Source organism: Ornithorhynchus anatinus, chromosome 6 (assembly GCF_004115215.2).
Source record: "Ornithorhynchus anatinus isolate Pmale09 chromosome 6, mOrnAna1.pri.v4, whole genome shotgun sequence".
Classification (NCBI taxonomy): Eukaryota; Metazoa; Chordata; class Mammalia; order Monotremata; family Ornithorhynchidae; genus Ornithorhynchus; species Ornithorhynchus anatinus.
The window spans coordinates 41,178,838-41,382,132 of NC_041733.1; the positions used below are offsets into that span (position 1 = coordinate 41,178,838).

The 203,295-nt window shown below is 45.7% G+C and overlaps 2 protein-coding genes, 1 long non-coding RNA gene and 1 other non-coding gene across 9 annotated transcripts; 2 read left to right on the top strand and 2 right to left on the bottom strand.

Annotated features, from left to right (window-relative positions):
* Positions 1-40,948: 40,948 nt before the first annotated feature.
* NXT2 (nuclear transport factor 2 like export factor 2) lies at positions 40,949-51,028 on the top strand. Of its 2 annotated transcripts, none has more exons than XM_039912397.1 (4): positions 40,949-41,129; positions 46,100-46,186; positions 47,086-47,230; positions 48,142-48,597. In XM_039912397.1, exons 1-4 carry the CDS (start codon positions 41,115-41,117, stop codon positions 48,330-48,332), a joined length of 438 nt encoding a protein of 145 aa, XP_039768331.1. In that variant the 5' UTR covers positions 40,949-41,114; the 3' UTR covers positions 48,333-48,597. The 2 variants fall into 2 exon arrangements, with proteins under 2 accessions (XP_039768331.1, XP_001507973.3); XM_001507923.6 differs by lacking the exon at positions 48,142-48,597 and adding an exon at positions 48,618-51,028 and having other exon boundaries at positions 40,956-41,129.
* Positions 51,029-55,372: 4,344 nt separating this feature from the next.
* Positions 55,373-125,861, bottom strand: ACSL4 (acyl-CoA synthetase long chain family member 4). Of its 5 annotated transcripts, XM_029067318.2 has the most exons (17): positions 125,769-125,851; positions 121,936-122,022; positions 86,987-87,037; positions 77,114-77,636; positions 76,697-76,874; positions 74,231-74,340; positions 72,939-73,077; positions 71,655-71,805; positions 71,397-71,520; positions 69,643-69,714; positions 68,619-68,758; positions 66,412-66,584; positions 64,555-64,629; positions 63,181-63,372; positions 62,382-62,496; positions 61,821-61,978; positions 55,373-58,363 (listed from the first exon to the last, which is right to left on the bottom strand). In XM_029067318.2, the coding sequence occupies exons 4-17, from the start codon at positions 77,462-77,464 to the stop codon at positions 58,206-58,208; spliced, it is 2,136 nt and encodes a 711-aa protein (XP_028923151.1). In that variant the 5' UTR covers positions 77,465-77,636; positions 86,987-87,037; positions 121,936-122,022; positions 125,769-125,851; the 3' UTR covers positions 55,373-58,205. The 5 variants fall into 5 exon arrangements, with proteins under 5 accessions (XP_028923151.1, XP_028923152.1, XP_028923150.1 ...); XM_029067319.2 differs by lacking the exon at positions 121,936-122,022 and having other exon boundaries at positions 77,114-77,350; positions 125,769-125,861; XM_029067317.2 differs by lacking the exon at positions 121,936-122,022 and having other exon boundaries at positions 125,769-125,861.
* Positions 125,862-127,151: 1,290 nt separating this feature from the next.
* Positions 127,152-171,249, top strand: LOC120638448. The gene is made up of 8 exons (XR_005660119.1): positions 127,152-127,602; positions 127,684-127,779; positions 155,043-155,185; positions 156,196-156,298; positions 157,819-157,875; positions 158,162-158,340; positions 166,487-166,617; positions 171,216-171,249. It is a non-coding gene; the product is annotated as an uncharacterized LOC120638448 (long non-coding RNA).
* A 212-nt stretch (positions 171,250-171,461) lies between these two features.
* TRNAG-UCC lies at positions 171,462-171,533 on the bottom strand. Its single transcript has one exon. It is a non-coding gene; the product is annotated as a tRNA-Gly (tRNA).
* Positions 171,534-203,295: the final 31,762 nt, after the last annotated feature.

The window sequence follows — 203,295 nt, forward strand, 5'->3', positions numbered from 1 at the left end:
TTGTACTTTCCTAAAAAGACTGCAAACCTGTCACAGGTTATTTTTGTAAGAAGTTTGGGTCTCATCTCAAATATTTCTGGCAATCTTGCTATTAAAGAAGGGTACATTTGGGCTCCTAGTATGTATCGGAAGGAGATCAGAGAATAATAAGCAGAAATAATTTTATCATTTTCAATTGAATCACTCCTCACATGTAGCTTTTGTATTTAGATACCACAAAATTGATAATGGTTATGGTAACCCAGAATAGGAAATGAATTGAGATTGGTGTGTGTGATAGCTCATTTCATAAACTGGGGCTGTTTGTTTTCAATTCAAATTGCTCTAACCCCAGATATCCCATTTTTACAAGAAAATCTCTTTTTTTTCTGATTTTCATTTGAATTTTGAATCAGTACAATGAACTCTCTAGAATCTGAAATGCCTGGGACCAAGTCTACTTCAGGAATTTAAACTGTCAGAGGAGGCAGAGATGGGTGAGATGTGGTTTTGTTTTGGGTTTTTTGTATTAAGTGCTTACGATGTGCCAGGCACCGTACTAAGTGCTGGGGTAGGTACATGCCAATCTGGTCCCAGTCCATGTCCCATGTGGGGCTCACAATATTAATCCCCATTGTACAGATGAGGTACCTGAAGCACAGAGAAGTGAAGTGACTTGCCCAAGGTCACACAGCAGACCAATGGCAGACCTGAAATTAGAACTCAGGTTCTTCTGCATCCCAGGATCTTGCTCTACCCACAAGGTCACACTCCTACTATGAGTTTTCCAGAAAAGGGTCTCAAGAGTTACCTCTACCTCAGCACCTCAGATGTGGGGCAGGGATATAATATTTTTAATCAGAGAATGAGCACACACAAATGTTCCACACGATTTTACATATCTTTCTTTGTTGTCTTTATAATCAGTTTCAGTGAATTCTCAGGAAATATTCTTCTTATAAGAAGACATATTCTTCTTATTTTGTTTGCTTTGTAATTGGCATAAGATACTATTGTTTGAACAAGGATTTTAAATGTTATTATTATTCTGATTTTAAGAGCATTTTGGGCCAGAGCTTAAAGTGCTTCAGAGAATTGGAGAACTGTGGGAGGTAAGTTTCCGAGGCTGGTCCAAATTCTATGAACTAGAGCCCATCAGAGATCTATGCCAGTGTGTAGTACACGCCATTTGACCTGGTGACTCTGAAACAAACAACTAACAAACTTGCTAGTTCCTCCATGGAATACAGGATTAGTAAAATGGAATGAATTTAGCTTTCTTTCCCTGCACACTTAACTGCTGACTATACACCACTGGGATAGATAGAAGCTAATCAGGATTTTTTTTATGGTCTGTTAGGCACTCACTTTGCCAAGCATCATACTAAGTGCTGGGATAGATAGCTTGTCAGACATGGTTCCTGACTAACTCTGACGGAGGAAGATTTAATTACCATTTTACAATGAGGTAACTGAGGTGCAATTCTGTCTCCTGAGTGGGATTTAGGGTAAACTAAATATTCAAAACCCAATGTGTCACCCTTATATGATCCTTCCTGTCCCCAAATCTCTCTTGGTCTTGGGGGTAAAAGATGTCTCAAATAGTCCACATGTTGTGGATGTTCCACTCTCCACCACCTGCTGATCACTTAGTGCAATATCGCCAGGTTTTTTGCAAGTTCTATTTTTTGGTATTTGTTAAGTACTTAGTATGTGTCAAGTACTGTTTTAAATGCTGAAGTAGCTACCAGTTAATTAGGCCTGATACAGTCTAGGCCTCACTGACTGGATCTTCCCAAGGAGAAGTGATGGTAAGTTGGGGGGGGGGGGGGCTTTGTATGGGAAGTAGCGTGGCTCAGTGGAAAGAACCCGGGCTTGGGAGTCAGAGGTGATGGGTTCAAATCCCGGCTCTGTCACTTGTCAGCTGTGTGACTGTGGGCAAGTCACTTAACTTCTCTGTGCCTCAGTGACCTCATCTGGAAAATGGGGATGAAGACAGTGAGCCTCACGTGGGACAACCTGATTACCCTGTATCTACTCCAGTGCTTAGAACAGTGCTCGGCATATAATAAGCACTTAACAAACACCAAATACCAACATTACTAATTAGTGGTTTTTTAAAAAATGGTTAAGCGCTTACTAGGTGTCAAGCACTGCACTAAGTGCTGGGGTGGAGACAAGCTAATCAGGTGGGACACTGGGAGACAGTGTGTGACCCACAGGGGGCTCTCTATGACCGGGGTGGGGGGGGTGCCGAGAAGGAAGGGCAGGTCTCTTCCTCCCCAGCCTACAATCCTGGGCTCTGACCAGAAACCTCAGGGACAATGACTCTCCCCCATTTTAAAGCCTAATTGAAGGCCCATCTCCTCTCTAAGATGCCTTCCCTGACTAAGCCCTCCTTTCCTCTTCTCCCATTCCCTTCTGCGTCAACCTGACTTGCACTTTATTCATCCCCTTTTTCCAGCCCCAAGACACATCTGTACATATCTGTAATTAATTTATTTACCTTACTGTCTGTCTCCCCTGCTCCAGAGTCTAAACTCATTGTGGGCAGGGAATGTGTCCGTTGCACTGTTCTATTGTCCTCTCCCAAGGGCATAGTACAGTGAATTGTACACAGTAAGCGCTCAATAAATACAATAGGCTGAATAAATGGAAATCCCTGGTGCACCCCCAAACCGGTGATCTCTGATCCTTTCTGGGCATGGAATTCTCCTAATCCGACAGTAAAGGCTGCCGGGGAAGGGAAGGGAAGGAAAGGGAGGGGAGGGGCTGCCGCATACCAGAGGGCTGTTTCTCTCTTTCGCCAGGTTTCTCAGAATCACACGATCCCACCCATTTTCCGCAGGGCATGATAATAGCAGAGACAATAGCAGAGATAATAGCGGAGTCCCATCAAGTAGATTACCCTCCAGGGAGAGAAATTGCAAGAACAGAAAGAGTCAGAGAAAGCCGCCAAGGAATTGCCGAATTGTATGTTCCAAGCAGTTAGTACAGTGCTCTGCACATAGTAAGCGCTCAATAAATACGACTGAATGAATGAATTCCCGGGGTCGTTAGCCTTACGTTGGAAACCGAGAGTCCTTTGGTGCTTCGACACGTATTTTGATTCATTCTGAAAATGGTTACGCTCAGTCAGAAAAAACCCCATCAAAAACGGTTTTCTTTTCCACAGAGATCTCATTTGAAAGCTCTACCCTTAGGGGATAGTTCAGCCTCGATTGACATTCGCCCACCAGCTTTGCCAATCAAATGACTAACCCAGAAATGGTCAGCTCAAACTACTACTACTTCTAATAACTCTGGTATTTGTTAATCACGTACTATTTGCCAAGTACTGTACTAAGCGCTGGGGTAGATACAAGGTCATCAGGTCCCACATGAGGCTCCCAGTCTAAGTAGGAAGAACAGCGATTGAATCCCCGTTTTACAAATGAGGGAACCGAGGCTCAGAGAAGTTGAGCGACTCACCCAGGGTCACCCAGTGGACAAGTAGTAGGGGTGGGATTAGAACCCAAGCCCTCGGCCTCCCAGGCTCTTGCTCTTTTCGCTAGACCACACAGTTTCTCTGGCAGGCTCTTTTCAACAACTGTGTCCAACTTGATAAAGTTGTATTTACCCCAGTGCTCAGAACAGTGCTTGACGCATAGTAACTGCTTAACAAATATTTAAAAAATCCAATAAAATAACCACCAGTTTAATCGTTTAAAAATGGTGGAGAAGTCAAATCATCACAGTGCTTGGGTAGAAGCGTTACAAACCTTTGTAAGTGTATTTCCATTTTGTGGCCACTGCCTTTTGTAGCAGAGATACAGCGTGTCCTAGTGGAAAGAGCACAGGCCTGGGAATCAGAATGACCAGGGTTGTTCTCATCCCTGCTGCTTGTCTTGTCTGCTGCATGACCTTGGTCAAGTCACTTCACTTCTCTGCACCTCAGTTACCTCATCTGTAAAATGGGGAAGAAGACCGCAAGCTGGTATTCACTCGAGTGCTTAGTTCAGTGCCTGGCACATAATGAATTTATGACAAATACCATTAAAAAGTGTTTTTACTTCCTTCAATTTCAGGTTATGGGAGAGGATATCATTCCAGAAAAAGTCAAAGATGAAGGTCATGCTGAAGTGAAATGTGTAGGCTGTACAGCTCTGAGTGCTTTAGTAATTGCATCTGTAAAAGAATTTGAAGACAGGTGGCTCAGAAAGATCAAAGAGCATATCAGGGCTTTTGAAAATAGGGGCTGCTAATAGATAGCCATTTCAATCTAGCAGCCGATTTTAAAAGTTCTTGCTTCTGTTTGGCTTTTTTTGATATTTATTTCAGGCAGGAGTTTAGACTAATAAAAGATGTAGTGAATTCTATTGGTTCTTCATGATGTCTGTGCAGTGTTCCCCCCCCCCCCCAACTTTCCACTGTAATTATTATTTTAATTAATTTTAGCCCTTCGATCTGCTATGGGCACTACTGGAATTTTATTTCTTTCAGAGATATTAATGCTTTTGGAAGAATATTTTGTGGGTGGTATATGGTATATGTTCATCAATATCATCAATGGTGTTTATGGAGCTCTAACTGTTTGCAGAGCACTGAACCAAGGTCATGGTAGAGTATAGTACAATGGGGTTGGTAGGCATGTTTTCTGCCCACATTGAGTTTACAGTGCTCTGCACATAGCAAGCGCTCAATAAATACTATTGAATGAATTGAGTTTACAGTCTAGAGGGGGAGACAGACATTGATTAAAAAAAATTCCCGAAAGAGCATGGGCTTTGGAGTCAGAGGTCATGAGTTCGAATCCCAGCTCTGCCACTTGTCAGCTGTGTGACTGTGGGCAAGTCACTTAACTTCTCTGTGCCTTAGTTCCCTCATCTGTAAAATGGGGATTAAGACTGTGAGCCCCACACGGGACAATCTGATTCCCCTGTGTCTACCCCAGCGCTTAGAACAGTGCTCGGCACATAGTAAGCGCTTAACAAATACCAACATTATTATTATTATTATTATTATTGAGCACTCATGTGCAGAGCACTCAACTAAGCGCTTGGGAGAGTTGGATATATTGTGGGCAGGGAATATGTCTGTTTATTGTTATATTGTACTCTCCCAAGCGTTTAGTACAGTCCTTCACACACAGTAGGTACTCAATGAATAAATAAACAGAGTAGCTAGACACATGCCCTCCCACAGCCAGCTGAATTAGAACTCCGGTCTTCTATTGTCACTCTACTGAGCCATACTGCCACCTACTGGCCACCCTTGAGGGTGGCCTCCATCTCCAGGCCAGTGTCAGGCCAAGGTTTATTCAAATGAAGGTAGGAAAAAAAATCCCATCTTATTACTTTTCCAAATAGAAAGGCCTGTTATCTCATATAAAATTTATTCCAGTCCTGCATATGGGATGCTGAAATCAGTCTTTAGGCAATATTACTTTTTTATGGTATTTGTCAAGTGCTTATTATGTGCCAGCCACTGTACTAAACGCTGAGATAAGTACACACTTGTCAGGTTGGACACAGTCCATGTCTTACGTGGGGCTCACAGACAAATCCCCATTTTATAGACGAGGTAACTGAAGCACAGTGAAGTGACTTACCCAAGATCACACGGCAGACAGGTGGCCCAGAGAAGTGGCTGAGGGGAGATTAGAATCCAGGATCTTCTGACTCCCAGGCCCGTGTTCTGCCCACTAGACCACACTGCTTTTCATTTATTCAAATTAACTTGGGAAAAAAACCCCATCTGAATTCACTTTCCAAATTAACAGACTTTTGTCTCATATAAACTGTTCTCTCATCATTAATATATGATCCTGAAAGGCCTTTATCCTAAAGTTAGCTGCCCAATAAATGGGTAAGTTAAAGCTTTCCCCACAGTGGTAGGTATCCAACCCATGTCTTTTGAGGTTGCTGGGTTTACCGAAAGAAAAATGATTTAATGCGTCCAATCTGGTGATTCCTGAAAAAGAAGAAAATGTTGCCCTTGAGGGATCAGTCATAAGAGAGACTTATCACTGATTTGTTCACTCTCTATGTACTTTCTAAGCCAAGAAATGGAATTTTTCTTGTAGTTTCTCTTAAATGGATCAAGTGCATATGAACACAATAGGTAGCTTGACCTAATGGATAGAACCTGAGCCTGAGAATCAGAAGGACCTGGGTTCTAATCCCTTTCCTGCCACTTTTTGTCTGCTGGATGCCCTGGAGCAAGTCACTTCACTTCTCTGTTCCTCAGTTACCTCATCCATAAAATGGGGATGAAGACTGCGAGCTCCAGGTGGGACAGGGACTGTGTCCAGCCTAATTAGTTTATATTTACCCTAGCATTTAGTACAGGGCCTGGCACATAGCCTCAGTTCCCTCATCTGTAAAATGGGGATTAAGACTGTGAGCCCCACGTGGGACAATCTGATTCCCCTGTGCCTACCCCAGCACTTAGAACAGTGCTCTGCACATAGTAAGCGCTTAACAAAATACCAACGTTATTATAGTACGTGCTTAACAGATGCCATTAAAATAAACAAGATAAAAAGGTATAATCTATGGTCTTGCTCCAACACTGTCCCATGTCCAGCCCTGCTCCTCATACTTCTTAGTTAATCAGTGAATGGGGTATCTACCCCAATACTTAGTTCAGTGCTTGGTACATAATAAGTGATTTGTTTTCTTTAATATATTTTTTTTCCTCAAGTGAAGCAGGGAAGCAGTGCGGCCTTATGTACAGAGCACGGGCCTGGGAGTCAGAAGGACCTCAGTTCTAATTCTGCCTCTTCCAGTTGTCTGCTGTGTGACCTTGGGCAAGTCACTTTTCTTCCCTGAGTCAACTCATCTAAAATGAGGATGCAGACTGAAAGTCCCAAAAGGAGCAGGGAACCTGTGAGCTTGGATCATGCCTAGCAGTTTGTACAGTGCCTGATGCCTAGTTAAGTGCTTCCCAAATGCTGTATTAAAAAAAAAAGTGAGTATGAGCCCTCCTGTAAAGAAGCAAATACTAGCCCCCAACCCTGGGACCCTCACAGCAAAATTGGACCACCATCCACCCCATTGGTAGGAATCTTTCCTTTTCTATTTCAGGGAACGTGTCTGCTAATTTTGTTGTATTGTGCCTGCCCAAACTCTTAGTCCAGTGCTCTGCACATAGTGAGCGTTCAACAAATGCCATCAATCGACTGAGTGATGTGCCTCTGCTGGTGGGGGGAAGCCCTTTTTGAGGTTAACTGGGTTTTTCTACAAGCACTCGAATATCGATGTATGTCCTCGGTTCATTTATTCATGATCATTATTATTATCAAGCACCGAGTCATTTCCGATTCATGGCTACTCTTACGGATATATTTCCTCGAGAATATCCTGTCTTCTGCTATAATCAGTGACCTTGCTAACAGTTCTTCCGTTATTCATGATCTCCAGAGTATATTTGTGAATGACCAGTTTTTGTCTATGTTGTTCTTTTCCCTTGCCCTCTCTGGGATGTTTGTGCTTTTTGTTCACTTGCCTGACTCCCCTCTTAGACTGTGAGCTCCTGAGGAGAAAACTGTCTGTTCCTTTCATCGTGTGCCTCCTAAGTGCCCACAGAGTGCTCACTCCAAGACTGTCAGCTTGTTGTGGTCAGGGAATGTGTCTGCTTATTGTTTTATTGTACTCTCCCAAGAGCCTAGTACAGAGTTCTGCCCCCAATAAGTGTTCAATACATACAGTTGAATGAACACACAGCCACTTCCGGCTTCCCCCCCGGCCGAGGCACAAGGCGTTGGACGGGTCACCCATAGGATCCAGACGAGACCTAACTCCAGTCCGAGATGATGAACTTCTCCTGGATTTGCCTGGAGAATTTCCTGCTCGATTTTTCCCAGTACACCTCTCCTGCCACGCTCTGGTTAGAAATGTTCGGTCTCCAGGGAAGAGCGGGCAATGATGGAGAATCTTGTTTTCTTGCAGTTCAATCAATCAATAGTATTTATTGAGCACTTGCTGTGTGCAGAGCACTGTACTAAGCACTTGGGAGAGTCCACCAGAACAAAATCGATAGACATGTACACTGCCCACAATGAAATTACAGTCTAGTGGGGGAGACAGACAATATAAATTAATAAATTATGGATATGTACATAAGTGCTGTGGGGCTAATGGGGGATGAATAATGGCAGCAAATCAGGGTGACACAGAAGGGAGTGGGAGAAGAGAAAATGAAAGCTTAGTTAAGGAAGGCCTCTTGGAGGAAGCTTCCTGAGTTTTCTCCTCAGAAGATACTCAGCCTCTGCAGAACAACATGTAGTATTTGTTAAGCTCTTACTATGTGCCAGGCACTGAACTAAGCAATGGAGTAGATACAAGCTAATCAGGTCCGACATAGTCCATGTCCCATGTGGGGCTCACAGTCTTCATCCCCATTTTACACAGTAAGCGCTTAATAAATATGATGGATCGATTTTATACAGATGAGGGAACTGAGGCATAGAGAAGTAAAATGATTTGCCCAAAGGCACAGACAAGCGGCAGAGCTAGGACTAGAACTCAGGTCAGTGCTCTATCCACTAGGCCACAATGCTTCTCTTGAAGCCACCTACTTGAGAAGAATGAAACAGGCAAACTGGAATGTAGGGAGAGAAGAATAAGGATAAGCTGGAAGGGAGAAAGCTGTTAGAGCCCGGGCCCGGGAGTCAGAAGGACCTGGGTTCTCATCCCCACTCCGCTGCTTGTCTGCTATGTGAAGTTGGGCAAGTCAGTTCACTTGTCTTGGCTTCAGTTACCTAATCTGTAGAACAGAAATGAAAACTGTTAGCTCCATATGGGACAGGGACTGTGTTCAACCTGATGAGCTGTATCTTCCCCAGTGTGTAGAACAGTGTCTGGCACATAGTAAGCACTTAAATACTTTAAAAATAAAAAGTGGAAGTACCAGACTCAGAACTGGGGACAGGTCCCAGCAGCCTCAGGCTGCCTTGCCCACCTTGAGGTGGATGTCCAGGATCTGAGCCCTGTTACACTAAACTACTTCACTTCACTTTGGTCAAGAAGGATGTAGACAAATATTTCCTGTTTATTGGCTGCCTCCAGCACATTACAGAAGATCTCGACATCCATGAACTCATCCATCAAGATGGCCAGCACCTGGAGCAGGACAAGGCTGGCTGTTTATCTTTTTTCCTTTTTCGATGGTATTTGTTAAACACCTACTGTGCGTCAAGCACTGTACCAAGTGCTGGGAACAGGTTAATTTGGTCAGATAGTCCTTGTCCCACATGGGGCTCACAGTTTTGGTTTGAGGGAAAACAGAGTTTCCATTTTCCAGTTGAGGAAATGGAAGCCCAGAGAAGCGAAGTGACCTGTTCAAGGTCACATGGCAAGCAGTTGGCAGAGCTGGGATAAGAACCCAAACCTTCTGATTCCCACACCTGGACTCTGTCCAGTAGGCTACGTTGCTTCTCTTTAACAGAGACAAGGTAATATTTCAGCCCCTGGCACTGGCTCCCAGGAGCCGGGATTACAACCTGGGTCCTTCTGATTCCCGGGCCGGCTCACCCGTCCACGCTGCTTCTAGTTATCAGAGACAAGGTTACATTCCCCCTTCCCCACCAACTGCCACTCCCCAAAGAGAGGGGAATGATGGGGGAAACAGGTGCTGAGTACAGTGCTCTGCACATAGTAAGTGCTCAATAAATATGATTGAATGATGGGAAGAGGGCTGTTTCACCCAGATTTCACAGAATCTCAATCTTGTTTCAATGTCCTTAGTGGAGGGTGAACCCGCAAATAATTGCACTAACTGAGGGCCAAAAAATTCAAATACCTGGACTTTAAAGGCAAGGAGGTTTTTTTGTGCCCTTCGGTGTGTAGAATTTGCTAGTGTAGGCTTCATCTAAAATCCTCATATTATTAGAGCCCACTCTACATTCCCCTTTGGTCTTGTACCTCATTATGGGCCTTAGGATCTGCAATTTGTGGTTAAGTTGCTATTTCTATAAGAGACTTAACTCATTCCACAGAAAGTAGGTTTTGTTCACCTGGGAAGGTTTGAAAACATCAAGGAGCCAGCTGAAAGACCTACGTGCTCTTGGCACTAAACTGAAACTAATCCAGGAATTTCCAAACTGATAATTGATCACTGGGATGTCAGTCCCAGCTCAAGCCCATGAATATGCCTGGCCTGTCATTAATCAGTCTATCAATGTTTTTTACATAGCACTTATTATGTGAAGAGCGCTGTACTAAGAGCATGAGAGAGCATGAGAGCTCTAATTTATATTAACATTGGTCTCCCTCTCTAGACTGTAAGCTCACTGTGGGAAGGGAATGTCTCAACAAGTTGTGTTGTAGTGTACTCTTACAAGTGGTTGGTACAGTGCTCTGCACACAGTAGGCACTAAATAAATACCACTGATTGAATGACTAGCTTTAGATTGAAAACCCGGGGCCTGGACAAAGCTCCTTGATGCTTTCTCATGCAGCCAACTAAAAGCCCAGTGGAGGGGAGCAGATTCTGGAGCCCCAAGTAGGACAGAAACTTTGGCTGAGGTGATTGTCTTCAAAAGATCGATCTATGGTATTGACTGAGCGCTTACTGTATTCAGAACCCTGTACTGAGCACTTGGGAGAGAACAGTAATACAGAGTCGGGAGACACATTTCAATCAGTAGTATTTATTAAGTGCTTACAGTGAACGGAGCACTTTTCTAAACACTTGGGAGAGAACAATATAACGGAATTGCTAGACATGTTCCCTGGCCACAAGGAGTTTACAGTTTAGAGGAGGAGACAGACATTAATATAAAACAATTAATTACAGATTTATGCATAAGTGCTTTGGGACTGAGGGAGGGGTGAATAAAAAGTGCAAATCCAAGTGAGAGGCAGAAGAAAATCTTCTATCTTCTCCAGTGCTTGGTGCAGTTTTTAGGCATAAAGAAAGTGCTGAATAATTAACATCATTATTGTACACACCTTGCTTCTGCTGCAAGCACATGGGACAATTGTGGGGAGTGAGGACACACACACACACACACCTCACCCGCCCCGCCCCCCCTCCCGACCCCAACCCCTTTCATGAAGCACTTATTTGCTCATCTTTAAATTCCACTTCTTCCTTCTGCTTATAAGGTATCTTAGTGTCTATTTTCCCAAGTACATTGTGGGCTCCATGTGAGCAGGAATTGTATCTGCTAATTTTATTGTGCTTTCTCAATCAATTAGTGGAATTTATCGAGCACTTGCTTCGGGCAGAGCACAGTACTAAGCATTTAGGAGAGGACAATACTACAGAATTAACAGACACATTCCCATCCATAAGGAGTTCCTAAGCATTCTGTACTGTGTTGGGTAAATTCTACTCTAGAACTTTGTTCTGTTATACTGTCTCATGCTCTTAGTACAGCGCTCTTCACATAGTAAGTACTATGTAAAAACCATTGACTGATAGACTGATTAATGACAGGCCAGGTATATTCATGGGCTTGAGTAGGGCATACCAGGACCGCGGGAGGATGTGGCCCAGGGGTCGACGGCAGGATAGGCGAGAACGGGAAACTGTGAGGAGATGGGCGGCAGAGGAGCGGAGCGTGCGGGGTGGGGAGTAGAAAGAGAGAAGGGAGGAGAGGTAGGAAGGAGCAAGGTGATGGAGAGCCTTGAAGCCTAGAGTGAGAAGTTTTTGTTTCGTGCGGAGGTTGATGGGCAACCCCTGGAGGTTTTTAAGAAGGGGAGTGACATGCCCAGAACGTTTCTGTAGGAAGATGAGCCGGGCAGCCGAATAAAGAATAGACTGGAGGAGGGAGAGACAGGAGGAAGGGAGATCAGAGAGAAGACTGACACAATAATCCAGCTGGGATATTATGAGAGTCTATAACAGTAAGATAGCCGTTTGGGTGGAGAGGAAAGGGTGGATTTTGGCGATATTAAAAAGGTGAGACCGGCAGCTTTTGGTGACAGATCGGATGTCTGGGGTGAACAAGAGAGCCGAGTCAAAGATGATACCGAGGTTGCGGGCCTGAGAGACGGGAAGGATGGTCGTACCATCCACGGTGATAGGGAAGTCAGAAAGAGGACAGGCCTTGGGAGGGAAGATGAGGAGCTCAGTTTTGGTCATGTTGAGTTTCAGGTGTCAGGCAGACATCCAGGTAGAGATGTCTTAGAGGCAGGAGGAGATACGAGCCTGAAGGGAGGGGGAGAGGACAGGGGCAGAGATGTAGATCTGTGTGTCATCTGCATAGAGATGATAGTTGAAGCCGTGAGAGCGGATGAGTTCACCGAGAGAGTGAGTGTATATGGAGAACAGAAGAGGGCCGAGAACTGACCCTTGGGGAACCCAAACAGTTAGAGGATGGGAGGGGGAGGAGGAGCCTGCGAAGGAGACCGAGAATGAACGGCCAGAGAGATAAGAGGAGAACCAGGAGAGGACGGAGTCTGTGAAGCCAAGGTGACATAAGGTGTGGAGGAGAAGGGGATGGTCAACAGTGTCAAAGGCAGGTAAAAACTGGGAAGTATGTAGGTGCATGCATACTTGCCCAGAAACAAATGACTTCACTTCTCTGCAGGAAAATAAATACATAGAGGTCCTAAGACTTACCCCTGTGCAGACATACACATACTTACACAGAAGTCCTGGCTCTGCCAACTGTCTGATGTGAGACTCACTCCCTTCATTCGTCTCCCCGCCCAGCCCCTCAGCACTTATGTCCATATCTGTCATTTATTTATAGTAATGTCTGTTTCCCCATTTCTACACTGTAATGGCATTGTGGACAGGGAGTGTGTCTGTTTTTGGTTGTATTATACTCTCCCAAGTGCTTAGTACAGTGCTCTGCACACAGTAAGCGCTCGATAGATTCAGTTGAAGGAATGAATGAAGTCACTTAATTTCTCCATGCCTCAATGATTTCTTGTTTCTAAAGTGGGGTAAAGTCTGTGAGCCCATGTCTGACATCTATCCCAGTGCTTAGCAAATATCCTGTTAAAAAAAGGGAGACATTAACTTTTTCTTTGTATGCACAAAGTATGTTCACACCCGTAAACATACAGAGCATTTTTTTTAGTGCTATGCCAACAAAGATATACACTGAGGAAACACATGTACATTTACACACTTATTTCACTTTATTCAGATGCTTATATACACCATCTTATTTACACAGCACGGTACTTATTTCTAGACATGTGCACGCATACATTTTCTTTACAGACTAACCCGCAGGTTCCAACCGACAGCCTGGGGATTCAGAGACGGAAGCCTTACCTCTGCTCCACATCTACTGCCTTCGCCTCTTACCCCTAAGAGAAAACCTGTGGGGTTAAGGGTTTTTTTTTCCCTGCTTTGAATTTATCCTCTGCTTGAAATTGTGCGAATGAGACCCTTCCCTTGTGAGGCCTGCTGCAGCCTAGAGAGAAGGTAATGGTTTGGAGGCTTGGGTTCTTATCTCTGCTTCAGTCTTAGAATTGTAAAAAAGATTCTGATCTCCCAAGTAGGATTAGAACTCACGACACCGAGATGCTGAGGCAAAAGGTTTTAGCCTTACCCCATTGGTAACCTCCAAAATTTGGTTTTATTTTTACTTTACTTTTAAAGAAGCTAATTAAGAACAGCTGAAATCAATTAAGACTGAGACCGTAAGGTTTATTAAGATTGATAGGCAGGCAGGCTCTTCTCTGCTCTTTGAAAGTTGCCAGTTAAGGCTGAAAGGACCCTAAATGGCAACCAGCTAGCCCCTTTAGGCCCTGGAGGGCAGGGATGGTAGCCACTTATAGTGCTTGATACAGAGTAAGTGTTCAGTAAGTATGGTTGATTCATTGACTTTTGATGGACTGAAGCCTGTCCCTTAATAATAATAATAATAATAATAATGATATATGTTAAGCACTAACTATATGCCAGGCACTGCTGCTGCTGATTGCCAAAGGATAAACACTACTTCCAGCTTAAAGGCCACCTCCACTGTTGCTACTGCTTTGCTTTCCCTGGTAAAAGTCTATAGCCCTTTTTTATGGTATTTGTTAAGCACTTACTGGCAGGCACTGTACTAAGTGCTGGGGTAGATACCTTAATAATATTACTATTATCATTATTATTATTATTCTTAGTGTAAAGTCTAGAGGCTATCCCTTGATTCTACATTTTCTTCCTCACAATTTCCAGCTGTCAGCAGAGCATCTTTTAATGACATCTCCAAGTTATGAGCAGTTTTGTGGCCTTGATTTACAATACAGGCTTAGCTCTTTATTTTCCAAGGTTAGGTTCACACCGTGTTTTAATTTTCTATTTTCACCTTCGCCTTCTTTGGATTCCATGGTCTCTGTACCCTCCTAGAAGACACATTCATCCTAAATTGACCTGGTTTATTCAGAGGTAAATCTTCAACCACTTGGACAATAGGCAGTGAGCTGTCACTGCTCAGAACTGAGGTACATCTGGGGTGCTTTTCATCTGAAGGGACGCAGAAGATTCTGTGATGAACTTGAGGTGGGTTTTGGCACGTTCAGTGAATAAAGGCTGAATACTGCTGTTTAGTCTGCTAATAATAATAATAATTGTAGTATTTGTTAAGCATTTACCAAGCACCATTCTAAGCACAGGGGTAGATACAAGGTAATGAGGCTGGACATAGAGTCAGTCCCACATGGAGCTCACGGTCTTAATCTTTGTTTTACAGATGAGGAAACTGAGGCACAGAGACGTGCAGTGAGCAGACAAGTGGCATCTTGGTCCATCCTCTGCACGCTAAAACTGGAAACCTGTTCTATGGTGAGTCCTGAGAGGCCTTGGGTGACATGTCTCAATCCCAAGGCATTCTAGGAGGGGAGAACAGAGAACCCCACAGCAGACCTTCTATGTGGTCTCGGGTGCGTCACAGGCCCCTAGACAAGGCGGCCAGTAGAATGACCATTTGTCCAATCTGACCCCTGACCTAATCGGATTCCCAGCTGAGCTGGCCAATATGGTACGGGTCAATACTGAATGCCTTCCTGTCCACCATTTTTATTTTCCTTGCCCAGCATCCCTCCACTCATTTACTCTGATTACTGAGTTCCATGGCACAGAAGTGGTGCCCGTGCTTCCGTTGACCGGAGAGGGGAACACCACTGGAGAAATGCGCAAGATTCAGGTGGACTTCCAAGCAGCAGTGTGGCCTTGTGGAAACAGCCCAGGCCTGGGAGTCAAAAGACCTGAGTTCTAAACCAGAGTCCGCCAAATGCCCGCTGGGTGACCTTGGGCAAGCCGCTCCACTTTTCTGGGCCTTGGTACTCCTGTTCTCCCTCCTATTTAGACTGTGAGTTCCTAAGGAGGTAGACAGGGACAGTGTCCAAACCAATTCACTTGTATCAACCTCAGCACTTAGAACCATGTTGACCACATAGTAAGTGCTTAACAAAAGCATAAAAAAAAAGTGTTCCATGAGACATGTGACACCTCAGGCATCAGTGCTTAGTACAGTGTTTGGCACATAGTAAGGGTTTAACCAATATCCATGAGTGGCCACCCTAGAGGCCAACTTTAAAGCTGACCTGCCCTTCCTTCTTGTCTCCTCTGCACCCCCACCCCTTCCCTGCCATTTTCCCCTGGCTCCTGGGTTAAGAGCCCCCCAAGGTTGGCCTCCTCTACATACTTCTTACATCAACAGTCCTCTCCCAGAAGCTGAATTGGACAGAATCAGTGAGGAGAGAAGCACATGACTTAGTGGAAAGGGTGCAGGCCTGAAAGTCAGAGGACCTGGGTTACAAGTCTGGCTCCACCGCCCACTGCTGTGTGACCCTGGGCAAGTTGCTTCACTTCTCTGGACCTGAGTCACAAGTTGCTTCACTTCTTTGGACCTGAGTCAGCTCATTTGTAAAATGGGGGATCAAGAGTGTGAGCCCTCTGTGGGACAGAGACCGTGCCCAACCCGACTGTCCTGTGTCCACCCTGGCGCCCAGCAAAGAGCCTGGTACATAGAAAGCATTTAACAAATTGCATTAAAAAGGGAACAAAAACCAAAAAGGAGAGGCAGAGTGGAGGGGACAGTGGGGCTTGGGGACTGGGGAGGCCTCAGGGAAGAGCTTGAGTTCATTCCTTGAGTCATTGAATCATTCATTCATTCTTATTTATTGAATAGCCCCCTGAGTACAAAAGAATGTACTAAGATTTGGAAAAGCCATAGATGAGAATTAGATCTCATCTTCAAGGAGTATTTGAATGAGATGCAGGTGTTTATGTTTTTCCAGATCCTTTTAACACTGAGCAGCTGCAAATCCCCTTCTCCTTAATAGCCTCTGCCTCTTCTTTCCCTGGTCTTTTAGCCCTACTTCTAAAAACCCAGTCTTTCCACTAGGTGCTCTTCAGTGGGGCAAGTGGCACTGCCCTTTAAAGAATCAGAGGCTTCTCAGCCTTTCCATACCCTACCCAGACCCCATGATTCAGGTCAAATTGTGAGAAGCAGCATGGCCTTGGTGGAAAGAGCTTGGGTCTGGAAGTCAAAGGACCTGAATTCCAATCCCAGCTCTGCCAAACACCTGTTGTGTGGCAAGCCACTCTATTTCTCTAAGCTTCAGTTTTTCTGTTCTCCCTCCTACTTAGACTGTGAGCCCTTATGGGATAGAGCTTGGGTCTGACCTAATTCACTTGTCTCTACCCCAGCACTTAGCAAGATGTTGAGCACATAGTAAGCACTTCACAAATAGCATTAAAAAAAGTGTTCTGTGAGACATGTGACACCCAGGCATCAGCTCTTAGTACAGAGCTTGGCACATAGTAAGCTTTTAACAGATGTCATTATTGTAATCGGTCCAAGATCTGCAAGAGCCATCAGTGGCCTCCCTACTGACCAGCCTTAAAGCTGACCCATCCTTCCTACCTGTCTTTCCTCTGGCTCTCTGCCTTTTCCCTCCTCTCTCCCCAGGCTCCTGGATAAAGAGTCCCCCAGTGTTGGCCTCCTCTACCTACTCCTTACACCAACAGTCCTTTACCGGAAGCTGAACGGGACAGAAGCAGGGAGGAGAGAAGCAGCGTGGCCTAGTGGGAAAGGCCCAGGCCCGGGAGTCAGAGGACCTGGGTTCCAACTCTGACTCCACCACCCGTCTGCTGCGAGACTCTGGGCAAGTTGCTTCACTTTTCTGGACCTCAATCACCTCAGTTGTAAAATGGGGGAGTTTAGATTGTGAGCCCACTGTTGGGCAGGGACTGTCTCTATCTTGCCGAATTGTACGTTCCAAGCACTTAGTACAGTGCTCTGCACACAATAAGCACTCAATAAATACAATTGAATGAATGAATGCGGGACAGGGATCGTGTCCAACCCGACTATCTCGTATTCACTGTGGCGCCCACACAGTGGCTGGCACATAGAAAGCACTTAACATCATTAAAAAGGAAACAAAAAACAAAAGAAGAGAGTGGAAGGGCCAGTGGGGACTGGGGAGGCCTCAGTGAAGAGCTTGTGTTCATTGATTGATTGATTAATTAATTCATTCTTATTTATTGACTATCCTCCTGAGTGCAAAGCTCTGTACTAAGCTCTGGGAAAAACCTGATTGAGAATTAGACCCCATCCTTGTGGAGTAAGTGAATTAATGAATTCATTCTTATTTATTGACTATCCTTCTGGGTGCAAAGCACAGTATTAAACTCTGGGAAAGCCTTGGATGAGAATGAGACCCCATCCTCAAGGAGTAAATGAATGGTTTACAGGTGTGTATAATTAAGGCTGTTTTTCCAGATCCTTTTAATGATAGGCAGGTGTAAATCCTCTTCTCCTTAATAGCCTTCTGCCTCCTCCTTCTCTGATCTTACAGCCCCACCCCCCAGAAACCCAGTCTCTCTATTAGGTGCCTTACAATGGAACAAGTGGCAGTGCTCCTTTAAAACCCCAGAGGCTTGTGTGCCTTTTTTTTTTTTAAGTAGGGTTAGTTGGTCTGTACTTGCCATAGGTTGTGGAGAGGAAATGTAGTGTGTTTGGGGTTTTGGGGAGTAGTGGCTGAGATGCTCCCTTTGGTTAACTTATCTTTTATTCAGCTGTGGTAGTTGATGTATTGGATTAAGTCCCCCCAAAGTTGGCTTTCTTTGCCTACTTATACCAATGGCCCTGGTGGGGCTGAGGGGGTCAGGGCAAACGGTTTGGCTTTCATGGGTCAGGAATGCCTTGTCTTGATGCTTTTGGGGGCTTAGTATATGCCAAGCATTGTTCTAAGTGCTGGTGGTGATACAAAGTAATCAGGTTGGGCACAATCCTTGTCCCATTTGACTCATTCTTAATCCCCATCTTTTGTAAATGAGGTAATGGGGGCACAGGGAGGTAAAGTGACTTGCCCAAGATCACCCAGCAGGCAAGTGGCAGAGTTGGGATTAGAAGCCATGACCTTCTGACTCTGAGAATGAGTCCTATACTAATGAGGTGTATGGTAGTGGAGCGGGCTGATGGTGGTAAGGAGAATGTATTTGATATTATTGACTTGTCCATACTGTTGATGTGATGATGGTATTTGTTAAGCACTTACTGTGTGTTCCGAGTGCTTGAGTAGGTACAAGATAATCAGATTGGACTCTGATGTGTGTGGTTAATGGTGCCTGCAGCCCAGTCTCTGATGTGGTTACAGTCCTCGTGCCCTGGAGGGGCAGGGGATGTTAGACAAGAAAGGATTTGGTTTTGCTGACTGGGAGATGAGTTTGGGATCTAGGAAGGGAAGTGTCTGATTTGGGACAAAAAAAATGTCTAGAAAGAAGGATTTTGAGGGGTTGTGATGCAATGAAGTCTGTTTTTAGGGGGAATGATGGGTGCTCAGGGTTTTGGTGGGGGGAGAAAGGGATGGGGCAGAAACGATGGGGTGCATGGGGGTGCATGCTCACTATGTGTCTTTGTGTGTCTTTATGTGTCTCTCTGTGTGTCTGTCATTGAGCCCTCTATCTGTGCTCTTGCCAGCCCCCAGTTAGCTAGTATTTCCCACTCAACCATACAGTTGTCAAAGCCAGCAATCTTATCCAACCTCAACAAGTGCTCATGCCTCTGGAATGTTCTAGAAGGTGAGGGACTGTTTCTGCAAGACTTGTGCCGCCTCCCACCTCCCCAATTATTTAAAAGGGGGTGCACTTTCAGCCCCCATCGACTGGAAACCTCCACCCTACCATCCTCGCCGCATTGAGAGTTGTGGATCAGTTCTGGAAGCGCGTCAGTATCAGAGTCAGATTGTAAGTCCTCTGGGGCAGGAATCAAGACCCGCCGATGGGAGAGGGGTGGAGTGGTGGTACTGTCACATATCCCTCGAGGGCAGGATTGCGCCAACCTCAGATGACTCTTTTGGGGCTTCCCAATTCCTGTACCCCAAGATATGTTGCCTCTTTCCCCCACCCCCCGTGGGACTCGAGCCCCTCAAAAGCCCAACAGTGAGTTGGGGTTCGGTAGCTGCCCAGTGGAGTAGACTGTAAACCCGTTGTGGGCAGGGAATGTCTGTTGTGCTCTCCCAAGTGCTTATATAGTGCTCTGCGCTCAAATACGCTGCACTGAGCCAGAACACCACAAACACAAGTGCCGCCGTAGTAGCAGAAGCTGAGTCGCCGTTAGTATTCGCTGAGTACTTAGATGCAAAGCATCCTACTGAGTGCCTGGGAGACTGAGTTACCAAGTGCAAATTTCTCCTTGAGTTGGAATCTAGTCTACAGAATATTTCCAAATGACTCCTGTGCCCACTCGTCGTGGTTCCTACTTAAATGGGCATAACACTCGTATTACCGTCTGTGTTCCCCACTAGAATATAAGTTCATAATAGACAGGGAATCTGTGTCTGGTTATATCTTGTTCTGCGGTGTCTGGTAAATATGACTGACTAAAGCGGGTGTCCTTAGCAACTGAGCCCTCTCACCCCCGTCCTGGTCTTAGTACAGTGCTCTGCAAATAGTGTTTGATAAAGACTCTTGCTATATTAATGGAACACTGCTACTCTTCATTCTGTGTATCGATTTACTTTCTTTTTGACCTACTAGTACCGCCGATTCAAGCTTATCATAGGTTCAACATGTTCAGTTTGGTGTACTGATCTTGTCTATGCCGCCCTTCTAACTGGGAGTAAATCAATTTTAATGTCTGTCATGTAGACTGGAAGCTTCTTGAGAGCAGAGGCCACGTATGCTATGTAATGCCAAATTCTGAAGCATTTGCATCATGTCGTTCCAAAGTCGATGCTTCCCCTTCTAGACTGTGAGCCTGTTGTGGGTAGATCGTATATGTTAAAGCACTCTATTGTACTATGCTAGGGTCTTAGTTGAGTGTTCTGCACACAGTAAGAGCTTAAATACAATGGGCTGTCTGACTGACTGACCTAGATTGTAAGCTCCCAGTGGGCAGGGCTGTGTCTCCTAAACCTGACTTGCCAAAGAGGGTGCTTAAGGGAGTGTGGTCTCACTCAACTTGGGCCAAACTGGGGGGCAGGTGCCCCAATCTCCTTCTACTGATGGTGGAGTGGAAGAGGAGCAGGGGAGAAGGACCAGATTGGTACTGGGTAAGTGTTCAGAGTCTTGGCTGCCTGAGAGACAAGGCAGAAGCCTAGTTTGTTTCTGCCCCCTGGAGAAGTCTCCCAGACAGGACTGCTCACAGGTAAGATGCTGGGGAATTGGGGGGGGGGGGGGGTGGCTGTGTTGGGGAGTCTCCACAGGCTGAGACTTTGTTGGGGGAAAGCCAGAGTGCGTGTGGTGTGGTCCTTTGGAGTGACAAAGCCAGCCAGAGCCTCCCCTGCAGGGCGTGTGAATGGCAGCTGCTCTGTTCTATATGAGGAATCTTTCCTCCTTTCTCTCTGTCTCCTTTTTTTCTCACTCTCTGACCTTGGGTGTGAATGATCCTGCAGGGCCCAGTCCAGCTGCAAATGGGGCTGGGCCTGGGCCGCACCATTCTCTGCCACAAGCGGGGGGCAGAGTGAAATTACCCTGAAACCTTACAAGGTTTATCCTTAGGGCCAAGGAAGGAGCCTGAGCCCCAGGTGCAGCATGGGAGACCCGGCCCCCTGGCCCATCCCCGCCTCTCAAGGACATCTTGGTGTGGACTGGACAGGACTGGACAGAATGGTGAGTTTTATGCCTTAAACTTGGGGCTATCTGAGTTCTGTTTCGGGCAAGTGGGAGGAATTGAGGAAACAATGGTCTTTATTGAGCACTTAAGTCTAGACCACTTTGCCGAGTGCTTTAGAGAGTATAGTGAAAGGAACCTTATCACCCACTGGACATACACACACAATTCATTGCATCCATATAGTCCATAAACCAGAGCAGTGACCCATTCGCTCTGGGCTCAGTAGTGACCCCTGACCGGGCTCCTACCCAACATCCAACTTCCTGATCCCTGGCTGGAAGACTGGGCTTCCCCACTGCTGACCCAACCGAGCCTTCCCCACCCCCAACTGTGACTGGCTGGCACTCACCATGTGCGGGCAGGGGTACACCTCTTCAGCCAACCAACAGTCACATCCATCCCCAGGAAGCCACAACGCAGCCCCGAACCGGACCACCAGGGCCCACGGACAGTGGAGGAAGGACCGGCTACTCACCGGATGCCATGGACACTGATAAATTGCGCCGGCCCCACTGAGAGGAAATTTGTTGACACGAGGATGCTGCCCGCTGGCCACCCCCTTCCCGCCCCCTAGCCTGCAACTGTATCCCCTCCTTCCAGACAGTGCCACTTCCTTTGGGGGGTTAAGGGTCAAACACTGCATCATGGGTGCCAAATCAATCCCTTGCAACTCCAGGAGGGTATGGAGGTGTGTGCATGTGTGTGTGCCTCATGCGTGAGAACGAGGGCCGGGACCAGAGCAGGGCCAGAGGGGCCGCCCCTCTTGGGCCGGGTAAAGGGTTATGGAAACAGGGGTCTAGAGTTTGGGGCCGGTACTCTGTGGGCAGATCTGAGCGGGTGTGAAGTCGCACTGGGGCCCTTAATTCTATAGTCAGTGTGACATCCTCCTTGCCTGTTCTGCCCTGTGGGAGTTTCCTGCCTAACTCAGGCTTCAAGAGTACAGACTCCCTTTCCCGTCCAGGGGGGTGCCCCTGGGGGAGCGGGCGTAGGGACAGGTTGAGTCAAGGTGTGCGTGTGTCTGTATGTTTGTGTGACTACCCTGTGTCTTCCATCCCTCCTGGATGAGCAGAAAGAGGGGTGGAGAGGACTAACAGCAAATGTTAGAGTGGGAAGATGCAAAGTGGTTTCCCCCATCCTACCAACAGAAATGGCACGGCCTGGCCCCCTTCTCTCCCCTTCCTCTCCTCCTCCCATCTCTGTCCCCTTGGCAGCCTGGGATCTGTAAGCCCAAATGTCTCTGTTTGGAATAAAATTAATACGTTCTTCCAATTCGCAATTGCCCCCCCCCCCCTCCACAGAAGGTTTAGAATTAGGGGGAACCAGCTGTGTACTCAAAGCAGGCAGATGTCACCAGCTTCTAACTTGTAGAGTGACAACCTAGAACCCTCCCAACCTCCAGATCTCATTCCTTCTGACTCTCACGCAGGCAGAGTAAGGGGTCTTGTGGGTTCAAGAAAGGGGTGTGATGACACACTCCTTTTCTTCTTGCCTCTCTCCCTATCCAGCCTCAGGGTCTCTAGAGGAATGTGGCTCCCATGGGCTGGAGGGTTTCAGATTTCTCCCTGCCCCTATCGACTCTGTTGGGCAGGGCTAATGTGGACGGCAGGACCCTCTAGGCCCAAGAGAGAGGGAGGGGGCAGCATGAGTTGGAGGTGGGCAGGGGATCAGGTTGGAGGTTGTCCCAGGTTCCACTACCCAGCCAGTTTAGTGAATTAATCTGTCATAGTGGAGCGACTTAAGTGACTTGCTGTGTGACTTAGGGGTGTGCCTCAATCTCTCTGGGTCTCTGCTTCCCCTCCCCTTTTCTAATAATAACAAGCACAATAATTGTGGTATTAAGTGCTTAAGTGCCAGGACGTCCATCATTTAGTTATATTCGTGTCTGTATCCCCCTCTAGTCTGTAAACTCCTGGTGGGCAAGGAATGTGTCTATTAACTCGGTTTTTAAACGCAGTAATAATAATAATAATAGTGGTATTAAGCACTTAGCATGTCAGGCACTGCAGCAAGAGCTTGGTTAAAGACACAGCAATTGGGATTGGACACAGTTCCTGTCCCATACAGGGTCCCTGGTCTCCACCCCCATTTTACAGATGAGGCAACTGAGGGCCAAAGAAGCTGTCATCTGCCTAAGATCACACAGTAGACAAGTGGCAGAGTTTGGATTAACTGGGGTATTTATGTGCCCACAATCTACCAGGCATTATACAAACCGGTGGGTGAGGTGTAAGGAGGGAAACACGAGCAATTCACGTTACAGTCCCTGTTGCAGATGGGGTTCTCTGTTTTAACTGCCATTTCCCAATGAGATAAGACACAAGGAAGTGATTTGCCCAAGGTCACACAGCAGCCAAGGCTTAGAGTTGGGATTAGAACCCCTGACCTGATTTCCCAGGCCAATGACAGGGAATTTTCATCAAGCACACACAGGGAATGGAGACAGGGAACAGGGAATGGAATCACCCCGAAATGGACAGCTCAAAATACACAAGTACACACCCATGCACAGATAGCGCTCAAGGGCACACATGTGAGGGCATGTATTGTCACAAATTCAATAGTATTTATTGAGCGCTTACTATGTGCAGAGCACTGTACTAAGCGCTTGGAATGAACAAGTCGGCAACAGATAGAGACAGTCCCTGCCATTTGACGGGCTTACAGTCTAATCGGGGGAGATGGACAGACAAGAACAATGGCAATAAATAGTCAAGGGGAAGAACATCTCGTAAAAACAATGGCAATTAAATAGAATCAAGGCGATGTACATTTCATTAACAAAATAAATAGGGTAATGAAAATTTATACAGTTGAGCAGACGAGTACAGTGCTGAGGGGAGGGGAAGGGAGGGCGGAGGAGCAGAGGGAAATGGGGGGGGGGGGGAAGAGGATTAAGCTGCGGAGAGGTGAAGGGGGGGTGGAAGGAGTAGAGGGAGAAGAGGAGCTCAGTCTGGGAAGGCCTCTTGGAGGAGGTGAGTTTTAAGTAGGGTTTTGAAGAAGGGAAGAGAATCAGTTTGGCGGAGGTGAGGAGGGAGGGCGTTCCGGGACCGCGGGAGGACGTGGCCCAGGGGTCGACGGCGGGATAGGCGAGACCGAGGGACGGCGAGGAGGTGGGTGGCAGAGGAGTGGAGCGTGCGGGGTGGGTGGTAGAGAGAAGGTAGGAAGGGGTAGGAAGGTAGAGAGAGGTAGGAAGGGGTGAGGTGATGGAGAGCCTTGAAGCCTAGAGTGAGGAGTTTTTGTTTGGAGCGGAGGTCGATAGGCAACCACTGGAGTTGTTTAAGAAGGGGAGTGACATGCCCAGATCGTTTCTGCAGGAAGATGAGCCGGGCAGCAGAGTGAAGAACAGACTGGAGCGGGGCGAGAGAGGAGGAAGGGAGATCAGAGAGAAGGCTGACACAGTAATCTAGCCGGGATATAACGAGAGCCTGTAGCAGTAAAGTAGCCGTTTGGGTGGAGAGGAAAGGGCGGATCTCGGCGATATTGTAAAGGTGAAACCGGCAGGTCTCGGTAATGGATAGGATGTATGGGGTGAACGAGAGAGACGAGTCAAGGATGACACCGAGATAGCAGGCCTGAGAGACGTGAAGGATGGTCGTGCCATCCACGGTGATAGGGAAGTCTGGGAGAGGACCGGGTTTGGGAGGGAAGATGAGGAGCTCAGTCTTGCTCATATTGAGTTTGAGGTGGCAGGCCGACATTCAGGTGGAGACATCCCGGAGGCAGGAGGAGATGCAAGCCTGAAGGGAGGGGGAGAGGACAGGGCGGAGATGTAGATCTGCGTGTCATCTGCGTAGAGATGGTAGTCAAAGCCGTGAGAGTGAATGAGTTCACCGAGGGAGTGAGTGTAAATGGAGAATAGAAGAGGGCCAAGAACTGACCCTTGAGGAACTCCAACAGTTAAAGGATGGGAGGGGGAGGAGGCTCCAGCGAAGGAGACCGAGAATGACCGGCCAGAGAGGTAAGAGGAGAACCGGGAGAGGACGGAGTCCGTGAGGCCAAGGTAAAATAAGGTATGGAGGAGGAGGGGATGGTCAACAGTGTCAAAGGCAGCAGAGAGGTCAAGGAGGATTAGAATGGAGTAGGAGCCATTGTATTTGGCAAGAAGGAGGTCACGGGTGACCTTAGAGAGAGCAGTCTCGGTAGAGTGGAGGGGACGGAAGCCAGATGGGAGGAGGTCTAAGAGAGAATGGGAGTTAAGGAATTCTAAGCATCAATTGTACACGACTCGTTCTAGGATTTTGGAAAGGAAGGGTAGTAGGGAGATAGGGCGATAACTGGAGGGGGAAGTGGGGTCAAGAGCGGGTTTTTTTAGGATGGGGGAGACGTGGGCATGTTTGAAGGCAGAGGGGAAGGAGCCCTTGGAGATTGAGTGGTTAAAAATAGAAGTTAAGGAAGGGAGGAGGGCAGGGGCGATGGTTTTAATAAGGTGAGAGGGAATGGGGTCCGAGGCACAGGTGGAGCGGGTGGCACTTGCGAGGAGGGAGGAGATCTCCTCTGAGGATACTGCAGGGAAAGTAGGGGAGAGGCGGAGGGGTGACTTTGGGGAGCTCAGACCTGATTGTGTTGATTTTCGTGAGGAAATAGGTGGCCAGATCATTGGGGGTGAGAGATGGGGGAGGGGGAGGAACAGGGGGCCTAAGGAGAGAGTTAAAGGTCCGGAACAAGCGGCGGGGGTGACGGGCATGGGTGTCGATGAGGGAGGAGAAGAAGTTTTGCCTGGTGGAGGAGAGGGCAGAGTTAAGGCTGGAAAGGATAAATCTGAAGTGTGTGAGGTCGGCTTGGTGCTTGGACTTTCGCCAGCAGCGCTCAGCAGCTCGAGCATAGGAGCGTAGGAGGCAGACAGAGGTGATCCAGGGCTGTGGGTTAGTGGAGCGAAAGCGGCGGAGGGAAAGGGGGGCGAGAGAGTCGAGTAGAGAGGGTGGAGTTGAGAGCGGAGACCTGATCATCGAGAGTGGAAAGTGAGGACAGGGCGGCAAGGTGAAGAGAGATGCTTTTGGAAAGACGGATGGGATCAAGAGATCGGAGGTCTCTGTGGGGCAGTAGCGATGATTTGCAGGGGGAGGGAGTGTGAGAGATGAGGCAGGTGAGAAGGTTATGGTCAGAGAGAGGGATTTCAGAGTTGGTGAGGGAGGAGATAGTGCAGCAGTAGGAGATGACGAGATCGAGGGTGTGACCGAGTCGGTGAGGAGGAGGTCGGCAGAGTCGAGGAGGGATAGCAGGCGGAGGGCAGAGTCATCGGGTACATCCATATGGATGTTGAAGTCTCTGAGGATCAGAGTGGGCAGAGAGGAGAGAAGGAAGGTGAGAAAGGGGTTAAGGTGGTTGAAGAAGTCGGAGGTGGGACCAGGAGGGCGGTAGATGACAGTGACAAGTATCTGGAGGGGGTGGTAGAGGCGAATGATATGGGCTTCGAAGGAGGGGAAGGAGAGGGAGGGGGGAGGAGGGATAGTGCGGAAGCGGCAACAGGGTGAGAGGAGGAAGCCACTTGTGCCTCAGATATCCTTACCTGTAATTTTCTTTTACTATCTGCCTCCCCCACTAGCCTGTAAGATGCTCGAAGGCAGGGATCTTGTCTACCAGATCCGTTGAACTCTCCCAAGCGCTTGGTAAATTGGTCTGCATAAAATTCATTCATTAATTTTTATTGAGTCCTTACTGTGAGCAGAGCACTTTACTAAGTGCTTGGGGGTACAGTATAGTAGTAAAGAGAGACAATTCCTGCCCACCATGGGTTCACTGTGTGTGGGGGGGGCGGGGCCTACATCAATACATGCAAAAATACATCTATATCAAAAAAATTATATACATAAGTGCTGTGGGGAGAGGGGGGAAACAGCAAAGTTGAGCGAGTCACGGTGATAATCAAAGGAGCAGGAGCTGAGGAAAAGTGGGGCTTAGTCTGGGAAGGCCTCTTGGAGGAGGTGCATCTTCAGTAGGGCTTTGAAGGGAGGAAGAGCGATTGGCAGATTTGAGGAGGGAGGCCCAAATCAAGCAAGTGAATCCATCAGTCATTTTGAAGCATTCTGGACCAGAGGTAGGATGTGGGCCAGGGGATGGGCGACGAATCAGGGAAGATGGAGGCACGGGGGCAAGGTGTCGGAGAGCTTTAAAGCCAACAGTGAGGAGTTTTTGTTTGATACGAAGAAGGGTAGGCAACCACTTAAGATTTTTGAGGAGGGGGGTGACATGTCCAGAATGTTTCTGTAGAAAAATAAACCCTACTGTTTAGTCTCCCATGTGGCTTCTTTGGCAAGGTCCAGTCTGTGGAGCCCTACCATCCTCCTCTAATTAACCAGACAGGGGAAGGGGAGGACAAAAATCTGTTGAGAAACCAGCTGGCTCCCATCCCCACCTGCATAATGATAATTGTGGTGGCATTTATTAAATGCCCAGTATGTGCCCAACAATCTACCAAGTCCTAGGTAGATTCAAGATTATCAGGTAAGGTTAAGTCCCTGTCCCACATGGAACTCAGTATAAAAAAAAGGGGGAAGAGGTATTGAATTATGATTTAATTATTATTTTCATTATTAATAATAAGGGCATTAGTTAAGCACTGATTATGTACTAGGCACTGTACCAGGATGTGGGGTGGAAGCAAATCAAACTGGACACAGTCCCTGTCCCACGTGGGGCTGATACCATGACTTTGGATTACTTTTTTTTTTTTCCAATTTTGAATGGCAAACTATCCCTATTATAGTCACTTTTTTGAATGCTGGTATTTCTGGATGCTGCAGAGAGTCTATCCAAATCTTTGTGGAAGTGTTATAATTGTTACAAAATCACGATAAGCCCAGTCGATCAATCAGTGGTATCAAGCGCTTACTGTGCGCAGACTGCTGCATGAACCACTTGAGACAGTCCAGTACATCTTAATTGGAAGACAGGTTCCCACTCACAACGAGCTTACAGTCTAGATGGGGAGATGGACATTAATATAAATTATAGAGAGGGGAAATAATAGAATGGAAGCATAATTGATGACTTGATGATACTGTTCACAATGAAAAAGCTTTTCCCACTCTCGCATGGCAGATGGAGAGATGGGTTTGGGAGTCATACTGATGTGGTAGCTGAAGCCGTGTCGTTATTGTTATTCTAATGGCATTTAAATACTAATCAGTGTGGCCTAATGGAGAGAGTCTGGGCCCAGGGGTCAGAAGGATCTGGCTTCAGATCCGGGCTCTGCCGCTTGTCCGCTGTGTGACCTTGACCAAGTCACTTCACTTCCCTCTACCTCAGTCACCTCATTTTTAAAATGGGGATAAGGACTGTCAGCCCCTCGTGGGACATGGATTTTATACAACCTGATTAGCTTGTATCTACTTCCATGCTTGAAACAGTGCATGGTACATGGTAAGCACTAAACAAATACCATTACAACTACAAAACTAAATGCAGGGGTAGGTACTGGGTAATCCAGTTCTGTATTCCTTGCCCTCAACGAGCTTAAAATAGGGATTATGACTGTGAGCCCCATGTGGAACACGGACTTTATCTAACCTGATCACCTCATATCTGCCCCAGCACTTAAAACAGTGCCTGGCACAGAATAAGGAGCTTGACAAATTCCATTGGGAAAAAAAGGAGTATTCAGAACTGCTACAAACATCTGGGTAAGATCACTGTGGGCAGGAAACATGTCTACCAACTCTGTTGTATTGTTCTCTCCCATGCGCTTAGTCCAGCGCTCAACACACAGTAAGCACTCAATAAGTACCACTGATTGACTTTAGACCATTCTTTTAAGCCATAAGCTCGTTGTGGGCGGGAAACATGTCTACCTGTTCTATTGTCTGTTCTCTGTTCTATTGTCCTCTCCCAAGCTCTTAGTCCACTGCTCTGCACACAGTAAGCACCCCCAAAATTCCATCGGTCTGATTGATCAAGTGGTTAAAGTCTAGGGGAATTGTGAGTCTGTTGGACTCCCCCGAGTGGAGCTCATAACTGATTAATTCACCAGAAGAGTTTACGCATCTTCACCTGGTCGTCTGCTCCGTGAACCCGATGCCAAAGGAGTTTCCCTGATGTTCATGGGTTGTTCGCTGCAGAGTCAGGGTCTGTTTGACTTGAGAAAACTGATGTTTTCCCAACCCAGCTTCTGTCAGCAGAAGCATCCAAAGTGGCAGAATCAAATTACCCAGTGACCTAAGTGCAGTGCAGGGGGAAATTAACTGGCATAATTCATTAGCTGGATGGATGGTTCCAGAATTGCACCTCTCCCACGAGCCCGAGAATCTTCTTCCCCATCTTCAGAGGAGGCATTTATGGTGAGTTCCAAGACCCCTGCTTCTGGGCCCAGTTGGCTCTAACCCCTGGGAGGAGGGAAAGCCCCACAGATCTTCTCCTCCAGAACTCTGCAGGTTGGGGCTGGGTGACCAAGGGGAGAATCCTACTGGCTACTGCTCTCTCTGCAGTTGCAGCTCATCTCAACTCTTCACCCTTGAAGTTTATCCCCCTGCACTTGGGCAGTCACATCAATTCCCAAATGCACACCACCATTGAAAGATGGAGTTCCGTAATTCACTCCCACTCAAAGGGGAGAGAGAGAGAGAGAGAGTGTGTGTGTGTGTGTCCTTGCATGCATGAAATATGGGGTTAGCTTTGGGAAGAGTAATGAGGAGGGGACTGCCATAGTCAGCAAGAAAGCTGGTTCTGGACTCATGAACTGGGGCTCAGTGCAGGGAGCTGGCTTGGGCTTGGCCAACTGAACAGACATGCAGCCCTGCATACCCCTGTCGACAACTGGGGACCCCCTCCACCTGTGATAGTGGCAGCTCCTATCAAATTGGGGACCCCTCCGTGTCCACCACAATGCATTTCCCAACTCTAATCCTCGTGGAGAGATGGAGCCAGGAACTGTGCTGCCACCTCTAAGGGAAGGTGTTGGTTGTGGTTGGTGAATGTGTTTGTTTGAATTACTGTACTTCCAAATTCATCTCTGGAGGAGGAGAGTGGAGGGGGCAGGTACTGGAAATGGGAACTGGGACTCTGCACAGGGAACTGGTTCTTTCTGACCCGACTGCGGAACAGAGAAGACCCGGGGCCCTTAATTCTCTAGATGGATCAAACCTCCCATTGCCCTCAGTCCTGTCTGCAGACTCATCTTGCATATCTTCAGACTCGGAGAAGGGGCATTTGTGGCCTTGACCAGTGGTGGCTTCTCGGGGTTGGGGGAGGGAGAAGTCTAGTGTCAGGAGTAGGACAGGGTGATATTAGCATGTCACCCGTTCCTCTTTGAGGATCAGAGCTGTGTGCACTTCAGTTCTACAGCAGGAGTGCAGGGACTGAGTTCTGTCCAGCCTTTCATTATTCTGGGCATCCAGTGCCTGGAGAATGACTAACAGACTTGAGAATATGAAGATGGGGTTAGTTAAGGGTTTTGAGCTAGCTGCAGGATATAGTAGTCTGCTTAATAATAATAATAATAATTATGATATTTGTTAAGTGCTTACTATGTGCCAAGCACTGAGATAGATACAAGGTAATCAGGTTGTCCCATGTGGGGCTCAGTCTTAATCCCCATTTTACAAATGAGGTAACTGAGGCACAGAGAAGTTAAATATTTGCCCAAGGTCACACAGTACACAAGTGGTAAAGAGGGGATTAGGACCCACATCCTCTCACTCCCAAGCTCTTGCAGTTTCCACTAAGCCACACTGCATGGGAGATAATAATAATGATATATATTAAGCACTTACCATGTGCTAAGCACTGTTCTAAGTTCTGGGATAGATACAAGGTAATTGGGTTGTCCCACATGGGGCTCACAGTCTTAATCCTCATTTTACAGAGGAGATAACTGAGGTACAGAGAAGTGAAGTGACTTGCCCACAGTCACATAGCTGAGAAGTGACAGCGCCGGGGTGCCTTGCACGGTTCCCCAACATCCTTTCCTTCCAATTTGGGACCCCCAGCCTCAGCCTTGCAGGTTTGGCCCCAAACCCTTACGTTCCATGATGGGACCACCCCCCTTCCCCACCCCTGCTTTGGCCTTGCGGGCCTGGCCTCGAACCATCTTTGTTCCAGTTTCAGAAAAAAATGGTTGCTCAGTGCTTCTCCTCGGCTTTGATGATCCTCTCATACTGTGGGCAGACTCCACTGCCAGATTTTCCCTCTGACTGGACTGCATTGCTACTCCAAAGAGAAGTGTGTGTGTGTGTGTGTGTGTGTGTGAGAGAGAGAGAATTATGGGGGGAAGAAGAGTGATGAGGCTGAGGCTGCTCAGGGGAGAACAGGGGCCCAGGCTCTGTGCAGGAAGTGAGTTCTCTCTGATTGGCCTGGGACTGAGAAGACCCCCTCACATTCTTGTTTTTGTTTGGTTCTGTTTGGCTTGGCTGCCTGTCTCCCCTGTTGAGATGGTGAGCCCGTCACTGGGCAGGGCGAGTCTCGGTGGGTAGCTGAAAGTGACATTCCAAGCGATGAGTACAGTGCTCTGCCCATAATAAGTGCTCACTCCATACTCTGGAATGAATGATTTGAGTGAAGGAAGGAAGATCCAGGGCCCTTACTTCTAGAGATGGGTCAAGTGTCTCTGGGACGACAGTCCCGACGGCAGGTTCACGGCACAGCCTCACTCTCTGGAGAAGGGACCCTTTGGGACTCAGGGCGGCAGTTTGTGGTGTCTAAGGTCGGGAGGAACTCAGGGTGTCTCCCCTCTTTCTCTCTGAGAAGCAGCATGGTGGCGCTTCGTCCCAGAAATCGAGGTCCTAGCAGTGTGGCCTGGTAGGACATAAGGCCGGTCTCGTGCCAGAAACTGAATTGTATCCAGGGTGATGCCCTTCTGCACCTTCAGTCAATCCCTTGGAGGTAGGGAAGTTGGGGTCACTTTGAATCTGCTTTCTGGCTTGTCGTCTAGGGGCTCTTCTAGGCCAGGTCATTGCCCTCAAGGCATCCTGGGCAGGCTGTTTTGTGGAGGTTGAACCTTTCCCCTTTCCCGACTTACTTTGTGCCTGTGAGGGAAGTGGGTCGTGGGGTGAAGGGCCTAACCCTCCACTGCAGAAGGTTTCCTGGCCCCTCCACCTGCCTCTTTGCTCTCCAGCCTTTCTCCGTGGCTGTAATTCCCCGCGACACTTGGTTCCAGCACTGAATCTGTGGTGTTGACGGAGGGCTTCCTCTGTGTCAAGCACTGTACTCCAGGGTTAGGAGAGTCCAGGAGCACAGAATGAAGTGATCTGTTCAGTGCAGCCTGGGCTCCTGCCCTTCACAGACTCGTCCCTACTGTTCTGCTCTCCTGCCCCGACCCCTTCCAGATAGGGTTGTCTTCCCCCCCACCCCTACTAGCAGAGTTCCCTTTCCCTCTTCTGGGTCCAGCCTCAGTGGACTGGGGAGGACCCAATGAAGACAGTACAGGTAAGGGAAGGATCGAAGCAGACGGTGTTAGACCTGATGGTTCTGGGTGGAGAGTTCAGGGCTTGGTGGGGGTGCCCAAGTGCATGGGTGAGTGGCAAGAGGAAGTCAAGTGTGTGTGTGTGTGTAGGTAGTTGGGTTGGGTGTGGGGAGGACTTGGCCTTTCCCAGGCTTTCTGTTGGACTGTAATTCTTTGAGGGAGGGTGCTGAGGAGCTGAGTTTCCACCTCGAAGGGAAGGGGATGGGGGCCTGGGTGGATGATGAAAGGGTATGGCCGGAGAGGAAGGAGGTGGTGAGCAGAGGGGCCTATCATCCTCCTCCTCCTCCTCCTCATCATCATCATCATGTTGGTATTTGTGAAGCGCTTCCTCTGGGCAGAGTACTGTTCTAAGCCCTGGGGGAGCTCCAGGGTCCTGAGGGGGTTCCCCGGGAGGCTCACGGTTTTCATCTCCCTTGGACAGATGAGGGAACGGAGGTCCCGAGAAGTGACGTGACTTGCCCCCAGTCCCCTAGCTGCCGAGGGGCAGAGCCGGGATGCGAACCCGTGACCTCGGACTCCCCAGCCCGCGCTGTTTTCACGGCGCCACGCTGCTTCTCTCTCCCTCTCCTCCCTGAGGCTGGTTCTCCCACCTGGGGCCAAGGCTCGGTGGAGGGAACTGGTTCTGTCGGGCTGGACGGTGGGGCTGAAGACGAGCCAGGATGCTGATGTCTCGAGCTTCAGGGTGAATCCTCCTTGACCTCACGGTCCTGCCGTCCCCAGGGTCACCCTGCACCTCCTTCATCCCTCCAGTGCTGGAACAGCTCAGGGGTTGTCTCTGAGGGAGTTGGGCAGGGGTCGGGGGGGCAGTCTAGGGGGAAGAGTGAAGCTGGCTAGAGGCTTTGTCCCTTGCTAGCTGGGAGGGCTTCGAGGTCTGGTCTCCCCTTCTAGGCTGTAGGCACACTGCGGGCAGGGAATGTGTCTACCAACTTTTTTTATACTGTACTCTCCCAAGCACTTAGTACGGTGCTCTGTACACAGAAAGTGCTCAATAAATATGACTCACTGATCATCAATCTGTACCAACAGACTCAGATAAAAGAGAAACCACCAAACCACCAGAACATGGGCCTGGGAGTCTTCTTATCCACATTATTTTTGCCCCTCCACTTTGCCTCCAGGCCGTCTCCGGGTAGGGGCAGAATCTTTGACTTCTGCTGTATCACTCAGTTGTATTTACTGAGTGCTTACTGTGTGCAGAGCACTGTACTAAGTGCTGGGGAAAGTACAGTAAAACAGAGGTGGTAGGCACATTCCCTGCCCACCACAACGAGCTTACAGTCTAGCAGCAGACACCATACCGGCAGGTGTGGTATTTAAGTGCTATGTGCTAGGTACTGTCCTAAGCACTGGGGTGGATACAAGCAAATTAGATTGTTCCAGAGTGGGCTCATAGCCTTAATCCCTATTCTACAGATGAGGAAACTGAGGCACAGAATTGAGGTGAATTGCCCAAGAAAATTTAGGCCCTTCTGCCTGACAGGTCTCCGCACTATCCACTAGGTTGCATGGCTTCAAACTGTACATTTCCAGGTGTCTAGCACCTGAAAAGCAGCGTGCCTCAGTGGAAAAAGCCCAGGCTTGGGAGTCAGAGGTCATGGGTTTGAATCCCAGATCTGCCACTTGTCAGCTGAGTGACTGTGGGTAAGTCTCTTCACTTCTCTGTGCCTGTTACCGCATCTGTAAAATGGGGATTAAGACTGTAAGCCTCTCGTGGGACAACCTGATTACCCTGTATCTACCCCAGCGCTTAGAACAGTGCTCTGCACATAGTAAGCACTTAACAAATACCAACATTATTATTGTTATTAGCACCAGGCTCAAACAGTAGGAACTCAATCGCTGCCGTTGACATGGAGGGGGAGGACTGACCAACCAGTGACTTAATTTTTGCTAGAATTTACCTAGATACAGATGAGTCCCATTCTGTTGAGGCTTGTGCTGACTCTCCTAGCAAAATGCGGTCTATCTGACACTTGCCCTCTTCAAGGCAGAATATACTAAAGGCGATTTTAAAATTTAAAACATCTTATTTGCAGAGAGAGGCTGGATTTCTTCTCGCGAGCAGGCCCTTCGCCTCGGAACCCGGTTAGTTCAACGGGGCGTTCTATCTACTGGTGCCTTCTGAAAGCGGGCCGAGAAAGCAACATTTGCTGAGAGCCACCGGATGTCACTGACGTCGTAATTTAACTGGTTCCGAAGCCTTTTATAAAAAAACAAATTTGTACAGTGGCCTCCCAGACCTTCTGCACCTGTTTTTACCGGTATTTCATTCAATCAAATTGTGCAGAGCACTACACTAGGCACTTGGAAAGTACAATTCGGCAGCAGATAGAGACCATCTCTACCCAATTATGGGCTCACAGTCGAGAAGGAGGGAGACAGACAACAAAACAAGCAGACAGGCAGCAATAGCATCGATATAAATAGAATTATAGATCAATGCACATCATTAGTAAAATAAATAGAGCAATAAATATGTACAAATATATATAAGTGCTGTGGGGAGGGGGAGGGGGAAGAGGGAGGGGAGAAGGAGCAGAGGAAAAGGGAGGGCTCAGTCTGGGAAGGCCTCCTGGAGGAGGTGAGCTCTCAGTAGGGCTTTGAAGAGGGGAAGAGAGTTAGTTTGGTGGAGGTGAGGAGGGAGGGCATTCCAGGACAGTGGGAGGACGTGGGCCAGGGGTCGATGGCGGGATAGGCAAGAACGGAGGACGGTGAGGAGGTGGGCGGCAGAGGAAAGGAGCGTGCGGGGTGGGCAGTAGAAAGAGAGAAGGGAGGAGAGGTAGCAGGGGGTGAGGTGATGGAGAGCCTTGAAGCTTAGAGTGAGAAGTTTTTGTTTCGTGCAAAGGTCGACAGGCAACCACTGGAGGTTTTTGAGGAGGCGAGTGACCTGCCCAGGGCGTTTCTGCCGAATGATAATCCGGCAGCGGAATGAAGTATAGACTGAAGCGGGGAGAGACAGATGGTTGGGAGATCAGAAAGGAAACGCTTAGTACAGCGCTCTGCACATAATAAGCACTCAATAAATACAACTGAATGGATTGAATCGATGAACTCTTTCCTTTCCCGCTTGGATGCTCTGCAAGCTCCCCTACCCAAACTCCTTCATTCCTAAGATTCTGCACATTAGAAATTAGTCTCACTCTCGTGGCGGGCAGGGGTCCTCTCCCAGGTGCTTAGCACAGTGCTCCACCCACAGTAAGCGCTCAATGAATACAACTGACTGGATACCGAACGGGTTTCACAAAGTTAGTGCAAGAGCCTCCCCTGCCCCTGGACTCTTACTAACCTACGGGAGGGTCCTGCTCAACAACGGCTGCCTAAAAGAGGTACGAGGTTTTTAGGGGGAGGGGCGACTACTACAGGGGCCGTGTCAGAGACGCCCCCCAGTCCCCCGAGGATGGTCCCCATCCTTCCCGGAGGTTAGCACAGTACTCTGTGCACAGTGAGGCGCTCAATAAATAAGCAACGTGGCTTAGTGGAAAGAGCAAGGGCTTAGGACTCCGAGGATGTGGGTTCTAAACCCGGCTCCACCACTTGACTGCTGTGGGACCTTGGGCAGGTCACTTCACTTCTCCGGGCCTCGGTTCCCTCATCTGTAAAACGGGGATTAAGACTGTGAGCCCCACGTGCGACAACCTGATTACCTTGTATTATCTTGAAGCAGCATGGCCTGGAGGCCAGAGTCTGGGCTTGGAAGTCAGAGGTTATGGGTTCTAATCCCGGCTCTGCCACTTGTCTGCTGTGTGACCTCGGTCCATGTCACTTCGTTTCTCCGTGCCTCAGTTCCCTCATCTGTAAAATAGGGATGAAGACTGTGAGCCCCATGTGGGACCACCTGATTTCTTTGTATCTCCCCCAGTGCTTACAACAGTGCTTGGCAAATAGTAAGTGCTTAACAAATACCATCATTATTTATTATTCTGTCTACTTCAGCGCTTCGAACAGAGCTTGGCACATTGTAAGCACTTAAAAAATACCATCATTATTTATTATTCTGTCTATTCCAGCACCTAGAACAGCTTGCCACATAGTAAATGCTTACCAAATACCATCATTATTTATGTTCTATCAACTCCAGTGCTTATTATTTATTTATTATTCTGTCTACTCCAGCGCTTAGAACAGTGCTTGTTTCATGGTAAGCGCTTACCAAATAACACCATTCTTTACTTATTACTGTTATCTACTTCAGTGCCTAGAACAGTGCTTGGCCCATGGTATGCACTTACCAAATACCACCATTATTTATTTATTACTGTTCTGTTTAGACTGTGAGCCCATCACTTGGCAGGGATTGTCTCTATCTGTTGCCCAATAGTCCATTCCAAGCGCTTAGTACAGTGCTCTGCACATAGTAAGCGCTCAATAAATACGACTGAATGAATGAATCTACTCCAGGGCTTAAAACAGTTGCTTGGCCCACGGTAAGTGCTTACCCAACACCACCATTATTTATTTATTGCTCTTATCTACCCCAGCGCTTAGAGCAGTGCCTGGCCCATAGTAAGCGCTTACCAAATACCACCATTAGTTATTATTCTAGTCCAGCGCTTAGAACAGTGCTTGGCCCTTAGTAAGCGCTTACTAAATGCCACTATTATTTATTACTGTTATCTACTCCAGTGCCTAAAACAGTGCTTGGCCCATAGTAAGCGCTTACCAAATACCACTGTTTCTTATTTATTACTGTTATCTACTCCAGCGCTCAGAACAATGCTTGGCCCACAGTAAGGGCTTAACAGATACCATTGTTATTTATTTATTATTCCATCTACCCCAGCGCCTAGAACAGTGCTTGGCCCATAGTAAACACATAACAAATACCACTATTATTTATTACTATTATCTACCCCAGCGCTTGGAACAGAGCTTGACCCATGGTAAGCACGCACCCAATACCATCATTATTTATTTTTCTGTCTATTCCAGCACTTAGAACAGTGCTTGGCACATAGTAAATGCTTACCAAATACCAGTATTTATTATTCTGTCTACTCCAGCATTGGCACATAGTAAGCGCTTACCAAATACCCCCATTATTTATTTTTCTATTCCAGCGCTTAGAGCAGTGCTTGGCCCATGGAAAGTGCTTACCAAATACCAATATTATTTATTTATTACTGTTATCTACGCCAGTGCTTAGAGCAGTGCTTGGCCCATAGTAAGCCCATAACAACTACCATCATTATTTATTATTCTATTCCAAGCGATTAGAACAGTGCTTGACCCATAGTAAACACATAACAAATACCATCATTATTTATTTATTATTCTACTCCAGTGCTTAGAACAGTGCTGGGCCCATGGAAAGTGCTTACCAAACACCACTATTATTTATTTATTACTGTTTTCTACTCCAGCGACTAGAGCAGTGCTTGGCCCACAGTAAACACATAACAAATAGCATCATTATTTACTTATTATTCTATTCCAGCACTTAGAGCAATGCTTGGCCCATAGTAAGCCCATAACAAATACTATCATTATTATTATTCTATTCCAAGTGCCTAGAGCAGTGCTTGGCCCATAGTAAACACATAAATACTATCATTATTTATTATTCTATTCCAAGAGCTTAGAGCAGTGCTTGGCCCATAGTAAACCCATAATAAATACCATCATTATTCATTATTCTATTCCAAGCGCTTTGAACAGCGCTTGGCCCATAGTAAACACATAACAAATACCATCATTATTTCCTTATTATTCTATTCCAGGGCTTAGAGCAGTGCTTGGCCCATAACAAATACCATCATTATTTATTATTCTATTCCAAGCGCTTAGAGCAGTGCTTGGCCCATAGTAAACACATAACAAATACTATCATTATTTATTATTCTATTCCAGCGCTTAGAACAGTGCTGGGCCCATAATAAGCACTTACCAAATGCCACTATTATTTATTTATTACTGTTATCTACTCCAGCACCTAGAACAGTGCTTGGCCCATAGTAAACACATAAATACCATCATTATTTCCTTATTATTCTATTCCAGGGCTTAGAGCAGTGCTTGACCCATAGTAAGCCCATAACAAATACCATCATTATTTATTTATTATTCTAGTCCAAGCGCCTAGAGCAGTGCTTGACCCATAGTAAACACATAACAAATACCATCATTATTTCCTTATTATTCTATTCCAGCACTTAGAGCAATGCTTGGCCCATAGTAAGCCCAGAACAAATACCATCATTATTTATCATTCTATTCCAGCGCTTAGAGCAGTGCTTGACCCATAGTAAGCCCATAACAAATACCATCATTATTTATTTATTATTCTACTCCAAGCACCTAGAGCAGTGCTTGGCCCATAGTAAACACATAACAAATGCTATCATTATTTATTATTCTATTCCAGCGCTTAGAGCAGTGCTTGGCCCATAGTAAACACATAATACCATTATTATTAAACACATAATACCATTATTATTCTATTCCAGGGCTTAGAACAGTGCTTGACCCATAGTAAGCCCATAACAAATACCATCATTATTTATTTATTATTCTATTCCAAGCACCTAGAGCAGTGCTTGGCCCATAGTAAACACAGAACAAATGCTATCATTATTTATTATTCTATTCCAGCGCTTAGAGCAGTGCTTAGCCCATAGTAAACACATAAATACTATCATTACTTATTATTCTATTCCAAGCGCTTAGAGCAGTGCTTGGCCCATAGTAAACACAGAATACTATCATTATTTATTCTATTCCAGCGCTTAGAGCTGTGCTTGGCCCATGGTAAGCACATAAATACTATCATTATTTATTATTCTATTCCAAGTGCTTAGAACAGTGCTTGGCCCATAGTAAGCCCACAACAAATACCATCATTATTTATTTATCATTCTATTCCAAGCGCCTAGAGCAGTGCTTGGCCCATAGTAAACACATAACAAATGCTACCATTATTTATTATTCTATTCCAGCGCTTAGAGCAGTGCTTGGCCCATAGTAAACACATAATACCATTATTATTTCCTTATTATTCTATTCCAGGGCTTAGAACAGTGCTTGGCCCATAGTAAGCCCAGAACAAATACCTTCATTATTTATTATTCTATTCCAGCGCTTAGAACAGTGCTTGACCCATAGTAAGCCCATAACAAATACCATCATTATTTATTTATTATTCTATTCCAAGCGCCTAGAGCAGTGCTTGGCCCATAGTAAACACAGAACAAATGCTATCATTATTTATTATTCTATTCCAGCGCTTAGAGCAGTGCTTAGCCCATAGTAAACACATAAATACTATCATTACTTATTATTCTATTCCAAGCGCTTAGAGCAGTGCTTGGCCCATAGTAAACACAGAATACTATCATTATTTATTCTATTCCAGCGCTTAGAGCTGTGCTGGGCCCATGGTAAGCACATAAATACTATCATTATTTATTATTCTATTCCAAGTGCTTAGAACAGTGCTTGGCCCATAGTAAGCCCACAACAAATACCATCATTATTTATTTATCATTCTATTCCAAGCGCCTAGAGCAGTGCTTGGCCCATAGTAAACACATAACAAATGCTACCATTATTTTTCTATTCCAGCGCTTAGAGCAGTGCTTGGCCCATAGTAAACACATAATACCATTATTATTTCATTATTCTATTCCAGGGCTTAGAACAGTGCTTGGCCCATAGTAAGCCCAGAACAAATACCTTCATTATTTATTATTCTATTCCAGCGCTTAGAACAGTGCTTGACCCATAGTAAGCCCATAACAAATACCATCATTATTTATTTATTATTCTATTCCAAGCGCCTAGAGCAGTGCTTGGCCCATAGTAAACACAGAACAAATGCTATCATTATTTATTATTCTATTCCAGCGCTTAGAGCAGTGCTTGGCCCATAGTAAACACATAAATACTATCATTACTTATTATTCTATTCCAAGCGCTTAGAGCAGTGCTTGGCCCATAGTAAACACATAAATACTATCATTACTTATTATTCTATTCCAAGCGCTTAGAGCAGTGCTTGGCCCACAGTAAACACAGAATACTATCATTATTTATTCTATTCCAGCGCTTAGAGCTGTGCTGGGCCCATGGTAAACACATAAATACTATCATTATTTATTATTCTATTCCAAGCGCTTAGAACAGTGCTTGGCCCATAGTAAGCCCAGAACAAATACCATCATTATTTATCATTCTATTCCAGCGCTTAGAACAGTGCTTGGCGCACAGTAAGCGCTTCCCAAACACCACCATTATTTATTTATTACCCTGTATCTTCCCCAGCGCTTAGAGCAGTGCCTGGCCCATGGAAAGCACTTACGCAGCCCCACTAGTGGCAACGGAAGGCCTGAGGCCTTCCCGGCCGCCATCTTGTCTTGTTCCCCTCCCCTCCTCCCCGTTGCCCCCCCCCGGCTCACGCGCTGGGCTCCTCTCTCGCTCCTCATTGGCCGCCCGCCGCCGCGAGGCGGCCGCTGATTGGCCCATCCCGGGAGGGCGGAACTAGAGATCCGGCCGGAACCGGAGTCGAGCGGCCGAAGGCGGCGCGGCGGAGGGGTTTGGAGGGGCGACCGGAAGCCGCCCTTCCGCCTGGAAGCCGCCCTTCCGCCCGGAAGTCGCCCTTTCGCCCGCCGGGGCCGCGCGCGGAGCTTGTCGGGAGGCCTGGCAGCCTTGGCAGCAGCGTGGGCCGCAGCGTTGTTGGCAGTGTTGGGTCCTGCGGCACCTCCTTCGGCGTCTTTGCATGACGGGGGGGGGAGTCGAGGCCCGGGCATGGCGGCCTCGGTGGTAAGCGGCCCGTCCTGGGGGGGGTGGGGTGGGGGGGGGGACGCCTGCAGGCCTGGGGGAGGAGGACAAGCATAATAATGTGGGTATTTGTTAAGCGCTTCCTAGGTGCAGAGCGCTGTTCTAAGCGCTGAGGGACATGCAGGGTACAGGTAGATACAGATACAGGTTGTGGGGCTCCCAGTCTTCATCCCCATTTCACAGATGAGGGAACTGAGGCCCAGAGAAGTGAAGAAGAAGAATGTGGGCATTTGTTAAGCGCTTCCTAGGTGCAGAGCGCTGTTCTAAGCGCTCAGGGAGATGCAGGGTACAGGTAGATACGGATACAGGTTGTGGGGCTCCCAGTCTTCATCCCCATTTCACAGATGAGGGAACTGAGGCCCAGAGAAGTGAAGAAGAAGAATGTGGGTATTTGTTAAGCGCTTCCTAGGTGCAGAGCACTGTTCTAAGCGCTGAGGGAGATACAGGGTACAGGTACATACAGATACAGGTTGTGGGGCTCCCAGTCTTCATCCCCATTTCACAGATGAGGGAACTGAGGCCCAGAGAAGTGAAGAAGAAGAATGTGGGTATTTGTTAAGCGCTTCCTAGGTGCAGAGCGCTGTTCTAAGCGCTCAGGGAGATGCAGGGTACAGGTAGATACGGATACAGGTTGTGGGGCTCCCAGTCTTCATCCCCATTTCACAGATGAGGGAACTGAGGCCCAGAGAAGTGAAGAAGAATGTGGGTATTTATTAAGCGCTTCCTAGGTGCAGAGCACTGTTCTAAGCGCTGAGGGAGATACAGGGTACAGGTACATACAGATACAGGTTGTGGGGCTCCCAGTCTTCATCCCCATTTCACAGATGAGGGAACTGAGGCCAGAGAGTGAAGAAGAAGAATGTGGGTATTTGTTAAGCGCTTCCTAGGTGCAGAGCGCTGTTCTAAGCGCTCAGGGAGATGCAGGGTACAGGTAGATACGGAATACAGGTTGGTGGGGGGCTCCCAGTCCTTCATCCCCATTTCACAGATGAGGGAACTGAGCCCAGAGAAGTGAAAGAAGAATGTGGGGTATTTGTTAAGCGCTTCCTAGGTGCAGGCGCTGTTCTAAGCGCTCAGGAGATGCAGGGTACAGGTAGATACGGATACAGGTTGTGGGGCTCCCAGTCTTCATCCCCATTTCACAGATGAGGGAACTGAGGCCCAGAGAAGTGAAGAAGAAGAATGTGGGTATTTGTTAAGCGCTTCCTAGGTGCAGAGCGCTGTTCTAAGCACTGGGGGAGATGCAGGGTCATCAGGGGGTCCCACGTGGGGCTCCCAGTCTTCATCCCCATTTTACAGATGAGGGAACTGAGGCCCAGTGAAGTGACTTGCCCACAGTCACACAGCTGACAGATGCATCAGCATCTTCATCATTAATAGCATCATCGGGGGAGCTGTGCCAAGCACTCTCCCCACCGCTGGAGTAATAATAATAATAATAATGTTGGTATTTGTGAAGCGCTTACTATGTGCAGAGCACTGTTGTAAGCGCAGGGGGAGATCCAGGGGTAAGGAGGTGGGCCCACGTGGGGCTCACGGTCTTCATCCCCATTTGACAGATAGGGGAACTGAGGCAAAGAGATAATGTTGGTATTTGTGAAGAGCTTACTATGTGCAGAGCACTGTTCTAATAATAGTAATAATAATGTTGGTATTTGTTAAGCGCTTACTCTGTGCAGAGCACTGTTCTAAGCGCTTGGGAAGATCCAGGGTAAGGAGATGGGCCCACGTGGGGCTCACAGTCTTCATCCCCATTTGACAGATGGGGGAACTGAGGCAAAGAGATAATGTTGGTATTTGTGAAGAGCTTACTATGTGCAGAGCACTGTTCTAAGCGCTGGGGGAGATCCAGGGTAAGGAGGTGGGCCCACGTGGGGCTCACGGTCTTCATCCCCATTTGACAGATGGGGGAACTGAGGCAAAGAGATAATGTTGGTATTTGTGAAGAGCTTACTATGTGCAGAGCACTGTTCTAAGCACTGGGGGAGATCCAGGGTAAGGAGGTGGGCCCACGTGGGGCTCACGGTCTTCATCCCCATTTGACAGATGGGGGAACTGAGGTGCAGAGATAATGTTGGTATTTGTAAAGCGCTTACTATGTGCAGAGCACTGTTCTAGTAATAGTAATAATAATGTTGGTATTTAAGCGCTTACTCTGTGCAGAGCACTGTTCAAAGCGCTGGGGGAGATCCAGGGTAAGGAGATGGGCCCACGTGGGGCTCACAGTCTTCATCCCCATTTGACAGATGGGGGAACTGAGGCAAAGAGATAATGTTGGTATTTGTGAAGAGCTTACTATGTGCAGAGCACTGTTCTAAGCGCTGGGGGAGATCCAGGGTAAGGAGGTGGGCCCACCTCGGGCTCACAGTCTTCATCCCCCTTTGACAGATGAGGGAACTGAGGCATAGTTAATAATAATCATAATGGTATTAAGCGCTTACTTTGTGCCAAGCACTGTTCTAAGCGCTGGGATAGATGCATGTTCATCAGGTGGTCCCACATGGGGCTCACAGTCTTCATCCCCATTTGATAGATGGGGGAACTGAGGCAGAGTTAATAATAATAATGGTATTAAGCGCTGACTGTGTGCCAAGCGCTCTTCTGAGCGCTGGGGTAGATACAATAATAAAAAATGATGGTATTTGTTATGCACTTACTCTGTGCCAAGCACTCTTCTAATCGCTGGGGTAGGTACAGTGATGATGATGGTATTTAAGTGCCTACTGTGTGCCAAGCACTCTTCTAAGTACTGGGGTAGGTACGATGATGATGATGGTATTTGTTAAGTGCCTACTAGGTGCCAAGCACTGTTCTAAGCGCTGGGGTAGGTAGGAGGTAATCAGGTGGCCCCACATGGGCCTCACTGTCAGCTCTGAGTAGAGTGCCTGGCACATAATAAAGGTATTAAGCGCTGACTGTGTGCCAAGCGCTGTTCTAAGAGCTGTAGTAGACGCAATAATAAATAATGATGGTATTTGTTATGCGCTTACTGTGTGCCAAGCACTGTTCTAAGCACTGGGGTAGCTAGGAGGTAAGCAGGTGGTCCCACGTGGGCTTCACTGTCCGCTCTGAGTAGAGGGCCTGGCACATAATAAGGGTGTTAAGCGCTGACTGTGTGCCTAGCACTGTTCTAAGCCTTGGGGTAGATGCCATAGTAAACAATGATGGTATTTGCTAAGCGCTTACTCTGTGCCAAGCACTCTTCTAAGCGCTGGGGTAGGTACGATGATGGTGGTGGTGGTATTTAAGCACTTACTCTGTGCCAAGCACTCTTCTAAGCACTGGGGTAGGTACGAGGTAATCAGGTGGTCCTACATGGGGCTCACTGTCCTGATCCTCGTTTGACAAATGAGGGAACTGAGGCCCAGAGAAGTGAGGTGCCTTCCCCAAGGCTGCACAGCAGACAAGTGGCGGAGCGGGGATTAGAACCCAGGTCCTTCTGACTCTGGTACTAGAGCGGATTCTTCTACACCTTGAATGGGTGGAGCATCTTGTCTCTCACTGGCCTCCCCCAGGGGATAATAATAATAATAATGTTGGTATTTGTTAAGCGCTTACTATGTGCAGACCACTGTTCTAAGCGCTGGGGTAGATACAGGGTCATCAGGTTGTCCCACGTGAGGCTCACAATCTTCATCCCCATTTTACAGATGAGGTCACTGAGCCACAGAGAAGTGAAGTGACTTGCCCACAGTCACACGGCTGGCAAGTGGCAGAGCTGGGATTCGAACCCATGTCCTCTGACTCCCAAGCCCGGGCTCTTTCCACTGAGCCCCACTGCTTCTCTAATCTGCCCGAAGGGGCTGGGGACGGACTGCGAGGTTCTCCCCAGGTCCAGGCTCGGACCCGGGGTGATGAAGCTCAGTAGGAAGGACCGTTTCCTGTTTTTCTGGCGGTTTCCCCGCCACCCCTTTTCTCCCCGCTTCCTCCTGAGAACGAGAGTCCCGGGAAGATTATCTCCTCCCCTCCAACTTCCACATCCGTGGTGGTGCCAGACAGACTCAGGGTGACCACGGTGGGTGAGTCGTTAGCGGTTTCTACTACAGCCTGCTTGGGAATGGCCCAAATTGGCCCATTTTATTGCATTTTGGAAGGGTTGTCTAGAAGCAGATGCTTTTTTTTTTAGTGGAACTTGTTAATCCATCATTGCCATAAATTACTGGGGCAAGCAGCGTGGTGTAGAGGATAGAGCCCGGGTCTGGGAGTCAGAAGGTCATGGATTCTAATCCCGGCTCTGCCACTTATCCGTTGTGTGACCTCACTTCTCTGGGCCTCAGTTACCTCATCTGTAAAATGGGGATTGAGACTGTGAGCCCCACATGGGACAGGTACTGTGTCCAACCCCATCTGCTTGCACCCACCCAGCGCTTAGTACGGTGCCCGGCCCACTCTAAGCGCTTAAATTCCAGAATTAGAATAATTATCATTGTTATTAATAATAAAGCACAGGACTTAGTACTGCAGAGCACAGTACTAAGCGCTTGGGAGAGTACCATACAACAGAATTAGCAGGTACACTCCCTGCCCATAATGAGTTTACAGTCCAGAGAATGTTAAATGCTTACTTTGTACTAGGCGCTGGGGTAGATACAAGATAATCCAGGCCCACTTGGGGCTTTTCTGCCTCCCTCCATTTTTTATTTATTATGTCATTGTAGCATGACTTGGATTAGAGTTAATTCACGTACCTAAAATTATGCACAATTTAAGAAAACTGGTAGTTAAAAGTAGCAAGTTCACTAATGAGGGATTTTTTGGGGTGACCAAGGAGGTGTAACTACAAAAATAACGGACTACAGAATACCTCTAAACAACTCTAAAACTCGTGTTGTTTTACTTGGGAAATCTGCAGGGGAAATCAGTATATTTGGAGAAAGCGGAAGGATTGGCCAAGTGGCCATGAAGCAGGTTGACTTCAGAAGGTGCTTAAATAACCTGTAATTCTGTGGCAGGATTTTAAAACTTACGTGGAACAGGCGTGTAGAGCTGCAGAAGAATTCGCCAATATTTACTACGAAACAATGGACAAGAGGAGAAGGGTGAGTACTGAGGTCTCTTCCCGGGAAGTTTGGATGAACGGTCTGAAAAACGCTTGGTTGAGCGAGTGCTGCAAGTGGGACTGTACCCCTCCCCACTACAGTCCTGGGAGCCGGAAGGACCTGGGTTTTAATCTTGGCTCTGCCAGTCTTCTGCAGGGTGGCCTTGGCCAAGTCACTTCACTTCTCTGGGCCTCAGTGGCCACATCTGTAAAATGAAGGTTAAGACTCTGAGCCCCAAGTGGGACAGGGACTGTGTCCAACCCCATTTGCTTGTATTCACCCCAGCACCTAGTAAATACCGCTATTTGACCTCCTTAATATTGATACTCACGAACCATCTAGTACCCTAATTTATAGTAACCCATTATGGTCTGTTCATTCCTAAATTGGTCCACACAGTTCTTGAACTTTCTGCGAGCTTCATCCTCCCCTATTTCCCGTGGCGGTGAATTCTCTATGTTTATCACCACCTGTATAGAGATATATTTTCTTTCGATTCTGAACGCGCCACTCCCCAGCCACAGTTACCGCCCCTTTATCCTGGAGTCATGGAGTCTGGCGACCAAATTCTGTGTTCGCCTTGCCCACGCCACCCTTGATCCTTTAGTCTTCAGTCGTGTCTCTGGTTTGGACGGTCTTGCTATGGGATTAACGTTAGTTGGGTGCTGTCCTCCATTAGGACTCAGTCGATGGTTTTTTTGTGGCAGAGCACTGTACTAAGCCCTTGGGAGAGGACCGTACCAAAGTGTTGGTCGATGCGACTCCTGCCCTCGAAGAACTCACCTATCAGGGGAGACAGACATTTAAAATAAACCACCGACAGGGGAAGCAGCCTGTTTCCTTCAGTTCTCTCCAGAAAAACTAACCTGTCGTCTTGCCCCATCCCCGGTGTTCCATAGGTATTGACGAGGCTCTACCTGGACAAAGCGACGTTGGTGTGGAATGGGAATGCCATTTCAGGCCAAGAGGCCCTGAGTGAGTTTTTTGAAATGCTGCCGTCCAGCGAATTCCAGATCAATACATTAGACTGCCAGCCAGTTCACGGTAGGATCATTTAAGAATCTCTTGATTTCCTTACGTTATATCCTATTCTCCCATGTGCTTAGTACTTAATGCTCGATAAATACAGTTGATTGATTGATGAATCGTAAGCGAATCCAGGGATGCTCTATTTAGGGTTGGGACAAGCCCATTAGCGGAGGGAATACCGCTTATGATAAGTTTTTCTGAAGTTTTTATCCTTCGAAGTGTTGCACCGAGGCACACTTACTGCTTAGTTATTTGGATTATACTTCTTGGTTTAGCTGGATTAGTCCCAGGTGGTTGTTATGAAATTCCAGGAGATTGGTACCTTTTTCTCATCTGTGTACTTGGGTTGATCACCCCTCCGACTCCCTTCTTCTCTCGTGTGCGTTAAGCGGGTGGTCTTCCCTATCTAGATTGGAGCATGCGCAGTTTGTTTTGAGTTTATGCAATATGCAGTAACCTAGGTTCTCTATAGTATGGATGTGCTAGCATCCTGAGGGCCTTTAAACGCCCATTTTCTCCTGCTTTGTGTCTCACAGTTGCTCAGTCCGTCATATTTATTGAGCGCTTACCCTGCACAAAGCACTGTACAATGTAACAATATAACAGATACGTTCCCTGCCCACAACGGACTGACAGTCTGAAAGGAAAGAGGAGCAGTCAATCTAGGGACCGCGACCTGATGTTCTTGTTTCCAACCAAAATAATAATGGTCAGCCAACACATACTATTGGGCTTTTGTAGAGGAGTCACGGAATATCACTCCCGGTCCTCTCTGGTACCGGAATTGGGGTTTGAAGCAATCCAGGTCATTTTCCTGCTTCGAGACGGACCTGTCATTATACTGCCCCAGATAAATAGATCCCCTTGGAAGCAAAAAATGTCCGGGCCATGATTTGGCAATTCTTTCTGAGGGGCTTTTTCTCCAGTATCTCAGTATAACTCCTGCTTCATCCATCCAACTTCTGAGACAAAAAAGCTGGAGAGGAGCAGCCCCGTAAAGAGCGAGCCGGTGGATTACTTCGAAGCCGATGGTCAGGAGCGTCTGCTTGAGGCAGAGGATGATGGATTTCGCCGCTTTGTTGGGTATTTTAGCAGGGGTTGGTTGGGGAGACCGTGAGCCCATTTGGGAAGACGAACCGGCCACCAGTAGTAGAACTGGGTATTGTAAATTCTTTGCACAGGCAAAGTTTACGCGACTGCTCTTCTGAACTACGGCTTCCACCTGACTTTAGTCTCGGCCTCCTTCCAACTGGCCGGAGCGATTAGCCTTTGGGATAAAAGGCAGATCGCGTTCGTGTTCGGGGTAGAAGAATCTGTAAACCTTTGATTATGCCTTCCCCCCCGCCCTTAAAAAGCAAACTTGTCCTGTTTTCATGGCCTCTCTCCCTTTTTTTGGTTGAAGAGCAAGCCACACAGAGCCAGACGACTGTTCTCGTAGTGACCAGCGGGACGGTGAAGTTCGACGGCAACAAACAACGTCACTTCAATCAGAACTTCCTATTGACAGCCCAAGTCACCCCCACCAACACAGTGTGGAAGATTGCAAGTGACTGCTTCCGCTTCCAAGACTGGGCCAGTTAGTGGAAGTTGAAAGCCCCGTCTCCTTTGTTTTTTTCCTGTTTTTTTCTTTTTTTCAATTTTAGGTTCTGAGAGCCAGCAGTCTAAAGACATTCTGACTAAAATGTACAGAAATCCATTACATTTACTTTTGTAGAACCACTTTAAGGCCAGATCATGTAAACCTTGAAGCCTTTAGTTACTCTTGGAAGTGGGTTTCCCCCATCATCACCTTCTCTAAGCTAGCTTGAGCACACAGGCTCCTTTCGTGGAAACTGAAGCGTGGAGCCTGGCAGCTTGATAAACCGATGACACTTTTACCCGGACAGACCCGCCCCACCTCAGCTCAGACATCCGATGCCTTTCTGGTACCACAGGGACCGTTTCCTTAGGCAACCGGAACACCCCGAGAGAAGTTCTTCACCGGGCAAGATGCGTGAAGCCAGGGCAACATGCCTTCCTTCCAGTCAAAGGGATATCACCGGGTCACCTGGACCAGAGACGAAAAGTGCCACGTATTTTAACCCGAAGCCGAGTTCGCACCCGCCTCATTTAGTACGACCTGGAAGGGCGTCGAAAGATGTGCGAGTCCCAATGGTGGTTTTATTTGTTTGGGCTTTGTTTGTATTCACTCATTAATTATTGCTGCTTATTGCTCCATATTACCTAAATCAAATAGGTCTTCAAAAGGAGACAGTCCTATATTAGCTCCTCGACTATGTAATAGGGGAAAAAGTAGCTTTGTTGTTTTTTTTTCTTTTCCCAAGTCCTTGTCCCAGTCTCCAAGTGGGTCTCATGTGTTCCAGAATGAGTTACCGGCTGCTTGCCTGCCTGCCGGCAAGGTTCCAAAAAAGACTGGGGGAGAGGAGAGGAATGGGCATAATGAGAGGTTCCAGAGTTAAGGACCAAGCGAGAGCGGCTTATAAAACTGATGATGATGCTTGCTTCTGCCTCGTAGAGAAATTCAGTACTGGAGAATTTAAGTCTGGGAGGTAGCTAACTACATTTGATTACCGTCTGATGTAAACCTTCTCTCGGAGAAGCGTTGCGACACCCGATGGGCCATGTAAGCCTCTTAGGTGGCTACTCGTGATCCTAGTTTGAATCTGGGGCCTAGTTTGAAACTGCTTATTTTGACAAAGGAATAGAATGCCAGAAAATCAAAGCAGATGTTTGGGAAGCATCCCTTTGGTTGCCTTCTGACTGTATTGACCCTTTTTTCCAAAGTGGTTCTTTACACCAAACATCCATTGTTTTTTTGGCCTGTTTTACAGCTATTGTTTGCTTAAAAAAAAAAATCCTTCAAAATTGTGTCCGTATAAATCGTTCCGTTTCAAACCGGTATGTCGGTTCTGCTCACCTTATAGGAAATGCTCGGAAACAACTGTCTTCTAATAAGCTCACCGCTTCCACTATTTAGTAGACTGTGAAATGGTGGAGAATGGCAACCTTTAGATCTGAAAGAGCAGAGTGATCGATTTGACCGGAACACTGGTTGCCTCTTCCCCCTCTTTTCCTCCTGCCTTTTTTCCATACCTGAACGTTTTCAGAGGTAAAGCCAGCCTCTCTCGATTCATCACAGCACCTCGGGGAGCTATGTAAAATAGCCTCTTCCCTTGACTACTTTGCTCGGCTTACAAGAAAGCTTTCTTCACATTCTATAAGCTATTTCAGGAGGAAAATGGCTGCTATTTGGATGGCAGGTTTCTGCAACTCATAAGAGGCCTGTGATCACGTGTGCTTCGGTCATCTGGCTGGCAGTTCAGGCACTCAATTCTGCACGGGTTCTTTCTATACCCGTCTTGGGGCTGGCATTTTATTTTTAAAGGCTACAGGCCGTCAAAGCAGCAGCAGTTAACACACCTAAACACTACTTCCCCTAGTTGAAAAAGGCCACAGATTCAAAGAAATCCGGCAGGTAGAAATGCCTCGAGTCAAAGTGGGGTAACCGAAGACTGCAGTGAAAAATAGGGCAGGGAAATGGTATTTCTCTAGGGCTTTTTTGTAAAGATTTGTTTTCCATGAGACATACCTGGTATAATTTTTATATTTAAGAATACAGAAACTCACTGTTTTGGGAAAGCCAAAGTCAATGTGAAAGAACCTAGTTTCTGCTTTATGTGAATGAACTGAACCATCTCTTGAATGCACCTTTTTAAAAGATGCTTTAGGGTGTTTTTATTTTTTAAGGCGGATCAGATTGAGACTTTTTTTGTATTGCAAAAACCTTTCAGGATATTAAAGTGCTGAAAATGATGGCTGTCTTCCTTGCCTTCTTCCCTCCCCCCGCCAAACACTTAACCTGTTACAGTCCCATTCTCCATCCTCCCGGGGAAGGGAGCGCTCTTGAATCCGGATGACTCCAACATGAGAAGCTCGTGGCTTAGTGGGAAGAGCACGTGTTTGGGAGTCAGAGGTCATGGTTCTAATCCTGGGTCCACCTCTGGTCTGCTGCGTGACCTTGGGCAAGTCCCTTAACCTCTCTGTGCTTCAGTTACCTCATCTGTAAAAGGGATTAAGACTGTGAGCCCCACATGGGACAACCTGATTACCTGAGAACTACCCCAGCAATTAGAGCAGTGGGAATTACACAGGTGGGAATTAGTCCCTTAGGAAGGCTCAAAAATCTCTGGCTGTAAACTCACTGTGGGCAGGGAATGAGAAGCAGCATGGCTCAGTGGAAAGAGCCCGGGTTTGGGAGTCAGAGGTTGTGGGTTCTAATCCCTGCTCCGCCACTTGTCAGCTGTGTGACTTTGGGCAAGTCACTTAACTTCTCTGGGCCTCAGTTCCCTCATCTGTAAAATGGGGATGAAGACTGTGAGCCCCACGAGGGACAACCTGATCACCTTGTATCCCCCCAGCACTTAGAACAGTGATTTGCACATAGTGCTTAATAAATACCAACATTATTATTATTAATGTGTCTCTTATTCAGCGCTTAGAACAGTGTCTGGCACATAGTAAGCAATTAACAAATACCATCATTCTTTTTATTAGCAACACCCAGCTGGCAGGGTTCACAAAACCATGTTTCACTCTGGTTAGACGGGAGCCTCTCCTCACATCTGCTTCCCCCCCCCCCCCAAAAGTCTTTGCCTGGGCTCTCTATCAAGGACAGGTTTTCTGTGCAACCAGGGAGAAGCAGTGTGGCCTATTGGAAAGACCACAGGCCTGGGAGTCAGAGGACCTGGGTTCTAATTTGGCTCTGCTGTTGCTTGCTGTGTGACGCTGGGCAAGTCACTTAACTTCTGTGCCTCAGTTTCTTCAACTGTAAAAGGGGGATTAAATCCTACTCCCCACTTCTTGGACTGTGAGCCCCATTCAAGACAGGGACCGGTGTCTCTGTCCTCGTATCTACCCCAGGGCTTAGAACAGGGCTTGACACATAGTAATCACTTTTAACAAACACACACAAAAAAAAGTTGTGTATGTGGGTACCTCAGTGGGTCAACTATACTTATAGAAGGCTCCCCTCCTATCCACCCCAAACACCATTCCCTCTATTTCTCCGGGCTGCCTAGTCAGTTCAGTGGATCATATTTATTGAGTGCACACTGTACAGCTGGAAAGAGTACAATATAACAATACATCAGACATTCCCTGCCCACAACGAGCTTATGGTTCAGAGGGGGCTAGGTTTTGAACTGTGAAGCTCGTCAGCTTACCTGGCAGAAGCTTCCACGCCACAAAGGAGTCTCGAGATTCGACCTAAAAGAAATAGAATATTCCCAGTCTAGGAGTACGTCTGAGAAGAAAATTTACGCAAAGGATAATGCCAGTTTCTGCTGGACACTTTTTAATACTCTAGTGGAAGATTGCCTTATCCCCTTAATATCCTGACTCAATTCTCGCAATGTTGGGGGCGGGGGTGTTTAGGATAGAAATTTACAGAGTACCCACAGTGTTTGATCTCAATCTGCCACAGTGCTTCCTTTGCGTTTATTTAATCAGTGGTATTTATTGAGCGCTCACTATGTGCAGAGAACTGTCCTAAGTGCTTGGGGGAATACGATATAACAATTGGCAGAAATCTTTTCCGCCCACAACGAGCTTAAAGTCTAAAGGAGGTGAAAGAAACATTTGTTATTTTTATGGCCCAAAGCCGACCCCTTTTTATATAAAACTGGGTTCGCTATACACCGACGCGCTTTGCTCTCCCGGTTCTCAAAACTCAAGTCTAGCCATTTGGGTTCCCTATCTTAGGACATTAAGGTTAATGGAAAAAGTACGGATATCTTTGTCACTGTTCTAGGCCACAGATAAGAGAATTGAAAAGCTTTGCTGAATTTCAGCAGAGTCCTCCTCTATGGTGGAAAAGTTTTAGAAGTCAATTTTCCAATGAAACACATTGGCTATCTTAGCTACTCAAAGTAGGTTTTTTTAAAAAAAATTATTCTGATCAGGATATATTGTTCCCTTGGGGGCACCTAAAGAACACCCAGTTAAAGGCAGCGAGGCCTAGTGGATAGAACACAGGCCTGGGAGTCAGAAGGACCTGGGTTCTAATTCCCCTTCACCATTTTGCTGTGTGACCTCAGGCAAGTCACTTAAATTCTCTGTGCCAGTTTCCTCATTTGTGAAATGGGGATTAAGACCGTGAGCCCCATGTGGGACAAGGCCTGCGTCTAACTGGATTAGCTTCTATCTACCCCAGCACTTAGAGTGCTTGACACATAATAAGCACTTCAATTCATTCAATGGTATTTATTGAGCGCTTACTATGTGCAGAGCACTAAGTGCTTGGAATGGATAATTCAGCAACAGATAGAGACAATCCCTGCCCAATGATGGGCTCCCAGTCTCAATGGGGAAGACAGATAGCAAAACAGAACAAAACAAGACAAGATACGATTATTATTATTATTATTGTTATAGACAAAAAGGTGGAAGTTCACATCTAGCAATGACAACAACTGAGGTATTTGTTAAGCACTTACTATAGGCCAGGCACTGTCCTAAGCGCTGGAGTGGACACAAGCAAATGGGGTTAGACACTGTCCCACATGGGGCTCAGTCTCAATCCCCACTTTACAGATGAGGTAATTGAGATGCAGAGAAGTGAAGTGACTTGCCCAAGGTCACATAGCAGACAAGTGGCGGAGTCCGGACCAGAACCCAAGACGTTCTGACTCCCAGACCTGGGCTCTACCTGTCCACCAATGATTACCACCCTTGGGTTAGGAGCCCATGTTGAAAGGAGATCATTTATCACCAATTCTCCTATCACAAAAATGCTGAGCTCTATTCTCCAGAACAGGAGGACTGCTTAATAATAATCATGATAATAATAATATTGTTGGTATTGGTTAAGCATTTACTATGTGCCAAGAACTGTTCTAAGCCCTGGGGTAGATACCAGCTGATCAGGTTGTCCCACGTAGGACTCAGCGTCTTCATCCCCATTTTACAGATGAGTAAAAATAATAATAATAATAATGATGATGGCATTGGTTAAGTGCTTACTGTGTGCAAAGCACTGTTCCAAGAGCTGGGAGGGATACAAGGTGATCGGGTTGTCCCACGTGGGGCTCACAGTCTTCATCCCCATTTGACAGATGAGGTAACAGGCATAGAGAAGCAAAGGAACTTGCCCAAGGTCACACAGCTTGACAGGTGGCGGAACCAGGATTAGAACCCCTGATCCCTGACACCCAAGCCCGGGCTCTTTCCACTAAGCCACGCTGCTTCCAGGGTGGGGGGCTTTCCTCCACGGATTCGTTTGCTGAAGAGAGAAAGAGACAAAAAAGATTTCAATTAACCCCCACCAACCCTGCCTCGGGATACTGCACAAAGCAACTTGGGGGCAGGGAGGTGGTTCTAATCCTGCCATCAATAGAGCAATTACGCAGAGGCTCCGTTGTGGAAGCTCAACGACCAGCCCATCTACAAGGTTTAGCTGAGATGGGCGGGACCTGGCCCTCCCGGCTCCGTGGTGCCTCGGACCATCTTGGGAAGAGGGGGTGACAAGGTGAGGGTGTCCCTGAAACCAGACCCAAGCCCCCCAGGGGGCCTGGGAACCTAAAGCTTCTTTAAATTATGAGAAGGCTCTGAGCTGCTGGCCGGGCCACTGGGCTCTGAAGAGACCCGTCTGGGCCAGCTAGCTGCTCTGCCACTGAAGCGGGCGCGGGCTTCAACGGTCCAGCTGGGGAATGAGTACCTCTGGGGGCTACATCGGGGTCAACGAGACTTTGGGGAAAATTCAATCCATCTTTGCTTTCCGGGGTTACCGAACAAAACGAATGGGGATTGTGTCACTGATTTTAAAGTCGAATCTGCAACAGCAATTGTGCCTGGATGTGGGAATGAGTGCTTAAAGGGAAACGGGTTTGAACAGTAATCCTCAAATTTGTGGATTCCATCATAAAGGCATTCATTTATATGCTAGCTTGTCCCCAAAAGGGGCATTTTTTTCAAAAAAACTTCAATCTGGGAGGTCATTTACCACCTAACCTTCTTCACTAAGAATCAATCCACCTCACCCAGCAGTAGTGCATTTCAGAGAAAACCAAGACTGCAAGAGTACCTTTATTTTCCCCCATTAAGAAACTACATTCGAAAAGGGAAAACATTCAGATTCTCAGACCAAAGAGACGACACAAATCCTTTCCCTGTTCCCATTTTATTTATTCAGCAACACTTTACACACACTACCAAGAAAATAGAGGCAAAGTGTCCTATCTGTGATCAAAGAAATATTCTGCAAGTGGTGGCGAGACCCTTTACTCTGACAAGCAGTTCTTCAAGCATTCAATCAAGATCATACCTATAACATGCAGTCTTCCATGTACAGTGGAGATCTTGTTTTGATTCCACAGACCAAAAAAAAAAAAAATTTCATACTATCAAGGGGTTAAAGGAGCCGAGGGGATACAATTCCGGTATATAGCGCAAGAAATTGTAAGAGGAGACTAAGCCACAGTGCATTTTTAAAAATTATAGCATCTCTGATGGTAGACGGGCTGAAAACACACTGAACAGTGAGTAATTTTAACAAGAAAGACAGACATCAGGACCCAAATGCCAAGGGATCCAATCATTTAAAAAGTCACTAATATGTGGAAAAGAGAGTCCCCCGGTATGTAAACAGGTGGATGGAGCTAGAAAAGGAAAGAGAAGGGCAGTGGTATCTTTTGGTCCCTTAATGGTATCTGGATTTTCAGAAAACTAGCAGCCCGCAGCCAGTGTTTCTCGTATTCACTTTTCCAGAGCATTTACACAATATATCAGTTGGCAGTGTTTTAGCATCGGGGGAGGCAAGGAGGACGAGAGATCCAAAATGAAAACAGAAAGAAACAGATGGAAAGTAAAACGTGTTCACTGACACACATACACAGTGATATGCATACCCACGCGTGTGCGGAGTGTTTACTGAAAGCTTGCCTTCTAAAAACAAAAAGGAATCACATCTTTACAAGCCTAAGAAAATGGTCCCTTAAGGAAAAACAAGCTTTCGACTCCATTTACGGTCAAGGTTGGCTATCCGTCCACTTGCTAATTATGGTTTATTTTTATTCTTAGGCAGACGGTAAAAGGGAGGGAAGATTATAAGTGGGTGGGGGAGACTGTCTACACTCACACACAACACATACACACACGCAGGAAAAATTTGCCTAGAATTTTACCCTGCTGAATACTGCACAGATAATCTTTACAAAAACCTTCATTCTTGTCGACAATGACAATACCCGATTGTTTTCCTTTTTAACCATCATATACATAACATTTAAATATTAAGGAATAGAATAATCTATTTTCTTTATAAATATTTCAGAGCAAGGAAAGTCTAGTCTCCTGCAGCGGAGGCCCAGAGCTGTACAAAGCAATGTAAGCAACACACCTATCAAGTGATTAAGAAAAAGTGCAAAGTAGAACGGTATTAAGCATTTTTCAGTCTTTACAGTCATCATGGTTCCCTCGTGAATAAGCTAGGCTGTAGTTTTAACTGAAGATTTCAAAAATATACATTACAAATTACTGCACACATATCAAGCCCCGCGACCAAACCCCCCACCCGCCTCCCACCCCGACATGTGTAGAATTTCCAGTTTCAAAGGGTCGCACAACAGGAAAAGAGCTTTCAGCACAGCACGGCCTTCCCCTGGAAAAACCAACTTCTACAAACTAGCCAAAACCAATCACCTGTAGATAAAAATATAAAATTAAAAAGACAAGGTACTGGAAAGGTTGTTCACTGTAACCTGCTTTAGTGGAATTAAGTGAATTGGAATGTTTTCTAAAATGCGAAAGGCCAAGAACCCACATCAGCAATACGAAATAGCCATTCAAATTGGACCAAGAATAAATAGATTTTCACACGGCTACATTTTAAAAATCAAGTCCTCCATTTACTTGTTTGCAAAGAAAAATGAAGAGTTCATTTCTCTTTCCAAACATCTTTTGCAGATGCATATGATGACCAACTGGTAGGAGAGAGAAAAAAGAGGAAGAGGTGGGGAAGCCACACCTTACTCAAAATTTTGGTTGTATCAATCAATGGTATATCTTGAGTGCTTACTGTGTGCACAGCACTGTACTAAGCACTTGGGAGAGGTGAGAGAACTGACAGATACCTACCCAGCCTTCAGTGAGCTTGAGTCTAGAGGAGGATCATTTAAATTTCGGTCTCAGGTTGTAAAGTGAAAACAGATCCTGATGGGTTAGGAACTTTTTCAAATGTTCTTGTCATTTAAGGCTAAAAGAATCAAAGATTCATTTGGGATTGCAGTTCCAATAAAGTGTTTTGGCTCTCCCGGTTAAATTCAGGTTGAAAAAAATATTCCCTTTTAGGGACTGCAAATAGCCACAGTCCTGCACTAATACAGACGATCCAATCCCCAACCCGACTCTGCAACATTCACTCTGTTTCTAAGAATAAGGAAATTCATTTGAATTTGCGGGCTCCATTTCTAATTAAAGGAGATTTTGCCCGCCAAAATAAATACCTGAAAGAGAACTCTGGGTACCCCTGGATTCGTTTTATTTGGTGACGGTGGGCTGGCAAATGCTAAACGTGGCTGAGTGTCTTCTAAAGCAGGAATATGCTTGATGCTTGGTTTTGGAATCCCCTTCTTGAAGCTGCAAACACCCTCCATTTGCCATTACATTTTTTCCCCCCATTACGGATGCGTAGAGAGCAAAAGGGAAAATGCTACTTTTGTTCTCTAACTCACAAGTGTGGGGTGGGGGGAGGACTTTGAGTTTGATACAGGATTCAGCAGAAAACATTTTTTCCAATTTCAGCTTCACTTGAACAATGCGAGACCACAGAGTTGAAAGGCGTTCCAACAGCTATTTTAATCAAGTTTTGTTTTCAGTTTTGCTATCTTATGAGTCTTCAGATCTGTACTGCAGGATGCTCTCCATCTAGGAGGCTTCGAACGTTAGAAATGATGGCTGACCAAGGCCCCTCATGCCCAGCTTTCTTGTCAAAGCATCATTTGCCCCCATACATTCTCTCGATGTCGTTGAGGTAATGATTTTTCAGTTCTTTCCTTTTCAATTTGAAAGCGTCGGTTACCAAGCCGGTTTCTGGGGTCCATGGTTCAGGGCTTAACCGTACCTTGATTGGGATTTCAAATCGCTCCAACTTCACTGTAATGGGAAGGAAAGAATAAAGGAAAAAAAAACCAAAGCAAAACAGTATAGTGATGAACTGCTCGTGAATTCTCCAGGTCAAAGAAAAAAGATGGCTAAATGAATGTCCTATTAGATGACCTACATAGAGTTTGTAAATGGACTTGATGGAATATTAAATAGCCTAAAAGGGAGGGCTACCTCTTTCAGGATCTGACTTTGAGGTTCTCCACTCAGTTGGCATAACCCTTACGGATACAATTTATGGTTTTATGCCATTCACAAACTAAATCAATCGATGGAATGCTTAGTGTGTGCAGAGTGCTATACTGAGTGAGCACTTGGGAGAGTACAACATAAGAGTTAGCAAACATGTTCCCTGCCTATAATGAGCTTACAGTCTAGAAGGGGAGACAGACGTTAATATAAATTCATTACAGACATGCAAATAAGTGCTGTGGGGCTGAGGGAGGGGTGATGAAAGGGACCGTATCCAAGCGCAAGGGTGACGTAAAAGGGAGAGGGAGAAGCTGAGACCAACTGCATTCTGCTACGTTTCTAGGTATTGGCTACATTTCAAAAAAAGGCCTTTTAGATGAGTTCAGGTATCCCACCATATTTCTTGTGAATTTTACCCACTTAGATCCATCTAGACTATAAAATACCTCATTAGAGCTGAGGAGTTGGAGACAATATTCGAAAGTTAGAGGATATCTAAACAGAACGTGTCACAGGGCATTATATCATTTTAGCCTTAATAAAATCTGTTTGGTCGAGTTATGAATTATTCTCATTTTGTATTTGTAGCTAATGATCTGAAAGCCTGATGGCAATAAACATTGATTTGTAGACAAATCTATTTTATATTGTTTAAACTCTGTAATGCATGTAATGAGAAAGGAAGTGCTTACTGGGCCGGGGGGAACAACTGATTCCACTTTAGAAACACTACAGTTTAGTGACCTGAGGCTACTCGGTCCTAATCCTAATCATTTCATACAAAAACCATTTAGGCCACGTTTCCCCAGTCCTCAAGAAACCCCAGTGGTTACTCACCACTTCAGCATCAAACAGAAACTCCTCACCATTGGCTTTAAAGCAGTCAATAACCTTTCCCTCTCCTACCTCACCTGGCTACTCTCCTGCTATAATCCAGTCTGCACACTTTGCTTCTCTAATGCCAACCTTCTCACTGTACCTTGATCTCATCTATCTTGCCACCAACCTCTTGCCCACAACTTCCTCTGGTCTGTAACACCCTCCCTCCTCAGACACAACAATTACTTTCTCCTCTTCAAAGCCTGACTGAGGCTCATCTCCTCCAAGAGGCCATCCCTCTCTCAGCTCTCCTTTCCTCTTCTCCCACTCCCTCCATTCATTCCCCCCTCCCAGCCCCACACCACTCATGTCTAGATCTGTAATTTCTTTATAGTGATGTCTGTCTCCCTCTCTAGACCGCAAGCTCAAGGGAATGTGTCTGTTTACTGTCATAGTGTACTCTCCCAAGTGTTTAGTACAGTGCTCTGCACACAGGAAGCACTCAAACACCACTGAATGAATGAATCCTACCTTCGTTCCTGCTTGGACAAGTGGCGACGGGCAACTGTCCCCTCTGCCCTCTGCTCCCTCCCCCTTCTCCTCTTCACCTCCCCTCAGCTAAGCTCCCTTTCCCTCTGCTCCTCCCCTCCACTCAGAACTGTGCTCATCTGTATATATTTTTATTACCTTATTTATTTTGTTAATGAGGTATACATCCCCTTGATTCTATTTATCGTGATTATGTTGTCTTCTTTTTGTCCGTTTGTCTGCCCCGATTAGACTGTGAGCCCATCATTGGGCAGGGATTGTCTCTATCTGTTGCCGAATTGTACATTCCAAGCGCTTAGTACAGGTGCTCTGCACATAGCAAGCGCTCAATAAACACTATTGATTGAATGAACTGTCCTAATTTTCAGATCTGCAAAACGTTGAGAGACACCCGGCCAGGTTAGGGTGAGGATCCGGCCATCTGATGACGAGTTTTTGAAAAACACCTTTCCAAATATTCAGCCAAGGAGCCAAAACACTCCCAAATCAAGGAGCCTAGTTTCCTCCAACCTGTCGACAAAGAGTATTTCGACCTGCCAGTAGAGGGCGCCACCTTGCCAGGGATGAACCCCACTTAATAATGTTGGCATTTGTTAAGCGCTTACTGTGTGCAGAGCACTGTTCTAAGCGCTGGGGTAGATACAGGGTCATCAGGTTGTCCCACGTGAGGCTCACAGTCTTCATCCCCATTTTACAGATGAGGGAACTGTGACACAGGGAAGTTAAGTGACCTGCCCACAGTCACACAGCTGACAAGTGGCCGAGCTGGGATTCGAACCCGTGAGCTCTGACTCCCAAGCCCGTGCTTGTTCCACTGAGCCACACTGCTTCTCCAATCAGTCCTGTGCTCACCTTGGCAACCAGGTTTCAGGGCCAAAAAATAGCATATTTGGGGCTATGGGAAACCCTCTCTGCTTCTTTCCTCTGTCCCTATACCCCGCCCTTTTTCTCTCCCACCTGCTCCCCTCCTCTCCCTGACTTTCCTTCCCCTCTCTCAGTTCTACCTTCTATCGGTGAGTGTCAGAACTGGGGAGGAATAAATGCCGGGGAGGGGCAGGGAGAAATAACAATCTCCTCCTTGCTGAAATAATGCAGGTTTTTACTTAGCGCTTTCAAGGAGATTTAACTTGGATTTGCCCAAATCTAAAATGGTATCACTTCTGTGAATAACTTAGACTTACAACTTCCAAAGGAAATGCTGAAAGGACAAGGACCATCTGGAATCCAAGTCATAAAAAGTATGAGATTTTGACAAGTAAAAGAATAATCCTCAGAGCTAGGTGGGGAATCAATATATTCAAGGGAAGTACTACAGTTTTCCTCACATCTTCAGACTACACAGGCCTCTGGTCTAAGTTTCAGTGCTTAATAACTCAGTGTGGGAGTTTTAGTTTTGAGGCATGGATATGTAAAAGTCAGACAAAATAGAACTAGACTTAAGATGGTCAAAAAAAGCAAAGGTAATTTAAGGACCGGTCTATCACTGGCAAAACCACAAATGGCTCCCCTCTTGCTGTTAGTCTATCCATCAGATTTATTTAAATTTATTAAATTCAGTATTTACTGAACCCTTATTAGCTGCAGCTCTCTGTACTAAGCACGTGGGAAGAGTATGATGAGATGGAATTGATAGATTCGATCCCTGCCCATAAAGACCTTTTGGTCGATTACAGTCCGTTATGTTTTGGCTTCCAAGCCTCCCTGGAACAATCATTAGAAGGCCCAGACAATATCCCCCAAGCCAGCCTGGGGCAAAGAGACAGGTGGGCGGGTGGCATCAGCCGGGGCCTGGGGTGGTTCTTTAACCCTCACTCTCCGGGAGCACGATCAAAGACAAGTGTTGATCGCGGAGTCACGGCATTCAACCGACCAATCATCCATTTCTTACTTGCGTTTGCGGCCTCTTTGATCTCTTTCAGTATTTCTGCTTCCATGGTAGGGTTGTTACAGATATCCACCCAGGATCCCTCGACTCCCCTCTGCTGAGCTAATAACATCAGTTTTTTCTTATTTGGAACCACAAAGCTGATCACGTAAGACTGGTCGCTAAAGGGCAAAGAAGGATAAACAGAGGAAAATATCCAGTACCAATAATTACAATTGACAGGTAAAAAACACAAAACAGAAGAAATCCAAAAACAATAATGACAATGGCTTAATCATCAGGGATATGGTGAAGGAAATGGATTTTAAATCGATTCTAAATAATATAGAAGTGTCTTTTACAGATCTCGATTTATCCATTCTGTACCTCAGTATTAAAACAGAGGCAAGACTTTGGGCTGAAGCCACACTTGATTTGATTGAAGAATTTTCTAAAGTCTACAACATTACTATTTCAACCAAGAAAGATTTTTCAAAATCTGCAGGGTAATCAAAAGTTATTTGCCAATGAACTTATCTTGCCTTAGAAAGAAGTCAAATACAAAAATGCACTCTTCCTCATTACCTTTTGGCAAAAGCACAGATATTGTCAATAAGTGGACAGTTCTTCAAGGCCGACTCCACTTTGCCAAGCGATACATATTCTCCCGCTTGCAGCTTCACTAAATCTTTCTTCCGATCTGTCAAAAGGTTGGGAAAAATATTTTGATACCTAAACTCTTATTTGCGATTGGTTTTGATTTTCTTTCACAGATTCAATTTACAGAAGAAGCAGGTTTCTACATTTCATGGGGTTTTTTTTCCCCAATTGTCTCGTTATAGAAAGCAAAGCCTTGCTGAACAAATTTTTGTTCTTAACAAGCTGAACACTGCCCATACCACCCAACAATTTCTGTTCTGACTTTTGCCATATGAAATGTGGATTGTGACTGAGACACTAAATCGTTTCTCCTCCAGTGATGAGTCTGATTCAAAATAGGTGTAAATAATGGTGTCCATCAGCCCAGAGTGGTTAATGAAAGAGAAGCAGTGTGGCCTAGTAGGTAAAGCCTGGGCCTGGGAGTCCGAAGAATCTGGGTTTTAATCCCAGCTCTGCCACCTGTCTGCTGTATGACCTTGGACTTAACTTTTCTATGCTTCAGTTACCTCATGTGTAAAGTGGGGATCAAGCCCGGAAGCCCCATGTGGGGCTTGTATTTACCTCAGTCCTTAGTAGAGTGTCTGGCCCATAGTAAGTGCTTAACAAATATCATTTAAAACAAAACAAAACAAACCAAAAACCCTGAAAAGAACAGGACTAATATCTGACACATGCTTTCCCACAATTATTTTACATTACAGAAGTCAAAAGGACCCCTACTGACCTATGATTTGCAAACACCCATCAGGATGAAATTCACCAATATCTCCAGTACAAAACCACCTTTGTCCATTTTCATCCACAAAGTAATCCTCTGCTGTCTTCTCTTCATTTTTAAAATAGCCCATGGAGATATTTTGCCCACCAATTAAAATTTCACCCCTGGGGTTTGGCTTGTCTTGAGATGTGTAGCCTCCTAAAAGTGATGATAAAAAAAAACAACAGAGGGGTTATTTGGTGTAATAAAAAAACAAAAACAAAAAAGAACTCCCAACAGTTTGAAATTGCTTCTCTAGTTCTTAAACGGGCCCTTTTCTTCTGCTGATCCACTTAGCAGCAGAAACTGAAAATGTGTGATAAAATTACTTCAAGTCAAAATATTTTGGCAATCAAGTTTTATATCATTTTTACTACAATAGTAGGTTCTAATTTAGATATAACTATCCTATTAGACTGTACCTCTAAGCTTTCAAAGCCTCACTCAAGGCACATCTCCAAGAGGCCTTCCCACACTAAGCCTATCCTTTCCTCTTCGCCCACTCCCTTCGGCATCGCCCTGACTCGCTCCCTTGGTTCTTCCCCCTTCCCAGCCCCTCAGCACTTATGTACATATCTGTCATTTAGTTATTTGTATCGATGTCTGTCTACTCCCCTACAGATTGTAATCACACTGTGGGCAGGGAATGTGTCCATTTATATTTATACTGTACTCTCCCAAGCTCTTAATACAGTGCTCTGCACACAATAAGCTCTCAATACAACTGAATGAATACTAATAACATATTTCAGTGTCCCCTCCATTTTCCTGAAAATTGTCATTGAAAGGAAAAGCATATTATTCGATACATATCACATCTTGGCCCAGATTTCTATCGCAGTGATCCAAGATCTACTGAAATAAGAAGGTGGCACAAAGAAGAGACAGACTTAATCAGTGACCCTCTACACTTTGAACTTGGAGACCTCCTCCCTCCAATAGCTGATGATGACACCCTCAGGGTTGATGACAGAAGTGGGGATAGCACTGGCTGATCCCGATCCAAGAAAGTCCCTTCCCCAAAGGGTTTCTCTGGCAGAGCTAAATTAACCCCTGGTTGGGAAGGACTTCTCAGGCAAAAAGGAATTCTGGACAGTCGGCGGAAATCCTTAGTCCTAAGCAGGCAGAGTTGCCCGATGGCCAGTTCATTTCAATTCACAGACCTGAGGGAACTCTAGCGTAAGGAAAGGAGGAAGGGAAGTCTAGGAGAGAAGGCATAAACAGTGGTGCGAAGGAGGCTATCATGGAAGATAAGGTGAATGTCACTAACAAACACACCAATGGAACCTGAACAGTCTACTCAAAGCACCCAGGAAACAAAGTATTATAAAATGATCTCACCTTCTTGCCAGTCTTTTAGTTTAATCTCACAGCATATAAGAGGGGCTCCAACTCGGCCAGTGCTATAATCGGTAACTGTAAAATCGACAATTGTCTGTTAATGTTTTTCAGGATATTTACAAATAAAAGTAGATGGGTTAAAAAGGAATTCACCTGCTTAGTAAGAGGTTTAAAGTATCCAGTTCCTTTAAAAATGATTCCCTCTCCCAACATCACATCTTAGAATTAAATTGGAATTTTAAAAGTAATTCTAAGTGCTCCGTTCAATTTTTCAATATGAACTGGACTAGTAAATTTAGAATACTGACTTCAGAGACAGGGTGAACATACTTCACTTAGTATAATGCCAATATAATAGAAACTCTTACATCCCAGTGAAAAACTTGTCCGACTATTTTGGGGGAATGACTGGAAAGATTTCAGCCAAAACAAGTTCTCGCCTTATATTTCCAAAAACTTAAAGGTGTAATTTGGATTAAGCACTTTCCCTAGAAATGAAAGTGTTCCTATGGGTTTTACTGCCAGTAAACTCTACTGACATATGAGAGAGAGAGAGTGTGTGTGTGTGAGAGAGAGAGACACGTCATAGTGACCTCTAAAATTGTATGTTTTATACAGTTTTGTGCAAGTATTTTTGTTTTGGAAACTGAGTTGGTTGCACTGCAGTTGGTGATGAAAACAACACATACAGGAAGTCCTCTGACTTATGACCCAATTGGTTCCTGAAAACAGCACCTTAAGTTGAAACGTTGCAAGGGGGAACCATGTTTCTTATGGGAATAACGTTATGAATTGGGGACTGGTTCTAAAACACAGTTTGGGACACCCTATTTTTAATCAAAACACCCAGAATAGTCCACTCAATTATAGACAACAGACTTTCATTCATTTTTCATGTTGAGCGAGAGAGGTTCCATGACAGAGTAGCCCATTTTGACTTCACTGCTAGTAAAATGGACATCAACCAGCCCTCTCCCAGTACTGTGATTCCTTTAAGCTTTCATTTCCCCTCAGATTCCCTGGGCTAAATCCCAACTGTCTGAATCCACAGAGCTACCGCTATAAAAAAAGCTAAGTGCTGTCAGGTTGAGACCAGAATATGAATTTAAAAAGTTTTAGGTGTCATGTGTCTTACCTTGAAAGTTCTGAAGTCAAGGACTCCCTGTAATTCTCTCCCTTTAAAATTTGTGACTACAACACCGGTTAGTTTTGTAATAATATTAACCTCGTTAACTAGAGTTTTCACGAGAGATGGATGACTTCTCGGTTGCTGACTGAGCTCGTATACTGCGAAGACTTGGATCGACGGAAACAGAGAGCTGACTTGGTTTACTTATTAAATGGTGGCCATTTTAACAGCCGCAATTTCCATTTGGGGCAAGACATGCTTAGTTCATCCATAACTGCATACTTTGGACTGAACGCCACTAGGGAATTACGATTCTTCTGGCAACATGCGCCTTTCTGAATAGACTCTCCCCTTCTAGACTGTAAGCTCGCAATGGGAGGGGAATGTGTCTGTATATTGTACTTACTCAAGGGCACAGTACAGTGCTCTGCACCTAGTAAGTGCTCAATAAATGTGATTGACATCGACGCTGGGTTGGAAGTAATGGCTGGACTCAGGTAGGCCAAGCCAGGCATATTCTACCGTGACAATTTCCTAATTCAGGGCTTCACTGGGAACATTATCCCCTCATTCTAGGAGAACTGAGTGAACTCTTATTCCAAGATGACTGGGATATCGGGGCCCTCTGATTCCCTGAGTTTACAACTAAATACAGTGCACAGGAAAATATCTACATGAACATCGGGATATCCAATTCGACTCACTGACTAAATGAAAAACGCACTGACCTTCAGTAACTGTTCCTGCACCGCATGATTCCGTTAATCCGTATCCCTGGCTAATTGGGCAGCAGAAACAGACGTTCATAAATCTGTGGGTCTGAGGTGAAAGAGGGGCTCCTCCAGACAACATCATACGTATGTTCCCACCTAACAATGCTTTAACCTTTTTAAATAGAAGCCTTGATAGAAATGAAAAAAAAAAACACAAAAAAAAGAATGCACATATAATGCTTGCCAACGTATAGATGATACTAGCCATCAAACCACAGTGAATACCACAACTTGGATACTTGATCAAAGGATTTCTTGACTTCGCCTGATGTGCCCAGGGCTAACTTTTTTCTATGTTAATAGACAGGCTTAATCCATCTAAAATTTACGATTCTTTAGCCGATTTTCTGCGTGTGATTTAAAAAAAATATGGCCAAAAGCATCTTCGCTTATTTTACTGTTTCAACAAAATTACAGCAGAGAGCAGAACTCTATATTCAAGGTGGAAATCGGATACAGGTCTTCTGATAATGTTCCAGCCACCCGAAAGAAGAGCTGACAATCACCAATTCCAGAGCTGGGTATGACTAGGGACTAGATAGTTGGGTTTAGAAAAATTATTTTGCTGTAGCAAAAAACGGACAGTGCGAGAGTCCATATTTACCTACTATTCTTTAAGAAAGGTAGTTGGGTCTCAAGTAAGAAGATGGGTCCTGCCTGACTTGCTACAAGTCACCCAACGGGGGATTTTTGCTTTTGTACCTTACTGCCTTCTGTCAAACTTAAGCAACAATTTACATAATACATTACCAACATTTTTACCTATATAATACAGCTATTATCTCCCAATGCCAAGGTGAGGGGAAAAGTCCTAGCTCCTCTCCAACCCAACACCATCAGGAATTGCTTAGTAAAGGGCAATTTACTCTACATGCTTGCACAATGAGCCCACCCTGATGTTGGAGTAGGAAAAAGATCATTTTCTGTTTTGCTTAACTGAAGGAGTGATAGCAGGGTGCCCTCAGGGAAGGAGAAGGAGGAGACGGCTTCGGTTGTTACAACATATTGGATGGGTTGTTTCTTCACAGCAAAAAGTGCACTCAAGGGGTGGAAAAGGATAGGGGGAGGTGGTTAATTTACTGAACGCCCATCGTACACAGCACTTGAGATGGTGCAGTACAGGGCAGAGAAGCCGTTTCTAGTACCCTCTAGTCACCTTCCTTTTCTCCTTTTCTTCTTTTTTCTACTGTTCTCCTTATTACAGGACTTAACTCTTAGGTGACCTGTGTAACACTCCCATCTCTTTTAATGTTACAAAAGTTATAAAGGGGGGTGGGGGCAGGAATTAAGCAAGTAAATTTGGTATTTTGCTAAATGAGAAATGTTTGGAAACCTCGTCTAATGGCATGTTACTTAGATTCTTTAAAATTATCACATACAATTGCTCAGTTAAAAAAAAATCAGAAGGGCTTCCAAAAATATCACAATAAATAGCATCAATGAATAACATGAACTATGATGAACTGCAGAGGCCTAAAGCTTGGGGTTCTATTTAGTGTCTTGTAAAATGATCTGCACCTATCAGATACTCAAATACTGTTGCTATTGATATGGAAATGTAGGTCATCACGTGTCACTGCTCAGAACTTTTTCTAAAGAGACAGATCACTTATCCTGGATACTGTCTCAAACAAATATTTTATAGTTATTGAAAGCTGATCGTTGTTTCAGTTGTCAAAACTAGCACGCAAGACTTTTTTTTTACTTCTATAGATGTCATTTTCAAGATCCCCAAAATGTATTAGTAGAATAGTCTAAAACATAAAAGAGACTGTGAACCCCAAGTGGGACAGGGACTGTGTCCAACCCGGTTTGCTCGTATCCACCCCAGTGCTTAATATAGTATCTGGCACACAGCAAGCGCTTAACACAATCTACATTTTTATTATTACCAAATGAAGGTGTATTTGGAGGAATGATCTTGCCAACCAATTTTATATTAATGATCCAGGATCTAGAACAGTTTCCTCACCTTACGGGTCCCGGGGGACATTAGTCTTTTCAATCAAAAGACCCATGTTTCCTTTCCAGCTTGGCTACTGAATAAAAAGGGCTTGCTACTTCTATGTTGTCTAACAGGGCAGTAGCTATCTATACAAATAAGACAAGCATTAGCCTTCCGGGACTCAACCTTTAAAGCACGATAAGAATCTTGAACTTACAGATTACACAGAGGTGCATCATAACCTTTTTTGATCTGTTCCAGTTTATAGTCATAGCCTATCTTGAACAGAGTCTTCTGAAAATAGTTCATCTCTTGGACTTTGCTCATAACAGTTTTATAAATTCTGTCCATGATTTCCTACAAAAACAAAGACCCAACTGAGGACCGAAAAGCATTTCCTTTTCTTTGTAAAGTACACATCAGCAACAAAACAGTGACTCACATAAAGTGCCTCGAAACTCTGTATTAAGACTTAAGATTAATCTGCTGTGAAACCCAAGACTGCCAAAATGTTATCTACAGTTCGTAGAAAAGTTTTGATAACGGTTCCACTTTGATGGCAGATATATTGTATGCAAAAACTAAATTTTTCAAGAGACAGCTGGATAAGATCTCGAGTCAAAATTTTACCACAAGAGACCAAAACACTTTTTTAAGCCAACTGTAGCCTCACTCGATAAATATTTAAGAAATGGAAAAAATATGAAATGAAACTTGGATGAAACACATTAAAAAGTATGATCTACAGTGAGAAAAAACAAAAGCAAACTTTAGATAATTCTCATTCACGAAGAAAAAGATTAATCTTTTTCTTAAATTAACACTTTGAGCTTCCCACTTCATTTTTGTTTTCTAGAGAAAGCATTTTAAGGAGGATCTTAAGATTTTGAGAGGTATTTCCCCTGGTTGAAGTCTTTCTGGAATACTTACCATTGAATCCATCACTCTCACTGCCTGCTCTAAAATTGGGCATATAATAATAATAATAATAATAACAATAATAGTTCCTCTACCCTTTAGTTACCCACACTGAAGGAGAAACATTTCAGAAGTTTTCTGCTCCTTTTCTAATGTTTACCCTGTATTTAAGGCAAAAGACAATGCCTGAGAAAACAGCAAAGAAAATCCTAAATTTGTTATGAAAATGGTAAAGTTAAAACCATTGCTTATTTGGATGCTTCACTTGCAAAGGGAAATAAAAACAGGAAGTATTGTTGAGTCTTAACTTATTTAATACTCACAGGTACAGCTGCCATAAGTGTAGGTTTGAGTACACTGCAATCTCCTTTGCTCCCTTTTTTAATTTTACTGGACTGAAATGACAAAAAAAAGTGCACCAAAAAATTACTTTCGGTAATTAAAACACTGGAAAAACAGCTCTGAGAATTTTAGAATCCTTCAGTCACAATATTAACATATCTAGAAAAGGGAGATGAGGACAAAAATTGGGGGCAAAATTGGTCACAACTTTTTATCCACCTACAGTGAAATAGAATCAGTGTGGCCTAATGGAATGAGCCTGGAAGCAGCAGATGTGGTTTCTAATCCCGGATCCGCCACTGGTCTGCTGTGTGATCTTGGGAAAGTCACTTCACTTCTCTGTGCCTCAGACATGCTATTAAATGGGGATTGACTACGAGCCTCATGTGGGATACGGGCTGTGTCCAACCTGTCTTATATCTACGCCAGCACTTAGTACAATGTCTGGCACATAGTAACCACTCAAATACCTTTTCTTTAAAAAAAAAAAAGACTAGATAATTACCACAAAAATTTAGAGCTGTGCAAGGAAAAAAATAGTTCAGTAGTTTTAACAAATACTTCTTTGGGTGCACTTTATTTCAAAATGAGCACTCAAGTGTCTCAACTCCAGTGAGGACCTTGAAACAAATCTCATCACGTGCATTTAAAAAATAAAGTGGAAAGAGGAGCAACTTGGCATGGTAAAGAGAAAGAAACAGGGAGCTGGTAATGAATCGGTTGCTGATGGCTGTGCAGAGTCAATAATTTCCTCTTCTTCCCCCGACAAACTACCATTTTGGGCAAGGAATGGGAGAAAAGGCCTTTTTGTGGCTGACTTTCACAACTCACTCTGTAGGAAGGAGGAGAGGAGAGGAAATAGATGCGGAGCCTAATGAAATATTCAAAAAACCAAAAAGAGAGCTTTGCAGCCATATCAATAATGAGATGAGACTCATCACCGGGCACATCTAATCCCATGAAGGAATGAGCAATTATCTCTGGGGTTTGGGTCCCAGAGTTACACCTGGCCTAGACCAGCCGAATCAGATTTATAAATTGTGCATTAGAGTTTTTTTAATTAAAACACACTTCTTGTTCTCACTTTATCATCATTTCCCTTGGGTGAGGGAGGTGTACAGGAGGTGTAGAGTTTCACTTTGTACTTTTACATTAAGAGCAGCAGTATTTAACAGTCAGATTAGTCAGTCACAAGCTAAAACCTCAGACTCATTTAGCTCTGTTTCAGGCTTTTACTTGGAAACAACAGTCAGAGGAGAAGAAAAAAACCTAGACAAGAATGTGTCAGTTTGGCCTTCCAAAGTGGGGAGGAAAAAAAAAATCAGCAACTTCCACGTCATACCAGGTACTGATCTCCACACTCCCCCTGCACTCTGTAGCATTTATGTATGTGTCTTTAAACTCTGTTTTTTTCCCCTACTCGTACTTTATTTTTGTGTCTCTCCTATTTTTCAGTAAGCTCCTTTACAGCAAGGAACTCTATACTCCCAAGCGCTTAGTACAGAGCTCTGCAGAGAGTAGGTGCTCAACAAAATTTCCCTCAGACTGACTGAGGGAAAACACCCAGATCATTTCCGCGACCATTCGTGTGTCACAGAAATCATGTTAACTTTTGGATGACTACGCAGAAAGTTTCAGCTGGGCTTAAAACACTCACTACTTCTCCCTTCCATGTTATAACAGATAACCGACACACCTCAAGATAATGCAGTTAAGTAACTGAGAAGCTTTTCACCTGGTCAGACAGGGTGAGTGGAGAAGAGTATCCAATTCTACAGCCGTAAGTAAAGCACGATATTTCTGCTGTCAATTCCAGGACGTGAGCCAATGGCAAATAACCGATATAGGTATCCTTTGGCCTGCAGGAAATGAGGAATGTGAATACATTTTTAAAAAATATGTAAGAGATACTATACCAGGCCTCGAGCATAGCAAACATTGGTACTGATTATCGAAATACAGCTCTCTTTGCAGAGAGGGAGGTATCCCTTACCCCAGGCCAGGGATCCTCTCACATTGGCCCGCCATTCCAGCTATCAAATTGCAGTGATGCATCATCACTCCCTTGGGGCGGCCGGTGGAGCCACTGGTATACATTACGACAGCCATGTCTGAGGGAATAGGCCTATTTGGAGGAATACTTGCTAAAAAGAAAAGAGAAAAAAAAAACTAATTTCAAAGCACTGTTAACTGTAAGCTCCTCTCTAAACTATAGCAGCACTGTGGCTCAGTGGAAAGAGCGGGGGCTGGGGAGTCAGAGGCTGTGGGTTCTAATCTCAGCTCTGCCACTTATCAACTGTGTGACTTTGGGCAAGTCACTTCACTTCTCTGTGCCTTAGCTACCTCATCTGGAAAATGGGGATTAAGTCTGTGAGCCCCACGTGGGACAATCTGATTACCTTGTATCTACCCAGCACTTAGAACAGTGCTTGGCACATAAGAAGCGCTTAACAAATACCAAAATTATTATTATAAGCTCACTGTGGTCAGGGAACTCTGTTGTACTGTATTTTCCCCAGCGCTCTGAAATAATGATGGCATTTGTTAAATGCTTACTATGTGCAGAGCACTGTTCTAAGCGCCAGGAGGATACAAGGTGATCAGGTTGGCCCACGTGCGGCTCACAGTCTTAATGCCCATTTTATAGTTTAGGTACCTGAGGCACAGAGAAGTGAAGTGACTTGCCCCAAGTCACACAGCTGACAAGCGGTGGGGCCGGGATTTGAACCCATGACTTCTGACTCCCCAGCCCGTGCTCTTTCCACTGAGCCATGCTGCTTCTCCTATGGAACACAGTAAGTGCTCAATAAATACTGCTGATTGACTAATCAACAGATCGGAGGAAATTAAGCCTAGCTACACCCAGCAAATACGGAATTTAAAATAAAAATGAAATATCATCCTGATGTAGCTGATAACAAAGACCTTACTTTCTCTAAAGTAACTGCTACTATTTTGCAAAAAGGAAATAGGAAAAAAAATTTCACTGACTCGTTAGGGTTCTCACATCAATTCTCTGGCAAAGAGTTGGCCGTGTGACCCACTGCCTTAGATCGTTAACTGTCATTACGAGTATGAACGGATCACGACTGCTTGGGAAATATCCACAAAAAAGACATCCTTATGTGTTTTGTCAATGTTTTACGATCAAGGGCCAAGAATGTAAAGAAAAAGAAGAAAAAGTGGACAAACAAGCCCCTAAATTAAACCCCATTGTTTTACTAGAATTGCAAACTACAAAAACAAATTATACAACTAATTAAATTCTTAAATTTACAATTTTCTGGCTGGGCTCCCAACTCTTCCACTGCTTGCATGCTATGAATCTCTAATCCTTTTGGATATTCTGATTTGTTGATAGTCTTGTTATCCACATAAATGATATGCTTAACACGGCTGATCTCCAACAGTGCAGTCTATCAAAGAGAAATAAAGTCAGGCGATTACTTTGGGAGTATTATGAAAAAATTCTACAAAGTCCTGTAACTGGTCTCCTGTCTCCAGTTTCCTTCCTACTTCCGCTGCCTTCAGATCTTGTCCAAGTTACACTCCCTCCTGCTTCTTCATAGCATCTTCTTGAACTGCAGATTGGACTAGGTCTCTGCCCTCCCTCAAAAACCTCCACTTGCTTCCCGTCTCCCTTCACATCAAGTAAGAATCCCTAATATTTGGCTTCAAAGCCCACCACCAACTTTTTCCATTCTACGAGTCACTTCCCTTTACCCACTCCTCCCCAGCTCGCACTCTTGCTCCTCCCAAACCCACCTCCTGCTCTCAACTCTTCTGCTCCTCTCTCCTTACTCATGCTTTCCCCGGCCTGGACTCCCTCCCCACAAATCCAACAGGCCACAGTCATTCATTCATGTTTATTCAACGCTTACTGTGTGCAGAGCACTGTATTAAGCGCTTGGAAAGTACAATACAGCAATAAAGAAAGACAACCCCTGCCAGCAACGAGCTCACAGTCCTGCTTCCTGCAACAGCCCCCCCCCCCCCCAGGTTAACTTGAGAAATCCTGAGTCACATCATCCCAGTAGCCACCTCTAGCTCTTTACTAGACTAAGCCCCCTTTTCTTCAGCTCCCCCTCCCTTCCCCATCACCTCGACTCACTCCTTTTCCTCTTCCCTTCCTTCTCTGCCCCACAGCACTTATGTATATATGTATATATCTATAATTCTATTTATTTACATTGATGCCTGTTAACTTGTATTGATGTCTGTCTCTCCCACCTCTAGACTATAAGCCTGTTGTGGGCAGGGATTGTCTCTCCATTGTTGTATTGTACTTTCCAAATGCTTAGTACAGTGTTCTGCACTCAGTAAGCACTCAATGAATACAATTGAATGAATGAATGAATTTGTGCTAGATACGTATAATCTGTTGTTTGTTCCGTTATTTATTCTGGTTGTTAAGTCAAGAGCTTTAGTTCTTTCTCCCCCAATAAGAGCGTAAGGACCTCGGAGGTTCTGTTGTACTTTCCAAAGGGCGGAATATAATGCTCTTTGGATTTTCAACAGATACTAATATGCTGTTGTGACTAAAAAGGATAAACTGGATTTTAAGCTTACCTTAAGTTTACTTTCTAGAAGTTCAACACTGGTAATTAGATAGGATGCCTCAGATTCGTTCAATCCATGGATCACGGCCTCCTCACCAAGGGTGGCATATAAAGTCACAACTATGGAGAAGCAAGAAAAAAAATTAGTAGCACAAACAGTCCTCTGAATTAATATACATGGCTCAGGAACCAATTGTCTTAAGGAGAAACACTGATTCATTGTGAGTCACAATCAATTTTCTCACGGGAATAGTTTTACAAATGTGGGGATAAGTTCCTGAATCAAGACTGGATTCCCTATTTTCGTCAAAATGACTTACTCAGTTCTAGATGAGTAGCATGGCTACACAACCGTATTTTTATTGGGTCAGAAAAGTTCCACCATCAGGTAGCCGATTTTTACTTTACCATCTCCTCTGTGGTGATTCTGCTTGGCTATCTCCACTCCCCCGCTTCCCCCCAGACTGTAAGCTCATTGTAGGCAGGGAATGTGTCTGTTTTTTGCTATACTATACTCTCCCCAGTGCTTAGTACAGTGCTCTGCACACCGTAAGCACTGAAAAACGTTAGACTATCCTGTGATTCTGCTTCTCCCTGTTCCTTCCCCCCATTTAAAACTTTATCCTTCACTTCTCCCCACATTAGTAACTTGTAAAAATATTTCCCCGCCAAAACCCCAAAGTCAGTACTGAAGGGGAGATCAGTGTTATATGGCTGAAGCCGTAGTGCTCAGCATATAGTAAGCACTTAAATACCATAATAATGATAATAACAGTGTTCTAAATGCCATTTGTCTTAACTAGAAACATCTTAAGTTGAGGTTTGTCTATAGAGAAACCATTTATCAGAACCAAAGAAGTTAAACAAACAGAATCTTTCAGAGGTTTTATCACTTTCTGAAGTAAAGTATGATCTGGCTTAATATCACTTCCTTCTCACTTAATTTGCATCCATAATTCCCCTACCCCTTAATATGTACTCTGCTTTCTTTCCAGCCATTTCCCCAGATCACTTGGAATCCTAAAAATTTTTCCCTCAGCCTTTTCCCTACTCCATCCTCTCAAAGACCCAAATATTCTGCGGACTGACTGAAAAATTACTCTAATTCATCAAGAAGATTAATTTCCCTACAGCATAAAGATTCAAGCTATAACTGACCTATTCAATACTAAATTAATAATTTGGTGCTTTAGAAATAATTCAATTATACTTTCTCCTGGACCTACCATAGTGAATAACCTCAATCATGTCTGTTCTGAAGAAACACATACTTGCAAATTTAGGCATATTCAGTAGTCCCTTGGATTTTCAGGGTACTGGTTAGAAGAACGCCCTCCCGTTCCCCCTAAAGGGAGGTGAAAAATACAAATTCCATCTGTGCCTGACCACATAGATTTACTCAACAACTCACGGCTACCTAGGCTTTCGAGAGAGAGTGGAGTTGGCCAGTAACTGAAGAGTGGGGCTGTAGCTACTGATCACCAGAGAGACCAGCAGATAACAGGGGTTAGAGGTAGGGCAGGGACCCATCCCCAAGAGTGTGGACTCTGCCAACCGCAAATAGGCACAACTCTGGAAAAGAAAAATCCTCAAGTGCCAAGGCACTAATGTCTTCCATGTTGTATCTGCCTCCCCAGAATAAGTTTGAGGGCAGGGACTTGGGCTTAGAAGTCTATCTATAACCTCTCAGTGCCCAATTAAGTTTGTTGCACCGAGTAGGTTTTAGACGTAGATGCTTAATTCTGTGGAGGTAAATCCACTGTTTTCAACCTACTAATTAGGCTGGAATCTCCCCTCTTCCCTGGTTTGTGATACAACTTGAGAGCCTCTGAACAGGATTGAAATGTGCTAAGAGTTTCTGAGGAGGAGCTGAAAAGACCCACAGTTTTGTCTTTATGACCTGTTGGCTATTTGAAGCAGACTTTCCACTCCCCAACCTCCAGTCAACCTCCACCCGTAAAAAGCTCTGTCCCCTCCGAGAAATCCCATTCACAATGAAGAACTGGGCCCCATCTAAGCTGTTTAAGGAAGTCACACAGGAAGTTGGTCTTTCAATTCGGTCCCTTCAAATCAATGCCAATTATTGAGCACTTACTATGTGCTGAGCATTGTGCTAAGTGCTTGAGAGAGTACCATACAACAGAATCAGAAGACATATTCCTTGCCCAACAAGCAAGTGAAATAAGAAACCATTGCAGTGTCTTGGGAAATGTTTTGTCTTATGAGTAATATGAATTCTGTTCATTGCACTCAGTCTTTGGAAAAGGACAAAAACAATAAACTGAGACTTTTCCATGTGATTAACTGGTTCCACACCCGTTTCCTGCAAGAGTTTACTGCAAATCTATTAAGTGCTACTACAATTTAGGACCATTAAACTGCCACTTCCGAAAAAAGTTCTCTAGGGGATAAATCCATCGTTAAAAACAAGAGACCCTGGGCAGTTGATATAACTTAAAGAGCCCAAAACACTTACGAGGAAAGTTGTATTTAAAACAGGTCTGCGCTGTGATCATCCACTCCGCCCTGGTTTCACAGAAAATAGCAATGGTGCTCTTTGGTTTCAGTCCTAATGCTGTAAGTCCACTACCAAAGTTATTCACTCTGTTGTTCACTTCAACGTAGTTCATCCATTTATAGTTTCCTAAGATCAGCTGATTAAAAAAAAAATACATTTTTGTACTGATACAACTATTCCAACAAGCAGCCAGCATCCATATTTATATTACAAAACACAAATATTTGCCAAATATTTATTTACATGTTAGAGACATCTACTCAATTCACTATGTTCCTAGGAACAGGCTTCATACCCCAAGGTGTAAACCTTTTCATTGTCTCGAAATTTTATTTTTGAGCAACGGCGCATTAGAGGCGATGCAACGGGTTTTACCTTTTTAAAAACTTTTCCGTTGGGCTGCGTCTCATTCTCTTCGCTCAACAGCTCCCTGGTCCCGAGGCAATCCTTTTCCCCAAACTTAGATACCGCATGGTCGAACAGCTTGTCCAAGGTGTTGGCTCCTGGGATGTCGATGACCGCTAGAGACTCGAAGTGGGTGACTGAGCGGTATGGACTTCCGGGTTGGTCTGAGATAGGCTTAGCTTTTAGTCGTTTGGCCATAGTGCTTTTCTTCTCGGCATTGGTAAGAAAATACCAGGGAATAAATACGAGGGCGCTGTATATGGATATTAACAGGTGGACAGGGAGCAAAATAATGCTAACCACATCTAGTTTGGGTTTCATAGTGGGAAGAACTTCTCAGGAAGGTCTGAAAGTTCTTGATAGTCTCTGGGTGCTTAGTTTTCTCAAGGCAATAATGGAAGCAGCAACAAGAGCAGCAGGACAGCCAAGGCAGCTCGATTTTAAAGTTACAGATAAAAGTTAGTAATCTTTGGAAGCCAACAAGAGAATACACCTGTGGGTGAAGATCACGAACCGAGCAGAGGGCAGGAAAAAAAAACAAAACACACAAAGAAGAAAATGTTAACAAGACCATCAATATAACTACTTCAGTCTTACCGACTTTACGGCACTGTATAATTAGGCGAAGAAGGTTGAAATAACTGGTCTGAAAGAAATGTAAAGCCTTATCCTTGTCTGTGCACTATTACAAATATTTCCACTGAGAATGTCAACATTTGAGCTTTTTTTTTTCCCCCTGGGTGTTTAGGAGTAACAGGGTACTTTACATTAACATGTTCTCTGGTAACTCCATCGAGTTTTAACATGATGTTGTGGCCAAGGATCAGTTTCTCTCCACAGTTTAGATGGATACAGTAACAGCTTGGTTTTTTTACTACTAAACTCAATGCTTTAAATAGACTCAGTTTTTGTCTTGGAAAAAAAAAGTGTGTGTGTATGTGGAAAAAAGATGGCGATAGTTTAACAAAACCTTATCTTTCTAGCGGAGCAGATCCTATCGTTTCAGCTCAACAGCTAAGTTTTTAACAACTTGAGAGCCTCTGAACAGGATTGAAATGTGCTAAGAGTTTCTGAGTAGGAGCTGAAAAGACCCACAGTTTTGTCTTTATGACCTGTTGGCTATTTGAAGCAGACTTTCCACTCCCCAACCTCCAGTCAACCTCCACCCGTAAAAAGCTCTGTCCCCTCCGAGAATGTGAGAGGAGAAGTGCCCAATCTTTAAGAACATGGCCACTTAGGAGACTTCAGATATCACTACTGAACCTAAATGGAAAAGATATTTATCTTTTGGAGTCCACAGACTGAGGACTAGGAAGAAGTTGCCACTGCTCAGCAACAAATCTTCTAATCTATCAGGAAGCGATTCCCGTGATTCTTGGAGGGGACTAAATTCCTATCTAAAATAATTCTTTCCTCAGCTGACATCTGAGAGGCACAGGTTGGACTCTGCTGTGGCACTGAAAGCCTGTCTTCTTCACATCTGCAGAAAACCAAAATCATGTCACACTACATTCAACACTTTCATCCCTCCCAAGCACAACCAGTTTCACAAGGGAAACCTGCTTCACTGTTACTTAATTCTGGGACATAGAGAAATCTAACAGATGTGAAGCTTCATTAGAGTGATACATAAGTACATTTCTAAAGCTGGTCACAAAAAAGTGCTCAGAACATCTGAAGATGCCCTCATATCCCTGTGTGGCAAAATTGGTTTGATGATAACCTTTATTTTCTCATGTTATAATGAACACTGAACCCAGATTCTTTTACACTGGTTCTTTTTACATTGATTGGCACAGTCTCTTTTGATTTGGAAACTAATCTGTTTACTCTGTGAAACTGGGTTCACGTTATAAAATTTGTCTTTGCCCAATCACCCTGGAGACTTATTCAGTGTAGATTAACCTAGGGTGTGCCAAGTTGAACAGTCTTCAAAATACCTTATCAAGGTGGGGAGAAAATGAGAAGTATTTCACAGCCTAACAGACTGAAAACCCTACCCTGCCCCCCAAAACCCCAAAGGACAGGGACCATGTCTAGTTCTCATCAGTGCATTCTCTCTGAGCTTAGTACAGTGCTCTGCACACAGTAAGCACTTACTATGTACTACTCCAGCTGTGACCTGACCTTTTACTTGCCCTGCTTTGCACACTTATGCAATCCGGCTCCTGGCTTCTTTCATATTAATAAGCAACTCACTTTCTGTATGAAGTCAAACTTTCTCTTTCAGTGGTTTCACCATATGTGGATTCATCCTACACTGTGACCTCATAACGCATTTCCGTGTACGCCAAGGAGCTCCTGCATAGCTTCCTGAATACATTAATGTTTCAATACCTGGAGAGTTTTTGGTCTGGCATTCATTAATCATACGTTCCATTCCACAAGTAAATCTGATGAATCTGACGTTTCATTCCACTTAGTTTGGGTTCTTTGGAGCATGAGGCAAGAAATCTCAAGAAAGCTCCTTGGCTAGAAAACAGACCGTATTTTCAAGCCCCTATCTCTCCTTGTTCATTGATAGAACTTCATTTATTAGTAACTCATAGGCACAAGTCATTCAAATGAAGGCATTCAGTTCTGCCAGAACACGTTTCCCCTAGGAGTTCTGGACAGTAAGTGTGAGCAAAATTAGAGAATGTTCTACTCACTGTGCATCTGTCTAGACCTGGGGCAAAAGTGTAATGGTGAAATGAAATGGTGGTAAGCATTCAGGCTGTTGAATTTGACTACCTCAACGGGAGTTGACCTGAACATGGGGATCTGCAAAAATGCCACCCCATCAGAGGAGAAAGGCATGTATCCGCTTTCCTAGAAGACTAAAGAGCGTCAGAGAAACTGATGTAGGACAACCATTAATTCAAGCACGCCAAGGCTCACTGGTGGCTAAACCCAGATTGCAGGGCGGGCGTTTCAATTCTCCCTTATTCAAGTAATATGTGGAATCCAATTTGGTGGGACTCAACAGGCTCTATCCCTTAGCTGGTAATTGATATTTTTCTAACATCGACAGGCTGTGGGTGGCTATACACTGTCAGATACCCTAAGCGGTTCATTTTAAAAACCTCAGACCACTGGTGTAGGGAGCATTCTTTTTGCCTTCAGCCCAATGACTTCACGTGCCGACACACTTGTGGTTGCTCAACATACGATGTACAACAGGAAAAACAGCCTGTTGTGCTGAGAGTAAGTTCCGAAAGCAAGATGGTTACACAAGCTGCGCTTTGCAAGTCTTTCTAGATTAAGTAGGCGTGACTAAAGATATTTCGGATGAATGTTTGTGTACTGGTAATCTCTTCTTCATCTGGAGAATTATCCCAAAGTAAGTCTCGTTTGAAAAAAAAAAAATGGACGAGAATCCTAAATGATGTCAAATTCAACCTATTTCTCAGTAGCTGAATTTGTCTTTTGCTTTGACTTGAAGGCAAAGCAGATACATTCGATATTTCATTCCAGTTACTTCAAGCACTCCTGCCGAACCAGTTTAGGTTACACACAAAACAGAAGCATTAGTATTACAATTAAGCTCCAATACACAAAAGTTATAGGCACAACATACGGTTAAAAACAGGTTATTCTTTTTCTGTCTGCATGCAACACCAACATTCAACACAAGAGAAAATGAATGCAGTTGGGTTAGTGCAAAGCCTTTTCAAAAACAAGCTTAGATCCTCTTCCCCCACTCCCTAGGCAAAATAAGAAAACAAAAAAGGGACATGCCTCCTGAGCCTTGAGACACTTATCAGAAACAAGCCAAGCGTAATTCATTTGTCCTAAATGTTACAAGCTCTGGTGTCACAATTAGTTTAGTACTTGGGGGTCTTGGACATCAGTTTTGACTGCGTTCTCTGTCTTCCCCCATCCCTGCATCCTTAGCTTTCCACCATCCCAAATGGGCGGAACGGTGGGCGAAAAGTCCTTAGACTACAGGGAATCACTGGGTCTTCTCTCCAATGGGTCCCCCCCAAGACGGCTGACCTGGTCCAGCCCCATTACTGACGCTACGGAGGGAAAACCGGACACAGAAAGAACCAGGTTTCAAAAAGCCAAGATTGAACACGTGAACCAGCTAAGCTTTAGGAAGACATATCCTCACTATGTCAAATGATTTCATAAGGACATTTTAACTTCAAACTCAAGGCAAATTAGTTCATGCCTGAAGGTACATGATTGGTGCTTGTTTAGCGTTAAAGTCAGGGCAATGTTGTTATAAAACTGAGATTACATAGATGAGAACGGTGGTTGTTGAGAGCTTGAGAAGATCACATTTCAAAGCAGTTATTGCAACACCAAGAGTTCTGCAAAGGGGTGGGGTGCTTTTTAAAAACAAATTTATTTCACTCGAGTATATTAATCAGATTTCAACAGATATCACAGCATAAAGGAGGCAGATCAAATATACTATTAAACATGAACGCTACCTTTTTGCAGACAAGGACAACACTACCTATTTAGAACTAATAATATGGGTATTTGTTAAGCACTTACTATGTACCAAGCACTGTACTAAGCACTGGGATAGATACCAGATAATCAGGATGGATACAGTCCTTGTCACCCATGGGGTTCACAGTCTAAGTGGGAAGAAAAACACATGCTACCTTTTAAATAGATGGACTTCTTTGTTAATATCAAAGTTAATACACAAAAGCATACTTTACCAGAGGCAATAAGTTTAACAAAGCTATTAGCAGACATCTGTAACTAATTGTAAAAGTTAGATAACTCATCGATTCTCATTTATTGCTACCTCTCCCAAGATTGTGACTAACTCATTTTTTCTCCAGGAGGAAAGATTCGATTTCTACAGATAAAAAACAGCTCTCGAGATCCTGCGCTCCCTCCCTTTAACTCAGAGCATATCCATTTTTAACTCTGGAAAAAAAAATGGGAGAATAAAATCTGGACTCCAAGCAAGGAATCTATTCAATACTCGAAACCCGTCCCTCACACCTTTGGATTTAACATAAAAAAAGCGCTAAACCCTTGTAATAAAGTTTAAACCTCGCCTCGACAACATCAACCTAGCTCACTTAGGTCATCCCACCTGTAGAGATGCAGGCATCTGCACTCGCCATCTTCCCAAATTCCTTCCAGCTTTTCCCCAGAATGAGAGCACTCCAAAAGCCATGCTGACAAGTGTCTTAGGTGCAGTCTCATGAGTCCGATCCCAGAACTTCTCCTGAGACTTTCCCCAGAATGCAACAGCTAATTTTTTTTTTCTAGGTCAGAGTGGCTTAATTGGGAACCTGCCTATAGATGTGTAACAGTAAATGCTGCAGCCTACACATTTCACACATATTGTACCCACCATGACTTTGGCAAGACAAAGAGTTGCTCTCCACTGTTACAGGTGTGGTTGACAAGACTGGATGCTGCACAATGGGTCACGTGAGAAGTAATCAGTTGTACCTGGGGTATGTATGGGTTGGGGGGAGGGGGGCATGTGGAGGGTATCTTTTCATGAATTTTCTGTGATTTTAAAGTTGCTATTTAATAATGATAATGTTGGTATTTGTTAAGTGCTTACTACGTTCTAAGCGCTGGGGTAGATACAGGGTCATCAGGTTGTCCCACACGGGGCTCACAGTCTTCATCCCCATTTAACAGATGAGGTAACTGAGGCCCAGAGAAGTTAAGTGACTTGCCCAAAGTCACAGAGCTGACAAGTGGTAGAGCTGGGATTAGAACCCACGACCTCTGACTCCCAAGCCCGGGCTCTTTCCACTGAGCTATGCTGCTTCTCTAATTGGAATTCTTCCTTTGGAACCACCACCTGGGAGGAAATCTTGGTTTGTCCCTCCTGTTAGTTTTCAGCTGCTTGGGAGGAGGGTTCCAGTCTTTTAGATCCTTTGTGCTCTCAAGCAATTAGTACACTGCTCTGCACAGTGTAGGTTCTCGATGCGGCCTATTGATTAAAAATATAAAATATATGAAAAAAACTGCACTGGGAAAGTCAAGTTCACGGCGTGAGGCCATCAGCCATCAGGTTCAGAGAGGTGGAATGTGGTGTCTAAGAAACAAAACTACCTGCTAGTGCAACAGTCCCCCTTTACCACCACTCGACTCCACCACCACTGACTCTTAGCCTCACTGTTTCCAGGGCTGATTTATTTTTGTTGTACTTTCCCAACCACTTAGCACAGTGCTTTGCACACAGTAAGCACTCAATAAATCTGACTGAATAATAATAAAGATGGTATTTGTTAAGTGCTTACTATGTGCCAAGCACTGCTCTAAGTGGTGGAAGACCAAATGAATGACTGCATGGGGTCAAGTGCTGAGCCACTCTCTTAGAGGAAGAGGGCCCCCGAAAGCTCAGGGCAATTGTCCCCGGTTCCTGAAACCTTGGAGATCAGCTCTTGGTGAGCTCCCAAGTTTAGCATTTCCCGAGAATTAGAAAATTTAGGTCACTGCTCCCAGGTTGTAGATGCAATGGATACTGCAAAAGCAAAAGCTTTCCCCTAAATTGTAGCTGTGTTGCTATTTGGAGTTCCCGTCTCCAGTGGTCTCTGCCCCGTGGCCTGCCTGATGCCTTCAGAAAGTAAAAGCCATTCTGTTTCTGATTGCTCTCTGACCTGGTTGTTTCACAACATTCCGCTTCACCTGACTTTATCCTTTAGTGTGCCTAAAAGTTTCTTCTATTTCACCTCACCGTACGACTGGTGCCCTTAAACCCTCTGCAAAGGTCGAGCCTTCATGCTGCAGCCGACCGATGGCCCTCGATGATAGCGATCTTAACTTCCCATCTGTGAGTACGGCTCAATGGCCAGGCTTATGAAACCAATTTTGAATACGATGTGCAAACCTCAGAGCCACCTAGAGCCTAATTCAGCTTGGTCTTTCTGGCTCAGGGCATTAGTAAACCCCTTCTTGAGATTAAATCTTCAATAACCAATGGTTCTCGGAGGAGGCTCTTCCCACGCTGTTCATGTCAGATTTTCCAAGGCATAGCAGGACGCCTGAGCAGGGAACCAAAATAGTGTGCTGAACTGGGAAAATTAGTGGAGACCGTATGCTCCTGGAGAGTGGGGATCGTGTCTACCTACTCGATTGTATGCTACTCTCCCAAGTGCTTAGTACACAATACGTGCTCAATAAATAGCATTGAGTGATTGAATCGTCAACACTAGACCACTCACCTCCTTTAATTTCTGAATTTTTACTTCACTTCTTTGTTCAACCATTGGCTAATTGGTATAGGAAGCAGATTTCCCAGTTTTCGATCCCATATTTTCAAAGAACACCTTGGCTTCTAGGTCATGTTTTCCTAGCACAATCTAATAGTTGACTTTGGTTTTCAGGCTTTTTTTCCATTGAAAGTGTTTTGCTGACACAGCTAAGTAGTCTGTAATCTTTTATATAGTTTCTTGACTGTTTCCTTATAGAAAACAATCACACTTGTAATTTCTGGATTGGAGGGTTTTTGGAAAGGTTCAGAGGCTGTTAAATTGAAAGAGTTTCTTAGAGAACCACAAGTTTCCTTTAAGACCAGGTCAAAGGTCCCTTGACCTGACTTATAAGAGATTAAATAAAACTAGATTTGGAGCCACTGTTCTTCACGCCACTCTGAACTCTGTCATGATATGGTAACAGCAATAATATTTGTGAACTTTTTTTGGACAACAAATTTGCTCTAGAATGTAAACATGTGTGCTAATCCTGCTGTATTGTCCTCTCCCAAGCTCTGCACCTAGTAAGTGTTCAATAAATACCATTGATTGATTGTTCCACATTTGAGTGTTCTGGGTCAAACTGATATATCAGTTGAATATAGTTTGTCTTGCTGCTGTTTCCTTTAACTTCCAAGCTAAAAAGATGTCGCTCCCAATTCAAAAAGCCTCACTGTGATTCTGGGAAGTTCACTGTGAATGGGCAAGATCTTGCAGCATAATCTCGGCTCTATCACTGGCCTGCTGGGTGACTTTGAGCAAGTTCCTTAAACTGTGTGCCTCAGTTTCCTCATCTATAAGATGGGGATGAGACAACTGCTCTCCCTACCACTTCGGCTGTTAGCTTCGTGTGGACAGGGCCTGTATATATATATATACACATATATATATATTTTATGGTATTGGTTAAGCTCTTACTACGTGCCAGGCACTGTACTAAGCCCTGGGGTAGATATATGATAGTGATTTTGGACAGAGTCCATGTCCCACAGAGGGCTCACAGTCAATCCCCATTTCACAGATGAGGTAACTGAGACACAGAGAAGCAAAGTGACTTGCCTAGGTCAAGCAGTACACAAGCGGAGCCAGAATTAGAACCCAGATCCTCCTGACTCCATCAGGCCACTCTGCTTCATTTGCATTTTTTCTTTGACTATATTTGATCTTCTCGACTGTCTCCTTGTGAGCAGGGAACATACCTACCAACTCTGTTGTAATATACTTTTCCAAGTGCTTAGTACAGTATTCTGCACCTTATAAATCCCCAAATACCACAGATTGATTTTAGTAGTACTGTATATCTACTGCAGTCCTGGGGACATAGTAGTTATTTTATAAAGGCTATTATTAGTAAGAAGTAGTATTCCTTGCCAGAGTTGAAGGATGAGAGAAAGCTCACTATAACTGCCACAAGAAGCACAACCATCTTTCCTCTTGAAGAGGACAGAAGTGCTGGCTGCCTGTTGGTACTTACCCTGTACTCCCCTACTTCAGGAAAATCCCGTGCCGAAATTTAGGAACTCCCTAATACCCGCCTTGCTTGGGCCAGGGACTTCATCATTCTTCTTGGCTCAGATTACCCCAGTGACATCCTTAGAGGTTGAGCAAAAGCCCACATTGTTCAATCCTGACATTTAAAAAAATATTACGGAGGTCACTGAAGTTTTGTTGCCAACTTAAGAATTGTCACCATTCACTCATACAGACCCACCCACATATAAATAAATGCACACACAAATACACCATACACACACACCCCTCCCTATACACACCTTCTTCGGGCCAAAGGCAGTGGTTAGGTTACTATACAGATACAATAGAGTCTGAGCTATTTAAGAGTTTACCACAACTAAACACATCTGAAATCCCTATGAAGAATTCCTATAAGGCCTGGCCTAAGGAAAAAACCCTTTAAATCTTGAATTGTTACTTAAGATTCCAATTTTTCAAATGGTTTGAAGATCTAAGTTTGGAAAGGTCTTTAAATGGCTGCCTTTCAAAGAGTTTGTATCATTTTAAAGTTATCCTTAAGCCTAGGCATGATCTAGATCATCCATTTTCAGGGTACCATTGCGAGCTGAATCTGAGACACAACCTCATGGAAGAGAAGGCCTAGATTAGATACTTTTTGATAAGGAAGTCCAGATCTATGGGAGGTAGTGTGGCCAAGCAGAAAGAGCTTGGGACTGTAGATTCGCATCTCAGTGCCCCCACTGGCCTCTGTGACCTTGGACAGGTCAGTTAACCTCCCTGAGCCCCTGTTAAAATAGACCGAGTCCTCTTTGGAACTTGGACTGTATCCGATTTAATTACCTCGTATCTATCTACCCCAGCGTTCAGCACATAGTAAGTACTTAATACATGTCATTATTATTGCCAATAATAACAATAAGGCTTATTATTGTAATTAACATTTTCACAATAAAATCAGTCACTTTACCTACTCATCTTTGGAAGAAGAGAAAGAACAATTTATTGTGCATATCATTCTCTTTTAAGATCCTACAACTTTAACAAATAGGGCTATCAGTAGACATTTTTTTACCTCTTCAAAGAGAGAAGCGGGTTTTCGCAAAAATCCCATTAATGAATGCACCTTTATTTAAATGCTTACAAATTCCAAATTTAGATGATAAAAACACCGGAAAATAGAAAATGGCACAGTACTTACAGGCCTTTGATTTTAATTGGGACACCTTTGAGCTTCTTCCTTTGGTTCAACCTGGAACAAAATGACAAAACTCATAAGCCTGGATACAGATGTTCACGGCTTTTGAGAAAAACACAGATTTGAATTATTAACGGCATTTAAATGCATCAAGGCTCTTTTCCAGATTCACATCAGTGCTGTCCTGAAAAGGCACGTGAGAAGCTATTTCAGGCCAAAGGCCTCAACTTGCAAATGGGTTATAGAAAATGTTGTTTAGGAACAAGATCAGTTTGTGGATAACGAACACTCCTTCTCGCTGTATCATGTGTTTTCACTTCAATGCCTACCTAGGCTTCCCCCATAGGAAGTCAGGGAACTTTTGTCCAACATCGTAAGCCTATTTAGAAACAGCACGCCACAGTATTGGAAAACATTGTTTGTAGACAGCATCACACACAGTGACTACTCCAACATGAATTTGCCTTAATACAAAGTTTGGCAAGAATGCAATCTCTATGTTTAGGAGAAGTGTCTGTATGTGAGCCAACAGAAAAACAAAGACTCTGATTACTCCAAACAAAAATAATAAAAATTAAAACACTGATATTACATTTTTGTCCAAAAACATTTATAATTCAAATGGCTAAAAAGTCCCAAAAGGTGATGAGCAGGACATTTATAAATATTAATAATGACTCAATCATATTTATTGAGCCCTTACTGTGTGTAGAGGACCATACTAAGTGCTTGGGAGAGTACAATATAACAGAGTTGGCAGATACATTCTCAGCCCACAACCATCTTACAGTCTAGAAAGGGAGATAGACATTAATGTAAATTATGGATATGTACATCAGTGCTGTGGGCTGAGGGAGGGGTGAAGAAAGGGTACAGATCCTTTATTCAGAGTCAGAGGTCATGGGTTCGAATCCCAGCTCTGCCAATTGTCAGCTGTGTGACTGCGGGAAAGTCACTTAACTTCTCTGTGCCACAGTTACCGCATCTGTATAATGGGGATTAAGACTGTGAGCCTCACGTGGGACAACCTGATTACCCTGTATCTACCCCAGGGCTTAGAACAGTGCTCTGCATATAGTAAGTGCTTAACAAATACCAACATTATTATTAGATCCAAGTGCTAGGTAGAGGCAGAAAGGAGTAGGAGAAGAGGAAATGAGGGTCTAGCAGGGAAGGCCTCTTGGAGAAGTACCTTCAAAACGGCTTTTAAGGTGGGGAAGGGTGAGAGTCTGTTGGATACGAAGGTTGTTGGGGGGCATGGGGAGGGTGAGAGAACACTGCTCAGGGCAAGATGCAGGAAATGGGCGAGGGACAGTGAGATAGGCGAAACTGAGGCAGAGTGAACAGGCTGGCATCAGAGGGGCGAAGTGTGTGGACTGGGCTGCAGTAAGAAAACAGCGAGGTGGGGTAGAAAGGGGCAAGGTGACTGAGTGCCTTCAATCCTAAAGTGAGGAGTTTCTGTTTGACGCGGAGGTGGATGGGCAACCCCTGGGGGTTCCGGAGGAGTGGGGAAACATGGACCACATGGTTTTGTAGAAACAAATGATCCGTGCAGCAGAGTGAAGTTTGGACAGACAGGAAGCAGGGAGGTCAGCAAGGAGGCTGATGTAGTAACCGAGACCGGACAGGATAAGTGTTTGGATTAACGTGGTAGCAGTTTGGGTGGAGACGACAGGGGGGATTTTAATGACGTTGTGAAGGTTGGACTGAAAGGATTTGGTAACAAATCAATGGATGGTATTTACTGAGTGTTTACTGTGGGCAGAACATTCTTCTAAGCATTTAGGAGAGTACAATAACAGACTGAATATGTGGGCTGAATGAGACAGATGAGTCGAGGATAATGCCAATGTTACGGGCTTGTGAGACAGGCTTGTGGTGATGCCTACAGTGACAGGAAAGTCAGGGGGGACACGGGGGTGTGGGGAAGATAGGGAGTTCTGGTTTGGACATGTTAAGTTTGAGGTGTCAGCAGGACATCCAGATAGAGATGTCCTCAATAATAATAATGATAACAATTATCATACCTTTTAAGTGCTTCTTACGTGCCAAGCTCTGTTCTAAGCACTGGGGTAGATACAAGGTTGGACACAGTCCCTGTCTCACATGGGGCTCACACTCATCCCCATTTTACAGATGAGGTAACTGAGGCACGAAGAAGTCAAGTGAGTTGCCCAAGATCACACAGCAGACACGAGGCAGAGCCGGGATTAGAATCCAGGGCCTTCTGACTCCCAGGCCGGTGCTCTATCCACTAAGCCACGCTGCTTTCTTTTCTGCTGAAGGCAGGACCAAACGCAAGACTGCAGAGAAAGACAGATATTAGGTCTGGAGGCATAGATTTGGGAATCATCTACGAAGAGATGTTAGTTGAAGCGAAAGGAGCAAATGAGTTCTCCAAGTGAGTGGGTGGAGGTGGAGACTAGAAAGGGACCCAGAACTGAAGCTCGAAGGACTCCCACAGTTAGGAGGTGGGAGGCAGAGAAGAGCCCACAAAAGATTGAGAATGAGTGGCCAGGAGAGGACAGTGAAGCCAAAGTTGGATGACGTTTCAAGGAGAAGGGGGGTGATCAACAGTGTCAAAGGCAGCTGAAAGGTCAAGGAGGATTAGGGTGGAGTAATAACAGAGGAGGTATTTGTTAAGCGCTCACTATGTCCCGAACAAGGCATTAGGTGCTGGGGTAGATAGAAGGTACTCTGGTTGGACACAGTCCCTGCCCCTCAGTGGGCTCACCAGTTTAAGAAGGAGGGAGAATGGGTATTTCATCCTCATTGTACAGATGAGGACCATTTGATCCCCATTTTACAGATGAGGAATCACAAAGAAGTGAAGTGACTTGTCCTAAAGCAAACAAGTGGTAGAGCTGGGATTAGAATGCACATCCTCTGATTTCCAGGCCTGTGCCCTTTCTGCGAGGCCACTCTGTTTCTATCCGTAATGCTGACTGTGGTGAACAATGGCAGAGGCTGTAGGAAAACTTAAGACCAATTCATTTATGAAGCCTGTGAATTTGCTCCCCTGGTCTGCCAGAAAAAGGGGCACACTAAACACTGCGATGGCATCAGCATTCCCCGGGACTCTTGTGGGATTCCAGCATTCATTCAATCGTATTTATTGAGCGCTTACTATGTGAAGAGCACTGTACTAAGTGCTTGGAATGTACAATTCGGCAACAGATAGAGACAATCTCTGCCCAACATCGGGCTCACAGTCTAAAAGGGCTATCTGTGCCTCTATCTTGAGGGTTTGTGGAGGTATTTGTCCTAATAGGTTCAGGAGTAAATCAAAGACAGCCTTGGTTCTATACTGATACCTTGGAACACCACAAATAAGAGTGATACCTGTTAAGCGCTTACTAAGTGCCCAGCACTGTATTAAGCGAGGAGGAAGATACAAGATAAGCAGATTGGACCTGGTCCCCGTCCTATCCGAGGCTCAGAGTCTGAGAGCCAAGGAGAACAGGTATAGCATCCACGTTATACAGATGAGGAAACCTAGGCATGGAGAAGTTACATGACTCACCCAAGGTCACGCAGCAGGCAAGTGGCGGAGCCAGGATTAGAACCCAGTTCCTCTGACTCCCATGCCCATTCCTTTTCCTCCAAGCTGCACTGCTTTTCTAGTTGAAAGGAACCCCTGGGGATGTTGGGAATGGACCCCACCCCTAGCTCCCGTCATTTGGAAGTGCACAATCCATATTGAAGTAGACCACCCAAAGACAGCTGTGGCGTCAATGAGTCAACCAAAATTACCCTAGGCCTACAAACCATGGCTGCTATCACCCACATATCATCAAGCTTACTGGACGACACTCCAGGCTGTAGTTTCTAAAATAAAGCAGTGAAGCAAAAGGGATGCAATAAATTATCACTCCTCCATGATCTGCAATCTTCAGCAGTGCCTAGGGCCAGGGATGTGCAGGGAGTGAGGCGGAGGAAGAAAAGGGGCAAACACAAAAATTTAGAGATAGAAGAGAAGGGTATCATGGATCGCTTACTGGATAAGGGCTTAAATAGTAGTGTAAGTCAATATGTATAGGAGGGCTACTGGATAATAATAATTGTGGTATTTTTTAAACACTTTCTATGTGCCAGGCACTGTTCTAAATGCTGGGGTTGATACAAGCTAATCGGGTTGGACATAGTCCCTGTCCCTCATAGGGCTCACAGTTTGAAACCCCATTTTAGAGATGAGGGAACTGGGCCACAGAGAAGTGCTTAGGATCACAAAGCAGACAAACAGCGGAGCTGGGACTAGAGCACAGGTCCTTTTTACTCCCGAGCTAGTGCTCTAACCACTAGGCCATGCTGCTTCTCTGGAGAACAAGCAGGAAGAGGATAGTAAATGTATAGGTGGCCCAGAAGTGCTGAAGGGCTAATTGGAAGCAATGTGACTGTGGAAGAATAATTAATTAGGGACTGCCTCCTGGAAGAAATGTGATTTCAGAAGTGGTTTAAAGAGGGGAGAAGAGCTGTGGGCTGCCTGATTTAAAGGGAAAGAAAGCTCCAGACAGGAAGAAGCGAGTTGACAAGGGGTCTAAAGTGGGAGAGTTGAGAATGAGGCCCAGTGATTAGGTGGGCTCAAGAGGAACGAAGCATGTGAGCTGGGGTGTAGAGGAAGAAGAGAGGGGATAAGCAAGAGGGAGACAGCTGCTGGAGTGCCATAAATCCGACCATCAGCACTTTCTACTTCTGGAGAGGAGTAGCTCTTCAGGGTTTTTGAGGAGTGGGGAAACGTGTTTAATAATGTTTCCAGTGCTGGGAGAATCACGTTGACCACGTCACAGGCAACAGCAAAGGGGGTCAACCAGTTTGCGTCCCAGACCTCTGTACCTCAATGCCTCGGACTCTTACCACTCTCCCCACAAAGATATCCTGGGGCTCAGGGCCCAACCGACTCAAGCTGTGGCATTATAGGCTGTACACATCATAGAACCCCAAGGAGAACGTTGGAGGGGTGGGGGAGGGCTTCAGCCGTTCGCCGTGGGACTCTGGAGAAACCTGGTTGATGAAAAAAATAGCTCCTTCAACTGTAGGGTTGGTGTATTTCTTGTTTTCCTTGTCGCCCACGTTCTCCCTCTGCTCTGTAACACCCTTCCCTCATCATATCCAATAGAATTACTCTCCCCCGCCTTGAAAGCCTTACTGAAGGCTCATCCCCTGCGAGGGGCCTTCCCTGACTAAGCCCTCCTTTCCTCTTCCCCCACTCCCTTCTGCACGACCTTGATTTGCTTTCATTTATTTCCACTCCCAGACCCACCGCACCCTCTAGACTGTAAGATCACTGTGGGCTGGGAATGTGTCTATCGTACTCTCCTAAGCGCTTCTGCCCAGCACTGTTCTGCACACGGTAAATGGCCAAAAAATAAGATTGACTGACATTTCATCTTTATGTATTCGATGCTTCTTTGTGTGCCTGAAGCCAAGGTCCCAGCCCCCAGTTCATTGTGTTAGCCCCCAATAACCAGGGTTGAAATCTCCTTCATCCTTTATTCTAGTCTTGCCCAGCATTTAGTACAGTGCTTTGTACCCAGTAAGGGCTCAACAAATACTATTGGATGAAATAAAAATCATCCTCGTGACACAATCTTCTCTTTTACTTAATGCCTGTCTCCCCTGCTAGAGGGTAAACTCCTTGAGGGCAGGGAGAATGTCTTCTAATTCTCCTGCATTCTCCCAAGTGCTCAGACAGTGCTCTTTACACAGTAGATGCACAATAAATACCATTTATCGAAGAATAATCGTAAGGGCCAAAATGATTCAAAGTAAAAGGACTATTGTAAGGGAAAGCAAATTACCCAATTTGCCTTCCAGGCACAGCAACTGGAAGAATTTCTGTGGAACACTCCCGGAAAATTTGGTTACCCTTTTTTCAGAGAAATATCAGGCAGCCTTTTGTATTTCGGGGTTGACTTCAAAGATGAAACCATTTGTTCATCTCTGGTTTTGCCCTCAAGTGAAGATTAGGTTCCCCAAGAGAGTGTTTTTCCGGTGTTCTTCCTGAAGTCAGCTAGTGAAGCTTTGATAGCAATCTGTCAGAAATGTCACTAGCATGACACAGCTTCAGTCTGTCCTTAGCATCTAAAGACTGAACTCACTTAGGCACAAAAAGCAGTCTTAACTCTTATGAGCCTAGAACTGAGATCTGAAGCTCATGAAAAGGATGGGGCAAGTGACCCCTCAGACTCTCCATGCCAAATACACCCATTAAGAACGGCATCACGAGGTGAGCAGTATAGTCAATGCTATGCTGTACACACAAAAATGTATCACTAGGTAGGCAAGTGGCCAGATGGCTCCTTCATGAGAGATAATCCTCCTCTTGCTTTGGTCCCCAAGCTGATTTCTCTAATATCATTGGATCGGGTAGAAATGTCACAATGGACAAGTGTTTCACCAGCTTATTACAAAAATGGTTGAAAGGTCACAATTTGGCCTTTGCAGGAACACCCGAGAAACAGCATAATGGATAGAGCATGGGCCTGGGAGTAAGAAGGATCTGGGTTCTGATCCCAGCTCCACCACTTGTCTGCTGCTGTGTGACCTTGGGCAAATCACTTCGCTTCTCTGGGCCTCAGTGACCTCATCTGTAAGATGAGGAATTTAAGACTGTGAGCCCCACGAAGGCCATGGACCGTGTCCAACCTGATTACCTTGTACCTATCCCAGACTTACAGTGCCTGGCACATAAGTGCCTAACAAGTACCTCAGAAACAAAAAACAAAATAAAACAAAAAAACCCACCCAGGAAGAACAAATGGGAGACTTCTGCAGCAGGGGAAAATCCAGAGACTGCCCTTGGACAGTAAGTTTGGTTGAGAAGCAGTGTAGCTTAGTGGCAAGAGCCCAGGTGTGGGAGTCAGAGGTTGTGGGTTCTAATCCCTGCTCCACCACTTATCAGTTGTGTGACTTTGGGCAAGTCACTTAATTTCTCTGTGCCTCAGTTACCTCATCTGTAAAATGGGGACTAAGACTGTGAACCCCACATGGGACAACCTGATTACCATGTCAGTGCTTGGCACATAGTAAACGCTTAACAAATACCACAGTTATTATTATTAAGGTGAGGCGACACTAGGACCACATCTCTATGATAAAGGAAATAGCATGCACCATGATTAAAAAGACAAACAGAAAATCAGCCCAGCATCAGGTGATATGAAGACACCAGACCTCTCATTACATTTTACAACAAAGCCAAAGGAGAAACTGCCATGGTGCACCAGATTTATCCAACTAAAATGTTTGGATAAATATCATATATAATCATTCATTAGCTAAGTGAAGTGTATATTAATAGAAATGAACAATTATCAATCAGCAGCATTTAAGCATTTCATCATAAAAAGATTTTTTTCTGGATGAGCTGGCGTGTCACCCCACAGCGTGATCTTTAAAATAGGTAGCTCTTTTACGTCCTAAAGATTTCACTGTACTCTTAATCAAATCAGTCAATAATGATTGCCTGGGAGTACACACTAGAATTAGTAACAAAATCCTTAGCTTTAAGGAGTTCACAATCTAGCCGGGGAGACAGACATAGAAATGAATTAAATTTTAGGAGGAAGTAATAGGTATAGAAGATATGCACATAATGGTTATAGGAAACTGAGCATTTATTGCTTAGGTGATAAGGAGCATTTGGGGAATATAACCTGGGGAGTTTTGAAATTCCAACAGAATTTCTCCCCTACTTCAAAGTCTTACTGAAGGCCCATCTCCTCCAAGAGGCCCTCCCTGACTAAACCCTCCTTTCCTCTTCTCCCATTCCCTTCTGCACTGCCCTGACTTGCTCCCTTTTTTCATCCCCCTCATCCAGCCCCATAGCACTTATGTACATATATATAATTCATTTATATTGATGTCTGTCTCCTCCTCTAGACTGTAAGCAGATTGTGGGCAAGGAATGTCTGTTATTGAAACATTGTACTCTCCCAAGTGCTTAGTACAGTGCTCTGCACACAGTAAGGGCTCAATACTATTGAATGAATTGGTGAAGGCCTCCTGGAGGAGCTGTGATTTCATAAAATTTGAGGATGATGGATCCTGCATTAAGGAAAACTTGTGCATTGGTACATGTGCCTTGACCGTTGTGGAATGACTGTGTACAATCATTTCTTCTAACCCTGCAACCGAATGCCAATCAGAGAGTCACCTGGTGCAGGAAGAACGTACCCTAATCCTTTAACAACATCTCGCCAGAACCCATAACAAAACCATGTATTATGGGCGAACTGGGTGGGTTTTTGTGTGCAATGGTGGGCTTGGGTGGGGATGCATACAAGGGAATATGTCCGTGAGCACACAGAAAAGACAGTACCTCTTCTGGGTTTGGGGCAGGACACGTGGTCCACCTGGTGGCTTGCTGAGAGAAACCAGGAGTGGACCGATTAGCCTGGGCTTTGGCGAGTACAAATCCTCCCCAACAGAGATTGAAAAGACCGAGACAGAGAGAGAAATGAATAAGGCACCAGACAGTGAGGACAGCAAAAGTAACAGACGAGCACATGCAGTTCTTTGGGCCCACACAGTGGAAGGGACAGTCCGTGACGTTTGTCTTAAGAAGCCAGACTCGCCTACGCACGGATAGACTCTCACCATCAGTAGCATCTTTTTGAATCCGAATGATGCCCTCACACACTAGATACTTATATAAAAATCTAAGAGGAAATTATACAGTATCCTTCAGCCTGTCTACAGTTTGAGAGCTGTTACTGATAACTTCAGAAATGACTGGATACTTTTTTGAGTATTTTTATAATCACACTTTTAGAATGAACCCATTTGAAAAGGAAAAGTTTGTATATTCTGGTTTCAAATTTTTTATAAAATGCCTTATTTCAACTGTCTTCCTTGAAAACCTTTAAAAATGATATATGTAATTCTTTACAGACATTCTTGAAAATAAGATAACCTGCTCAGTGGTTAGTGAACTAAACTTAAGTAGAGATGTTCCAATTAGACTGTGAGCCCGTCATTGGGCGGGGATTGTCTCTATAAGTTACCGAATAGCACATTCCAAGCGCTTAGTACAGTGCTCTGCACATAGTAAGTGCTCAACAAATACCATTGAATGAATGAATTTAGGCCTTTGAACTTTTCACCTCAAAAATACATCTGCATAAAAAATGGGGCACTGAGGTGCTACGGAGCAATGAGGCTTAATGTAAAGAGCTCGGCCCTGGGAGTCAGAGGATCTCGTTCTCATGCTGTTCGGCCACTCGTTTGTTCGGTGACCGTGGCAAGTCACCTAGCTTCCCTGTGCCTCAGTTTCCCCATCTAAAATGAGGATTCATTTCTCCTCCCTATACTTAAATTGAAAGCCCCATTTGGGAGAGGGACTGTACCCAACCCGAGTATCTTGTATCTACTTCAGTGCTTAGTATATAGTAACAAATAACATTATTATTATTACCAACAAATAGAGCACGGGCCTGGGAGACAGAAGGGCCTGGGTTCTAATCCCGATTCCACCACTTGTCTGCTACGTGACCTTGGGCAAGTCGCTTCACTTCTCTGGGCCTCAATTACCCCCTCTGTAAAATGGGGTTTAAAACTGTGAGCCCCATGTGGGACATGGACTGTAACCAAGCTGATTAGCTTGTATCTATCCCAGCACTTAGAAAAGTATCTGGCACATAGTAAGTGCTTATCAAATAACATTAAAAAAGTTATCCCGAGAAAATAAAAACTCAGTTTCTGTTACCGGAAATACCAGACTCTCCATTCTCCCTTCATTCTTAGGGAACAACAGAAATGCATAGAAACGTAATTGTTATTTCAATTTGGATTGTCCATTATAAAGCTTTTAGGTGACAATTTTCTGATTTAACCAGATACTAAAACTCTTCAGGAGGGGAACTTCACCTCCAAGTTTCTCTGGTAATCCGTAAACTACTCTTTTCAAGGTTAGGAAAACAGATCTTTAAACTGCATAGCTACAGCTGCTGCATAGATTGCTTCCTGATGGTTAAAGGTTTAGTGTCCCCAAACGATTTCACTACTAGGTTTGAAACAAGGCTAATTCATACTAGACACATTATCTATGTTAAAATTCATTCATTGGGATTAGTCTGAACAGAGACAGCAAGTACTTTTTGTTAAGGTTCCCTTAGTCTGTCCTTCAGCCAAGTTGTATAATAATAATGATAATAATGATATTTCTTAAGTGCTTACTATGCACCAGGCACTTTTAGACTGTAAGCCCATCATTGGACAGGGATTGTCTCTATCTGTTGCCGAACTGTACATTCCAGGTGCTTAGTACAGTACTCAATAAATACCACTGAGTGTACTAAATTCTGGGGTAGATACAAGTAAATCGGGTTGGAAACAGTTCTGGTCCCACTTGGGGCTCACAATCTTAATCCCCACTTTACAGATGAGATAGCAGACACAGAAGTTAGGTGACTTGCCCGAGGTCACACAGCAGACAAGAGGCAGAGTCAGCATTAGAATCTAGGTCTTTTTGACTTCCAAGCCGGGCTCTATCCAGTAGGCCATGCTGCTTCTACATAGACTTTCTTCCTTCAGCAAACTAGAGGTATATAATAATAATAATAATAATAATGGTATTTGTTAAGCGCTTACTATGTGCAAAGCACTGTTCTAAGCACTGGAGGGGGATACAAGGTGATCCGGTTGCCCAACATGGGGCTCACAGTCTTCATCCCCATTTTTCCAGATGAGATAACTGAGGCCCAGAGAAGTGAAGTGACTTAACTAAAGTCACACAGCTGACAAGTGGCGGAGCTGGGATTAGAACCCACGACCTCTGACTCCCAAGCCCGGGCTCTTTCCACTAAGCCACGCTGCTTCTCTATAGCAACAGGTTCCACTGACGGCAAGCATTTTTGGGAAAAGAAACTGCATGCAGTGTCGTTATTGTAGCACTTGGCCTCGGTAATCTGTCTTTGTGTCCACTGAAACTTTCCTGACAGAGAACACAGTATACTACAGTTAAGGCTGAGTAGAATATTCCATGTACTGCTACTTGGGTACTACTTTCCCCTGAAAATCCTGGTTTCCTAAAATAACACCCAGTAAAAGAACAGAACATATATAAAAATAGTCTCCGCCATCTATCAACGTCCAAATAAGATTAATTTGGGGCATTAAAGATCTTATGCCCAACGTACATATTTTCTGTCGAATAATAATATTCATTCATTCAATAGTATTTATTGAGCGCTTCCTATGTGCCAAGCACTGTACTAAGCATTTGGAATGTACAATTTAGGAACAGATAGAGACTAATGTTGGTATTTGTTAAGCGCTTTCTATGTGCCAAGCACTGTTCTAAGCACTGGGGTAGATACCAGGTAAATCGGGTTGTTCCTCTTAGGCCTCACAGTCTCAATCCCCAGTTTACAGATGAGGTAACTGAGGTCCAGAGAAGTGAAGTGACTTGCCCAAGGTCCCCCAGCAGACAAGTGGCGGAGCCGGGATTAGAAACCATGATCTTCTGACTCCCAGGCCCGTGCTCCATCCACTATGCCATGCTGCTTCGAATCGTACTTATTGGATGAACTGAACGTAGAGCTCAAAATTATTTTATGAGCCTCTTTTGAAAACTAATAATGGTTTAAGACTTTCTAAAAGTTTGAGACCGTATGCTTGCTATGGGCAGGGACTATGTCTGCTAATTCTGTTATGCTCTGTGTATAGTAAGTTCTCATTACCATTGATTGATATTAAAATCTATGCCTCAAAAAATACAAATTATGCAACATGATTTTTTTAAAAACGAACCTAAAGCAAATAACATATAGTGGTAACAGAACTTAGGTGCAAGCACTGTATTACTGGGAAATAAAAATACACAGGTGGGAATTAGATCCAATCTCTGTTCTCTGGGGGTACTCATGATCTAAAAATATATGTAATTAACTCACCGGTTCACTGTCTCTGAGTCCAAGAAGTCCGCGGACACAGGAATGAGACTGATCTTAAAAGTCCGAGAACTACACCTTCTTCCACCAAGCAGATGACCAAAAGGAAATGATTTTAAGTTCAAAATGCTAGCTAAAACTTTCCACAATTTGTGCAACTTAACAGTATTTTACGAGAAGCACATCTTACAACACTGGGGACGGGGGCAGTGGTTGAGAAGAAAAGTAGTCCAAGCTGACGAAAGCACAGGAGTGAATGACTAAGGCAGTGAAATATGAGAACAAATTCACTCCCTCTGAGCATTCACTGAGCAAGAAGAATCCTGGAGGAAAAAGCCCAGCACTGTTACATTGTAATTTTTAAAAAGGCCTTCAATAATCTAATCTGGCTTTATTAAAAAAAAGTACTAAACCAGGAGCCAAAAAGACCTCGCTTCTGTTTCCCAGTTTGCAAGATACATGCTGTGGGATTTTGAGCAACCTTTCTATTAAATGCCTCAATTTTGCCTCCTGTAAAAACTACCCTCTCTACCTCCCAAATTGTCAAAGTTAATGAAATGATATATGCAAACAGGTTTAACTTTCTTGAAACAAATGCATTCTAAATCTATGATGGCATTACTTTTACAATTACAATAATAATTGTACTTAAAAACGTATGACGTGCCAAGTACTGTACTAAATACTGGGGTAGATACGAGATAATCAGGTCTCACCTGGGGCTCCTAGCTTAAGTGGGAGGGAGATCAGGTACTTCACCCCATTTTACAAATTAGGAAATCGAGGCACAGAGAAGTTAAGTGGCTTGCCATGTTAAGAGGCAGAACTGAGAACAGAGCCCACGTCCTCTGACTCTCAGGCCCGTGCCCTTGGGACAGATGAAAATATAAGCATGAAAAATCAGGAGTCTAAAGTGACAAAGAACTCTGAATTAACAGCAATGAGTTCACTAAAACTGGGTTATTATTTCAAGGCGATTTGAAGCCTCCCTAGAGGCACCTCCTGATTCTAAAAGGATTTGCATTACAGTCTTTTGCTACAGATTTGATTTCATGCTTTTACGTCGGCCCTTATCTTTGCTTCTAAATTTAAGAAAAATACCACAAGTTAGTCAAGAGTCGGTTTAAAAACTGGGATAGGTCCATCTCACCACTGCCTAGTCATCCATCTACCCACCTACATCTATTGTACTTAGTCTCCCTTAGCAGCTGATATTCTCACTGACATACTACTTTATTCTTAAGAGATCCCAAACTGGAAAGGATATCAATTGCATATAGGGTTGGGGGGGGGGGGGGGCGCGGGGGAGGGCGGTGTTATGGTGTTTGTTCATTCATTCATTCAATAGTATTTATTGAGCACTTACTATGTGTAGAGCACTGTACTAAGCTCTTGGAATGGACAATTCGGCCACAGAGAGAGATAATCCCTGCCCACTAACAGGCTCACAGTCTAAACGGGAGAAACGGACAGCAAAGCAAAACAGAACAAAACAAACAAAACAACATCATCAAGGTAAATAGAATCATAGAGATATACACATCATTAAGACAATTAATAGGGTAATAAATAATGTATACAAATAGGCACAGTGCGGAGGGGAAGTGGGTAGAGCAGAGGGTGGGAGAGGGGGGAATGGGGAGGGGAGGAGGAGCAGAGGGAAAGGGGGGCCTCAGTCTGGGAAGGCCTCCTGGAGGAGGTGAGCTCTCAGTAGGGCTTTGAAGAGGGGAAGAGAGTTAGTTTGGCAAGTGCCTATTGTGTGCCTGGCACTGTTCTAAGCACTGGGATAGACACAAAATAATCACGTTGGATACAGTCCATGTCCCACATGGGGCTCACTGTCCTAATTCCCATTTTACAAATGAGGTAACTGAGGCAAAGACAACTGCAGTGACTTGACCAAAGTCACACAGCAGACAAGTGGCGGAGCCGGGATCAGAACCCAGGTCTCTATGGCTCCCAAGCTGGTGCTCTATCCACTAAACCACTCTGCTTCTCAGCTCAAAGACGCTGCTGTTGAGTTAGACTGTATTTGTGCGTATGTGCGAAATGAACAATCTATTAACAGTTCTGGCCAAGGAAGTCAAGCACGGTCCCTTAAGGGAATGTGTCTGTTACACTGTACTCTCCCAAGTGCTTAGAATAGTGTTCTGCACGCAGTAAATAAGATGGTCTGAGTGCTTTAAGGGGAAAATCAAGGATGCCTTCACCTGTACAAGGTCAGACTGGGGCTGTCTACATTTCCTGGAACTTCATATTAAGGTTGGAAGGAGAAGAGGGGTGAAAAAAAAAAATCACAGGAAATGCTCTTGAGTTGTTTCATTAAAAAAGATGATGATTTCCCTTGAGTCATCCACACCCTTTCCCTAGATTCCCTTATGCCCCATGGCACACATTGCAAGAGAGTGATCAGGGAAAGTGGGTGCAGTCTGTCTGTGGTCATGGAACCTCAAAAGCAGCTGACAAAACTGTGCCCATTTCGTAAACCATTGTCGGAAAACGAGACTTCTTGACTTCCTTAGCTTAAAATTAAAAAACAAAAAGGAAAGCGCACTTAACTAGTTACTATTAAGGACCTTCGCTTCTGTCATGACATGTCTCTGTGCTATACGTTCCAGCTGGAACATTGTTAGAGAATGTGTGTCTGAGAACGTGGGTCTGTTTGGGTGCAGATCACCAGACAGTCCCGTGCGTCATGAGGTTTCCTTAACTTGGGGTTGTGACAGAACACCACCCCTTTGTTATGGAAGACTGGCTGCACCCTGGTTTGTAATCCTACAACAAAAAATAGGTACCATATCTCTTATTATTTGCCTGTGACTTTGGGGATTAATCAATGAAAAGTTCTTTTTTATTAAAGAAACTATAAATTCCAAAGAATTTTACATTGCGTTCCGAGGGCGACATGCTCTTCTTCACACTTCTACTCCTACCCCGATGAAGTGACATTGCACATTTCAACTGGCGGTGATATTCTTGAACAAATCTGACTTCAGACTCTGATGCACAATGTAGGAGGTAGGGGGATGTTGAATCACTTCCTTTCGCCGAGTTTGTTTAGCTCGATCCTGTACAGGCCGTCAACAGGGGCAAATAGTGAAGCAAGAGTCATTAAGTAATCTTACTTCCTGGAACGAAGAGGCAAGCATCTATGAAACTGCCCCAAAATAACCTCTAGTAGGCCTAAAGGCAGGGATCAAAGACATTTTTTAAAGGGAGCATATTTGACAGTTACGACTAATTGCTCACATCTTCACCAGAATATGACAGCACATTACCCTTATTTCAATCAGGTTGGATGCTATATTTTTTTCTCCTTGTAATCCTTTCCCTTTCTATCCTCTAATTCCTCTTCTCCCACCATTCTCCTAAACACCTCCTAAATGCCCGGACTCTGCTTTGGTTTATTCGTCCATCTGTCTGTCTCCTCCTCCATCCATTTACCTGTCAGTTTCTTCTCTATCACCCCCCTCACCTCGCCCCTGACCCTGTAGCCCTATCCTTCTAATCCTTTTATCCTCTGGTCCCTTCCTGAGTTCTTGTCTCAATTCTCCTTCTTCACATTCCCCTGTCCATCTCTCTAAGCCTCTGAGGCTTTCATAGCATCCCTTCTGTTCTTTCAGTGTCCTGTAGCCAACTCCCTGCTTCCCAGCTCTTGCCCTCTTGACCTGTCATTTAGCTTTTCTTTACTCTTTTTCAATACGTTCTTGCTGGGTTCTGTTTTTGTTCACCTCATCCCTCTGGCCCAGCCCCAGATAGGAACCAGACTGATTTTACCTGAAGTTTCCCTGCCAAGGCCAGTGATGACAGAATTCAGACAGAATTGCTGGGAGCTCCCAGTCGTCAGTCCACCCATTGACATAAGCATCTAGTTCAGAAGCATCCTGCAATCTGTGACTATAAAGCACATCTCCAAGATATCTTTTCTGACTAAGCCCTCCTTTCCTCTTCTCCCTCGCCCTTCTGCATCGGCTTGCTCCCTTTATTCACTTCCCCTTCCTAGTCCCACAGTACTAATGAAAATATCTGAAATTTATTCTATTAAAGTCTGTCTCCCCCCAGACTGTAAGCTCCGTTGTAGAGAGGAAATGTGTCTTTATTGTTATATTGTATTCTCCGAGGCACTTAGTACAGCTCTCTGACCACCCCTGCTAGAGGGCAAGAGATGAGAAGATTTTCCCCTCTTTCCCCATAAATATGCCAAAGAATATTTAATTCACCACAGCTTCCTTTCTTCCTTTACAGAAGCAGAAGAGATACAAAAATTTTAAAAGATTGTCAGGATAAGTATGGCACATGAATATGCAAAGCCTCTAATAGTCAACTAATGAATACGCATTTCAAATTAAAGTCAATCTGACTTAAGTGATGAACAAACCCAAAGGATGAGTTTCACTGCAAACAAAATTCAAATCTAAGAAAATCTGCATTTAAAGATTTGGGCTTTAAAAAATTTTTTAATCAAAATTGTGGTCCCAAATTTGAATAGGTGGCCGAGTACAGACATCAGGGTGCGTAAGTTCTGAATTTGACAAAATTTAAATGTTTTTTTTTCTAGCAATTCATCTGATGTTCACAGCACTTCTGGCCCCATTCAATATTCTTCCAAATACACTTGCTTTAAAGCAGTCAATTACCTTTCCCCCTCCTACCTCCCCTCCCTACTCTCCTATAACCCAGCCCGTACACTTCGCTCCTCTAATGCCAACCTACTCAGTGTAGCTCCACTTCATCTATCTTGCCGCCAATTTCATACCCACGTCCTGCCTCTGGCCCAGAATACCCTCCCTCTCCTTATCCGACAATTACTCTCCAACCCCTTCAAAGCCTTATTGGCGGCCCATCTCCTCCATGAGGCCTTCCCTAAGCTCTCTTTTCCTTTTCTTCCACTCCCTTTTGTGTCACCCTGACTTGCTCCCTTTATTCATCCCCCTCTCCCTGCCCCACATCACTTATATTCACACCTGTAATTTATTTATATTAATGTTCATCTCCCCCTTTAGACTGTAAGCTTGTTGTGGGCAGGGAATGTGCCTATTATACTGCACTCTCTCAAGCTCTTAGCACAGTGCTCTGCACAATGTGCTCGATAAATACTATTGCTTGTAATGGGTGTATTTCAAATAAACCAACATTCCTGGGAAATATCACTTTCAAACATAAAGGACTACATCTATATCTCTCCTTGCGGAGGACAGGAGGTGGGTATACAGTTTATACTTTTTGCACAGCAAAGTACACGGGCAAATAGAAGTTTGAAAAATGCCCTTGATGAGTTCAGTTTTAGGACCAGCAGTTATCAGATTTGGAAGACAGAAAGAATCCATGCCAACAAGAGAGTCCAAGATGAATTCCCAATTTTACAAAGTAAGTGCGGCATAGCAAAGTTATGTGACTTGCTCAGGGTCACACGACAGGCAAGTGGTGAAGCCGGAAATAGAACCCAGGCCCTCCATCTCTGAGGCCTGTGTTTCTTCCCCTAGGTGATGTTGCTTCCTCATACAATGGAATGAAGCTGGAAGAATCTTTTTCTAAATGTGAAATGTTACTGAATTTTGTACCACAAGCACATTAAAAAATCATCAAGGATGCATTTTCAAAACTATTTACTGGAAGTGTACAAGTGCAAACTAATTGTTCTCTCTAATTTTTTTTTAAAATTGTGACCTTTCTGAGCTTTAATGTAGCCAGGTTTTTATTATCTGATCTGAAAGCCTCCTTTTCTACAAGTCTTACCCAAGGAAAATTTCCCAAACTTCTTAATGCAACCCGTATATACACTCTTAGAACCATCACACCACCTTCCTCGGAAACTAATAATAGTAATAATAATAATGTTGGTATTTGTTAAGTGCATACTATGTGCCAAGCACTGTTCTAAGCGCTGGGGTAGACATAGGGGAATCAGGTTGTCCCACGTGGGGCTCACAGTCTTAATCCCCATTTTACAGATGAGGGAACTGAGGCACAGAGAAGTTAAGTGACTTGCCCACAGTCACACAGCCGACAAGTGGCAGGGCTGGGATTCGAACTCATGAGCCCTGACTCCAAAGCCCGTGCTCTTTCCACTGAGCCACGCTGCTTCTCGTAACTCTCGGAAACTCCGTCTACAATTTCTGTGGAAGTAACTGTTGGTTAGATAGTGGCTTCTTTAACAAGTCATCTCACGGATCACCAGAAGTGAGGTCATGGCAGCATTACTTTCTGGAAAAAACTGCAGCATATCTCTGTTCCTTCCTTCCTTATGCCCACCCTGTCTTTTATCTTGACTTCCTCCCTGCTGTAACCCTGGCCTCTGTCTTCTTCTACAAAAATCACTCCATTCTCCACCTCCTCCTTGCTCCGTGGACAAGCAAGCAAGTTCTTCTTAGTCTTGCAAGGAAAGGACCTGCACGTGCTGGGTTGATCCCATCCAGGACTAATAATAATTCTGGCATTTGTTAAGCGCTACTGTGTGCCAGCAAATCGAGATGGACACAATCCCTGTCCTGCATGGGGCTCACGGTATTCATTCCCGTTTTACAGATGAGAAAACAGGCACAGAAGTGAAGTGACTTTTCCAAGGTCACGCAGCAAACAAGTGGCAGGGCCGGGATTAGAACCCACAACCTCCTGACTCCCAGGCCCACGCTCTATCCACTACACCACGCTGCTGCCCAACTGGCTGCCAGACAGTGACCCTAACACCACCACCAAACTGATGAGGAAAGAGAGTGGCTACAAACTCATCTGGGGAGTCAATTATATTTATCAAGTGCTTTACTGTGTGCAGAGCACTGGACTGAGCGATTGGGAGAGTATGGTACAACAATATAACGGGCATGTTCTCTGTCTACAGTGAGGAAGGCTGTGGGTACGTGAGATGACTCCAATCTGGGTCGGCTCATGTGTTCCCTCCTTTCTCCAATAACGTAGGGGTGGGGGGGAGAGGTGCACGAGTGCATAGTGCTTGACACATAATGAGTGCTTAACAAATACCAACATTATTATTATTATCTTCCAGACAAATCTCGTGTGAAAGAAAACCACTGTTACAGTTAATGTGCCCCTAATCAGCATGGTGTGTCCTGTCCAGAGAGATGCATGCTGCCAGAGAAGCATTCCCTAGTACGAGTCTATAGAAGAAGGGAGGATATGGGAGGTTTCCCACCCCCTGCCCACAACAGGGGATTGGGAGTGATTTGGGAATGGTGGGGGGAGGGAGAAGAGGACATACCAATCCAGATGGCATCCACTTAGATCCTAGTGCTCCCAGTACCTCAACTGGAAGCTCGTTGCGGGCAGGGAATGTGTCTGATAATTGTAATACTGTACTCTCCCCAGCACTTAGTACAGTGTTCGGCACACAGTAGAGAAGCAGCGTGGCTCGGCGGAAAGAGCACAGGCTTTGGAGTCAGAGGTCATGGGTTCGAATCCCGGCTCGGCCACTTGTCAGCTGTGTGACTTTGGGCAAGTCACTTCACTTCTCGGTGCCTCAGTTCCCTCATCTGTAAAATGGGGATGAAGCCTGTGAGCCCCACGTGGGACAACCTGATTCCCCTGTGTCTACCCCAGCGCTTAGAACAGTGCTCGGCACATAGTAAGCGCTTAACAAATACCAACATCATCACAGTAAGGAGAAGCAGTGTGGCCTAGTCGGCAGAGCACGGGCCTGGATTCAGAGGGACCTGGGTTCTAATCCTGGCTCCGCCAGTTGTCTGCTGTGTGACCTGGGGCAAATCACTTAACTTCACTGTGCCTCAGTGACCTCATCTATAAAATGGGGATGAAGACTGTGAGGCCCATGTGGGACAGGGACTGTGTCTGACCAGATTAGCTTGTAATAAGAATAGTAATAATAACGACGATGGTATTTGTTAAGTGCTTACTATGTGCACTGTTCTAAGCACTGGGATAGGTACAAGGTAATCAAGTTGTCCCAAATGGGGCTCACAGTCTTAATCACCATATTACAGATGAAGTAACAGGCACAGAAGTGAAGTGACTTGCTTGAGGTCACATAGAAGACAAGTGGCGGAGGCCAGGAATAGAACCCACGACCTCTGACTCCCAAGCCCAGGCTCTTTACACTAGGCCACGCTGCTTATCTTCCCCAGCACTTAGTTCAGGGCCTGGCACATAGTAAGCACTTATTAAATACCATAAAAAGACTAAATGAATGAATGTTGAGGCTCAGGCTACACAGGCCTCAAACTTTCCCATGGCCATGCCATATTTCATTCAAAGTCCCGCAAGCCTGATTATGTCTGGGAGGGAGCCGGCCACTGGATGGGACTCACCTTCACTAGGCCAACTGCCAACACTTCAACTGAGTTCTGCCCAATTTACAGATCAACAGACTGGGGGGGACCCGAAGCAGGGTGGAGTCTGGTGACCTTTGCACTTGGCCGTTTTAGACCCCAAACACTCGAAGCTGACATTCACGCCTACATTCCTGACACATCCACACAAATCTGCCCAGCAGTACTGGACTTCAGTGTCAGTTCAACCGAGAAAATTGGCGGGTTGGTGTTTTATGATCCACAGATCTCATTTTGAGAGGGATTACTCAAGTAATTGAAAGAGAAGGTTAATACAGATGACTTCACAGAGGATGTGAAAGCTAAGAAAGGAAGCTAGGCTTGAAAACTGTTGATCCCAGAGTCCACTGGATTCTCAGCCATTTGGTCCCTTTTAATAAATATGAGTGACTGATTGTTTTCCAGCACCAAATAAATCCACATTTAACCATGACCCATCGCTCTTCTTTGGCTGTGCCTCAGAGCCTTCAAAACTTCATCTTACCATCACCTTCATGCTCTCCTAGAAAAGGAATCAAGTATATTTTCCGGGACAAACCATAGCAATGTCCAGTTTAGATAAATTATGTATAAACTGCTGTACTCTATCAAATGTCAAGAATGGGCAAACATTTTACCCACAATGAAGTGTCTGATTTGGACATCTGAAGGTTTACATCCTTCAAGAATTGACTGGTACAAAAGATTAGATCGTTTCAAGACACGAAAGACTTCAGAATGCGACCCCAAATAGCAACTTAAAAAATAATGTGCATTTGCAGCCTTGAATCTATCCCATGTGACAAATATCACACAAAATCTGAGGTTGATAAATACTTGACATATGCTCATATGACATTCTGCAAACTCTGAAGAAATCCAGCCATAATCTCTGTATAAACATCACCTTCAAACGAGGCCACATTAATTTGAACCTCTCTCGGGAATCCTTGACATTTGTCCAAAAGCTACAACTGCTACAAGTAGATAAGATGAGGATTGGTCTCTTTTCACATGCGAGGGAGTGGTGGCTTAGCTTCCACAAGTAAAATTGAAGCCCCAGTGGTAAATTGTTGCTCCTTGAACATGTTGGCCGTGACTTAATGAGAGGAGGATATTTGACGCATCAAAATCCTCATATCAGAAACTCTCTCCTTGAAAGTGCTACCTACAATCCTTCAGTTGCTGCTTCTCTGCAACGGTTTCTCAGATCTATCTGAAAACTGATTATTTGCCTGCTCTGAAGTTTTTACAGGTTGTCTTGGGAAGTCAGAGGGCAAAAGCTGGCGTTCGGTGAGGTTAAGCCAGTTATTTTTCAGCCTCCTTTTCTAAATATGTACGGTATGAACACACAACCACAAACATAAGGTTATGGCACCTTTATATTTAGAAATCGTCTGGCAAGAACAACGGGCTTAATTTTCAAAAGATCTAGAATTGACTCATTATCCAGCCAGAATCACATTCTACCAATGTTGAATTCAATTGGAAACAAATAAAAAAACCCAAAACCCAAGGAAGTTCTAGTCCAAGACAACTAATACTTTATCGGCATCTCTTTGCTGTTCCAAGTTGAAACAGGCAAGAGTTAGGAAAGAAGAATTTATATATTTCAAATATCAAATAATAATAATAATGTGTGATACTCGTTAAGCACTTTCTATGTGCCAGGCACTATTCTAAATTCTGGGGTACATACAAGGATAATTAGGTTGGACATAGTCTCTGTCCCATATAGTGTTCACAGTCTTAATCCCCAATTTACAAATGAGAGAACTGAGGCACAGGAAAGTTAAGTGCCTTCACAAGGTCACACAGCAGACAAGCAGTGGCACCGGGTTAAGAACCCAGGCCTTCCTGAGTTCCAGACCATGCTCTATCCACTAGGCCACTCTGACTGTTGGAGTTAATTTGTGGAATTCCTGATCCTTATGATTAATCCCCGATTAGACTGTGAACCCGTCATTTGGCAGGGATTGTCTCTATATGTTGCCGAATTGTACATTCCAAGCGCTAAGTACACTGCTCTGCACAAAGTAAGTGCTCAATAAATACTATTGAATTGAATCAATGGTACTTAGTGAGTGTTTACTATGTGCAGCGCGTTCTACTAAGCACTTGGGAGAATAGAACAGAATTAGCAGACATTTCCTGCCCATAACATGATCACAGGCAATGAAGAAATAGGTCATTTTACCAAGGCCTGGATCCAAAGAAGGGCTAGTTACCAGAAGCCTGGCCAAAAAAAAATTTAAAAAATCCAGTCAGTTTAACCCATGAGCCCTAAACCTGTCAGAGTTGTGACCGCTCCAAAGAGACACAGGACTCCTATAGATTAACTGCAGGGATAGGTGACTGTCAGTTTACCTCCAGAGCCAGAAACAAAGTAGCTGAGCCACTTGGAATGTCAGGGAGAGGGCACTTACAAGGGTGGAGGATGGACGAGGGCTGGGACAGACCAAGCAGCAGCATGGCCTACTGGAAACAGCATGGGCCTGGGAGTCAGAAGGACCTGGGTTCTAATCCCCGCTCCGCCACGTGTCTCCTGTGTGACCTTGGACAAGTCATTTCCCTGGGCCTCAATACCCTCACCTGGAAAATGGGGTTTAAGAATACAAGCCTAATGTGGGGGCAGGGACTGTGTCCAACCTGATTATCTGGTAATAATAATAATGATGATGGTATTTGTTAAGCGCTTACTATGTGCTGAGTACTGTTCTAAGCACTGGGGTGGATACAAGGTAATCAGGTTGTCCCATGTGGGGCTCACAGTTTTAATCCCCATTTTACAGATGAGGTAAATGAGGCACAGAGAAGTTAAGCAGTTTGCCCGAGGTCACACAGCAGACAAGTGGCAGAGCTGGGATTAGAACCCATGTCCTCTGACTCTCAAGCCAGGGCTCTTTCCACCAAGCCATGCTGGTACCTATTCCAGAGCTTAGTACAGTGCCTGGCACTTAGTAAGCACTTAAATACCACAATTATTATTATTAAGTCTGATTCTTGTCCCATCCCTTTCCCGCTAAATCCTCCAGATTTCCCCCAGCATCCTGGACCCTAGGCCTCTAGCTCCCAGAGGGAAGAGTGGAGGCAAAGACCTGGGGAAACAGATATAGCAAAGCCCACCCCCACATCTAACCACCCTACGCCTACAGACTCTGCAGTTGATGATCCTGTTGGGGACTGGGAGCAGGGGAGAGGGGCTCGGGTACAGTCAGAGGATGGGCACTAGCCCACCATCCTTGCTCCCCGATCCTACTCTTGGAGAAGGATCAGAGGTGGGGTGCAAAGGAAGCCTTGTCTGTTGATTGACCTCTAAACCAAGGTCATAAGAGCCACCTTCAACTGGCTGTGGAACAAACAAGTCAGGCAGAGTCCCCCACGCACCTCAATCTCCACCCCTGTCGCCGGGCAGACGAGTCACCTGCCCTGGCAAATCCAGAATCTAATCCAAAGTCTCCCAGTGTGTTGCTGTCATGAAAAACTCCTGGATCCCACTGTGTGGAGAATAATTTAGTGCAGATGCTCATGCAGCAAGACTGGATAGATATCCCGGAGGCAGTCAAATATTAGCTAAGGCAAAAAAAAAAGGCGCAAACAAGAAACAACATATGGCAGATCATGTAGGCAGTGTGAAGAGAACTCTACAGACGTAATAGAAAATAAACTGTAACTCTTTTCTTTTAAGACCAGAGATTCTTAACTTTGAAATCTGCCATCTTGATTATGAAATTAAATCTTGCAAAGTTAGGAATTGTTGTTCTTTTTCTGCTAAGGATTAACCATTTGCCAGGGGGAATGAGTTACTTCAAATTCTGCAGTTGTCCAAAGATACAGCTGAAACTCAACTCTGTCAGGACAATATTTGAGGTGTTTGTTATTTTTTTACGGAAAAAAACGGTCTATCAAAAGTATTTGAGCCCTTACTATGCACAAAATACTGTGCTAACTGCTGGGGGACTACAATAGAGTCAAGAGATATAATCCCTGTCCAAGGATTTTAATAACCTAATACGTAAGACAGACAAAAAAAATTATTCATAAGTGAAAATGATCAATCAATAGTATTTATGGAGGGCAGAACATTGTACTAAGTGCTTGAAAAAGTACAACAAAGTTGGTAGATGCAATTCCTGCCCACAAAATTACAGTCTACAGGGTGAGAAAGACATTCAAATAGTTTAAGAAAAGGAGAAATAACAGAGTAGAAGAAAATTTATGTAAGTGCTCTGGGGATGGAGTAGGCATGAAAGTACTTTAGGGGTATCCAGCCAAGTCCATAGTCAACCCAGAAGGGAGGGCTGAGTCTGGGAAGGCCTCTTGGAGGAAGTACGATTTTAGGAGGGCTTTGAAGATGGGGAGAGTGATAGACTGTTGGATATGAAGGGAGAGGGAAGCTCCAGGTCTGAGGGAAACCCTGGATAAGGGGCTGGTGGAGGGATAGATGAGATCGAGGTATAGTGAATACATTGTTGTTAGAGGAATGTGTGGATTGGGCTTTAGTGGGATATAAGTGAAGTTACGATGGGAGGGAGAGAGCCAGTTATGTGCCTTAAGGCTGATGGTGAAGAGTTTCTGTTAATGCAGAATTGGATAGGCAACCACTGGAGGTTTTTGAGGCATGGGGAAGATATGGACTAAGCTCCCTCCCTGGCCCCCAACTCCCAGAAAAATGATCCAGGGTGAAATATGGACTGGAGCGGGTAGAGACGGGATGAAGGGAGGTCAGCGAGGGGGCCGAGGGCGGTGGTCAAGCAGGAAATGGTAACTGCTTGGATCAGCATCGGAGCACTTGAATGGAGAAGAAAGGGCAGATTCTAGCAATGTTGTGATGGTAGAGCTGACGGGATTTTGTGATTAAATGGGTGGGCTGGGCGAGAGTGATGAATCAAGGATAATGCCAAGGTCATGGACTTGTGAGAGAGGGAGGATAGGGCGCTATCTGGAGTGACAGGAAAGTGGCAGTGGAAAGATGGATAGATGAATGAAATAAGTGCTTAAATTGTAGACTGTGGGACTCGTTCAACTCCCAAGTGGTATAGGTAGCCATGAGTGCAAACCCACTCCCCCAAATCAGCATTATAACGAAAATAATGGAGAGGAGGTTAATCTGTATGATTCCTAATTCTGCCCGAGGCATGCTGGGTGACACTAGGCAAGTCAATTAATCTGCTGCACCTCTTGGTTTTCCCCCATCTGTCAGAAAGCGCACCTATAAACTTTCTAATGAAGCTGTACAGAAATATGGAAAAATAGGACAGTGATGGAGTCTCCGGTCAAACTTGATGGCTTAGTCTTGGTCCTGACACTTCAGGACCAAGAAATAGCACTGAGGAATTGATTACAGGGAGACAGAAGTTACTGATTAATTGATTAGCCTTAGTGGAAAGAATACACTCACTCACTACTCATTCCCTTGGTGAATTCATTCACTCCTACGGCTTGAACTATCGTCTCTACACAGATGACACCCAAATCTACATTTCCTCCCCTGTCCTCTCTCCCTCCAGGCTCATATCTCCTCCTGCCTTCAGGACATCACCACCTGGATATCTGCCCACCACCTAAAACTCAACATGTCCGAGACTGACCTCCTTATCTTCCCTCCCAAACCCTATCCTCTCCCCGACTTTCTGGCCGGCATTACCATCCTTCCCATCTCACAAGCCTGCAACCTTAGTGTCATCCTTGACTCTGCTCTCTCATTCACCCCACACAACCAATCCGTCACCAACACCTGCCGGTCTCACCTTCACAACCGTCAAGATCTGCCCTTTCCTCTCCACCCAAACTGCTACCTTGCTGGTACAATCTCTCATAATATCCCGACTGGACTACTGCATCAGCCTCCTTTCTGATCTCCCATCCTCCTCTCCCTCCCCACTTCAGTCTATACTTCACTCCACTGCCTGGATTATCTTTCTGCAAAAATGCTCTGGGCATGTCACTCCCCTCCTCAAAAACACCCCCGTGGTTGCCTATCAAACTTTGCTTGAAGCCAAAACTCCTCACTCTTGGCTTCACAGCTCTCCATCACCTTGCCCCCTCCTACCTCACCTCCCTTATCTCCTTCTACAGCCCATCCCCTACACTCGCTCCTAAACCGCTAACCTCCTCACGGCCCTCGTTCACGCCTGTCCCGCCATCGACCCCTGGCCCACATCCTATCGCTGTCCTGGAATGCCCTCCCTCCTCACATCCACCAAACTAACTCTCTTCCCCTCTTCAAAGCCCTACTGAGAGTTCGCCTCCTCCAGGAGGCCTTCCCAGACTGAGCCCTCCCTTTCCCTCTGGTCCTCCTCTCCTCCCCATCCCCTCACTCCCTCCCTCTGCTCTACCCCCTTCCCCTCCCCACAGCACTTCTATATATTCGTACAAATTTATTGCTCTATTTTATAAATGATGTGCATTGATCCATGGTTCTATTTCAATGTTAGTAATGTCTACTTGTTTCACTGTCTGTCTTCCCCTTCTAGACTATGAGCCCGTTGCTGGGCAGAGATTGTCTCTGTTGCCAAATTGAACTTTCCAAGTGCTTAGTACAGTGCTCTGCACACAGTAAGCGCTCAATAAATGTGATTGAATGAACACAGGACTGGGAGCCAAGAAAGCCGGGGTTCCAGGCCCAGCTCCACGACTTGCCTGCTGTGATCTTGGGCAAAGTCATTTCCATCACTGGTACTTGTTGAGCATTTACTGTGGGCAGAGCACTGCACTGTACTAAGTGTTTGGGAGAATACAACAGAGCTGGTAGACACGCTTCCTGGCCACATGGAGCTCACAGCCTAGAAGGGGAAAGAGGCAGTAGTGTAAATAAGGGATAGGTACATAAGTGGGATGGGATTCTAAGCCTGGTCATGTCTGCTGTGTAACCTTGGGCAGGTCACTTCACTTCTCTGTGCTTCAGTTACCTCCTCTGTAAAACGGGGACTGAGACTGTGAGCCCCGTGTGGGACAGGGACTGTGTCCAACTTGTATATCCCTCAGAGTGTACTACAGTGTCTGGCACATAATGGGTGCTTAACAAATACCATTAAAAAACCAGACACCCAGTACTAGAACACAGGTCTCCTCATTCCCAGCTGTGCTCTTTCTACTGAATCAAGAGCAGGGCTGGTATAAAGCCTCTTGGGGGAAAAAAGCAGTGTTTAGCCATGAAGTATTATTAAATGAGCAAATGTTTACTGTCTAAATCAAAGAAACAGAGCCTGCTTTGGTGCTGTTTAAACAAACTAGTTTCAAGTGAAATAGTTGGGACACCTTTATAAAACACTCATTTTTACTGACTCTCAGGGACCCTGGATTTGTGTTTATGAGGTCCTACATTTTTCTTGGGACCAAAAATATATTTATAGGGTCTTAAAAACTTTTGCCATACAAGATATGGCTGACCAGCCTAATTTCCCTATGGCATAGCTGTGAAAAACAGACAGGAACCGTCAGACCCACAGACCGACGGAGTGACTTTTTGGAGCACTTATCTGGAAGGACTTGAGTAACAAAGTACATTCACTAAGAAGTGGGCTGGGGAAATGGGGCTGCAGTTATAAAACAAAGAACAGTCTTTATGTTTGTGGGGAGGAAAATCCTACCGGTTTTAACACTGGGCTCTCAAGCCACATCCTGTCACAGATAACGATGGTTGCCAGGAGCCATCTTTCATTCAAAGAACAATCTATGCAGTTCCCCTTCCCCCTGCCACTCCCCCAAATTGGGTCAGGACACCTATCCCACTAGTTATTTATTAAAGAAAAGGATACCAGAAACAAATTCAATTGTTCCCAGGTACACCGAGTGATACTTTAGCTAGCCAAAGGGAGATTCATATGATAATGAAACTTCTACTAGGTGAGCCACTGAAATGGCCTACTGGAAACACAAAATCACACTAGATCTTTCGAGTCACAGTTCTGGAAGGACTTTCAATGTTCCTAAGGAAGAGATTATTCTCTCTTCGCATGGAGAAAGAATCGGATTGGTCTAAACTTGGTTTACCTCTGACTAAAAAGAAAAACAATGGGGGGGGAAATAAAGGAAAACAGACTTTCATGAGATTTTAAAGCTATCCCAACATCAAGTGCTTATGTTTTAGGCTATTTTAACAACTTAAAACTGTGAGTGATCCCCACGAGCCCCTCGAAAGGACAGCCAGCTACTTTCCAATAATGACTCCTCAGGTTACTTTCACACAATAGTTTTCAGGTTCATCACCACTGTGATCTTATCACATGAAGCAGTGCCGATTTCTCAATCCAGGGCCATACCAGGATGGGAAATTTCTAAGGAAACCCTGGGGCTACACAAGAAAACAAAGAGAAAAGAACCATTCTTTTTTTTCTTTCCATTCTCACTCATGAAGCTGATTCATACCTAAATAAGAGGGTTAATAGAGTCAAGTTCTTGTTATGCTTCACCTAAAAGTTGAACTCTGCATGTCAGTGAAAGGCCGAGCTGGATTTTGAGAGTGAATGGAAAGGGTTGCTTTGAGGTCAGGGAAAAAGAAGCAGCTGTCCTGAGCCCACTGGTTTTGGCAAGGGGGCCCCCAGAACCATCCTAACAGCACCCACCCCCTGTCAAAGCTGCTACCAGGGGAAAAATGCCCCAGCCACATGAGGGAGGGCAGTGTGTGCGTGGAGGAAGAGGCGCATGCATATTCAGAAGGAGTTAGGGGTGAAAGCTGACTTAAAGAGGCCACCGAACTTCCTCTGCCTGGGCCCACCAGGACTTTCATTTGGCTCTAAAGGACCAGCTCTGGTATGTTGGGGGGAAAGAGGAGGAAGCTGAAAAGAACATAAAAATACAAGGGTGAGAAGGAAAAAGTCAAAATTGGGGATAACAAAACGTCACAGAATGTACAATGGAGGTCAGCCTTGAAAGTGAAGAAGAAAAGGACTGCCAGGCTAGGAGACATGAGCTCTCTTTCAGGAAAAAAACCCAAAAAAACCAGTTGAGTCTATGAGAATGTTGTAGTCTAGTGGATAGAGCACAGACTGGGAATCAGAAGGGCCTCAATTCTAATCCCGGCTCCACCATGTAGCTGCTGAATGACCTTGGGGAAGTCACTTCACTTCTCTGGGCCTCAGTTACCTTATCTGTAAAATAGAAGTTAACACTGAGTGCCCCATGTGGAACAGGGACCGTTTGCAATGAGATTTGCTTGGATCCACCCCAGCCCTTAGTACAGTCCCTGACACATAGTAAGTGCTGAAATATCACAATTTAAGATGAATGGTAGATGCCTTCTCTAGGCTCTGAAACAGAACTTCTCTTTCAGAACCAATCTGGGGCAGATGTACAGAAACCAATCAGTGGCAGTCTTTATACACACACTGAAGGGAATGACAGTATTTGTTGAGTGCTTTTACTATGTGTCAAGCACTGTTCTAAGCACTGGGGTAGATACAAGCTAATCAGATTGCAAACGGTCCCTGTTCCACATGGGGCACTCAGTGTTAACTTCTATTTTACAGATGAGGTAACTGAGGCCCAGAGAAGTGCGTGAGTGAGAAGTGAGAAGCAGCGTGGCTCAGTGGAAAGAGCACGGGCTTTGGAGTCAGGGCTCATGAGTTCGAATCCCAGCTCTGCTACTTGTCGGCTGTGTGACTGTGGGCAAGTCACTTAACTTCTCTGTGCCTCAGTTCCCTCATCTGTAAAATGGGGATTAAGACTGTGAGCCCCACGTGGGACGACCTGATTCCCCTGTGTCTACCCCAGCGCTTAGAACAGTGCTCGGCACATAGTAAGCGCTTAACAAATACCAACTTTATTATTATTATTATTAAGTGAAGTGACTTGTCCAAGGTCACACAGCAGACAAGTGGCAGAGCCGGGATTAGACTCATGTCCTTCTAACTTCCAGGCAACATGCCATGTAGATCTATCTTGAAATAGGTACCTTTTGAAATTATTGGTGCCCTCTGACATGAACACATATCTAACTCTAGCTTGGGGAACTATTTCCCCAAACCTTCTCAGCTTCATTCATTCAATCATATTTACTGAGCACTTACTGTGTGCAGAGCACTGTATTAAGCACTTGGAAAGTATGATTCAGCAACAAATAGAGACAATGACTAGCCAACAACAGGCTCCCAGCCAACCAGCAGAACTAGTGTTAAGGGATAAATGGTACTCTATCCAATCCCAAAGGAAGAATAAGTATAATCTCATGGCATACTTGCTCGTTATAGAAAACTTTTGGGCGTCTAATTCAGATGATTGTTCAAAGTTGGTTAAGTCTTAAAAACCATACTTCATTTCTCCACTGTGTCCATTCACTCTTTCCCACTTTCCACTGAGGGCTCCAGTGGTCAAAATAGCATTTCCTCCCCCACACACCACTGAAATTCAAGATACATTTGCTGAAACACAGAGAACTCTGGTGAATAACTGGAAAAGAATGTCGCTGGGTTTGGAGGAGACTTCTCCAATACAGTTTCTAGTTAAAATGAAGGGCTGCTCACCCATCAGTAGACTTTTGCTGTTTAGTACAACATCTATATCAAAAATTCACCAAATGTTACAGTGCTAGGTCAGGGGCCTGAGTTGATAATAAGGTGACCATAAGGAAGAGGACACGGGTGGAGCTTTGAATGCACAAGAGTTTCTTAAATATGAAGATCCACAAATCACCAGAGAAACTAAAGGCAGAAACGCCAATAGAGGGCTGCTCTAAAGCGCCATATGATCCCATAAATTGTAAATTCTCATTCATTCTCTCTCTCATCTTTCAGACTTAAAGGGAAAATGTGTAGCTCAAGCATTACATATAAAAGTTCTGGTTTTTATAAATAGCAGAAAGTCTTAAACTCTCCAATCTAAGCAAAAAAATAATAATAAAAGCAATATTCCTGGAAAGGATTCTGGTAAAAGAAAAAAAAACTTGTTTTCAAGTTTTTGTGAGCCTAAAATTTCTAGCCTTTTTGCGTTGAGAAGCGTATTTTACTACATCAGAATATTATGGTTCTACCATTTTCTTTGCAGTGGGGTGAAGTAACATTTAGCATCATGACACCGTTCATTCAATCATATTCATTGAGCGCTTCCTATGTGCAAAGCACTGTACTAAGTGCTTAGGAGAGAACAATATAACAACAGACACATTCCCTGCCCACAGCAAGCTCACAGTCTGGGGGGGAGGTAGATATTAATATAAATAAATTACCGACATGTACACATTTGTGCTGTGAGGATGGGAGGGAGGATGAATAAAGGAGCAAATAAGGGTGGCACTAAAGCGAGTGGGAGAAGAGGAGAGGAGGGCTTAGTCAGGGAAGGCTTCTCAGAGATGTGCCTTCAATAACGTTTTGAAGTGGAGGAGAGCAATTATCTGTCTCGTATAGGAGGGAGGGCGTTCCAGGCCAGAGGAAGGATGTGGGCGAGAAGTCAGTGGGACAGACGAGACTGAGGTACAGTGAGAAGGTTGGCATCAGAGGAGTGGAGTGTGTGGGCTGGGTTGTAGTAGGAGAGTAGCAGGTGAGGTAGGAGGGGGCTAGGTGATTAAGTGCTTTAAAGCCACGAGTAATAAGAGAGAAAAAAGTGGTCAAAACAAAGGGAAAAATTTTGGATAAACATAATCCTACAACAGCCTCTTGGCAGTAGACTGTATGTGGTCCTTCTTGCCGGGAAATTAAATTTATCATAATAATCAAGCCTATCTATTGATAGTAATCTATTTTGAAGAACTCATAATATACAAAGTAAAGCATTTCTTTATTTCAGCCCAAAACGTGTCAAACTACACTCAGATCTAAAAGAGACAATAAAACTTCTCTTAGCATCAGAGTTATGCTCAGCTCCACAGAGCTACGCTGGGTGGGACACATGAAGAGAATGAACGAAAGCAGGGTGATTAAACAGCTGCTGAATGGACAAATGAAACTGGGAAACCGAAAGCAGCGAGGACAGAGGAAACATTATAATGACAGAGTAATCAAATATCAAAGCTCAGAAAACTGGGAAACCGTCGTCAAGGATTCAACTCCACGGAGTACCTTTATCGGGAAAAGGAGCTTCTCGTTTTGAGCAAAGGCTTAGTACTATATGAGAGTTGAGGAGTCAAAACAGTAAACACTGGCAACTGATGCAAATAGCCAACAGGCCAACATCACTGGCGATTGCACTTTCGGATAAAGGCTGAGGCCAGGACTGTTAGCCCCTGCACTGACCTCTTCAGTCTCGTATGAATCCAAGGGGGGAATTTCACCATCAGTGATGTCTTTTCTTTTTATTTTTCTTAAGCGCCTTCTATATGCCAGGGACTGTATTAAACGCTAGAGTTGATACCAAGTTCGGCATAGTCTGTGTCCCACATAGGGGTCACAGTCTTACTCCCCACTTTATGGATGAGATAACTGAGGCACAGAGAAGTTAGATGGCTTGCCCAAGGTCACTCAGCAGGCATGTGGAGGCAGAATTAGAATCCACGGCCTCTGACTCCCAGGCCCACGCTTCTTTTTCAAACACAACACTGAGCTGGAGAGTGAACTGAGCAACTGCTTTTCCTCATGCTTCAGCATGAGCCCAACTCTGGGGCTCAATTTTGCCATCTTTGTTACAGCTGAATTGAGCCCAGATAAGATGCCCGTGACTATGAATTTAATTGAACTGTGGTTAGTTTTTTGAATCAAAGCAGCTTCTTTCAGAGCAGAACTCAAAACAGATCAGAAAGCATTACCAGTCAACTTCCTGAGATTAGGGAACATTCCTTGGGGACATGCATTTTGTGTTTGGGCTTCAATTTTAGGAAAACTGCAGGCTGCAGCTCATATCGGGAAACTGGGCATCAGTTATTTCGATTGGAAAGCTCATTACTGCCTTGCCAATATCTATCATCCTTATAGGCTGGTAGCACTGATATTACCACAGGAAGATTAGCCTGAGGAATCCCTGTCCCAAGGACATCATAAGGAGGTTGGCTTCCTGGTCGGGGAATGTGTCTGTTCATTGTTATACTGTACTCTCCCAAGTGCTTAGTACAATGCTCTGCACACAGTAAGTGCTCAATAAATATGATTGATGGACATTCTCTGCCCACAACTCCCAGTCTTCCTTTCACCCCCTCTCTCATTATCCCCCTCTAGACTGTAAACTCATTGCGGGGAGGGAATGTGTCTACCAACTTTTGTTATGTTGTACACTCCCAAGCGCTTAGTACAATGCTCTGCACATAGTAAACATTCAATATGATGAAAAAAAAATAGTTGTGGGCATATGCCCAGGACTGGTCAAGACGCATACCCTCTAACACCTGTATTCTTCAAGATGGGATATGTCAAGAGTGGAAGTCCCCCATTACAGAACTGAGTGTACATGAGAAGCATAATCTAGTGGAAAGAGGCAGGGACTGGGAGCCAGAGCCCCCGGTTCTCATCCTGGCTCTGCCATTTGCCTGCTGGGTGACCTTGGGTAAGTCACTTCAGTTCTCTAGGCCTCAGTTTCCTCATCTGTAAAACAGGGATTCAATAGCAGATCTCTCTCCCTCTTCGACTGTGAGCCCCATGTTGGACAGGGATTGTGTCTGATCTAACCCAGTGCTTAGTGCTGTGCTTGGCACAAAGTATGCACTTTAGAAATTTCACTATTCTTATTATCATCCCCTTGTTGAGCTTAACAGAAAGGATGCAGGTGTTTTTAGAATACTAAAAGAATACAAAAGGGCAAACATGAATTTCCATGAAAATCTAACAATCCCCTCCCCGCCACAACAAGGTTGAATCTATTAAACAATTTCAGCTTTGGGAATGTGACAATTTGTTAGCATGTAGTATGTAAATGTTGAACTGTTATCACAACAGACTAGATAGAATTAATTGCCAGACAGTGGCATAGATTCTATCTATGCACCTTTAGTTGTTTTGACTGTAGGGTAAAAGAGTTGCAGTTCCTCTCTTCAGACATTAAAAATAAAAAAGTTTCCTAATTTATCTATATTCCGTGATTTCAGTGAAAAAGTTTTCTCCAGTGATCAAACACACATCCAAGAAGCACTGTTCAGTAATTCAATATTGCTCAGATCTATTAGACTTCAACAAAACCAACATAATAAAACATTTAACTAATGTCTTTTAAAAGATAGTGTTTCTAGGTTTTCCATAAGAATCAATGGCAAATAACTAGAAGCACCAAAATACTGTAACCCAGCCAATTTGGCAATGTTAAGCTGGAAGTTCAATGTTCTTCCATTCATTAAATTGGCAGCCAGTTCCAAATCTTTTGGAAAAAGTCTCCAGGACCTAATGTCACACAATTTACTACTCCTATTACAACATAAAAGTGTTATTAATTGTATTTATTGAGTAGACCTCTTTTGCCCAACTGCTAGAATTTTAAACACAGCTTAGGTTGAAAACGTTTTTTTACCTTTTGCCAAGAATTTTGTTGTCTTCCTTGGTTCCAATAATTATAAAGCAAAAGGTGAAACTAAAGAAGCTTGGTGGCCTGGGAGTCTGAGGACGTGGGTTCTGTCCCAGCTCCGCCACTTGTCTGCTGTATGGCCTTGGGCATGTCCCTTAACTTCTCCGCCTCAGATCCTTCAACGGCAAAATAGTGGTTCAATACGTGTTCTCCGTTCTCCGTCCTACTTAGACTGTGAGTCCTATGTGGGACCTGATTATTTTGAATCTACCCAGTACTTATTACGGTAAATGGGACATGGTGCTTAATTCCACTATTATAGTGCTTAGAACAGTGCTTGGCACACAGTAAGCCTTAACAAATACCATCATTATTAGTATTAAATAACTTTGTACAATTGTAAATAAGTCTTTCATTTCCTACTCACCAGAATGGCCCCTGTGGTACACATCATGAACCCAATAATAATGTACGTTTTCCAAGGATAAATGCTTCAGTACTGCCAGTTTGGAGCCTGGAATTAATATATATATAAGATTGTATCCAAGATTTTTTGGGATTACTATTATAAACACTACATATATGTTTTTTGAATACCCAGAAAAGACTACAAACTAAACAGAACAGAGAGGAAGACAAAACTAATAAGCATAATTACGTAAGCTCTGCTGTTCTTCTATAAAAGCATACATTTCCAGACAATCCATGAAATAGGGCAGTTACAAGTTATGACAGGAAAAACTGTTACTCAGAGCAAAAGGCCGGATGATAATACAAACCAACAAAAAGCCGAGGAGGACTTTACTCTTCAGAAATGGAGACATAAAGGTCCAAAAGGGAACAAATTGTATCCCTATAACTGGGAGAGGCAGGTTTTGTAACGCTCCAAAGCTTTTAAAGGAACAGCCAACACTAAACACAAAACATCCAACACTAAACACACAACATCCAACAAGTGACGTACTTATTTTATTATTTTATTCACCTATAATCATACTGTGGGTTGATTCCACTGTAACCTATTCTCAAATAGTGTCTTCAAAATGACAAAAATGTATCCTATGTTCCATACTGTTGCAAAACACTTTTCTATAAATTTTTAGATTTCAAATTTCTTTCCCAGTAGCTAGACAGATGCAAAAACCCACTTTTACCAGAAGAACACAGAACATCTTGTATCGCAGTTTAGTAATGCAGTAGTCTGATCACGTGCCCTACAACTAGCAAAGGGAAGCATCCATAGCAGAAAGGCCCCAGATTTTATATTTTAAAGTTGTCTACCAGACAAGCTGTTTTACCCTTCATGGAAGGCACTTTTATTTCAATGAAACTTTGTACTGTGGAAGCAGCTGTTCCTCAACCCAAAACACTATCCATCAAATTGCAGCCTTTTAACCTAAATACACCAAACTTATTACTATTCCTAGCTTGAGGCTAATTAAAATGCAACTTAAGAGTGCACACCCACAGTAGTTTAGCATCTGAGCTAAGAAGTGTTGAAGCACCAATTCATAGAATATGGGTTTATTTAGCCAGGTACCCGTCCTTTCAAACTAGCTGAACAAAATTGCTTCGTTTCTCAACAGGATCCACTTAACGACGCTGAAAATTAGCCCTTGTTCCCCTCTGCAGGATTAATGCAAGCAGCGAAACTGTCCACGGGGAATACTTACTCGATACTGCGATGCCAAAACTTTAGGAAGGGGCCGATTTTAAAGTGGGGAGGAGAAATGACGCCCTGATTAAAAAATGTGACCCTTGGATGGGCCTAACAGTGAATCACATTTTCCTCAGTCTGACTATGCAAACTGATCCCAGGCAACAAGAATCCGGCACCCAAAAGGGGTCAGAGGATGTGAACGAATCTCCTGCTCGTTGCGCGCAGGAGACGTGGCTACCAAGCAATAAGAATAATGTTGGTATTTGTTAAGTGCTTACTACGTGCAGAGCACTGTTATAAGCACTGGGGTAGATACAGGGGAATGAGGTTGTCCCACGTGAGGCTCTTACGCTGTACGGTCCCAAGCACTTAGCATGGTGCTCTGCACACAGTAAACCCTCCATAAATACGATGGATTGATCCTGAGGGATACGTGTAAGCCAATGAGATGGGGGAAGACAGGGAGGTGAGGGGAAAATTGGCCCGGGATGCCAATGGCAGAGGTGAGGGGGATATCCACCAGGGATGCCAATGGAGGGGATGAGGGGGAAAATCGGCCAGGGATGCCAAGGGAAAAATAGGAAGCCACAATACTCCGCAACGGCCCGACTCCCTTTGACCTCATGGGACTTGCAGAAATGCCCAGTCGGTCAATCGTATTTACTGAGCAGAACACTGTACTAAACGCTTGCGAGGTACCCAAAAGACACATTCCCTGCCCACAAGGAGTTTCCAGCCACGAGCTTATTCATTCAACCGTATTTATTGAGCGCTTACTATGTGCAGGGCGCTAAAGCAGGCGCTAAGGAGAGCCCAATGGACTAGTGGATTGAACTCAGGCCTGGGAGTCGGAAGGACCCGAGTTCTAATCCTAGCTCCGCCACCTGCCTGCTGTGTGACCTTGGGCACGTCACTTCATTGCCTCCTCTGTAAAATAGGGCTGAAGACAGTGAGGCCTACGTGGGACAGGAGACTGTGTCCAACCGCATTATCCTCTATAAACCCCAGCGCTTAGCGCAGTGCCTGGCCCAAGGTAAGCAGAGAAGCAGCGTGCTTGGTGGAAAGAGCCCGGGCTTGGGAGTTAGAGGTGGTGGGTTCTAATCCCTGCTCCACCGCTTGTCTGCTGGGTGACCTTGGGCAAGCCACTTCCTTCTCCGGGCCTCATCTGTCAAATGGGGATGAAGACTGTGAGCCCCACGTGGGACAACCTGATGACCTCATATCAACCCCAGCGCTTAGAACATAGTAAGCGCTAAACAAATACCATCATTATGATTAGTATTACTAGTAAGGGCTTAGCCAATAGGATAATTATGATGATGAATAGACACATTCCCTGCCCACGACTGTCTGGCAGTGCAGAGCCAACCAGTCCAAACCTAGGCTGCGTGCCCAATGTTGGGCATGGCTGGTCTGTGGTCGAATTCATTGATTCAATAGTATTTACTGAGCGCTTACTACGTGCAGAGCACTGTACTGAGCGATTGAACTGTACAATTCGGCAAGAGATAGACACCATCCCTGCCCAATAAAGGGCTCAGAGTCTAAACGGGTGGGGGGGGGGGAATGGATAGGGCACATCTAACATGGCTCAGTGGAAAGAGCACAGGCTTGGGAGCCAGAGGTCATGGGTTCAAAACCCGGCTCTGCCACCTGTCAGCTGTGTGACCGTAGGCAAGTCATTTTACTTCCCTGTGCCTCAGTTCCCTCATCTGTAAACTGGGGATGAAGACTGTGAGCCTCATGTGGGACAACCTGATTCCCCTGTATCTCCCCCAGTGCTTAGAACAGTGCTCTGCACATAGGAAGCACTTAACAAATACCAACATTATTATTATTAATGGACAGAGCACGGGCCTGGAAGTCAGAGGACGTGGGTTCCAACCCTAGCTCTGCCACACGTCTGCCGTGTGACCTTGGGCAAGTCTTTGGGCCTCAGTGACCTCATCTGTCAACTCTGCCCCTTTGTCAGCTGTGTGACTGTGGGCAAGTCACTTCACTTCTCTGTGCCTCAGTTCCCTCGTCTGTAAAACGGGGATGAAGACTGGGAGCCTCACGTGGGGCCACCTCATTGCCCTGGATCTACCCCAGCGCTCAGAACAGTGCTCTGCACGAAGTAAGCGCTTAACAAATACCAACATGGTTAAATGGGGATGAAGAAGGCGGGCCCCACGTGGGCCAACCTCATTATCTGGGATCTACCCCAGCCCTTAGAACGGTGCTGCTCTCCCCAGGGGCCAGAGGGGTTGGCCATCTTTGGCCAACTTGGTCATCCTTGGTCAACTTGGCCATCCTTGGCCAACTTGGCCATCCTTGGCCAACTTGGCCATCCTTGGCCAACTTGGCCAAGGGGCGACGGGGAGAGGGCGGGGACCGGCCGGGGGCGGCTTGGTGGGACAGGGCGGGACCCCGGGGACGGACGGGGAGCCGTTCGTCCTCCTCTCTGGCTTTGGAAGGGGGAGAGAAGCCGTGGCGGCCGGTCCTCGGCGAGGGCCCGGCCTGCTCCCGCCCGACTAGGCCGTGAGGGGCGGCCGCGCGCGAGGGGGGGGGGAGGGGGGAGGGGGGAGAGGGGCACGCGCCCCGCCCAGGGGGCCACTCACCCCGGCCGCTTCCGCCGCGTCCTCGCAGCCCGGCCGCTCGCTCTCGCGCAGCTTTAAGAAGGGAGAGGCGCGGGCGCGCGGGGGGTGGGGGGGACGTCCGGAGCGCGCCTGTGGGCTCCGGCGCGCATGCGCGGGGAGGAGGCGGAGGGGGCGGCCCGGGCGGGAGGCGGGGGCGCGCGCGCGCGGTGGTGTGGAGGCGCTGGGCGAATGGCGGGCGGCCTCGCGCTCGGCGTGCGCGCGCGCGGCCCCCCCTGAGGGAGGAGCCCCGGCCGCCTAACGGCCCCTCAGGCCGCCATGTTTCCCCCCCCCGGACTCTGGCTCTCTGCCCACCTCCCCATCCCCAACCCGGGCCTCCATTCAGCGTGGCTCAGTGGAAGGAGCCCGGGCTTGGGAGTCAGAGGTCATGGGTTCGACTCCCGGCTCTGCCACTTGGCAGCTGTGTGTGACTGTGGGCAAGTCACTTCACTGGGCCTCAGTTCCCTCATCTGGAAAATGGGGATTGACAGTGAGCCTCACGTGGGACAACCTGATTACCCTGTATTCCCCCCCCCAGCGCTTAAAACAGTGCTCTGCACATAGTGAGCGCTTAACAAATACCAACATTATTATCCCAGCTCCTCCACTTGTCAGCTGTGTGACTGTCGGCAAGTCACTTAACTTCTCTGTGCCTCAGTTACCTCATCTGGAAAATGGGGATTAAGACTGTGAGCCCCACATGAGACAACCTGATCACCCTGGATCTTCCCCAGCGCTTAGAACAGTGCTCTGCACATAGTAAGCGCTTAACAAATACCAACATTATTATTAATCCCCATTTGACAGAGAAGTTGCCCCAAGTCACCCAGCTGGCCAGTAGCAGAGCAGGGATTCGAACCCATGACCTCTGACTCCCAAGCCCGGGCTCTTTCCACTGAGCCACGCTGCTTTAAGAAGGCCACAAATCTCCATCTTGCCTAACCTTGGCCTCCCTGCCCTGAAACGTCACCCCCAACGTGGTACTTCAGGGCCTCAGTCTCCTCAGCTGTAAAATGGGGATGAAGACTGGGAACCCCACGTGGGACTGCCTCATCACCTTGTATCCCCCCCCAGCGCTTAGAACAGCGCTTGGCACCTAGTAAGCGCTTAACAAATACCAGCATTATTATTACCAAAATAGTGTGGGCATTTGTTAAGCGCCTACTATGTGTAGAGCACTGTTCTAAGTGCTGGGGTAGATATAGGGTAATCGGGTTGTCCCATGTGAGGCTCACAGTTAATCCCCATTTTCCAGGAGAGGGAACTGAGGCACAGAGAAGTGAAGTGACTTGCCCATGGTCACACAGCTGACAGGTGGCAGAGCTGGGATTCGAACCCATGACCTCTGACTCCCAAGCCGGGCTCTTTCCACCGAGCCACGCTGCTTTTCTAAAATAGCATCTTACCCCCAGAAGACTCTTCTGAAGCTTCTCTTCCGGTTAGCACAACCCCCCGCCCGGCAGGAAGGACCCCCCAACCCTCAGGACTTGCCCCAATCGACACGTCACCCCATCTTTTAAGGGCAGGGTGACATCCTCCTCCCGTGACGCGGGGGCCCGATCATCCGGCGGGTTAAAAATACCAACAGAATGAAAATTTAAAAAAAGAGAAAAAAAAGAGGCCTAGAAATAGTCGGTGGAACGGCACTCAGAGGCCCTGTGAATGACTGATAGAAGCGCCAGATCATCCAGCAGGGTTAAAAATAGCTAGAGAATGAAAAATCAAAGGCTGTGCAACAGTGCTCAGAAACTTGAGAATGGCTGGCCAGAAGGGGAATAATCCCAGCGAACGGCATCAGCAACTAAGAAGGAATTGAAAGGTAGTCCTATGCCTGTGTTCACAAATGGCTAATGAATCCATTACCAAAAGATAATTAACAAAGGCTCTCTCTGTCTTTTAGTCTTTTGTGGACCGAGACGGTTTCTGGGGAGATCCAACCCATGAACATGAATGGGGATGAACATGGGATCAGTAGACCGACCTGTGTCATTTACAGGTAAGAAAAGATTTAGACCAGACTCGACTCTGCTTCCTGATCCCCTCCTCTACATAAAGCCTGTATTCTACTAATAATAATGTTGGTACTTGTTAAGCACTTACTATGTGCCAAATACTGTTCTAAGCACTGGGGAGGATACAAGGTGATCCGGTTGTCCCACGTGAGGCTCACAGTCTTAATCCCCATTTTACAGATGAGGTCACTGGGCACAGAGAATATTAATAATAATAATGGCATTTGTTAAGCGCTCACTATGTGCAAAACACTGTTCTAAGCTCTGGGGAGGATACAGGGTATAGGTTGTCCCACGTGGGGCTCACAGTCTTCATCCCCATTTTACAGATGAGATCACTGAGGCACAGAGAATATTAATAATAATAATGGCATTTGTTAAGCACTCACTATGTGCAAATCACTGTTCTAAGCACTAGGGAGGATACAAGGTGATCAGGTTGTCCCATGTGGGGCTCACAGACTTCATCACCATTTTACAGATGAGGTCACTGAGGCACAGAGAAGTTAAGTGACTTGCCCAAGGTCACACAGCTGACAAGCGGCGAAGGTGGGATTAGAACCCATGACCTCTGACTCCCAAGCCCGGGCTTTTTCCCCTGAGCCACACTGCTTCTCTAGAAGAGCAGCACGGTGTATCATAAGAAGAAAGATAGGCAGCCTGGTGTAGTGGATAGAGCATGGGCCCAGAAGTCAGAAGGTCGTGGGTTCTAATGCCGGCCCCGCCACTTGTCTGCTGCGTGACCATGGGCAAGTCACTTCTCTGGGCCTCAGTGACCTCATCTGTAAAATGGGGATTGAGACAGTGAGCCCCACGTGGGACAGGAACCGTGTCCACCCAAGTAGCTTTTATCCATCCCAGTGCTTAACACAGTGCCTGGCACGTAATAAGCACTTAACAAATACCATTATAATTATTATTATGAGCAACTACATTCTTAATTTTTTTGTCTGCAGCAGCTGTTTCCCAACTGCTTTGTTCCAGCGTTGGAGCCAGTGTTTCCCCGTGCCCTTAAAACCTTATTTCTGCCATCAGGATGGACCGTGTCCCCTTCCAGTTCCCCATTCAGTAACGATTTGGGTATTCTGTGGTTATTTGATCCCTCACATGTCCCAGACAGTCGTGTTGCCATGAACTTTGTTTCAGTACTGGTGAGCTGTCTGGATTTCAGCAACTCACGGTCGATAAGCCTTTCTGTCATTTGCATTTGTGCGGCGTTCAGCAATGGTTTCCTTGAGGAAACTATTCCAGGAGATGGATAAATCTTCTGGTCGTAGGTCCGGGTCGCTGGTATGGGACTCGATGTCTTTTTGTTTCCCCCCGTCTGTCTTGCTGTCTTCCGGTGGCCTCTGTGATCTTTTAGAGTCTGCTTTCTATCTCTTTATCTTTACATCACTGGACATGAGACTGCCGAAGCAGCACGGTGCAGCGGATAGATCACAGGCCTGGGAGTCAGAAGGTCATAGATTCTAATCCCGGCTTTGCCACTTGTCCGCTGGGTGACCGTAGGCAAGTTGCTTCGCTCCTCTGGGCCTCAGTTACCTCATCTGTAAAAATAGGGATTGAGACTGTGAGCCCCACGTGGGACAGGGCCTTTGTCCAACCCGATTTGCTTGTATCCATCCCGGCGCTGAGTAAAGTGCCTGGCACACAGTAAGCACTTAAGAAATACCACTATTATTATTATTATCGTATTTGTTGGCAGCTTTGAGTTCAATCAGTCGATCGATAAGCAGCATTTGTTGAATGCCTGCTATGTGCAGAGAGTATATTGAGTGTTTGGGTGAGTACAGTAAAGTAAATAGACATTAATGAATAAAGTAAATAAAGTAAATGTTCCCCTCTGCCCTCAAGGAGATAGTAATGTATCAGGAGAGATAGACACTGAAATAATTTTCAGACAAGAACAACAGAGTATAAATATATGTACTTAAGGGCTATGAGGTAGTGTGAGAACCCAAGCACTTAGGTGACTCAAGCTCAAGGGTGTATTTTTTATTTATTTATTTTTTAAATGTATAGTGTGGGTTAAGCAATTACTATGTGCCAGGCACTCTTCTAAGCGCTGGGGTAGTTACAAGTCTATCAGGTTGGGTACAGTCCCTGTCCCTGTCCCAGATAGGGGTTCCCAGTCTAAGTTTTAAAGAGAGGTAACTGAGACACAAAGAAGTGAAGTGAATTGTCCAAGGTCACACAGCAACCAATTGGCAGAGCCAGGATTAGAATCCAGGTCATCTGACTCCCAGTCCTTTCTCTTTCCAGTAGGCCACACTACTTCTCTATTGGGGTATATCACGTGGGAAGATAAGAAATTAATCGGGAAAGGCCTCCTGGAGGTGTTATTTCAGGAACGCTTTGGAGATGGGAAAAGGAATTGGAAATTTCCTGTCAGAGATTCATTCATTCAGTAGTATTTATTGAGCTCTTACTATGTTCAGAGCACTATACTAAGCACTTAGTACTAAGAGATGTGGAGTGGGAGGGCATTCCGGGCAGGAGGAAGGACGTGAATGAGGGTCAGTGGCAAAAGAGAGGAGAGAGGGGAAGAGATGGCACTGTGAATAAGTGATTTTGAGAGGGAGTAAAGTGTGAGACCTGGGGGAGTAGTAAGTGGGTGAAGAGAATGGTTAGGTGGAAGGAAGACAACTGACTGCTGTAAGGCCAGTGGTCAGTAGTTAATAATAATAATGGCATTTGTTAAGCGCTTACTATGTGCAAAACACTGTTCTAAGCACTGGGGGGGATACAAGGTGATCAGGTTGTCCTACGTGGGGCTCACAGTCTTCATCCCCATTTGACAGATGAGGGAACTGAGGCCCAGAGAAGTTAAGTGACTCACCCAAGGTCACACAACTGACAAGTGACTGAGACAGGATTAAAACTCATGACCTTTGACTCCCAAGCCCAGGCTCTTTCCACCAAGCTAAGAATGGGAAACATGGCAAGTACTTAACAAATACCACTTTTATTCTTATCATCTACTTTACTAGCCCTGACTGCTGTCTTTCTCAGCCATCTTGCATTTCCTTTTGCTTCGAGGACATCTCTAGTTGTATGTCCTCCCAGCACCTCAATTTCCACATGTTCAAAACTGAACCCATTTTACCCCCACCTGTATCGTCTCCTCCACCTATCTTTCTTTTATTGTATTTCCTAAGAGCTTACTATGTACCAGGTATTGTTCTAAGCACTGGGGTAGATACAAAGTAATCAGTTTGGACACAGTCCATGTTCCACATGGGGCTCACACTCTTAATCCCTAGGTAACTGAGGCCCAGAGAAACAAATAATAATAATTATGGTGTTTGTGAAGCACTTACTATGTGTCAAGCACTGTTCTAAGCACTGGGGTAGACACAGGGTAATCAGGTTGTCCCATGTATCCCAGTCAAGAGCAAAAGTCAAAGAACTAAACCTTGGGTGATTTTTCCAGGTAAAGAGTGAGGAGAGCAATAGAGGCTAGCAAAGGAGCTTGCAAGCCTGAAACAATGAAAAAAATTCCCTTAAAAGAACTATAAAGATGTAGAAATATTTGTAGAATATTTAAGAAAAGATTTCTTGACCAGAGGGTGAAAAGGACATTTGGTAACAGTCTGTTCCACAGACGTTTGAGTCATCATGTGAGTGGTGGAACCATTTTCATATTTACGGAACGGCTATGAATACGGCTGATAAAGGTCGCGACCATTGGTGATGGCAAGTTAAAATGAACGTGGGGCAAATTTTAGCAAGTACATTCATTTACAACAATTTCAGATCCAAAATGTCTGAAGAGCCTATCTGAAGACTTTAGCAAAGATGACAACTGTTGGGCGTGCTCTTTTATCAAACTTTTCTGAAGTGTGCCTGGCAATCGCGCTGTTTTTAACAATCTCTGTAAGACTGTCAAGTGCAGAACTTTCATTCTCAAAACTCAAGTGGAGAGCTACTTACTTAGTACAATGGGACAAGAAAACCTTGGTGCATTAGGAATCCTGTCTGTCATAAACGCTAAGGCCAAGATCTTCAACTTAGACTAGACCATCAAAAAGTTCCCACAGACGAAGACACAAAAGATTTAGTTGGTTGATCTGTATGTGAGTAAAGTATATCAAAATATATTATTTTATTGGTATAAAGTCACCGAAAATTGTGAGATTTGTATTTGTATGTATTTCAAATTTGGGTTGATTTGTACTGGGGCACAAAATTAACTTCTTCACCTTTTCTATCCCAGGATCATTTCACTTACTAATTTTTAATAACCAAATTAGAGAAGCAGGGTGTCCTAGTGGAAGGAGCACAGGCCTGGGAGTCAGAGGACCCAGGTTCTAATCCAGCCTCTGCCACTTGCCTGCCGTGTGACTGTGGGCAAGTCACTTAATTTTTCTGTGCCTGTTTCCTTATCTGTAAAATGGAGATTTAATACCTCGTCTCCCTCCCACTTAGACTGTGAGCCCCATGTCGGACAGGGATTGTGTCCCAACTATCTTGTGTCTCTCCTACTTTGTACACAGTGCTTTGCGCATAGTAAGCGCTTAACAAAAAACATTATTATTATTATTATTCAAGGCTACCTCTTTTTTACCTTTTGCAAGTCTATGTGATTTAAACTCATCTTTTATCTGAAGAGTCCCACCTGCAATTTTTTTTTAATAAAAAATGCTTTAGCTAAAGGCAGTTCAATAGCTTGAAAGTTTTTGGGTGTGACCCAGCAAATGTAGAACTTCAAAGAGGGTGTTTAAATTATCCATTTTATTTTTATGAATGCCTTGTAATGCTAGAAACAGGGCGCTTCAGACTCTGGGGTTACTCAACGTGGCACGTAGGAAGTAGTCATTAGCACACGTAGCCATCATTAAAAGTGAAAAGGCAGGACGAATTAAGATTCAGTAATTCAGGACTTCTGATATTTTCTCACTCCAAGCCAAGTTCCTCCTTCATTAGGCAACTTTGCCTACTCCTACTTTGCTTAGTCAAATATTCCTCCTGGCTTCATCGGGCAGCAATGTGACCACCGGAAAAGAAATGATTAATTCTGGGAGCTATTAATTTTGAGCATTTCTTCAGTTTAAATTGACTCCTTAGTTCTATATCTCTGGTGCTCAAAAGGTTTAGCCAGGATGCTCAATACGAGTTGTCCTGCCATCCTTATTCTTTAACCTTTCCCCCACCCTGTTCAGGATTTCACCCATCCTCAATCAATCCATCATATTTACTGAGCTCTTACTGTGTGCAGAGCACTGTACTACTACTACTAATACTACTACTAATAATAATTTTGGTATTTGTTAAGCACTTATTATATTCCAGGCACTGTACTAAGTGCTCGGGTCGACAGAAGCAAATCGGGTCGGACACAGTCCGTGTGCCACATGGGGCTCAAAGACTTAATCCCTATTTTGTAGATGAGGTAACCGAAGCACAGAGAAGTTAAGTGACTTGCTCAAGGTCTCACAGAGCAGGCAGGCAGCGGAGCCAAGATTAACACCCAGGTCTTCTGACTCTTAGGCCTGTGTTCATTCCATTAGGCCACAATGTTCATGACCCACTCTACTAAGTGCTTGGGAGGGTACAGTATAACAGAGTTGACAGAAATATTCCCTGCCCACTAGGAGCTTACCCTCGAGAAATTTTTCATGATCCTGAATGGGAAATCCATCACCGGCAGAGTACAGGAAGGTTGTGTAACAGGGTCAGTCTTATTCCATCTAAATACTAGTCCTTGAACACACAGGAGCTCATTTTTCATTTTGAGCACAAGGCCCTGGATTATGACTGGACCTGGGAGAGGAAAGGAGAAGGGAAAGAGGATATTTATAGGGGTCAGCTCTTCCAAATATCGAAAACCTCAAAATAGAAATATACTGTAAGTATCAGTAGAAGAAATGTCAGTTATAAAAACAAGAACTCATCATCTCCGACTGAATGAGCGGCTCTAATTCCCTGGGCATTCATGTCATGGGATTAGTTCTCTGAATACCTTTTGGGTTACCGCCACTTATGGCCTTTTTCTTTTACCACCTGCCAGACTCCCTCTCATCCACCCACTCACCCACCCACTCATCTACTCTTTCCCACACCAGTACACACTCTACTAGAGGTTTCTGTTTTTCCAAAGCCTTCCCTTTTCCACTTTTACTTTCTTCATTTATACTCCTATCATTCAGTCAACCCTATTTATTGAGCACTTACTATGAACAGAGCATTGTACCAAAAGCCTGGATGAGTGTATTGGAGCAGAGTTGGTAAACAGATTCTCTGTCCACAAGGAGCTTACAGGCTAGAGGGAACTGTTTTCCTACAGTCTTTTTCCTTATTCTCTTCTCTATCTCATCCTTGTTTTATTCCTTCTTCCCTCTTATGAACTCCCATTTCATTGGGTAATTTTTGCTGCCCATTTTCTGTTCTTTCCTTTCTTCTACCCTGATCTTTTGTTCTCCCCATCTTTCACCTTGTTTATCTAGTTCTTTTCCTGCAGTTTCCTAAACTCATCCCTCTATGCTGTAATCTCTCTGGAGGAAGGGAATGTGTCTATTTATTGTAATAGTGTACCCTCCCAAGTGCTTAGTACAGTGCTCTGCGCACATTAAGTGCTCAGTAAATACAAGTGACTGACTGACTTGGCCAAATCTCATACATCAACTGGAACTTCATGGCGTTCCCATCCGATGATCCCATCTTATGGGGATAGGGAATTCAGTTGGGGAGGGGGAAAGGTGGGGAAAGGAGAGAGCAGGAAAAACAGGGGGATTCTCTTGGGGATCTAAGTCTACCATCCTGCTTTTGAGCAGTTTCATCCTCATCATCTCTGATCCGTACTTCAAGACTTGCAAAGTCCAGTGGCCTGTTCAACAAACTGATTCAAAATCGGTCTCTGGAGACTAAAAATGCATATTTACTTGCATAGTTACCTGCTCAACATAATCCCTTCTCCCACCCCAAATTCTTGAGGAGGAAATAAAATATGATTTTTGGAATCAGTGATAGTGGTACAAGCCAGGACCACGCCACCATTTAACCCCCCAGAGCCAGTGCCATGAAGGAGGTGAGTGTTATTAAGTTGAAAGTGTTGAGTAGAAAAGCTAAAACGGAGTGTAGATTTAGAAACCTAAGTGCCATTCGTCTCAACTCAAAATGCACTCAATATGCCTAAAATCAAGGACTTTCTGAACTGCATTTTCTGCTGGTTGTTTCTTCTTGTATTCTGTGTTAGATTGTATTCCCCTTGAAGGCAGAGTTACCGTGTGATGCAAATCCCAGATGTCTTCCAAGTGGCCAGTAGAGTGCTGTACCGCTTTTAGAGTATCGATACCATTAAGTAAATGAGAGTGGTGATGATGAACATGGTAATGATGTTGTTAAGGGAAGTTTTGGCAGAGATCTTCCATTAGGCAAATCCGTACATTTTCTCAGCTCTAGATTGTCTCTCTGAGAAGCAGCATGAGCTATTAGAAAGAGTGCAAGACTGAGGCTGGGAGTCAGGAAACCTGAGTTCTAAGAGCTTCCTGCTGTGTGCCGGCTTGGGCAAGTCCCTAACTTCTCTGTGCCTCAGTTTCCTCGACTGTAAAATGGGGCTTTCAATATGTGTTCTCTCTTCTCCTAAACCATGAGCTTCATGTGGGACAAGAACTGTATCTTATTTGATTTTCTTGCATCAACCCCAGTACCTAGGCCAGTGCTTGGTCCTTAAGAAATACGATATTATTAGTATTATTATCTGAAAATACAGGCAGGCCCAATGCCTGTATTGGGCCTAGACTTTGGGTCTAAGACTTTGTATTGGGTCAAAGTGCTAGACTTTGAAGAAATAGGCATAAACAAGACCCAGTCCAACAGGCTTAGATGCAGACTACCCCAAAAAGATGTGCAAATCAAAAAAATAAGAAAGCAATGGAAAATCATTTGTAATTGGGAAATTCATTCATTCGATCATATTGATTGAATGAATTGGGAAACTTAGGTGAAAGGTCACATGGAAAAGTGACTCCACCTTTTAGTATCTTGTGGTGTTTGCCCATCTCTGACAGCTAACCAGGAAGTGACTCCACAGTTAATGTTTTGAACAAGAAAGCATTATGTACTTTAAAAATGATTCGAAGGTGGATGATACCCAGGGATTGTGTTTGTCGGAGAAGAGCTGAGTATTCCCGGCAGAGGCTTAGGTGAATTCACCTGGTTGGGAGGAGAACAAAAGAATCAGGTAAAAGATTTGCTTAAACAAATTGAAGTTAAACGCCTTGAGATTTAGGAAGGAATCAGATGCTTGAGGCTCTGGTTTGGACTCCTGTCCTGGCCCCTCCCACCCCACCTTCCTCTCCTCCTTCCCCTTGTCTCTTCACCTCTTCCCCACACTCCTGCCTCATTGCTTTTCCTCGATTATTAAACTTCCTTTTCCCTACTGAGTAAGAGCCTCACTTACTCAGAAATCTTTTCATCTTTCCATGAAGTCCATTTATTTATTTATCCATTTATCCATTTATTATTTAGTATTTACTATTTATCCATTTAGTAAGGGAGAAGCCCATTGCATCGTTTTGCCAAGACCCTCTATGTATTTTAATCCATCCAAAAAGAAGGAAGGCCAGCTCTTATGCCCAAATGCATTAGCAAGGCTCCATTTTTATGGTTCCTTCCTTTCACTTTCAAGCTTGCCCAAGTTTCTCCTTTTAAAAAAAAAACTTTCACTTAGGCCTTCTCCTTTCAGATTCCGTCTTATCTCATGCCCTGCTTTGGAAGTTCAATTCTTTGAAAGGCACTGTATAATAATACTAATAGTTGTTAAGAGTTTTCTATGTGTCAAGTATGTTCTAAGCGCTGGGGAAGATACAGGATAATCAGGTCAGACACAATCCCATAGGGCTCACAGACTAACTAGGAGGAGGAACAGGTATTGAATCCCCTTTTTACAGATGAGGAAACTGAGGCCCAGAGAAGTGAAGTGGCTTGTGTCCAGGGTCACTCAGCAGACAAGTGGTGGAGCTGGGATTAGAATCTAGGTCCTCTGACTCCCAGGCCCCTGCTTTTTCCACTTTGGCCATGCTGCTTCACTACATCCAGTGACTCCATTATATCCTTTTGACTTCACATTTTGACCCTCTCTGGGTCACTTTTCATTTTGCCCTGTCTTCTGCAAGTGCACTTAAAAGGGGTCCCAGTGGGGCTGGTGACAAACACCCTCAGTGGGAGCAGAGTTTCTACACTCCGCTGATGGAGAGATGATGTTTTCTCTGTTACTCCATCAACCTTGTCTCCCTCTCTAGACTGTAAACTTGCTGTGGGCAGGGAATGTGCCTGTTTATTGCAGGAAATATGTCTGTTTATTGTTATACTGTACTCTTCCAAGCGCTTAGTACAGTGCCTTGCACACAATAAGCGCTCAATGAATGCGATGGGATGAATGAGTGAACCCATCCCCTTTCCTACTCCGCACCCCAAAACTGGTCAGATGTGGCCATTTCCAGAGCCAGTCCTGTGACACAGATCCACTGTCATTGTCATCATAATCATGAATGGTGTGTATTGAGCGCTTACTGTGTGCAGAGCACTATACTGAGCTCTTGGGAGAGTACAGTATAACAGAGTTGATACGTTCCCTGCCCACGACGAGTTTACAGTCTACAGGGGAGACAATCATTAATATGAATAAATAATGTAGAATGCATGTAATTTATAGATATGTACATAAGTGCTGTGGGGTTGAGGGTGGGGTGGATATAAGATGTCCCAAGGTCACAGTTCGAAGTGCACAGACAATATGGAAGGGAGAGGGAACCGGGGAAAAGACAGCTTAATTGGGGAAGACCTCTTGGAGGAGATGCCAGTCAGTCAATCAATCAGTGGTATTTATCAAGCATTTACTATGTGCAGAGCATAGTACTAAGCATTTGGGAGAGTACGACACAACAGAATTAGCAGGCCTGGTCCCTGCCCATAAGAAGCTTACTGTCTAGAGGGGGATACAGACATTAATATAAAACTCAGGCTCAGGGAGGCCCAAATCCAGCAGATGGAGGCGTAGACATTAATATAAATAAATGAATTATGGATATGTACTTACGTGCTTTGGGACCAAGGGGGATGGTGAATAAAGTGTGCAAATCAGGGTGATGCAGAAGGGAGTGGGAAAAAAAGGAAATGAGGGTTCAGAGAATCATGTTACTTGAGCCTCTGTCGATTGCAGAGCTCCTTACTGAGTGCTAGGGAGGAGGGATTGAATAAACAATTCCGTGAGCATCGTTACAACACTAACATCATACTATTAGATTTAGGTTACAGCTAGTAAATGTCAAGGCTCCATTGCCTGTGTATGCTACCCATAGAGACCTTTTGGTAAAATGGATGTTTCCAGCCTACTGTGAAATACGCCACAAGTGCCTTCCCTGGCTTCACCCATATACAGGGGGCTAGTCTTGTTTAGCTGCAGAGTTACTCAATTCCACTCAAACAGTGAAATGCTACTTCCTGGGTCCGAGAGTTGAATATTGAATTGCCTCTCCAAACCACCTTCTTTGCCCCTAATCAAACATTTAGCCCTGGCACTGTATCACGGTAGTGTTCCGACTCCAATTATTTACACGTTCAGCCAAGAGGAAAGGTAATGTCCCACTTTTGAAACCAGATATGAGAAAGGTAGATTTTCACATTTTAATAAAACACCAAGTACTGTGCTTTGGTTATGAACACACTCTCTCTGCCCTAAGGACAGCCTTCTCCCTAAATGTTTTAACTGATTGCTGATTGGAAGCCAGCTTCAGCTAGAGTTATTATGTGAGGTAACCTTTTCTAAATACAGCTCGGCTATCTCGATCTTAACCATCAATGATGTACTTTCCAAATCAGTCTTCTTGGAGTGGGTAGGAAGTAGCAAGAGTTTTATAGAGCGCTTACTGTGTGCAGAGCACTGTACTAAGTGTTGGGAAAGCATACAGCTGGGAAGCGTACAGCACACAGGCCCTGTCCCTCGAGGGGCTCCTTAATAAAGAATTGGTGGGGCGATGTTCCTGGACAACTCAGATTAGCTCCATTTTAACCCCTGGCAAGCCTTTACTTGCTCTGTTCTGGGCCCCCTTTTCATCTAACTCTACGTTCACTCCTGGGGACTCCATCTGTTCACCCAGCTGTGCTACCACGTCTGTGCAGATGACTCCCAAATCTACCTCTCTGACCCCGCCGCCCCCCCCAGATTCCCCCAAATCTACTCTCTGATGCCCCCCAGACTCCCCTCTGACTCTCATCTTGCTCCAGGACAACCCCACCTGCCTCCAGCACCTCAAACTTTATATGCTTAAAATGGCACTACTCATGTTCCCTCCTAAAGCCACTCTTTCTCCTGCCTTTCCCATCTCCTGCAGTATTGGGATTATTCCGGCCTCCTCACTGTTTCTCAGTTCTGTTGTCCCATGTACAGTCATTCATTCATTTAATCATTCAGTCTTATTTACCGAGCGCTTACTGTGTGCTGAGCACTGAACTAAGCACTTGGTTAGTACAATGCAACAGACAACTCTCCCCATCTTCAAAGCCTCCCAAAACCTCACCTCTTCCAACAAATCTTCCCTTTTAGTTTCCAGTAGGTTGTTAAAATCCACCACTTGAATACATGGGCATACTCACCCTCTGTCTGTCTGTAGTATGCTCATTCAATTGTACATTTGATTATTTAATTTAATCCGTCTATTTTGAAATATTTCCAATTCTGTCCTGAGGTTAGAGCGTAAGTTCTTTGTGGGCAGAGAACACATCACTTCTGTTTTGTACTTTTCAAGTGGTTTTAGGGGTTCAGTACATTACATCCAGTGGGTGCTCAAAAAATACTATTTCCAACCACTGTTACTGCTACCACACAAAACTCATCAGAACAAAGGAGAAATTTTCCCCCATTATTGTTCCAAATCCAAATACGTAACACAGCTCAAAGCCTCAAGGACAGGTGAGATCCTCCTGTATTTCTATATTTATTTCTCTCTTTCTGTAGGAGGATCTATTGAAAATGCGCTCTGGCATCAGAACAATTTAGTCTTGAAATTTCACTGTCTCGGGCCATATGTTACGTGGAGTGAAATTCCGAGAAAGTTTAGTTAGCTAAGATGTACTTACCCACTGGTTAGAAAATAGTAGGGTGCCAATCTGAACCATTTGGACCATGCTTGATAAATACACCCCGAGATACACATTGCAAAATTTAGATGGAGATATGTTAAGGCAGGAAGAGATCATCAGAAAGGTATTATACCTTACAAGGCATTAAATGTTGTCTTACCCAGGGTGGGAGCTCATGATTCAAATAGGATTAACATTTAATTTTCCTGAGTTCTTTAACCACCGTGTCCCATGATGTGATTTCTAGCGAGTTGATTTTGTTCTCCATTTGTAATATGGAAAGTACACCCTGTTACGAAGTGTACTGTGCTGATAAAGGTAATCTTTTCAACCACAAAGGAGGAGGATGATTGTTTTAATCAATCAGGATTTTTATGGTATTTGTTAAGGACTTAACTACGTGCCAGGCACTGTGCTAAGTGCTGGGGTAGATTCAAGGTTCCACACAGTCTGTGTCCCACATGGAGCTCACGGTCTTAATTCCCATTTTGCAGCTGAGGTAACTTAGGCACAGAGAATCAATCAATTAATTGTATTTAGTGAGTACTTATTCTGTGCAGAGCGTATTACTAAGCCCTTGGGAGAGTACACTATAACAATATAACAGAGTTTGAAGGCACATTCCCCGCTTATGGTCTAGAGGGGAAGAAATCAAGTGACTAGCCCAAGGTCACACAGCAGAAAAGTGGCGGAGCCAAGATTAGAACCCAGGTCCTTCTGACTCCCGGACCCGAGCTCTATCCCCTAGCTCATGCTGCTTCTCTATGTTTTTCGTAGCTTTTCGGAGTCCTTTGCTATCTTCAGGGTCAATCTGTTCCGAACCGCAGGGACTAGATTTGATCCCCACAGATATCTTATCCCTTTCCTGAACCGTGTATGTATGCTCAATCAGTCATATTTATTGAGCGCCGACTGGGAGCAAAACACTGTACTGAGCACTTAGGACTGTACTAAGCACAGACATGCTCTAAACCGTGGGATGATGTTAACAATGTCGGAGCCTCCCAGTGAGAACAATAGGCGAGGCTCGGTTTTGAGACTTCTCGATCCAGAAGCTGCACAGAGGAATTAGTTAGCAGCTCTGGTTTTTGCCACCCACATAAGCCCCGTTAACCAGCCGTTTTTCAGGATTTCTGCTGGGCCTTTCCTTGGCTCCTACTTATTTCCATCCCTGAGGTTCTAAACCAAATCCGGTTCATCCCCAAATCTGGGGGTTTAGGTTGAGACAGAACTGGTTCTCCCTGGAATTTAACTGGCAGAGGGGAAGAGAGCACAAAAGCCCAGGGGATCATGACTGGTCCTGTAAGCTCGTTGTAGGCAGGGAATGTATCTGTTTATTGTTGTATTGTACTCTCCCAAGGTCTTAGTACAGTGCTCCGCACACGGCGCTCAATAAATAAGATTGAATGAATGAATCGTCCCTGTGGCCGAGGACTCTGGGCAGACTGGGTCAGTATCCAGATATTCCATCCTACAATATAGCCCCTCGAAAGCCTGGGAGGGGGGCCAGAACCAATATGCCTACCCCCCTGCCAAGGAGCCCAGGCCTAACAAATTTTGACAAACCCATATGAGCCCCAGACCTGCACAGGGTACAAACAGCAGGAATCTGATTACCCCTCCTTGTCAGGCTTCCAGGGAAAAGCACCACAAACCCAGCAGGGCAGCAGGGAGACACTTTATTTTTATACAGCTGGAAATAACTTCAAGCAGGGCTGCAGAGCTGTGGAATCACGTTGTTCGAAAGCACCGAGAGAGAGGATCAACTTGCCAGACAGCAAACTTTTTGAACAAAAGCCAATGTGTCTTATGAAGTGGACAGAGCTGGAAGCATCGTTAAGCTTGAAAATACCAGAGATAGCTGCTCACAAAAGAACAGATTTGGTTTCCTATTGAATAGCAGTAGTAGTATTTATTTTGGGTACACGGTGCAAAAATCAGTCAGTTGTATTTAGTGAGCGCTTCCTCTGTGCAGACCAGTGTACTAAGTGCTTGAGAGAATAACAGTGTAACAGATTGGTAGAGGCTCATCTTCCTGCAGAAACGATCTGGGCATGTCACTCCCCTTCTTAAACAACTCCAGTGGTTGCCTATCGACCTCCGCTCCAAACAAAAACTCCTCACTCTAGGCTTCAAGGCTCTCCATCACCTTGCCCCTTCCTACCTCTCCTCCCTTCTCTCTTTCTACCGCCCACCCCGCACGCTCCGCTCCTCTGCCGCCCACCTCCTCGCCGTCCCTCGGTCTCGCCTATCCCGCCATCGACCCCTGGGTCACGTCCTCCCGCGGTCCTGGAACGCCCTCCCTCCTCACCTCCGCCAAACTGATTCTCTTTCCCTCTTCAAAACCTTACTTAAAAATCACCTCCTCCAAGAGGCCTTCCCAGACTGAGCTCCTCTTCCCCCTCTACTCCCTCTGCCATCCCCCCTTTACCTCTCCGCAGCTTAACCCTCTTTTTCCCCTTTTCCCTCTGCTCCTCCACCTCTCCCTTCCCATCCCCACAGCACTGTACCCGTCCGCTCAACTGTATATATTTTCGTTACCCTATTTATTTTGTTAATGAATTGTACATCGCCTTGATTCTATTTAGTTGCCATTGTTTTTATGAGATGTTCTTCCCCTTGACGCTGTTTAGTGCCATTGTTCTTGTCTGTCCGTCTCCCCCGATTAGACTGTAAGCCCGTCAAACGGCAGGGACTGTCTCTATCTGTTGCCGACTTGTTCATCCCAAGCGCTTAGTACAGTGCTCTGCACATAGTAGGCGCTCAATAAATACTATTGAATGAATGAACATGTTCCCTAACCAGTGCACTGTATTAAGCCCTCACTCAATAAGGGCTACACACAGTAAGCACTAGTGGGTGGAGTGTTTTTTTCCAATTTCTTGAAATTCTTTGTTTGGAAAGGATGGCTAGTCCGTATCCATCTTTTCAGTCACACTTGAACCCATAGGTAACTGTCAGCAGTATCACCTCTGAATAGAAAGGACATTTCCTATATACAGTGAACTCTTGGAACAGGATAGTTTGGGGTGTAATACTATGAAACCATAGTAAAAACCACACAAGAACAACCCCTCACTGAACTTAAAGTTAATTTCTTAGAATTAAACTAATCGGTGAGAAAATGAAAAGGTAGCACCCTCTAATTATACAGTTAACACCCATTAAATTCCTTCTTTTTTTAATCACCCACCACCATTTCAGGGTGAACGATTTACTCAAAACCCAAGATAGGAGGTATGCCGACTAGATTCCCTTTGTTTCTTTACATTTTATTTAAGGATTTCAGTGATAACTATACCATGAAACCCAGTGCATAAAATGTCAACAAAATCACAGTGTTACTGACAGAGTCGGTACCTTTTCTCGCAATGACTCCTGTCAGACATTCCAGATACATTACTGTACTTGGTTCATTCCTAAAATTACACCAGATCTTAATTCATCAGAGGGCATGCCTATTTCAATTTAGTTTATTTGCTTGGCTATAAACTCAACTTGTAGGCGAAGTGTAGCTACTAGGATAGATTCCAAATTCCAGTTCTTGAAGGCAGAAACATTGCCATAATCTGCCACCAGTTCACCTAAGTGACTTTGCAAAAGTACTTTCGCCTCTCATACTTCCCCAAGAAACCATCTGTAATTCTGATGAAGAAATATCTATTTTACAAATTTGGAAGTCAAAAGAGATGACAAGCGAAGCCCAAGGTTTCCAACATTATAGTAACCTATTTTCAGTGCTTTATATTGTTGGCAAGATCCTGACCCAAGCCCACCCGGACAAACTATTGCCCAACTGAATTTCAGAGTAGCACTAAGCCACGTGGAAAAAATGAACGTAATTATTGAGGTGCAGCATGTTCAGTGCAGAAGCAGGGAACAACATCCCAACCTCCCATTCTCCTGGAGAGCTCTGTGGCCCAAGAAAGGAGGTCAGAGGAACAGAGACGCACTTCCACCATGCTCTGTCCCTCCTTCTTGTGCCCTCCGTCCCGCTTCCAACCCCCTGGGATTCAGGGAAAGCAGAAGCTAAGTGGCATATGGTCCTGAAGCTCCTTCTTCTGTGGGTTGCAGAGGGCATCTCAAAGTCAGGGTGCTCCCACCTCCCCCAACCCCCACAGAACAGAGGGCAGAGGGCACCTACAGTGTGGGGAAAATTATTGCAGTTAAAATATGCAATTACTCAGAACCTTTTCTCTCTGAAGTGGCGAGGTTACCCAACACTACCCCCTGATTAACTCTTAGCTTCTCATTAACTCTTGTTTCTATGGCAGATATTTCTGATTTGTTGAATTTTAACCAGGTTTCTTTTGGCTTTGATTACATTCTCTTTTGTCCTGTGGGTCGGCCAAATCCCATTTAGATGGTGAGTTCCTCATGAATTAAAGACCTGTCTAACTTGACTTGTGTATATTCAGCCCAGTGCTAATATATCCTTGCACATTTTAACACTTAACAATTGTTACTAATAATGATAATAAGAAGAATAATTTTCACACTGTAAAAATGATCTTGAAAGAATCGGCAGGGCTGGATTTCCAAGAGTTTTTAAATGTGGGAAATCTTCGGAAAACCTATGTAACTCCAATGTCAATAGAATTTGGTCCAATCCAACCCACAAACTCCTTTGGAGTGAAGAAGAGTCGTCTATTAAGTCCAGCTTAATTCTGTTTAATTTATAGGGCTATGCTCGAGGAAACAACAAGGAACTTGGAAGCTGATTTGAGATTACGTTTCCAAGTCTCTGGGAAACTTTTTCCCATCCAACAGGTTACAGGAATCATCAAAATCTCGTAACCCGTTGAGTTGAAAGCTTCCCGGAAAGACAATCAGTGAGGAACCACAGAAAGAACTTGGCAGTGAAGTCATGGAATTTCTGGCCAGAGCGTAACCTATCTTTACAAGAGCCCACTGGCCTGGTGGCCTGGAAAATAGCCAGTGTAACTCTCATCCATTACAAGGCCCCGGGAGAGATCCTGGGAATTACAGACCAGCGAGCGTCATTTCTGTACCTCTCATATTTGTGAAATCTCCAGTGATGTTGAGGATCAGTGAGCACTGAGAAAAAACTATAACCTGCTGGGGGCAAAAGACTATTTGGTTGCTATCAAGGTAATTCATGCCTTGCTGATCTGCTCAAGTTTTTTGAAAGGGTCAGTAAGCGTGAACATAATATATGTAGATTTTTAAAAGGGCTTTGAAAAGGTTCCACACCAGTGACTTTAAAAAACCCCAGCAGTTAGTTGGAATTAGAGGAACTATTCTGTCCTGACAAGAAAATTGGCTAAATGCCGGAAAACAAAAGATAAGACTTTTAAATTGTACATTCCAAATGCTTAGTACAGTGCTCTGCACACAGTAAGGGCTCAATAAATACGACTGAATGAATGAATAAGACTAGTCAGCCATATTTCTAGGCAGAGAAGGATCAAGAGTGGGGTCTCTCAGGGATCAGTGCATGGACCTGAAATTTTAAAGCATCTTCATGAATGACATGGAAGAGGTGCTGAAAAGTAAAATCTCTAAATCTGCAGATGACACTAACCTTTTTGGGTAGGTAAAATGTCATGCAGGTGGCGATTAATGCCAAGAAGGCTTCACAAAGCTGAGTTAATAGGCCAAAAAAAAGTGACAAAATTTTCCAGGGGTTTGAATCAGTCTGGGATTTTCTGGGACTGAGGCTGGTGTGGTGTGGTTCCAGAGCCACCCCAGAATTTCCACCCATTTTGGGGGTTCTCAGTTTCATCTGAAACAAGGCTCTTATGGGTAGGGTTGACTTCCAGACTGTTTTGGTTTCCTATTAAATAGCAGTAGTAGTATTTATTTTGGGTACATTTGGTGCAAAAATCAGTCAGTCGTATTTATTGAGCGCTTCCTCCGTGCAGACCATTGTACTAAGGGCTTGAGAGAATAACGGTATAACAGATTGGTAGACATGTTCCCTACCCAGTACACTGTATTAAGTCCTCACTCAGTAAGGACTACACACAGTAAGCACTAGTGGGTGGAGTGATTTTTTCCAATTTCTTGAAATTCTTTCAATTCAAAAGGTGCTTCTCTGAGGACTATTTGACCATCAGTTGATTTGTTCTACAGCCCAAAGAATAATGAACCCGTTGTTGGGTAGGGATTCATTCATTCATTCAATAGTATTTATTGAGTGCTTACTATGTGCAGAGGACTGTACTAAGCGCTTGGAATGTACACTTCGGCAACAGATCCCTGCTCAATGACGGGCTCACAGTCTAAACCGGGGAGACGGACAGCAAAGCAAAACAGAACAAAACAAGACATCATCAAGATAAACAGAATGAAGGAGATATACACCTCATTAACAAAATAAATAGGGTAATAAGTAATATATACATTAGAGAAGCAACGTGGTTTAGTGGCAAGAGCCCGAGTTTGGGAGTCAGAGGTCGTGGGTTCGAATCCTGGATCTGCCACTTGTCAGCTATGTGACTGTGGGCAAGTCACTTAACTTCTCTGTGCCTCAGTTACCTCATCTGTAAAATGGGGATTAACTGTGAGCCTCATGTGGGACAACCTCATTACCCTGGATCTCCCCCAGTGCTTAGAACAGTGCTCTGCACATAGTAAGCGCTTAACAAATACCAACATTATTAAATGAGCACAGTGCTGAGAGGTCTCTATTTGTTGCCAAATTGTACTTTCCAAGCGCTTATTACAGTGCTCTGCACACAGTAAACGCTCAGTAAATACGATTGAATGAAGTAAGCTTTCATGGGTGCACATTCGCAGTACCTAAAAAGGAGCTGTGAATTTGAATACTTGAATGTAATTTTCATAAATGTAGGCTTTTGTAAACCATCTAGAAAAGATCCATAGATCCTGACCCTCCATGAAGCCATGGATCTTCTCTGGCCCTATTAACATTTACACAGTTCTGTTTAGAGAAAAGGTTTGGTGGGTAATCAGAATGAAGCCCATCATTCAATCAATCAGTGGTATTTATTGAGCGCTTATTATGTGCAGAACACTGTACTAAACGCCTGGGAGAGTACAGTGCAACAGAATTAGCAGGCATGTTCCCTACCCATAATGAGTTTACAGTCTAGATGAAAAATATTTCGGGGTATTATGGACTAGGACTCAGCATAGTGTTTACTGAAGACACACAAACGTTGATTATCTAGAAATACACATTTCCTTCACCACCCAAAAAAAACCATTTTTAAGAGCCTTGGGGCACGTCTTGCTGGGCTAGATGGTAAAAATAGGAGACAAAGAAGATACATCCCTAAAGAGTTTACAGTCTAGAAAAGATAACTCAGACATACCTACAGATTGTCATCATCTTGGTCTTCTGTTTGTTTAAGGGGTGATTTCAAGTCACAGCAAGCGGCCTAAGGGGTCACCAGCATTATAGAAAGGGAAGTCATAGGAAAGCAATTAAAAATGGAAAAAAACCCACAGATTAACAGATCTGGCAACAATCCTCTTTCAAGGTGTGTAAATAAAGTGTGACTTGGGTAGTTTTATTTCAATGTCCCGCCCTGGACCTTCAGTATACATTTGCTTATAATCCTTTGAGATGGTAAAATGGGGACCCATAGGGTTAGATTTGATTCTTAAATTAATTTGTAAATACTGTAAACCTGATAATCAAGAGGCCAATCCCACAGTCTTTAGAGAGGTAAAAGTTCCACTGACCTTACTAGGAATTTCTCTTGCATAATACTTTGCTCTTTTAAATGCCTAATGGAAGGATTTGTAGTATTTATCTCTATCTCATTTAGGCCTCAAGACTCCCTAGCAGAGACTGCCTTCTATTGCCTTTCCAGTTCAGTCAAGTAGTGGTATTTATTTAGCACTTACTGAATACAGAATACTGTACTAAGCGCTTGGGAGAACACAGTATAACAACAGAACAGAGTTGGTGGACGTGCTCACTGTCCACAGTGAGCTTACAGTTAGCACGGAGAGTTCCGTTAATGCCTAAAAAATGACTGGTATTATTAATGGCATCATTTTTTAATAATATTTGGTAAGCGCTTGTTATATTTCATGCACTACTCTCAGCACTGGGATAGATACAAGTTAATCAGTTCAGACAGCAGTCCCCATCCCACATAGAGCTCACAGTCTAAAATCAGCACTTAGAACAGTGCCCAGCGCTTAGAACAGTGCCTGGCACAAAGCAAGTGCTTAGTAAATACCATCATCATCATCGTAATACACTATGATGTTTCGATACTGACCAGTACCTGATGTGAGAACTTGTTTTTTAATGCACACATTTAGGAAGAAAATCTCAGAAGCAATGTAGGTAACTGAATTCTTATTTGAGAAAGTCTCCCCCTTTCTAGACTGTGAGCCCATTGTGGGCAGGGATTGTCTCTCTTTGTTACTGAATTGTACTTTCCAAGCGCTTAGTACAGTGCTCTGCGCACAGTGAACGCTCAATACATACGATTGAATGAATGGATGAATGAAAAAGTCAGTCTTACGAGAAAAGTACCCTTTTGGCTAAAGGTGTACAACCTCTACCGGATCGAGCAAAGAGAAGCCTGCCAAAGTCCAAAAACATCCAGGATAAATAACTCCATCCCAATCCCCAGAGTTCCAATTCAAAGGAAAACTGGAAAACCAAGTGATGTTAAAAGTTACCCCAATCCAACCTTGAATTGCAAAGGCTCAAAACTCAAATGAGGGAAGCAGCACAGTCTAGTGGAAAGACTCCAGACCTGGGAGTCAGAGGACCTGGGTTCTAATCCTGACTCCACCACTTCTCTGCTGTCATAACAGTAATGGTATTTGTTAAGCGCTTACTATGTGCCCAGTACTGAACTAGGAACTGGAGCACTGTACCAACACTTGGGCAAATCACTTACCTTTTCTATGCCTCAGTTACCTTGTCTGTAAAATGGGATTTAGGATTGTGAGCCCTTTGAGGGTCAGGGATTGTTGTCTGACCTGATTAATGCTTACTACAGCACATAGTAAGCATTTAATAAGTACATTTTAAAAAAAATACCAAGACACTCCTTCCAAATCTCATAGCCTGTCAGCATGGCTCAGTGGGAAGAGCATGGGCTGGGGACTCTGAGGTCATGGGTTCAAATCCCAGCTCCGCCACTTGTCAGCTGTGTGACTTTGAGCAAGTCACTTGACTTCTCTGTGCTTCAGTTCCCTCAACTGTAAAATGGGGATTAAGAATGTGAGCCCCGCCGTCGACCCCTGGGCCACGTCCTCCCGCGGTCCTGGAACGCCCTTCCTCCTCACCTCCGCGAAACTGATTCTCTTCCCCTCTTCAAAACCCTACTTAAAACTCACCTCCTCCAAGAGGCCTTCCCATACTGAGCTCCTCTTCTCCCTCTACTCCCTCTACCAACCCTCCTCCACCTCTCCGCAGCTTAACCCTCTTTTCCCCCCATTTCCCTCTGCTTCTCCCCCTCTCCCTTGCCATCCCCTCAGCACTGTACTCGTCCGCTCAATTGTATATATTTTCATTACCCTATTTATTTTGTTAATGAAATGTACATCGCCTCGATTCTATTCAGTTGCCATTGCTTTTACGAGATGTTCTTCCCCTTGACTCTATTTATTGCCATTGTTCTTGTCTGTCCGTCTCCCCCGATTAGACCGTAAGCCCGTCAAACGGCAGGGACTGTCTCTATCTGTTGCCGACTTGTTCATTCCAAGCGCTTAGTACAGTGCTCTGCACATAGTAAGCGCTCAATAAATACTATTGAATGAATGAATGAACGTGGGACAACCTGATGACCTTGTATCCTCCCCAGCGCTTAGAACAGTGCTTTGCATATAGTAAGTGCTTAACAAATGCCATCATTATTATTATTAGTCAGTCCAGAAAAAGTATCGAAGAGTTTTGCCAGTACCATCTAATAATTTAGACTGTCCTACTTTCCCTTCTCCTTTTAAGTGGCCCAAGGATTAGGAGGGTAGATACTGAATGTAAGAGTTAAAAGGGAAGGAAAACAGTTCCAGAAATATGAAGGTGAGAATGGCAGTTGAATGTGAGTTTTGGGCAAACTCTAGAATGTAAGTTTGTTATGAGCAGGGGACGTGTCCGCTAATTCTGTTGTATCGTACTCTCCCAAGAGCTTAGTACAGTACTCTGCACACAGGAAGCATTCAATAAATAGGATCGATTGATTAGCCAGAGTGATTTTCAGTAGATAACTGGAACTCAGAGGAACATGAACGATTAAAGGGCATCATCCTTGGGTTTAGATGGAGAATTAGACCCTGTCTTGACGTGCTTTTCCCTTTAGTCTATGAGGTCAGTGTTAAAAAGTCTGAAAAGGGTGGGAGATTAATAAGTGGGTCCATTAGCCTATTTCAAAACGTCCTACATTCAGTACAGATCTGATTGTAAGGATGCAGTACCATCTTCTGTTTACTGACAGAGTTGAGGGGGAGAGCTTTAAAAAAATTGGAGAAGATCCAGGAATGGTGGTTGACTATCCTTCATCCAATCCTCACATTGTCCATGTTTAGAAAATACTTGAGACACTTAATAACCCCTGGTAGAGGAGCTGGTGAGGCGCTCAGAGAGAAGGAGCAGAGGACTGGAGGCCTCGGCAAAGTACTGTAATTTATGTTGCCTGCCCCCGATCGTAGCGCTAGTCTCTACTTCTGAAAGAAATTAAAGTGGCTAGAGAAGAAGAGGGTTGAAGTGGCTGAAGTTATCTACCCAAGAGTAATAACAATCTTGGAATTGTACATTCCAAGCGCTTAGTACAGTGCTCTGCACATAGTAAGCGCTCAATAAATACTATTGAATGAGTAGAATGAATGAATGAACAGTCATGATAGCCGTAATAATAGGAGTCATGGTAACGGTGGTAAAAGGAGTAAGATATATGTGTTTTTGTGTACACATGTGTATATGTCTATAATTCCATTTATTTATTTCGATGCTATTGATGCCTACTTGTTTTGTTGAATGTCTCCCCACTTCTAGACAGTGAGCCATTTGTGGGTTGGGATTGTCTCTCTCTGTTGCCGAATTGTACTTTCCAAGCGCTTAGTACAGTGCTCTGCACACAGCTAAGTGCTCAATAAATACGATTGAATTGAATGAATGAATAGGAGAAGTCGTGTTTAGTTCCTAGTGTTTAGTAACCTCCCAAAGGATATCAATTTAGTCAGTCATATTTACTGAGCACTTACTGTGTGCAGAGCACTGTACTAAACTCTTGGAAGAGTATAACAGAAACTTTCCTTGTCCACAGTGACCTTATAGTCTAGAAAGGCAGACAGACATTAATATAAATTATTATTAATAATAATAACACAATGGTAGTTGTTAAGTGCTTACTATGTACCAAGCACTGTCCTAAACTGCTGGAGTAGATACAAGTTAATCAGGTTGGACACAGTCCTTATCCCACATGAGGCTCACACTCTTAACCCCCATTTTACAGGTGAGGTAACTGAGGCCCAGAGAAATTAAGTGACTTGGCCAAGGTCACACAGCAGATATGTGGCAGAGCCAGGATTAGAACCCAGGTCCTTCTGACTCCTAAGCATGTACTCTTTCCACAAGGCCATGCTGCTTCATTAAATTACAGATATATATATATTGACACATCCTCTCCTGCTGTGTTTCTAGTCCTGGTTTTACTTGGTGGTCTCTGCCGGCAGTGTGAAGTTTTCTGACCAAAGAACCACTTAGAGCGTTTCTTGAGGTTGACAGGCCCTGGCAGAAACCCTGAAAATGAACAGCTGCATGCTGTGAGTAGAGAATGTCACAGCATCTACCAAGATGGAGCATTATCATTCCTCGCTGCAATCACCTCAGCCGGAAAATGGATTATGCAAGTAAAAAAAAAAAAAAGCCCCTCGTGCACTTCAAAATGAGCTGCGCACCCCTGCCTGCATTCTCATACGGTGCACTCTGTGTCTGAGGAGCACGATTAGCAGGGAAGAAAGAACGGTGTTGTCTAATGGAAAAAGCATGGGCTTGAGAGTCAGAGGACCTGGGTTCTAATTCTGTTTGCCACGCTGCTGTAAGAACAGAGTCCCACCTCTCCCAGAGCTTGACCTTGATCCAGGGAAGGAGTAAACGCTACAGTCCTCTAGACTGTAAGCTCATTGTGGATAGGGAATATGTTTACCAACTCTATTATATTGTTATATTGTACTATCCTAAGCACTTAGCACAGTACTCTGCACACAGTAATTGCTCAATAAGTACGATTGATTGAACTTAGAAGAGGAATTTTCACTCTGTTAACTCTTCCTCAGGCCCAAACCAAATCAGAAAGGGCCCTGGCGTACAGTCATATCTGGAGGGAAGGAGGGATGTTCCTGATGGTGTCTGTCCTCTGGGTTGAAGGTCTCAAAACTCTCGCCCCCTCAAGAACAGCCATCTTCAACGGCTAGATCTCCAATGGCTTCTTCCCCATTGTCTTCAAACATGCCCATATCTCCCTTATCCTAAAAAAAACCCTCCCTTGACCCCAAGGCTCCCTCCAGTTATCACCCCATCTCCCTCCTACCATTCCTCTCCAAACTCTTCCAGCGAGTGAGTTGTCTACACCCGCTGTCTCAAATTCCTCTCCAATTCTCTCCTTCACCCCCTCCAATCTGGCTTCCATCCCCTTCACTCCACAGAAATAGCCCTCTCAAAAGTCACCAATGATCTCCTTCTTGCCAAATCCAACAGCCCCTACTCCATCCTAATCCTCCTCGACCTCTCAGATGCCTTTGACACTGCAGACCACCCCCTTCTCCTGGAAACATTATCCAACCTTGGCTTCACTGACTCCATCCTCTCCTGGTTCTCCTCTTATCTCTCTGGCTGTTCATTCTCAGATTCTTTCGGGGGCTCCTCCTCTACTTCCCATCCACCCATCTATCGGGGCGGGGTGGTCCCTCAAGTTTCAGTTCTGGTTTTCCTTTTATTCTGCATCTACATCCACTCCCTTGGAGGACTCATTTGCTCCCATGGCTTCAACTACCAACTCTATGCTGATGATACATATCCACCCCTCTATCTCTCCCTCTCTCCAGTCTCCCATCTCTCCCGCTTTCAAGACATCTCCACTTGGATGTCCTCCTGTCACCTCAAACTTAACATGTCCAAAACAGAGCTCCGTTTCTTCCCATCCAAACCCTGTCCGTACCCTGACTTTCCCATAACGGCACCACTATCCTTCCTGTCTCACAAGCCCATAACCTTGGTGTTATCCTTGACTCCTCTCTGTCATTCAACCCACATCTTCAATCCGTCACTAAATCCTGTCGCAACACTGCTAAAATCCACCCTTTCCTCTCCATCCAAACCACTACCACATTAATATAATCACTCATCCTATGCCGCCTGGGTTACTGCATCAGCCTCCTTGCTGAACTCCCAACCTCCTGCCTCTCCCCACTCCAGTCCATACTTCACTCTGCTGGCTGGATCATTTTTCTACAGAAATATTCAGGACGTGTCACCCTGCTTCCCAGAAAACTCCGATGGTTTCCCATCCACAACCGTATCAAACAGAAACTCCTCACCATTGGCTCTAAAACCCTCTATCACCTTGTTCCCTCCTGCCTCACCTTACTTCTCTCCTTCTACAACCCAGCCTGCACACTTCGCTCCTGTAGTGCTAACCTTCTCACTGTGCCTCGATCTCGCCTGTCTCACCGCCAACCCCTGGCCCACATCCTGCCTCTGGCCTGGAATGCCCCCTCACCTCAAATCCAACAGACAATTCACTCTACCTCCCCCTTTCAAAACCTTATTGAAGGCACATTTCCTCCAAGAGACCTTCCCAGACTAAGCCCCCCTTTTCATCTCCCACTCCTTTCTGCGTTGCCCTGACTTGCTCTCCTTGCTCTTCTTCCCTCCCACCCCCGCAGGACTTATGTACCTATCTGTAGTTTTATTTATTTGTATTGATGTCTGTCTCCCTCCTGCCTTAGACAGTTGTGGGCAGGGAATCGCACTGTTTATTGTTGTACTTTCCCAAGCACTTAGTACAGTGCTCTGCACAAAGTAAGCACTCAGTAAATACCATTGAAGGAATGAACAAAAGTGTAGACCTGTAGGTATGATCCTTTCAAATTGGTGACCCTGGGTAGCTGCCTGCCCTTGAATCCTTGAATCTTTGAAACCGACTCTGCTAGCCATGGCCATAAAGTTGGGTGAATCGTGGCCCAGTTTCCTCTGGAGTATCTCTCTGATTGTGCCTGGCTTCTGATATTTCTGTTTTGGCTGGTGTACTTACAAGGAAAGAGAGTTCCCTGGAATGAAATTTCCCAGTATGTCATCACATGGCAAATCCAATTTGGTTTATTGGAAAAGGAAACTCCTTCCTGAGTGAACAGTACACCCCTAGCTTCCAGGGATCGTAAAAAAGAGAAGAAAGTGGCATTCAATCCAGTTCAATCTGGCACGTGTTTTGGGGTGTTTGTTTTTTTCCACTTGATAGGGGTGTTTGGTTCAGCAAGTAAAAGCTGGGAGGTGACAACAGGGACCAGAACAGAGCAGAGGAGGAAATTAGGCTCAGGCAGCTAGGGCACTGGGGTCCAGGCTTCCCTGGCAGTAGCTCCCGGCCTCACTTCATGGCCTTTTTTATTTTTAATGGCATTTGTTAAGCACTTACTTCAGTAGCTCCTGGCCTCACTTCATGGTCTTTTTTATTTTTAATGGCATTTGTTAAGCACTTACTGTGTACCAGGCACTGTACTAAGCACTGGGTAGAAACTGGGTGAGTCCACACAGGACTCACAGTCATAATCCCCATTTTACGGATGAGGTAACGTAGGCCCAGAGAAGTGCAGTGACTTGCTCAGTCACACAGCAGATATGTGGCAGAGCCGGGATTAGAACCCAGGTCCTTCTGACTCCGAGGCCTATCCACCTGGACACGCTGCTTTTCTTGGGGTCTCACCTGGTTGAGCGAGTACCTAGAGAAGCAGCATGGCTCAGTGGAAAGAGCATGGGCTTGGGAGCCAGAGGTCATGGGTTAGAATCCCAGCTCTGCCAGTTGTCAGCTGTGTGGCTGTGGGAAAGTCACTTAACTTCTCTGTGCCTCAGTTACCTCATCTGTAAAATGGGGATGAAGATTGTGAGCCTCATGTAGGATAACCTGATTACCTTGTATACCCCAGCGCTTAGAACAGTGCTCTGCACATAGTAAGCGCTAAACAAATATCAACATTACCTAATTCTCAACAGGCCCTCACGGAAGTAGTTTTTACAAGCCACTGGCCAATTGGTCAGCAATAAGAAAAGTACTGGGGATGCAGTCTGCTGAGGAGCTGCGTTTTGAGTCACGGGACCTGGGTTCTAAATCCCAGCCTCACCACTTGTGACCTTGGGTAAGCAACTTAACTTCTCCGTGTGTCATTTCCTCAACTGTAAAATGGTGTAAAAATACCCGTCTCCCTCCCCATTAGACTTGTGAGCCTCATATGGGACAGGGACTGTTTCTGACCGGGTTATCTTGTACCCATCACAGTGCTTAGCACATAATAAGCACTTAACAAATACCCAAATTAGCAATAGTAGTAATAATATGTCCAGAGGTATAAGTGACCATGTGATGACTTCATCTGACCTAGAAACCAAAGCACTTCTCCACCGTCGGTTCATATGTCCTCAAAATAAAAACTGCCTATCAGGCACACATTTAGAGATACTCCTCGCAAAGTCGGTGCGGCTTAGCGGAGAATCAAAAGGACCTGGGTCTCACCAGCCTGGGGAGAGGCTGCCACTGCTCAGATTTTTCCGCATAAGCTGCAGGAACCAAAATACAGCCCTAATCGCAGAGTTGAGGAGACGTGAAGGTGAAGGGGGTGATTGACCAGACCAAACCCTCCCTAAACCCAAGAGCCAGTTCCTCACCCTCAATCCCTAGGGACGTCGGTGAAAGCTCTGGAGGTGGACAGCACTCTTGCCTCGGGGTTTCATTTCCCTCACTCTTTGGGTAACCACGTCTCACAGTATCAGGAGCCCCGAAAGTCATCCTCTCTTCCTCCCTGGATAGGCTCGGTGCAGAAGCTCCATCACCCTCACAAGGGAGTGAAAACCGCAGCGCTTGACCACAAAAATTTGGAGGACTGTCCAAGTTCGGGCAGGGGGACTGAATAAGTAGCCGGGGGGAGGATGGGAAAGCGATGTGGGGAGAGTGTGAGGAGACTTGCGTGCCAGGTGAGGCTTTGGACCGGTGAAGCAGTAGCGCGGCTTCTGCTTTGGCCTAGGAATTGGAATGACCTTAGGATCAATCTTTCCACCTGGGTTTTGGCCTAATGAAGAACAGCTCTTAAAAGCGGAAGGGAAGTAATTGTTTTCACTAACCCAGTTCTTCCTGTTCTGATTCCAATAAAAGCTTCCTTGCTGGGCCGAGATGAGACATCGCTTGTAATCTGGTGACGGGAAGCAAGGCTGATGTCTGAAAAGGGTCTTGGATGTGAAAGCCACCTTTGCTCCTGGTAATTTTTTTCCCTGCTATGGTCCTGCACACTTACTAGTAGAGTCACTGATCCTTTTTCTTGGGCGTGCACACTACTCAAACTCACAAATGTAGCTGAGGAAAATGTGTTGTATTTGAACTAGAGAAGCAGTGTGGACTAGTAGAAAGATCCCGGGCCCGGGAGTCAGAGCACCTGGGTTCTAATCCCAGCTCTGCCGCATGTCTGCTGTGTGACCTTGGACAAATCACTTAACTTCGTGCCTCGGTTACCTCATCTGCAAAATGGGGATTAAGACTGTGAGCCCCATGTGGGGCAGGGACTGGGTCCAACCTTATTACCTTGTATCTACCCCAGCATTTAGTACAGTGCCTGGCTCCTAGTAAGGGTTCAACAAATACCATTTTAAAAGAACTAACAATTTCTCGTAGAGGAGGAGAATTTATTTTTCTCTGTCAGGGTTGACTATGAGTTGTCCAGATAAACTAGGTTGATCTGAGATCGGCAGAGTTTGTTTTTAATTCAGGTGGCCGTTCTTGGGGAAGGATGATGATTCAGATCCTAATTTGCTACCCTCAGCCCTCTGTCTCTCTCATAAATCCTTCAAAAAGGCTCCACGTTCTTCAGCTTCTCATCATGGAGCTGTAGTTTTAACTCTATGTTAGGGGTGAGGGTGCGGGGAGGAAGGGCAGAAAATGTCCCAGCAAATGAGGTCATGAAGTTGACTTCTGGTCTTGTAAGTTTCCTCTCAAGTTGTTCTACACCTTCTGTTAGGACAAGCTCCGTCAGTGATATAGTCATAGGAACATCTGCTTGGTCGGTTATCCTGAAAGGTTAAAGAGGTCAGGCATGTCCAAACATACTAATTTCCCTCGCAGACCTGCTACTTCTTATGTGTCATCTGCCATTTGTACTAAAGAGAATATTCAAAAAGGTTCAGAAGAAAATGATCCTTGCTCCCTAGGCATATATGGTCTCTGAGGCCACGGGTATATTTGCCGGTCATTTCCTGAATAGTTGAATTGCTTTGCTCGACCCCATCTCTTTTCATTTCCGTTTCTTAACTGGGCCCGGGAACCGGAGATTAAAGAGAATCTATTTGAAAATAGATTCCAATTAAAGTTGTCAAAAAAAAATCCTTAAAGATCTAATCATCTCAAGGCCAATCATGGCATAAATTAGTTTCCACTGATTGGCAGATGCTTAGGGTGATAGGAAGCAGTTTGAAGCAGTGTGGGCAGTGGATAGAGCACACGCCTGGGAGTCAGTAGGACCTGGGTTCTAATCCCGGCTCTGTCACTTGTCTGCTGTTTGAGCTCGGGCAAGCCACTTCACATCTCTGTGCCTCAGTTAACTCATCTGAAAAATGGGATTAAGGCTATGATCCCGATCTGGGACAGGGACTGTGTCCACCTGAAAAATTTGTATCTGCCCCAGTGCTTAGTACAGTGCCTGGCACATAGCAGGAGCTTAACAGATATCACGATTATTGTTTTTGGCTCTATGTAAACCTGAAACTAGCTCCTCTCTGTCCAATCTAGGACTTTCAAAGCCACCAGAAGAAGAGGAAAGAAGAAAGAAGACCGAAGAAGAAAGAGGTGGGTGGTCTACAGGAGGAAGGTAGTCGCATATGGGAGAGGAACAGATGCCTTGGTCATAGGGAGAAAGGAAGTCAAGCCTGCATGAGGAAGCGAGAATGTCTACAAGAGGTCCAGAAGCCGTGACTTGCTTGGTGGGGGCCGGGGGGAGGTGAGAGAAAATGGAGCCAAGGAAGGAAGGGGTCATCACAGCAACCACAGCTGTTGACCGGCTCCTTGCTCTCAATGGGCTTAGATTCTCTGGCTCTGATCTTTTGGCTCATCAGTGATAAAACTTGCACTTCAGGCAATTTGTCCACCGACCGTTCAGGATGGAAAAGAGGTGTGGTGATGGTTGTGCGAGAGAAAAGAGGGGAACTCTGTCGCCGGGCTCCGGCCTTGCACTCTCTCCGTGTGACCCACCCGATCCTAAATTTGCCGAACAACGCCTGCGGGCTTGACAAAGCTGAGCTTGCTGCCTGCAAAGTGAGTTCTTCTCAGATGACCTTATTTCCTTTCATTGTTTTTGTTTGGGGGGGGGCGTTTAATGGTATTTGTTAAGCACTTTTTAGATGCCAGGCACTGTACTAATCACTGGGATAGATACAAGCCAATCAGGTTGGACACAGTTCATGTCCATTTATTCTTTCATTCATTCAGTAATATTTATTGAGCGCTTACTGTTGCAGAGCACTGTATTAAGCACTTGGGAGTGTACAATACAGCAATAAGCAGACCCATTCCCCACCCACAACAAGCTTACAGTCTAGAGGGGGAGACAGACATTAATAGAAATAAATAAATTACAGACATGAACATAAGTGCCGTAGGGCTGGGCGGGGTTGGGGGGTGATAAATAAAAGGAGCAAGTCAGGGCGGCACAGAAAGGAGTGGTAGAAAAGGGAATATGGGCCTCCCAATCTTAATCCCCATTTTAAAGATGAGGTAACTGAGTCCCAGAGAAGTGAAGTGACTTGCCCAAAGTCACACAGCAGACACATGGCAAAACCAGATATTTCTGACTCCCAGGCCCCTGCTCTATCCAACTAGGCCATGCTGTTTCTCAGAATTGAAGCTGTTAGATTCGAAGTGGATCCAGGAATTGTAGTTACCAGGCTATTAAAGTCCACAGGGCTTATTTAGAGCCCAGTTGCCAAATCCTGAGCCAGACCGATGGGAAAAACCAGTGACCTTAGCTGGTGGAAAAGACTTTAAAGCGGAAGTTCATTTTGCTGTTGTTTGTGCCCAGCTCTTTCGGCCCACTAGAATGTTCAAGGATCCTGGGGTTCAGCCAGGAACTTTTTGACTCACCGTTGAGGAGTTTCTCCTCCTCAGCCAGGTGTCAGAGTCATAAGTCTAGGTCTGACGTCAGTTTCTTTCAGAAGGACCACTCCTTGCGATTACGGATTGGCCTGATGCCTAACCATGCCAGTGGTTATTCGGCATTAATCAGTGAGTATGGGAAAGGCCCAGGAGATTCTCTAAGTCTCTAAGGTAAAAGTCAGAATCCCAAGACGTGAAACAGAGGGGAAAAAAACCCAGAAAGTCTACATTCCAGTTCAAAGATCAAAATGCTCAAAGCATGTGGGAAAGGTGGAAAAAGAGTTCCGTAGGAGGCGGGGTGGGAAAAGGAAAAGGGAGAAGCAGCTATAAAAAGAGATGGCAGCAGCAGGGATAACGGCGAAAGGCAGGGATTGAAGGGGTCATTTATAGGTATATATTATTACCCTATTTGTTTGGTTAATAAGATGTACATCCCCTTGATTCTACTTGTCTTGATGATGTCTTGTTTTTGTTTTGTTCAGTTTTGCTTTGCTGTCTGTCTCCCCCGTTTAGACCGTGAGCCCATCATTGGGCAGGGATGGTCTCTATCTGTTGCCAAATTGTCCATTCCAAGTGCTTAGTACAGTGCTGTGCACATAGTAAGTGCTCAGGAAATACTATTGAATGAATATTCTCACCCTCTATACTGTCTGCTCGCTATGGGCCGGGAATGTGTCAGTTATATTGTTATAGTGTTCTTTCCTAAGCACTTAGTACAGTGCTCTGCACCCAATAAGTGCTCCATAAATATGATTGGCTGACAAGCAGAATCCCTCATGTCTCAGCCCTGTATTTTTATGTACCATTTTAATCTACTATTTTTATCTATCTCTAAGGGGTACAAGGCCTGATAGGGAGCCTGATGATGGACGGCCCTTGGTCCAGTCAGGAGAACCTGTGCAAGGGAATTGACTGGAGTGCTACTCCTCTTCGGGCCTGGGTGTCAGAAGATCATGGGTTCTAATCCTGGCACCGCCACTTGTCTGCTCGGTGGCCCTGGGCAAGTCACTTCACTTCATGGTAGTGGAGAGAGCATGGCCCTAGGAGTCAGAAAGTTCATGAGTTCTAATCCTGGCTTCGCCACCTGTCTGCTGTGTGGCTGTGGACAAGTCACTTAACTTCTCTGTGCCTCAGTTACCTCATCTCTAAAATGGGGATTTAGACTGTGAGCTCCATGTGAGACAGGGACTGTGTCCAACCCAATTTGCTTGTATCCACCCCAGTGCTTAGTACAATGTCTGGCACAGAGTAAGCCCTTAGCAAAAAACACAATTATTTATTATTTTCTGTATCTCAGTTGCCTCATCTCTAAAATGGGGATTGAGACTGTGAGCCCCACATGGGACAATGACTGTGTCCGACTCGATTTGCTTATATCCACCCCAGCATGGCAAGACCACGGGCTTGGGAGTCAGAGGACGTGGGTTCTAATCCCAGCTCTACCACTTGTCTGTTGTGTGACCTCGGGCCAGCCACTTAACTTTTCCGTGCCCCAGTTGCCTCATCTGTAAAATGGAGATTCAGACCATGAGCCCCACACTGGACAACCTGATTACCTTGTATCTAACCCACCACTTAGAACAAGTGTCTGGCACATAGTGAGCACTTAACAATTACTGTAATTATTATTATTATAGGGCCTGGCACATAGTAAGCACTTAACAAATACCACAGTTATTATTATTATTTTATTCTGTTTGGGCCCAGCAAGTGGCATCGAGCCAAGCAGCTCTGCTTTCTCCAGGCTGCTGCACTGAACACTTGGGTGTCAGACCCCTGTGTTGCCCAAGCCCGCCCCAGCCTCCCGTGATATAAAGAACCAGCAGCCTCTGCTCCTCTGGTTGACTGTGCCACAGAACGCCCAGCTCTCCTTGCACTGGCAAGTCGACTGCTTCACATCTATCTACACGATCAGCTGGGCTCTCCCTTCTTATGTTCTGTAGAAGCATGGGCAGAGCCTGAATGAAACTGGGTGGAGAAGTGACTGGCCTAGGAGAGGGCTGGGAGTGGTGCAGAAAGGGCAAGTGTCCAGTAAGTGACATTACCCAGAGGGAGAAGGGCATGGGGGAGCCAGGCTGGGGGAGAGAGGAAGGAGAAGGAGAGGGTGCAAGATGGAGACAGCTGAGCTCCTCCTGGAGGCTGGTGTTAAGAGAAGTTAAGGAGCAGGGGAATACAGTACCCCAAGGAGGTGGTGGAAGAGAAGAGTGTAAATTATAAAAGCAAAGGGGGGTGTGCACTAGAGAGAAAAGAATGAGGAATGTTTCCTAGGTCGTAGCTAGTTAGGGTATTTTCTGTCATCTGGAAGTCTTTACTGAAAAAGATGTAATTTTTAAAATGGTACTAACTGCAGGAGCAGATACAGGATACTCAGATTGGATAGAGTCCCTGTCCTATACAGGAAATGCAATCTAAGAGGTAAGGCGGAACATGTATTCCCATTTTGCAGATGAGAAAACTGGAATGCAGAGAATCTGTGACTTGCATAAGATCATATAGCTGTCAAATGAGCTCTGGTCACCCCACTCCCTGTCTCATGTACTTTATATTATTATTATTATTATTTAGGTATTTGTTAAGTGTTTACTTTGTGTCTAGCACCATTTAAGTGCTGGAGTAGATGCAAGTTAATCAGCTTGGACATAGTCCCTGTCCCACATGGGTCTCACTTTCTTAGTAGCGGGGAGAACAGGTATTTAATCCCCATTTTATAGTTGACGAAACAGAGGCACAGTAGTTACGGGACTTGCCCAAGTTCACACCGCCAGTAATTGGCAAAGGCAGAATTCAACCCCAGCTCCCCCGGCTCCCAGGCCCATGCTTTTTTCAGTGGCCTCTTGTCGAAAACAGTGTCCTTCTGAGAGGGGAGAGAGCGTTCTCTCTACTTTTAGCAAAGAGAACAGCCAGGGCTCTGCCTACTCAAGGACAGGCAAAATGAAGTTAGGGAGGAATTATTTTGAGTTCCTTTTTGGGTTGTGCAATTTCCTTTTACAATTGGTGTAATACTCTAAAATGGAATTCTGAATTAGAGCCAAGGATTGACCGGGAGTTCCTCACTTTATAGCTCTAACCCGAGTTATTGGAGGGGGTGGGGAAGGGAGAGAAGCGTATTTGCCTGAAGGATTGCCTGGAAATCATAGAGCGAAGCTGGTTTTAGAGAGAGAAAGCGGACTGGAAAGCAGGGTTTACTAGCCAGTTGAATTGCCGGCCCACCTGATCGTTAAAGACTGGGCTCCCGGATGCCATCGAGTTAGTAGGAAGAGAGGCTTTGCGAGAGGAATGTATCTTCTCCTTCCCTTCCACCCCACCAAGTCTACCACTGTCCACACCTGAGGCCACAAAGTAGTGAAAATCTTGGGACAACATCTCCAATATGACCTGTGGACAGGATGATAACATTAATGATGGTATTCATTAAGCGCTTACTATATGTCAAGCACTCTTTTTAGTCTCAGGGTAGATGCAACCTAATCAGGTTGAACACAGTCCCAGCCCTACATGGGGCTCACTGTCTTAATCCCCATTTTACAGAAGAGGTCACTGAGAAGTGACTTGCCCTAGGTCACAAAGCAACCAAATGGCAGAGCTTGGAATTGTACACTCAAAGCGCTTAGTCCAGTGCTCTGAACATAGTAAGCGCTCAATGAATATATTGAATGAATGAATTAGAACCCAGGTCCTTCTGACTCCCAGGCCCGTGCTCTATCCACTAGGCCATGCTGGTGCTCCAATGAGGATCAGGTCAACTCGCCCATCCTGGGACTCCCCAAGGCAGATCTAATATCTTTTTCAGAAATTGGGCGAGCAGATGTTTCAGGCTGGTTTCTGTGTTGCAGTGGAAGGACTAATGATATCCATGAGGCTTAATATTGCTTTAATGCAACTTTACAGCCAGGCCCTAGGCTTAGGCTACCCTACCAAAGTCCCACCAGGGCTTTCCTCCCATGATCCTAGAAATATTAAAAAGGATGGAAGTGGGATTCTGGTACCAGCCCCACTGACTCAGGGCCTGAAAACTCCTGGATGGGTCCAAAACAAAGTCAGGTTTTGGAGAAATAAGAGTTTGAATGTAAATAGAACCTCCTCTCCGCCCCCTCTCCCCAGCAGCTGTGTTGGGCATCATCTCTGCTGCCCAAATGAAGCCAAGTTAAGAAATTAACCGAGTAAATCAGAGAACACCCAGGTCAATCCTGTTGTACTCCCTGGACAGTAGGGGAGTCTGGGAGATTCAGGAGATTATCTCTCCCCTCCCTGCCCACTCTGGGCCAGAAATGCCCCGTAGGTAGAAACGTGGCTTTGATCGTAAGGCCCAAGCTACGGGAGTTGAAACAATCCTCACCTATTCAATTAGATATATGTTTAGTAGAGTGCTCTGCACATAGTAAGCGCTCAGTAAATACCATCGATTGTTACGTGCACTATGCTTCGACACCTAGTAATCTGTCTTGTCTTACGCCGTCGAGTGGTTTCCGACCCACGGCGACTCCATGGATACCTCTCTCCGGGAACGCCCCACCTCCATCTGCAGTTGTTCTGGTAGTGGATCCGCAGAGTTTTCTTGGTAAAAATACGGAAGTGGTATTTCTTCTTCCGCCTTCTTCCACGCTGTAAACTTGAGTCTCCTTGACAAGCTCCCCTACCGCCGCTGCCCAGGACAGGTGAGTTTTGACTTGTAGTGGATTGCCTTCCACTTGCTAGCCACTGCCCGAGCTGGGAATGGAATGGCCAGGCCTCTGCTTGACTCTCCTTCCCGTAGCCGAACCTGGTAGAGGACTGGAAACTCTCCAGGTTTTCATCTCTCAAGGGGACCTGGTAACTGCAGTGTGACCCCCGCACTGCCAGTTGAGTGTCCAGGCTGCCGTGACCATGTAAACCAAATCTTGATTAAGGCAATCAGTAATATTTATTGAGTGCTTACTGTGTGCAGAGCATGATACGATACAGCTGGTAGTATTGGTATTTGTTAAGCGCTTACTATATGCAGAGCACTGTTCTAAGCACTGGGGTATACAGGGTAATCAGGTTGTCCCATGTGAGGCTCACAGTTAATCCCCATTTTACAGATGAGGTAACTGAGGCACAGAGAAGTTAAGTGACTTGCCCATAGTCACAGAGCTGACAAGTGGCAGAGCCGGGAATCGAACCCATGACCTCTGACTCCGAAGCCCAGGCTCTTTCCACTGAGCCACGCTGCTTCCCTAGCTGGTAGACGCTTTCCTTAGCTGCTTCCTTAGCTGGTAGACGCTATCCTTGTCCCCAAGACTCCTCCAGTGTATTGATTTTAAATAGTGTGCTCTGCTTGTGGGCAAATCATCCCACCAGAAGAGTGGAAAGAACCTTCCTCGAGGAGAGGGTAATTTCAGAGTGCTTAGAAAGAAAAACACACACCCCATCTGTGCAGGGATCATTTCACCATTAGTTTATTCACTGCTGTTAATTTTCCTGTAGTGCCCACTAGTGAAAGAAAATGAAATGTCACATTATGAGTCTTTTTTGGGGGGGAAAAATCCTTTAAAATCCTTTAAAATCTTTGCCTCCAAGTAGACCAGAAAACCCATATAAAATTCAAACTATGATAGACGTGGTTGTTTTAAAAGTTGATTTTCACAACCAAGATACCTTATCCAGGCTGATTCTGGTCCTGCTTTGAACAAGCATATCCTGAGGTCAGATTTTGTGTGAGCTCCAAGGGAAACTGTATTCTGGCTTTAGATTTACAAAAATGACTAAGTTTCTAGGTTGGGTTGAAATGAGGTGGTGACTCATAAACCGTAAATAAACAGGGAGGAATTGTAACCTCAGGGTGTGCCAAACTAAATCAAAGGCAGTTTCACAAGTACAACCAAGGCCAGACTGAGGACTGGCCTATCTTTCTAACCCGTGGACACTTTTGATGTAGAAAATAGCATTTTATGGTCTGCGTAATGATGGACACTTAGTGAATTCTGGGGAAAAAAACAGTTATTAAAAGTAGCATGAATTATTTAGTGAATTAAAAAGTCACCTAGAATAAGACTACCCGAATGGTTAGGAAATTGTTCCAAGCGATCAACCGAGGTAAAGTTTCTATTGAAAAGCAACCACCGACCTTTTTAATCTGCATTACTGGGCAGCACCATTCATTCATTCAATCATATTTATTGAGTGCTTACTGTGGGCAGGGCATTGTACTAAGCACTTGGGAGAGTACAAGAGAACAGTGAACCGACACATTCCCTGCCCACAGCGAGCTCCCAGTTTAGAGGGGAAGACAGAGATTAATATAAATAAATTTTACAGATCTGTACATAAGTGCTAGAGATATTAAAGGTTTTTCAGTGATATTTGTCATTAGTGGTGTGACCAATTTTGTGGAATACTATTTATATATTAATTAAGGGGGGGGTATGACAGTAAGTACTGCTTGCCTGTTCATGTCTTTCTTTCCCTCTGAATCCTTTCAATTAGCTCCTAGAGCTGGAAAGGAAGTGGAGAGGTCATCTGGTCTAGTGCCCTGCTTCTAACCCCGTAAATGGGTAAAATGTCAAGAGGATATGGTTGCCTAATCTTCTTTGACGTTTGGCTTCCAATCTCTGGAGACATGGAGAAGCAGCGTGGCTTCGAGGATAGTGTGTGGACCCGGGAATCAGAAGAACCTGGGTTCTAATCCTGGATCCTCCATTTGTCTGCTGTCTGACCTCGGGCAAGTCGCTTCACTTTTTTGGGCCTCATTTACTTCAGATAAAATGAGGATTGAGAGTGTGAGGTCCATGTGGGACAGGGACTGTGTCCCACCTGATTAGCTTGTATCTACCCCAATGCTTAGAACAGTGCTTGGCACAGAGTAATGCTTAACAAGAACTATTATTATCACTATTATTATTATTCTCTGTTCAGCATTCTAACTATAACAATTCTTCATAAAGTTTCCGATAGTTGCTCCACCATTTTCCAACCTTTTGCGCTTCCAAATTCTCCATCTCCCCTGAACCTACGTTCAACTCCAGCTCTCTGGGCTTTCGTTTTAAGAATTATATCGTGTATAAACAGAAGCCTTTAAAGTCCAATTCCCAAGTTCAAAGGAACCACCCAGTTCAAGGCCAACCTCTTTACTGCCCGTATTAAATAGTTTACTGTACCATGGGAAATTACGCCTATCCAATCGAGGCATGGTTCCAAAACCCCCCAGAGAAGGAGTCACCTGCTCCCCTGAGTGATGTCTGCCCATGAAACTGCCCATCTTAACTTGTTCAAGTCCTCTCTAAACCCATCAGCGGCGCGGCGTGCTAACTGATACCGGCCAAGGCCTGACCCATCCCTTTACCGCATCTAGATTTGCACGTATTCGCTCCTGAACCCAGGAATTGATCATCAGTGTCATACAGATGACCCAGACCCACGGTACCTCCGGCACGGAACATGCTAGGCAGGTTTCAGTTGGGTGTTCATCAGAACTTTTGGCAGGTGAGTAGACTCTGAGGAAAGTTGTAAATGTGTTTAAAAGAAAACGCAAGAGAGGAGGTTGGGCTCTGTCGGAGGACCCCGTTACCTAGTAAGCAGCGTGGCGTAGTGCACAGAGCACAGGCCTGGGAGTCAGAGACGGTCATGGGTTCTAATCCCAGCCCTGCCACTTTGCTGTGTGATCTTGGGCAAACAGCTTCACTTCTCTGGGCCTCAGTTACCTCCTCCCTGAATTGGGGATTGAGATTGTGAGCCCCTCGTGGGACCCGGACTGTGTTCAATCTGATTTTCTTGTATCCGCCCCAGCGCTTAGAACAGAGCCTGGCACATAGTAAGTGCTTAACAAATATTATTATTTGTTTATTATTTATAAGTGGTAGTTGTAGTACCGTAGAGTGGTGTTTTACAATGCTTAGAACAGTGCCTGGCACATAGTAATTGCTTAACAGATACCAGAATTATTACTATTATTAATATGTGACAGGAGTACATGAGAGAAGGGGCGATTCAGGGGGAGGGAGAGAACAAATTTGGGGGAGAGGGACGAGGGCGACAAAGATGGTTGAAAGGAAGGAGGAGGTGATAATAATCATGGTGTTTGTTAAGCACTTACTATGTGCCAGGCACTGTACTAAGTGCAGCGTGGCTCAGTGGAAAGAGCACGGGCTTTGGAGTCAGGGCTCATGAGTTCGAATCCCAGCTCTGCCACTTGTCGGCTGTGTGACTGTGGGCAAGTCACTTAACTTCTCTGGGCCTCAGTTCCCTCATCTGTAAAATGGGGATTAAGACTGTGAGCCCCACGTGGGACAACCTGATTCCCCTATGTCTACCCCAGCGCTTAGAACAGTGCTCGGCACATAGTAAGCGCTTAACAAATACCAACATTATTATTATTATTATTAGATACAGGCAAATCAGGTTGGACTCAGCCCTTGTCCCATGTGGGGCTCACGGTCCCAGTGCCCATTTTACCGATGAGGTAGCTGAGGCACAGAGAAGTAAAGTGACCTGCCCAAGGTCATGCAGCAGACCAGGGGAGGAGCCCAGGATTAGAACTCAGGTCCTTCTGGCTCCCAGGCCCACGCTTTATCCACTAGGGCTCGCTGCTTCTTGTTCCTCAGGAAATGTTCCTAGGTGCTTCAGTGGAGTTGAATGATGTCTCCAAAGAGCTTTGGCATTTTATGCAAGCTGTAAGCTTCTTGTGGGCAGGGAATCTGCCTGTTATATTGTAGCCTCCCAAGAGCTTAGTTCAGTCCTCTGCACATGATAAGTGTTAGATAAATATGATTGACTGACTGATTTTATGCCATCAAGTCTCTCCCCCTCCCCCTCAGTTCCCTTTCAGTCTTTGCCACGCTAGATTCCAGGATGAGAGTGGGTTTCATATCTGAATATGGACCCCGGTATGGATCATCGAAGCAGTTGAACTCTTGAGCTCTTTTGGAGGGAAAAAAAAACACCCTAATATGAAACCAAGAAACTAATAACGATTTGCATTAAAAGAGGAAATTCTGTGGTGTTGCCCTGACCGTGGTATCGGTGGGGCCTGAGCTGCTTCAAAGTCCCCAGTGCTACAGGCTGTAATTGTAAATACTCTTCCAATTGGATTAAAATGTTTAATACATGTAAGCAACAGCCAGTACCCTAGGAGGTCTCAGACTTTAATTAGACCCAGCAGGGCTTGTAATTAAACCCTGTAATCTCATAAATCTAGAGCAGTGGACTAAGTGTGACAAACTCAGTCCCATTCTGAGCCCCAGGGGTCTGTGACTGAACAAAGAAACTGAACCCAGGGTTTCACTGCACCCAGGAAAGGAGACACACTATTCTTCAGGGACCGAGACAGCGTCCAGCAAACCCCTGATACCTTCTCTCTGTGCCTTGATCTCGCCTGTCTCGCTGCTGACCCCTCACCCAAGTCCTGCCTCTGGCCCGGAATGCCCTTCCTCCTCCTATCCAACAGACGATGACTCTCCCCACCTTCAAAGCCTTATTAAAAGCCCATCTCCTCCACGTGGCCTTCCCTAAGCCCCCCTTTCCTCTTCTCCCACTCCCTCTGTGCCACCCTGACTCGCTTCCTTTATTGATTCTCCCCCCTCCCAGCTCCACAGCACTTATGTATATATCTGTCATGTATTGATTTATGTATATTAATGTCTGTCTCGCCTTCTAGACTATGAGCTCATTGTGGGCAGTGAATGTGTCTGTTTATTGTCTCCCAAGCGTTTAGTGCAGGGCTTTGCACCCTGCAAGTGCTCCATAAATATCCTTGAATGAAGGAATGAATTAATGAATGAAACTGTGTTCTCTGCCTCAGTTTCTCCCCAGGTGTGTGCTGTCAGCGAAGGCAGCCCTCACCACCCTCCCGCTTTATACTGGTGCCGGGTGTGGGTCACGATGATATCGATCAGTCGTATTTATTGAGCGCTTACTGTGGGGGGGGGCACTGTACTAAATGCTTAGTATCTGTAAAACACTTTGAGGTACTTGGATTAAAGGTGTGGCATCCATCCAGAGCATTATTTAAGAGACCACAATAAAGCCTCCTAGCCATTCCTGTCCAACTAGAAATTTTAACAGGAGGTAAACTGAACTCATTATTAAACCAGCAGAAGTCCCACAGTCTCAGGGTTCTCTCTGTAACCCAACAATTCCCTTCCCTCCCTTCTTCACCAATTACTTGGGAAAGTATGATGATAATAATAATAATAATGGTATTTGTTAAGCGCTTACTATGTGCCAAGCACTGTTCTAAGTGCTGGGGTAGATACAAAGTAATCGGGTTGTCCCACGTGGGGCTCACAGTCCTAATCCCCATTTTAAGATGAGGAAACCGAGGCACAGAGAAGTTAAATGACTTGCCCAAGAACTGATATGTGGAGGAGCCGGGATTAGAACCCACGACCTCTGACTCCCAAGCCTGGGCTCTTCCCACTACGCCACGCTGCTTCTCTATGATAACAGAGTTCCCTGCCCACAACAAGCTTACAGTCCAGAGGGGTAGAGAGACACTAATAGAAATAAATTAGAGGTATACACATAAGTGCTGTGGGGCTGAGGGCAGGACGAATAAAGGGTGAAAATCCAAGCGTAAGGGCGACGCAGAAGGGAGTCGGGGGAGAGGAAATGGAGGCTCACTGTGGAGGAGGACTCACCAACTTGCATTTTGGAGCAGCTATTGTGATTGTTTTGGAATGGTAATAATGTTGGTATTTGTTCAGCGCTTACTATGTGCCGAGCACTGTTCTAAGCGCTGGGGTAGACACAGGGAAATCAGGTTGTCCCATGTGGGGCTCACAGTCTTCATCCCCATTTTACAGATGAGGGAACTGAGGCACCGAGAAGTGAAGTGACTTGCCCACAGTCACACAGCTGCCTAGTGGCCGAGCCGGGATTCGAACCCATGACCTCTGACTCCAAAGCCCGTGCTCTTTCCACTAAGCCACGCTGCTTCTCTCCACTGAATGTCGCTTCACTGCAGTCCATGACAGACCAGTCAACACGGTGGCTAATAACAATAATAGTCAACTGTGTCATTTGTTAAAAGTTTACTATGTGCCAGACATTGTACTAAGTGCTGGGATGAGTACAAGCAAATCAGGTTGTCCTGCACGGCCTCACAGACTTAATCACCATTTAGCAGATGAGATAACTGAGGCACAGAGAAGTGACTTGTCCCAGGTCACACAGCTGACAAGTGGCAGAGCTGGGATTAGACCCCAGGTCCTCAGAGAAGTGACTTGTCCCAGGTCACACAGCTGACAAGTGGCAGAGCTGGGATTAGACCCCAGGTCCTTCCGACTTCCAGACCCGGGCTCTATCCCGTAGACCATGCCTGCCTCGGCGGTGCCCCGCCCCAAAGGAGCGGAGGGGTGGGTGGCTCCACCTTCCATCTGAGTAGCTGCTGAAAGGAGAGCCAACCGCTCAGACCCTGAACCACCCATCGCTTGCCGTCAGCCTCTCATCGCTCCAAAGGCGCCAAGGTCTGATCTTATCGAGCGCTGCATACATAGTCAGCCAAGAAAAGACTAGAGCCAGGATGCAGCAAGGGGATGAATGAATGAATGAATAGGTATTCAATAGAAGCGTGAGGCTCAGTGGAAAGAGCCCAGGCTTGGGAGCCAGAGGTCATGGGTTTGGATCCCGGCTCTGCCACTTGTCAGCTGTGTGACTGTGGGCAAGTCACTTAACTTCTCTGGGCCTCAGTTACCTCATCTATAAAATGGGGATTAACTGTAAGCCTCACGTGGGACAACCTGATTACCCTATATCTAACCCAGAGCTTAGAACAGTGCTCTGCACATAGTAAGCGGTTAACAAATACCAACATTATTATGTCTACCAATGACAATTCACAGATGAGGTCCCCGAGTCACAGAGAAGTGAAGTGACTTGCCCAGGGTCACACAGCAGACAAGTGGAGGAGCCGGGATTTGAACCCAGGCCCTTCCACTCGTGCTCCAGCCACTAGGCCACACTGCTACTCACAGTAATAATAGCTGAAATTTATTTTTCAATCGTCCAAAACAACTTCCAAAATCATTCTTTTTTTTTTCTTTTTGCTTTTCAACATCCTTATGGGGTTAATCACCATTTTGCAGAAGAAGAAACTGAGGCACCGAAGGAAGGTCACACAACAGGTCAGTGCTTCCTTCTTTAAGTCTCAGTTGTTATACCAAAGACTGCGTCCAAGTGGTTATAAAATGAATCGGGTCCCTCAGACGTTTCAGCCCGATCTCCCCCTGCTGCGAAAACAGAAGATGGCATCTCAAACTGGAAAAGGATTTGGCTGTTTCTCTCTCGGGGGCGTTTAATAGGCGAAATTTGAAGCCAAAACATTCCTGAGCTGCGTTGGCCGGGAATCGAACCCGGGTCAACTGCTTGGAAGGCAGCTATGCTCACCACTATACCACCAACGCCGGCCTTGGGGAGTGGTGTGGGGAGCCCGGGGAAATGAAAGGTTGAGCGTGGATGACTCGTAAAGCTCACGAACTGAGCCCGTCCGTCCCAGCAGACGGATGGGAGAAATAGAGAGTCCTCAGATTCATTCTCTCTCCTCCTCTCCCTCCCTCCTCTGTCTCTTTCCTCTCTCTCCTCCCGCCTTCCAGGGAGAGGAAAGCAACCCCATGCTAGCGTGGCTTAGTGGAAAGAGCCTGGGCTTGGGAGTCAGAGGTTGTGGGTTCTGATCCTGGCTCTGCCATTTGTCTGCTGTGTGACCTTGGGCAAGTCACTTAACTTCTCTGTACCTCAGTTGCCTCATCTGTAAAAATGGGGATTAAAAAAATGTGAGCCCCACGTGGGACAATTTGATGATCCTGTATCTACCCCAGCGCTTAGAACAGTGCCCTGCATATAGTAAGTGCTTAACAAATACCATCATTATTATTATGATTATTATTTCTTGTTTGCCCTCCTGTGTCAGGAACTCCATAATAATAATAATAATAATGTTGGTATTTGTTAAGCGCTTACTATGTGCAGATCACTGTTCTAAGCGCTGGGGTAGACACAGGGGAATCAGGTTGTCCCACGTGGGGCTCACAGTCTTAATCCCCATTTTACAGATGAGGTAACTGAGGCGCAGAGAAGTTAAGTGACTTGACCACAGTCATGTGGGTCCAGTGGGAACGAGTCAGTGTGTGACCCTCGTGTCGTGCGTGAGACCCTCTGTGTGTCAGTGGACAACACCACGTGGGTGAATCTGGGACTGATTTTGTGTGTGTTTGTGTGTGTGTGAGAGAGAGAGAAAGAGTGCTGCCTTAGGTACTCTGGTAGCCCCGCTCTCGGTCCCCTCTGGGACTCAGAAAACCCGGGTCCCCAGCTCTGCTTTGCAAATAAGGGAATGTTAAGTGGAGCTATGACGTCCACGATGAAGCTTTCTGACCACCTAAGGGAATTTCTCAAGGTGTTCAGGTTTAGCAGGAATCCCGAAAGATAGTTGACTACCGTGGGAGGTAAAGAGCCCAGAGCCTGCCGAAGCAATCACCTGCTGGGTTATGCTCTGGCACGGCTCCGTCCCAACTGAAGTCACTTTGGCATTAAACAGGTCCTGAGCAATTGATCATATTTACTGAGCGCTTAACGCGTGCAGAGCATCGTAGTCGACGCCTGGGAATGTACAACGCAACAATATAACAGACATATTTTCTGCCCGCGACGAGCTTACAGTCTAGAGGATGAGCTCCAAGTCTAGAGCACCCAAAAGTCAGTGTGTCCCTGAAAATATACAGCACCCCTTCGCCCCTACACTCTCTATGCCTCAGCGGGAAAGTGATTGACGGGGACAAGAGAGTTTGACCGATGCTCTGCTAAAGACTAAAAGCTCATTGTGGGCAGGGAATGTGTGTGTTTCTTGTTTCACTGTACTCCCCCAAGCACTTAATTCAGTACTCGCCTCCCAGTAAACGCTCAGTAAGTAGGATTGAATGACCGATTAACTGACCACACCCCAGTCGACGGATCCGTGCAAGTTCTCGGTCCTGGATCCGACTGAGACTGAGGCTTGTTGGTTGTTCTCGATAAGAGATTCCATCCGTTTACTTATCCATTCAGTCGTATTTATTGAGCACTTACTGTGTGCAGAGCACTGTACTAAGCGCTTGGGAGAGTACAGTGCACCAATAAGCAGACATATTCCGTGCCCACCATGAGCTTACAGTCTAGAAGCGGGGAGACAGACACTAATAGAAATAAATAAATGACAGATATGTACATAAGTGCTCTGGGGCTGGGGAGGGGGATGAATGAGAGGAGCAAGCCAGGGTGATGCAGAAGTGAGTGGGAGAAGAGGAAATGAAGAACTTAGTCTGGGAAGGCCTCTTGGAGGAGATGCACCTTCAATAAGGTTTAAAAAGAGGGGGAGAATAATTGTCCGTCAGATTTTATCATCAGGCACTGTGACTCTTTGGTGATCTTCCATCATGCTGGCCTTCCCTGCCTCCCGGCAAAACGTTCCCAATTTCCCTTTCCAGCTCGCAGACTCTCAGTTTCCTCAATCAATCAATGGGATTTATTGAGTGCTTACCGTGTGCAGAGCACCGTACCAAACATCTGGGAGAGTAGAGTAGGTAGACGCAATCCATGGTCTAAAGGAGCTTACTACAGTCAGGTTGAGGAGACACCTCCTTTCCCCATGGCCCTGTTGGCATTGTGGTTGGTGGCGGAGACAGTGGGCAGATGTATTGGGCTGCTTTCTGGGCTTTAAGACACCAGACTCGGGAGGAAAGGAATCCCTAGTCCTGGGTTAGAGAATGCTTCCCCGAAAACCCCCAGAGAAGCAGTGTTGCTTAGTGGCTAGAGCACCGGCCTGGGAGTCAGAAAGCCCTGGATTCCAATCCCACCTCCGCCAGTCGTCTGCTGCGTGACCTTGGGCAAGTCACCTCACTTTTCTGTGCCTCAGTGACATCTGTAAAAAGGGGATTAAAGCTGTGAGCCCCATGTGGGACACAGACTGCGTCCAACTGATTGTTTTGTATCGACCCCAGCACTTCGTACAGTACCTGGAACTTAGGAAGCACTTAACAAATTCCATAAAAAAATCCCTCAAAGCACTGAGAATTCCCTAACCTTTTTTTAAATGGAAAAATATGCATAAAACAGGAATTACGATCCTTAAAAGATTAGCATTCCTGCAATGTTCTGCCAAAATAGAACGATTCAGGAAATGAGTCTCTTCCAAATCAAGAACGATAGCATGAGATGGACCAGATCACCCCAAGTATTATGTGTCTTTCTGTCTGGAATGGAGCGGCTTTGAAAGCTGCATTAACTCTTCCATTCGATCAGGGTGCCAGTTAACATACTGTAATAACACTGTATTTCTAGTGTGCCTGAAAGTATCTCGAGTTAAATTGCTCTTGTATTGTACTTGCCCAAATGCTTGGCACAGTGCTCCACCCACAGTAACCGCTTGATAAGTAGCTCTGATGGATCGATCAGCTATGTCATGCTGACAGCTCAGCTGCTGACTGATCGGTGCCTGGCACATAGTAAGTGCTTAACAAATGCCGTTAAATAAAAAGAAATAAATAAACGTTGTGATGAACCCTCACATCAACATGGAAGGAACCGATCAGGCCCACGAGGAGAAGTTGCCCCTCTCCTGGGGAAGAGAAGCCCTCATCGGGTCACAGGCCAAACTCAGGTCAGTTTAGGTCAAAAGCAGCAGGTGAGAAGTGGCATGGCCTAGGGGATAGAGCTCGGGCCTGGGAGTCAGAAGGACCTGAGTTCTAATTCTGGCTCCACCACTTCTCTGCTGGGTGCCCTAGGCAAGTCACTTAACTTCTATGGGCCTCAGTTACCTCATCTGTAAAATGGGGATTAAGGCTGTGAGCCCCTCGTGGGACAGGGACTGTGTCTAACCCAATTTGCTTGTATCCCCCCCAGCGCTCAGTACAGCGCCTGGCACATAATAAGCGCTTAACAAATACCACAAAAAAAGGTATCTTTCCGGCATTAACTTTTAGGCCACTAAGGTGCTATACTATTTAGTAAAATATACTACTGGTTGACAGATCCCCTTGGAGCCAAAGGACAATTCAACACTTAGAGTTACTGTCCACCTAATGATATCTGAAGTCCATGCTCCTGCACAGTAATAATTATTATAACTATAATAATGATAATAGTATCATTTGTTAAGGGAGAACAAGCTATTTTTCAATCTATCCCTCCTTCATAGCGGGGATTTTACCTACTAATTATGTTGTACTCTCCCAGGTGCTTAGTACAGAGTCCTGTACAGAGTAAGCACTCAGTAAGTTTTTCCTGTTGGTAGATTCTTGAATAGCCCATCCCTGTATGACAGACCGAGGTGTTCTTTTAAGGAGAGGAATGGTGGGATTTCGTTTTGCCCACTAGCTTTTGAATCCGAGTTATGTGGGTGCACGGTAATAGTTCAATAATAACACAACCAAGTGCCTAAGTTTTAATTTATGAGACTGTGTTACAGGCCAGCGTGGAGGTCAGTTTTTTAGTTTCTCCCACCAATGCCCAAGGGCTATTTCTCCCTGTGGAGTTTCTATCCAAGCATCCGGAACAGTCCTCGCAAATCATTTAGTGCTGGAATGGTGAAATCTAACCAGGTTTAACCTCTAGTGCCTAGGGAACAAGGCCCAAACTGTTCTGTCTTTATGATCCTGAATGGTGGCGTGCTCACTGGAGCAGCCTGCTCTAATGTCTCCCCGCCGACAGCTTTCATGTAGCAACTCCTGAGCTTTGCCCGAACTCCGCCGTTCCCCGGCTCGTCACCACGTCAGCCCCCGCAGCCCTCCTTTGCTGGTAGGTTGGTGCGCAAAACCTCTGGCCTGGGTTTAATTCCCAAATGACGCTGCTTTTCAGCAGACATTCGTCCTCTTAGGAAACGTGGAGGGACACAGCTGAAACCCATTAAGCTTTTGGACCAGTTCAGACCTGTGGTTTATCTTCAAAACCGCAACGCCATGGTCCTCCTTTAGTTGAAAAACAAAGACGTGAAGGGGGAAGGAAAGGATGGCTTTAATGGAAATGAAATGGAAAGTAATTCCTCATATCCAATAGACAATGACTCTCCCTGCTTCCAAAGCCTTATTAAAGGCCCATCTCCTCCAAGAGGCCTTCCCTGACTAAGCTCTCCTTTCCTCTTCTCTCGCTCCCTTTTGCGTCACCCCGACTTGCTCCCTTTATTCATCCCCCCTCGCAGCCCCACCGCACTTACGTACATATCTCTCATTTATTTATCTTTATATAAATGTCTGTCTTGGCCCTCTAGACTGCAAGCTCACTGTGGGCAGGGAAGGTGTCTATTGTTATAGCCTATTCTCCCAAGCGCTTAGTACAATGCTTCGACACAGTAAGTGCTCAATAAATATGATTGAATGAATAAAATGAATGAATGAGAGCCCTGGAAAGAAAACTCTTGACAAGGGAGATATTTCCAACCTAATCCACAGGATTCAGGCGTGCCTAGGGAAATCCTTTTAGTCTCTTTTCTGTCCGGTAACGCAGCTGGCCGTGGTCAACCACATCTGAGCTGTTTGCCAACAAGACATGATTTGAGCCAAGACCCAGGATGGGAAGTCCTGTGGATGGAGCCTCCGACCGTAAAAAACAGGGCGGGCATAGCCAGGACTGAAAGCACATTATTAGAACATACCTGGCATAACAAAGTCTTCTAGCTATGTGCGAGCGAAGTCCACCAAATTGGCAGGTTTGTGATAGTCATCAGATTTTATCCTTGGATGAGCACTAGGCCAAAGGGAACTGATCGCCGTGTTTTTTAAGACTGGATTTTTAAAGTGAGGCTACATCACCCGGAAGACGAGTAGTCCTTTCCTATTGCGGAAAAAGGTTTGATGTTGCTTGGGTGGCTTAGCGGGTAGACCTCTGGCCTGGGAGTCAGAAGGACTCCCACATTCTAATCCTGGCTCTGTCACTTGTCTGCTATGTGACCTTGGGCGAGTCGCTTCACTTTTCCAAGCCTCAGTTACCTGGTCTGTAAAATGGTAATAAAGACTATGAGCCCCTCGTGGGACCTTCTGATTACCTTGTATCTACCCCAGCACTTAGAACTGTGGTCGACACATAGTAAGCACTTAACAAATACCATTATCAGTATTATTATCTTCTCCACCCACTTTAGTCGGCTCTTTTCAGACTTCAGGTCTGAATCTGTCCCCCATATGAGACTTTCTAGATGGTTCTTCCATTAGAGGCCTGCACCACAGTGAGGGAGAAGATAATAATAATAGTGGTACTTGATGAGCGCTTATTCTGTGCCAAGCACTGTTCTAAGCACTGGGGTAGATACAAGTCAATCAGGTTGGATACAGTCCCTCTCCCACCCGGGGCTAACAGTTTTAATCCCTGTTTTACAAATGAGGTAACTGAGGCACAGAGAAGTGGAGTGACTTGCCCAAGGTCAGACAGCAGACAAGTGGCAGAGCTGGGATTAGAACCCAGGTCCTTCCGACTCCCAGGCCCTTGCTCTACTCACTAGACCACGCTGCTTCTCTAGAAGATTCATTCATTCATTCACAAGGTACTAAGCCGCTGGCATCAGAGTGTCCGCTCTGTGCACTAAGGTGTGCAAGGTACTAAGCCCTTGCTGGAGTACAAAATAAAAATAAATAGACATATTCCCTGCCCAAAACAAGGAGGCATTTGCCAAATAAATACCCCAATGTGAGGCGGTAAGGTAGACTCTCCTGAGGAGATGGGCATTTGCTCATTCAGGGGTCTGAAAATGATCATGTTGATTTAGTGGCATCTTTCCAGCTATTTTCCTTTAAAAATCAGTCTCCATCAAACAACTTGTGTGTTGTGTGACCTTGAGCAAGTCACTTAACTTCTCTGGGCCTCAGTGACCTAATCTCTAACATAGGAATTAAGACTGTGAGCCCCATGTGGGACGGAAACTGTGTCCAACACGATTAGCCTGTATGTATCCCAGTGCTCAGTACAGTGCCTGGCACATAGTACGTGCTTAAAAAATACCATAAAAAACCAAAAAAACTGTTTTGGTCATCCTGGCCTTTCTAAGTCTGGTATTTCCTTAGTTAAACCCACGAGTTCATGTGATCTCTGTATATCCCTCACCAAGCAACCCGAGTCTAAAATTGTAAGCGATTTGGAGACATTTTAAGATGAAATCCAAACATTCTGCCTCATGTGACTTGCTTCTCTCTAAACAAACATATTTGATCTGATTTGCCTGTTCTCCTAATGGAAAGGCACGGTTGGAAATATTAGGTCTTGCTTCTGAGAATCGATGCCAGGCAAATGTTCTGTTCACCTGTGTTTTCTCTGGTATTTTCACAGCTCAAATTTTGAAGGATTTATCTATTAAGACTGTCAGTCGATCAGTGTCAGTCTTTGCTATTTATTGAGAGCTTACTGTGTGCAGAGCACTGTACTAAATGCTTGGAAGAGTATAAGGCAACAGAATAGAGCTGGAATCAGACATTAATATAGAAAAATAAATTACGGATATGTACAAAAGGGCTGTGGGGTTGAAGGTGAGGTGGATATCAAGTGCATAAAGGGTACGGATCTAAAAGCAGAGGCAATACAGAAGGGAGAAGAAGAGGAGAAAAAAGGATTTAATTGGGGGCAGACCTTTTGGAGGAGATGCGATTTTAATAAGGCTTTGAAAGTGGGGAGAATGGTGGTGGAGGGGGACGAAGGCGTTCCAGGTCGAGGGAGGATGTGGCGGAAGGCGGCGGTGACATAGTTGAGATCGCGGCACTGTGAATGACCTGACCCTAGAAGAGTGAAGCGTGTTGGCCGGGAGGTGGTACGAAATCAGTGAGAGAAGGTAGGATGAGGCGAGCCGATTGAGTATTTTAGAGCCGGGCTCAAATCAGCGAAGCAGAATTGCGTACAGAGAGGAAAGGGTGGATTTTAGCGATGCCGTGAAGGTAGAACCGACAAAGTTCGGTGATAGATTGAATATGTGGGTCAAGTGAGAGAGATGATTTGAGTGTGATGATGAGGTCATGGGCTTGTGAGATAGAGAGGATAGAGGTGTGGTCTACGGTTATGGGAGAGACACTGGGAGGGCAGGATTTGGTGGGGGAGATAAGTTCTGTTTTGGACACATTTAGTTTGAGGCGTCGGGAGCACTTCCAGGTAGAAACGTAGTGAAGTCAGGAGGAAATACGAAGGAAAGACGTCAGGACTGGAGAGGCAAATCTGGGAATTGTTCATCGCAGGATGGTAGTCGAAGCCTCGGGAGTGAGAGGGAGCGGGTGTAGATAGAGGATAGAAGAGGACCCAGAAGTGAGCCTTGAGGGACGCCCCCCACCCCCGGCCGTCAGAATGTGGGAGGCAGAGAAGGAGCCTGAGAAAGAGGCTGAGGATTATCCTGGTGTTGGTAATCAATGTTATTGATAATAATAATGGTATTTGTGAAACACTACATGTCAAGCACAGTTCCTTGTGCTGGGGTAGATACAAGGTAATCAGGTCCCTGTCAACATGGGGCTCACAATCTTAATCCCCATTTTACAGACGAAATAACTGAGGACCAGAGAAGTTAAGGAACTTGCCCAAGGTCACATAACAGACAAGTAAGCTCCAGCCTTTAAGCTCGCTGTGGGCAGGGAATATGTCCGTTGACTGTTACATTGCTCTCTCCTGGGTTTTTAGTAGAGCGCTCTGCACACAGTAAGTGCTCAATAAATACGACTGACAGACGGATGGAATCCGGATTAGAACCCAGACCCTCTGACTTCCCGCCCCGGGTCCTTTCCACTGGGCCAAGCCGCTCCTCTCTGGGTGCTTATCAGCCCCGCACCAACTCAAAATCACGTCCTCATCACTCTGTTCCCCTTCGGGGTGGATGGTGCCCGGAGGGTTGGGAGGCAGGATGAAGAATTGGGAAAACTCGAGTGGCCACTGGATTTCTTTGGGCTTTCCGAAGGCTCACGTTTTATTTCCACTGACCACCAGAGGGCTCCTCAGTCCACCCAGAGCCATTAGAGCGTCACTTCATTCATTCATTCAATCGTATTTATTGAGCGCTCACTATGTGCAGAGCACTGCACTAAGCGCTTGGAATACATACTTCAGTAAGCCGCAGATGGTCCCGCTTTTGGGTCTGCCCCATCCTTTCCAATATCAACCTCATCAGGGTTTATAATAATATCGATGGCATTCGTTAAGCGCTTACTACGCGCCAAGCCCTGTTTTAAGCGCTGGGATAGATACAAGGCTATCAGGTTGACCCACTTGGGGCTCACAGGCTCGATCCCCGTTTTACAGATGAGATCACTGAGGCCCAGAGAAGTGAAGTGGCTTGCCCATAGTCACACAGCTGACAAGTGGCAAAGTCGGGACTGGAATCCACGACCTCTGACTCCCAAGCCCGGGCTCTTTCCACTGAGTCACGATGCTCCTTCTAACAGTGCTTTGCATATAGTAAGTGCGTAACAAATGCCATCATCATTATTATTATTATTATTACCGAGGGCAGGGGCGGTCTTGGTTTCCCCTCCTCTGCACCATCACGTCCCTAGAAGAGGCCTCCAGTTTGGGGGAACTGGACAGGTTCAGACTGGGCCAGGCTTACCCCGGGACCCTGCCCAATCTGGGGCTCTCGAGGGGAGCCCCAAACTCCTTCCTCCTCCATAATCTCTAGCCTCTGGGAATTGGGCTTGGTCACCTCAGGTCCTGGGGTGCCCCAGCCCCCCTCTCCTGCAGGGGTGGTTGGAGGAGTGGGAATGAGGGTCTTGTGTGTGAACCCCACAGAGTGGACACTCTGATGCCAGCGGCCTCCTGACCCTTCGGGGAATGGCCACGCCTGGCTGATTTTCAGATTAGGCAGAGAAACATGGAACCCATCTCTCCCCAGCCTTGGCAGGCTGCATTTCCACAAGCCCAGGGCAAATAATAATAATAATTATAGTATTTGTTAGACCCTTACTACGTGACAGGAACTGTACCAAGCAGGACACAAGGAAATCGGCTGGGATGCAGTCTCCGTCGCATGCGGGGCTCACAGTCTCGATCCCCATTTTACAGAGGAGGTAAATGAGGCACAGAGAAGTGAAGTGACTTGCCCAAAGTCACACAGCAGATTATGTTGTGATAGATAGAGTCCCCCAGGGTGAAAGCTGCTCCCTGAGAGTCAATTTGGCAATTCATTCATTCATTCAGTTGTATTTACTGAGCACTTATTGTGTGCAAAGCACTGTATTAAGTGCTTGGGAGACTACACTATAACAATAAACAGACACATTCCCTGCCCACAGTGAGCTCACAGTCTAGAGGGGGGAACGGACATTAATATAAATAAATTACAGGTATATAATAATAATGGTATTTGTTAAGTGCTTAGTACATGCGAAGCACTGTTCTAAGCACTGGGGGAGATACAGGTAATCAGGTTGTCCCAAGTGGGGCTCACAGTCTTCATCCCCATTTTACAGATGAGGTAACTGAGGCACAGAGGAGTCAAGTGACTTGCCCAAAGTTGCACAGCTGAAAAGTGGCAGAGCTGCGATTAGAACCCGTGACCTCTGACTCCCAAGGCCGGGCTCTTGCCACTGAGCCACACTGTTTCGAGTGCTTATATCCGTAAGTGCCGTGGAGCCGGGCGGAAGGATGAATGACGGGAGCTAGTCAGGGCCACCCAGGGGACCACTCGAACGCATGGCAGCTTACCACATCTCAGAGACAGGAAGAAGCTTGGTCAGCATCCCAATCAGTCAATCAATCGTATTTATTGAGCATTTACTGCATGCAGAACAACGTACTAAGCACTTGGGAGAGAACAACAGAATTGGTAGACATGTTCCCTGCTCACAGTCTAGAGGGGGAGACAAACCTTAATATAAATGAGTAAATTACAGATATGTCCATAAGTGCTGTGGGGCCGAGGGAGGAATAAAGGGAGCAAATCAGGGCAACGCAGAGGGGAGTGGAAAAAGAGGAAAGGAGGGCTTAGTCAGGGAAGGCCTCTTGGAGGAGATGTGCCTTCAATAGGCTTTGAAGGAGGGGAGAGTAGTTGTCTGTCGGATATGAAAAGAGAGGATGTGGGGAAGAGGTCAGCAGAGAGAGAGGCAAAATCGAAATATATTGAGTAGGTTGCCATTAGAGGAGCGAAGTGTGCAGCCTGAATTGTAGTAGGAGAGCGGCGAGGGTGAGGTAGGAGGGAGCAAGGGGAATGACGGCTTTAAAGCCGAGGGAAAGGAGCTTCTCTTCGATATGGAAGAGGGTGGGCAGTCACTGGAGGTTCTAGAGAAGCAGCATGGCTCAGTGGAAAGAGCCCGGGCTTGGGAATCAGAGGTCAGGGGTTCGAATTCCGGCTCTGCCACTTGTCAGCTGGGTGACTGGGGGAAAGTCCCTTCATTTCTCTGTGCCTTAGTTACCTCATCTGTAAAATGGGGATTAAGACTGTGAGTCTCACGAGGGACAACCTGATTACCTTGTATCTACCCCAGTGCTTAAAACAGTGCTCTGCACATAGTAACCACTTAAATACCAACATTATTATTATTATTATTATTATTATTATTATCAATACAGTATGTTTTTGTAGAAAAATGATCCGAGCTGCCAAAGTGAAGTTTGGACTGGAGTAGGGAGAGACAGGAGGTGGGGAGGTAAGCAAGGAGGCTGCTACAGTAATGGAGGTGGGATAGGATAACCTAAGTCGTTCCCTAGGGCCATCTGGATTGTCATGTGACTCACACATGTATACACACGCGTCTGCCCTCCTTTTTCAATTCACATGAGGCATCACCTTACCTTGCCTATTTTTTCCACATGAGTCAGTCAAAAAGAATTTATCAGGCATCCATGGAGAGTTCAGCACTCTATAAGGCAGTTGAAGGGTATGTTAGAGGATCATTAAGGAGCTGTTGTGTAACACGACGGGCAGAATCGTCGCATACACAATCAACCTCCAGAACTGAAATGGGAACAGCAATTACAAGAGTAAGCTGATGAGGGTAGGGTCTGCAGATGCCATAGAAATTCCCTAACAATTACTACTAATAATAAGCGACAGTCCAGCATCGGTCTCCGCTGCCCACGTCAGCCAGGCTGCCTGCTGAACGTCTCAGATGATATTTTGGTTAGAGACCGAACGACCGATGGCCCAGCCCCACCCAGAACCGGAACCCAGAGCCTTGATCTTTCTATTGGGCCAAGGGCAAGACTGACATCAGTAAGCTCCTTGAGGGCAGGGAGCGGGTCTGCCAACTGTATTGTACCCCCCCAAGAGCGTAGTCCAGTGCTCTGCACAGAGTAAGCACTCAATAGTCATATTTATTGAGCGCTTACTGTGTGCAGAGCACGGTACTAAGAGCTTGGGAGAGTCCAATATAATAACAGACACATTCCCTGCCCATAGTGAACTTATGGTCTAGAGGGGAGATAGACATTAATATTAATCAAGAAATTACCGGTATGTACGTAAGTGCTGTGGGACTGGGAAGGGGGGTTGAATAAAGGGAGCAAGTCAGGGCAACGTAGAAAACTATAGAGCACTTTATGATTGAGTATTTTTTAAAATGCTATCTGTGGCGTGCTTACTATGTAGCAGACACAGTACTGAGCACTGGGGTAAATAGAAGTTGATACAAGTCCATGTCCCACCTAGGACTGATAGGCTTAATATCCGCTTTGCAGATAAGGTCACTGAGACCCTGAGAAGTTAAGGTGAGGTGGGAGAAAAGCAGGGAGGTGAGAGGATGACCCTTGAGGTTCCTTCCAGAAGCAGCATGGCCTAGTGGATAGAGCACAGGCCTAGGAGTCAGAAGGTCATGGGTTCTAATCCCGACTCCATCATTTCTCTGCTCTGTGACCATGGGAAAGTCACTTCACTTCTCTGGGCCTCAGTTTCTTCCTCTATAACTTGGGGTTTGAGACTGCGAGCCCCACATGGGACAGGGACCATGCCCAGCTTGATTTGCTTGCATCCACCCCAAGCGTTTAGAACAGTGCCTGGCACATAGTAAGCCCTTAATAAATACCACGATTATTATTGTTGTTGGTATTATTATTATTATTATCATCATCACCATTATTAATCCAGCTTTCAGACTCTCTGATCAGGTGACCTTCAGAGAGCACTTAAGCAGAATACAAGAAGCTGTTTTTTCTGAATAAGCCGCAACAGTGTCTGGCACGTAGTAAGGACTTAACAAATACCACAGTTATTATTGTTGTTGATATTATTATCATCACCATTATTAATCCAGCTCTCACTCTCTGATCAGGTGACCTTCAGAGAGCATCTGAGCAGAATTCAAGAAGCTGTTTTTTCTGAATAAGCCGCCGCCACGGCCCAATGGGCGGAAGGATCGGAGGCTTAGATCAGTTTTGGACCTGAAACAAAATCCAGGGCCCGTGTCTCCTCAGAATTAATCCCTGTGGCGTTTAAATCAACAACTGAGGCCTTCTCTGAAGCGGGACTCTAAAGGGGCTGATTAGCATTCCTATGGTCTGATTGAATTTCAGCTCCCACAGCTGGGTGACCTAGGTTAGCTGGCAGGTGGGAGTCTTGACTTCTGGACTTCCTGCCAGGGGGTCACTCTGAGCCTCTCTCTGTCAGTCAGTGGAACAACTATCTGCCTTTTGGCCCTCGCCCCGGAGCCCGGGAAGGTTCAAGGAATCCGTTGGCTCCTCGGGGAGGGAAAGTGTTTAATCCCTCAGGCGACAGTTACCCTAGCATTCTATTCCAGCCGGCAGACCTCCTATTTTTTTTAAGTGGTATTTTTAAGCACTTACTATGTGCCAAGCACTGTTCCAAGCACTGTGCTTCGAACGATGCTTCTAAAAAGTGTTCTACGCACTGTTTTGTATCTACAAGCGGTAGATACAAGACAATCAGGTTGGACACAGTCCCTATCCCACAGGGGGCTCCTAATCTTAATCCCCATTTTACGGATGAGGGAACGGAGGCACAGAGAAGTGAAGTGATTTGCCCAAGGTCAAACAACAGACAAGTGACGGAGTCAGGCTTAGAACCCAGGTCCTTCCGACTCCCAGGCCCGTGCTCCGGTTTGGAGAGAGCATTTTGGAGGCATCTGTTGGTTCGTTCAGTCACATTTAGTGAGTACTTACTGTGTGCAAAGCATGATACTAAGCACTTGGGAGAGTAAACAGACACATTCCCCACCCACAACAAATTTACAGTCTAGGTTCGTGGTGGGGGAGAAGGATGACGAGGCCCGTATCCCCGATCCCTAAGGGGGCTGGCCATATTTCTGGATTTTCGGTCCGGACCCCTGCTCATCCTCCCGAAATTGATGAGGCCATTCCGATTCCAGCTTTCTTTTTTTTTTTTTTTTTTAGTATTTGTTAAGCACGTACTATGAGTCTAATACTATTCTAAGTATTGGTGTAGGTCCAAGCTAATTAGGTCAGAAAGCTGCCAAACCTCTGACACATTTTGGGGTTGGCATTTTGAACCTACTTGAGAAGCAGCAGTTGTCCCCCATTTCTCACAGTTTGCAACCATTTTTCGTGGCCCAGAACATGCCAGGCACCCGTTGTCTCCGAAACTCTTGATTTTTCCTTCTCCTCAGTTCTGATCTTACCCATTTCACAGCCTCTCCTAAGCGTGAAGTACGCCATCAGAGTTTCTCTTCTCAGTGCTTTGCGAAATACCTCGTTTGGTTTGTTTTCCCTCCTGCTTTTTCAGAGCCCCCCCGACATCACCACAGTAGCCAGCATCTAGAAGAGCGCCACGTCCCCCGCCGGCCCTGCCCGGATGACCCTCTTTGTCTTCCCCGCGTCACCTTCTCCGCTGTCATGCCACCGCTTGCCCCACCTCCTGCTCAGCTCTCTTTCAACCCGACCCAGATGGCTGCCAGAGTAGGTGGTGTGGGTGGTGCCTGTGACGCTGGTTTTCGGTCATGCCAAGCAGTGGCACGGCCGGTCTCCCGCCACAACATCCCGGGGCATTTTAGGAGGGTTCTCTGCTCGCTGCTTCCCCCCAACCATACTGCCGGTTTGAACGCACCCAAGGCAGGGGAGCCGTCCCACCTATAGGTTGCCTCTGAGAAGAGAGAGCCACCATCTTGGCATGATCCTTCCATGGGGGTGCTGCCAGCCGGCCTTTCAGGTGAGAGAGGAAGGAGCGGGGTGCTTCTGCAAGGGTTTGGGCGGGGGTGGGGTGGGTACGGAGAGGAGGACATGGATAGAAGTGTGGAGAATTTGGAAGACAAACGAGGGAATGGAATCCTGCCCCCCAAGTTTTTGCCAACGCTTCTCTTCTGCATCGCCCTCTCCTCTTTCCCCTCCCAGCCTCACGATCCCTATGCACATATCTGTTATTTTGTTGATTTGCGTCCGTGTCTGTCCCCCACCTCTAGACTGTAAGCTCGTTGTGGGAATGCATCTGTTTATTGTTGCATTGTACTCTCCCAGGCGGTTGGTACAGTGCTCTGCACACAGTAAGTGCTCAATACGGCCGATTGAATGAATGAAGTCCCTTCAAACTTGTCCCCGAGTCTCAGCACGTTCACCTCTTTAGCCAGAGGGCGAGGGAGTGGTAGGGAGATTCATGTCACATCTAGGTCAGTCAATCAACCAAATGGTATTTATTGAGCTCTTGCTGGTGTGCTGAGTGCTGTAATAATAACTGTGGAAGCTGTTGAGCGCTTACTATGTGCTGGGCACTGTACTGAGCACTGGGGTAGATACAAGGTTGAGCACTTAATATGTGCCGGGCACTGTACTGACCACTGGAGTAGATACAAGGTTGAGCGCTTACTATGTGCTGGGCACTGTACTGACCACTGGAGACGATACGAGGTAATTGGATTGGACACACACATAGGGCTCAAAGTCTTAATCCGCCACTTGTCAGCTGTGTGACTTTGGGCCAGTCACTTCACTTCTCTGTGCCTCAGTTCCCTCATCTGTAAAATGGGGATTAAGACTGTGACCCCCACATGGGACAACCTGATTACCTTGTATCCCCACCCCCCAGCACTTAGAACAGTGCTTGGCACATAGTAAATGCTTAACAAATACCATCATCATTTTATTATTATTATTGTTATTAATCCCCATTTTCCAGATGAGGGAACTGAGGCACAGAGAAGTGAAGTAACTTGCCAAAGGGCACGTAGCAGGCAGAGTCCGGCTTAGAACCCAGGTCCTTCTGACTCCCAGGCCCGTGCTCCTTCCACTGGAGCATGGCACGTGCCCTGTACTAAGCGCTGGGGAGAGAACAGTACAACAGAGTTGGCAGACTTGTTCCTTGCCCACAAGGAGCTTCTAGTCTAGAGGGGACAGAAGGTGTGAAGTCACATCTCCGAGTCTGTCCCTAGGAGTTGCGGAACACAGAGCAGAAGGCCTTGGGTCTTAGGTGTGTCACAATGGGTCCATTGCAGTGGGTTTTTTTTCTCAGACAAAGTAGTCCTGGAACAGTGGATAATAATAATAATTATGACTACGTGCAGGGCACTGTTCTAAGCGCTGGGGTAGATACAGGGTAATCAGATTGTCCTACGTGGGGCTCACATTTTTTAATCCCCATTTTTACAGATGAGGTATCTGAGGCCCAGAGAAGTGAAGTGACTTGCCCAAAGTCACACAGTAGACAAGTGGCGGAGTCGGGATTAGAACCCACGACCTCTGACTCCCAAGCCCGGGCTCTTTCCACTAAGCCATGCTGCTTCTCTGGGTACTCAGACCTGTATCTGGTTTCACTGTAGGGGTGGAAGTTACCTCAGAAATATTGATCACAGAGACCAGAACTGGGAACTGGGAGGCTGTTCGGGGGTTGAGAGGGTAAGCTCGTTGTGGGCAGGGAATGTGTCTGTTATATGGTTGTGCTGTACTCTCCCAAGTGCTTAGTAGAATTCTCTGCACACAGGAAGTGCTCAATCAATACAATTGATTGATTAATCGATTGGATGTCCCCCGAAACATCTCTCTCCCATCATCTGTTCCATATTCTAGGTACTTGGTCTTCTTCCCCGTATATGCGGGTGTCTAAGTGCGTTTGTGTATGGATGTGTGTGTGTCTGTGTGATACCTGAACTCTGTTCTCTGAAGCTTCTACAGGAATAAAAGCTATCTATCCCTGCTCGCGTTCGAATATGGGAATAACTCATAAACGAGTGTGGGTATTTGCGTGTCAGCGTGTGGATGTCTATACCAATCTCTCAGGAGATTTTTCTTCAAAGAAAAACCGCAAAAGCAAAAATAGAGCAGAAATAGGGCCTTTTGGGGGCCTCACTTCCCAGAGAATCGTTCACCGTTTCCACCAGGGTCACCTGTCAATCTTGTCTAGTTTCTTCCGGTCCCGATAGCTGACTCCACTGGGCAGGGCATGGGGCAGAGTGGAGGGGGGTTCCATCGGAGGGTCTGAGGACTGCCTGCAGGGAGGTGGGGAGGACAGTTGCCAAAGTTGAGTAAACCCGGTTGTGGCCCAGGGAGGCAGTCTGACCTAGTAGAAAGAGCATGCTTCTGGAAATCAAGAGATCCGGGTCCCAGTTTGGTCCCGGGCTTGCTGTGGGACCTGGAAATGTTTACATCTCAAGTAGTCAATATAAATAATGGAGGACACTTACAACAGCGAGTGCTAAGGAGGGTGTAAATAAGTTGCTAAGAGTCGGCTGAAGGGACCATATGGCTCAGGGTGCGAGGTGATCGATGGGGGAAAGTTGCTGGGGGGAGAGGGGTTGGGATTCCGGGAGGGATTGAATGTGGAGAGAGCTGCGGTGTGTCTGATGTGGGAGGGAGGGAGATCCACACAGGGGAGACAGCAGAAGCGAGGGGTTGGAGGCTTTGAGAGCGAGGCATAGCTGGAGAGGTAGATTGGGAAGAACAAAGGCAGCGGGTTGGGGAATAGCAGGTGAAGAGAGCAGGGAGGTCAGGCGGGATGAGCTGGCGGCGAGCCTCGAAGCCAAGGGGGTGGAGGACTTGCCTGAAGCCAGCAAGGGTTTGAGAAGAGGAGAGATGTGGGCCAAGCAATGCTGCAGGAAGCTGATCAGAAGCAGCATGGCGGAGTGGAGTCAGAAGGGCATGGGTTCTAATCCTGGCTCCACCACTTGTCTGCTGTGGGAACTTGGTTAGGTCATTTGGCTTCTCTGTAAAATAGGGGTGGAGATGTGACCTCATCTGTAAAATGGGGGTGGAGACTGAGCCCCAAATGGGACAAGGACTTTGTCCGACTTGATTTACTTGTATCCACCCCAGCGCTCGGTACAGTGCCTGGCACAGAGTAAGTGCTTAACAAATACCATACAGTGCTGTTAAGTGTTTGGTGAGCAACTGCCAGGGCTAGCCAAGTTAATCCTAGAACCTGTGGAATTCCCTGTCACCTGCACCCTTCCTCTTCACCACACATACACTCTCCCGCCTTCCCTGCAACTGACCCCCTCGCCCCCAGCTGCCTCTACAACCGCCATTATTCCTATATATATATATTTATATTTTTTATGGTACTTGTTAAGCATTTTACTATGTTCCAGGCACTGTTCTAAACTCTGGGGTAGATACAAGGTGACCAGGTTGGGAAGAGTCCATGTTCCGCATGGGGCTCACAGGCTTAACCCCCATTTTATGAATAAAGGACCTGAGGCCCAGAGAAGTGAAGTGACTTGTCCAAGGTCACACAGCAGACAAGCGGCGGAGCCGGGATTAAAACCCAGTTCCTTCTGACCCCCAGACCTGGGCTCTGTCCACAAGGCCACGCTGCTCCTCTGTTCAAGGGTCACTTCCGTAGTTCATCCGCTCTGGCCAGGCCCGCACACGTGGCTTGGGGAATTCATCAGCCGGAGAGTAGGGTGCCCCTTGTAGCCCGAGGAGTCTTTGCAACAGTTCCTATCTGGACCTTTCCACGAAGCCTTTCCTCATCGGAGCGGCAGCCAACGTGGGAGCGGTTTCGCAGTCACCCAGCTGCTGGCGTCAGGGCCTTACCAAATCTGACCTGAGGCAGAAGTGACGGTCGGTCGGGTGACTTCACCTTGCTCCCAGAGAGAGACACCGTCGCCTAGGCCCTACTCCGACGCTCCTCTGGCCTCACTAGTTGTGCAGAGAACAGCTGTATTTTTGCTGTTGCTCCGTGTGTGTGTTTTTCATTCCTTGGCTTTGGCTTTCCCTCGGTTTTGACAAGAAAGTGGAAAAGACTCCTCCTAAACTGTCACTGAGCCACTCGGAGAAGCCTACTCAACCCTGGCTTACCAGATGGGCGAGGACACCGTGGCGTTTGCTGCTTATAATAGCAGTTATGGAATTTAAGTGCCTGACGCTGTACGAAGCACTGGGGAAATCAGGTCGGACACAGACCCTGTCCCACGTGAGGCTCACAGTCTAAGTGGAAGAGAGGAGAGAGATCCCCATTTTACAGGTGAGGAAACTGAGGCACATATTATCTATTACCCGTGGTCACACATCAGGCAAGCGACAGAGCCAGGATTAGCTTTCAGGTCCTCTGACGGTCATACCTCTGCCCTTTCTACAAGGCCCGGCCCAGATGTCAATTCTGGGGCCGTAGACTCCACCAGTTCTCCTAACTAATTGGTCGGATTAATTGAGCGCTTACTGGGTGCAAAGCATTGTGTACTAAGCGCTTGGGAGAGTACGAAATAACCACAAACAGACACATTCCCTGTCCACAACGAGCTTTCACAAGGCCTGGCCGCTGGGCAAAGGGGCACTGGGCGAGAGGGTATGGTTGCAAGCCATCGCCACTACTGCACAAACAATTTGAGCGCTCTTAAGCAGTGTGGCTCAGTGGAAAGAGCCCGGGCTTGGGAGTCAGAGATCATGGGTTCAAATCCCGGCTCTGCCACTTGTCAGCTGTGTGACTGTGGGCAAGTCACTTCACTTCTCTGGGCCTCAGTTCCCTCATCTGTAAAATGGGGATTAACTGTGAGCCTCACGTGGGACAAGCTGATGACCCTGTATCTCCCCCAGTGCTTAGAACAGTGCTCTGCACATAGTAAGCGCTTAACAAATACCAACATTATTATTATTATTATTAAAATGTGGATGAAGACTGTGAGCCATACGTGGGACAAGCTGATTACCTTGTATCTACCCCAGCGCTTAGAACAGTGCTTGGCACATAGTAAACGCTTAACAAATACCACAGTTATCATTAGTGTTATCAATAAATCGATCAGTGGTATTTATTGAGCACCTATTACGTGCAGAGCACTGTCCTAAGCGCCTGGGGGAGTACAATACAACAGAATTAGCAGACACGATCCCTGTCCGTAACCAGCCTCCCGTTGATCCGATTGATAGATTTGACATCCTTTTCTCCTCTCAATCAATGCTCCCCCACACGGGCAAAGGGTCGGAAAGCCATGTGGCTTAGTGGATAGAGCACAGGCCTGGGAGGCAGAAGGACCTGGGTACTAAACCCGCTCTGCCACACATCTGCTGTGTGACCTGGGGCAGGTCCCCTCACTTCTCTGGGCCTCAGTGACCTCATCTGTAAAATGGGGATGAAGACTGTGAGCCCCACGTGGGACAACCTGATTACACTGTATCTACCCCAGCGCTTGGAACAGTGCTTGGTACATAGTAATTGCTTAACGAGTAACATATTATTAGTATTATTACTTAAGGGAGCCCTTCTGAATTACCCCGGGGCAAAAGTGTGCAAGAGATTCTCTCTGCAATACACACACTAGCGAATTCAGCCCCACCCTCCCCATCACCTTCGAACCGAAGGAAAAACCCCTTTCTCCACTAAGTCCTGCTGGTCCTCCCCAGTTGTCTCACCCAGTGCCTCCCCTCAGGGCAGTGGGGCAAGGGATGCCCCGGTGGCATTCCACCATCCGCCCCGGGGCAGTTCTCCGCACCCAGTAGGCATTCAGAGAGTGCCACCGATAACGCCTGCGACGACGAGGCCACGAGCCCTGAGGGGGCGGGGTGTCACACTTGCCACCCGGCTGTCTCCGTGGAACTCAAGAGCGACACGAGATTAACTGTGAGAGGGGCCGAGGGTGGAGATCCCGCCGAGAATGTCGGAGGCGGAGGGATTTCCACCACATGGCTCGATGAGTCAGCAGTGAGGCTGGGGCCGAACTGCGGGGCTTCTTATAATGGCATCGCAACGGTGGCATTTATTAAGCGCTCACTCTGTGCCAAGCATTGCCGTAGGTTTGAGATAATCAGGTCGGGCATAGTCCATCCCAGCTGGGGCTCACGGTGTCTGAGGGGGGGCAGGCATCTTGCCCCCCCTTTTACAGGTAGGGAAGTTGAGGCACGGACAAGTCAAGCAAGCCAGCAGGCCAGCAGCAGAGCTGGGATTAGAATCACGGTCTCCCGACTCCCAGACCCGAACCTGGGCCCTTCACACTAGGCCTCATTACTTTGTGGGACTTGGCTCCACTATCTTACAGCCTGTAAGCGGGGAGGCGGCACCTCTGGTCACTGACTTCCTGCCGTCCCTAGTAGGGCTCAGATTTCCGTCAAATATTTCTCATCGACACTCTCGGAATACACGGGCAGCTGCCCCCAGATTCAAATCACAGAGCCACAAGGGAAAATTTTCTCACGCCCAAATGAGGAAGGGATCCTCGGTCGCATTGTCAGGCTTATCGTGCACTCGTGGATCGAATCTCACCACCAGCGACATCGTCTTTGAACTGTAAAGGGCAGAGATGAGGGATATATACAATCGGTCAGTCAATCGATTGTATTTCGTATAGCGCTTATTCTGGGCAGAGGACCGTACTATAGTGCTTGGAGAGTACTCTATCACAATATTATCGAGTTGGTGGACACATTCCCTGCCCAAAACAAGCTTATATTCTAGAGGCGGAAGCTTACAGGTCGGACACAGTCTTTGTTCCACGTGGGACTTGCAGTCTTAATCCCTGTTCTTCAGAAGAGGGAACAGGGGCCCAGAAAAGTGAAGTAATTTGCCCAAAGTCCCACAGCAGACAAATGGCGGAGCTGGGATCGGAACCCAGGTCTTTCTGACGCCCGGCCCGTGCTCTCTCCGCTAAGCCAAGCCGCTTCTCTCCATCGCTCAGAGCAGTGTTTGACACATAGTAAGCACTTAACAAATGCCGGGAAGAAACAAAGTAACAAGGGGTTAAGGGAGGTGGAACCCAGTGGGAAAGTGGGACTGAAGGTTTCAGTGTCAGTTTACTTTAGGCAAGGTTTCTCATTAAAAGGTTATGGAGTCAAAGCTGGCTCTGTCTGCCGGGAGGGAAGGGGCGGCCTCCTGGGGCAGCTCCGTGTAATTCCAGCCCCAGGGAACACTCCCACCTGGTGCAGGTGACTCTGGAGTGAGCACATAGTTTCTCTCCCAGGGAACAATACCGTTCTGGTGCCTGGCTGAGGCAGGGCCCCCTCCCTGCTGGCCCTCGTTAGACCCGCTGGTGGCCAGACTCGGGGAGGGTGGTGTCTTCATCGGACGCCGGGGGACGGCGAGCATTGCCAAGCATCACCGCCTCACGCCAGGCCTGGGTACAGCAATGCGGCCTAGTGGATGGAGCGCGGGTTTGGGAGTCAGAAGGCCATGGGTTCCAATCCCGGCTCCACCACTTATCTGCTGTGTGACTCATTGTGTGCACAGCACAGCACTAAGCGCTTGGGAGGCTGTCCTGGATGGGACTCCCAATCTAAGGAGGAGAACAGGTATTGAGTCCCCATTTGACCGACAAAGAAGCTGAGACACAGAGAAAGATCACCCAGCAGGCACGTGGCAGAGCCAAGATTAGAAGCCAGACCTCCAGATCCTCAGACCTGTTGCACTTTCCATCAGGCTACACTGCTTCTCTGGATCAGCTGACAGGGCTGAAGGAGCTGGGAAACACTTATTACCCCTCCCCAGGGCCTGAACTGCCGATCCAGATCTGCCCTCCCCGCCAGCTCATCCCCTTGCCTCCAGCTCCTGCCCCTCATATCCCCAGCTATGGGCCTCCTCTCTCAGCTCCACCCTCCAGGAAGTCAGCTCAGTCCCTTATTGACAAGAGAGTGGACAAACAATATCAAATGTTCCCCTACACCCAAGCTAATCCCCCTGCAAAAAGTCTTGAAAAGTGAAGTCATATAGTACGTTAGCTGGCTCCGGTCTCTTTAGGATGTTGGCAGAATGTTTCCCTTTCTGAGACATTAAGCCGAGGAGGGCCAGGAGGGATCCCTAAATGCTTTAGAAAAGGAAGTGGTTATCTGATTCACGTCCATTTGCGATCCAGCTTTCTTCCCCAGGGCTCTCTGTTGTTTGGTGGGTTTTTTTAATGGCATTTGTTAAGTGCTTACTACGTGCCAGGCACTGTTCTAAGCACACTACGTGCCAGACACTGTTCTAAGCACTAGCTTAGATACAAGATAATCAGGCTGGACACATGGGGCTCACAGTCTTAATCCCCGTTTTCCAGATGAGGTAACCGAGGCCTAAAGAAGCGAAGTGACTTTCCCGAGCTCACATAGCAGACAGGTGGCGGAGCCGGGATTAGAACCCAGGTTCTTCTGACCCCGAGGCCGTGCTCTAACCACTAGACCATGCTGTTTCCCTACTTATGGAGCTATTTAACAAATATTATTATTATTATTATTATTTTTATCCTGACAGATGTTCAGCCCTAAGTCCCTGACAGGACCTGTTAGGGTAAAATAATTTCCCCTGGCCATTTCCCTTTCTTCTCTGAACCAGCTCAAGTCAAGAAAGATGTTTGATGCTCCTAAAAGGGAGAATTAAGCACTGCTAGAGGCCACTTCCAACCTGTCAGGATTGTTTTTTTACCATGAAAATCTCCTTTCCTCTCATTGCCTAATTCCAGGGGGTTTTCTTCAGGATTGGTAGAGCAGGAAGGCTGCAGGTGGCAGAGTCTGGGAGCAGTGTGAGTGGTGACTTTTTGACCTCAGAGGAGAACAGGCCCTCCTTGGAGCTATTGACCCTTTTTTATGTTATTTGTTAAGCACTTACTATGTGTTAAACATTGTTCTAAGCACTGGGGTAGGTTCAATTTAATTGGGTCAGACACTGCCCCTGTCCTGCCTGGGGCTCATAGTCTAAGTAGGAGGGAGAACAGGTACTGAATCCCCATTTTGCAGGTGAGGGAACTGAGATGCCGAAAAGTTGTGACTTGCCCAAGGTCACACAGCGAGCAATTGGCAGAGCTGGGATTAGAAGCTAGGTCCCCTGATTCCCAGGCCCCCCCACCTTCTTTCCTTTAGACCATGCTGCTTCTTGAATCTTTTGTACTGCGAGAGACATCTTTTGTATGCATATCAGCTTTTTGCCTTTTAAAGCCCTTGCAGAATTTCCTGTGCTAAGGTCCTTTCAATCTTTATTAGATTTACTAATCTGGAAGCATTGCGGGACTAGACCATCCAGCCAAAAGAAATGTCAGCCTCACAAACCTTCCACACACCGACTGTTCTGGGAGGCAGAATAACCAGCGGTGCCTTCAAAAGCCACCCACATCCATTCTCCTCCTGTTTTGATTACAAACCGTCATATAATGATTCCGCAGATTCATTCCGGGCAAAGTGAAGAGCAGTTATCAGATATAATTATGGCAGGGAGAGAATCCATTAAGAATACCGGACAAGGTTGTCCACAATACCCTCCTCATCCATAAATGCCTTCTCGTTGGCCAAATAATAGCATCGTGCAGAATGGAGCTAATCCGAGATAATGTGGGAAAATTATTCAAACCTCAGATGTTGTGAAAACAGATCTCTTGCCTTCCTGAGGAAGAGGACTGGACAACGATTTCAATAACAGCTATTACCTGTAAAAACCCTCGGTTTCTTCCAATTTCAAGTTCAACTAGACTAGTCCCCACCAAAGTCTCAAAGAAGACTGAACCCTGATGTGTAATAATCATTATGCCATTATGATAATCAGGCTAGACACAGTCCCTTTTTAGGCTAAGATGCATAAAATGACCCTCCAGGCCTCTCCATGGTGCCTTGGCTGCAAGAGAAGCAGTGCGGCCTAATGGAAAGTGCACGAGCCTCAGGTTCTGATCCTGGCTCTGCCCCTCCTCTGCTGTGTGACCTTGGGTGAGTCACAAACTTCTCTGTGCCTCAGTTCCCTCATCCGTAAAATGGGGTTCAGGATTGTGAGCTCCACGTGGGACCTGGACTGTGTCCAATCTGATGACCTTGTATTTAGGCACTAAACTCTGCTCCTCCTGACAGAGGAGGATGAACAAGAAAAGAAGCCTGCATTAGATTGTACTCCCCCTCTAGACTGTAAGCTCTTGTGGGCGGAGAATGTGTCTGCTGTTCTAGTGTACTTTCCCAGGCGCTTAGTACAGTGCTCTGCACAGAGTAAGCTCTCGATAAATGTGACTGCCTGACTGACGTACACCAGAGATGGGAGAATCGATCCTTGCCCACAGGAACTTTCAGTCTGGAGGGGGAGATGGACACAGTCCATGCAGGTGAATGATTCGTTCCCCCCAAGGACAGGGGGCCCCAGATCCTCTTTTAAAGCTCTCCAAGAATAACGATCCCACAGCGTCTCTCCGTCTACCCTGTTCCAGTGTTTCTCACTACCCTGACTGAGAGGCAGTGCTCTCTCATCTCCCGGCTGAACACCCTATTGTTATCCGGCCAGCTCCTGGTCACAAACAGACTTGTTTCACTCCAGCTATTAAATTGCTGTTTTCTCATACAATGGCACTTGTCCGTGTATAGCCAAGCCCTCAAGTATCTCAGAAGACTTGACAAGCAGTCACTTAATTCCCTAGTCCCCCCGGACGGGGTGAAGAAAGAGCAGCAAGGGCAGGCTAGTAATGAACCTTCACAGCCAGTTGCTGACAGAACTCAGGCTACAGCTCTATAATTAACTCCAGGCCTTCTGGATAATAATAATAATAATAGTGGTATTTATTAGGTGTTTACTATGTACCAGGATCTGTTTTAAGCTCTGGGGTAGATACCAGATAATTTGGGTTGGACACAGTCCCTGTCCCACAGAGGGCTCACAGTCTTAATCCCCATTTTACAGATGAGGTAACCGAGGCATAAAGAAGCAAAATGACTTGCCCAGGGTCACACAGAAGACAAGTGGTGGAGCGGGGATTAGAACCTGGGTCCTTCTGACTCCCAGGCCCGGGATCTATCCACTTGGCCATGCTGCACAAGGGCCTTGTGATTCCTGGGCCCTTCTTGCCCTTGACAGACAGCGTGGCCTAGTAGAAACAGCACGGGCCCGGGAGTAAGAGGACCTGGGTTCTAATCCCGGCTTCACCACCTGTCTGCTGTGTGACCTTGGACAAGTCACTTCTCGGGGCCTCAGTCCCCTCATCTGTAATACAGGGATTCCATACCTGTTCACCCTCCTACTTAGGTCGTGAGCCCTGTGTAGGACAAGGGCCTGTGTCTGACCTGATTGTCCTGTATCTTCCCCAGTGCTTAGAACAGTGCTTGACACATAGTAAGTGCTTAACAAATCCCACTGTTATTGTTATCATTCTTGCTTGGGGAAGCAGCCTGACTGTGAATGACCCAAACCCTTCCAGACTGGATTTGTGCTGGCAGAAGGCGTGGTAGTTGAGGACATCAAGCTGAGAAAACACTTATCCTGTAGTAATTAATGGAGCTAAGGGAAAGTTTCAATTTGGAAGCTAGAAGCAGGAGAGGTAATTTGTTAAAGTCTCAGATCTCATTTCTCCCATTTGGCACTGATTTCACGGGCTCTAAATGAAGGATTAATTACGTTGGTTCATGTGCCGTTCATCGTTATGGGCAGGGAACACATCTGTTAATTCTGTTGTATTGTTCCCTTGATACGCTCCCAATTGCTTAGTGCAGTGCTCTGCACACGGTAAGTGCTCAGTAATTTCCAGTGATTGATTGATTGAGGCATAGTTACTTTGCCCATCTACCAAAGGCTTTTCTGGGAGCTGGGACTGCAACTTTGGTTTCTCTGCTTTCTGAAACTCTAATTTGTTTTTTTTAATGGTATTTGCTTTACACACAGTTAGGCCTTAGTATAAATACGACTGAATGAATTTGCTAAGCACATACTATGTGGCAGACACTATTCTAAGTGCTGGAGTAGATACAAGGTAATCAGGTTGGACACAATCCATGTCCTACATGGGGCTCACAGTCTTAATTCTCCTTTTACGGATGAGATCGCTCCGGCCCAGAGAAGTGAAGTGACCTGCCCAAGGTCACACAGCAGACAAGTGGTGGAGCGGAATTAGAACCCAGGTCCTTCCAACGGCCAGGCCTTAAGCCACAAGGCCACGCTGCTCTAATTTTTGAGGCTCGTCGTGGGGAGGGAATGTGTCTACCAACTCTGTTGCATTGTACTCTCCCAAGCATATAGTACAGGGCTCTGCATTCATTCAATCGTATTTATTGAGCGTTTACTGCGTGCAGAGCACTGTTCTAAGCGCTTGGGAGAGTATAGTACAACAATAAACAGACACATTCCCTGCCCACAATGTGCTTACAGTCTAGAGGACACGGTGAGTGCTCAATAAACACCGCTGGTTGATGAAGAGTTTTATACAGTTTTTCTCTGGGAGGAACTGGTTTCCTGTCATTTCGTCATTAAGATGTATGAGATCTTACATTGACCCTGAATTTCTATAGCATCATTCACGCCAAGAGTTCAGAGAGGTTTGCTCATTGGTCCGCACAACATCTTTGTGACTGAAATGAGGCAGAGTCTTTCCATACCTAGCTCCCGGAGAGGTTCAGGCACCGGCCCAGGGTTACACGGCTCCTCAGTAGTGGAGCAGAGCCTAGAACGTCCCACATGCTTCCTTTTTCCGCTCGTAAAATGAGGGCCAAGGCCCTAAATGGCAGAGATAGGAGGAAGCAACAGAGGCTTGTTAACAAGAGGGACGAAGGGATCGACATCTGATTGGGGGCCCTGGTGGTCAACCTCCCACCTGACCCCAGGGGCAGAGACCATGACTAATAATAATAATAATAATAATAGTACCTGTGGTATTATTAAGTGTTTACTACGTGCCAGGCACCAGACTAACTGCTGGAGTGGATTCAAGCAAATCGGGTTGGACACAATCCCCACGCTGGGGCTCCCAGTCTTAATCCCCATTTTACAGATGAGGTCACTGCGGCCCAGAGAAGTGAAGTGACTTATCCGAAGTCACACAGCAGACAAGTGGTGAAGCCAGGATTAGAACCGAGGCCCTTCTGATTCCCAGGCCCGGACTCTACCCACTTAGGCAACGCTGCATCCTGTGTATTCTCTCCCAGCACTTAGTACTGTGTCCTGCACTCGAAGAAGTGATTAATGAATACTATGACTTCGTAAATATGATCACTACTACAATTAGTTATTCATTCATTCAATCGTATTTATTGAGCGCTTACTATGTGCAGAGCACTTAGGCGTCCATGGACTAGAGGAGCATTCAGCTGGGATGTCTGGAAGGTGGAGAAGCTCTTCCAGGAAGCCCGCCCAGACTGTAAGCCCTCTGGGGGAAGGGAACATGACTACTAACTCTGTCACGTTATAGTCTCCCAGGCACTAAGTACAGTGCTCTGCTCAAAGTAAAGCGCTTAATAAATACCACGGAGTGAACCCCATCTTACTCTGGTGACTCCTGATGCCCGATAGCACCTGGGGTATCCCTCTCCATTTTCTGGGGTTTGTTCAACAGACTGTGCCTCTCTGACTTGCTCCCTTTATTCGTCCTCCCTCCTAGGCCCACGGTACTTATGTACATATCCGTAATTTATTTATTTCTATTAATGTCTGTCTCCCCCTCTAGGCTGTAAGCTTGTTGTGGGCAGAGATTGCGTCTGTTACACTGTCCTCTCCCAAGCGCTTAGAACAGTGCTCTGCGCACAGTAAGCTTTCACTAAATACAATTTACTGACTGGAAGCAGTTTGAGGGCAAGAGCCTCCTCTCGCTGCCTACTTCAGGGCCCTGCGCCCAGAATGTAAGCTTGTCGTGGGCAGGGAATGTGCCCGTTTACTGTTGTACTCTCCCAAGCGCTTAGCACAGTGCTCTGCCCACAGTAAGGACTCCATAAATACAACCGTATGAGCGAAAGGGAGGACTAAATTCGTATCAGAGAATGACCCAGTGACCAACTGACAGTCGAGAGGCCCTTGGAAAACGTGGAAGAGGGATTAAAGGGTGAGGTTCAAAACGATACCACGATCCCTGCCAAGTGGAGAGGAGTGGCCTCATGAGCGCTGGCCTCATAAATCCCAGGAGCTCAGAGTTGGCCGGGAGCTGAGACAGCGATGCCGAGACCAGCAGGAAGGTGGAGTGGCGGGCGGGGTGGACCGAGTGATTGGGTTTCGCCTCCGTCTCCGCTCACGATGCATCGGGCCTGGGTCCGAGGTCTGGATCGCGGTCGGGCAGACCAGGGGACGACCCCGGGCCCCTGGGCGACTGGGGGATCAAACGGCCCAACTGAGAAAATGTGGCACCCAGGACCGGCTCTCCGCTAACCCCTGGGACCCGACATTAACATTAATGTTGGTATTTGTTAAGCACTTACTATGTGCAGAGCACTGTTCTAAGCGCTGGGGTAGATTTACAGGTTGTCCCATGTGAGGCTCACAATCTTCATCCCCATTTTACAGATGAGGTCACTGAGGCACAGAGAAGTAAAGTGACTTGCCCACAGTCACCCAGCTGACAGGTGGTGAAGCAGGATTCAAACCCATGACCTCTGACTCCCAAGCCCATTTCTCCATCCTTCCCCTTAATTGGGGCGAGACTAGCACTCATCACTACCCTTTGTCTTGTAAGCCTCTGTCGATTCGGTGTCCTCCTGAGGCCAGGCTGGGCAGCGGGCTGGGTCAACTCAAGGGAGAGTGAGAGGCCGGAGGGCTCCAGTGTTGTGCAGAGAGGAAAGCCCAGCGTCCCCTCTGAGGGAGGAAAATACCCTCCAGAGAGGTTTCATCCATCGGTGAGGGTTTACCGAAAGTTGGGGAGGATTCCATGGAGCACACTCAAGGAACAAGGGAGCTCAAACCCTGCCTAGCCAATGTCTTTGTTTTTCATTTAACTCTTGAAAAGCATCCCTGCCTCAGAGGAAGGGAGGACGTCCTCCGACATCTGGCCGTCCGGAGGCGGGGACGGATGCGTCCTCTGCTTCCCGCTTCGTCCGCTGTCACTGTGTTGGTCCTGCACGTGCAACACCAGTCACAGAGCTTAGTACACGTATAGATCTGTAATTTTATTTGCTTGCATCGATGTCTGTCTCCCCCCTTCTAAACTGTGAGCCCGATGAGGGCAGGGAACATCACCATTTATTGTTGATGGTACTTTCCCAAGCGCTTAGTACAGGGCTCTGCACACAGTCAGTGCTCAATAAATACGATTAAGTGATTACAGAAGCATCTAGAGTGTTTCTCCCGGGGGGCCCCTGGGTCCCCTCTTTCCCAGAGCCACTGCATATTACCCCATTACCCTATTTATTTTATTGAGGTATACATCCCCTTAATTCTATTTATCATGATTATGTTGTCTTGTTTTTGCCCGTTTGTCTCCCCCGATTAGACCATTAGCCCGTCATTGGGCAGGGATGGTCTCTAACTGTTGCCGAATTGTCCATTCCAAACGCTTAGTACAGTGCTCTGCACATAGTAAGCGCTCAATAAATACTATTGAATGAATGACTCCCCCTTCCAGGGCTCTTGTAACCCGAAAGCCACGTCCAGCTGCCGTTTTAAAATTCCATACCACGGCTGCCCCCCAGGTTTGCACTCTGAGGGGGTACCATCATTCATTCAATCATTAATTCAATAGTATTTATTGAGCGCTTACTACGTGCAGCGCACTGTACTAAGCGCTTGGAATGTACAGTTTGGCAACAGACAGAGACAATCCCTGCCCATCGACGGGCTTCCAGTCCAGAGCCCTCATCAAGATGGCAACCACCCATGGCGTGATCCTCACTCACATGCCCACCGCTGAGCGTTGTCTTTTTTTTTCTTTTTCAGTGATTCTCCGGCCCCGTCATCCCCCGCCCCAGCCATCCCCCGCCCCAGCTGCCTCCTGAAATAAGGGGCTCTGTGACCAGGTTCGTGTTTTAAAATCCTGAATGAGGTGCTGCAAGATCTAGGTGGGTTGGTGGGGGCGATTAAATGGTGCCGGGGAGGGGAGGTGGAGGGGGGAAGCACTAGGAAAATTTACTCAGGTAATTACCTGGTAATCAGATGGGACACAGTCCCTGTCCCATGTGGGGCTTGCAGGGGGAGGGTGACCAGATGTTGAGTCTCCATCAGCGTGGTGTAGTGGCTAGAGCAGGAGCCCGGGAGTCAGAAGGTCATGGGTTCGAATCCCCGCTCCACCGCTTGTCTGCCGGGTGACCTTGGGCAAGTCGCTTCACTTCTCCTTCTCTGGGCCTTAGTTACCTCATCTGTAAAAAATGGGGATTACGAGTGCAAGCCCAATGTGAGGCAGGGACTGTGTCCCCAACCTGACTAGCTTGTACCTACCCCGGCACTTAGAACAGTGCTTGGCCCACAGTAAGCGCTTAACAAGTACCATCTCACAGAAGGCAAAACGGGCACCGAGAAATTGCCCAAGGCCCCACAGCAGGCAGCTGGTAGAGCTGGGACTTTTCTGTGCCTCACCTACCTCATTTATGAGCTGCACGTGGGACCACCTGTTTACTTTGCGTGTACCCCAGAGCTTAGAACAGTGCTTGGCACATAGTAAGCACTCAACAAATATCATCATTATAATTATTGTTAGAAATGAAGTGAATTGCCCAAGCTGGGACACCTCTACCCCTCAGTCACCTCCCCTTGTGAGCCCCACCTGATTACTACGCATCTACCCCAGCGTTTTGAACAGCGCTTGGCACATGGTACGTGCTCAACAAATCCCAGCGTCATTACTATTATTGTTAGAAATGAAGTGAATTGTGGTAGAGCTGGGACATCTCTGTGCCTCAGTTACTTCCGTGCCTCAGAGAAGCAGCGGGGCTCAGTGGAAAGAGCCCGGGCTTGGGAGTCAGAGGTCATGGGTTCGAATCCCCGCTCTGCCACTTGTCAGCTGTGGGGCTGTGGACAAGTCACTTCACTTCTCTGGGCCTCAGTTCCCTCATCTGTCAAATGGGGATTAAACTGTGAGCCTCCCGTAGGACCACCTGATGACCCGGTATCTCCCCCAGCGCTTAGAACAGTGCTCTGCACAGAGTAAGCGCTTAACAAATACCAACATTATTATTATTATTATTACCTCATCTGTGAGCCCCACCTCTTTACCCAGTATCTCCCCCAGCGCTCAGCAGATAGTAATAGCTCAATAAATACAAGTGAATGAATGAATGAATGAATGGCCTCTCTCTCTCTCGCCC

What these genes read in the sequence shown, in the direction of transcription:
- NXT2 (XM_039912397.1), top strand. An exon ending in CAATGGACAAGAGGAGAAGG is followed by an intron (nt 46,187 to 47,085) that starts GTGAGTACTGAG and finishes GGTGTTCCATAG; the next exon opens with GTATTGACGAGGCTCTACCT. An exon ending in AGACTGCCAGCCAGTTCACG is followed by an intron (nt 47,231 to 48,141) that starts GTAGGATCATTT and finishes CTTTTTCTCCAG; the next exon opens with TATCTCAGTATAACTCCTGC.
- ACSL4 (XM_029067317.2), bottom strand. Translation starts at nt 77,464, where the DNA reads ATGAAACCCAAACTAGATGTGGTTAGCATTATTTTGCTCCCTGTCCAC. An exon ending in GATGCACCTCTGTGTAATCT is followed by an intron (nt 66,585 to 68,618) that starts GTAAGTTCAAGA and finishes ATTTCTATCAAG; the next exon opens with GCTTCTATTTAAAAAGGTTA. An exon ending in ACTAAAAGACTGGCAAGAAG is followed by an intron (nt 63,373 to 64,554) that starts GTGAGATCATTT and finishes CATCACTTTTAG; the next exon opens with GAGGCTACACATCTCAAGAC.